Source organism: Bactrocera dorsalis, chromosome 2, assembly GCF_023373825.1.
Source record: "Bactrocera dorsalis isolate Fly_Bdor chromosome 2, ASM2337382v1, whole genome shotgun sequence".
Lineage (NCBI taxonomy): Eukaryota > Metazoa > Arthropoda > Insecta > Diptera > Tephritidae > Bactrocera > Bactrocera dorsalis.
In genome coordinates, this window is record NC_064304.1 from 46,483,622 (window position 1) to 46,771,979 (window position 288,358).

Sequence of the window (288,358 nt, forward strand, 5' to 3'; positions counted from 1 at the left end):
GGAAGGAAGATAGAGTTTGCGTTTAAAAGGATGTTTACAAAGCAGTCCCATCGCCACTTATGAAATATTTGATTATAAAGAAAAAACACATCTAATTTCTTATAACTTCACATGATCAGGAATAGGCATGACCAGAATCAAACGAGTATTACGTCAAATTCGATAAAAATATTATTAGAAAGGGGTATAAGTCTAGACAAATGTCAATATTTTTGAAAATAGGAATAAGGGTTAGTTTGTATATGGCAACGCATAGAACACCTTAGTTAAGAGCTGAGATCTTTTATCACAATGTATCCGTCAGCCCGTCTGAAACTCAAAGTACTCGATTTCTTTGTTTTAATCGCTTCTTGAATAAAATAGATAAAAAGTAAGTATTTTAATATCTCTCACAATCAAATAAATAGCATAGCATTGCAGAATACACTATTGTTTAAAAATACTCTTAATAAAGCAGGATTCAAGTGGACTCCAACTTAGTCATCGACAAATATATAAATCTCTTGATTACTCCAATAAAAGTATACAAAAACTAATGATCTTACAATTACCTTCCAGATTTTCTACAGAGTAAATTAGTGTTTAACAGTTAGCAAATCAAAAAAAGTATGTGTTAACTAGTTTGGCAAACACGATCTGCTTCTTCCATTAGCTTTTTTATAGCTTGTGGTTTAAAGTTTTGTAATTCTCATTTCATTAAAGTTTTACTTGAACTGCTTCAATTAATTACAACAACAGCCTGGCCGCAAGAACGGAATCAACTTGTACGCAATAAAAGTTTTTAACAGGTTTTAATTAAATTTTAATTCGTTGCGATGTATTGTTTAATGTGCAATTTTAAAATTGTGAAAAATACCAGAATTAAGATGTTTAACTCTTAAGAAATTCAAAAGCAAGACCGTAGAGGTGACGCTGCCCAGTTTTATAGAAGTAATTTTATATTTCACAAGATAATAAAAAATCACTAAATAGGATGTATTGAGGTTAAGGACGGTGTGAGCAGATTGCATTAACTTTTGCGATTACCTAAGTAAGCGTGAGAGTATGAAAACTCTGAAGTTCATTAAGATAACCGTTATATTTGGTATAAGGTCAAATGGAAGTTCAAAAATCAGTTTGTTTGGTAAATGAGGACAAGGGGAAGTCGTGGTCCGATTTTACTAATTTTTAACATGAGGGCATAAGGTGTATCAGCACTGTGGTCTACATATAATATTGTCATCTGTGCATGAACCGTTGTAATGCGATTTTGTCTATTTTTAGACTATTTGTGCGAAGTCCTTGTGCGTTAAATATTTATTAATATATGGGCCATTCCATCAACTGGCGACATGGTTTTGTATCCGTATTCCGATCAAACAAAAAAATTACTATTTCTTTTATTTTTTAACGACCTGAAAATTAAGTGCAAAAAATTTTGAAGACACACAATTTTATGTAAAAAAAAAAAATCTCAGCTTTCTGAAAAAAATATTTTCATAATCCAGGTTAGGTTAGGTTAGGTAAGATGGCTGATCAAAGATCCCACGTAGACTAGCAGTTAGTCCTTTGTGATGCCACTGAAAAGGAACTTCCGTGTTCGGACTTAAAGATTGGTGAAACGCTTTGTAGCCAATACATAGTTACACAGACGCTTAACTTCAACACCCGCCAGTTCGGTGGGGTGTCCAAAGGTATGCGTCCCCAAGTGTCAGAGTCTTGATCTCCCAAAAGCGGGACAGTCAAGCAGGAAGTGCTGGCTTGTTTCTACCGCATCTTCTTCCAAACAGCTTCTGCAGTCGGCATCCGGTAAGATTCCCTTTCTTACCGCATGTAGGCCAATAGGACAGTGGCCTGTTAAAAGACCCACTAACAATGAGAGGTTAGCCTTACTGAGTGCTCGTTGGATCTTCGACGATCTATTCTGGGCCAGAAGGCTTTAGCAACCGCACAGGTGCCGGTGCTGGCCCAGCGTTGGACGAGCATCCGCGTGACCCAGCTATCTAGTAGTAGACCATAAGAAGAAACAGGAGCACCGATCCGTTCCCATTCTACCGATAATGATTCTAGGGTACCTTTCCTTGCTAACTCATCAGCTTTGCAATTGCCTGCAATTCCGCTATGGCCCGGTACCCACACCAGTCTAATCACAAAAACTCTAGCTGCTAGAGCTAACGACGTTAGACATTCTTTGACCAACCCTGAACGCACTACGAATGAGTTCAAGGCCAATATAGCCGCTCTACTATCTGAGTGAATAGTCACTTCTCTGAAGGTGGATGCACTCCGTAGCAGCAAATCAGCTGCTACCTTGATGGCTGCGACCTCAGCCTGGAATACACTACAGTAGTCGGGCAGTCTGAAACAGGAGTTGATGGAGAGCTCCTGACAGTAGACCCGCCCTTCATAATCCAAATAATATAACATATTTTTTCTAAAGAAACAGTTTCTTGTGCCTTTTCACTAACTTTTTTAAGTGCTCATCATCTGTGGCCACATTGTCCTTCTCTTTCGTCGGGGCGTGTGCGCAAATCAGCTATATGTTGAAGAACCTCGCTTTGATGCGCATTGTGGCTAGCCGTTCACTCGCCGCAGTGAATAATAGTACTCGGCGACGGAGTCTCTCTCCCACCACGAATCCCACACCAAATTTGCGCTCCTTTATACTCGTATGACTACTGTAATAAATGCCACAAGAACCTACTCGTCTCGGTCCTTGTCCCGTCCATCGCATTTCTTGGACGGCTTTTATTTTCACGAGGACATCAATCAGCTGGGCAGCGGCACCTTTCCAATTAAGGGACCAGACATTCCAAGTACATGCCCTCAATTCGTAGTCCTTATTTCGTTTGCCATGGTCGTCATCAAAAGGGGGATCTCTCATCCGAGGCTTGCTGTTCTTTTTCATTGGGGGTGTTTTTTACGTGGCGGGTCCCAAACCCAGCGCACAACCCCGGAAATCATGGGCTGCTTGAGCCATATGTAAAGGAATCGGTTCTGGCCACTCCCAAGTGAATGACGATCAGAGAACTTTCCTCACTTGTGTGAACTTCTACACATGACTCCATCCTCCAATACATATAAATGTATCATTTGAAATACCTCCTAAGATCAGAATGCCCAAAATCCATCTAATTATATTTAATCAATTGGTTTACATTTCTTTTATATTTGATATTCGGTGAACTGCTCATACTATAACCCCGGAGTGTCGTCGAATATGTTTTCGGTTCTGGCTCTAGTAATATTGGTTGCAATATTTCAATTTTTACTCAAGTTACAACTTGAACGGCTGCACAGACGGAAGGACGGATGGACAGACAGTAAACCGGATTTCAACTTTTCTCGTTATCTTGGTAATTTATATATACGTAACCCTTTATCTACAACAGTTAGGTGAACAAAATAGTTATACTCTGTAGCAACAAGTTGCCAGTATAACAAAGTTATGAGCACATCCAATTATTTCAACAATTTTATCCCAACTCTTTTCTTCGTTTCGCAATTTTTTTCATAATTTCACGAACCTGACGTTTAAAATGTAAATCCCATATTTGAGTGACCTTATGGAAATTAACTGTTTATAATACAAATTTCAATATATGGAAATACACTTTAATGGTCTATTTTGTTGATCAAAACACGAGCAAAGTTATAATTATTTCACTATACCATATCTCTTTGTTCCGTTTTTGTTGGCTGTTCCTAACAAAGTGACTTTAAGAACTGTGATGTCCACTTATAATTTCCCCAAAACACTCAATTGTTTCCGTCCAAAGATCCCAACGGATTTAATTAAATTTAAACTAACAAAAAAAATCCTATTATTCTATCCAATATTGTATAATATATTTGGACATATATCGAAAATAGTTATTTTCCTATGCAACGCAAATTCTCATTATGCTGTTGTGCCATTGGCTGCTCCATCCTCTTCAACTTTTCTCGTTTCAATTTCTGATGGCAAACATAGTTGATTGATTCTTCAAAATAATTAAGATTCTAGTTTTCGTTTTTGTCGATTACTCATTTTCCTATTATAATTATAATAAGGTGGAAAATTAATTGCTGAATGCTTCTCAAAAGAGTTTGGAAAGCCTAGCTTTTCTTATTATTTTTTTTTTTAACACAAGACTATTTCGCCATTGGTGAGCACGAAAATATTCCAGTTTAATACAGAATAATTCTCTCAGAGCTAAGACCAAGCTTTTATACCTTTAATTATAATGGAATTTTCCCATTAGCAATCGGCGGTTATAAATGCAACTGAGTTTCAACGCACATTATTATCCACGTTAATAGAAGAAATGCATTTTTGGTCCTTTGGATTTAGAATTTCACATTACATTTTACTATATATACTGCAATTGAATTTGAAATCAAAAAGTTCGGAGAAATACTTTTGAATTCTAAGGAAAAAGCTTAAATTGCAAAATCAGAATAAAGAGAACATCAAAAGCGTAAGTGGAAGTGAGCGCAAACTAATTTGTGCAACAAGTAGCTTTTGGATTTATCCGAGTGAGTGGTTACTTCCATTCGCGGATAATATACATGCAGATTCGCAGTTTAATACAAAGCTCATTTTCTTTAACTACTGTTGGTATTTTATCACAATTTTCAACTTAACTCGTCTATGTGCTGTAATTCTGGCAATACCATTTGAAAATGGTTAGAACCTCTGCAAATACTCATATACGTATAGTACGTATGTAATATTCGACTTTTTATGTGAAAATTCGCAAACAAACACATTAATACTCGTATCATCGTGGTAAATAGTTTTGTATGACAGTTATACACTTCCAAAATATATTTAGCATTAACCCCGTAAGTGTATATAGTATTGCTATTTGTTTTAAGCCTTTTTCGCAGTTTTTGAAGAGAGATGTCAATCTTAAATTTTGCACAAGTCTCTTTCTCTACTAGAAACTGCTCCTTTGGTGGAACCGCCGCAATTGGACCAGTATTGCATATAGCTCACAGAAACTGAAGCGTATGCAACCAAACGCTCGTTCAACCGCATGTTCACGGCATGTTTCTCGTATATTGATGTTTGTTAATTCATAGACTTTATGTCGAATTATTAACCAACTTATGAGTTATCTTAATACAATTGTCAACACCTTACCTCCCTTTACTCTTTTTGTTTCTCCGCACATTTGGTTGTCGTTATACGAGTACCGTGAACAGGGCATATTCGTACGTATATTCCGATAGTATATTTCCCAGCTTGATCGTTATTTTGGGTACTGGACTTCAATAGTTTTGGTCCGATTGGGACACTTTATTGTCATAATGTGGCCTAATATAAGCGCACAATTCGAAGAAAGGTTTATCTCGTTACATTTATTGATGATTTATTTGTATACTGGAAAATGAAAGAATCAGATGGAATTTACAATTTTTATTATGAAAAGTAGGTGAAGTTGTAGTTTGATTTAGATTACTGTCTTGATTTCATAGCATAGTATATATTTAGCACAAAAGTCAATATAATGCTCATTGTTTTTTGCGATATTCGTGATTTGTTCATGATGAATTTGTTCCGGAGGGACAGACGGTCAATAAGGAGTTCTATTTGGGCATGTTGAAGGGTTAGCGTGAGAACATTCGTCGAAAACTGTCGGAATTATGAAAGATCAATTCATGGATTTTACACGATGATAATGCATCATTGCATTGAACCAAAAAGTGCTTATGAGAAGAGTTTCGATAACTGGAAAAATCTTTAGCATAAGTATATAGTACAGTACAATGTACAAACTGCCAAGAGTATGGACACACGAAAGCATATTGCACTCTACGAAGTGTCTGTGTAGTATGTGGTGATCTACATCCCACTTCAAAATGTACTCTTAAAAAAGAGGATTTAAATAAAAGATGCAGCAATTGTGGAGGAAATCATACTGCTAACTACAGGGGTTGCCCTGTTTACAAAGATTTAAAATCGAAATTGTCACAGGGTATCCAAGCACGTCGTAATCAAATGATGAATATTCCATCTAATGAAAATATTAAAATCCCCGTCCATATCTCGAAACCAGAAAATCTTAAAGACAATGCTACACAAGGGAGTTATGCAAACGTTGTGAAAGGCAATACTACACAAATGCAATTGCCCCAAAATCAATCAAATGGAAGCGTTGAAACTATGATATCTAACCTTACCCAATGTATGACACAATTTATGTCAACAATGCAAAATATAAGAGATAATGAAATAACAAAACCAATTGTTGCAAACTTTTTTAAGTAAGAAATGAGTGTATTGAACATTTGTATATAGAATGCTAACAGAGTTAACGAACATAAATTGTAGCTTATTATAATTCTTGATGAAAATAATATAGATGTAATGCTTTTGTTAGGAACTCATCATACGAATAAACACAATTTCTATATACCGGGACTTAGAATCTATGTTACCAATCACCCAGATGAAAAAGCACATCGTGGAACAGCAGTGTTGGTTAGAAAACGGTTAAATCACCACACATCAGAATCTTATGCCACAGCGCAATTACAAGCTACAACAATAACTATAAAAAATCGCTGCGGGGACTTAAATCTGACGGCCATATACTGCCCACCTCGATTTAAAATTACAGACATACAATTCAAAGACTTTTTTGAATCACCAGGCCATAGATTTATAGCAGGTGGAGATTACAATGCAAAGCACACGTATTGGGGCTCACGGCTAATTAATCCGAAAGGACGACAGTTGTACTACACTATTATGAATAAGCATAATAAGCTGGATATAATATCTCCTGGTAAGCCGACATACTGGCCCAGTGATAGAAGAAAAATACCAGACTTAATAGATTTTGCTGTAGTCAAAAATATAGATAGATCTCTTATGACAGCTGATACATGTACAGACTTGTCATCTGATCATTATCCTGTACTAATAAAGTTATACGAACAGCCCATGATATTTGGAGCCGAAAGTTTCTCTAACATCACATAAAACTAACTGGTTGAAAATATAGAAAGTATATCAGCACCCACATCAATATTGATTGCAGAAAATAAAATACAGGAAGAGACATTGATGAAAATATAAGAGAAATTAATGACGTAATAACTAATGCAGCTGTATTGGCAACACCAAAAAGAAACAACAAACCTGTTGGTTTTAGAAAGATCACCAATAAATGAAATAGAGAAACTTGTAAATGAGAAGAATTGGGGCGAGCTAGGGGGGAATGGCAGTTAAATCGATCCCCTTCAACTCTGCTTCAACTGAAATCTGCTGTAGCGAAAAAGAAGTTAAAAAAAAGCGCTTAAACGCGAAGAGAGGAACACAGCACTGAAAATTATATAAAGAATCTGTGTCCAAATTCTCGCAAGCAAAACTCTCTTTGGAAAGCACAAAAGTCTTTCAAGCCACCAGTAGATTCCAACATGCCTCTAAGACAGTTGAATGGTAATTGGGCTCGTAGTGATGAGGATAAGGCAAATTGCTTTGCAAATCACCTAGAAAAGGTATTTCAACCCAATTGCCCAAAGAACAACTTTGAGTTGCCAACCTTGCCCAATACCGCAAACAAGTCGCATGTGTCTATTAGGACTTCTACTTCTGAAGTTACTAGAATAATAAAAGGACTTAACCCCAAAAAATCACCAGGACATGATAATAGTACCCCAAAAATGCTAATTGAGTTACCAAATATTGCCGTAAGGGTGCTCTCTTTGCTCTTCAATGCAATTCTTAATCTCGGATACTATCCAAATTCATGGAAAAAGTCGCAGATCATCTTGATAGACAAACCTGGGAAAGACTTAACACAGCCGTCTTCATACAGACCAATCAGTCTTCTACCCTGTCTTTCAAAGATATTTGAAAAATTGTTGCTATCAAAGATGACTCCTTTCCTCCACGAAAATAATATAATACCAACGCACCAATTTGGGTTTCGTGAAAAACATAGCACGATTGAGCAAATAAATAGAATTACTAACGAAATAAGAAAAGCATTTGAGCACAGAGAGTACTGTTCGGCTATATTTCTAGACGTGGCTCAGGCGTTTGATAAGGTATGGCATGAGGGCCTTTTATACAAGATTAAAAATATTCTACCTCCAGAATTATATAAAACATTGGAATCTTATTTAAAAAATAGAAAATTTGTGGTAAAAGTGGGAGATTTCATATCTGATGAAAGACACATAAGGGCTGGTGTACCCCAGGGCAGTGTTCTAGGCCCAACACTATACATCATTTATACAGCAGATCTTCCAACAGCTAACAATGTATTAACTTCTACTTTTGCGGACGACACAGTTATAGTGAGCCGTAACAAATGCCACATAATAGCATCAAGAATATTAGACGAGCACTTAAGGTTTGTCGAAGAATGGCTAGCCAACTGGCGTATAAAGGTAAATGAACAAAAGTGTAAGCATGTTACATTTTCGCTTAGGCCAAAAATGTGTCCGGTAGTAAAAATGAACAATATTTTAGTACCCCAAGCGAATGAAGTAACTTATCTTGGTATTCACCTAGATAGAAGACTTACGTGGAGAAAACATATATCTAGTAAAATAACTTGCATGAAGATAAGAGCTGCAAATTTAAATTGGCTATTAAATAAAAACTCTAAACTTAGCCTAGATAACAAAGTGCGTTTATATAATGCGGTCATAAAGCCGATTTGGATGTATGGCATTCAACTGTGGGGTACGACCTGTGCAACTAATATAGACATAATACAAAGGTTCCAATCAAAAATGCTTAGATCAATCACGTGTTCACCATGGTACATGCGTAATGAAAATATCCATAAAGACCTTGGTATTTCTATGGTAAGGAAAGAAGTAGAAGACAGCAGAAATAAATATTTATCTAAACTCCGTGATCACCCAAACCCTTTGGCTAATGCTTTGGTACATTCCTACGATCAAACACGCCTTAAAAGAAGAGATATGCCCGCGTACTGAGGAGCAATGTATCACCAAAACAGCTCAATCACTTGCTTGAGCGTGTCTAGTTTTTAAATAGGTTTAAGATTTTATTACTTCTTGTTAGGCTTTCAAATCAAAAAGCAGATTCAATAAATAAAAAAGATATTGAAACAAAAAAAAAAAGCATAAGTATATTACATCAGGTGGAGGTTACTTTGAATGTGAGAAAGTAAATGTTACCAATATGTGTGAGCATATAACACCAATATGTTGGAATGGTAGTACCGAAGCGAAATTGCTTGGTTAAGTTGGTATGATTTGCGTTCCACTTATTTCCCAAAAGTAGGTCTTTATGAAATTAATTCTTGTACCACTTGTCTCATTTAGAAAAAGCTAGCATGGGGAAATAATTTTTCAAATAAAATATCAAGTACGTTGTATGTACCACTTCTTCTTCTTTATTTGCCGTTCGTATTCGAATATTGGTGATCATATAACAATTAATAATATGTACGATATTAAGAAACTTAATAATAATATAATAATGTAATGTTTACATGTTAAATATATCTATTATATATAAAAAAAAAACAATAAAAATAAAAAGAAATCACAGATTTTGAATTATCGCAGCATATTTCTCTCTATCTCGCCACATCTATATATAATGTCGCCCACGTTCTGGATTCCTGACCATTGTCGAATGTTTCGAAGCCACGAAAGTTGTTTACGGCCAATACCCCGCTTTCCTTCAATTTTTCCTTGGATAATTATTTGTAGAAGCTCATACTTAGAGTGCCTCATAATATGTCCTAGGTAGGCTGCTTTTCTTTGTTTTATAGACTTTAACAACTCTCTATTGCGGTTCACTCTTCTCAAAACTTCACTGTTTGTAGCTCTATCTGTCCATGGAATTTTTAGGATTCTTCTAATAAGCCATCGCTCGAAGGACTCTAGCTTGTTCATATCTGTGATTTTTAGAGTCCACGTTTCCATCGCATAGAGAAGCACTGACCAAATATAGCATTTTAAAAAACGTATTTTGGTTGTGATGTTAAGGTCATGGCTACATAATATGTTTTTGTATTTGAGAAAAGTTGTTCGCGCAATTTCGATTCGACATTTTATTTCTTTTGAACAATCCCAACTTTCATTGATCTGACAACCAAGGTACTTGAAATTTTTGACTCTTTCGATGGAACTATTATTAATCATGAGGTGTGTGTCATTGTATATGTTTTTCCTACTAATAATCATATACTTCGTCTTGTTTATGTTAATGCGTAGTAGGGTGGATCGATTCCGGAATTTTTTCGATTCGGTATTTCTAATAGTGCGGAAAAGTTGCCTTAGTACTTCCTGATTCCAATGCAACTTTTTGTTTTGAGATCGGATTGCATCTTCAACCCGAACCTCGGCCTTGAAATTTCGGAAACTCGCCTAAAATCGTGAAATTGTCTACCTAGCACCTGAAATACGCATCTCATGGCAAAATGTATAAAACAAAAGTTATTTGTCACGTCATTTGCTACCGAAATGGTATATGTGATCATGGTCGTAGGACGAACCGTTCCCGAGATACGAGCGAAAAGGCGGCGCGCCACAGCGCAAGGTCAAAATTGTTGCAGCTCTCAGCTAATCTGTATTGGTCACCCAGAACCCACCGCGTGGAGGTAGCTGCTCTTCGGGTTCCTCCCAAGCCCAACCCAACCAACCAACCATATGTCAGGCTTGTTTTAGTCTGAATCTGTGTCAAATTTATTGATAAAATCAGATTTTGTACTAAACTTTGGCACTTGTTGCCTAGATTTCAATGTAGAGCGTATAAAAAGATCACGAGATTGGGGGCCAATAACTTTAGAAGATGCCTCTGTCACCAGTTTGACGATTCTCTCGACTGCCACGGTGTGAGAGGGGAATTCACTAAATTTCCATACCTCTGCAGTGTCTCCCGACAGCCCTTTTATGAGTTCTTCGTTAGAAAGTGAACAAAGAACTGGTGGAACAGTCAAGGTAATAGTCTTCCAGTTAATCATATCGTAATAAGTATTAGCTTTGAAATTCAGCTTTGGCACTTTATTATATCTAACTCTTCCATTTATGGTGTCAGACTCTGCTTCTCTGGCTGCCAGAAGACGGTCAAGGGCCAACTTTCTGACTTCTATCCGTTTGTCAGTCATCATACTAAGGAGAATGTTTTCTGGAAGAGCAAAGAAAGCATTCTGTTGAATGGATGAATCGACAACCTTGCGCGGTTTAGCGGGTAAGTATCTCGACCTTTGAATTGCAGCATAGAATGGCGCGAGCCATCTTTGATTGAACTGTTGAATCTTATTGAGCACCACAAAGGTGAGTAAACTGTAAGTATGTACTTGACCAAAATCTTTATTTCCTTTGTTGGTTTGTCAGTAGAAATGTATAATCTCAGAATTCTATTTGCACAGGTGAGCCAGCGAGATTTGCACATGTTACCTGGATGCATCGACGCTAAATCTGAGGAACATTGACCGGAAATAACAGCTTCTGATATTTTATAGAGATAAAAAGTTGGGTCGGATTAATAACCTCAGAAGGTAATTGGCAGGATGGGAAACTTTCAAATTTGACAACAGGCAACTTCTCACAATAAGGGAGCAGTTTACCTATGTCGCCAGAGAATGTATTTGGACTCTTTGAGACACCATCTATGTGTTCGAAAAGAGCACGTAATGGAAGTTCGTTGAAATGTAGAAGACAAACAACCCACTGTAATGGCCTACCTATTCTTTCTTCTAGTTTCCGAATGATTCCACCTTTCCAACCTGTATTCGTGTTGGTGCCATCAGCACCGACAACTTCTTTTTTGGCATCCAGAAAAGCCGATGAAACAATCAAGGCCGCTGCTCTATCACTTACTCCAAATCTTTGGGCAGCTAAAGCAGTGTGTTGTAATACTAGTGTGTTTTATTTGGTTTTAGAGGATGGAAGAGAAAATTCATCATCACCATCGTTTTTCGAAGAATCAATGTGCGACGCGCCTACATTGTTGTCGTCTGTATGAGAGTCTGGCTGATCTGAATGGTCACGTGTTCTAGCTGATACTTTTCTGGTAAGTGTTGATGTTGAATGACGTTTTGAAAGCTTTTCTTTACGTTCATTTTTCTTTGTAATCTTTTTTGTTTCAGGTAGATCAACACTTCCAATGCGACCAATTCTTGTGGTTCTCTGGTCCAAGAGAAATGGTTGTTCATTGATAGGAACTTTCCTTTCCTTTGGACAAGTGCAAGAAGAAAAATAAATGCATTTACAAGCAGCGATGTCAAATAATTTTCCGGCAGAAGAGACAAAGTCGTCTCTTTTAGAGCTCAAACCTATTGGGTTCCTTAAAAACATTTTTTTAAGAGTCAGAAATTTCTTATGGTATGTGGTGAGCATTTGTACAACTCTGGTGTGTGTAACTATCCTACTATTTCTGTAACCTCTTTACTCCTAGGTTCATAGTTGTCGCCTCGGAGTCGCCCTATACCAAATCTTTCAAACTGATAACACAAAAGAACATCCTGGTAAGTAGGTAACTGGGACTCAGAGAGATTGTACGGATATATGCCAAACACAGGACATTTCTGTCTAAATTTAAATTTAGATACAGACATTTTGAGTTCTGTGTTTTGTTGAGAGAATATAAGTGATAGCACCTGGCGAAATCAACGACAAGAGTGAAGGAACTCGATGAAAAAACATTTATGTGGAGACCAGTCCGAACGTGTCGTATGGCGCAGGGAAATGAATGTAAGTGATAGAACTCGGCGAAATCACCGACAAGAGTGAAGGAACTCGATGAAAAAATATTTGTGTGGAGACCTATCCGAACGTGTCCTTTGGCGTAGGTGAATGAATGTGAGTGATAGCACTCGGCGAAATCAACGTCAAGAAGTGTGGCCGCAAGCCGAATTTCACCTTGTGCTGTGGCGCGCCGCCTTTTCGCTCGTATCTTGGGAACGGTTCGTCCTACGACCATGATCACATATACCATTTCGGTAGCAAATGACGTGACAAATAACTTTTGTTTTATACATTTTGCCATGAGATGCGTATTTCAGGTGCTAGGTAGACAATTTCACGATTTTAGGCGAATTTCCGAAATTTCAAGGCCGAGGTTCGGGTTGAAGATGCAATCCGATCTCAAAACAAAAAGTTGCATTGGAATCAGGAAGTACTAAGGCAACTTTTCCGCACTATTAGAAATACCGAATCGAAAAAAGTCCGGAATCGACCCACCCTAATGCGTGGGCCATATTCGTCACTACGTAAGTTAACTCGGCTTACAAGTTCTTGTAATCCCATCAAGCTATCGGCTATATATATAGTGTCATCTGCATAGCGTATATTATTTATGAAAATACCGATTCTTGAAATATTACTTCCGAATATTTGTTAAATAACAAGGGTGACAGAATGCATCCTTGTCTTACACCTCGTGAAATAAATATTTTTTCGGTTATATCACCATTGATGCTTACATGGGCAGTTTGTTGCCAATAAAGATTCCTTATGCAACGAATCTCTTTGTCATCTATCCCCATAGAATAAAGAATTTCCATAAGTTTATCGTGTTTAATGGTGTCGAAAGCTTTCTCATAATCAATAAAGCATAAAAATACATCTTTTTGGACATCTTTACAGTTTTGAACCAAAACTTGTATACAGAACAATGCCTCGCGTGTTCCAAGACCTTCTCTGAAGCCAAATTGCGTCTTGCCCATTGACTCTTCACATTTCTTATATGTATATTCTGGCGTGAATGACTTTTATAAATATCTTGAGAGCATGTGACATTAGACTAATTAGTCTGTACTCACTACAATGTTTCGCATTATTTTTCTTAGTTAGTGGTATGAACGTTGATTTTAACCAGTCTTTTGGATATTGGCCATTGTCATAAACTTGATTAAAAAGCTTTACTAAGAAAGTCATATTTTTGTCATTTATTAACTTTAAAAATTCAGCTGAAACCTCATCCGGACCTGTTGCTTTGTAATTTTTCATTGATTGTATAGCTCTCTCTATTTCGCCTTTCGTAATATAATTTCCAGTTGGTCTGTGATGGAGATGAAGGTTCTGGTTTGATCTACTGTCATCCGAAAAAACGTTTTCAATACATTTCTTCAATATACTTTTCTTTTCATTTATGTTAAATACCACCTCATTGTTTTCATTTAAAAGTGTTGAGGGCGGATTTTTACGATGAATACCTGCGGCTTCTTCCATTTTTTTGTGTAAATGAAGGTATCATGTAAAAGTTGTAGTCTTTCGATTTCTTGGCATTCATTGTTTATCCAGTTTGTTTTTTCATTACGGATCATCTTCCTTATTTCTCTATATGTAGTTGTCTGTACATGTCAGTGTTTTTATTTTTATATTTCCGGCGTTTACTTATTAGTTTTAATAAGTCATCGGTTATCCAATTATTTTTATTATTTTCTTTCTTTGCTGTTCCAAGAGAGTTTTTTGCTGTAGTACAAACTATCTCTTTTAAATCGCTCCATATACTTTCTGCACTTCCTGATGGGATATCATTTATTATGTCATTAATTTCACTTTCAACTAGGCGTTTCACACTTTCGTCTCTCAACTTATCTATATTTAGCTTAATTTTAGGCTTACTTTTTTTAATTACTGCTAGCCTAATACGCAATTTTGCCGGTAGCAAGTTGTGATCCGAAGGTACATCCGCTCCTGGATATGTACTGACCTTTTTTATTGAGGAACAGAAGCGACTATTTATCAGAATGTAATCTATTTGATTTCTGATGACATTGTCAGAGGCGTCCGATGGAGATTTCCATGTATAAAGTCTTCTGGGAGGCAGGCTAAATAATGTGTTCGAAATTATTAATTTGTGTTCTTCACAAAATTGAATTAGTCGATCTCCTCTCTCATTTCTTTCACCTAAGCCGTATTGGCCTGCAACTCCTTCGACTTTTTCTCTTCCAACTTTTGCATTAAAATCGCCTTGAATTATATTTATTTCGTATGGTTTTGTTAATCGCATAAGTTCGTCTAGTTCATCATAGAAAGTTTCTATTTCGTCATCACTTTTGTCAGCCGTTGGAGCATAGACTTGAATAATATTAATATTCAGTGGTTTTGCAAATAACTTTAGCATCATTGATCTATCAGATTTCGGCACAAATCCGGTGGCAGATTTTGCAATGTTTTCTTTAACTATAATGCCTACACCATTGCGGTGATTTTTAGTTTAGTTGCCAGAGAAAAAGAACTTTGTATTTTGGGAAATAAATTCTCCACAATCTGGCCACCATGTTTCACTTATGCCAAGTAAATCGATGTTTAATTTTTCCATTTCTAAAATCGTATTAGCTAGTTTTCCAGGCTCGTATGAACTCCTTGTGTTCCATGTTCCGAAGTTTAAAGTTTGTTTTGTTTTACCTCCGGGGATTTTTAGCACCCTCGATTTGCCGTAGACTGAGGGCCATTGTTTTGGTTGTACTATCATTGTCATATGATATGCTGGGAAGTATACTTCAGTGGTTTCCCCTTGCCTTCTGAAGCGTTACCACTAAGTTGTGTAAATTGGTTAAATTGCGTAAGCTTTATTGTGGTTCTCACAACTCATTTACACAAAAATTTGCTTGTCAAGTACTCGTTGCCAACAGCCATAATTGGCGACCGCTAGTTTACGAATTTACTGACAGCTATAACATTGCGGCTTATAAACTCAGTAAAATTGCCACAAATACACCAACTTGTGCCATTAATCAAACAATTGTTTGATTAATAATGGTAAACCTCATGCAACTAATTTAACTCTCAACTACAAATTGTGGGTACATGATTGGCATACGGGCATTTGCGTCCTTCATACCAAACAATACTATATACCTTTATACAATACAATACCTGTTTCACCTCCAATTGCATTATTATTGTAGTCTTATATACCGCCAATTTTTTAAAATTTCCTTACACAGTGTCAAACATAACAAAATTTTCATTTCATTAGAAAAGCACATTCATAAAATACGCCATCTAAACCACAATAATTAATAAAGTCAGCCACTTAAATAACCACAACAAATCATTGCAAATTGTTATTAGCATAAAATCAGTGTCAAATTTTCACCGCAAGTCACATTGTAAATGTCAAGCCGAGAACAAAAGCTCTGGCGACACGCCTAGTTAAACATTCAAACACACATTTAAAATGACCTAGTGTATACATGTTTTTCTTGCAGCGAAGATGGTGAGGCTTAAAAGAACAAGCGTAGGCTATGGCGTATACGTAACAAATTATGCTTCATATACAACAGATGACATACTACGAGTATACACCAGATAATATATTCAGCGCTGTGGTTTCGTGAAATTAATGTTTAGTAAACAATAAAAAAAAAATATATTTAAAAAAAGAACTAGACGGGGGGAATTATGTAAGTATTAACTTCGGCTTTATCCTTTACAAATACAAACAAGTAAGGATCTTATTAAAATAAAACCACATTTCTTTTAAACATCCATTACTCGATGAATTCGTGAATAAATTACCATCGAATTTGGTATTTTCTTGACTTAAAGCCATAAACTTAGACTTAGTTATATTGTCATATTTTAGTTCGCGTCAGCAAAAATTATATTGAAAACCTCTTCAAATGAAATATGTGTTATTAACTCTACCAAAAAGGAAAAATTTAACATAATGAGTTGATTTTTATCTATTCTAACCAATACTACATACAATTCCCCAAATGTTAATTCAAGGCTCCTCACATACAATCCATGGAGTAAAGTCAGCCGGGTATTCGAAAATCCTGATAATATTTATATGGGGGCTAGGTCAACTTTTTGCCTAATTATGTCCATTTTAGACACAAGGATACTCTGTTATGAGCAAAACACGTTTTCTCTGTTTTATTAAGATGACTAACATATTTACATATATATCCGGTTTATGGTAAAGACACTCGAAAGATCGAAAGTTTTTTATATAAAATAGGTATATAAAAGTATATGGGTGCTAAAAAATATTGATCCGATTCAACACATTTGGGCACACAGGCATATTATTAACAGGAAGGAAAAGTCAACAGTAGGTACTGGGGTCCGGATATTCGGTACCTTGTACAGTTGTGGTTCGATTTGGACAATTTTTAGTCATTAGGTGACATACTTCAAAGGCCCTATTCGTGCAAAGTTTTATCGCGTTATGCTAATTGCTTTTTTATTTGTATATCTTAAAGTAAAAAAATCAAAAAGAGAAAATATCCAATGACATTCTAATTACCACGTAACATTACATGAATTGCTAGTAAACATACTTCACTAGATAAGAAATAAAGAAGGTGAAAGACATAACGAATCGCATGAAATGTTTTTTTCTATAATTAAGGAGGATGGAGTCAGGTGTAGAAGTTCACGCAAATGTGGAAAGTTCTCTGATCGCCATTCACTTGGGAGTGGCCAGAAACGATTCTTTTACATAAGGCTGAACGACTTCCGACCTGGAATGTCCGGTCCCTTAATTGAGAAGGTGACGCTGCCCAGCTGGTGGATGTCCTCGTAAAGATAAAGGCTGACATCACCGCCGTCCAAGAAATGCAATGGACGGGACAAGGACAGATACGAGTAGGTCCTTGTGACATTTACTACAGTGGCCATATAAAGGAGCGCAAGTGTGGTGGGTGATTCGTGGTGGGAGAGAGACTCCGTCGCCGAGTACTATCATTCACTCCGGTGAGTGAACGTCTAGCCACAATCCGCATCAAAGCGAGGTTCTTCAGCATATCGCTGATTTGCGCCCATGCCGATACGGAAGAGAAGGCTGCCTACCTTGCAACGTAACGATCGACCACAACACGTGCGGGATGGGATAGATACCGAGAGTTGAAGAGGGAAGCGAGACGCATTTGCAGACAAAAAAAGAAAGAGGCCGAAATGTGTGAGTACGAAGAGCTTGATAAGCTAGCCGACAGGGGTAATGCTCGAAAATTCTACGAAAAAATGCGGCGGTTTACAGAAGGTTTCAAGGCCGGAGTATTATCTTGTAGAACTCCCAAAGGTGATCTAGTCACCGATGCCCAGAGCGTACTTAAATTATGGCGGGAACACTTCTTCAGCCTGCTGAATGGCAGTGAACGCACAACGCCAGGAGAAGGCGAACCCGATTCCCCAATCGATGACGATGGAGCAGACGTTCCATTACCCGACCATGAAGAAGTTCGAATAGCAATTGCCCGCCTGAAGAACAACAAAGCGGCAGGGGCTGACGGATTGCCGGCCTAGCTATTCAAAAACGGCGGCGAAGAGCTGATAAGGAGCATGCATCAGCTTTTTTGTAAAATATGGTCAGACGAAAGCATGCCCAACGATTGGAATTTAAGTGTGCTATGCCCAATCCATAAAGAATCTTCTATAAGAGTGTACAACTACTGGCGTATGCCGATGATATTGATATCATCGGCCTCTCCAGACTGGACAAGGAAGCAAAGCAAATGGGTCTGGCAGTGAACGAGGGCAAGACGAAATATCTCCTGTCATCAAACAAACAGTCATCGCACTCGCGACTTGGCTCTCACGTTACTGTTGACAGTCATAACATTGAAGTTGTAGATAATTTCGTCTATTTAGGAACCAGTATTAACACCACCAACAATGTCAGCCTAGAAATCCAACGCAGGATTACTCTTGCCAACAGGTGCTGCTTCGGACTGAGTAGGCAATTGAAAAGTAAAGTCCTCTCTCGACGAACAAAATCCAAACTCTATAATCGCGTAAGCGGTGTCTACGCCAATTAGGAAGAAGAAGATAAACTATACTATACACTTTTATCAAAAAATGGAATTTACCTTTCAATTAGCAGAGTTTCTAGCCATAGAATCCCTCCGATTTTGTTGGTACTCTATTAATTTTTTCGCTTCAATTCAATTTTTGTCCTTTCTTACTGCTTGCATATTTTTTATATGCTCCGCCTATTTTTAACCCTACGAATATTTTTATTTTATTAAAATGATAGTTTTTTGTTCTGTGAAACAAATTTTGGGAATATTTCAGTGTGAGCCAAATATTGCACAAATTTCATTTCCAAAAAAATTAAATTGATGCAGAGGTCATAAAAAGCTTGACAAATTGTATATATGAAAATTTGCGTGTACATATGTGTGGTATTTCTATATTTAAAAGTATATATAAGCTATGTAGACACTAACAGAATTAAATGACTTTTTACTGGCAGAGCACTCACTGGAATGAGAAATCCGTAACTCTTTGGTTGCAGAGATTTCAATTAACTGACCTTTCGCTCCGTATTGGTTTACATTTATCGCCAACGTTTGGAATCGAAAGTGAATTAACTCAAAAATTGATAGTAGAATTTCAGCTGAACAATATTCTTAATGAAATTAAATGATTCCGTCGAAATATAACGCATAAGTAGAGTACCTAAGAAAAATTGATCGTAAATATTCTTATGAATAATAATATTATATGTGCTGATTTTGTCTTACGTTTCAGTGTTAATAAATGTTTTCATTTTGGTCACTGTAATTTGTGCAAATGAAACTTATTTGCCGTCTACGCAACCCTCGCGACACATTCTGATTTTATACTGTCGCTTGAGTAACATTAATGAAATGCATATAATTTTACGTACGTTCTTTGTGTTACCTAAAACACCATACATAGGTAATAAGACCCTTCCAAATCGACAAAGTGCTTTGAACATATCACAGATTTTTTGAGACACTAATGCCAGATTCGATTAAGTCTCCTGGTTTGCTGAAAGTAAAACTGTCGAGATGTGTCATTCTCAGTCTTGCAAAGGCTGAACAATGGAGGATAAAGTATCTCGATGTTTCCACCTCACTTTGGGGATATATGTATTCTTAGATAATTTTTGAAGAGATTTAAGCAAAAAAAAATCGATTTTTGAAGCTTCTAAAGCAGGCTCCACCTTAATTTACAGTTACTTCTACAATTTCCAACGCTTTATTTTTATCGTGTTACGAATGCTATTTCACCCCGATAATAATCTCGTTTAATTTTCAATTCGTTTTTATTACTTTTATCGCCTTCACATGCCATTTTTCCAATTGGTTTTTATTTTCACAAGAATTTGTCATTTAATTTTTTTATTCTTGCCACAATTACCACAAATTATGCATCATAAAAAATTCGATACAAAAGCTGGTAAAACCTCTGCTGCTCGTCATTTTTGATTTAACGAAACCGTTTTTTCTTCCATCCCAGTACATAAAAGTGTTGATTTTATGAACACATAACGGTATTTTACTATGCTGCAATCAAACAAGTACAATTGGGTAATATTTTTATATGTATGTACATATGCCCTTGTGTAGGTATATTCTTACATACATACATTGCATATGGAAATTAATTTTTACATGGAATATTATTTTTAATATGTTCAAGTATATTTATATTGACTGGGTTTAATAAAAAATTATTTTTTATATACATTATATTGTATTTTAATTTAAATTTGCTGCCATTTATGGAGCAAAGTGTTGTGAATTCTAAAAAAAAACAAATAAGACGGCGAGGATGGCGTCATGTGTAAAAGTTCACGCAAGTGGCGAAAGTTCCCTGATCGCCATTCACTTGTGAGTGGCCAGAAACGATTATTTTACATATGACTCAAGCAGCTCTTAACTTTCGGTCTTTGACCAAGGTAAAACATCCCCAGGGTTGTGCGTTGGGTTTAAAACCCGCCTCGTAAAAAACGCACTCAATGAAAAGGAACAACAAGCCTCAGAAGAGAAACCTTCCTTTTGATAACGACCATGGCAAACGAAATAAGGACTACGATTTAAGGGCTGGTACCTGGAAAGTCCGGTCCCTTAATTGGAAAGGTGTCACTGTCCAGCTGATTGATGTCCTCGTTAGAGTGAAGGCTGCCGTCACCGCCGTCCAAGAAATGCGATGGATGGGATGGGACTGAGACGAGTAGGTCCTTGTGGAATATACTACAGTGGTCATATAAAAGAGCGCAAGTTCTGTGTGGAATTCATGGTGGGAAGGAGACTCCGTCGCCGAGTACTATCATTCACTCCGGTGGATGAACGTCTAGCCACAATCCGCATCAAAGTGAGGTTCTTCAACATATCACTGATTTGCGCCCACGCACCGACTGAAGAGAAGAACGATGAGACCAAAGATGCTTTCTATGAGCATTTGAAGGGCAACTATGACAGCTGCCTCGAAACCTTTGGCACAACAGTCGGTAAATTCAGCCTCCACAAGGAAGCATCCCCAAATGGGTTGAAGCTGATCGTTTTCACCGGGACCGAAATATGATATGTCGTATTTGCAGACAGAAAAAGAAAGAGGCCGAAATGCGTGGGTATGAAGAGCTTAATATGCTGGCCGACAGGGGTAATTCTCGACAATTCTACGGAAGGATGCGGCAACTAAAAACAGGTTTCAAGACCGGAGCGTACTCTTGTAAGGCCCCAGAGGTGATCTAGTGACTAATACCCGGAGCATACTTAAATTATGGAGGGAGCACTTTTCCAGCCTGCTGAATGGCAGTGAAGGTCTAACGCCATGAGAAGGCTAATCCGATTTCCCGATCGATGACGATGAAGAACAACAAAGCAGCGGGGGCCGATGGATTACCGGCCGAGCTATTCAAACACGGTGGCGGAAAACTGACAAGGAACATGTATCAACTTCTTTGTAGAATATGATCGAACGAAAACATGCCCAACTATTGGAATTTAAGCGTGCTCTGCCCAATGCACAAAAAGGGAGACCCCAAAATCTGCACCAACTACCGTGAGATAAGTCTCCTAAACATCGCATATAAAATTGTATCGAGCGGATTGTGTGAAAGATTAAAGCCCATCGTCAGCGAACTGACTGGACCTTATCAGTGTGGCTATAGACCTGGAAAATCTATAACTGACCAGATATTTATCATACACCAAACCTTGGAAATGACTAGTGAAAAGAGGATCGACACACGCCGCCTCTTCGTCGATTTTAAAACTGCTTTTGCCGCGATGTCTACGCGAGTTTTCGAGAGAAAAGTTCTGCGGAAGATTTATCGTCCTATACACATGGGCCACGGCGAATATCGCATTCAATGGAACGATGAGCTGTATGAGATATGCGATAGTTCAATGAGTTAAAAGACGGATACGCTGGCTAGGTCATGGATGAAAGAAAACACTCCAGCTCTGTTTTTTGAAGCAGTACCCGCCGGGGGAAGCAGAGGAAGAGGAAGACCTCCACTTCGGTGGAAAGACCAGGTGGAAAAGGACTTGGCTTCGCTAGGAATCTCCAACTGGTGCCACATAGCAAAAACGAGAAATGACTGGCGCAGTATTGTTAACTCGGCTGTAACCACGCAAGCGGGGTCTACGCCAGGGAAGAATAAGAAATTATTCAACATGAAATTCAGTTAATTTTTTTCTGAGGAATTAAATTTTTGGTGCCGAAACGGTACACATTATGCCAAAAGGCTCGAGAACGCATGGACGACCAACCACATCCAGAACGGCCATCAACATCAACTGATGAGCAATAAGTCAATAAAGTAATTGGTACTTCAGAATCGTTGGCTAACATTCAGATATCTTACTATCATCGTTTGAATATCGGAAGAGTCAATGAAAACCATTTTGAAGGAATATTTGGGCCAAAGAAAAGTGAAAGCACGATTGGTTCCAAGATCACGTAAACTATTCGTAAAAAGAAAGCGAACTTATTGGCCGGCAATTCTTGGTTTTTGCATAACGAGAATGTACCGCCGCATTCTACGTTGATTCATCGTGAGTTTTCGACAAATTATCAACCAATATCGTGCCGCAACCACCACATTCGCCTGATTTAGCTCCGTATAAATTCTAGCTATTCAGCAAACTCAAACAGTTGCTCCGAGAAAACAGTTTGAGTCAACGTACTGCGAGGGGGGGACATAGATTTTGAAGAATAATTTAAGAATTTGTAATTTATGAGAAACGTTTTACTATTTTTTGTTCAAAGTTAATATGTTTATCTGTCATTCTTTTACTTGTTATTTGCGAATTGTTCCACAGGAGCTAACTTGATTTTAAATCGCTTCCTTTGACCACTTATGCTCTCCTTTAAACCTTTATTTTCAGCATTTCAAATCATAAACCATGGAAAAGCTTTCAGCTTCTCACTTGTTTATTCATTGCCTTCCTGGCGAAGGTCATGTTTTGACAGCAATTGAAGTAAAGTGCTACCATTTACTTCCGCTTAAGTGAATTCCTCTGTTGTCTACTAAACTTAACTTGTATAACTGAGACATATTGCGAAGGGACTTCGTGAATTGCAATTCAATTTTGGCTGGAACGTGTCAAAAGCTCATGCATTTCTAACGATAACCTGCAATTGTAAACGGAGTTGAAGGAAAAGTCGTGCAAATAAAATAAGGAAAGAAAGACAATTGTTCTACCACTTGCATAAATAAAACGACAGAAAGTATTTTGTCCGAACGAAAGCACAAGCGATTGGGATATCTTGGATATATTTAATTGTGCGCTGTAAAACTCTTTAAAATGCATTTGTTGGAAAGTTGGCCGATGTTAAAAAATGTGAAGTCATCAAATTTTCAAGTAAAGATCGTGTATAATATTGTATATTGATTATAATAAAGAGGTTAAGTAAGTTTACGGTTCATAATATTTCTGAGAAAAATTATCCATAGTAATTTAAGAATCACTTCCTCTATAAGTTTACTTTCATAACATATATTTTTGGTGTGCTTTGAAAAGTCAAATGCATTTTTGGAAAGGTACTTAAAAGACTTTCTATTATGCGTATATCGTTTATAAAAATATTTACACTTTGAACTAGAAGTTTAATCAACGGTTGACAGAAACGCTTACTTCCTTTTATAAATTGATCGCTGTACTCAACCTTAAAGATATATTAAACTATATTTAAGCATAGACCTGTGAAGGGCTTAATGCAATAGAATCGTAGAACATTAAATTGGAAAAGTTTTCACATTTAGCTTAAAGCTTCTGCCATTTAAACAAGCACATCCATTGATCTGAAAACCAATTTAGCTCCTTGCCCTGCGGCATTTGACACTTCAAAAGAAGGCTTAGCGTGCCGCGGAAGCATTTGAGAATAAATGCCACAAAGTTTTGTAGCTGCGAGGAAATGAGACACACCTATCAACTGAGTGCCCTTGCCACATGCATTTGACTTAAATGAAGGAAAAGCCATTGTCACGGGCACGAAGCCTCATCGAGGACAGCGATCCAATCAAAAAGCATAACAAAAGTAAAAAAGTATACATCGATTAAATATGTACATACATATGTATGTATACCAAAACTATCAGCATGACGAGACGAGTTGAATGCACTTTAGTCAAAGTTGATATAAAGGGTGATTTTTTAAGAGCTTGATAACTTTTTTTAAAAAAAAAACGCATAAAATTTGCAAAATCTCATCGGTTCTTTATTTGAAACGTTAGATTGGTTCATGACATTTACTTTTTGAAGATAATTTCATTTAAATGTTGACCGCGGCTGCGTCTTAGGTGGTCCATTCGGAAAGTCCAATTTTGGGCAACTTTTTCGAGCATTTCGGCCGGAATAGCCCGAATTTCTTCGGAAATGTTGTCTTCCAAAGCTGGAATAGTTGCTGGCTTATTTCTGTAGACTTTAGACTTGACGTAGCCCCACAAAAAATAGTCTAAAGGCGTTAAATCGCATGATCTTGGTGGCCAACTTACGGGTCCATTTCTTGAGATGAATTGTTGTCCGAAGTTTTCCCTCAAAATGGCCATAGAATCGCGAGCTGTGTGGCATGTAGCGCCATCTTGTTGAAACCACATGTCAACCAAGTTCAGTTCTTCCATTTTTGGCAACAAAAAGTTTGTTAGCATCGAACGATAGCGATCGCCATTCACCGTAACGTTGCGTCCAACAGCATCTTTGAAAAAATACGGTCCAATGATTCCACCAGCGTACAAACCACACCAAACAGTGCATTTTTCGGGATGCATGGGCAGTTCTTGAACGGCTTCTGGTTGCTCTTCACCCCAAATGCGGCAATTTTGCTTATTTACGTAGCCATTCAACCAGAAATGAGCCTCATCGCTGAACAAAACACGCGCGCGAAACACATTTCGAACCGAACACTGATTTTGGTAATAAAATTCAATGATTTGCAAGCGTTGCTCGTTAGTAAGTCTATTCATGATGAAATGTCAAAGCATACTGAGCATCTTTCTCTTTGACACCATGTCTGAAATCCCACGTGATCTGTCAAATACTAATGCATGAAAATCCTAACCTCAAAAAAATCACCCGTTACCAATAACTATAAAACGCTATAATAAAAGCACAAATGGAGTTACAAAACTACTAAATTTTGCATCATCAAATTATTAAAGTTATATCGCTCAAAATTGCTAGAAAAGTCAATTCGGGTGAAATTCAATTTTTTTGCATAACATTATTTTAACATTTTTATGCTTCAGTCTTAAAATGGTCTACCAGCGCAGAATGTACACTTAAAGTCAAAAAAACGCCGATTTGTATATTACCAATGGAAATAGTATTTGTAGTATAAAAACAAGGTCCGTTTACATTAAGCTGCTACTAAATGATTATATATGTTCTCCTTCCAAAAGCTGTTATCAGTTTTAAGGCTATTCATCCAACAACAACAAAAATAACATGCAAATGCCCATTTTGGTCAATACGAATTCCCCCATTTATGTGGCAAATATCGGTAGTTGTATTAAAAACATATACATTTTTATGCTTGATTTATTACTTTATTAACGAATTAATAAGTTTTTAAAAATATTCATAAAGATAAAGATGTTTTAAACGAATTTAATAGCGGGTATGACCTCTTCTTGCTTTTATGACACATTCTTCTCGAGATGTCATGCTCTCACACAGTTTTTTAACAATTTCTGTTGAAACATCATCATACCAAGTAGTTTCGATTACTTTCTTCAAAGTACTGATGTTAGTCGGCTTCTGCTGGCGTATTTTTCTTTTTAAAATTGACCACATATTTTCAATGGGATTCAGGTCCGGACTATTTCCCGGCCATACCAGTGAGTCAATTCCCAAAAGAGTCTTATATTCCTTTACCTATAAAAAGATTATTGTTGTATTATTATAATTTTGTTAACAGAAATTAGTTAAAATTTCTAGATTCGATGGTAAACCTACCAACTTCGACCGGTGTCAAGGTGCAGAATCGTCCTCAGACCATTATGTATGGGGTATGCTTCACCGTACTCTGCACGCAGTTGTGGCTAAATCTTTCATTTTTTCTGCGGCGCACTACGCATCCTGCATCTGAGCTAAAAAGATTTATTTTGCACTCGTCTGAAAAGATGACTTGTGCCCAATCGTTGGTGGTCCACTTTCTCCTTTCCAGACACCAGTTTAAACGGGTGGAACGCATTTTCGCTGTGAGAAGTGGCTTTTTAGCGGGTCTGTGAGCCAATAAATCTACTTCTCTCAAGCGACGCTGGTTGAGGTGATAATCTCCATGTTATGACTATTCTTTAATTCCGCAGCAATTTCTGGAGCAGTTTTAAATCGGTCACGAAGAGCTATCTTGGCGATATCTCTATCGTCACGCTCCGTTGTTTTTCGTGGACGCCTACTTCCAGGACGGCGTGATAAACTCTCCGTTTCCAAATATTTCTTCCAGAATCGTCTTACGGAAGATTCATTGCAGTGAACCATACCCGAAATTTCGACATTTGATAAGTTTTGCCGCTTATACGCAATTATATCAACTTTTTCTTTCTCGGATAATACCATTTTTTGTTGGCTTTCGTTATTTTCATACCGATTGCTAGGCACTTAATATATTCACCGGTACGAAATATTACAAAAAAAAATCTAATTAAAGCAACACTAATAAAGGAATCGAAAAAGTTCCGTTACGCATTTCAAATGAGGAGAAAAGCTCCGTAACAGGAAAGGTGTTGCTGTCGGCGTTTTTTTTTTGACTTTAAGTGTACATGTTAATTCACGGTGATACTTTTAAGTTCGATTTCTACACCTGAAAAGATTTCGTGCAAGTTGCATGAATATGAAATGTTGGGTTACGCGAGAACTTAACACTTCCTTGCTTATTGTATTTACAGTTTGTTGTAGTGTGTAGGCTATTTCAATCAAATGTTGTGCCCTCAGTCTTCATAAACGACAATATATGACCTGGTCTACGAAAAGGGAGCTAACGTGCGAAAACTAGTTTTCTGGGAAACAGCTGTTAAAAATAAACAACTCGTTTCGTCAGTTTCTCGTTATCTCATTAATTGTTCTCCCTTCCAGAGGCTTCAAGGACGTCCAGTGAGTGTTGTTTTTGGTCGGAATATTATTATAGTTCATCGTGTAAGTTGCTAGTGTGGAACATTTAAAAAAGTAGCACTGAAGAAGTGACGTTTACTCTAATACCGCGCAGCGGCTGTTGTCTTGTTTTCATTCGGCTCTCTACATTTTTAGGGAACTTTCAAACAAGTTATGACTTTTTGGATTCTATCACGTGAAAAGCATCTCATCTTCCATCCGAAGCAACAAAAAAGTGAGAATTGATTTTTTGACACCTAAGCCCCCTTTCCGTAGACCAGGTCACATATGATCATTTGGTATACCTGTATTATGTTAACTCCATGTGGTATATATCCGGCATCTTAATAGAGAAATGAGCGCGACGAATATTTCCACCTGATTATATATTAATATTCAACTATAAAAAAGATAAGCACATTCGAGTAAAAAAGTATCTGTCCCGAAAACCATATCTGTATATAATACTATGTTCTTAATTCTACATTGCTTGCCTTTCATTGTCAGGTGCTACTCACCAGCAGATGGCGCTGCTAAACGATGTATTAAGTTGGTTGGTGTCGCAGATAACAAATGTTGCAAAACATCTTTTGAACAAATGAATGTTGACATTTACAAAGTTATTTTCAACGGTTGAAGTTAAAAACTATAATACCATCTTGAGATAATTACATAAAATTTAATTTATACACTAATCTAGAGATTAGTCCTCACTGCCGTTGGAAATTTACAAAGCAACTGTTTTTGACATTAAAAAATGGTCTTCGTTTAATATACATTCTTATGTATGTTAACAGAAAACGTTGTAATAAAAGTCTTGTTTTAAATATTTACCACATAATGGAAATAACGGGCGCCTTTTTTGATTTGGGAAGTCGATAGTCAAATGAGTTCAGTTCAATTACTTTTAATTTATTTGTTTGTTTCAACGTTTTTCTCTGCGGCAGTGACAATGTGATAAATTTCGCCACTGCTAACAGATGACGCTAAATCAGAGTCACACAGGTGGATATCGAGAAGATTAATTTCAAATCTCTTCGGTGACGAGATTAACAAATGTAATTTTGGCGTGGCGAAATCTGGTACATTAGTGAAATAGTGTGCTCTACAGCCTAAATATCATCATTAAGAGCTGGTCATAATGTGGTATAAATTTAAGACCCTATTGGTATATATATATGTAATTGTAATGTCATACTAAAAGGTGATCCAGGTTATAATACCAAACTAATTCACTTGTTTTGTGTCTTTTCTAAACTCTAAAGTTGCTCAAATTATCAATTACTTAAAAGTATGATATCATAAAATAGGCGATATGGATGATATACATACATAGATACATACATACGTATTGCAAGTCGGTGCTTGCATGAGCTTATTGCCAAAGGTCTTTGTTTCCATGTAGGCACTAGAACTAAAGAACTGAAAGCATGTATTTTATTGTTAGCTCTACGCCTCAAAAGACGCGGGTAAAGTTTCATAGCAGATGTTTACGATACCAAAAATGACTTCTCTGGGCTCTTCGCTAGCAATTGTTCGAGAGCCATTTTAAATTATTTATTTATATCTAATGATTTTAAAGAGAAAGTGATCAAGATAGCTAAGTAGTATTCTAAAAATATCAAGGTAATGTGTTGCACATATTGTTCATGAATGTATGGCATGACGGAAGCCAATAAAATTGTACAGTTCCAGGTCTGTAACTTGGGACTGAGTAGACAATTGAGAAGTAAAGTCCTCGCTCGACGAAGAAAACCAAAACTCTATAAGTCACTCATGATTTCCGTCCTCCTATATAGTGCAGAGGCTTGGATGATGACAACAACCGATGAGCCGACGTTGCGAGTTTTCGAGAGAAAGACCTCCACTTCGTTGAAAAAACCACTCGATTTCTCGAATTGTCTCCAAAATGCGAAAAGAAGAAACGACTGACGTGCTATTGTTAACTCGGCTATAAACGCGTAAGCGGTGTTTACGTCAGTAAAGGAGAAGAAAAAAAAAATTAACACGCCAATTGAAAAGTTCCTAATTTACAAAGTAAAACATATTTTTTTTGACATAATTCGTATTTGTATTCAACATACTTTCCTTCAAGTGTGATACACTTATTATAGTTTTCCAACTTTTCTAGAACATTTTTGTAACGGCAAGAAATGTAAATTATAAATTATTATAATTTTATCACATTCGTCCATACGTACGTAATAACTGACAATAATTTATTGAACAAGTAATCTGAGCTATTGATTATTTTCCTGTTTCATTTCATGCTTTTCTTGCGGCACAGATGTCGGAAGCTTACGTAGCGCACTGAGCATCGATGGATGTGCCGCACGTTTTGAGACCGGAAGGGATTACAAAAAATTCAATACCTTTAGAATAGCATAAGTCAACAAAATTTTTTTTGACGTGAAACGTCTATAAAATCGGACCGAAACATACGGGTACCAGGTTTAAAAAGTGGACCGTGACGAAAAGGTCTATATCATCATACCTTAATAATTAAAAACTATTAGTCTTAGAAACAAAAATGTGGTATGAATATTTCGCTTATATAGTATAGTCAGCTCGCTGTTATGACATTGAGTTTGTGTCGGGGTCGAGCGGAGCGGTGGGGGAGGCTACTGCGTTAACTGTGCGAAACCGGTGCTCTCGCTTGTTTCTGTTCAGTGTAACTGTGACTCCGACTTTATAGCGCGGTGATTCTTTCGTGTATTTGTCAAGTTTATTTAAACCGATTGATTTATACAAAAATAAGTGTAAATTGGTCAGTAGTTATATTTAAAATAACCGGAAAGTGGTAATAAAGATATAAACTTTTGCTATGTCGGCCTCAGCTCGTACAAGAGCCAACCAGAAATATAAATTACGGCTATCGTTACAAAGAGGGGGCTATGAGCCACGCATAGGTTCCCAATGTCCGGCGCCGAACGAGCGAGACGGTTTCGGGAACGTCGCAAAGTTGCTGCCGCCGACCTCGCGAGTACTTCAACCACTGGAATACCTATACTTATGGACGTAACGAATGAACAGATGAACGATATATCTATTGGATCTGCCACGGAACTAAAACTGCTAACATCATGCGGAAATTCAGTCTTGAGAAAACATAATGTCGGTGATATATGCCTGGTGGACGTTAAAGTCGAATATCATACGCTGTTTATCCTCGGTGCCGTATATATACATCCTAAGGCGTCGGCTGAAGCTGTTAAGCTATGTCAATCACTCCTGCCATATTCAGCAAACTTAACAAAATTAATACCGAACTCTCAGCCAGACTTGGAGACTCCAATCGTTCTATGCGGCGATTTTAATTGCGATCCACAACAGAACAGCTATCTCGTTGAGTTCATGAGGAATGAATTCGGCCTCAACTACGTACAAATATCACCGACAACATTAGGCAATACCACTATAGACTGTACATTCACCACAAATATTAATGTTGACATTATGCCGTATGTTGCTTATTTCACATTTCTCAGACCTATGTTTCTACTCTAGAAATCAAATTTTGGGCAGTTTTTTGAATTTTATTTAAAAAAAAATCAAAGATATATTTTACTATCCATTTTCTTATGGTGTTTTTATTGATATCTTAAGAATACAGAAAAACATTTCACAAAAAAATATTAAAAATTAAAATAATTAGGGGGGAGAGACAGGTGTAAAAAAATGGCGTATCCTGGTGATAATGATACTGACTCTCCTGGTGGTCTGAAAAAAAAACCAAAAGAATTCTTAATCAGTAAGGATGCTGTTATAGTCCCTACCTCAGAGAACACGAAAATTTTTTTTTTTTGAAAAATGGCGACTGCCTGAAAATAAAAATCATTTTTATGCTTTTTTTGAAATTCCTGAATTTTTTTTTAAATATTAAAAACAAAGGATTAAGGATTACATAAAGATAAAGGATTATATAAAGAAAGTTCACACAAAATTTCAAGTAAATCGGTTGAACAGAACTTAAGATATTGCCGGTACCGTAAAAGTAGTTTCGAGAAAAACGCGTTTAAAAAAGTGAGTCTGCCTCCCTACCGGACTAGGTACTGCGTCACTAAAGTAACTGTAGCTCTTAAAATAATTTTAATTTTTAAAAATCCTTTGGAGGATATGCTCTTAAGGGTCTAAACTTTAAACATATGAAAAAAATGGAATTTTTCAAAATTCTAGAGTAGAATACCCCTTTAAATAAAATTGTTGTCGAATATTAATCGTAATAATAAGTAATTTATGTTTCTATTATGTAAAATACTTAAAACAGCGTCAATCTTATTTTCATTTCAATCTTTTACTTTAAAAGCGATTCGCTAACATAGACGTTTCTACACTTTGTCACATACCTTTCAATTTTTAGCGTGAAGAACACATGAAAAATTTCAATTGTTGAACTAACTGTTATGTAATATTTTATTATATAAACAAATGGACGGTGTAAAAATATACATAATATATTACGTGAGAAAACAAATATACAATTTTATCATGCTCTAAATTTCAACATTCAATAACTTTAACAAAAAAATTAGTTTTGATGAAATATTTATATCACGTGGTATGCGTTTGGTCCCTCACCTAATGAACTGCTAATTTTCAAAAACGGGGATTTTGCGAAATTTTCATGGACGACTTGACAAGGTTTGACCCTAGGATGATTTGCCCTTCGTCACCATATAAGCAACAGTTTCGGTGATCATTTCTTCACTTGACAAAACTTTATTTTTCTAATTTAAACAGAGCTTTATCATACCCAAATATCCGTAGATGATACGATGTTTAGAGTGGCTGCTACCTCGACCAACTTCACTTAATGGTATTCCAAAATTATTTCGTGGACTTTCTTGTTACGGCCAGAATCTTCGATGCTCTTTCACCGCGTATAAACTTATCTTACGATTCATTGATAGTTAATTTTCCTGGGACAGTGTCCCGGATCGTCATCAGGCCAAGTTTTTGCTTTAACTGTATTTTTCCCTTTCAAAAAGCGATATTTTACCAACATGCGAACTTCCTTTTTATCCATGTTTTTCTCGATAACAAAAGTTGTGTCACTCAAAATGATTTACATAAATCACAAACTAATGGTCCGACTGATGTGTCAAGTTTGTACCCGAGCCTTTAGAAGGTTAGAGCTAAGTAAAAATCACATTTATTTCTAGTAGTGCTATCTACGTGTCAGGCCGAGAACTTTTTAATTCGTCTTTTATCTAACTGAAATATGTGCCATTCATAATACATGTAAACACCAAGAAAGAACATTAACTTCGCTTGCACTGAAGCTATAATATCCTTCAGAAATAAAAAAATTTCTAGTCGTCAAAAAGTCGTTTGTATTTTTGAAAAGTTTGTTCGGATATTATTGTCTTGTTTTAGGCATTAATTTCTGTCAAGATATTTGTCAAATGAGAAAGTTTTCCATACGAGCTCTTGGCTCCAAAAGAATCATGGCATAACATATTTCATTTTTTTGCAATTTTTTAATCCAAATATTCTTTAACTTAACTAGTTTAACCGTCTGAAAATGTGGTATAGTCAAATATAATAAATACTTTTGTTCTATGAAATATGACTCTTAATATACGAGTAGAAGCTACGAGAATTTGTAGATTTCTATTAAAACTGCAACACTGATTTCAACTCGGTGGTCTTTGAAAGTGACGCTCCAATTCATATACAGTTATTTTATCAAGTATCAGGTAATGGAAAACAAATATTACTTCATCGAAAATATCAACCAGGAGAGCATTTTTTATGAATCTCAATTGGATTACAATATAACCGTCAATATTACAGAAATTGTTCAGCCACTCAGTATTAAGTGTGTGATAAGTCTTCTCTTCACTGCAGCCTACAGGGAATGTTTTTCTCCATTAGAATTGGTGCTCAGGTGTTTTTCCTGGCAATCTTATCTCATTAGATATTTAATTGAAGAGATATGTTTGCAATATTTCTGTTGACGCACTGCAACTTATTGTAAATAAAATCTCTATAGAAAATTTTAAATGATGAATCGACAAATACAATTGAGAAATGATAAGATTATTATTTAATATTATCGTATGTCTACCAATAATGGCAATGAAAGAATAAGTTGATGGAAAAATTTCAAGTGCGTAGTTTTCCAACTTACATTTTAAATAGGTCAACAAATAAAGTGATAGTTTTCAAGGAATTTTAGACACAATGAATTGAGACGAAAAGGAAAAAAAAATTTTTAAATTAAGTTGTAAAGATACAAGACTTCAAGGCTAATGCGGCTATAGGAGCCAAACAAATATTTTATTGGAAGAAACATGATGTTTGTTCATGGATATCTCAAGGACGCAGACCCTTATGGAACACTCGAATCTTTAAAGCGGATTAAAGCTCTTATTCTTAAAGATCTTTCGGTCTTTCTAATGACGGCAAATAATTAAAAAATTACGATTTCAGCTTTCTATACATTCGTTTTATACTCTTGCTACAGAGAATAATGGTTTTGTCCGTCCAACAGTTGTTTGTATTAGCTGAAACTAATCAGTTAGTAAAGAGTATTTTATATATAATTGATGAGGATGGTCCAGTCGTCTATCTTTGCAAACTGTAACTTGAGTCAAAGTTAAAGATCTCGTGCACATGTTTTTTGGCGCCATGTAAGGATGGTATTGTAGGTAGACGGAATAAAAACATTGACTTGTCTATAAAACGGCAATAATCCAAAACTTATTAAGTGCTTTAACTAAGCTCCAGAATAATATAAAAAACTGTAATTTGATACAACAGGAGGAGGCATCTGTAGTATGAAAATTTATTAAACGAACGAAAGGGCTTCATAAGAGCCGGTGTCAAAATTGAACGACATCCACGACCGCTCACCTTTAGGACAGAACTATAAAAAAAGTAGTATCCTTCTGCTTCAGTACAGCTTTTTGCACGGTCCAAAAACATGTCGGACGTGTGTTAGCTCGTTGGCCGCCAATTGCGGTGCAAGCCTTTTGAATGGCTTCTACGTCTGCATAACGCTTTCCTTTCATGGGCAAATGCATTTTTCCGAAAAGGGAGAACTCGCACGGTGCCATATCAGGTGAATACGGGGAGTGGTTAAGGGCTAAAATGTGATTTTTAGTCAAATTATCGGCCACAAGCGTCGATCTATGAGACGGATCCTGAGCAATTTTTGGTCGTCAGTCAATTTGTGCGAAACAAACCGTACACACAACTTTCGTAAGCCCAAATGTTCGATCAAAATGCGATAAATTGATGTTTTGGAGATGTTCAATTCCATTTCAATGAATTTCAATGATGATTTCGGCTGATTTTTGATGACTTCACGCACAGTTACGATGGAATTTCCGGTGATCACGGATTTTGATTCACCCACATGTTGATCGTCATTTATGTTCTCACGACCACTTTGAAAACGTTCAAACGTTTCGGTAAAAGTTTTACCAATTTTAAAACAACAGTTAATGTTGGCTCTTTGTTCGAAGCTCATTTTCGCACCGATAACACAAACATACTGACACTTAAAACGCAATAACTTCACTTCCAATTAAAAAAAATATCATGAAATTCTCACTGGACAATCGATAAAGATAGCAGATTCTAAGGCACCAGTCGACATATAGATGGCGGCAGCAGCGGGCGCTAGATTCAAAAAGTCCTGTTTTCTTTGGAACTCACCTTGTATCTAAGGAAATATTTAACCAATTTATGGAAAAATTTGGTAGACAACATTAACTTGACTGTTTCTTAAACCAAATGTGATTTACCCAACATGACTGCATTCCATTTACGAGTTCGACGAATTATGTCGCGACTTAATGTACCTGTACTCTTGCAACATGTTGCTACAGAGTATAATAGTTTTGTTCATAGTTGTTTGTTTCATCCTAAAACTAATATAAGATAGATATACGGTATATGTATGTATATATAAATGATCAGGATGATGAGGAAAATTGAATTCCGGGTGACTGTTTGTCTGGCTGTCCGTCCGTGCAAACGATAACTTGAGTAAGAATTGTACCAAGAGACACGTGTTGCTTAGCAAAAAAATTAGAACAAGCTCAAAACAAGTATAAAACTGTAATTAGGTACAGGGGATTGCAGTAGTAGGGGCACCTCTCTCCATATAACAGGTTTCTTAAAAACTGCTAAAAGTGCGATAAAGCAATAACTAAATCCGTCAGAGGCATTAAATTTCACGCCCAGGATGATACAAGAGGGCTCTATAAGAGCCGGGGCCAAAATTTGATGATGCGCTTGGCACTGCTCACATTTGGTAAAATAGCATATCTCCGGATCTACTTGACCAATATCAACTAAAATTCGGTACATAGCATTATCATGACGATCCCATGTTACATTCTGAAAATGAGCGCAATCGGACTACAAAATGATTTTTTCACTTTCCAGCACACAAGTCAAGAACCAATGCACATTTTCGGATAAAAATTGGCACAAATAGCGCCCTTAAGGAATACCGTGAAAATAGCCAAAAACGGACCATAACTGTTCAAGCACCCACATCCGAATATGTGGACACCTGTGCATATGACCGACTTTCTGCCGAAAACATCGGTCTATCTGGTGAGACATGTCAACTTCCAGTTGACTTTATACGACATATATCGGCTTCCACATTATTTTAATGAAGAGCTTTCCGAGGCTTTGACCTGGCAAATTGCGAGAGCATGAAATGTTCGGTTATGGCTGAACTTAGCCTTTCCTTATTTACTTATCAGCATTATTGATTACAAAAGTTTGAACAGCCTTCTAAAATTTTAAATTTCGTTTAGCGTCTTCAGTCTCATACTTACATACATATCGTCACCTGAAATGCAAAATAACGTAACAACATTTTCAGAAATTTACAGTCGCATGAATGAAACACGAAATAAAATCGAACCTGAGTGAAACAAAATATTAATATTGGTTAAGACTGGTTAATATATGACCGCAGAACCAGAAAATGTTGAACAAATGTAATATTATGTATATAATTTGAAGTAGTGAAGCGTAATCAATAAGACACTCAATTTCGATTTTTTTTTTTGATACGTTATTTTGCATTTCAGGTGACGATATACACAATTGGGATTCTTTATCGGATAAATTTTCAATATAATTATCAACTAAGTGGCGACCTTGAAAATTAAGTACATCCTCTGATATTTATTTATCAGTATTATTGATTACAATATATTTAACAGTCTTCCAAGATTTCTATCTGTAAATTTGTTTCAATTTTAAGCTTATAGCAGAACTCTGCAATTTCGTTGCAGACGATTGATTTCACTTTAAAAATAAATTTAGACTTCGTGAGGGCTTTTCGTTAAGACCCGTAATGTTATAAGTTTTGTAAGAAGAACCGTTACCTAAGGATTAAAATAATATGGTTTCTGTTTTTTATAAGTCGGGTTTATTGAGTGTATCTAAAAATTATTGCAGAAAAGAATCTCAGGATCAGAGGTAGATCGATAATATTCCTCCATTCAGTCTCAAACTTGCAGCAAAATATTGAAAGTTCAGTTAAAATAAGGACTTTATGTTCTGTTAATCAATCAGTAGAGTCAATATTATAACTCAAGGACAATTTTTATGTTAAACTGTGTTTTCATATACACAGCTGATGTTTCTACGGCTGAAAAACGCGCTCAAGTGCAATTAAAAATAACTTTTAGTTACGTTCGTTTAACAATTATGATAAAAGAAAGCCGCTGAAGAGGACTATTATCCAAGAGGTGAACAACATTCTTGCACTTTTACTCAGTAAACTTAAAAGCCCCAATAATCCCGTAGATAAGTTACGAAACTACTTCAAAAGTGCAAGTGCAGACTTACAAACACTTAAACGTTAAACGTGTGAGCCACTTATTTCTTATCATCTCTTCGATATTTTAATAAACAAATTATTTAATCATTAATGTGTACGTTAAATAGTGAATAAGAAGTATAATTTTTTCATTAAAAAATATTTTATATTATTTACTTAAAACATAATGATTCACAACCGTCGACCACAGAAAATAGGATACTAACCACGCCCAATCACTACATAACGGTGTTGTCTCTTCTAATGTACAGTGCGTACTCGCGACAAAAGGTTTTGTAAGTGGAGAGCACTTTTATTCAACCGAGAACTTTCAACTCTACAACAGCAACATATCTTTGAACAAATATTTTCATTTATGTTACCTTCTTCTTAACACATGAGTTAAATTTTCTCTCTAATTGCATGTCATTATACTTTTTATATTTGATGGTCCTTATCGTTCTCTCTTCTTGCTTCATTTTTCGACATAATCTCAATTCCGTAGTGTCAAAGTTCTAACATGATTTTTTATGCTAAGATCAATATTCTGAGATTAGAATGGACGTTTTTTGCAGCGATCTCACGGTCAGGCCATAAATTATTCAATCCATGTGGTATAAGTGATAATCAGCAGCGCTATGCCCACATATTTATGTAGATTATACATGTGGGTCCGACAGACGAACACAACATAACAAGAAACAGGCGTAACTATACACGTTTAAGCGTAATCAAAAGCGAGACTGCAAAGTAATGAGCATTGGACGATAAGCGCGAAAAAATTTTCGATCGTAAAACGACCGTGATTGAGACGCAGTCCAATATATGTATTCAAAACAAAAAACAACCTCAACATTGCACCCCATATATGACAGCACCTCGCACGCGCATTATAAAACACATAAAGTGCAAACTAATTCGTTTTACAGTGATAAGGCTCCATCTTGACAGATCCATAAAAATATCGCGTGAATTGGAAAGTTTATGCCAATCATCTAACGGCATAACAACCAAAACAATTCGACAAGTTGATTTATGATTTAATTAAGTGGCCGATAAGCGCCAGTACTATTACAACAACATTGTAAATAATGCGATTTATTCCAAAAAATCGCGTAAAACAAATCCATACAAATTTTTACATACCCAACAAATATTTATTTACATTTACGCGCAAGTTTGATATTTTTGCGGCGCCAATGTCGAATGTTTTTAAAAATGCTCATTAACAGTACTTTACGCTGAGCAACGCCCCCCTTTATTCTTATCTCACAATGCACAGTTGGTTTAACGCTTAGTACAATTTCATTACGTACATATGTATGTACAAAAATCAGTTTAATTCGACTTTAATTAGCCGTTATCTGCAATTGCATCGATCGAGCCCTGATTAGGGAGCAAATGACCAGCAAAAACAAATATGAACACATCATTGCGCACATAAATTTGACTTTGGAATTCAATAAATCCGTAAGGCAAATTATAATTATGACATATTTGCAGTATTTTTCTGTATTAATAAGAACAGAAATGTGCTTTTCTCCGTAGCTATTATCTCATAACGAAAACGGAAAAATATTACCTAGTACGTTACTTAAAAAATTTAAATTGATTAGAAATGAACTCGACTCACCTTTTCTTGTTTTCTATGGAAATATTTTTCTAAATATATAGGGGGTTAATTTTATCAGCGGTCGTAAACCTCACTACGTACTCTGCAGGGCTATATAAAAACAAAATTGTTGACTTCCTCGCTACTTCATTTTTTCAGGTCAACAGTGAATCTTGGACTTAATCTTGAACCAATTTTTACAGTTTACATTCTTTGCCATATATTGTATTAATTTTATACCGAACAGGACTTATTAAGTGTAATGCGAAAAAGAAAAGGTCGAAAGACTCTATCAAGTTAACCCTCGTCGAGACCAACGGGTCTGGCCAGGCATATTTTGTTTTTAAATGTTATTTAAATATATTTAGAGTGTAGCAAACGACTTGCGCTTCCAGGTAGCTTCCTAGAATTTTATTGTCTATAGAATTCAGAAAAAAAAGTTCAAGGATATCGTATAGAAAAGGACGAAAAAAGGATATTATAATATTACACCTTAGTCGAGACCAATGGTGCTTGGCTAGACCCCATATATTTTGTATGAAAATATATGAACTTTGGTATGTTTCTATCACTTCGAACGGTTGATTTATCTGTTTTCATGTTCGTTACATGTCCAAATTGGTTTTTATGTTTATCTAGGTCAAATACTTTAGCCGCTAGAGCGTTTTAAAGGTTAAGAAAAATGTAATTTTTCTCAAAATGTTACATTTTTTGTGAACGCTATTGCCACGCCCCTGGTAGGGATAGAGGGGAGGTTGAGGGCTTTCTTGAAAGCACCAGGGGTGAACTAACTCGCAAAATGATTTTGGACACCGCCCGCCCGGCTCCATACCCCGCCCCCCCCAACTGTAGTGAAACAAAGGGGGGGGGACTTGGTGAAAACCCATTTTCGCCTATTGCCACCCCCCCGGTGGGGCCTTGGAAGCGAATTATATATTTCCTGAAAGCTCTTTAAATTACCTAACCGGTGCAATTTATTTGACCTACTTATGTCAAATACTTTAGCCGCTAGAGCGTTTTAAAAGGTTAAGAAAAAATGCATTTTTTCTCAAAATGTTTCATTTTTTGTGAACGTTATTGCCACGCCAAGCGTGAAAAAGGCAGTCAATTTGATTTCAATCAAATCGAGAGGTAAGAAATTTCAAAAATGTATTTATATTGTACATATATGAGCATAAATACAACACGTATTTCCATACAAATGTATGTAAACACATAGGGGCCTAGCCAAGCACCATTGGTCTCGACTAAGTGTATCAGACCGTTGGTCTCGACGAGGGTTAAGCAAATAAATGATCAGTGTGACCAGTCAGTAGATTTAGCCATGTCCGACTAGTCTCTCAGTTTTTGAGCTATCTCGATTTGAGGTTTCGCACCAAATGTTGCAGATTTTTCGGAATCGCTGATATTGAACAGCTATAGCATATACATAGTTTCCATGGAAACTGAATGATCAAATCAAAATAAGTATCTTTTTATACTCTTTAAGGCTATAAAAAATGCACCTGTTAAGGGTATTATAGCTTCAGAGCAGCCGAAATTAATTTTTTTTCTTGTTTGTGTTAATATTACAAGGGCAGTTCGATAAGGTAATGTTTTTTTGTATAAAATATTAATAACTGCCACTATCACTTTTGCCATACTTCTAAGCAGTAATATCTTGCATTTAATGCTTACAGGCTACAGTCAGAGCGGATCCATCTCTTCAACGTCATTAAAGTATCTTGTAGCACATTATTTTTTCTAGTCGTTTATATACTCAGTTTAGCTTCCGCCATTACTGTATATGTACAATATATCAAAAATATGTTTATTTTTCAATTTTCATAGTACTTAGCCCATATATTGATCAAAGTAGTATCCGTTCAAGTCATAAAGTTCATAATTTTCTCAGAAAACTCAACAGTTGTTGGAACGCAATTGACTTGTATTTCAACGCCTACGAGTGTGGGACCGCTGGTTATAGGTATATTTGCATTTATTTAGGCACCTTTCAACGGTATATGAAATTTAGTCAATATGTTGACAATATATTGACATTAACGTAATCAAACTTGAAGCAAGCTTCGAAAGTCCAAGAGTTAAAAGGGCAAAGAAAAGGTTTCGTTTTTAACGTATGTAGGTATTCGTAGAACAAAACAGAACTGATTTTTTGTTGTTTTTTTTTGAATATAAACACATGCCCTGCAATACTAAACTAATCAAGTATTTACGCAGCTGCAATTTTTCAATTTTCGCTGAATGCACATTATTTAATATATGTATGTATATAGATGAGATAAGCATCTAAACATACTGACGCACAAAAACTATATTTTATTCTTGGTGTATAAAATTGTGCATTTGTTGCATTTAACGTCAAATGAAATTGCAGTTCGTACAAAAATTTTTGTAAATCTTGTAAAGATTATTATAAAAGTTCGCGCGCCCTCTGAAGGTTAGAGAATTAAATAAACGGTTTCAAATACGTAATTACAATAAGTTTAGGTATATATGTATGCATATGGTTTATGAATTTCTAACATTAAATTCATGAACTCTAAATTTCATATAGAATTCTTTGTGAGTTTAGCATACCGCATGAACTACACGATAGTGTATGAATCCTAAAAGGCTTCAAACAAAGCTTCTGAATTACGGCGTTCTTACGGCAAGTGATGCCAAGTATCTATTGTGGGCGTAAACTAGTAAGCATCCAGCAGTAATCAACGCATGTAATATATGTAACATGGCTACAATAATAGGGTGATTCATATTTTTCAGTGTCTAATTGGCAGACGTGCCAGCGGCCTAGAAACTCCTTATGATGACTATTGTAGAAGCTGTCAGGAAGAAAAAGAGCAAGAGAAGCATCTGCTAACCGAATACAAGCCTTTGTTTTGTAATTTTTAAATCAGTGCGGATATTTGTATTTATGTACGAATTTTAAATGCATTTTAATTCTTTTTATACCCTGAACATATACCCTGTTTGTCACGAAGTTTGTAACACCCAGAAAGAAGGGTCGGAGACCCTATAAAGTATATATAAAAAAGATCAGTATGTTGAGCTGAGTTAAATTAGCAATGTCCATCTGCCTGTCTGTCCGTCTGTCTGTGTACATATATACGAACTAGTCCCTCAGTTTTTAAAATACCGCTTATTACGTTACAATTTGAATACACGGAGCGAATTAAAAAACATGACCGTCCGCCTTCTTCTTGTAAATATTTAAATCTGTATTTGCTTTCAATACTTCTATTAAGATCTTTTAAATTACAATGGTCTACAGTGGTTTTTTAGATATATTGTGTGATAGATTTTGGATACATTTGTGCCCACAATTCATAACACTACATATTAATGATCTCGTAAGATTTGCTCTCGTTTGTGTTTAAATCTTAATTTGTATTTTTTATTACAAAAATCTGAAAAACAAAAAAGCATTTACATATATTTATAATATCAGTTTAGTTTTGAAAATTTAGGATTGAAGTAAGTAGAGAGACAAATGTGGAAAACATATTTTATATCTTAATAAACGTCTTTTATGAGTTCTTCAATTATAAGTTTCTAGTTAACAATATCTTCCTAAAGATCTGCAGTATTCTGCCACCAGAAACCTTTCTTTCATCGCATTCAAATCCTAGTGGAACAGCTTTCTGTGTTTCTCACCATAATTATCTTAAATACCCGAAAATGTTTTCAAATGATTCCGAATATAATCTAACTTGATACTCACAATTGCTCTTAGCAACTAAAGTTGGTCAGCATATTTTGGACAATTTCTTCACAATTTGGTGCTTTATGGTTACCTAGGAAAATTTTGGCTAAACTTTTTTGGACAATTTCTTCACAATTTGGTGCTTTATGGTTACCTAGGAAAATTTTGGCTAAACTTTTTCAGCTGCATTTTTCGAAACAGCCGTAGCTTTAGCAAAATCTGTTTTTTCATAAATTGCCATGAGTTGCCGTAAGTGAGTACCAACAAAGAGTCTATCTTTTTCTTTTTCGTAAGTTCGGTTATTTTCTACAAATTGTTTTACAATAACCTTCCACGTCCAACCTTTTGAGAAATTAATTTTTCTTTACTAACTTGATCATGTATTAAATCACTGAGTTCATTTTGAGAAAATTATTTAGGTGTAGATTTTTCTCCCACTTATTCACATCCATCGGCATACTGCACCGATATCTGGGTATTTGGCGATATCACTGTTTCTGAGTAACCCAAGCGAAGACTTTGAAACGTAAGCAAAATTTCCATTGAGTAAATCAGCACATTTTATAGACAGTAAATGTAGATATATCCTCGTCTGATCTTTAGTAAACCCTAATAGCATTTCGCCTCTTTTCTCGCATATTTTCGTTCAAAAGACTGAGATAGGCGCATAGAATCCTTAACATGACTGTAAAACTAAATTTTGATTACTAACAAGCCGATATTCATCAAAATATTAGTAATCTTAAATTAATAATCATAAAAACAAAAGCAAATTCAATATTTTCTTGAACAAAGTCGTAATCTGTACACTCGAAAGTATCAAACTGTGCTAAGATATTCAGGCCAACAAAAAAGTTTTGTTTTTGTAGAGCTTTGTTATTCGTTGAAGTAGTTGTTCTTAGCAGTTTTCAAATTTCATACACATTTGTCATACTTCAAACATCGGCCACATATTCTTATGCTTTAAATTTTTCATTATCAGCGCTTTTTGACGTTCGTATTGATTCGTAGTTGTCCACTAATTGACTGAACGGAATTATAATTGACAATTTGTCACACAAATAATTACAGTTATTACTTATTATGCTTTATGGGTATAGGAAAACTACGTTTGACAGTTTATAAATAACAAATCATTTACTTGATATCCACATACAAACATACATACGTCTACACATATATGTACGAGTAAGGTCGATATTTCCATTTATAAAATGTCTACAGATTTATAAACGTAAATATACACCAGTTATTATATATGTATTAATTATAGTACTTGCACAACAAACATTCATATTCATATAAATAAATATTTTTATATGCTAGTAGCTTAGCAGGTGCTTTTAAATGTTCATAACTACTTCCGAGCTATAAATGTGCCAATTGCTCAAGTGTCGGCTAATTCCAATGCAATTTACGATATTTGCATTATTTGTCTATACAGATGTATATACATGTGTTCATGTCTAAGACTCATAATAAGTCAATAGTATAAAACAAATAATGTCGAGACTCACGTGCCTACAAATGTGTACGCAAAAATGCACATATGTAAAAATATTATATATATTGATATTAGTAAAAATGCATACGAGTGTATTCTTCATACAAGTTATAGAGCAATTGTTGAAAATAAATGTGCATTAGAAATGTGCAACTGTATATTCTAAAGCAGGTACTTGAGCCATTATACAAGGTGCCTTCCAAAATAAACAGGAATTTTTGAATCTAGCGCCTATACTGATGATATCTCATTTTGACCGAACGTTTGGGCTTACGAAAGGTGTGTGCACGGTTTGTTCGACAAATTGACTATAACCAAAAATTTCTCAGAATCCAACATTCGAAGGACCGATTGTAACGGATTATTGCACCAAAAATCACATTTTAACCATTAACCACTCCCCGTATTCACCTGATATGGCACCGTACGAATTCTTCCTTTTCGGAAAAATGCATTTGCCCATGAAAGGAAAGCGTTATGCAGACGTAGAGGCCATTCAAAAGACTTGCACCGGCATTCTGGCGGCCATACCGGCCAACGAAGTAAAACACTTGTTCGATATGCTTTTGGACCATGCAGGAAGCTATATTGAAGCAGAAGGAGACAATTTTGAGTAAAATAAATTGAAATTGCTGAAAAACCCATTTGTTCTGTTTTTTTCAAAGTCTTGTTTACTTTGGAAGGCTCCTTGTAATTACCTGAAGTAAGCAAAAGTTCAGTATTTCACAGTTGTTCACAGTAACAGTTTTACCACTTTGTAGCTGTCAGATAAGGGTTTAAGACTATTTTGCATTCTTGTTTTACATGTGAAAATAAAATCCAAAAATTATTCCTGTCTGAAGTGTGCACATCATGATTTCTGAATGGTTGAGGGATTACATGGGTTTACGGGATTCAAAAAAAAAAGAACTGTTTTCTTGTCTTATTAAATTCTACAACACCTCTAAAATATTGTTCTAAATTATCAAGTTGATCCGAGTAATTGTTTCGGAGAACGTGTGCGCTCGAAGTTAGCTAGGCAAAAGGCGCCGTCTGTAAACACATTTTTCTCGCAACTGTTTTTTTGAAGTCGGTTGGCAAGATTTCTCGAGAACTCCTTAATCGATCTTCATGAAATTTTACACAAGTCTTTGAGATACAACTCTTAAGTAATTGAACGAAGAATGTTTTTTTATACTACAATTATTTGAAAAAAAAATCATCCTTTACGGAGTTATCCTACCAACGCGAGCGCATCTCCTTTCCGAGGGGTCACCGGAAAAGGCGTCGCAATGGGCATATTTTTCCAAAAATTTCAAAATTCCTTTGTTAATAGTGTAAATCTAATAAAATATTTAATTTTTAAATTGTTGAAAAGACGTTGTTTTTTACCCGAGGAAGGCCATATAACCCCTTAATAGACTATTCACTAAGAATCAGATGGATGTCAATTTAGTTGAACGGAGGAAATATAAAAATAGATATAACAAATTGCTGTTACTTTCCATAATTGCTTGATTAGAGTTTCTATTTACTTAAATATATCAGGAAACTGTGTATCCTTCTGGGTCCTTATCTGTAGCTTCAGAACTACAGTGTTAACGTGTATAGACTTTGAACAAAGGAATTTTCATGTCTGCTGCCGTAAGAATGAACAATTGTAAAATTTTGAGCCCAACTTAAGTGGTGAATTCACCGCAATCATTGTCCACTTAATTGGTTAGTAACGGCGTTGATTGAAATAGATAACGAAAAAGTTTCTTCCTTATATACCTATTATTAAAAGTACCTAAGCCTTTAATGTTTGCACTAAGTATGAAAACATGATTGATTATAAGTATTTTCTAAGGGTTATAACTAAACTTGTTAACGTAAAACAATTTAATTAAACTCAGAATTCAAGGGTGATTGGATAACGAACTTCTAGCTTAGTCTATCGGAGACTACGTGATTTTATATTTAGATAACTTTATATGGAGCTTTAATACGATATGGGAAAATAATATTTTCTACAATTTGCAAACTGAATGCAATAGATGTTGCACAGTATAACATTTTGATAAAGGTTATTTGTATCACCTGAAACTAATTGAGTAAGATACAGAGTTATGTATACTAACGGGTGATCCAAGTAGGAATATAGTACTTTTTTCAAAAACCTTTTTTGACAGATCACGCGTGAGTCGTATCAAGCTGTTATGCTATTTTTTCAGTACTGCTTGCCATTTCATTATGGAAAGACTTACGAAATTCAAATTCACTATTGTGTTAAGAATATGTTTCGCGCGCTTTGCTCAACTTATGGTCAAGACAATCGGCCTACTGAGCGTACTATTCGCAACACCAACACCCATCTTGAGCCAGCATTCATTATTGTATAATATCCGATCGAATAAACCACTTGCAGCAAGTAGTGAAGAAAATATAGCAGAGGTAGCTGAGAATGTACACCAAGACCATGCAGAGTCGATGCAGCGGCGTCCGCAACAACTCGTAATGACGAATGGAATGACTTGGCGCATTTTACGCTTTAAATTAAAAGCGTGCAAAATACAGCTTGTGCAAGAACTGACGCCGCTCGGCATCGTTCCGATCTATAAGCTCTTGAAATGGGTATGTAAACAAGCAGAATTGTCGGATTTGGGACGAAGAGCAACCTAAAGAGATTTAAAAAGTGCCATTTCATCCAGAAAAAACAACGGTTTGATTGCGGCCTGGTGAAGTCATTTATCTTCATTGCTTCAAAATGATACCGGTGAAAACATCACCGTCAATGGCGACCGTTATCGCGCCATGATAACCGACTATTTGATGCCTGAAATTGAAGCTCATGATCTCGGCGACATTTGGTTTCAACAAGACGGCGACACTTTCCACGCATCGCCTTCAGTCAATGAATTAATTGAGAGAACATTTTGGTACGCAAATAATTTGACGTTTTGGGCTGGCCGATTGGCCACCAAGATCATGTGATATTACATCTTTATAATTTTTCCTGTGGGGATAAGTAAAGTCTAAAGTCTATGCGGACAATTCCGCTTCGATTGCAGCAAAGCATCACGTGTCTCATTCGCCATTACCAGTCAAAACTCTGGAACGAGTCATTCAAAATTGGACTCAACAGATGTACCATCTAAGACGTAGCCGAGGCCAATATTTGAAAGAGATAATCTTCAGAAATAAATGCCAAAGAATGTTCTTTCGAATGATAATCAAGATTCCCCACTAAATTTGAAGTTTCGGTTTTTTTCTTAAAAACACTAGGGAACCTTGAAATGGATCATCCTTTATATATAACTGATGAGGATGACAATGTGAGTTGCGTAAAATTTGAGATACCTTAATCAAATTTGTTAAAAATGTTTCTTGGTACCCAAGAAAAGTTTCTATTGCAGAATTTGATCATTGTCGCACCCGAAAAATATTAAACTTATAAAATGCTATAACTTAGCTCCAAACTCATGTACAAAGCTTTTGATGCAGAGAATCACAGGAGCACTTCAAAGCAGCCGGTATCAAAATTGGACAACAAGTGTGGCATCGCTCACCTTCATGTGAAATGCTTTATATGTATATGTAAATAAGAACCGCTCTTCCAATTTCAACCAAATTATGTTTATTATGACATTCTTATGCATATTTGACAAAATCAGTCAACAATGCCGCCTAACTCTCACATATCTAAATAAAAAATGTCATCTCATTATCACACTTCATTGAATATAAACCGAGAAGTTATTGGAATAAAGCATTACACACATATTTCCTTTAAAATATGCCATCTTACGGCAAAATTCGTGTATTCGAAACCTAACTGCTTTAGTCTGAATATGTGGATTTTTACCGAAAATATTGGTAGCACTCTGAAATATGTTATTGAAATTCAGAGTTAACATTTTTCTGATAATCGTGTACTCTTTTATCTTGGGTGAAATCTTCCCCTAACAACGGGTGATCTAAGTATAGTTACTTTTTTCAATAGCCTTTATATTGACAGATCCCGCGTGAATCGTGTCAAACTGTCATGTTATTTTTGTTCAGTATTGGTTGGCATATCATTTTGGAAAGACCTAGGCCTGAACAACATTTTCAAATCGTTCAACTTTATTACGATAATCGACGTTCTGTAAAGAACGTATTTCCGGCACTTCGCTCAACACATGGTCAACATAATCGGCCTACTGAGCGTACTATTCGCAACACCATCACCCACCTGGAGAACCAGTATTAATTATTGGATAATAATAGACCGAGTAGACCACGTTCAGTGCGCAGTGAAGGAAATAAAGCAGAGGGGAGTCTATTCGGCGCCGTTCGAAGCAACTCGGAATGACGTATGGAACGACTTAGCGCATTTTACGTCGAGATCAACTTTATTGAAAGCGTACAAAATAGAGCTTGTGCAAGAACTGATGCCAAGCGACATCGTTTCGCTCTATGGGCTTTTGAAAAGTTCCAAGAAGATCCGACGTTTTCGAAAAAACGCACACAAAGACGCATTTGAGACGAAGCGGCCAACATCGAAAAGAGATAATTTTGTAAAAATGAATGCCAAAATATAATATAAATTCTTTCGAATAATAATAAACATTGCTCACCAGATTTGAAGTTTTCTTTAAAAAAGTAGGGAACCTCGAAATGGATCACCTTTTAATTGCTAATATATGAGATAGCTAACAGAAGTTTAAGGAGCGACTATCTCAATAACTGTGTCATCTTGTGCCTAAAATGGATAAAATCAATACTCAAAATCATCAATACTATAATTTTCCAATGTCTGAAAGTATTTCTACGCCTTTGATATTTGCAAGCTGTGGGGGTATGAAATGTTCGCTTATACCTGAACTTAATTTGTTTTATCCAAAATTTATTAAGTATCAAAACATTAGGCATAAGTCGTTGAGAAAACAACTTTATATAAATTCGTGTCGCATTCTCTAGATTCTTAATATCTTAAAATCGTCAAAGTCTTACATTACTTTCCCGCTTACTCGCAGATATACGGTATCTATGAACGATGTACAATTAAACTGTAGAAACTGGTGATTTTACTCAAAAGCCTGCCGAAGCGTGGACGATCTCAATCTTTTTATTTTTCGTACCTGTATCAAGATGCTCAATTCATCCACTTAACAATTTCTGCAAGTACATCAGATTAAATTCCTTATATAACATATAATGGTGATAGTATGTACATTTAAAACATTAATTTATCATTTCCTGCGCTCTTAGCCATTCAAAATACCCGCACGTGTCTTCCTCGTGGTTTTGTTCACAAAACCTAAAGAACTGAATGAAACATTTAAAGATAAGAAACTTTACTATGGAAAGAACCACTGCGAGAGCAGCTAATTTATCGTTTACTTTTAAGTAGCAAATAAGTGGTAGATTCAGTGATATAAGAGTTCGCCATTTGTTTTTATCTGATTGTTTAAAAATCTATGGGTTAAATTTATATGCGTACGTTTAGCTTTTTCTATGATTTGGCGATTATTTTTAATGCCCAAAACTAGCCGATATAAACGGGGAAAACTGAATCGATGTCACGCCCACAGAAAGTCCTTGATAGGAAAATTACAAAGGGGCATTTGTACTTACACTTCTTTTAAGTGGGCGTGACCACACGCCCCGGAATATCAGAGATCAGAGATCAGTGAACAACTATCCGCATTCTCAATGCAACTGTTATGCTTAAGCTACTAAAAGTACTGCCTATCGTTCCTGCCTTATTTAGATGAAATTAGCATAATCTCTTTTAATATGTTCGACGAGTATTAGTCAAATATTTTATTCAAAAGCCCTATTTCGTGTGGAAGCCGAAGTAGTTTTAGTTGCGAAGTGAATTAATAGAAAATATGCAATGAAACAACGCAAAGTCCAACTGCCTTGATCGCGAGAGTGCATCAAAACAAAGTTAATGTTTGGTGCAGGTTATCTGCGGGTACGTCAGGGCGCATACGTCATCATAGTGCAATGCATTCGTTGCAACTCGCTTAATTCACTAAGTCAGCAACAAAACTAAATCGCATACGATTGCCAGCCGATTTTAGCGCTAATAACTACCGTTACAAGCACAAACACACGCACACAGCCATGCATTGACACCCAATTGTGTACAATCACCTGTAAACAAATTGAAAAGTTTGTTGCTCGTAATTGCTTATGAGCACGCTGCACGAACTTTTTTTTGTTGCCTTGCTCAGATTTGTATGCTTGTATGTTTGTATGTAGGGTCTCAGGGGCAGTGTATACCTAAATTGAATTATATGTATGTATGACCCCATGTTTGTCGGTATATTTGCACGCTACACTACTCAGTCTACAGTTGAGCACCCAAATACAATAGTAGTTAAAGCTTTGAGCGCTTTTTTGGGAGTACGAAAAAGAAACAACAACAATAATAAGTAAAGTAAGTGAGTGTTAAAAACAGCAGCTTAAATAATTATTTTGCGTCAAATGACGGCTGGAATGAACCAACTCGAACGCGCACTTTATTACAAACTAACGCACACACACACCCACAGGGTAACTCGCACTACTCGAGCATACGATAGTATGAGCATAGTAAAGTCGGGTACAATGTAAGCGCGGAATACAACAAAAGCAAGCCCACAAAGCTTGCAGCGCCGCTCGAACACAACTCAACTCAACACCAAGCTTAACAGCCGCAGGCGCGGGCGCGATAGAAATTTAAGCAGCAGCCGGGCTTATATGTGCGAACGCCCCAACTTTCGTTTAGTTTAATCTTGAGCGCGACAATTCGAACACTTGCAGCAACACGAGCTTTCGTCAGTGAACGCTTTGTCGTTGCGGTACATAAGCACTACTTAGCGCTGTGATAAAGGAAGATAAAGGAAAAAAAATGCGTCAATGAAGACTTGAGAGTTGAATGTCATGAAGACTCTTGCTTTTCACCCACTTGTTTTTACTAGTGTGCGTGTTGAAGCGTTTATGTGTGCGTGCGGCGTCGCCGTGTAGAAATTTTCGAAAATAGTACAAATACTGATAAACGTGGCGTGGAGCGACTCAGATTGCGTCAAACGGTCGGAACGGCAGTGTATCTTTGCGTCAGTGTTTCAACAAATCAGTGAATCGTCAGATTTTTCGTTGTTTTCTTTCTATTCGCTTTGCTTTCAGTTGTTGTGGCCTTTTGTGAATTGTTAAACTATTGCGGCAAATAGAAAAATTGCAGATCCTCATTAGTTGGCCTAAGTGCAATTTAAATATTTATTTTGTTCAGTCGATTTTTTTTTGCTCCTCTTTTGTAACAAATTAATTTTATTGTGTTATTGTAAAGCCGTAGTGTTTTGGTTTTGTGTGGAAAATTGTTGTGCTAGGCGCGTACTTGAGTGGTGAGTATACATAGTAAAGTGAAGCAAAGTGGTGGGGCGGAGTGCAGCCGAGTGGAATGTATGAAAGCACAATGGGTAAGTAGCAATTTGGCAAGTCGAGAAAAACAGCAGTAAAAGCAATTGTTTTTATGCGTTTGTTTATATGTTTACATATGAACATATATACTTATACCTATAGTGAATGCATAGGGAGTACTTTATTTATTTGAAAATAATAACAGTACTTACTCTTACATATAGAAATTGCTAGAAATGCTAGAAGTAGATGACGATAAAAGTGAAATTTGTTGTGAATTACCGCAAAATATGCTGTGAATAATTATATTAAACCGATGATTAATTTTTTTCTTTTTTCATTATATAGTTTTATCTCTTATTACTATTTTTTTTGTCTCGAAAATTTTAAAAAGATTCGGAAAAATGGCTATAGTTTCAATGCATGTTTAATTTTATAAAATTAAAATAAGAGGTTACAGGGTTTCCTCGGGTAAAAAACAGGCTATTTTCAACAATTTTTTCTCATATAAAAAATGAAAGATTTTACTAGAATTTTTTATTGTTACAAACTGAAAATTTGAAATATTCGGAAAACAAAATTATTTCAAACTCGACCATTGTAACGCCATTTCCGGGGACCCCTCGGAAAAAAGATGCGCCGCGTTGGCAGAATAACTCCTTACAGGGTCATGTAAAATGAAAAAAATACTTATTTTAGTTAAAACATTAACTGAAAATTGTATTTTTGGTAGGAATTTTTACAAAAAAATTAAAATTTCGCTACATTTTCTTTTTTCAAATAATTGTAATCAAAAAAATGCTTCGTCCAAGTCTTTAAGAATTGTATTTCAAAGACCTGTGTAAAATTTCATGAAGATCGGTTGAGTAGTTCTCGGGAAACTTGCCAACCGATTTCGAAAACACAGTTTCGAGAAAAACGCGTTTAAAAACGACGCTTAGCCTAGCTAGCCTCGAGCGCACAAGTTCTCAAGGCTGTATCTTCGAAACTATTACTCGGATCAACGTGAAAATTGAGGACAATATTAGAGATATTGTATAATTGAATAAGATAATAAAAAATTTGTTCTTTTGAAAAATATGTAACACTTTAATATATGAGTATAAGTCAATTGTATTTTTTATTGCTAGATTTAAATATCAATATCATGTTACTAGTTAATTTCGACAACTGATTTGTTAGCCTCTGAGAGAATAATTTAACACACTTGTGTTCATACTGCTAGAAACAGCTTTAGTATCGATAGTTCGGGATATTTTGGACTAACTTAAGATTCTTGGCTAAAAATTGAGCTCTGCAAAGAAGTACTGACTAAGTACTACTACTTAGTTTAAGGTACAAGAGCTTATGGTTTTATAACTTTCGCTCTTTGTTTGTTTTCCAGGGCTCAACTCACTCTTCATGCTTCCCAAATAGGTGATATTCATAAGAAATTTGTTTATGTCTGCAATATTTATATTTATTTATGCGAAATACTTCAAAATTTTGTTTAAAAATTTCAGATGAAATCACTTGAATAAATTTATTTTGCAATATTGTCGAGCCATAGGTATACAAATATAGGCAGTATTACAAAAAGTTAAAAGTTGAAATAAATTCAGATGTGCAAATTTTGTTTTAATTCAAGCAAAATTCTGGATTTGAATATCATAAAATTTAAAAAACGTTATGCATTTTGAAAAAGTCCCAAACGCAATTAATTTGACAGTGGCTCTATAATTTACCTTGAACAAAAAACCAGCTTTCGTTCACTTTTTTGGAATAATTACTGTTAAATAACACAACGAATAATAATATAGTGCGTTGTGAAATTTATAACTCAATATATTTGTACGTGCATAAATTCATAAGAACTTGACGCTTGAAGCAGCAAATGTCTTTTGAAATATTTGAATACAAAATGTATGTATGTTTTTTCTTTCAGCAAATCTAGGCTTAAATAGAATTCTACATTTTAGGCATTGCAAGGGTCAAAGACACTTTTAAGGCTACGTATGACATTCTATATATTTCCGATTATCTTTTTCCACTTTTTCGAGGGGGTTTACCGCAACAAACTTAATGTTTGATTAGCTAATTACTAGTTTATTAAAAATATAGTTTATATATAATATAATAAAGGCATATAAAAGCACGACATGCATTAAACTAAACTGGTTTGAGTCTACAAATGTTGAATGACACCAACAGATATGCCATATCTATAGATATTGCTCTTTAGTCGCTCAAACACATAGACATTATCAATATTTTATATTTTTCGTATCCGGGAAACCGTGATCAAGATCGGGATGCTCATTTTACTCACATGAATATATCTACAAGTACTTATTATAGATTAAATTCGTATAAAAGGAGCATAATTCAAGTACATTTCAAATAATAAAGTATAATTTCCTGTTCGCTGAAGAATTCAAAACAAGCACTTACTTGTGCGTTTCTCGTGCTTTATTGAAAAACAGAAATGCTTCAAACATTCAAAGATAAGAAATCGTACCACCGATAAAGCAGCAACTTTGTGTTTTACCTTTGAGTCACATATTATTTCAACCCGAGAGCCTACAAGTTTTTTAAGGTAGCCCAAGGATAGTACGACCTTTGATTTGTATAACTATTTTTACAAACTCTGTCGCGTAAAAGTAATCTTGACACCTGCTTGCTAATAGATTTACGTTTTCAAAGGCTTTTCATGACAATCCATCAATCGTTAAGAGATGGCCAGAGACCCAAGAACCTCTTTCTCCCCCTCCTTAATATGGTTTAACCGATAAATTACTATTAACATATACATTTTTATTCACACTAATATCCATGAAGGGAATAAACAAGTTTTTATTCGACTCTTATCACTGAGTCAGTTGCATTGAATTGCATGAATAACGCACTTAATTGCCTCTCACCTGCTGGCGACTATTGCGCAAGCACTTGAGTGGGCGCCACGACACTTAAATATTACCTCAACGGAAATATACTGAAATATGCGGCAATGATGAGTTCATGTCGCACGAAAGAATTTCCTGCGAGAACATACATAAGTTAAATGTAACGCAACATAAACACTTCGCCTTCCCATCATTGGGAAAATATATTTATATTTGCTTGCCAAAAACAATAATAAATAAATATGTGTTCAATATAAAAAGCCCAAAATGTGTAAAAATATTTCTCTCGGCATTATGCAGTCGCGGGAAGGGCGGCAATAAGTGAAACACGTGATTGACATTGCATTGTTTCTACAAAGCAAACGTGCTCCATCACGGTAAGCGCGAACATTTTTGCACGCATACACATGTACATACATATGTACTATAAACGTAGCTGCAACCAATTACACATTCCGGCATATTACAATAAAAATAATATTTTGTAATTGCTGCATCCATCACTCAAGTAATGCTGTCCGTTTCATGTGTTTATTGTAATTGTTGTTGTTGCCATAATAGTATTGGTGCCGGTGCAGGTGAGTGCTTTGCAAATAGTATTGGCGCTACTTCAGCTATTCAATTAGCGAATTGTTTACAATCCCACCCTCGGCAAATGACGCCAAATCTGATGTTCAATGAAATGAAAGGCAAAATGAAATTATCGGGGCAAAAATATTGGATTTGTTTTTTGGAAAAAATTGCTGAATAATGGGCCGAAAAAACATTTCATTTCTTATCACCAGCTGCTGCATATCAGGACAGCATACTTGAGTTATAATGAGCAGCGCATACGCTGATTAAGAGTGGATAACCACTGGTACCCATGTCAAATTCTGGAGGACGGACTCCAACGAATAGTGTCACTCATAGGTACAAACTCAAAAAAAAAAAAAAAAACAAATATAAAATCAGTTTTCATAGTGATGGAGCGAAATTTAAATCATTTGGTATTCAAACTATTGATATGAAAACTACGGGTGAACATAAATATTACAACTACATACATATGTATGTACATATGTGCATATGTGGTAGCAAGTGGACCGATGTGGCTTGATAATTCCGCAAAATTAAGGTTGAGGGTATCGGTAAACAAGTCGTTGAGAACTAACTATTTATCTCTTCTTCTTCTCTCCTACGAAAATAACAAATAAACAAATTACAAAGAAGCTATTATGGATCCGGTCGCAATCGTTTTGACTTTAATCCATTGCAAAAACGAAAATATAAATCATTTAATTTTCTCTTCCAAAGCAACAATGCTTCGCAAGACTTGGAATTTTTTCACCCCTTTTAACTCAGAAATACAAATTATTACCAACCGAGCTTAAGTAAGTTTTATAAAGGCGCCACAGGATGGTACGAACCTTGGCTTCTTGAAGTCGCTGATAGTTTTGTTCATCAAGCAACGTAAATATGTGATATTACTAACTGAAACTCTTTGTTGCTTTAAATAGTTTTTTTTAACTTACCGCTAATAGATTAGTGCTTTCAAAGACTTTACTTGAAAATTCAACAGTCACTTTTATGAGACTAGGAAAACGTCTCGATACTTAAACTATGTATATGAGGTTCTACAGATTCTTCTCTAGAGTTTCACGAGTTGCAGAAAACTTAAGAGCTTCTTTGTCAACGTTTATAACAAAACTTAGATAATACCCAAGTTAGTTATATTTGTATATACATACATATATCATACATATATAAATGGTATTAATAAATATTTCAACCATTATTTTTTGTTACCGACTACGATTTGGGTTTCGAGCCGTCATAATCTTTTTCATAGCCTACCATTTCAAATAACTCAAGTATAAATGACAAAGATACGACTGAGTTACTGGTGTCCTTACTTTAATCACCGTTGCAAAATTTTCTATTGCCTAACTGTATGTTCGAGTTTCGGGCTTTTATTTATATGAATACCTATACTTCACACTAAACGTAGCGGAATTCACACTGAGTACAGGCTGTGGGATTGTTGATTCATCAAATCAGCTCATACGTCAACCTATCCTCCAATGGAAATTTTGGCAACAACCACTTTTGCTTCGACCGAATATCATAACCGGTTTACTCGCACAAAAGAAGTTCTCCATTTCGCATTTGGTCGCACTGAAAAAAGACGTCAGTAACTGCCGAAAGCTTGAAACGTTTGCAACTTCAAGTCTGAACATTTCACCCAACATACGTGATTGTATTATGAGTGCTCTCACCTACTGCGCATAATCAGGCGCATAATTATTATCAGAAGAACAAGTTCACCATACATACCTATGTCCGTACAAACATACATGCGTTCACTTATCACACGCTTATCGTTGCTTCGGTCCAATTGAACTTGACGAATTTGCCAAGCGATCGCTGATTGGATGCCATTTATGTGTGTCCGTTGGTATGTATACAACGACAGCGCAGTCAACGTCGCAGTCGCAGCTAGTGCGCTCACTGATAAGCACTAACAATTAGTACTTATGACAATAGGTGGCCCATAGTGTGGCGGCAAGATCGTGCAATACGATCGTTAATGATCGCGTCGTTTTAATCTGCATCGACGCAATGTAAAGAGTCTTCATACAATATATGACACAATTTATTGATAGCGGGATGTGTCGAAAAAGCTTTAAATTGCGTCCGAATTAGAGCGAATCAATCATTACGTTCCGAATAGCGGCCACACAAAGGTGGTCCTGTGAGTGTAAAAGTACAAAGTAAAGTAAAGTAAAAGTGTACGACGAATATTATCAACTTCAAGGACCTTAACAGACGAATTATCGTAGACATTTTGACAATTCAAAACAGGATATCAGTGCACATCACGGATATAAATAAAGTGAGAATTATATTTTTTTAACTTTTAATTATCTGCATACACACTTCCATTGAAATAGCTTGTGCAATGCTTGATTATCGTTTTAAATTTATCCAAACATTTTTTTTAATTCAAATTGCGACAAATATCGTGGGTGTTTTTTTTTTTTTTTGTTGACTGCGAATTTAGTGGCAAATGCCAGCGTGCTTTAATTGCTGATTATCTTCAAGCATCTGCTTGCTTTCATCTCAATTTCGTGTGAAATATCCAAGTCTAAGCGCTGGAATTAATTGCTTGATTTAAATGCTTAAATACTCGTTGCACACGCGTCCAAGCTAGGCTGCTACTGCTTGCATATGTAGATATATTTAGCGATATGTGGTGTAACGGTATGCATATACCGCATTCTGCTTGCATAGCGTGCGAAATTAAACGCCCACAAGCAATTGTTTTGCTCGTCGCCAATCTAACAGTTTAAAATAGCGGTAATGAGGTGTTCAAAACCGGAAGCTGAAAAAAATTTAAGTCCAGAAAGTAAATCAAAAGTTAAATTAATTTAGAAAAATGTCTAATAAATAAATAAAATAGTCCAAGTAAAATCGTGCTATTTGGAGACAATATACAGCAAGCAATTGCAGCTTTTGCTGTGGTTTTCTTAACTAAAAATGTTTTATTTTAAAACTTTATTAATAAACAAGTGAAATGTTTGGAAGTCTGTTTCATATTTTGAAAAAAAATTTAATTATTATACCTAAAATTAAAAGTGAATATTAACTTATGTATATTAAAAGTAAAAATTTAAATATATTTGAATTAGTTTTTTGAATCAAGATTTTCAATTAAAACTAACTGCTTTATAAATTTCTAAACATAATTCTAAATAAAATTTATATTGAAATCTCCTTCCATCTCTGTTAATTATATCAGTTGTTTGTTCGATTCGCTACACTAGAAATAAACTAGTTAATTTTTTAAATCTTTCCATGGAAAATTTCCGAAATTGATTACGTTTTAAGTGTGTACATTTTAAGTAGCAGCGATTTCAAAACCATCAAATTTAGGCCAACTGCCATAGGAATTCGGTTTATAAAAATGCAAAAGTCACCAATGCGTAAATATGTATGCACATATGTATTTCAAACATCATGACGCGCTATTATCTTAAATAAATCAGTGTTTGGCTATTAACTATTAGCTTATTTAGTTTCTCGTCAAAAAGCGTACAGCCAATCATTTTATTACCTCTCTGACTCATTACTAATGCCACGAGCGTACAAGCAGCCTCACACACAAGCCAGACTCTAACACACACATATGTAGGAATTCAAAGCAAATTTGGTGATTTTGCGCATGCTTGACCCTGCGCTAGGCGTTAAAAAATTTCCATTCAGTGCTTCCCCGGTTTGCGTTTTTGGCAACTTTTTGTGTATGTATGTATTCAAGTATTTTGTGGCTCTTAACTGGCATGCTCGCAAGCTAGTAAAAAACATAAATAAAAACAATGGAAAAACATTTCAATTTTCGGTCAATTGAACACGTCAATCATTAACTGAGTCAGCAGCGTTAATAACAACAACCATAATGGGTTACTGCAGGTAGTCCGGAAACAAGTAGCGATTACGCAGTAGTCACTGCCGGCATAACACAACAAACAAATTTATCGATAGACTTGTAGATATCTGCGTGTTGACAACTGAGTTTGTTTGTAAGTGATTTGTGTTACACACAAACACACGTACCTGTGTTTACACGGATATGTTTGCACTTGAAAATTATCGCCTTGGATTTTTTCCATATCGATATGTTGTGCCAATGTGATTGTCCAGTTCGATTAACCGCGTTTGTACACTTATTCACTAATATATATGTTTATGGTTGGCAGACACAAAACGTGTTCGAGAATTAACACAGCAATAAAAGAGTTATTGACACTGTGAGAATAAGGCTACGCGTAACTTGGACGACAGATTCAGCTAATACGACTTAAAGCATTTGTACACAACACTTAACTTTAAGTATAGATAAATACCAAGCACTTAATGCCGCGACATTACTCTGCCACTTATGTGCTTACCTAATGCCGCAAATTATATTGTCTTTAAGATATTTTCCAAAAATAGTCACTAGCTACTCCAGAATAGCAAATTCTAAGCATTGTGCTATTTGTTTTGTCTGCTCGCAAGGCATAAAATAGATGTGCAAAGCTTGTATTTAATTCGCGATAATAATTGAGCCAGCCATTATTCAGCAGACAGCAGCTTAATGAGATTATGTGTGCGTCTTATCGTCTTATCTGGTTTATGTGTGAGTGTCAAGTGTCACGCAGGCAGCACACCAACTGTTTAACAAACTACCGGTTTTTCAGCAGCTCCAACAATTGTGCAAACATATGCACATAATTTTGGCGGCAAGCACAGATAGCCTATCAGTCTGCCATCGTTTCGACTGTGACGTTTCACACACTGAATTTTAATTTTATTGTATTTTTTAGAAGTGGCTTTTTCTTATTTCTTAATCAAGTAAACCTACCTTAGTTGTTTTCGCTTATCACGAATGCTAATGCTAGACCTTAATCAATTGAGCATATGGTCATTGTCGTCATTGACGGCGCCGCTGGACCTTATCAATGGAATGAGTAGTGCGGAAATCTTTAAGCTGATTCACAGAAAATCAGTATACAAAAATCTTACAAAATTCCATGGAAAGTTTATAACACAATTAACTGGCATTAGATCTAATCAACAATAAAAGGCGAAACTAAATTTTGCTTCTGTTTTTTGGTGTGAAGTAGCCAAACGTGCTCCAACCTTTTGGCGTCTGCCTGAAACTGGAAATTCAGAAATGCTTTATTTTTTATTGTTGAGTGCTGGACACTTCTTATCTATGTTTACAAATTAGTGCTTACCTTTGGCTGCTAGTAAACAGCATAGTAAATATCGCTGCGAAAAACAAATTTTGTAAACAATATTAAGGCGACTTCAAGGTGATTAATTATAGTATGTAAAATACGCAAACACTCATTTAAGGCATTTTTTTGTATAGCGTTCCTCCTTAATCGAATTTTAGTTAAGTGAATTGAAGCAATTTAGCCCTTAATGTGCTCAATATCAACTCCTTAATCGCTAATTGAAGCAATTGAAGCAATTTAGCCCCTAATTGTACTCAATTAATCTTTTAAGTCAATTAACTTAATTAAAATGATGATCAAGAAATCCTCGTGCTCTACGAAACTTTATAGATAAGAAGACTCAATTCAATTAGAGTTGACAATGAACTCTACTCAATTCAACTCAAGTCAATTAGAGTCCACAAAACTATCATAAGATTTTGAGATAGAAGTTGCAAATAGAAATTTTCCATTAATCTCTAGGGATAAAAGCAAAAAACTTAAATAAACTAATAAATCTGAAATCAGTAGGATAAACTGAGTGCTAGATTTCTAGCCTGTTACGTCATTTACTCACCTTGATGAAGGAAGAAGGAGAGCATTATCATAATCAATTGTAGCTATTAATTCAATTAGTTTAATTAATTTTAAATTGTGTTTTTTTTTTTTAATTACATCACAATTAACATTATTATTTTAACAACATAAAAACATGTTGCTCAGTCGATTTTATTGAATTAAAATTGCAACAAAAACTGTGATGACTTCACAGCCCTAGCGCTAATTACATAGATCACATTACGTTATTAGCAAGCCATTAACACTTAGCTATACCTGGATATACGTATGTATAAGTATGTATGTTTGTCTGTAGCGTATGATCATTTAATTCATATAAGCAATTCATCATCAAATGTGTCTTTCACTCATTTCAGCTATTAGTGCTTTGCTAGTAAACGCCGTTGTGCCTTCATACATTACACTCTGCTCTGCTACTAATGAGTTCACAAGAACAACACACACAAGTCAAGTACAGTGAAGTGAGTCCTTTTCAGATAAGCGACGGATTTACACGTAATACCAGAATGGAGCCAGTGAAGACTATACGTATATTCATCGCCGCTATTGCTGGTGAGTAAAACTCGAAATTAATAAAAAAAAAGTTCCGTAAAAAGGATTCCAACTAAATATGTGCAGGGTGGCAAAAAAAAAAGATTATTAAACGATCTGTATTTACATTACAAAGAACTTGAGTTCTCTTGTTGTCCGATCGAAATTTTTTCCTAAAGATTTGCTTCAATTATGTTGTTATGGCAAAGTATAATATTTGTCGGGCTTATTAAACAACTCATTGAAAACAACAAAAGGCTACTCAAAATTATCCGCCAATTTGTCCTAGTGATAACTCTCGCTGCCGGTACCGATAAGCCCACTTAAGTGCATCGATAGCCATTCTTGACGTCATTTTATTGAGTTATCTACATACTTATCGCCCTCTGTTGTGAATAACTTATGCAACTAAAGTGCAATTATTTCAAATTTTACAGCAAATATCTCAGCCTTTGCGGTGGGCACTTGTCTCGGTTGGACGTCACCAATGTCCCCGAAACTGAAGGCGCAAGATCCAACTGACTCACCACTCGATCGTCCCATCACCACAGAAGAGGACGCATGGATTTCATCGCTCGTGGCATTGGGTGCTTTAATAGGTATGTGTAGTATATACTTGCGAATTAATGTAGGGCTTAGCAACAACTTTTACTTATTTGCTTTCATTATTTTAGCGCCCTTCGTTGCTGGTCCACTCGCCGACAGAATTGGTCGCAAATGGGTATTGCTTTCAAGTTCGGTATTCTTTGTGTTCGCCTACATTCTTATGATGGTCGCCAGTGAGGTTTGGATTTTATATCTTGGACGTCTCATACAGGGTTTCGGCGTGGGCTTTGTCATGACAGTGCAGCCAATGTACGTTGGTGAGATTGCAACTGATGCCGTACGTGGTGCTACTGGCTCTCTGATGCAGTTGTTCATTGTCTGTAAGTATCATTTAACGTTAAACTTTCTTTGCTTTTTCCACTGCCAGATGGAGTATATACTCATATTCTTTTTCCTTACAGCTGGCATTTTGTATGTTTACGCTATCGGTCCATATGTCTCGTACGTAGCACTGCAGTGGTGCTGTTTAGCTGTGCCGATTGTCTTCGATGTTATCTTCTTCTTCATGCCGGAGAGTCCTTACTATTACGCTGGTAAAGGTCAAAAAACAGATGCCCTGAACTCACTCCAATTCTTGCGTGGTCAAAGCATGGATGTTGTACAAGATGAGATGACCGTGATTCAGGGTGAAGTCGAGGAGGCTATGGCTAATAGGGGTACCGTTGTCGATCTTATTAGGAATACGGGCAATCGTAAGGCGCTCATTATCTCTGCCGGTTTGATTGTTTTCCAACAACTCTCCGGTATCAATGTCGTGCTCTTCAATAGCCAGTCGATCTTCGTCAGCGCCGACACCGGTTTGGATCCTGCCGTAGCCGCCATCATTATCGGTGCAGTTCAAGTTGGCTCTTCTGGTATGACACCCATCATTGCTGATCGTTTGGGCCGCAAAGTGATTTTATTGATTTCTGCATTTGGCATGGCCATCGGTTTGGCCGCATTGGGCGCTTTCTTCTATGTACAGCAAGTAGTGGGTGATGCCAGCAATATCACTTGGTTACCAGTACCAGCTTTAGTTGTCTTCAACATTGTCTACTGCATTGGTTTCGGTCCACTGCCATGGGCTGTCTTGGGCGAAATGTTCCCAGCCAATGTTAAGTCAGTGGCGTCTTCGATAGTCGCCTCCACTTGCTGGATCCTTGGTTTTATAGTAACACGTTGGTATCCCGCACTGGACGCATTGGGCTCATACTATGCTTTCTGGTTGTTTGGCATCTTCTGTGTTGTAGCATTCTTCTTCACACTTTTCGTTTTATTCGAAACCAAGGGACTGAGTCTGCAACAAATTCAGGACAAATTGAACGGAAAAAGATCCAACTAATGTGGGAAATAAGGGATGTATGGTGGCGGAGCCATTCACATCCGCATTGTGTGAGATATTTTATGTGTGAATCTATATGGGCATAATTCTATATGCTCTTTGTTCCTTATTATAATGGTGATAGCCTCACGTGAGGCGCCGATCAGTGCGGTGTTATGGGTTACTGTATGAAATCGCTTCAAAAAGTATTTTTGTCGCACACCTACTATATGTAATGTTAAAAGTATTTATAGTCTGTAAGCACTACTAGATGAATTTATTAAATAATTTTAAATATATATACATATTTATGAAATAATGCAATAAAATCGATATTATGTAAAATTCAAAAAAAATCTCTCTCCCTCTCGTGACTTCCATCCAAGTAAGAGTTGGAATAGGAGATGATTTCCTTCAGATATCGTGAAAATTTGTGGGACAAATATTTTTTAGCGGTAGGTATAAGAAAAGCTCACTTTCACTCTTAAAGTAAGATCATTTTGCATTGAAGATCCCCTCCTTCCATATAGCAATCATGGTTACAGCTCCTTTTAGATAAGCAGATATTAAATTAGCTCAAAAAATGGGCTGGCTTAGTCCTATCCAATAAAAACTTACTATGTTTCAAAAGAGAAAATCGAAACTAACTACGGCCACTATATATTTAAACTTTCTGTGAATAATAGTTCAAACATCAACAAATATGGTACATATATTGTAATAATTCTATGCAAAAGTCATGTGGCAAATGATATCTAAAAATGGTAGAAATTGGTTCAAACTAAACTGCTATAGAAAATATATATGTATGTTTGAAGTGAGATAGGTAATGCGATTTGATAATGTTTGATATTGGTTCCAATATGAGAATATGTTTTAAAAATGATTTCGGACAGATTACCGCCGCGGCAGGTTCATATGAATTCCAGCCTAGAGGCCCAATTTTCGACGACGATACAAGGCGTCATTCGTCTCAGACTTGTCGAACCAAACTGAGTATAAATCAAGTAACAGTTGTCAAAAAGACCAACTCCGAAAAAAGTTGAAATCGCAGAAGATCAATGAAATCACAAATATCACATGAGATTTGGGATTTGGAGATAGGAGCAAGTTGAGAAAAAATTCCTCAGTGCCCACCCACCGTGTTTCAAATTGTTCACGTATTTTATGGACCCCTCCTTACTATCAGACTAAAAAAGAGTGCGCAGTACCACACAGATAACCCATTTCGGATACTGTAAAACTTAATGCTCCCGATGTATTTTTTTATCGAGTGTAATATTTGCATATATCAGTCTTATACAAGGCTTCTTGAAGATATCTACATACTTGACGTTAATCAAACGCCTAAAGCATAGCACCTCCGATAGATCGGTGACAATTTCAATCCGAGTGCTTCTGTGCAAACTATCCTCTTAAGCAAATTCCCCTGAACGATGCTGAACTAACAGAAGTAGATGATGAGGTGAATTGATGATGTGGATCAGGACCTTGATGCGCTGAAATTGGAGTTTTTCAGTCGATCGAAGAGACAATACAGAATTCGCTGAAGGAGCTGAAGGCGATCCCAAAAAGTGCTTATGAAAAGTGTTTCGAGAATTATAAAAACCGATGGCATAAGTGTATTACATCTGGTTGCGATTACATTGAAAGCGACAAAATAAATATTGATGAATAATTAAATATTTTCCGTTTTATTTACAATTCCCGGGAACTTTTTTGTCACAATTTAGTGTAGTGCTGATTGAAAGTTATCAATGCTAGTGAGCTCCTCATTATTTTTGTCGTAAATCTAAGTTATTTTAATTGATTTTTTTTTAGTTGACTAGTTAGTTATAACGTACTTAGTTAATAGCGCAATTTGGTTAACAAAAGAACATTGCGTACGTGCTTAAAGATATGAAGTCTTTGCCGGACAAAATTGACATGTAGTGAGTAAACCAGTATTTCAGCATTGAATACGCTAGGACTGATTTGTCATAACACTTATCATGATTTGCGCTACGTCCTATCTAAACCAAAACACAAAAAAATGTGATATCAGAGATTTGAGACCAATAACATGAGAACTATTGTAGGAAATCTCAGGAAATTGTGGCAGTGTCTAGTTAATATTAGTATTACGATAGAAGGATAGATATTTTGTATCAGCCCATGCTATATATTTTTAAGTCCCACCAATCATCAATAACCGAAGAAATGCAAAGCTCCTAAAGAAGCGAAGAGTATTCCAGTATTTCTTATTATACGAATTTATTGGCCGCTTTTGTCGTTGATATCAGCTTAAATCATTATATACATCTTGAATTTGTAACGGGATTTTTTCAATAAGAACGCTACAAAAATTTTTTTAAATAACGGCGTCAAATCGTATGACTGCGGCGACCAATTGACTAGGACTGAGATAACACGTTCACCAAACTTGGTTTTCAATAAATCAATTGCGACATTCGGTGTATGGCTTCTGGCGCCGTACTGTTGGAACCATATACTTTCCAAATTCATACCATCCAATTTGGGTCAAAAATATTCAGTTACCATTGCGCGGTAGCGATTCTCCTTCACAGTAACGTGCTGGTCTTTATCATCATGGGAGAAGTACCTGCAAGCCTGCAGAACCTTTTTCTCGAAAACTGGTAACCCGACTCATCAGATGTTGTCATCGTCCATACATCTGCAGCATATAGCTGGACGGGAATAATTAGTGATTTGTACAGTTTAGCCTTTGTTCGTCGAGAGAGGACTTTACTTCTCAATTGCATCCTCAGTAGCACCTGTCGGCAAGAGTTCTTCTGCGTTGGATTTCGAGGCTAACTTTGTTGTTAATGCTGGTTCCAAGATAAACGAAATTATCTACTACTTCGAATTAAAAAATTGTATTTATTTCATTTGTCTGTAACATAAAAAAATCGCATTCTAATACTTTCGACGATCTGATCGGGCCGTTTATGCACAACACAAAATACTGTTCCCCATTATGAGGGAAAAAATGAATCAATTCACGATGCTAGGAAAATATATTAACTTTTTGCCTTGATAGTGCATTGTCTTCAATAGATGAAAGATACGATCAGTTGAAACAGATTATTAAATCTTTGGGATTTTTCATCAATATTGATCAGCTGCATACCTTTACATGCACAGCCAATTTTGAACATTGTAAAAAATTATAAATGGGGTTAACTCGCGTTAGATTGACGGATATACAGTGAATCAACGAAGTTTACCTAGTTCTCTTAATATATGATTCGCTTTTTAAATGAATATACCTTTCTACACTTATTTCCTTATCAAAATATTTTTTACACAAATAAAGAAAACACGATTACAAAAGCTTAAAATGCGCTTAATTCATATCCAAACAGTTTACATACAGGATTATTTATATAAATCAATAGCAATCAGTAATTATTTTAGATATACTATATTTATCTTTTTTTGGGTTTCCTTTTGCGGTAATAATTACTCCTGGACCCAGACTCGTCACTAAATTTTTAATATAATTTTCGGATATTTTGACCCACTCAGTCGATAAGCCAATTTGAGGGTTTTTTTTTTTTTTGTGAAGTTCGATGTTTTCGAATACTGTTTTCTAATGAGAACCAGTTAATGTTTGGTGATTGAGGTGGAGTATGGACTTGTTGGCCATTGTGTAACGACCGTTCGCGTACAAGATACGACGTGTTTTGGGTCTATATCCTATTAGAAATAGAAATTGGTGCTATTAAGACCCAATTTAAGCACACTTGGACGTATTTTTTTTATATCTTCAACAATAAGGTTTTATAAACTTTTTAACCAAAGTGTCCAACTCTCGATGCAGCCATTCATCACCAAACTTTAACCGCGATTTACTGTTGCTATTTTTTTATTTTTGTGAAGCTCTTAATTAATCTTTCTCCAAATTTTTGGACAACAAAATAATAATAATCCATACTAATATTATAATTGTGAATGATTGTCAATCATCATGAATCTTTATGTTTTGTACTGTTGGAACATTTTTATTTTATTATTATTAAAAGCAAAATTAGAGGTTTCACATATACATTATAACATAAAGTTATAAGTTATAACGATCCGAAAATATAGCTTTCAGAGATGTATTTGCGTAAACTTATTTTAGTATGCAATCCAACAACAGATTTTTTAAACTAGTATACAAATTTATGAATTTATGATTTCACGATGCTTTATGACCCGTTGTGAGTACCCTAAATATATTTATTACGAATTCTAAAAAATAATTGTTTTGGCAGATAATATTTGTTTTTAAAATATATTTGACATTTTTAAAATTGAACCAAGAGCGTAAAGCAGAAAAAATAGGGATTTTCGGGTTAACACCACAAACAAGTTCCGTCGCATACTGCATTGATTCTTTGTTAGTTTTTCGCCAAATTTTCAACCAATATCGTTACGCAACCGCCGTATTCGCCTGATTTAGCTCCGTGTAACTTTTGGCTATTCAAACCGTGTAGAGTCAATGGAAGATATGAAACTTGAATCGCTAAGCACATTGAAGCCTATTCCGGAAATGGACTTTAGCAGCTGTTTCGAGGATTGAACCAAAAATACTTGGCGGGGACGACATAGATTTTGAAGAATTAATAATAAACCTTAGGAGTACGGTGTTTTTTAATAACCTGAATAACCAAAAAAAAATTATAAATTTTGTTGTTAAAGGAAAATAGGTTTAGAAGAGGCGAAGAATTGGCCCATGGCGGTAAATTATTTTGGGGCAGCCTTGAGTATAAAAAGGATAAATTGCTGAAGCTGACGAGTTTTGTGGAAGTAGTTGAAAGTATCAACACCTTTTGGCATGGAAACAGAAACAATAGTGATACAAATCAGGTTGCAGACTTCAGATCGCGCTCGAAAATGGTGGATATCGTCCACAAAAGGAAAAAGTAAGTTTCTTCGCATGAAATGAACATTGTGAAGTTTAAATCAGACAGTAACAAATAAATTAAAGTTTGTTTTTTTAAAATAATTAAGTAATTAAACAAATTTGAGGCGCTGAAAATGTATAAACTAAAATTCTAAAGGTATCTTTGATATTTCGCTGCAAAATAGGAGTTTGGAAGTGTCAATTTCGTGTTATCTTGGCAAGTATAAGCTTCTTCTCCGAGAGTATGCAAAAGTTCCGTTAAATACTAGCTGGTAAATACGACAAGTAGGTGTCGCTCTTAATAATAAAAATCGGGTCGGCATAATTAATTCTTACTGTGTTCAGCGCCATCTGGTGGTAACAGTCTAAATGTTTCGCCCTTAAGTATGTTTTGTTTATTTTCGCTTTTCGTTTAGCCAACAGCTGTTTTCACACAGGGATGATATCGTGAGTATTAAACTCCAATTGTGACAATTATCGGCTCGTTTGCTGCACTTCAGTTCGCTATTAGACACCGGAGATTATTGTACAAGATGGTTGGATGCGCACAGTGCTTTTCGGTCGATGCGTGTTTATTTTTTCTTTAATGCCTGGTCTGAGCTATCTGCTAATTAATCGGTTTTCGTAGTATGTAGAAAAATCGACGGAATTAAAGTGACGTGCGCTCAGTGTTATTATAAAAATCGAATACAAAATAAATGCGGAAAATGGAAAAGCGCGTGCGAGTTTAGAAAAAATATTTTTTTTTGTAATGTAATAGAAAAAAGTTGAAATATCTTTGCGTGATTTTAATGAATGTCTAGTGAAAAGAATAAGCGAAAGGAAGCTTGAGCAAAAATATATGTGAAAGAGTAAGCCAAAGAGAGAATCGTAATCTTAAAAGCTGCTCGAAAAAAGATATGAAAACGTAATGCATTAAGTGGTATAACCAAATAGAGTGCAGAATAGTGATGAAGAAGCTGAGTGGAGTAGTGATAAAAAATACGAAAAATAAACAAAACGTGGATGTTTGTCTGTTTTATTCGCGGTGCTTGATTGTGCTTTCATTGTAGTGGTGGAATATATTTAGTGTAGCATAAAAAAATAAATAAATATAAAATTTTGAAATTTTAAAAAGTACTTTAAAACAATAACAACATTAATTGTTGTGGCAAATAAAGCGTGCGAAGTTTGTATGTAAAAGTGTGCGTATAAAGTTGCAAATGTCAACAACTAATAAATAAACAAAACAAAGAGAATATAAACAACCATAACAGCTTTTGCACACCCGCTACCCCCTTGTTAGCAGTGTTGAGAAAATTATTTAGGGGCACACCCTCAGCGACGCTGCATTTGCAAATCCATATTTAATGCAAGGAACTCAAAAAATTCTTGTTTTACCAACTCGACATACTAGCAATCGTATGTGTGTTTGCACATGTATGCAGACGCGCCCCTATATTGACCTGTGATTTCCGTCTACGTCTGGGAAACACAAACATATGTGAATAGATAACAAAAAGAAAAGCAGTGTGGACTTGAGAAAAAGGGGTTGGCACCTACTAATACGTCCGCCCAAGCAAGCTCCACAGGCTGAATTGACGTTCGTACGAAGTGTGATGTCACCACATCTGCCAGCATTGACTACTAATCCACTGCAGACGCTACTGCTACCAACACCACTAACAACAGGCACGTCTTACATAGGCCTTGCATCATCATCGCCGACTGCATTCCCAACACTTTGTTTGGTTGCCTCGACTCTTTAGTTTGCAGTTCTTGTGAAGTATCTGCTGTTCGCCAACCGTGTGTTACGCATTAGCCCCAAATCCCTAAGGCCTCGTCAACGCATCCCCCCCGACTAATCCGAACACATATGCATACGTAAACATTGCCATACACAGAGCGAACAACTTACTTGCATACACACTCGGGTACTTGTCGTCTTGTGGCATATTAATTGCATTGCCATCTGCCTCCCGCCGCCTCTCAACTTGTCAACGGACCTCTTTCGCACAGCTGTGCTGTTAAGTATTGCTACTGCTGAAAGATGTCACGACAGTTTTTATCGCGCCACCACCTAACAGCACTCGGCAAGCTCCTACTGCTGGTCACCATATGTTGGCAGGCAGCTTGTGCCAACGCAAGCGAAAATGCACAAACCAAAGGTAAGTGGGGATTACTTTATGAATTTCGACAACAAGTGGAGATGACTTTTAATAGAATGTTTTCGGTTTTAATGTTAATATCTGCGTTTGGCGCATGAAAACTAATAAAAAAAAAATTAAAAAGTTGCACAAATGATATGATGAAAAATTGATAAATTAATGTTAACACTGGATATAATTATCCACTCTTGTATGTACTGTTATTTCATATAATGTTAGTGAAGGTAAATTTTTCGAAATGTCAAAGTAACTTATCACAACCTGTTTTAGTTTGGCCTTGAAAGCTGTGCAAATGCTTGGCTGCTAAATATATACACTTGTATCTATGTATGTATGTATGCTTTTGAATACACACATAAGCTTACACCTGATTCACCGCCTAATCAATAAAAGTATAAGAACTATAAAAAATATGGCGGTATCAAAGTATTAGGTTGTTTATTTACTTTTATATTGATACCGTAATCACGTTTTTCGTTATCAGCCATTATAATTAAATAGAAATATTCTTGATAAGTAAAAAAAAAAAAAACAAATAATCATTTATATGTTAAATTGTGGTAAAATATTTTTATTTTTTTCTTTATTTTTTTGACTTTTTATTAAAAAGTAAAGGCTAAAGTAATATAATTAATAAATATTTTCGGCATATTAAGCATTTTACCACCATGTCAAACATGTGTGTTTGATGAATGTAATTTTATGAGTATTTCTTATAGCTGAAATTACCAAACCGCACCGTCATCGCCTTAGTAGATATTAATGCCTGAAAGGTTAAGGTGTTACATGGGTTTTATCGGGTAAAAAATAGCTTTTTTTCACCAATTTTTTCTTATATAAAAAATAAAGTATTTGATTCGAGTTTTTTATTGTTACAAACCAGCAATTTGAAATTGGAAATCAAAAAAATATATTTTAAACTCGGCCATTGCGACGCCATTTCCGGTGACCCCTCGGAAAAAAATGCACCCGCGTTGACAGGATAACTCCTGACAGGATCATCTAAAGTGAAAAATGCGTGTTTTAGTCAAAACGTTAACATAGAAATTGAACGAAGAAAAAAAACCGAAAACTGGATTTTTGGTACACATTTTTGCAAAAAAATTAAAACTACAGTATAAATGTCGAACATTTTTTTTTTCAAAAAGTTGTAATCAGAAAAATTCTTTCGTCTAAGTCTTTAAGAATTGTATCTCAAAGACCTGTGTAAAATTTCATGAAGATAGGTTGAGTAGTTCTGGAGAAATCTGGACAACCGACTTCAAAAACACAGTTTCGAGAAAAACGCCTTTAAAGACGGCGCGCTTAACCTAGCCAGCCTTGAGCACACAAGTTCTCAAGACTGTGTCTCCGAAACTATTACATTATTTTGAAATACCGTTTACCCGAGGAATTTAATTACAATATCCGGGTGCTTTTTTGTTATACTACATACATATACATAAATGAAGAATTCCACATACTGATATAATAATTGTACGGAATTTAGCATTCGTGCCCGTTACTCTAAATTTTGCCAAAAATTCCAACATCTGTGCTCGAAAGTACGCTTTAAATTTCAAAAGTGTTTAGTTTCACAAACACTAAAAATTTCGAAAACTATATAAAATACAGTCTCCACCACCGTGTTTAATTTTATTCACATAAAAATCGGCTTGTAAAGATGCATGTGTAAGGGTGTGTGTGTGTGTGCTTAGCATTTCAAATTCCAATCGCGCATTCTACAGAGTAAAAGTAACACGAACTTTCAATGATTGCTACAGTTTCGTTTTGTTGAAATTTAGTTTTGTTTTTGTTTTTTGCTATTTGCGTTTCGTTTGCACTTGTTTCTAAAAGTTTTGAAATTCTTTAAGCGCGTTTCTTTTTACCTAGCAAATAGTTTAAAACAGTCACTGCGAAAAATATGCAGGCCCACACACACAAACGGAAAAAGAGCGAACTATACATGTGTGTGTGTGTGTAAGTGAGCATGGACTACTCTTTTGAAGTGCCGCTCGTTGCATAGTTTCTGCCACGTGCCACCATCATAGCTCCACATTTATGTATGTGTGCGCATGTTAACTTTGTCGTTTGCCAAAATTGATTTTTAAGTGTGGACTCGGCGCATGTTTTTCGTACACTAAGGCATCACCAACCAACAAAAGTGTACTTTTTTATATCAATGCGCTCTACAGACTTTCTAGGTTTCCTCATGTTTCACAGAAGTTTCAAAAATTGACTAGTAAACAAAACGAAGTAACGACAACGCAACAATGGGCGCTTGAGTGGGGTGTTTGGTGTTTGAAAATATTTCTTTATTTCTTTCTGTCTTCGGAGCTCGCTTATTTTAGTCGATTCTTCAGCCTCTTTTCTGCATTAGTTTCGCATTACTGCTTAGTTCGCTTTTGTTATTTTGATCTTTTGATTGACCATTATTCGCCACTCGTCCATTGTCAATATTTCTGCATATTTTTTCTGCCTCTGTTGAGTGTGCTTTCGCTTTCAGCTTCACAATCAATACAATTCATACTACACTTGTACTGTAATTAAAGGCCCTTTTGCGCTGTTGTTGGTGTTGCACGCGCGCTGAAAGAAATTAGAAAGTATCTCCTCTGCTTAAAACATTCAATTAATTACAGACGTGTTCGAAATAATAAGAACAACCAAAGTGAATATCGAAATCATTGAATAAAATTTTCTCAGTAATATTTTATTGAACCTTTTTTTCTTAAAAGATATATACATATTGTGAGTATTAAAAAAATTGAAAATCTGGTCATCAAATACGCACTAACTTTTTTGTACTGCAAATTTTGTTGCATTGGGTCTTAAACAGCCTGTTCGAAAAAATAAGAACAAAGCATGAAAATTTATAAGAACACACGTTTGTTGTTTTGAAATGCATCCAAATGGCCTTACATTTAATATGAAGTTGCTCCCCCACGATTTTTTATTACTTCGGTACATCTGGACTGCATGGAGTCTACAAGGGTGCAGCATCTAGAGAGGGGTATATTTTCCCAAGTATTCTTTGCTGCTCACCATAATTTTTCCAAATTTTGTGGCTTAGCATCCCTTATTCCCTTTTTTACATCCATCCATAAGTGTTCGATTGGGTTAAGGTCCGGCGACTGCGCCGGCCAATCCATTAATGTCAAATTTTTGCTGCGAAACCATTCCTTAGCCCTTTTTGAGGTATGCTTTGGGTCATTATCTTGCTGATAGACCCAACGCAGTGGCATATCCTCTTCTGTATAAGGTAAAACCACGTCATCCAAAATATTATTAACATAGAAAACTGCGTCCATAATGCCGGTGATCTTTATTAGAGGCCCTACACCATTCCACGAAAAACAACCCCACAACATCAACTTGAGACCTCCAGGTTTTATAGTTTTCGTTGTGTATTTTGAATTAAATTGCTGTTTAGGAGGACGTCTAACGTACTGTTTTTCTTTACCAGAGTCGAATTGCACAACCTTTGTCTCATCGGTCCATAAAATATTACGCCAAATTGTTTTAGGTTCATTAATAAACCGTTTTGCAAATTCGAGTCTGCGTTTCAAATGTACACTTTTCAGTAAAGGTACTTTTCTAGGACTTCGCGCTTTCAGATTAACGGCGATCAACCGTTTTCTTATTGTGCAAGTCGCTATTGACAATTATAGTTCATCTTTTATCTGTTTGGAAGTTATAAACGGGCGCCTTTAACAATTCTTTTGATGAGCTCATCTTGCCTATGGGTAGTTTTTTTGCGTCTTCCTCTCATTTCAGCTTTCAACGACCAATTTTTACAGTTTGTTATCATTCCGTTGAGACTCCTAAAAGCTGTCTTATATTGGCAAACGTTTTTCCCTCGGAAAGTAGTTTTTTTACAATCTCTCTTTTCTCTGTAGAACAATGAGGAGCTCTTCCCATTTTTAAATAAATAAAAGTAATTTCCCGTATTCACTCGATTAAATTCGCGCACTGACTATAACATTAGGATTCACTAAAATGATATGCAGCTGACTTGTTAGAATTTTCACAAATAACGGTATATAAGCAGCCTACTTGATTTTGTTCTTATTTTTTCGAACAGGCTGTTTATGACCCAATGCAACAAAATTTGCAGTACAAAAAAGTTAGTGCGTATTTGATGACCAGGTTTTCAATTTTTTTAATACTCACAATATGTATATATCTTTTAAGAAAAAAAAGGTTCAATAAAATATTACTGAGAAAATTTTATTCAATGATTTCGATATTCACTTTGGTTGTTCTTATTATTTCGAACACGTCTGTACATGCCCGCGAATAATCACTTTAACTGAGTATTTTTCTGCTGGTACCCGCTTGGTGCAGAGCGAAAAATAAAATAAAAGGAAACACAATGTAAAATTTGGAGTAAAACTGAAAGTTGGTGGAAAGGCGTGAAATTGAAATTTTTATGAAAAGTGGAATATTTTGAAGTAAATTTATATCAACGTTGAGTACGCAAACATATACATATGACGTTTTGAGACAAATGCTATTTACTTCAAATTTGAAAAATTCCCATTTAGTGAATGTTTTTTGTTAATTTGTGTGTCGACACAGTTAAGTTAAACACCACCACCAATTTTGAAACCCAGCGCTCAGTATTGTATAATATTTGACCGAATAGACCAGAAATAAAAATAGCAGCCGCAGCTGTACACAAAGCTCGTGGAGAGTCGATTCCCGTCGTTCGCAGAACCTTGGACTGTGATATAGAATACCTTGGCGCATTTTACGTTGAAGCGTCCAAAATAGCGCAACAACAATAGCTACTCTACCTTCCCAAGCGGAGTCGCTTCGCTCTATGGGTTTTCAAAAAGATCCGACGTTTTTGAGCCAAATTTCAACTATTCTCGAAATGAACCACTCTTTATTTGTGTTTTGCTTTTAAATGGCTAACCAAACGGTTTCTTTTTTATATGTATAAAAATAAACACAACGAAAATGCGTAAAAATAGTTTGCTACTGTTTTAACAGCAGTTTCTTCATATTCCATTAGCTACATCACGCTGGCATTCTACTTGCAAAAAGCAGCTCTCTGGTTTCTTATGCTCTCAACTTGTGCTGTCTTCTGCTGTTTTTTTTTGGGTTAAGAAATGGTTTTCTAACAGAAACTTCGCTATGTAGCGATAGTTAGCAGATATAAAACAAACTTATAGATGAAAGCTTAACAGCTGATTTTGACATTATGAGTTAAAATACTTTCGATAAATTGCTGTGTTTGGTTTACCGACACTACCTTATACTTATATCATGCTTGGCTTTTTGAAGGCAGCAGTTAATTCAGCCATGAACATGTTTGTAGTATAAAGAATACCAATAATTCCAAGCCAACCTCGCCGCATGAAGCGAAAATATCTACACGAAAGCTAAATTAATTTGTTAATGGGTGTTGACCGTCTTTGAATGTTTCATTATTCCCAATATTAAATAATATTTTAAGCGTATCAAAATTTAATTAGATATTATATGATTGCAGCGGATCCGCATAGTTGGCTATATATGAATGTAAATGTACAGTTAGGTATGAACTAACTGTACCTCTATGTTCACATAACCAACTCAAGCACCTAATATATATGTACACATGTACATACATATGTATTTATACTAAATAATACATATGTACATAGCTTTACTTATAATTCTTCATGTATGTAATAGAAAGACATAACTGCAAATATTTGCCTTGGCGTTTAGTCATCATTTTGGCCAACTTTCCAAGCCAACATGCAATAACAATATTTTAGTTGCAACTACAATCTAACCACTGCCAAGTTAGGTTGGTGCAACAATAACATGACAACAAATAACGAAAAATCAAAAACAACAACGCGCTAATAAGGTCAGTTGCCATGTACTGGCTTGTTTGGTAGACACATATGAGTGGCATAAGTTAAGACAAAGACAAGCATTATTAGTGTTATTGTTGTAGCTGCCGCCTCATTATGCCGCGCAATTACGTGCAATTATGCCAACAACAACAGCGGTGAAGATGTTAGTTCAATGCATTTTACATACCTTTTTATTAACATTCGCACACACTTGTTTGCGTTGAAATATGTCTGTGTGTACTTGTAAAAAATATGCGATCAATTACGTAAATAAGTAAATATATATTTACATACACATGGACAAAATATGTACGTACATATGTATATGTATTTATGTATACATGCGAATTTACTTTATATGTATGTACTTGTTCTCCAGTTTCTTTTGCTTTGTTTGCGCATTTCTTAAGGCAAAACGGCTTTAATGAGACGTTGAAAAGATTATTTAAATGCGACAAACACACACATTTACAACAGAAAATATATAAGTTCGTATTTGGTGGCATGTACAAAGTTGTGGATAAAACAAACATATTGATAAATTTATATTTGGGGTACTCACAACGTGTCATAAAGCATCGTAGTTTAAAAAATTGGTTGTTGGATTGTATACTAAAATAAGTTTACGCAAATACGACTCTGGACGCTTTGCTTTCGGATCGTTATAACTTATAACTTTATGAGACTATGTGAAATCCCTAATTGTTATGATTGTTGTTATCGAAAACAGAAAATTAATTTAAATTTCGAATAAAACATTAACTACGGTTGCACCGAAGCCAGAATACCCTTCACAAAAAAAAGTTTTCATACCAGCACTTTGATCATTCAGTTTGTATGGCAGCAATGTGCCATTGTAATCCAATCTGCAATATTTATTCAAACATTGTAGCGTTGCGTTTAGGGAAATCATTTGGTAATTTTCTAAAACTCTTTGGTCAAATTAAAAAATTTTCCTAAAAGGGACTGTATGTTGATGGCAGTTATAAGTACAAGATGTAAATAAAAACTGAGCAGTGAGGTCAATGATATATTGTTATATACTACAAAAGTTCATAGATAACTTAAGTAGGTTTTACGCGTACAAACTAATGGACGGTCTTCATTAGACCCAGATAGCAAAGCCTGTTAGTATGGAAAGGAGGGTGAATGCGAAGCTTGTTTTAATGAATAATGCTTGGAATGAATTTCTAAAGTCAAAATGTTGATAAATTGTTATTAATTGAAATAAAAAATGTTATAGCACCCTGTACAAGATGTCACTGCACTAAACTCCGCGCTTTTGAGTAAAACACTTTATTATGGAAGAATTTCTGCGAATTATTTACGTTACAACAATAACACTGTTTAATTCACAGATAAGCCAAAATATACGAATTCCTTTTTGCTTTTGAAAGATTAAAATGTTGGTTTTCACTGAGCCTTTTGCATTTTTCTTGCTTATGCAAAAGTCATGAAGTTTTAGGTCCTTATTGCGTTTTTAACTCAACTGCATTTTCAGATGTCTGTTTACCAGACATTGAGAAAACGGATCTTATACTTTTACATAATTTTTCAAGAACGAATAATGATTGAAGTGCTTCTGCTGTTGCTGTTTAGTTCTTTTCCAAATAATGATGATGAATATTGCCCAGTTCTCAGTACTTGAGTATTTGAAATCTGAGTAGTGTGTATTATTAGGGTTTTCGATATTTCCGATATATTTTGAAGTTTAACTTTTTGCCTTAAAAATTTTTTTTAATAAAGCCGCTTTATTTTCTGTTTAAATTGTGCTTCAATCATGCTAGTATATTTGATGTACATATAACCTTTACTGCTTATAGCTTTTGAAGGAATCTTTTTACGGCTAAAATCAACAAAACCTTTTTGAAGAACGGAAAATTGTGTATTGACTCATTTTTTTTATCGAAATTATACGTTTACTTCCCTTGATTTCTACACTTGTCGTCATCTGAAAAATAAAACAATGACAGATTCTTAGTGAGTACGAATGTCGCTATGTCATGAAGCAGCAAACCTAAAAATCAAATAAATCGACTAATTAGAAATTGACATATGTACATATTGTGGCTACCGCAACAAAAAAAGGAGTTTGAGAAAAACGCGTTTAAAGTTTTACATCATACGATACTCGTATTCGCTCAATCGGTCTAGTTGCAACGTCACTAAAACGGCTATAACTTTAAAAATAATTTGAGTTTTGAAAATCCTTTTAGGGAGATATTTTTGAATATCAAAACTATCGAATTATGATAAAAAATTTCTATTTTTTCAAATTTCTAGACTAGAATACCCCCTTAACTGTACACCATCATAGTTGCACACCGCTTGACCTGCAAACTAATAAAACTGCGCTTGAGCGAACTCAAGCAATTTTTTAATAAGCGTTAGATTGAAAAGTCGATAGTCTTGTGCAAAACTAAACATCCTCAACATCCGCAACGTAAGAACTTAACACCAACTCGAGTACTAACGATTATGTAAATTTTTCCTCGCAAAGCAAAAGCAACAAAGAAAGAAGTTACACAAAGTCAATAAGCCAACAGCAACAAAGAAAGTCACTGTGCACAAGCCTTTGGCTCTTAAGTGAGTAAATCAAGCGTGCGGCGGTAAGGGAGTAACCGTTCTAAAGGCGGTCACTTGGAATTCGCTTAAACGGTAAACAGTGGCAAGCAAGTAAATGCTAAATGTTGCACAGACTATGCAAGAGCGACCAGCTTGTAGCAGCAGCGTTCAATTATTTTGACCTGACTCAATCAAGTCAAGATTGAGTTGTCGCCGCTGTCATTTACTGTTGCGTTCGCAGTGAGCTACGCATGCGTGACTTCAGTTCCTTTTGTAAGCATCGGCTCTGCAGCAATTCACATACTTGACGGACAATAGTGTCACTGTCTTTAATTACTATTTGCTGTCGCTTACAAAGGAAATCCCATTCGCTTCCAAAGCCATATAGCCACTCACTAAACTGTAAAGCTCACTTAATAGCATAAATTATTTGCAGAAATGCGAAGGCGACTATGCTATAGAGTCATAATGTCAATTAATGCAAAACAGTGCAAAATGTGTGCATCTACAAAACTTACACTTTAGACCGCTCAGTTAATTGATGCACGCAAAAAGCGGCTTTAGTTCAACTAATTGTATTGTTATGAACTTTGGAGACTCTGATGTCAATCATCAACTAAGACGCAAGAAATAGGCGAGTTGATCAAGCTAGTGGCAAGGAGAGATGAATGGGTCTCTCAGACAGGTATAATAAATTACTAATGCATATATCTAGAGCGTAATTGTTCGAAAAATATTCTCACTTGTTTTCGAAAGCGAGAAAAAAGTATGAAGAAAGTGGCTAACAGTATTTCCTCTTTTTCAAATATACCAATAGATTCAAAGCCATTCCAGCTTTTCAATGAAAAACAGACTTAACTTTGATTACAACAGACCCCAATTTTGGTACACGAAACGCAGGAAACGTAAACTAGATGATTTTGGAATCAAAAATACTACTTCATTGACCTAGCTACTGACTATCGTCTCTGTAGCAAGAGTGACCACAGAAGTTTGAATGAAATAAATATTTCTTTATAGCAGCTTTCAGGCTTACGAGATAAAATAAATGTAAGCGAAGTCTCTTATGTAAATGTTTCAACTTAGTACTTAGTTTCCGATAGCTATACCCGCAAATGCCAACAAAAACTGTCTACCTCCACCTTTCACCTCGAGATATTGTGTTTTCAAAAAGCGTCTGTCTACGCTTATGTGTGTTTATGCATAAGTATGTACTTGGCTCTTCTTTAATCTCTTCCTAGTATTCACTGGTCACAAATGGCCACTCAATCAAGCGCGATGACAATGCATAAGAACTTTCTCATCGCACGCTTGACTGACTGACCAAAGCAGCGCAAGCGACCAAGGCGGCCATGAGGCGCACTACCCGCGTACACCACTTCTCTCGCTGCATTGCTCGACCGTTTGGTGTCTCGCGGTATAAGCCGCAGTAATATTGATTATCATTACTTTAATGGTCTTTACTCGTACGTTGGCAATATGACGTATGAAGTTGCATACGTACATACTTACATATATGGTATGTCGATGTATACGCGCGTTGCATTAATATTCGATGAAATTGATTAATCAATGACTCTTATATACTTACCGAAAAGTGTTGGGTTGAGAATATGGACAGTTGCTAGAGAGTGCGACAGTGGATGGAGACAGTAAATTCAATCATGAAATTCAATGTTTATGGCCCTGCATTTTAATCAATTGAAGATCGATTCGTGAGTGTGCGATTGTATCAGCACAGGTCCCAGGATGAATGCAGAGATAATTCCAAACTAAAGTGACATAGCAAAAAATGAGTTTGAAAAGCAAAGAAAAAAATATTTATGCCTACAAAAGCCGAAAAAAGATTAACTTCGGTTGCACCGAAGCTATAATATCATTCAAAAGTTCAAGATTTCTTACAAGAACTTGATTTTGAGCGATCAACTACCTATATACATATATGCTATAGTAGTCCGATCTCAACAATTTTGGAGATTGTTCTACTGCATTGGAGAATAATCCATGCCAAATTTCGTGGAGATACCTTTTTAAAAAAGTCTTTCATACGGACACTTGAGTTTGATAATTCAGTTTGTATGGCAGTTATACGATTAGTGAGTGGCACGATATCGGCGGTTCCGACAAATTAGCAGCTTCAGGCTATAAATATATCTGGTCTAGTCTTATACTATATACTTTTCGGCTTTTTCGCTACCAATATGGCATTATTAAGTAGCAATTTTAGGTTAGTTCGAAACTGGTATTTCAGTAAAGTACACTTATGTAGTACTTTCAATTTACTTAAATCGAATATTTCCTTTAATAAAATTAATCATATAAAAAATTGCTGCTCAATGCCCTCTGGCACCTGATAGTATATAAGATATAGATGCTCGTGTGGGAAAGAAATCGAATGCACTATGTCTTCCGAAATGAAAATAGTTCAATGGATTGAATAGACACAATTGTGGCGCAGTGTAAGTATGCAACAGCGTGTGTATTTCATTAATACTAGCTCCATATGTTATATATGTACATATGTAAGGAAGTATGAGTATATGTGAGAATTGTTGTAAGTACGCTTGCCTGGTTTTTGTTAACTCAACGCATGATGCACTTCAAGTGAAGAAAAACTCAAAACAAAACATTAAAAGCAAACAAATATGGAATTGTTAACGCATACACCAAACACTCACACAGACACACGCAAGCCTGCCACATACTTAAATAAAGTGTACGCGGCGAGTAATTCTTGCCGTATCGTCTTCCTATTGTAGTAAATTTCCTTACAAATTTATTTGTTTTGATTTTCTAAAAAAAAACCATTCAAGTGCGGCGAGTCGCAGACAAAATCGGTAGCTCCAAAACGGAGAATGAAATTGAATATAAGTAGTAAATATGTAGTATGCATGCATGCGCCGGAGACTTGGCTACGCGTATGTGTATGTGGCGGGCGTAAATTGGAACGCGTGATAATGGATCACTGCGAGCGATGGAGAGATGCAGCGGCGCCTCTGCATGCAACTAATTTTTTAATGCTGCCTCACGCGCTTTGTTTTCATACTTCAGTAGCTACCATACGTTTGTGTGTACATAAAGTATATACATATGTAAATATTTATTGGGACTGACTTTGCGGCATTTGATTATTTTTGCCTGTGCCGCGGCTTGCAAACGCACGCTCCTAAACAGCGCAGGCAATCACAATGCCACGCCGCCGCACTGTGGCATGGAAATAGGGCAACAGGAAGTGAGTGCCGATGCAGGCAGCATTAAACACACAGAAGCATATGTGACTTGCTAATAAAAGTAAGTTTTTACTTAAATTTTAGCTCAATTATTTTACGAGTACAATAAATAGTTTTTATTATATCCACTTTTTATGAGAGTTTGAGTGCAGGCGAGAGTGTGGGCGCATTCGAATTGCGGATTATCAGCAGCCGTGCGGCGTTGGCTTTTGCCACACAAAACATGCCGACAATTTCATTCTTCACATACATACACATCTTAATATAATTAAGCACTCTTAAGCGTGAATCTAAATAATTTGCTTCACACCTAAGTTCTGTGGCGCGTCTTCAAAGAAGGCGAAGTAACCACAAGATTGACGTGTCGCCAAATGGATGCGTGCAAAGCACACTCTTCATATAGGCAGACACTCATATTTCTATTTAGCCTCTAGCATTATTGCTACTATGATTATCATCATCATCACAAGCACAATGTATTCCTTAAATTGTTATGTTTCTTCGTATGAGTTTGTAGCTCGGTTTCCCGTCTGGACTCATACGTATGCTTTTGCACCAGGCTGCTTGCGATGATGTCATCCTTGCGCTTTTTTCATTTGTTGTCGTAGACTTTTCTGTTGTTATAAATTTTATTGGATTTATTTTGCAAATCCTGCACTATTTCCCGTTCTTCCTGATCGGCATCTCAAACTGAATGAATACCATATTAATAGGATTGCAAACTTTCATCTTTCAGGGATGCGAAGTACATTGCTCGCGTGTGTAGTTAAAGTTCCATTTCCTCGAGATCCTGTCTTCTTCATTTGTTGCTATTGTTAACATGTATCCTGATGACTAATGCTAGTGAAGTTCTTCCGACTTTTATTATTGGAATGAAGAGGAAATATTTACGTAAATTCGTTTTAGTTTACCCACCTGATGGTCGTTCTATTGAAAAATATTAAAAGATACGAATGGGTGCGTCTGGAATAATAAATTTAATTGCTGTGCCATTCGAAGTACACTGCGGGTTACTAGGTTGTGACTATTTCCATATTAACCCAAATGGAATAATAAAATTATAATTTACGTTTCATAAAACAAAAATTGAGAATCTCAACAGACGTATTTCGACCTCAAAACAGATATCATGGAATGATGTTAATCTTTGTAGTGAGTATTCCTAAATTTGTTATTTACTACAATTTATACAATTGTGGTAGAATATAAATACGTTCTTATCTTTTTTAGTTGAAATTATTCAATATAAAACATATTAATGAACATATATTATTTTATGTAAAAGCCGCATTCATTTGATATTCTCGAAATACAGTACGCTCTCAGTAAATGCAACCTAGAAAGACTCGGGCGGTTCGAGACTTGGTTTCAATAAAATGGCACTACAAGCCATACAGCCACCGAAATAATCAATTATTGAAAGAAACTTTTGTTTTCTTCTCACATCGTGGCCCTTTGACGTGAACTTCAAGATCGTGGGATTGAACTCTGCTGGACTTTCTATTGGAGGGTTTTGTGAAGTTAAGGGGTCCCGGTGGTCTGGAATTTTCAAAAAATCGATTTTTTTTGGATAGTTCGTAAGTATAGCCTTTTAACAATATACTGTAAAATTTTTGGAAGGATATTCACATTATTTTAGCTTCTACAGCCGTTTTAGCAGGTAGCGCGCGGTCGAGGGACTCGATGAAAGGATACTTTAACCTCATTTATCTCAAAACTGCTTTTTTTCGGCGTGCCGTTGATGAAAAAAAAACTATCCATCCGAATCACTTGAAATTTTAATATGGTGTTTAAAAGATCAATATCTATCGCGGGAACTACGATCAAATTTTAATTTTAAGAACTTCGATTTTTTTCGATCTAAAACTGGTTCAAAAATAGCTGTTTTCAGAATCTGAACTTCAAAAGCGCGAAATTTTTTTAATTTTCAATTTTTTTTTGGTTTTAGTCCCAGCGATAGCTGCACTCCTCCTGATTAATAATTTATTTGGTTTTTATGATTCAGATGTTCAGAAGAGTCAAAATCAACAACGGCACCGGGAATCATTTTTTAAAATAAATGTTAATTTTTTTTTTTTAAGAAGCGAATTTGAGCGTTCTAGACCACCGGGACCCCTTAAGACTGCATAGACAAGCACTTAAGTCCCGGATGAATGACACCTAGAAAAAGATTATTCTAAAATTGAGAAATTATATTTATGGCTATTTTGTAAAAAATTAGAAATTTCCCACTTGTATATATTCTTTACAGGATAAAGCCTCCCAACATTTGATGAAACTAAAACTTGGTTATATTTAGATTTTTGTCTTGACTTTCGATTGAAGAATTTTCTCCTCCGCTTTCGTTTCTTTCAATATCGAAAATCGACTCTGTCCAAACATTGCTTTCTGCACTGTGTTTATGACCGTAAATACTTAGTTCATATGCATTTCCTACATGTTTGTATATCTGAATATATGTAAGTATGGCATGCGTGAAGTCCATTTAACCACTGTGACCACCGTTTTCCTTTAAAGTAATGCTTTCGAAAGTAATACAATGGAGCAACAAATAAATTAATTAAATGCTAAAAATAATCCTTTGTTAACTTGTTTATGAATTCTGACTGTTTTAATCTGTGCAACCAGAGTGACCAATACAACATTCAGAACAAACACAAAAGTTGCTTTGTATGAGCAACAGAGCGCTGAAGTGCTAACAACAGGGGAAAAAGTATAAAAATGCTACGTGTATCAGCAGAAATGCTAAACAACTGAAACCAAGTTTAATAAACATTTTTGATGTTTTTTCAGCTTTTTGTGCTTTTCAGTTTTGTTGTTTCGAATTCGCACGTGTTGTAATGACTTTTACGAATTTACCATTCGGCGCTGCAAGCAATTCGAGTTGGCTTTTGTGCATGACTCACTGTAGCAGTGGCACGACGGGGAGGGAGGAGAGGACTGAAACCACTCTGCCGTAACTTTACACAAATGAAACAGGGCCGGAGCCCTTTTTGTTGTTGTGTTGCACAGCACAATGATAAATGACGCGAAGGGATGCAGAATGGGACACCTTTGGGGCATCACAAGAAAATGGGAGCAGCGGGGAGTGGCTGCTGACAACATTGAGTTCAGCGAAGCGTGTTGTCGCATTTCCGATTCGAGTGGGGTAAACAATCGACACGCTTGGCCAATCCATTTATGCTCGTCTGTATGTATGTGCTATGCACCAACAGGGAGTGCACGCCAGAACGACTGACAGTTCAAAAGTCAACGCCTGCACTACTCACCAATGCTTGCTGGTTGTGTGAGTGAGCAGTGCGGGCGCGAAACGTCTGAGTCACAAAGTTTTTCGGTTGGATGCAAACGAAAATCTTAGCTGCGAACGGTGAGGCAAGGCTGATTATAAGGGTGTGAAAATTCGCGCTTCAACTGACTAATTACTTGCAAGTATGCATTATCTGCGCTTATAAGTAAGAATTCTAGGGGTGTCTTCCCTCTGCTACTTAGTTTAATGCCTAAAGACGCGGAAAAGTCGCACAAAGTTTAATGAGTTGAGTTGTAAATTATATTTATAGCTGTGTGAAGAATTGCATACATATACATATGTGGGATAAAGAGCAGCAAAGCCTGGTGTGACGTAGGCCTTGGTGGCAGAGCCGTAATTGTGACGCGACACCTTGATGCCTGTAATACACCCGCGCTTTGGCGGTTTTGCTTCATCTGCATGTATAACCCCTGTGGGAAATTTGGTCAAAATTTCGCTTTCATTATCTCGTTGAGTTGCGAGTACAATTTCTGAGCGAGGTAAACTTAAGCGCTACATAAAAATGTGCATAAATTTACCAATGTTTAGGAGACTTGGAAGTTATGGAAGAGGTGATGACATTATAATGTCATATGTGAATCTCCATTTAACAACCTCAACCATCTCAACAGGACTCGAAATGCTTACACCGTTGAAAAGCCTTCTTCGATTCGTCAACTCATAGATCGATATGTTTAACCGTGTTGTAAGAATATGTGCATGTGAAACAATAAAAACATTTTCGGTTTAATTTAATGCAACCGTGTTTGTCATTACCTTATTAAAGTGATAAAACTGTTTGCTTTCCTATTTCTATTGGATTTTCTCAATTTAGTTGTTAGTTCGATTTGCCACTCTCCGAAATGCAATGCATCGAAGGCATTTAGTATATTAGTATGGATATGATTCAATAGGAGCATGTGGACAAAATTATGAGATTAAACATAGGTATATAAGAATCTCACTTATAAATAGAGCTGCATTAAAATATGAAATGGAACTCCAAGTGTACAATAAAGTAATAAATAAATAGTCACTGAAAATAAAATATATGTTCTATGATGTTGGTTACAGATAAGATGACTTTCAAACAAGATCTTTGGCATTTACTTCAATGAAAAGTATTTCCTGTTGGGTAACTCTTTCCATGTCATCATTAGATAACTATGATGAGCCTAGCACGACTGCCTGCAAATCGCAAGAAAACGAGTTTCTGCAAAGTGCACTGACTGCACGTGCGAACGCCTACAAAACAAAGTGGGTGATGCGGTTAGTACTGTCACCTCGAGTGCAGTGCGAGTAAGGCATCGGCGTATATTCTCTGTGTTTGTGGCACATAAATGTTGCATGCATGGAACCCAATGGCAACGGCGGTGTCTTTGGCGTGAAACAAGCGATGTAATTACTTTGTTATTATAAGCAAATGTATTAATGTATGTGTGTGCGTCTTTTCGAATTATGTGTGTGCTATAGAAGGCGCAGCGCGGCGGCGCGTGCCGTGGGTGTGTACTGCTTGTTGGCACTTGTGGCACGACTGCAAGCGCGCGCATAGAAAAACCTGAAATTTGCAACAAAATGTGTGACAAATCGACAGCGCCTACATCGCGCAATGGCAGGAAGTGAGAAATTGCGTATTTCCCGTAATGAAGTTGAGAAGTTGAGTTTGCCATAGTCTAATTACACGCATCCACGCAGGAAAGCAGCACGTGCATAATAAATGGAAAAAGGACGGAAAAGGGAATGATTTGCGGAAAAATTTGTTTGTAATTGCCGTTGTAGGCGCATGTTAAAGTTCGGCTTTTAAGGCATATAATCAATTTCGAAACTTTTGCGACTACTTTCAATGCACAAAGCAAACTTAATTACTACAGGACATGAAAGAGGTACTGTGCTGTTCAACATAAATAGAAGTATGGAACGACTATGTCAAAAGCTGTCTTCGATTCGCCACTTTGCTGCTCGCTATCCTTGCTGCTCTCTTGTAAAAAAAAAATCACATGTGAAAGCAACGACAAAGTTAATGAGTTGAATTTGTACAAGAGAGTATGGAGACAGAGCATTAAAGTGGCAAACCCGCTATCTTCAATGCTACCTTGTTTTCCTAATGCATATTCTATATGAGTTATTATTGTGAATGGTTCAAAGACAAAAGAAAATACAATTTTGGTTTTTTATAAATAACGTAAAATCAATTATATTAGTTTAGAAGAGAAGAAGAGTAGCAGCGCTTTGCTCATGCCTGAGGGGACACCACCACAAATGCTTGTCTTTAAATATTTCGCAAAGTTTATTGGATTAGCGAATCGAAAACAGCTATATACATACCAACTTAAAAACTCTCATACAAAAAGTCATTAAAAAATCATTTTCCTATAAAAGGTCAATTGAAAAGTCATCGGCCTTACACATAAATGGCGCTATTAAAATTAAATCCATATGATTTTTTGTTACCCCTAACCTTTAACTGGCGCTTGTAAAAATTTGCCAGCTGTCAGATCATTTTGTAATTACGAAAGAAATGGTTAAAAAGGAATTTCGCGTGTTCATAAAATATTGCTTTTTGAAGGTGAAAAATACTGTTGACTAAAAAACGTGGCTTGATGGCGAGTTTCCAAACATTTTCCCAAGAAAATCAATATCTAGGATTGGTATGCTAGGTTTAGACGATAGAGAGTGAACGCCCAAAAGAGGATGTTACCGAACAGTAAAAAAGTTCACAAAATAATTTTGGATGACCGTAAAGTGAAGTTGTTCTTAGGATATCAACTGAGTGCATACATCATATCATTCACGAATATTTGAGTATGAGAAAGCTCTGTGCTCTGTGTGGGTGCCACGCGAGCTCACCTTTGATCAAAAATATCGACGAGTTGATGCTTCGGACCAGTGTTTGGAGATGTTCAAGTGCAATACACCCGAGTTTTTGTGTCGATATGTAAAAATGGATGAAACAAGGCTCCTTCATTTTACTTCGAAGTCCAATCGATAGTTATCCTTGTGAACTGTACACAATGAATCCACTCCGAAGCCTAGAAAAACGCAATAGTCGTTTGGTTATGGCTTCTGTATTTTGGGATGAGCAAATAATACTTTTTACTGACTTCCTTGAAAAAAGCAAAACCATCAACAGCGTATATTACATAGCAGAGCAAAGGATGCCGAAACGGAGGCCTATTTTGAAGCAAAAATGCTACCGATAAGTTTGAGGGTCGCTAAAATCAGTGAACCAGCTTGGAGGGCACCATATTGAATAACAAAATATGAATTTTGCCAAAAAATGTGTGTTTATTATTGTAGGCCGTAGACTTTTAAATTGACCTGCTATTATAACTTCTTCAATATAACTGTCGATCACAAAAGTTTAATTATAAAATATTGTTATCATACGTACATAAGTATGTATGTACATGAAACTGCATTGTTATCATGATTGAAGTTATTAAATTCTGTTTTCGTTCTCGAAGTTTTTATTCAATAAACCTTAGAAAGTAGACCGAAAAGATTATTCTCATAGCACAGCTTATGTCACGTGCTTGCAATCCAATCAAAGCCGGCTCTAAATTCAAACCCCTCTAATAAGTTGCTCATTGCCAAATAATATATGAATTTACGATCATGCCACATGCACACATTAATAACATAACGCTAACGATGTTGCCAAACACCAAAAATGTTATTATTCCCATATCGTGTCATCGAAAGTACTATAGATCTCAATTCTTACTTTTATCAACTCAATTTACACATTTAACCCTTGTTGTATTGCCAGAAGCTACGAGTTTGCGGCATTGGCCCAACGAATCCCTTAATTTCAGCAGGCGCTGCAACAACCCTCTTGCAACACGCTGCGGAATTAACTCAACAGAGTAACAACAGCGCTGTGGCATGAAGGGCAAATTTAAAGGTTATGAATGCGTGTATATTTGCAGTAATAACTCAAGCATGTGCATATGTGTATGTGAGTATTTATGTGCCTGTGTGTATGTGTGTCTATGAACAGCTTCATAAATGTGCACTTCAAGCGTGCTAAGATCATATTTTATCGCAACAAAAACACGAAAAACATTTATTGTTAATGCATGCATAATTCAGAATAGCGTATGAAATTAAAGCAATAATAACAACAAGCTCAATTCGTGTTTAATCATTGTATAAAAATGTGAACATTGGAAATATTTAATGCGGAAAGTGTGTTGTGGCACGTGTTTGATGCGACGTGAACACGAATTGCGCATGTCGCAAATGATTCAATTCCCAAAAAATAATATTCGAATAAAATTGCACAATATGGGTAATACTCACATTATATTAGTGTATACGACATCTCATTTAGTAAAGTATTTTCTTTGTTGCAAAAATAGTTTGTTTGCTTCTGATTTGAGTGACATAAAATCACGTTAGAGTTACTTACTATCATCATTATTTTATATATACATTTTTAAAATACATTCATACTCACGCTAGTTTTTTCATTACCATGAAGTAAATAATATAGGGACTAAGTGCAAAAACTAATTTTTATCACAAAAACCTTTTTACAGCTATTAACTTGTATTTACTGTATGAATAATTAGGCAGCGCAGTAATTGATGTTACACAATTTTGAATAATAAATAATTATATCCATTAGCATAGTTATAATTATCCGATTTAAGTGAAACCCTCGTCCCTACTGTCTAAAAATTGGTACTCACACATGTTCCCTTGAGGCGAATTATTCACTAACAAAATCTTACGCCATAAACAGGAATAGATACAGGTAATAATCACTTGATGCCAGGTCCAAACTATAAGGGTGATGCATAAGAACATCTCAACCAAGTCCCGGTGCTTCTAATGAAACACTATCGATATGTGTGCCCTGGTGTTCCTCTCCTATTGGCGAAAGGTGACTGCTTCTGGGCGAATGCTTCCTTCAGACAAAGAGTTGGTTTGTAGGGGAGCAGCTCAAAGTAGACGACTCAGTGCCTATTCCTACAAAGATATAGCAAAACCTTCATGACCGTTAATTCTGGCTTGGTCCCCGTTGGTACCAGCTCACCATCATATGAACGTACGTGACCAACTTTTTATCACCAGTAACCATTTTCTTCAGAAATTAATCAATTTTGTTACGGTTCAGCAGTGATTCGTAAAAGAAAATGCGATTCATGAGATTTTGGCTGTAACTCATGTGGCTCCCATACATCGAGACTCCTTTTATAGCACGATTATATTGAAATCATTTAACCAAATTTTTTTTCCTGCCATTCACATTGCCGAGATGCTGAGGCCCAAGTAATGCTTTTTGACCAGACCTAGATCAAACTCATATAGCTTACCTGCGCATTGAAGGGAGAACATCGTCACGCTGTGCATGATCGGTGTGTCGCATATTTTTACAGAATTCATTGATTAGAAGTTTATAGTATATAATAGAGTGGTAGCTTCACAAACACTTTGCTCTGCTATCGAGTGTCCTTTTGCCGTAAGCTTACGAAGTATCCAGGCTATTAAGCAAATTTTGACTACATAAAATTACTCAATTTGCAGCAGATTAATTTACTCGCCAGTGTTCGGCTTGCATCATCTTCAAAATATAAACTCCGTGGCTAAAGAAAAACATATTAAAAGTCGTTATACTTAATCGCTCGTTATGAAATTAAGTGACATTATCACAGCTTCAAGTAAGCTTCAGTGCGTTTGTATGCACAAGTATAGGTATAATTATAGTATACAGTACATTTATGTCGAGTAAATGTACATACATATGCACATGTGAATATTTTTTGAAGTAACAGAACACTTAGTCAAGAAACAAAGAAACTAGCTTAGGATTTATCTTAAAGAGTATAACATTGAGATAAGAAAGTATATAGATGGTTATATAAGCATATATACATATGTACATACTAAATAAACATCTATGCATTTATGTATATACATATGTACATATGTATATGTTTGGTAAGCATTAAGCTTGATTTACTGCAGTGCAGTCGATGGAAGCCAACCAGAGCAAGAAGATTGTACGCCTCTGGGGAGGCTGTTCAATGTTTATGCATTCAAAATGAGCGCAAAGCAGAGAAAAAACATTAAGCAAAAAAAAAATCAGTGAATGATAATATTTATGTGCTTCTTCTACAAACACACACATACAAATATATTGTGTGTATTGTAAGTGTTGACGTCTGCTTTTTGCTTGCGATTGCCCCTTTTGTTTATATCGCTTGTCAACTTGGGGGAGATTAACAGTATACACACGCCACACTGGATGACTGCAACAGACGCAGCAGCAGTCTTCGCCATCTCCACTACCACCAGCATCAATACTACTGCAGAGCAAAGTGAATCAGTCTGCATTGTTATTGTTATTAATTGATAAACAAAGCCGAATTGAAATTACTGAAAGCAAAGGGTACAGACTTGAGGCGGAGTACTGAAATTTCAGCAACAAAGAGTGGCTAAAATGACAGTTATGAAAATAAATGTAAAAACAAGATCACAGAATATTTTTACTTAAGAGACAACACGAGCTGCAGCCACAAGCTGGCAGTTTTCTCTTTTTTATACTTTGACGGCCTTTTATAGTAAATACAGACATCGGGAAAGAAAAGCACGCGAAAATTGGCTGTCTTTAATTACTATTACTATGGCAAATATAAGCGTGATTTGCCAAAAAATTTGTTAAGTCGGTACACCGCAGTAGTGAGTTGGGATTTTTACAATAGATAAAACATATCGAACAAAATATTTGCCTCAAATTTAGTGTTTCTAACCAAATATCGTGTGCCGAATCGTTGTGAATGTTAGAAAATGCTTATAAAGATTCAAAAACACAAGCCTACGAGTGGTACAGTGGAGAGATCGTTGACGTCATGCCTCGTTCTGGACGACTTTCGTTATTTTCAATTAAAGAAAATACTAAACAAGTGAAAGATATGGTACTTGGAAATTGTCATGCAAGCATTAGAGAGATAGCAAGAGAGCTTGACATCTCTCGGAAGTCCGTTCGAATAATTTTGGTGGATATTTTGGGTATGAAATGAGTTCTTGCTCGACTCATACCCATAAAGCTGAATTTTTTTCAAAAAGAGTGTCTTAAACATGTCTCTTTGGTCCAAAAGACAATGAATATCTTCGACCAATCACAGTATTCACAAGATTTTGGTGTGTGATTTTTTCTTGTTCACCAAACTGAAAGTGCTGCTCCGTGGAACCCGTTTTTAGTCGATCGAAGAGTATTCGTTGAAGAAGCTGAAGGCGATCCCAAAAAGAGCTTAAGAAAAGTGTTCGAGTGTTTCGAAAAAATAAATTTTGATGAGTAATAGAATATTTACAATTTCGGGATACTTTTTGGTCACAATGCATAAGTACTTATTTACATACAGTGGAGTTAGCGCGGCGAGCTGGTGTGTTGCATCTTCTTAATGTCGCGGAACTCAACAAATTGCAATGACTGCTCGTGATTCAAAGAAGCGTTTCGTTGTTTAAGCTTCAAATTTGCCGCCTCTGCTCAGATTTACTGAGTATATTATCGGTGCTCAGGCGAAAATTTATGTATGTGTGTATGCAAGTGCTTCTTTCAACCAGCCAAGCTGATAAGCTGTAAAGCCTTGGTGTGTTATATAAAATTTTCGTATATTGTATTTGTATGTTATGCAGAATAATGTGAAGACTTTAGACTTTTGTATAATTTCATGAAACTTAGTATAAATATACAAACTTTCATATAAATATGTATGTATGTGAATTCAATAATATTAATATTTTGATAGGGTTTGCTCAGTTTTGGCCGTTAAGTAAAGTTCCATTTATAATTTAAATCCAAAGGATTTGATAAGTTACTGTAAAGGCTTTATGGAATTTTCATAGATTTTTTAGCTAACACACAACGTGCACAGCCTTACCGAAAGAGTCGAATATTTCGAGAAGCATTAATGACAGCGATTTTGACCTCGGATTTCTATAGCTCTTGTTAATTACGACATAAATACAAAAAATGCGAATTTCGTGGAAAAATCTGGTTTAGAGCCCCGTACTACCTCGCCGGTGTGAGTTTCGACTTTGTTGCAATGGGTACTTTTGTAGAGTGTTTAATTCTGAGGAATATGTGCCTAAAGTCAAAGCGATGCCATAAAATGCATCTATGTAAGCTACAGAAATTTAAAGATATTATCGTGTATTTTCAATGGAAAATTTTTACATGCCTTGGTCCAGTCTTTAATGTTAATATTAATGGCTCAAATTTTCAGGGAATTTTTTTAGGGTATTTCCAAGAAAATTTCATGATGGGATTGAAAAAAATGAATAGTTCAAAAAAGAAAACACCCAAATGTACAAATTTTAATACACAATATATACATATTATCAAAAACTTAAATATTATAATCGACAAAATAGATTATTTGAAAAGCTTATTATTTTATTTCTTATTTTCTTTCAAGTTCAAAAATATGTTTTTAATCAAAAGATAAATCGTATAATTATATACGAATCAATACCGCGGCAGCATTTAAATAAAAATTAGATATTTAGACAAACCTCAACTTCTTATTATTAAAGTCCTTATGTGATTCTCGAAATGCCTTTCTTTATTAGAGCTCAGTTACCTAAGCACGTACAAAACGCAATTAAAATTTATTCTGGGTCGAATAATATAAATTTATTTGGAAATTAATTTGAAATGAACTTGACGCCATATAATTTAGATCACGTTCGCGTTTTTCTTCGAACTAAACGAATTTAATGTGAAATCCATTATTTGTGTAAAATTTATTATTTTTATTTCTAACGGCAACTCAACCCCGTCCATCCGCACACATAACGTGTATTTTTTGCAGCGTGTTCCTGAAAGCAGATGTGTGGAGGACAGAGTGTCAAGATTTCAAATTGTTCAACCACAAAACTAAATTTATTATAAAATCTAATGTACTCCAATCTTAACTGATATACATAAGTCATTAACTATAATAAAACAAGTAAGGAAGGGGTAAGTTCGGGTGTCACCGAACATTTTATACTCTCGCATGATAAAGTGATAATCGAGATTTTATTATCCGTCATTTACATATTTTTTTTTTATTTTGGTTCCTAATGTATATATTGTATTATACAGAAAAGGCATCAGATGGAATTCAAAATAGCGTTATATTGGAAGAAAGCGTGGTTGTGAACCAATTTCACCCATATTTCGCACATGTCATCAGGGTGCCAAGAAAATATTATATACCGAATTTTATTGAAATCGGTAGAGTAGTTCCTGAGATATGGTTTTTGGTCCATAAGTGGGCGACGCCACGCCCATTTTCAATTTTTATTAAAAGCCTGGGTGCACCTTCCTTCTGCCATTTCTTCCGTAAAATTTAGTGTTTCTGACGTTTTTTGTTAGTCGGTTAACGCACTTTTAGTGATTTTCAACATAACCTTTGTATGGGAGGTGGGCGTGGTTATTTTCCGATTTCTTCCATTTTCGAACTGTATATGGAAATGCCTGAAGGAAACGACTCTATAGAGTTTGGTTGACATAGCTGTAGTAGTTTCCGAGATATATACAAAAAACTTTTTAGGGGCGGGGCCACGCCCACTTTTCCAAAAAAATTACGTCCAAATATGCTCCTCCCTAATGCGATCCTTTGTGCCAAATTTCACTTTAATATCTTTATTTATGGCTTAGTTATGACACTTTATAGGATTTCGGTTTCCGCCATTTTGTGGGCGTGGCAGTGGGCCGATTTTGCCCATCTTCGAACTTAACCTTCTTATGGAGCCAAGAAATACGTGCACCAAGTTTCATCATGATATCTCAATTTTTACTCAAGTTACAGCTTGCACGGACAGACGGACGGACGGACGGACAGACAGACATCCGGATTTCAAATCTACTCGTCACCCTGATCACTTTGGTATACATAACCCTATATCTGACTCTTTTAGTTTTAGGACTTACAAACAACCGTTATGTGAACAAAACTATAATACTCTCTTTAGCAACTTTGTTACGAGAGTATAAAAAGCCAATATCTCTATCATAATTTCAATACTGTAGCTCATGTAATTTGTAATAATAGTTTCGAAGAAAAGGGACAAATATGCCTTCGAAAGGGGAAATGGAGCATATCCATATAAACCCTTCTTATCAAAGGAAGACTCCTATATTCACAATAAGTATGCCTTCCGATATTTCGAATCCTAGTAATAGGAAAAAAGTTCGGATTTCCGATAAACGCATTTTGATCCACTCTCGGCTGAAAACATAAAATTATTAAAATTATGGGCGTACCTACATACATATGTATGTACATACATATATGCATACATTTAAAGAGCTCTTCGTATACTACTTTTATTCGCTGTGAAATTTTAATTATAATTTTAAGTGCTGGTAACGCATTCAATGCTATTTATGTACTTAAGTAAGTGATTAATTAGCGCTAATTGTAGTCGCGCTTTTCACACACGTAGTGGCTGCTTACTACACTGACTATGTACATATGTTGATAAATTATATAAAATACAAATGTGTAAACCCTGCAGTAAAACACCCAACTAGTAAGAAAAATATCTGTCCCAACTAGAATTTCGGACTAAAAGTATACTATCTATACGGTACTACTATACTGTCAACTAGTAAGAGGCTGTATATTTCTGACTAAAATTTGGCATCTGTCAACACGAAAAATACCATTCTTGTCAGATTAACTAGTTGCGCTTGTTATTCATACATGTTTTTAAGTAGTTCGGAACTAGTTGATTTCCGTTCAGGATGGCTTCCAAATGCCCCAGGGTTACTGAAAATACATACATATGTACATATTATGTATATACAGTAATATAAACATGTGGGTATGAAATATTTTGTAATATTTTCACTGAAGCAAAAGCATATGATAAAGCAATTTACAAGCATAACAACAATATATATATGTGTGTACCAGAGATCTGCAATTGGTACCAATAAAATTAGTGCACTTAAGTCATGAGCCATAAAAATTGGTGCAAATGAATACTCATAAAATATAAAAAATGACTAAGAATCATTCCCACCAAAAGAAAAAACACCTCAAAGTATTTCTACACATATGAGTGACAACAATTTATGACTCTCTCAATAGTAGACAAATAATTTGACTTTTACTCACATTTTGGAATGAAAGAATAAAAATAATTTGAATAATTTAAAGAATAAAAGAGTAAATTTCGTATCATGCGCTGAGAAACTGTTTCGTTATTGTCTGTTTTTGTAAGTGGTTTAGTATTAATAGTTTTTTGTATAGGTAAATATACTGATATTTATATATTATAATTTATTTCAAGTTGATCTTACACAATGGAGTGTACCGAAGACTTAGTGGGGAAAATTGCTACGGGTATTTATAAGCTCAGCAAAAAACGGAAGGGCAGAAGTGCTATTTTGGATATGTTTGCAGAAATAGTTAAAGATGTAAATGATATTCAGGCAATTTCTGCATTAAAATTAAAGATTTTTGAAGGTATAGAAGGAACTTGGATTCCAAATTTGAATGTATGGCACAAGGTGGCTTATTATTTTCTTCCTCCATTGTGGCGTCTGCAAGCAAGCCAGTTAAATTAAATTGAAAAGTTTTGCACAGCTAATATAGTAGATGTGAATGGGTTATCGGATTCATCTATACCGGAAGATACAGCATGATCTTTCATGACTTTATCAGCAGGTAATTCTTCTTCAAATAACGAAAAGAGTTTCTTCCCTCCAAATCTGCTACCATGTAGGAATACTTCTTTAACAGAAGTTGAAAATGTCTCAGATGAACTACGTCGCTATTCTAGAGGAAATGTGGAGTTTCTCGAAAGTTTTGATGTTATGCAGTGGTGAAAAAATAATAGCAAACGATTCTAAAACTATTTTCAAATAAAATAAAATTGAGCTGTTGGTTTCTTAGTAGTAATTTTTAAAGTTTACGTTTTTCATACGAAAAATCTTCATTGTTGCGTATAAATCTGTAAGAAAACATTATTAATACGTGAAATAAATAACCAACGTAGAAATTATAAACGAAATAAAAAAGCAGCAAACACAATAAATCTAAACTGAAAATACTCAAGTCACTTAAGTCATTCAAAAATACTATTGGTGTTTCTTGGTGCTTTGAATCATTTCACTTTGATGTGATTGAATTATTGAGTCATGAGAGAATGAGTACAATACTGGGTCGTATGAAAAAAAACTTACTCATTATTCATACTCTCGCTATGTGTACTTTGCGTAAATATGTTTTTATGGATATTGGTGTATGTTGAATTTTGATTTATATTCACAAAAACTCTTTTTTTTGTTATTCAACAAATAACTTAAAAAATGGAATAATTGCAGATCTCTGGTGTGTACATACATATGTACCGTTGTATATACAAACTTGTGTCATTAAAGTTTAACTGACCATAGTAATTAAATTAAACTAGTTCAGCAGCATCGGCGTCCAACAAAAATGTACAATCCTACGTACATACATACATAACAATGCCAACAACAACGCAGAAATCGCGAAATCAGCTTGTGTGCGCGGCTGCCTACAACATCGCTGGGCGGTCATTCATCTCACCCCACTCAAGTTCGACGAGAGCTCGCTGATCATTGGTCGTTGTAAAAGCGAAAGTTTTTAGTGAACACAAATATTCTTGATAAATGTGTGTGTAGTTACAAAAATAATTATTAATTAATTAAAAATGCCGCAAAAATTTTTTTCGTATTTTTTACACTTTCTCCTTCTTTCTTTTGGTTTCATAATTCTTATGGTTTAATTATATTCTTTATAGTATTACATTTCGCATTCCTTGCTGTGCATCAGTTAGTCATATTTCCTTGCTTATAACATGTACTCTTCTTACTGTTCTGTCGCATTTCCGGCGGAAGAAACGCCGCTTTGAAGATAAATGCCTGTAAATGCCAACGGCTGTTTAATAAACATTGATAAGTATGTAAGCAGTATGTGTTGAATGAAATAAAAAACAAACCTGAAAAATTTGCCATCAGTTCTATATAAGTAGATTCTCAAAATCGCTATAAGTGCGGCTTAGATGAAAGAACACGCTGAAATAAGAAATTAGTTTGAGAGAAATGAAACCAAGTGTATCCAGCAGCTATACAAATATTTTATCAAAACCCACATTACATTACGAAGAAAATGTGTTGAGTAATCCACGTACATCTACTATATAATGAGAAATTGGAAATTTTATTTGTAATACTTTTCGAAATAATTTTTAATCTAAGTACAAACATTTGGCACCACTGATTTCACTATAATAATTGTTGGTTTCAAGCATTATTTAATTTTATTTTAAAGCGAATCGAACTGTGCTTTTTTGCTTTTGTGAAAGCGAAGTTCTATTTCTGTCATTAGTACTAAGAAGCTGGGCTAAAACCCAAATTTAGCTAAAGAAGAGTTTGTGACGTCATTTACTACCTAAATTAGTGAGAGTGTTCGTTGGGCCTCATTCGTGATCATACGATTTATTTTTAACCGAAAATACTTACGAGAAGAGTGTGTTACGAACTCAAGAGTGATTCATGGACAGTTTAAGTTAACGCTTGAACCTTGCTTATATATTTTCAATACTTAAATGGTTAAAATTTCAACACAAATCAACAAAAGGTTAGGTTTAGGAGCTATATTATCATTTATTAGTCACTCAGAATTTATATCCATTTAAAAAATTCCGGTAAAACGAGGACAACTAGTGCAAACCGCACCTTGCTGAGAGGAGTACATATGTACTTATGAAGACCTGTGACTAGATACTCAGACAAGTTACACCAGCAGCTTGATTTAAATGGTAATGGAGTAATTTATAGGCCGTGCTTGAGCCGACTTCTCGGCTAGTATTGGTGCTCTACTATCGGATTAAGTGATCAGATCAATGGAGGGAAGTTGCATTCCACAATAGCATATCTACTGCTATTTTTATAGCTTAAAACATTTTTTTTGTGGCATCCGTAAAATAATGTTTGTAAATATGATACTTCCCCGAAATTCATGGATTCACTAAATATTTCAACTACCATCGTTACGCACTGGCGGTTGTTGCGCTCATTACTTGCACGCACTCGGTTTTATATTATTTATAACATTCCGACAATAGTAACAAAGATAGGAATAAACTATTTTTTCATTGACGACCAAGTCCATTGCAATTTATATATATTTTTTCATTTCACACTCCAATTACTGCGCTCATGATTTGATCTGCTTGGAAGTCGGCTGCCATGTTTCGCTACAATTCAGCTGTCATTGCGAACGCGATTCGCAGTTAGAGGAAGCCAGGCGCTGCCAATTCGAACGTGACTTCCTCACGCTGATCGCCAGTATTGCTTTACTAGCAATCGCATATTTATTTTCAATTATTCCTCATGTATGAAAGTGGTTCTGTACACTCACCAACACTGAATAGCTGCTGAAACCCAGCAACCATTGTAATCAACATTCTAAAGTTTAATGAATTATTATTTTCCCATCATAGCTACGCATCATTTCGCAGCGAATGCATTTCTCCACCGAGTAACTTATTACCGTTGGCTTTTGTGCTTTGCTCGTTGCAATTTTTGCTTCGTTTTATATTTCTTACGCTGCTGATAGGTTGGCAAGTGAGTCTTCTGCGTTAAGTCTTCCTGCTAACTTCGTCGTGCTAACTGTTGTACGCAATTTACAGTTTGCGCGCGAATGCATGCCTCATCAGTCATTCAACAGTTTTTTACCTCAGTCGAGGAATAAATAAATGTGCCCAGTGCAATTTACAAATGTCCGGTTGTCAGTGACTAGACACAGTCGACAGACAGTCGGTGTTGAAACTGCTCGTATACGCTTACATGAATACCACCTATGCACCTGTAAAGTACAGTAGTGGGCGGACTAATGAATAAATATTAAAAATAGTAAAACAAAGGCTTCCAGCAAGTGTTTGATAGTCTTCGAACTACTGACGATCTTTGCAAGCCGTCGCTATGCACTGAGAAGTGGTTTAAGATTTCAGCTCGTATTCCGACTGTGCTTGAACTGGTCTATGACAATCTCCATAAACGGTTAGAAATCTTTAATCGAGTTTTAATATTTTAAAATGGAAAGGATATAAATATTAGCTCACAATAAATGACATTAATCTTCTTAGTAAGCTAATCATTTTCTATGTGTGTTCTTTTCAATCTACACATACAATCCATATATTATTGAAGGGCCTGTAGTGCAGAAGCTATCAAATTCAGTAAGACTTACAAACTGAGTTGATAAACATGTTATTGATTATATTGGTTCTTAGACCTCTTAATTTTTACAAAAAAGAAATTGATTAAACCTAATGGAAATTTATAGTGATTTTACCTCTATAAATAACAAAAAAATAATAATTAATGATCAAATTAGAAACAAATTTCCAGTCCATATAATGACATAAATATTTATGCACATCTGTACATATTAATTTGTCTGTGGTTGTGAATACTTTTATTTCATACTTGCATTATATATTCAAGTCAACAGATAAGATTGCTTTAGTAAAGAGTGCATAACATGAAATACAATGTGACTGTTCAGCGCTGCTTGCTTCATTTGACATTTGTTTCCGTCAGTAAATCAACAAATACATCACTGCTGTTGCGCAGGCGCTGCCCCTGTCGCTTGAAGACCTTAACTGTTACCATTGTTTGTTGTACTCTCCCAACAAATTGGTCGTTTTTCTGCTAGAATTATGATCTTACAGGTAGATGGTATAATACGGGAATATATGAATTATGTATGTGGTTATATAAAGAACCCAATTTTAGCGCAAAATTCAGTAATTTATAATAAAGAGAAAAAACAATTAGGTATTATTTAATAATTTTAAAACGAAAAACGAAACTACAGCCCCAAATATGTGGCGCTAAGAGAAATTACAAGTTTCATGCACGCATGTCTTTCTTGGCTTTTGTTACAATTTTTAACGGTAATGAACGCTTTACCTCATGTAATAGCCATAAATTAATGATGCTCTCATAACAAGTTGTGTGTTTTTTATATAATTTCCGTGAGCAGCATTTTACTTGTTTTGTGGTTTTTACTGTTTTGCTTTCATTTATTTATTTATTTTCCGTGTTTCGTCAATAAAATATTTGCGCGAGTAAAAGTCGAACCACAGTAGTACGTAATTACCTTAACTAACAATTAAAATTCAGAATGAATATTATAAATATGGCGTTGACAATTATTAATTGGCATTAAAGCTTTTATAGGATTTGTAGTCGTAATAACCTTTCTCATTCACCTAAAAGTATTCGTATGCTTTGTAATCATTTTTAAGTTATGAAACAAATTTTAAGGTTTTTTTTATTACACAACAGTGAATGAAGCTAGTCATAAACTGTCTTTTATTTAATATAAACTGTAGATTCAACTAGTAACCAACTGTCTTTCTCCCATACAAATAAACTGGTGTCTTTATAGTGTCTTGCGAAATGACAATTGCCAGATTTTGGCGAAAAATACACTTTGTAGTGCCGTACTATTTCAGATTATAAAGTACATACCAAAGAATTTCATGCTTAAATAAGCAACACACTTTTAGTTTCTAAAAGAAACGGAAAAACATTAATAAATATAATCAAATTTATAAATATTGAACAATATATTCGGAGATTGTTTCTTGTTTAATAATCTATGCGAAATTTCGTGACGATACCTTGTCAAGTGGTTCGATTTGGTGCTATAGACAATTTATCTATACGGAATTTCTTAAGATATTTTGTCAAATAAAAAAGCTTTCCTCACAAGGACTTGATTTGGATCGTTTAGTTATTTGGTAGCTTGCTATAGTGGTCCGATATTTCAAGGGATTAATTCAAGAACAGATATTTCAGCATATTTAGGTCTCTTGTTTTCACATTTAGTTTTCATCATTACAACCTATAATTTTTATTAACGATCCGAACGATGCACTGCAGAGTTTCTCCTCAAATTCCATTATTAAATTTATGTACATACCATTTGCCTATATGAAAACGCAAGCTTTAAAAAATCGTCACATCGAACTTGTTTATTGTAATCTGAGCTTGTGCTATCTTGCTCTATTCGAGGGCCTCGCTGTAATAGTCTACAATTATCCCTTTATTGATTAAAGAAATTAAAATAATTAAATAATTGTTTAACCACAACCTTCATACTCACTTTAATTAATAAATAATTTATAATGATCGTTTATCAACCATCTTCTACTAGTTATGGAAATTGCATCAACAATGTAGTTATCGCATTGCAGCGTTGAAGTTGTAATAATTTAATGACACACCTTTCAAACACAACAGCTTGCCTTAATTGAGTAGAAACTATGGGGATATCTCCGTATATTTCTAGAACTGCTGCGCACTGTTATCGCAAATCTAGAGTAAGCAATTTAAAATCTGCGAGTGACAGAGAAAAATAATATTTTCCAAATATTTATTTGCATAAATTTATTACTAATACTAAGCTACTTTTTAGACGATACTTTAATTAAAAGATGTAATGCATTAATTCGTCCCACCTTCTAGTCAGTATGTACAAATAATTACTATAAAGATAGAAAAACCTGGCTAGCCTTGAGATTATTTTCTAACTGAATAAAATGACAAAGTAATTACGATGCGCGTGATGAATATTAATTACTATTAAGTAAATGAATTCCAATTGAATTATGCATTTTGTGTAGGATTACGCAGCTGGGATGTAGTGATGCATGCATTTATATAGATTTATTAAGGAAATTGTGAAAATAATTATTTGTTTATTGTTGCTTCATTTCTAGTAATTTTTATACTCTCGCAACAAAGTTGCTAAGGAGAGTATTATAGTTTTGTTCACATAACGGTTGTTTGTAAGTCCTAAAACTAAAAGAGTCAGATATAGAGTTATGTATACCAAAGTGATCAGGATGACGAGTAGAGTTGAAATCCGGATGTCTGTCTGTCCGTCCGTCCGTCCGTCCGTTCAAGCTGTAACTTGAGTAAAAATAGAGATATCATGATGAAACTTGGTACACGTATTTCTTGGCGCCATAAGAAGGTTAAGTTGAAGATGGGCAAAATCGGCCCACTGCCACGCCCACAAAATGTGTCATAATTAAGTTATAAATAAAGATATTTAAATGAAATTTGGCACAAAGGATCGCATTAGGGAGGAGCATATTTGGACGTAGTTTTTTATGAAAAGTGGGCGTGGCCCCGCCGCCTACTAAGTTCTTTGTACATATCTCGGAAACTATTATAGCTATGTCAACCAAACTCTATAGAGTCGTTTCCTTCAGGCATTTCCATATACAGTTCAAAAATGGAAGAAATCGGATAATAACCACGCCCACCTCCCATACAAAGGTTATGTTGAAAATCACTAAAAGTGCGTTAACCGACTAACAAAAAACGTCAGAAACACTAAATTTTACGGAAGAAATGACAGAAGGAAGCTGCACCCAAACTTTTTTTTAAATTGAAAATGGGCGTGGCGTCGCCTACTTATGAACCAAAAACCATATCTCAGGAACTACTCCACCGATTTCAATGAAATTCGATACATAATATTTTTTTAACACCCTGATGATATGTACGGGTGAATGTATGGGTGAAATCGGTTCACAACCACGCCTTCTTCCAATACAACGCTATTTTGAATTCCATCTGATGCCTTCTCTGTATAATACATATATACATTAGGAACCAATGATGATAGCGGAATAAAACTTTACACAAATATGGTATTTGAGCGGAGGTATCCCTTGTGGAAAAATTGTCGTGATCGGACAATAACTTTTCAAGGTCCCTGATATCGAACACGAAGAACTCAGTGCCTAACCTAACCTAACCTAATTTTTCACCGAAAATATCGGTAAATCTCACGGATAATGAAATCTCGATTATCACTTTATCATGCGAGAGTATAAAATGTTCGGTGACACCCGAACTTAGCCCTTCCTTACTTGTTCTATTTTATTTCAAAATAAACCAATGTTTAAAAATTTTAAAGTAATTTTATAAAATGCAATTTTTTGGAGCCTAAGATGGGTTCTCAATTTAGACAATTAAATATTTTGCTACATATATGTTTTTACATATTAAATTAGTATATCGTCACCTAAAATGCAGTGGTTAAAATGGTTTCTATTACATTAGACGATAAGAGTGTGCACACAATTTTCAAACAACTCGATTAGAAAGATGGTTGAAAAACCTTGTCTTTTTATATAATTTAATTTAATTCAGCTAACTTAAGTGTAACTGTCAAAATTTTTACACTTAATTTTTAAGTTTCCAAATATTTTTTAGAGTCGTTATTTAAAGTTTATATTTATCTATATGTATTTTTCGTTTATATTTATCTTTATTTTTCGTATAATAAACTTTTGTTTAGTACATTTTTTATTTCTTTTAATAAAATTTTTGTAGCATCTTTTGAATTTTTCATACAGATATGATCTACATTCATTATTTCTGCTCAAAATATTGTATAACTGTTCCGCTGTTTGCCTTGGCGAAATTTAATTAACTGCAATTAAGCGTAGTATATGGTGTATTTAACCTCAGCCTCTGAGGGTGAAGAACGACATAAAAAGAGTTCACAAAAAAAAACGTTGCGAATTAAAAAGTTCAGAAGCCGCTTTAAGTGTAGGCCTCTCAACTCGTATTATAATTTTTAATAATATATGTTTACTAGAAATTTTTCATTCAAAAAATTATTAAGAATCGTCGTATATTGCTTCTAAAAGCTTAACATACATACAGTATGTATTTACTTTTCTGTGTATGTATTTGTAGGCATGTGTATACGCTTCAAAATATTTTGATACAAAGATAGTGAAGCAGTTTCCGCTAATTACATTCGCACTTTATTTTATTAATTTTTTTCAACTCAGCCGACCGGTTTTCGCAGTTTCTTGGGTTTACTTTATTCATTAAGGTTTTTTGTTGTTGTTTTTATTTAATTTTTGTTTATCTCAGACGTTTTATTATTTTCATTTTCGATTTTGCTTTTGCAAACTTCTAGCACGCTTGTGAATCATCTTAAATTACACAGAACTTCTCGGATTATTGCCCTTGTCGCTGTTGTTGGATCATCTTTTAGTGTTTCGTCATCTTTGATTGTCAAAATTGGTAATCTGTATGCATGAGTACTGAGAAAAAATACAGTATTTCACGGAAAATAATCATTTAGACACACGGCTGTGACATATTGTATCTTTTTGGTCTCACATATATGAGCAGCACCCATAGATAGATAGATAATTGCATCTTATGCTTATGTTTTGCTAGCAATGATTCAGCACCAGTGTGCTTTGCAGTCCAGCGCATGGAGCTTCGTCTTTGATCGCTTTGTCTTGTCATGCGATCTAGCTGCACAGTGAGGCATTCTAACATGCACGTGTGTGGGTTTGAGGCAGCTCGTGCTGATGTCGCATAAAACTCTTGCTAAACGACTTCTGACCCAATTCAATTATTTATTTTGTTTATTTTTTAAGCAAGTCGTGTGGTCAGCTAGTACTCCGGTAACTATCTCGTTTACGGTTTTTATGGCTTTCGGCTGTATTCGCTACTGCACGAAATCTGTTTTTTGGACTTGCGTCACTTACAATAAAAACACTTACTGTAATTCTATTTTTCCGGTATTTCAGTTACTTGACTCCCATTTAGTCGCTTTCAATGACTTCTTTGTAAATTTAGTGAAATCAAGCAGCGCTTAAGTTCTTCCAATTTTCACTCGTATGTAAAGTGATATGAGTAATGAGCTACCCAATGGGAAATCCAGTTTGTAAGTACAAATCGATATAATGAAAGAGATGGAAGTATGAGACTGTGTTGCGAATGATTGGGTGATGTTCAAAGGCTTTAAGTACACAATTTCGTTCGATAGACTGGCGACTAAATTGTGGTCCCGTAAAGGTGTTCAAAATACCCACAATATTTGCGTTGAGATAAAACTTATTTAAATTTTTTTTTATATAATTTAACACAAGAATAGGGTTTATTCTTGTGAATAATTTATTGGCATTTACTTTATTCATCTGAACAATTTCCTACTGGGTATGACCTCTTTGGCATACACAAGCTGGTATGCTAATGCATGTGCTTATTATGTATTTCTTATCCATGTCGATCTGGTTTACATACCAACTTGTGAACTTAAAATTTGTGTCGATTTAATTGAATTTAATGGAAATTTGCCACTTGACCAAATTTGTTTAATTTCAATACAAGATGCTAATCATATAAAGTGTCGAAATGGCTTTATTCTTCACATTATGTAGATCAGTGAACTGATTTATTTCTTTAAATTATATATAATGATAAAAGTGACTTCTTAAGTTAATAAAAAAGAGTGAATTCTATGCAAAGTAATTGTAATATATTAATTTTTATCCCCACAACTTCTATTCCACCGTAAAAATCTGAGTGCTTACATTCTATGCCTTTCCTTCTCCCAATCGGAAACTATCCGGAATTTTACATTATCACAGATTCAAATTAGTTATTACTTCGTAATATACAAAAAATTCCCTCAGCCCGATTTTGGTTTATGCTATGGGAATGAATAAAGTTTTAGATCAAGGTTCGATTCAGTAACAATTCATGATACTAAGCTCTGCTGATTAAAAAAAAATTCAAGATTGAGCGAGAGAAACACATTGTGATCTCCGCTACATGAAATTCCATGAAAAAATACGAAAGAACCAAAGAACATAAGAATTCACTACACATACTACACAGGCGGCATCCCTAATAAATTTCGCAACACGCACCAAGAAATTATTTTGAGAGGGTTGTCTTCGTTTCTTTTTCTCATTGATCAATAACAATCACTATGCAATAAAATCTATCAAAACCAAATAGTTTGTACTTTGTAAATAACATTCATTGAGTATTACAACGGTTCAGGTGAGTAGACATGCGAAGGGACAAAAAATACCTTACCAGCTATTCTTTCGGATAATGGTTGATAATAAATCAAGGCATATAACAAGAAAAAGCAAAACTTACAAAAAGATTTATTACAGCGTAATGCAATCAGAATAAAAAGGCGCCTTTTTATTTTCGGGTAGAGCAGTGCCAACAAGAAGTACAAACCATCTTCGATTCGACACTTCTTTGTCCACTATTTTTGAATTTTCACTTTCATGCCAAAAATTTTACATGTGATATCAACAACAAAGTTAGCTAGTTGAATTCAATACGTGACAAGGCCTTTTACCCAAGGCCTCCGTCACGTTTCTTAAGTGACTTGTTCGATACTCGATATATCGCTTAAAACGGTATTGACTTTAGATATTTAGTATATATAATTTTGTGATGTTCTAGTGTAAATTTTATCAATATTTCCTTGAAGATATAATTTTGACTATCAATGATGACATTATTAAGTCATGAGAGCAAGGCAGCAGCGGAAATTGTTGCCAGAAGCAAATAACTTCACTTGTACTGGGCGTCAGGCTACAAAGGCATCGAGGGCAATGAAATAGTGGACGAGATTGCCAAGAATTGTGTACCGCTAACACCCGAAAAAGTGATCAACATTGAGAAACCCATGCATAGTATATACGACGATCTGAACAAAAGCATGGTAAAGAAAATCAAAACCTTATAAAATGGACTACCTGGGTGAAAAACTGTGTCATGTACAAAATGGTAGATCGGGAGTATACAAAAAACTTATTGGACCTCGATAGAAGAGACTTTAGGATCATGATCGGAATACTAACTAGTCACTGTCTGATGGCGATACGCGCCTGCAGGATGGAGCTGACAGATCGAGAAGACTACAGAAAATGTCTAGAGCAGGCCACCAGGGAAACAATGGAGCATCTCTTGAGCACTTGTCTTCGATTGCCAAGACTACGCTGCAGGCATATAATAAGGTATAATACACTGGAGGAGGTATAGATAATGAGGAAGCAAAGTCAGTTAAATACGCATCAAGCGCAGGCCTCCTGTAAGATGACTACTCCTTATTTACTTATCCATCTGAAGCGTGGCTTTTGGGGCTTACCAGATTAACCCAATCTAACCTAATTTATGAAGTCATAAGAAAAAGAAGTCGCTGACAAAGTAAACAATATTATAAGCTACTAACGACCAGTTAAAATATAAAGCTTTATGATGCTAAATTGTCAACGCAGCAAATATATGTACATACATAAGTGCATAGAGCAATGAAAATTCGTAATCGTTATGACGTGAAGTTGTATACAGATATCAAGGTTCAATCTCTTATATCTATGAATTGACTTTGTTGACCGACTTTAGTGGATGGTGTCAGATGTATCATAGGCTATTATTTTGTATGTGCATCTCCACAGTCCGTTCAATCCTTGACATCTTTTTAATATATTTATGTGTTGCTTTTACATATGTATCTGTAAATATAGTTATAGTGACCACAGTCCTTAATCCCTGTGAGTGTGGGCTACCCTGGACGTTTTACTCTCGCTATGCTGATTTCTTTGTAACAATAAAACCAAGCATATGCACATTTACTATTGTTATATAACAAAGTGTATAAAATATAAAATTCGTGGTTTGTTTTTTTATTAAAAGAATAAATGAAACCGAACAATACTGCCCTGCACCCTGCATGATGAATAGGTAACTTGTAAGCGAACCGAGATCCTTTGAATGCACGAACCGGTGCTGCGCAACGTGTGTGTTCAAACTATGCTTTCTTTTCTTTGCCCAACAAAAGTGAGGTTTCGAATTTCACTTCACCGCTGTGAAAGTAGGTGTGGTCCGTGTGCGGCAGTAATTTATCACGACTCCCTTTTAAGCTGTAATTTGCGAGACTCCTATTTCGTTTGAATGAAATCTGTTTGAGACGCCTTCGTCAGCTCGCGATCTACCGATTTGCTATGCTGTCTGCGTGTAGATACGAGCATATACATACATATGTACTTAGATGCATTTATTTGCTGAGTGTTTACGACTCCCACTTTATTAGCCACTTGTTGGTAGATTCTATTTCCTGCGTCTCAATTGCTGTGGTAACTTTTAGTTGCTCGAGAGATTGCACTTCCATTTCAATTGGACGGACTCATGTCTGGCAGCTTCTCTCCTCCTCTGTGGTTAATCTCACAGCAAGCTTCCCGGACAATTTGTTTGCCAATCTAACTATTTGCTCATTGTTTAGCCATAACAAGCTTGCTGCTGTATGCTCAGCTAGTTCGCCTTGCCCTCCCTTTCGCCTCTAACTCCCTTCCTTTGGCTAACTGTCTGCTGCAGCTCTGCTGTGGCTGATTGCTATTTTATTTCGTTTTGTAATTTATTGCACTTCCTTGCAACACGCTGCGTGCCACATTATGTAGCAGCACTCTATGTAATTGCATTACTTTGCGAGCGCATTAAGTTGTAAATATATTTGTTTAAGTGGGCATTATAGCACCATTAAGGCAAGCCACTATACTTATATTACGCAGAAAATATGTAATAAATAATGCTTACTTAGATGCAACATATTGCACGAGGTTGCCTTGATAAGTTTGACTTTTTCGCTGGTCAGTACTGAAATATTTTGGACAAATATTAATTTATATACATAATTACTTTACCTTCAAGCCAATCTGAGTGCAAAACTGCAAAAGTTATGTGCAAAACGGTAGGTCGGAAGTACACACAATTTCTATTGCCACTCGATTGAAGAGACTGTAGGAACATGATGGGATTACTAACTGGTCACTGTCTAGTGGCGACATACCCACGCAGAATGGGGCTGACAGATCGAAAGACTGCAGGAAATGTCTAGAGCAGGGCACCAAGAGAACTCTTGTGCACTTGTCCTACATTGGCAAGATTACGCTGTAAGGATCTGGGGTCCCCACACTACACTGGAGAAGTTATCGATATTGAGGCCGTAGAGTCTGTCGTATTTATACCTTGGTGCTAACATGCACCAGTAATCGTTTTATGTTTGATATGGGCATCAAAACTTTTTTACGCACTCAATCATACTGTGCTGATCTTTAAGCACTGTGATTTGACTATCTGCGGCATTTTGATCAATCCATGCTTCGTCTTAAATGCCGACACAAAAGATCTCCCGAACAGACTTTGTTGAGGCGATCGCTACTGAAAGACCTTAAGGTTAGCTTAATCTAAGAGAGTATGTAAAATATTGGAAGTGGAAAAAAGACCCGTATACATATATTTTAAAAGTAAAGAACTTTTGATAAAAATACTAACTAACTAGAGCAAATGATAAGAGAAAGTGCACGAGTTGGACTTTTATGACAAAATCGTAAAATAAAAAAAAATCATGGTCTTTGAAACTTTCAAATGGAATCTTTTATTTTTATTTCTTACTCAAAGTCGGTTGGAAATGAAATTTGAAGGCAGAACAAAATTTGGTAATAATTTTACTTAGAGTTGGGAAACTTTTCAAAAATTTTCTGTTGACTGCGCTTGCTTCCACTTTATAATATTTCGTTAACACAAACGATGATATTTCAGCCTCTACTGTACTGAATATTGCACGCTAGATAATTAGTATGGATGCTACAAACATTGCTAATTGAAGAAGTTACATGTGAGATAATTAGAGTGATGTCTGCTAATTACTTTCGTAATATAAAGTATTTGTGTATATATGTGTCCACATATGTATATTTCCGGCAACTACAATGGACTAATGTATACATACGAGTACATACTTATTTACGAGTGTTCATGTTTTTTGGCTTTCACAGGCTTCCTTTTTATTAAGAAAATTCTAGTTAGAGTTAAATATTTGTCTTATTTCTTATTTAATTTCCTGCTAACATATACATATACATATATATGGATATATGAGTACGCAATTTTACTTATGACATGGTCCATGTGGATGCTGGAAGAATTCAATTCCCATGTCCAGGGACTTCTTGTTGTGTGCTTAAATAATTAATATGTACTCGAGTACTAAACTAACATTTTTCTCATATGAGTCAATAGTTGAGAAAATTTAACATGGTTTCTGACTATTTGCATATACATATGTACAGTTGTTACATTGGGAATTCACACCACCGTGTCAATTGCCATAAGCGCCCTTGAAGTAGCCATGTGTATGAATAATTAATACAACTAACAAAATGAAGAGATCAAATGGTGTACAATGGAATGGAATATGTATTATGGAAAAGTTCAATACTTAAATGAACTAAAGAGAAATGAAAGTATACACGAATAATAAACATTAGTACAAATAAAAGTAATCCTTTTTTTATTAATTTTTGTGAAGTTCTGTTTAAATTGCTTTTAATCGCGCTCATTATTCCACAAATCGAATCTCCAGGCATTCCTCGGTGCGTAATGACGGTTTGGAAAACACCGACTACATGATCCCACTTTTCAAATTGGGTTAATTACGCACTACACTTCAATAATATTTATACTGATGGCTCGAAAATGGAAGTCGGATTTGGTGTGGGGATATACTGTCCAGAGTTAGGCATAACGCAGTTTTTAAGCTGCCGAACCGTGTCAGTATATTTCGAGCAGAGCTCTTTGCCTCTAACGCATCAAGAGATAACTTCAAAATTAATATCTACGTAGACAGCCAAGTAGCGATCAAATCAACCTCGTTTTGCGTATTGGTCAGAAGTTATAGCAACAGTGATTATATCAGGATTATAGGAACATGATTAGAGTTTTCACTGATCACAGTCTGGTGACGAAACAGCTTGCCGAGAAGACCGCAAACTTTTGGGAAGAGATGTTGATAGTAATAGTGATAGTGCACTGGAAGAGGTGTCGATAGTGAGGCCAAAGAGTCGTTTTAAATTCGTATCAAGCTAGAACTAAAGGCCTACTACTACTACTACTACTCCTCCAGACATTCCTAACGAAACTCCATTTGCAGTCACAAAGTGTATTTGCAAGTACAATATATACTTAAGTGATCAATTCAAATAAACATTTTCAAATGTAGTTGAAATGGAAAGTAATTTAAACATTTGAACATTCAATATATTTATACCAGAAGTGCCTTATTTAAGAGCACAAATGGAGAGATTTAACTCAATTTTTATAAAAAAATATTACTAATTCCTCAATCCCAGATGCGAAGTGCTTTACAAATATTTCTCCTAACCAAATTTAAAATTTAATTTTCAAAACGTCAAAACTGGCTTCCTTAATTAAATGTTGACTTCCTGCAAGAGAAAAATGCACTTGATTTGTGGCCTTGCATGGCACCAACTAAGCATTTTAAATTGCTTTCGAAACTATTCAAATTTAAATCACATGTCCAGTTTAATACTATTTCACCAAGTTTCGTTTACAGCGCAGTAGTTTAATGAGCAAATCGTGTTAACGAGTGTCAATAAAAAATATTTCACTTTTCAACATTACTGTGAATTGCAACATTTCAAAAGCGCGCCCAGCACCAGACCGCAAACCACAACTAGTTGGCGGTTGTTGAAACAGCTGTTTTGTGTCTCTTTTTGTTGTTTTAAAGCAAGCCACGTCAGTTTGTACTAAACCCGAGTGCAATGTACTCTAATTCGCAGCGCTGACGTTGTGAGCGAAATGTTTATTTCTTTGTCTCACTTTTGGTCTGAACTGTCAAACCGGATGGTGTGACCAAAAGTGTATGAAACCGCATACAGGTTAATGATGTTTTGCCAAATATGGCAGAATGACATTTGATTGTACGGTGAGGAGATTAAGTGAGGAACGACAATATAAATCATATGCTTGTACAAAAAATGAAATAGGTAGAGTTACCGTGAAATAGGTGAGGTGCGCGTGAGAAGTGAAGCAAAATAGATTATAAATGTATTGCAATGTTGGTGATGTCAGTCAACCAAGAAGTGTGATCGACTGGGCGAAGCATGAAGTAACCTGAGAGTTTGGTGTCTGTTTCGGCAAGAGACACCAACACCGGGTACTGATTCTTCACCTTCTTCGTTAATTTGAGTCTACGCTCAATTCGAAGAGATAGACAAAACGCCCAAGGTTTGTATCATAGAATATCTAGTATGTATTTATGACTGTTGTCCTCAAGGGTTAAGAGGGTTAAAGGTTAAGCAAGTCGTAAAGTACGTTAAGTCAGAAGAGTTCTTTTGGACGAAAAATTCAGCTTTCCCAACGAAGCTTTTGTCTCAGTTCTTAGCTAAATTTAATATTTATTTTATTAACACAAATTTTTCTGAATTTTGGTCATATCTACGCTCGTAAATCCTTTTTGATTTAAAACAAGTGCTTAGGCGTTTACTAATTATCGATTTCGTTGACTTGTCTTTTTATGTTAATTACCAAGCACTTCATTTGGAAGTCGTTACAATTCCCATTTTTTGTTGTGGAATTCTACACTTTACTGCCTACAACTTTATTCAATTTGCGTTTCACGGTCGTTATTCTTCCTTCTATATTCTTATTTGGAGCATCGAATTGGCAACGACCTTGGCAGAGTGTCAAATTTCAAAAGCACATTTATCGAGTGCGTTTGCTTTTGTTGTTGCAAATAAGTACTTAAGTCTGCAAGTAATTCAAACTTATGTGCCGAATACTCATAAAAACAGGCAGAAGTAAATAGCTCGAAGAATATAGCGACTTATTGTATAAATATATATCTAAATACACAAGTATATACATATGTATATATGTAGTTATATCTTTGTGGAGTGTAGTTAAATTGTGTCACTGTCATTTATGGCACACCAGTCTATGGCAATTGGGAGCAAATGCCGGAGATAATAGCAGATAAGTAGCAAACTAGATAACCATGCACTTAAATACTTAAGCAGTAAGAAAAACATGTATTATGTTGAGATTAAGTGTGTTTTTAAATAGAATGGTTGGTTAAAGTTGGAAATAAATTAAAATTTAATAAACACTTTAATTTCGAAGAATTAAAGTATGGGTGAGCCATATAAAATTTTAAATTTCGAAGATAGGGCGTAAAAGATTGAGTGTAGCGTTTGCTGTATGCACGTAGCGCCGTCCTGCTGGAACCAAATATTGCCCAAGTCTTCCTCTTCAATTTGCTTGAAGAAAAATTCGGTTCGGTTCGCGATATCGCTCACCATTGATGGTTACGGCGGTTCCTTCTTCATTTTCGAAGAAAAATGGGCCGATGATTCCACCAGACCAAAATCCGCACCATACAGTGATTCGTGCTGGGTGCATTGGCTTCTCGACGATTACGTGCGGGTTTTCTGTGCCCCAAATGCGACAATTCTGCTTGTTAACGTAACCATCGAGGTGGAAATGAGCCTCGTCCGAAAAGATGATTTTTCGGTAAAATTGACCATCCTCGGTCAAACGATCTTCTGCCCAATCTGCGAACTGTAGACGGCTTTTTTCTAGTGAATAGCGACCCATTTCGTAAATTTTAGACTTTTTACTGAATATCTGTCACTTTCCGAATGGCATTTGACGTTTCCAATGCCGAAATATAGATAATTCAAATTTAAACGTTAGATGACCCACCCTTGTTTTTAAACAGACCTCATGCTTTACTGCAAAATTATTCACTTAAGTATAATTACCAGCGTTGGTTTTGTACTAATTATAAAAATAATATTTATTTGTTAATAAATATAATTATCTTACGCTATCTTGCCCTATTGGCAATTGGGAACATATGTATGTAAGTATCAGAGCTCATGCTTTACTGCAAAGTTATTGACTTAAAATAATTGCTGTTACTTCTGCAAGAATTATATATATTATTTATTTACTAAAATATTTCTCCGTGTAAATATACCAGATACATTAGTATGTATGTATAATTATCTCTCGCTATTTGCCTCCATTAACAAGTGCATTTCGGGCGCTTTCGCGGTCTCCCACAACCGACAAAACGGGTATCGATTTTCACGCATATGGTACACATACGTACATACATACATATGTATGTACATATATACAAATACTTATTGAAAGCAAATGTAAACATTGTGCATAAGCTTGTTCACCAAGGAGCAATGCGTTGTGAACTTATTTCTTTAATCACTATTTATGTGTTGTATGTATATATAATGTATGCATGTAAATAAGTGAGCACTTGTAGTTGGAGCTGTTCGTTGCTGAGGGCGCTCCCGAGCGATTGGCGGTAGGCGTGTAGTGTCGCTTACCTCGACAATTTATGAATGACGGTTGGCGATAATTGTTTGTATGTAAACATGTAAATTTTTTCACAGCTGCTATATACATATGTATGTGTACACATTTGTTTTCATACACACAAGCATATCGCTCATTTGCTGCAAGACCGGCATAAATCAAAAAACGTGATTTTTGAGTTAATGCTGCAGAATTGTTCGTTATATCATACTTCATGTTGAGTGAAAAATTCATATGAATACCTCTTATATGCTCCGCTTGAGAAGAGGTGTAAGGTTGGAGTCACCGTGTAAGGTTGTAGTCAGTTGAAAACTTTAAACGCGTTTTCTGGAAAATCGATTTTTTTGACTTATGCCGGTCTTGCAGCAAATGAACGATATGTATTTATAATATAGATTTATGTGCTTTTGGCATTGACAAATAATATCAGCTGGCTTTCAAGTGGGGATGTACACAAAACGAGAAATATTATCATGTTTATTTGCAATTAAGTGCTTTAACTTTATAAATTACAAAATGTGAAATGCGGAATTAATGTTTAAATTATCCAAATGCGCAAATATTTTTATCTATTCTACCTCGGGTAATTTTTAAAATGTCATAAAAACGGCAACTAATATTTTTACTGTAATTTGTTTTTGTTATTTATTTATTAACATTACAAGAATATTGGAAAAAATCAAAAATTAAAAAAAGAGTTAAAAACTTCAAAAATTAGCAGCTGATGAAGTGGGAGGTCTCAAAAACGCTCCTGTCCATATGCACGACTTGAACGTTACTAGCAATAGTGTATACAAAGAAAACTATTAATCTAAAATAATGTCGCAATATTTGGATCTACGGAAATATTTTTGCGGCTGTCTGAAAAAAAAACACTTGTTTAGACTGTTTTGAATTTTTCAATAATTGTAAAATGAACTTTCGGGATATGACTACTTTCAGACATAGGCGAATCTATAAAGAGAACTCTCCGAACATTTCAGGTAAATTAGTAGATTAGAACTTGAGGAAGCGTAGGCATCGTTTTGAAAGAGAGAGTTTCGAGATAAACGCGTTATACTTTAAGTTCCTGCCAAACCAGTTTGGATGCCGAATCAGCAAAATACCTATAACTCCGCAAATATTTTGAATTTGGAAAAATCCTCTTGTAGACATCTCTTGTAGACATATTCTTGGATACTTAAACTTAAAAAGTAGGAAAACAAATATTTTTTTATTTCTAAACTATAATAGCCACTTAATTTGAGTTTTTACCTGACACTACTTTTGCTGGATTGTTTTAAATCTCTTTAGTTGGCAGATTTGCATTAGAAATGTGGTAAAATATAGCAAAAGTCATATGCAAAAAATGTGCTCAGAAAAGTAAAGTTCTAGATTAAAAACAAAAAACTGTCGTTCGTAACTATAGCCTTTGTTTCGAAGATCTTGAATGTTTAGTAAAAAAGTTGTTCAGTAAGGAAAGTTGCTTTATAAATGCTTCCCGAAATAACCTTTGGAGTTGGCTGGTAACATTAAAATTTAATCTTTTGCTTCACACAAGTAATGTGTTTCCCACCTTTAAATCGACCGAACCGCGTACTAGTATCTCGGTTTTTGAGATATCGATTTGAAATTTTTCACGTCTTTTACCAAGAAGCGGCTCAATTGTGGACACCGGCGATATCAGACCACTATGTATTGGCCATGGTTATCATACAAATTAATTGCTGAAAATCAAGTTCTTGTATGGACATTTTTTTATTCGACTAATTATTTTTTTGAAACTTGACATAAAATATTTCTAATACATACAATCGCCCAGCAAAATGTTGGCATCGAATTTATATAAACAGAGCGATCAAAATCCAGATAAAGATCTTTTTATGCATTTTCATATTATTAGAAACAATGGGTGCTTCGGTGCTACCTTTTTAATGTTTTTCATATTTTTGGTTACATAATAATACCTCTTTATTGCGACGTATGTATTTTCTTTATCATATAAATATTGTATTTTTGAAGTCTATATCTATTTACAAATTTAATATAGCATTTATTTAACATCTCTTTATTGTTTTTATTGCAGGTAAGCAACACAGCTGATGACTAAACCTTGACAACAATAATAGCAGTAAAGTCCATATAAACAGTGAACACCGAACTTGAGTGAGTCACCACCCATTTTTCGCTCAAGCCATTCATTCAGATATCGGCGTGTGTAAACCGTTTTAAATTATTAAAATTTACTTACTAACTGCTGCATGCATAAATAATTCTTCGCCAACCGGAAGGTGGAAAATAACAACAACACTCGTATGAATCTATATGATAGCATGAGCTGCAAAAGCAAGGAATTTAAAAGTAATTTAGCAGTTCACATTGGGGTTACTCATACCACACAGCTGCAAAGCATTAATTATCAATTATTTGACGTAATTGTAGCTTCTGCTAGTTTATGAAACGTATTTTAACCCAAAAGTACAAACCTGACAGACGTAAAAAAGTAAAAGCTAAAACTTAACCTCAATAATGAAAAAAGCTTCTCAACTTGTATTTTTCGTGTTAGCGAAATTGCTGCCTACCGTTTTGGTTTTAGCGAAAAACAGCTGTTCTACTCAACTGACAACACGCTCTGCCGACCAAAGAAGGGCTGCCAGCAAGCTGCCGGTTTGACCGATTTATATTAGACACTTTTTACACTTTTGTTTTGGCGCTCGCAAGTAGTTAGTGCACATGTTTTGGTCATTTAGCCTAGTAGGAGCATAAGCCAGGCAACTTTAGACAGTCAAGCAAAATTAAATTTCAACAAAACTTTTTTGTTTGACCCATTGTGAGCGGCGACGCGTTTGCTGTAATTTTGTTTTTGTTTTGTGTACGTTTTCGACTTTTGATGCGGTCGAAAGTGTTGCCAAAATGGCCAGCGGCTCTTACTCATATAAAATACAATAAAAATGCCGTTGCAAACTTTTTTGTTTTTGAAAAAAAAAAAAACAATTAAAAGAGAAGCTAACAAAAAGCATTAAATAAAATGGTATGAATAAAACAAAAAAGCAACAACAAGCCCCTTAAAAGGCACAGAGAACAGTTGAGCCAAATTTTTTCTAGCCGATTGCCATGCTCGTAAGTCTATGTACATACATACATATACCTATTTCATTCATGTCACATGCTTCTTCTGTGCGTTTTGTTTTGCTTTTTCTTTTGTTTTATTCTCTGTTTCGCTATTTACTTAGCTTTGCAACTGAAAATCGATATTTGGCCGCTTGTTGGGCTGTAAGTTGGTGCGGTGACCCTGAGTGCAACAATGGTGGTAGCTTTCATAGATTATTGTGTTTGTGCGCTTATTTATTTATACAAGCGCACGCGTGACTTCTTCAGTGACTGTGGTGTGTGCTTGTATTTGTGTTTGCACAATTTTGGAAATTGTCATGGCAGCAGCAGGTTTTTGTATGCAACGCGAATCAGCGCCATTAAGCTTTACTTGGCCCGCATTCTCATTTCCCAGTAAGGAAACCCACTAGTCTCAACTAGTGTGGTCCTCGAAAGGGTAAAAGTAGTTTCTCCATACATTTGTAGAAAGTTTAAACATTTTGCGAACGGAAGCTAGAAGAATTATTTAATATTGCACCATCGTTCTTGGATATGGAACTTTCATAATCTGCAAATCATACCTTTGTTTTTGTTTTTAGCTCTCCAAACTAATTTATTTAATCCAAATTACTGGTATTCATTTAAGACGATATTTATCCAATGTACTCTCATTATTTGTATGATATTCTAGTGGTAAAAAACATATTCACTAAGGCTAGACTAAAACTTAACACCGTAACACGACTTTTCTTTAAGTTGGCCAGGTCAACTCAAGAAAGTTGGTTAACTTTTAGGTCCCCGTTTTCATAGGTGGCTTTTCACTTGACTTCATTTGGCTTCTCGACTAATTGTTGTTGTCGTTAAATTCTAGTGTGAAGTAATACATATGTATGTGGAAAGGCCTAGGAATGTCGGCATAAATCTAGCAGATGCATAGAAAAAACGGCATTTCCTCTTAACGCGTGAGAATTAGCACAATGCCTGACACACCGTACCCCACATATATTCGTACTCACATACATACATATGCACTTTCAGCAAATCTCACAGTCTTACTAATCTGTATTTTACTTCGAATCGAAAGTGGATTCTGCATGAGTAATGCTCAGCCAACAATAGCTTTCTATTTTCAATTAAAATTTAATTTAAAGCAAAATCAAGTAAATGCATAAAATTCTCTGAAATGTAATCAAGTACTTCGACATTCCTTAAATGCGTATGAGTCGTGTTGCCGTAGTTGGATATACGTACATATGTATTAATGAAATCGCATTAGTGTATATACAGTGCCTCGCAAAAATATTCGGAAAATTAATTTCAAGAAAGAGCTTGTCTGCAATTCGTAAAAATACTGTATTATTATTAAAATCAATTATTTAATTACTGTGTTGTAGTTTTAAACTTTATTTAAATTCAAAAGTTAATTTTAAAGCAAAATAGATAAAAATATTTCAACCGAAAAATTCAGTGAATTCATATCACAAGTAAACGTCTAGTGGAAAAATTTGAATCCACAGGCACAATACAAATTGTTCCTGTATCAGTGAGACAAAGAAGTGTCCGCAGTGTCGAGAATATTGCTGCCGCTAGTGCATCAATTGAGGAAGACCCAAATCAATCTCTCACTCGTCGTACTCAAGCGTTAGGCATCTCTATGACGTCGTTGTGGCGAATTTTTCGAAAATTTCGAAGATTAAACTGACGCAAGAACTGAAGCGCTTACCCACCATAATCGTCATATATTCGTGATTTGAGCTGAGTAACAAATGAAATGATCTAGATTTTCATCGTAAATCATCTTCAGCGATCAGGCTCATTTCTGGCTTCGTCAATAAACAAAATATGCGTTATTGGTCAGACAGCAATCCACACGTATTCCATGCGTCACCATTGCATCCCGAAAAAATTACGGTTTGGTGCAGTTATTGCCCGGCGGCGTCATTGGGCCGTACTTCTTGCCTGATGATCAAGACCGGCACTTTACTGTGTTACCGAATTGGATGATATGGACTTGGACAATATGTGGTTTCACACTGAATGCCACAATCGATTTATTGAAAACCAAGTTTTGTGAACGTGTTATCTCACGAAATGGCCTAGTCAATTGGCCGCCTCGGTCATGCGATTGGACGCCGTTAGACTATTTCCTGTGGAGCTACGTCAAGTCTATGATCTACTCGTATGTATGTCAATAAGCCAGCAACGATTGATGAATTTCGTACGAATATCGAACGTGAAATTGCAGCGTTATTGGCCAATTATTTCCATACTTAGTCACTGCTGTTGCTCTCAGACGTTTATTCCATTGATTTAAATTTAATTCTTTCCTTGTAACTTGCCATGACTGGTTATCGAATACTTAACTACATACAGAACATGCGTAAATGAGTATAAGTATGTATTATGCATATAGGTAATCGATTTTTTTGCGATGAGTTTAATGATGATTTATTACAAAACTAGTAATCTTACTTAATCATTAAAGCTTAATTAATTTAACGCCGAACCATTGGAAATGCTGACACAAATGAGTCGTCACACAAACCTGGCTGTACGAAAAGAAGTAGATTAAGCTCATATTTCCTTAGACTGTGAATATAGTGGTATGAGATCCTTAGAACTATGTAGTTCTAACTTGTTGATGTTGTTGTCGTGTGGATCTGGAGCAAAATTTTTACCCGCCATTGCTTTAAAAGGTCTCCGACGTTTCCATCTAGGTGTAAAAACGTTCATGGCGCACTGCATACAACTGTGATCAAGTTGAAAGGTGAACTTTTAATGTATACTTCGCGTGTTTTTCGAATCGGCAAATTTATTTTCTGTAAGTTGGTAGTACTGTTAGTGACATCTAAGCTAAATTTCACGTCATAATATTCGTTAGTGTTCGAGGCTTTAAAAGTGAATTCTTCGATTTTTACTATGTCTGATTTTATTGCACAAAGAATTGCGATAATGCACCATCTCATACTGTATTGGTTGTTCGTGATCATTTTCAACCAATATCGTGCCGCAACCACCGCATTTGCCTGATTTACCTTCGTCTAATTTCCGGCTATTCAGCAAATTCACATGACCACTCCGAGGACACCGTTTTAAATCAATATAGGATATAAAGCTGAAACGAAGAAGGCGTGATGGGCATCACGACGGAGGATTTTTCCAAGTGCAATGACGACCGGAAAATTTGTTGGCATAAGTGTATCGCAGCTGGAGGTGTTTGCTTTGAAGGAAATGAAATGGACAAAATTCACCTTTCAATTTGATAACAGTAGTATAGTATACGCTGTTCAGGATATAAAAATTGGACAGCGGAAAAATTTTTCATTTAATGTTCAGTTTCGTTTAATGTAAATGTGTTTTTTATAAAGTTTAATCTCATTTGACTACTTAATTATACATACATATTTGTGTACATATGTATTTGTAACTTTGCCAACCAACGCCTTTCCCTCAAGCAATTATGTCACAATTTCTGACATTCGCTCATAAAAATGAAACAAAAAATGCGCATATGCTCAGAAGGAACCCTGCATTTCTACACACATACATAGTTATTCCCACAGATATCAGTCGGCTACATGCAACTTGGAAACTATTAGTCCAATCGCCCCAGATTCGAAACAACGCATGTGTGCCAATGAGCTGACAAGGAAAAATCCTTCAAAGTTTCTTTTGTTTGCGAGCATATAGAACACTAGAGGGAACCGCAATAATTGTGGGTTGCAGTAAATTGCAGTTTTTAGGTCAACTATTAAGAATAGAAACAAAAGTTGTGAAAGAAAATTTGTGATTCAAGTCCGACAAGTCGATCTTTTGTCTTGGAGAAATCCTCAACATATGCACGTACATATGTTGAGGGGAAGGAGGGTAAATTGCGACGGAAGCAAATCATTAGCAACGCCTACGGTTTCTTGAGAGATTACGAGCCAAATTGCGCTGCAAACAAAAGACGGCTTTTTATGCTGGCATCTATGTAAACTGCAGAAAGTAATTATAGAACATCTGAATAGTTGACGAGGGGTAGCAAAAGTAAAAGTAGCAAAAACGATAATGGCGAAAACAATATTATAAAATTCATAGAGAATTTTGTGGAACATTTCCTTCTTTAGAAATAATTTCTTTTTATTATAGAAAGAAAATCACTATTTTTCTACAAGCGCGAATTTACACAGATGTACATTAGGGTGGTCCCTAAACCCGTGAAATATATAAAAATTCTAAAGTTTCCTGATCTAAGTCCCGACACCGACATAATCGAAGTTGCCGAGAAGTATAAATTTGCTCAGAAGGCAAAGTTCAATATTTCTGGGTAAGCTTTAATTGCCGTTAAGATTAAACGTATGGTATTCATAGCTAAACTGCAGTTGGACGCCTGGGTGCAACTGACTTAACGCCAATCAAACTAAATCGTAAGTTACATGCCACAATTTTACGCCCATGATGGCTGGGGGATCCAATATTTTCTATAAGACTGCAAAACTCTCTTATTTTGTATTAAAGAACGACCCTAACGCATTTGTATGCCATTCATTAATTTATTTCTGCAAATCAAAGCAAAACACATAACACAAACAATGGACAATATATATGTATGTATGTATGCTTGTATGCCTATCTGCTCATCTTGCTTTCATGCGGAAATGTTTTGTGTTTTCAAAATTGAACACACAAGATTTGTTTTCCCGTTGCAACATCATTTACACATTACCGTTTAAGGGATATCGCTGATTGCAGGCAACACAAATGGACGAACCGAATGTGGTTAGGGGTAAGAGCCTGGACTTGAGCTAACATCTGATGTGCGAACGGCAAGCCAAGGCGGCAAGTCCATTAAAATTCTTCAAGTATCCTCATGTAGTACAAAGTCTTCTTACAAGAACTCAACAGCAATGCCACAAAAATGGTCATGGCCAATGTGAATGTGAATGGGAATGTGCTGAGTGGCAACAGCAAACGAACAAACAAAAGGAAATAGTAACATTTACGTTTATTTATTGCACTTACTACATACGAAGAAGGCGGCCATATGTTCCATTGGTTTATTTACATACAAACATACATCGGACCCTTTTTCGAAGCTCACATCCATGCAAACATCGAGACATACATATATATATACTTTACATTATATTGCATACAGAAGCATGCGTCATGCGGTGCATTGACCATAGTTGTTGTGGCCCGGTGCTGCCATTAGTGCTGGCAATACGCTTATTCATGCGAAATTCTTGCCAATTCCTTTTACGGCGTTAAGACGTAAGCACCATCGACCGCAAAGCGAAGGCGAAACCAGTCGAAACGGCAGGCAGCAATCAGCAGCTTAACAAAAGACATACAATAACAGTAATGATCCAAGTGAAGCAAAAATGCTTTGGCAAGCAGGATGCTTTTATATAAATATATACCTACAAATGCATATACATATGTATACATACATACGTATGCATATGTGCTTATTTAGCAAAATTGTTATTAGTGTGATAGTTTTTGACTCCAACGGTAGTCAGGCTTTGAAAACGAATCGAATATATTCGGAGATAGCGCTTGAGCAGCCAATTCCAATTTCTCTGTTAAAACCCAAAACTCTTGTATCTCATGTGCCGAAAAAAGTTTTGAATCCATCATAAATCAGCTTAGTGCACGTTCAGATGAGAACTCTTTTTGCCGCCCAAATCGGTTTTCGTACCGCTCGTGCTCGACTGCTGTCTTATACATTTTATTTCTATCCGATTGTGCTAATGAACACAAATGCTAATAATGCGACTGCTATATATCACGGATAATTCTCTTCTTATTTTTTTTAAGCGTATTCATTAGTAACTATCTGGTTGCGCCTTAAACACTCCTTATTTTATTATTTTCCTTGGACAGCTGTTTACTTCCAATACGACAACATATTGCACCAATCTTTGAAATCACCATTCTCAAGATGGTCTCTGCTTGCAACGGTGATTTTAGGTATCTGAAATTTTTACTAACGCAAAATTGAAATTCAATACAAGGTTGCCTTAAAAGTAGTGCGAGATTTAAATTTGCCGCCATTTTGTAGTAAAGTGTTGATAATCCTAAAAAACAAAACAATCGACAGCTGACAGTTTAGTTTTAGTAAAGATAGCCCGTTAAACGAGCTTTGAAAATTTGCACACCTCCTATTTTTCCACAAGATGATGCTCATATGACGGAAACCTTTTTATTTGCGAATGGTATTCCAGCTTCGTTGCGATTGAAGTGAACGTTTCGTCTTGCTTTATCAATCAATATGTGCAAGTCAATGTCCCTGATGACTCTTTTAAATTTCCTTTAAAAATATTTGATTTTTTGACTTTAGCTAAAGCACCAACTCCCCCTCATTCGCTGCGAAAACTTTTGGAGCAACGTAAAGGGACTCGTCTACGCCGTGGTCCGCTGCGAAATGAAAAAAGAAACATTTGAATTATAAATGAAGTGCAAAGAAATGCGTATTTCGCCACGCCAACGAGACGACCCAATGGGGAACTGATGGCAGCAAAGTTAGAATGTTTAGTTTAACCAACGCACATATGGCACATGGATATTTGTATGTATGTACGTCTAATCTGTATGAGCTACGAGTACAATCATTCATTAAACTGGGAGGGACAGCAACAAATGTGTGCAAACTCAAAGAAACGTCAAATGGGTGCAGCTAAAAGCAGCTGGTGCATGCAACACGATTCAACGCCAGCGAAAAACTGTTTTAAGCACACACGTGTGTACAAACTTGTACTTATGCTCTTGTGTGCATTTACAGTTTTTAGCTTACAACACAAAATTTAACTCTGCCACCGATGTTTATGTGATAAACTGTCAAAGTTGACGGCAGCAAAACGACCAACTGATTGCTGCAACATATGATGGCTGGAAAGAATGAAGGAAAAGTTTTGGCGTTACTCGACTCTAGGGTATGAAGAAGAAGGAAACTGCAATTTGGTGTTTGGGGAATAGAAGTAAGTAAGAACAAGAAATATGAGGGAGCGTAAACCGCAACACATTTATTGCAGCAGTTGCACGCAACAGTTGCATGTGCAAATGGCGGACGAAGTGAGGAAATAAAAACTTCAACTTTTGGCAGTATCCATTTGTGCGCATACATACATACATATGTAAGTACATATGTATGTACATATCTACGCACATTTACTATATCCAAGTTTATTAGTTTTATAATGTCTGGCCTGAAAGGGGAGCACTGAAAAATCAGATTGTTAGACTTTAAATAAAGTAAAAAAATAACCGTTAAGCAAATAATCTTTCGAATCACTTAAGTTGTTTTGCCTTTGAACGTCAAAAACCACTCAATACATTTTGTCAGATAAAATGAAATCATTGATCTCACTCGCTTACTGAAAAAGCGATTATTTAATAATTTCTGCCACTACAGCAACAATTTTCTGGAACTGTTATAAGTTCTCAGGCAACTCTAAAGCGCTAAATGGAAAAAATATATATTTCAGTGGTAAAAATTAAAGCCAGATTTTCGTATTTCCTAACGAGTGTTGACTGTAAATTCTTTCTCCAATTCAATGTTACATACCCAAGCAACAGATGATGGCAGTTACTCTGTAGTTTTCAACGTTTCCTGCTCATTACGTAGGTTGCCTTTTATATTTCGGGATTTGGAAGCTTTAGTGTTGCAATGTGGTAACTGACACCTTGATCTTAAAGTTTAACATTCTTGAAGTTATACATACTCAGAATGTTTTGACATACGACTGCTACTTGTGTTGTTAACAGTAACTTGAAATATTCATCTCGACCAAAAAATTAAATTAATTCCTAAATATTTTCGCGTGATTATGTTTTACTATTTTCGACGTGGATTAACTCAGCAACAGTGCATTCATCGACTACCTTCGAAGGAAAAAACCATTAACAGCGACTATTATATGGTGTTTTTGGAGCGTTGGAAGGACGAAATCGCAATCACAGCAATTTCATCAAGATAACGCACCATGCCACAAATCAATATGTCAGGAGAATGCTCGCTGGAGAGAAATTTAGCAAACAACGAAGAGGTAATCGCGGAAACTAAGGCTTCTTTAACGCTTAAGGCAAATGGATTATAACAATGGTAAATAAATTTGTTGATCGTTATAATCGTTCTATCGCCCTCATGGAAGATTATATTAAACATTAAAGTCAATAAAAAAAATAAAAAAAAAATGCAAGTTATCCTACGAACTTTTCAGTTCGCCTGTTATAGTACAACCAAGAACACAAAAAGCCCAAGCACCAGCAATTACATATCCTTGTCTTTCCTCGCTCTCTCTAACCTATAAATTACGAGTTGCTGCAACAAAAGTCTTCGACTGTAAACTGGCACATAGGGTCCAAACTGCCAATTTCTGTAAAACCTTAGAACAGCGTTAATCACATACACATACATGTGCAAACGCATTCGCAGCTAATGCAAGTGACAGAACCCAAATAGGTTTTGATTGACAGCAAGTCGAATGTTAATTTCCGCAATGCAAACTAAACTAGGCGGCGATTTGCATAATTCCTAAGCTTTTCTCTAAACATTTTACTTTATTTTATTTCGTCTGTGCCTACGCCGGCTACCCATAGCACTAATCCGCGCCTTTTTTAATTGGCTCACGGCGCTTGTTGCTATCGCCACGGCGGACGCTGTTGCGACGGGTAGACGATGTCATTGAACTGGCGCCTATTTGACAGCCAGTAGTCACAATAAAACGCAGTACTCACAAGAATAAATTGTTACACAATACCCCCTACACACCCTCAATCGTTCATTCTCAATCATTCAAGTGAGCGATTGAAATGCGAAAGATATGGTACCAAACCGAATGTGTGAGTGTGTGTATAGCGGAAAATGTAATAAAAATAGTTAAAAAATAAATCAAGAAATAATAAACCAAAACATATAAAAAGTATACGCCAGTTTCACGTGTGCGCTGCGCTCATAAATAATTTAATCGCACGCGCCGCCACTTAACAATTGCCTGCATATCCGCAGTTGAGGCTGCGGCTGCAAGTCACATACATAAGCGCACTCGAATGATTTTTTTCTGTGTCCATATGCACTTGTACCCATTTATAACATGTGCAGCAAGGCCTATTTTTTGTATGCGTTTTTTATAGAATTTTTTATAAATATGAAAACGAAAAATTAAATATGTATATGTATTTAAATTAATGCGAATATTCACGATTTATTTAATATTAAACATTAGTATACGGATTGCTATAAAATTTATCAATTACTTGAGGCAAACTGTCTTAAACAGGTATGAGTCAAATAAACCAGCATAATCCTACACAATCTACCCTTATTAGTGAAAAACACTTAAATAGTACCGAATCGAAGAGAAAACTGGTATAAATCACATAGATTCAATAGCAAACAGTTTTAGTAAAATATATTCCATCAACATACTACCTCGTATAAGTAAGAAATGAATGCATTTGTTGTTGCTTTAGAAGGAAAGGTTTAGACTCAATGTCATGAGCATAGAAATGTTGACGAAACCTCATTGAAACTTGGAAGCTTTACATATAGTTTTATTTATGTATGAAACACTGGTTCGTCAAAATTACCTTAACTTAAAGTTTTCTTTTGATGCTGAAACTACATGTAGACAGACAACAAAAACTTTGAAAGAAATTTGTATGTATATATTTGCTATGTATACTACTTATTCCGAAATATTCTTCATTCCACCATCTTTATTGCATCTAAATGATTGTTGCTTGACCGTTGTACTACCTTTTTTTAATCAAAGGTTACACTAATATGCATTAACCTTGAAATTTACCATATCGTGGCCTAAACTTCCCCATATAAAGGGTGATTTTTTAAGAGCTTGATAACTTTTTTTTAAAAAAAAACGCATAAAATTTGAAAAATCTCATCGGTTCTTTATTTGAAACGTTAGATTGGTTCATGACATTTACTTTTTGAAGATAATTTCATTTAAATGTTGACCGCGGCTGCGTCTTAGGTGGTCCATTCGGAAAGTCCAATTTTGGGCAACTTTTTCGAGCATTTCGGCCGGAATAGCCCGAATTTCTTCGGAAATGTTGTCTTCCAAAGCTGGAATAGTTGCTGGCTTATTTCTGTAGACTTTAGACTTGACGTAGCCCCACAAAAAATAGTCTAAAGGCGTTAAATCGCATGATCTTGGTGGCCAACTTACGGGTCCATTTCTTGAGATGAATTGTTGTCCGAAGTTTTCTCTCAAAATGGCCATAGAATCGCGAGCTGTGTGGCATGTAGCGCCATCTTGTTGAAACCACATGTCAACCAAGTTCAGTTCTTCCATTTTTGGCAACAAAAAGTTTGTTAGCATCGAACGATAGCGATCGCCATTCACCGTAACGTTGCGTCCAACAGCATCTTTGAAAAAATACGGTCCAATGATTCCACCAGCGTACAAACCACACCAAACAGTGCATTTTTCGGGATGCATGGGCAGTTCTTGAACGGCTTGCGGCAATTTTGCTTATTTACGTAGCCATTCAACCAGAAATGAGCCTCATCGCTGAACAAAATAAAGCGCGAAACACATTTCGAACCGAACACTGATTTTGGTAATAAAATTCAATGATTTGCAAGCGTTGCTCGTTAGCAAGTCTATTCATGATGAAATGTCAAAGCATACTGAGCATCTTTCTCTTTGACACCATGTCTGAAATCCCACGTGATCTGTCAAATACTAATGCATGAAAATCCTAACCTCAAAAAAATCACCCGTTATTTGTTTAATCTTTAAAAATTACATAATTAAATAGGCACAATACATTTATAAATATTTAACTACTCGTTTGACTTTTCAATATCATATACCGGTTGCCTAACAAAATTCAATGATATCAGCGGGTTATCTATGAAAATGTTAACAAAATATGCAGCAAGTTAACGCTGAAGATAAAAATGACTTCATAATCACTTCTTTGTGTTGGTAATAATGCATCGGCTGTTGCATTAAAAGCTTATAGAGCACTCAAACATAGATTAGATATTATAAAATGGTTCTCGCCAACGTTTCAATATCACTACTCAACAAATATGTGGAAAAAATTTGCGACTGATGTGTTAAGTGGTCTGTGGGCTATTGGAGGTGTCCCTGATTGGGATTTCGAGTTCAAAAGTGTTCCATAAGGCATTTTTGTAAATAGACTACAACACTAAAAATCGTGTTAGGAAATTTTTACTTACATTTTTGTGCCGAAAAGTTTGAAACGCTTCCTTCGCTTGTGCTTTGAGGTTAGATGACATCCGTTGGCGTTCAAAAATGCATGAAATAGTTTTGAGTATTACCACAAAAGGAGATTAATAAAATATCTGAATTTAGCCATGTGACAGTTCTGAGCGAAGTGAGTGCTGCCTACACCTAAAATCGATCACTTCAATATTAATTGCAAATTTGGACTTCGTTTTTCTTGCGCATTTGTCGCACTTGGCCCTTAGTGACTTTATCTTATTTTTAGATCTTAAGAAATTATCCCTAAAAAGAAATCACCAAACCTCTGGTCTATTTTAAAGCAAAAGTCTAAGCATACTAGAAACATTTGGAAGAGGTGTTACAGCAAAAAAAAACATTTTAAGGCCCTCTTCCTCTAAATTTTCACTAAAGAGTAGGTTTCTGAAAGCTTGGTGGGTTATATACATACATACAAGTATAACATTGATGTTTACAATTCGCTAGCGGAATTTATGCTGAGCATACATATAGCTGTCAAACAAATCTGAAAATATTTTTCTGAGCGGACTTCTTTATCATTTAAGCTGAACCATCAAAATAAAGTTCTTGAGTGAAAACTTTTTTATTTGTGAAATGTATTTGATCCATCCGAAGTTAAGACTTTTTCTTGCTGAATAAAATATCGTTGTAAATCGGCATTCGTAATGTTGAAAACTTCTTAGTAAGAACAATTTTTTGCAAATCTTCATTGAAACCAACGAGCTGAAAGTAAAATGCTCCTCCGTTCGCTCAAAATCCGTTAAAAAAAAAGTCAACAAAAACGGACAGACAGTTTGTCGCCTAACGTATGTTACTTAACACCATTGTATCACTTTAGGAATCCAAAAACAAACCTCAAAAGCTGTTTACAGTCGTTAAACTTAGGTAGAACTTAACCTAACAGTACACCGTTTGAAATATGAAAACCTTGATAAATAAAATTTCCAAAACAAACATTAACTAAAATCTATTGCATTTACGTCTTTAACCTGTGTACAATCAGGTCTTAAACCTCTGGTTATAGTTATTTAGTGTAGGTCCACGAGCATTCAGAAATCACACGCACAGAGGTGAACATTATTGTGAATGAAAGCAAACAAAGCAGTCGTCCAACTTTCTTTCGCTCGAAAATCGGATATTCTACAATCTTTTAATTCCTAAGTAAATATTTCAAGGCAATAAAATACGCACCTCGACCAAAATCATTGATGCCAATGTCAATAACAGATTGGTCATACCCACATATACATACATATATTTTTAAGTTCGCATACAAGCCTCGCTCATCGAGCGACAGAAATCATAAATCGCTTGTTGTCAATCGAAAAAAAACAAGAAAAACTGTGAATTTTCACGCTTATGGCTTAACGGCCTTTCAAACTGCAACAGAACCTTTTTGGCTTTCTCGCTTATCGCCTTTGTTTCTCATTTCGCTCGCTCGGTTTTCCTATTTGTTTTACTTGTAACGCAGAATGGCTTTGTCGCTTAACTGATGGAAATTCCCGTGTTGCAACAGGTCATAAAAACCGTTTTCACAAAGGAAAATCAATGGAATTGCAAAAGAAGTGAACACCTGCTCAGTTCAAATTGAAGGGACTCAAGTGCTCATACACACATACATACATATGTAATCGTACATACATCGGCTTGTACTTGGAATGTAGGTAACAAATCAAAGTTGTAAAATCATTCCATTGTCGCGGGACATACATGATAAGATATACATGGTACATACGTATATATGTGTATGTAGTATGAAAAGTATCTATTAGAGAGTGCTCAATGAACGCCACAGGCAATAGTAGGGCTCACACAGTGAAAGAGAAGGAGCTCTGCGGTAGGCAGGGCCAGAGTGGTTGGCAAATAAACATGCATATATCTGTGTATTTAACTCGTATATAAATATGTATGTATGTATGTATGTATATATATCGCAGAACCTTTGGATAGCCGAAAAGCCGACTTTCATAATTGTGTGTGGCATATGTGTGGGTGCATGAGTTTGTATTGCTGTGTGCACTCACAGGTATAGGCTGGCACTTGTCATTCGATTGGTTTGTGCAAACGACTATTTGCTGTTGTTGCTATTATGTTGAGGCACTGTGTAACATATAAACGTTGGCACTTTAGTGCTGATTTTACTCTTCTACATCGTTCACTGCTATCGGCTTACGTTCGGAAATATTGCATGCAGCGCAACGATAAGATACTCGCTTCCCTTGCTGAAGAACAGTGGTACGATGTCAGTGAAAATGCGACAAATAATGGAGAATAAAAATTCAATAAATTTATTTGCTTGTTAAAATAATCTAAGAAAATAAATTTAAAAAGTAATTAATTTTAACCTCAAAAATTTTGTACAATAATTACAAAAGTTATACATTTAATATACGAGTATTTGCCATCTTTACATAAAACCCTGACTAGATCCTTAAACGTAAACCACTGCGATGTACATCACACTTCAAATGTTTTTGAAAATATCGTTTGTATTATTATGTAATGAGGTCTGATAAGTCAAAAATCAATTTGTATGGCAGTTATAACCTATAAGGGTTCAATATCGGCGGTAATGGAAAGAGCGTGTGCAAAATTTCAGATCTATATCATAAGAAATGTGAAAGTAGTTCGCTTATATAATACCGACGAATAAACTCACAGACGTACATGGCTAAAACGACTTATCTGGGCACGCTGATCATTTATCTATATACTTGCCTTTTGCGCTATCTACTGCGGTGTTCAAACATCTTTAATTTGATTGTTGAACTCATAGATATAATTTTCGCAACTGATTCTGAATGCAATAAAAAAGAGGTCATCTACATTTTTCCACAATTTGCAATTTGTCAAAGACATTGTAAGTCTTTCTGTTAATAAAAATGCCTTATTGACATCACAACTTACCATCATGTCGCATTTAGAGAAAACATCAGTTTCTTGGGTACAAAATGCTTACTGCCCGACCAGTCTAGAAATAATTAACTAGTGACCTAAACCTAGCAATTAGCTTAAAATATTCAGTTCTTTACTATGATTATTCAAAAGAAGTATTGAAGTAGTAAGTAAGCCACTAGAAACCTCCAATCCAGATGAGCGAACAATGCATGAAAGTTGTTTATTATTAAAACTGAAAGGGTTTTGGTTATTGCAGCGAAAAGCTTAAACAGCTTTTCCGAATAAACCTGCAAAACTAGTAATTTCGTTATTTGTTCCACCGTGGGAGTATTACAATGAACTGTTATGAATATATTTAAGTATGTACACCGTAGTATATACATACATGAAACTCATAAAGCGATCATTGATTTATGACAGGAAAAGGACATTTTCGTACACACTAACGCCCACTGATTACAATAGTACCGTATTCACATCGCAAAAATAGCTGTAAGGACTAAAGCAAAAAGAACAGTGCAACATCAAAATTGGGCAACGTTCTTCAGAGAATGTATTTTTTTATATTTTTGGGTTTGTGTACTTCTTCTTTGGTGATAAAAAAACTCTCTTATCGCACAATATTTCCACTTCTTTAAAAACAACAATTATTTACACCAATAATGCTACTAGTTAAATGAGATTGCGTATATACATATGTATATTCATATAATATATTCACATATGTATGTCCTCTGAAAATTTGTGTATTTGAGTCCTGGAAATGTTGTAGAACCTACATATACATATATGGACATGCATCTACATATCGCAAAAGAACGACAAAGTACATACTCACTAGTACGTAGTACATATATAGTTAGCGTAAAAATTCGCAGTCACTCGAGGTCGAAGTGCAGCACCTCAGTATTCATCGTTTTGTTGGGCAGTCATAAAAGCGAATATGCCGACCAAACTCTAAGGATGTGCGGGTGAAACATACGTGCAAATGTAAACATATGGTCTATATATACGTTTAACACCTCTATTATTTGTCTACCCTTTATTCGAGTGTGATTTTCAACGCAGCCTCAATGAATACAAAAATTGCCACTTGAACAGCGAAGTTTTTTAACCGCTCATACTTACGTATGTATTTATATTTACCTTCGCTCTCAAATCATATTACACCACTTTACACATATGTATGTTTTATCTGGTGAGTGTTTATGTTGGTGGGTCCTTCAATTTTTATTTATTTTATGTGATTTTTTATTGCACTTTCCTGGCTGCGCAATAGCTTCTTGCCTTATTGTGTAGCTTCCTGCTGGCGTACAGTAATACGAGTATTAACTGCACAATGCTTGTATTTCTAGCTCAATAGCTCTCAACGTCCTTTGTGCTCGTTGAATCTGTTTGCCGGTGGTAAATCGGCGGGCGGTACACCTATTCAGATGTGTAGCCACACTGCTTGTGGCAATCACTGACCCACTCTACGACTCGGCAGGTGGTTCTTTGTAAGGAGAATGAGAATCCTGTTGCGAAGTACCAGAAAAAAGTCGGTTTGACATTGTGCAGGGCACAGGTGTTCGCACACAGCGCTTGCAAGCAGACTCCCGCTTGTAGCACCTAACCTCCTTTGTGTCAAAAATACTGATGACTCGTTCCACTTCACCGATTGCAATTTTCAGCATTGTCCTCTCGCTGGTATTTGTCTGATTCACGGCAGGATACCTTGCCATTTCATATCCCAGTGCCATGCATTATTTCACGGTGCTGTTTTGTGTTTACCTTTGTTCTTTATGTGTGTGCTCTGTCTTCTCTTATCTTAACAAATTGCACACAAGAACATGTATAATTAATTTGAGTCAAATTCTATTATTCTATCGCTCAGCAATCTCAAACGATTTTTCTTGTCTAAAGTGGGTGTTTACCTACCGTTGACACCCAGCTGTCTGCTTGATCAGCCGGAGAGATAATTGCGTTCCCTAGCGACCTTTGTGCTGAGTTGAGAGGTTGGACAGTGATAAAATTGCTGTGTTCAGATTTTGTTGCGATCTCTTGGAAGTATTTCTTGTAGGTTGGTGTTCTTATAATTCTTTTGATTTCTGACCCTCCTGTGGTTAAGGCCGTTTATTATATATCATCAAGATTATAATCAGCAATAGTTTCGATCTTTAAGCATATTTGTTATTGCAAAGATATATTTTCATAGAAAATCCGAAACCTAAGCCTACAACAGAAACAATGTTTTACACACACACTTTCAAATTTTCTTTCCTACTATAGTCATTTGGTGTGGACAACAGGCATAACTTTTAAAGCTTCATCGCCACTTACAATAGGTTATGTGACCTAAGTTAAGTTCATACGAGCTCGAGCTGTAAAAGTACACTCGTTACAAGTGCTTCTTATTTTGTTAAACCTCGTGATAAATGTGCGATCCCTAAATTTTTGCTGGACTTACCTTCTAGTTTTGTCAATTAAGATAGAAGCTATATACTATATATGAAGCTTCAGTGAGGCGAATATCTGCGAAGTTAGTAGAAAAGTGATTGGGTGTAAAGGCAGGATCTTATCCGCAGTTCCACTTGGCGGTAAATATTTTATTGATAGAACTATAGAATATACTTCTGACGAAAATTGGACTCAGTAACATTTGTGGATTCTATCCAAATTTTCTGAGACATCTTTTGAATATTAGAATTAATTTTTTTTTGAATTTCAATCCTTAGATTTTGGGGGAAATTGTGGCATTCAAAGCCCCCTTGCCGGGGTTCCGCCATTGGATATATACATATATTTGCCCCTACATTGAGCGAAAATATAAAGATCAATTTTTTAGTCATCTGTTCGATTACAACCAGATGCAGAGAGGAGCTTTTTATAAGACGATTATCGCTCTTTAGCTTCTTATAAAATGTTAAATGTTATGTCAAGAATCAACTTCTTTCAACTGCGCCCATAAAAAGTTGGTTATCATTGATATACAAGTATATCGCTCTCCACTGACAGTAATGGTGTCACCATTTTCATTTCGAAAGAAGCACGCACCGATTATTGTTTCAGACCAAAAACATATTGTTGACATATGTACATATATCTCTATAAACCAAAAAGTGAGCATCGATTAAAAAGAAACCGAAAAATATGCAATCAATCTTTGTCCCCTCAGAAGTAGGCTAATGCATGGGAATTAATATAAAAGTACTCCGGAAACAATCGCTCACTGAGCTTTCAGCATTTCTTTATATGCAAAACAAATGAATACGCTTGCTAACCAGTAAAAAGAAAACCCGAAATATGTAAATGTTAGCATTCCACAATTGAAATAATTGCATATGTCAATAAGTCACTTGAATCACCGCTATTGACTTCGATTGCAACAGTCCGTCCATCCATCAAATTCATATCAGTCTTTCACGCACTACCTCCCACCCGCTCCGCACCTAAATGCGTCGAATTAAGGTCAGCGTTCCGTTGTTGCGCGCACACATTTACATACAAACACTCAGTCCAAACACGGATCATTTATTTGTGCGTGTGTGTGTGCGTGCGTATAATTGCATGCTTAATGTTTGCGCTGTCAACAAGTATCGATTTATTTATTTTCGATTTTTACGAATCGCAATTTGAACGGCGATAACGGGCAGTAAAAGCGCCACCTTTCGTTCGTTTTATACCCGAGGTAAGGAATCGAGCAGACAATGGGCCGTGGGTGAGGTGAAAAATCACCGAAGTTGGCGCAAAGAAGAAGAAAGAAGAAGAGTTCGCGCGTAGCTGAAAATGCATTTGGCGGAAGGCGTGAGTAGCTGCAGAAGGGCGATGGTCTGTTACATACGCTCACCCATTTGAAAGTGCATTCGCTTATTTACACAGCGTATAGCTGCTTTCGACTGCGTTTGTTAGCGCGCCGCCAGCGATTGGGGCCAACATGTATGCAGGCGTATGCAATTAATTAATGCTGAAATATCAACATTGTCAGCAGGGCGAATGCACTGCAACAACATGGGTGCATACTTGTACACTATGCGTCAAAGGAGTAGCTCACACTTTTTTATAGTACAAATCGAGCGTTGAAAATCGCGGAAATATGATTTTTCAAGAAAGCCTTCATTATCCTATTTTTGTTATTTGCTATTTTTACTTTTATTTTAGAAGGACGAGCTATTCTGCATTTAAAGAAATTAGAATTTTATAGCTAATTGGTCAAAATATGCCAAAAAGCCGGTATGTCGTACAGTTCGAAGAGTTGCTTAATCGAGAAAATTACTGTTTGGGAGGTGGAAGTGGAAGTGGCAACTCATACCTGCAAACGCTATATACACTTTGCTATATACGTTATATATTAATTATATAATACCAAATAGAGTCAAATCCGCAGCTGTATCCAAATTTATGCAGTAGGAGGTTCTTTGCACGGCTCCCAAAAGTATTACTAGGTGTCTGCTATTCGCCAAGCGTTGTGGACTAGCGAATCGAACAAACTATACCAGACGCTCAAGCAATAGTTGTCGCTGATCTTATAATTCACGCTTCTTATCACCGATTATAGTTATAATTGTATTGTGTGTAATTCACAATATTCAGACTTAAAATAGAAAATCTCCAACACTGAGATATTACACAAATTCTGTATTCATATATGTATTATGTTTGGTGGCATCTGCAAAGCCTACAAAATACAAACACTATTTTTTAAGATTGCAGACAAAAAAAGACAATATTGCCACTTTATTTATATTTAGATATAAACCCAAATGTTTGTTGGCGCGTGCATGTAATTTAAATAAGAATGTTTGAATCAACTATTTAGCCGGTTTCCACACTGCATTTGGCCACTCAAAAGGGCAACGACGCCATGCACTCAATTGACGTACTCAATGCAGCGAATCGACCAATTTTAGCTTCGCTACCAATTTCTTCGTAGAAAGTGAAATCGCAAAGAAGCTAAAGAAAATTTAAATATCTATACTAAGCGTTCAGACGAGGGCTTTTTTATCGCACACTATTATCAATGTGTTCACACGAGTGTCACGAGTGCCACCCCTTCGTCTTTCCTCCTAGAAAAGAGTGTGAACATAGCCTAAGAAAATCTAGAAAAAAACATTGGTAATAAGAGCAACAGGAACTAGTAATCAGAACCCCTTTATATTTGCTTGTAGTTTTAAATTTTAAGAAGCAACTTACTGAAGCTAACATCTACTTCGCGTTAAACTTTTTCCACAACTTTCATTATTTTTTACACGTCCACAAAGTGGTTTTCAAATACGATAAACCGCTTAGTTTGTAAGTCGTCCAATTAAAGTCGGAACTGTAGAGCATTCAACTGTTACTTGCTCAGCAGAAAGGCTTGAAAAAGTTTTGGGAAATACTGTAATCACATGTCTACATGCCACAGGACTTATTTGAGCATTTTTATTAGCATGGCATTTTATATAATAGAAACTAGCAATATTGTGCCAGTGCTTGCAATCAAAAATATTATTTTTCACAGTTTTCAGTTGTTATTTCAATCTTATATATGTATACTTATATTGTATTTATGCCAAATAAAAATGCATTCAATTTAATTAAATAAATTTCAGCTTGACAGCAGGACAAAATATAATGTGCAATTTTTATACCCTGAACAAGTTTGCCGCAAAGTTTGTAACACCAAGAAAAAATTCATATTGTATACAGAAATGATCAGCGTTACGAGTTGAGTCGATTTAGCCATATATAACGCCAATATCGAAGAAAGCTCAAGACAAAAATCTTTTTACAAAAAAAAAAACACCTGTGAAGGGTATTATAGCTTCATTGCAACCGAAGTTAACGTTTCGTCTTTTTTTTCAGTCGCTTGTATAAAATGTGGCTATCCTCTTGCACGTAATTTGAAAATTTCCGTATTGCTGCATTTTTCGGCCATACAAGGCACAGTAATTGTGTGCGGATATTCTTGCATTCTAATAAGTAATTCAAAGACTTTATTATTGCTATTTAAAATTAACAAATCTAATGTCATACCTACTGCGATCATCGATTGAGCCTCACGCAAATGTTTATCGGTCGAATCTAATTTATATTTCTGGAAACTTTTACTCCTGTATTTTTTTTTTAAACCCTCACAGATATTCCGTTATATTTTTTGTTACTAAATTGATTTAACCAAAGATACTAGAATTAAGCAAATTACAAATAAATTGATTAATCACACATCTACAAGGTGCATTCCAAAGTAAACAGGACTTTTTGAATCTAGCGCCCCCTGGTGGCGCCATCTATATTTCGACTGGTGCGTTAGAATCTGCTATCATTATCGATTGTCCAGTGAGAATTCCATGACATTTCATTGATTGGAAGTGAAGTTATTGCGTTTGAAGTGTCAGTATGTTTGTGTTATCGGTGCGAAAATGAGCTTCGAACAAAGAACCAACATTAGATTTTCTTTTAAAATTGGCAAAACTTTTACCGAAACGTTTCAAGTGATGAAACAAGTTTATGGCGATGATTGCCTATCCCGTAACATAGTGCACGAGGTTCCAACGTTTTCAAAGCGGTCGTGAGGACATACATGACGATCAACATGTGGGCCAATCAAAATCCGTGATCAACGGAAATTCCATCGAAACTGTGCGTGAATTCATCAAATCTCAGCCGGAATCTTCATTTAAATACATGGAAATGGAATTGAAGATCTCCAAAACGTCTATTTATCGCATTTTGACTGAACATTTGGTCTTACGAGAGGTGTGTGCACGGTTTGTTCCGCACAAATTGGCTACGACCAAAAATTTCTCAGAATCCAACATTCGAAGGACCGATTGTGACCGATTATTTGACCAAAAATCACATTTTAACCATTAACCATTCCCCGTATTCACCTGATATGGCACCGTGCGAATTCTTCCTTTACGGAAAAATGCATTTGACAATGAAAGGAAAGCGTTATGCAGACCATTCAAAAGGCTTGCACCGGCATACTGGCGGCCATACCGGACAACGCGCTAAAACATCGTTCGACCTGCTTTTGGACCGTGCCAAAAGCTGTTTTGAAGCAGAAGGAGACTATTTTGAATAAAACAAATTGATTTTGCAGAAAAAAAACATTTGTTCTGTTTTTTTTTAAGTCCTGTTTACTTTGGAACGCACCTTTTATTTCATCTAATAATCTATCAGAGCTCATGACTGTATGAATCCACGAAATTCCGAGAGAAGCTAAGAAAAAAACACCGATAGTAGAAAATAATCGAGTCTTAATAACTTTCCCTTCAGTTTTCCATTTAATTTAATTTAATTTTTTTTCACAAACTATCTTTGCGACACACTGTAGTTGCATATACTTTTTTAATATTTTAAAATACAAACAAAATAGAGAACACTTCAGAGGGTGGACAACTTACCACATTTTTTACATGCATCCATACATTACTTACCGCCGCCGCCCTGCGCCACATAGCTTTTGTGGCAGCTGCTGACTCTTCCGCCGCCTATGCATCGACTGTATACAACCGAAACCCTAAAGTGCCCCATATTGTTGCATGCCACACTTTAAACAGTTCAGCATTTGAGGACGCCAACTCCCAGCCGAAGCACGCATGAATGCCGCGACACGCTGCCAGTCAGTGCACAACACCCAACTTACATACATACGTATATTCAGTCAGTATTCAGTGAGATTCGACTAAATGTGCGAGTGTGTATTTTTAGCTTGTGGATAGTGCGAACATTGGCAGCTTCACTTCCTAGAAGTACTAGCTGCTACGTGCGGGACTGTTTCAATTATAAGTTTTTGGTTGATTTTTTATGCTGAATTTTCCTACTGCGCAGGCATAACGCCAGACTTTTACTTTTGTGTAACTGCACTTTTATAATTTGCATGCAAATTTCCCCAGTCATGCCTGCGTTATGCCGCTGCACGCGAATGCAAAAAAATTATTTAAATGGAAAATAAACTGCAGAGAATGTAATGCATAAAATTACATTATCCTCTAGAAAGTGAAGTATATTATACATATGTACATATGTATATATGTAGCTATGTACGTACTTAAGCATTAGTCGGGTGTGGCTTCCGTGATGTGGGGTGTGCTGAGCACGCTTTTGCGTGGACTATCCCAAGGCAACTTCAGCTGAGTGCCAAAGCTACTGCCTGTCACTTCTCTACTGTTTACTCCCTTCCAGTTTTGCATTCCCTACTCTATTTTGCACAGATTTTCAGTGCTTCTGAGTGGCTCAGCTCAAGCTCTTATTTGAGGCTCAAGCACAGGTAGACTTTTTACTTTAAAGTCGCTCCCATCTGTTTCCTTTATACATATGTATGTATGTATATGCATTTGTTATCAGGTTGTTAACTGAAATAATAAAACTATGCAATTATAAAAGCAACAAAAACAGTATTGGTAGTTGAGTTGCATGAAACTTATAGTTGCTGCAACTATGGTATTAAAAAGTTAACGTTGCTAATACATCTGTGGCCACTCGTGAGTGCATAACTCTTCTTCCTGTACACCCGCTTCGCTTTCTCACTATTGGCCCCTTTTGCATACCCTTAATTCTCGACAAAGTTTTGTATTTGTTTCTCTATTTTAACTCTAGTTCAATTTGCATTCTGTTGGTGGTCTGACCATACCATAAACTGTAAACTATTTCGGTATAGTCAATAATAAAGTGATGCGCTTGATAAGAACCCTTTAATGACCGGCAATATGGATACGAGCACCATCGAAAATTTTATAACCATAACTGATATGAATTTTATGCATTCCGTAATGAGTGAAGTAAATTATTTGATTACATTCGTTGCGCACAGCAGGCAGTATTTTGTGGCTCCACACACATTTTCACACGTTGGAACTACTTTGAAGACGGTCTTCGTGGAGTTGTCGTACCTGCTCGGTTCTCGTGTTTGATAACTTCATTAACCATTATTGCCTGTATTTTAATTAATTCATTTCAATATATTTGTTTCTCCGCTTTTCTTATTACGAGAGTTATCTTTATATCCATATACATACGCATGCACACATATGTATGAACATGACTTTGCGCCATGGCGCTCCAATGCAAGACCTCCCCGGGAGTGTGAACCCAAACACTGCTTTCCACAAATGCATTCGTTACAGCAGCATCTCAGAAATATTTTAATTTCCTTTGAAAAAGTCCATTATTTTCCATTTTACATTTTGCTTTCGGATTTTATTTTGGTTCTATTATTTTATTTTTTATCGAAACAATCTTCTAAAACCATGTATTGAAATGCACACACCTGAAATAAATGTAAACAAATTTTGAAACTCACACACCTAGTGACCTCTCGGCTATCATATGGTTTGATGTGTGTGTGTACAACACTGAGATGAACAACATCATTTTCAGAAATATTTTTCAGGCATATGGTAAACAAGTACTTTAAAATAATTAATAGAGAAAAATATATGAAGCAATAATCCAATGCATCGTGTAATTCAAACGATTGTGTGCTTATAAGCCGAAATGAGCAATTGAAGCAGGCATCAATAATAAATTTTTGGTATAATGGACAGGTTGAAATCCAGTTTTGATTTTGTTCATTTAACTTAGATGTCACTCATGGTCACACACCGACAAAACACTAAAGTTGTATAAGATTGATTTCTTACTTCAAGTAAGTAAGGTCCAAAATATAAGATTATTCTTCGAACAATATGGTGTCATCAGCCTTTGGGGAAAACATCTTACATGTCTGTTCCAGCAAGAAATAATATCATAAATAAATTGTTGCTATCTTGCAGCATAAGTAAATACCTTTTGAACTGTGGATTGGAAGATCAAATACAGGCTTATTTCAATCCAAATTTTTTGAAGATATCTCGCCAAATGATAAAGGTTTCCACACAGGAACTTAATTTTATCGTTCAGTTTATATGGCAAGTTTATTGTGCGGACCAGTCTGAAGAATTTGATCGGGAATCTAAAAGACTGAGGAACTACTTCGCGGATAGTCAATTCGACATACAAGTATGGACTGCCAGGCGGACATGGCTGAATCGACTCAGATCGTTACGCTGTGTATCAGTTATATGTATTTTTATAGGGTGTCCGACAATCGCTTCTGGATGCTACAAACTCTTGGCGTATAAAAATATGATGATTGATTTGAAGAATAACAAATTGAGTACATGACTAATGGCATCAAGAAGTAGGAATAAATTCTGGGGCAAATAATTTCAGTTTAAGTTTTCCTCCCAGTTTTTCCTACACAAAATCATAAATTGAGGCTGAAATATGCACGAGTGGCTGTCACTTAAGTCAAGGATGCACATTGTGCATGCAGCAGCCAACTGCTCGACGAACGCGTACGCGCGCAAACAAGGGCACGCTGAGAGAGACGTCAAAAATAAGTACACAGCAAACAGCAAACTGCAAGCGTCACTCATGCTCAAGTAGAAAGAGGCTGGCTGGCTCCGGCCTAGGTCTGCGTTGCGCATAGTACATGTACGCATATACTTTTCTATAATATGAAGGGCAAGTTAAATGCCTTTACTGCTTTGGAACAAAGTTAACAAGAAGAAGAAAATATTTTAACGTATAAATTTAACATACAACACACTAATACATATATAGAATACTTATGTAAAGGAAGATACATGAAAGAAAAAGGGCAGTAAGTGAAATTATTAAGTTTCTGGCAAAAGAGCGAAAAGGGAACTTTAGAGAAACTAGGCCGGAAACCAGTCGCGTGAGCCTCCACTCAGCGCAGCGTTGGTCCGTCCACTTGAAGTGCTTGGCTCATGCTATTCGTAGGCTGTTGAGATGTCGGAGGTTACATAAGTAGAACCGCTTTTTTACTGGCTGCCAACTTAACCTCTCCGCCGCCAGTGTCAGTTTTCCACAGAAAACTCACGATGCGGGTTATTATTATTCCTGGCTTATAACTATATGCAAATGTATGCATAAGTACATGGATGTGTGTTCCTCCTCTCTTTTATCGATCGCTGTTTTACTTTCTTTCCTTTTTGTGTCGTGCCTTTTGAGGGAGTTACGCTTTTCTCGGAAAAAAGTGCAACGTTATAGTTGTTTTGCCACTTCCTCTCTGCACCGTTCTTATCTTAAGTTGGCTGAAATATGAGCCCAAAGTGTGCCAAGTCAAATGTGACATCTGAACTCGCATGTTTGTATGTGCTAGAGCGTTATAATATCAAAAATTCAAAACTACTTGACATTTGCCGTGCTTCATTCACTTCGTAGGGCACCATCCTTTGCTCGCAACACTTCGACCTTTATCCTCCTTTTTTTGAAATTCTACACCTGTACACTTATCACTTGGCAGACTTTACTAGGAATTATTTCATTTAATTCGTAACCACACCCGGTTGATTGTGCGGCTGGTTTGCCAGCCAGCAGGTTGACTGAGCTGTCTCGAGAAAATATGTATGTACGGGTGTATGTGCATCTTGTTTTTTACTTGGCATGTGTTCGCCGACTTTTTATTACCTATTCATTTTTTCACTTTCGACTATCCTTTAATTTCCTATACTTGTACTCGTATATATAAAGGGTGATCCATTTCTAGGTTCCTAACTTTTTTAAAGAAAAAACACAGAAATTTCATATTTAATGGGGAAAGTTTATTATCAAATGAAAGAATATTATTTTGCATTAATTTTTTGAAGCTTATATCTTTCAAATGTTGGCTGCGGCTACGTCTCTGTGATCCATCCGTTGACTGCAATTTGAAGGACTCGTTGAGCATACATTGTATTACTGTACTGATCCAAGGCCTGTGTCGAAGCGAGATTATCCGCATAGACTTTAGACTTTACATATCCCCACAAGAAAAATTCTAATAGTGTGATATCACATGATCTTGGTGGCCAATCAATCGAACCTAAACGTGAAATTATCTGCTCACCGAAGGGTTCTTTCAATAAATCCATTCATTGAAAAAAAAATAATAAAAAATGACAGCTTGACACATCTGTCAAAAAAAGGCTATTGAAAAAAGGACATTTGCTTGGATCACCCGTTATATATATGATTACATTCTTCGCAAGTGATTTGTGTTTTATACGGCGGCACACTGGCCTACATTCTAGAAATTTTGCCAAATTTCAAAAAGACATGTTGGCTTGTTAACCTTAGTCAAGTATTGAGAATTAATATGAATCATACTCGTATGAATTGAAAAGTCTTTGGGCTAGCTTTGCTCTCGATGTCCATTCGAGTTCGGGTTTAGGTTTGCTCGAGATAGTCCAATAAGATAATAATATGCGAATCCTAAAAAGTACTGTTTGAAACCTTAGAGACCGTCTCTGGTCTTTTTGAACACTTTTGGCGCTTTTCTGTACATTTTTAATGTATCCATGAGCTATATGTTGTCATAAATCGGTGCAAAAGCTGACCCACTTAATTTAATTTACGGTCATCCAACAAAATTTCATAAATTTTCGCAAAATTTTTTTTACTGTATTGATTTTGTATGTTTTAGTAGAGTAGTTATAAAAAACATTGTAATGGTATTCGTTGTTAAGTTTGAAAGGACGTTATGTTTTTTTTTTATTAAAATTTGTTTGGCGATACTGGCCCACTGTACACGGCTAAAGTTACCGTTTCGCAGTTATTAGTACTTCTTGCACAGAAATGTATAAATTTCTGTCATATGTCTGCCTGCAAGTTTAATTTTCCGCGTAAACCATTTTATGTCACTGGACAAGGCGTATATTATAAATATATATGTTTACCTATAGGAATGTCTATATCCAAATCGAATTTCTTTACTACTCGCATTGTTGTTGATAAGCTTAATGTGCGGCTATAAAGTTGCATTATTATTTTACATTAAGTACTCTGAAATATCTTTTTTATCGAAAGTTTATTGCGGCAAAAATGATAAGAAGTGCATACATACATATATCTTCAAGTACTAAAAAATTAATTTTTCACCTTTATAGTTTTGAGAGGAGGCAATATTATATACATATGTATAAATTTCTGGCATTAAAAAAGGTTAATGAATTTATTTTTATTTCATTTAAATTTTTTTCTTAAACATTTTTATTCTGGCCAAGTATGAATCTTGGTCAAACTATATTCTATGATTTCAGGGAAGTATCCGTAGAAGCCGAAAAGTGCTTTTTGTGATACATTTCACTCACACTTATTTTAAAATATTTCACTCAGCCAAATGCGTTCACATATTACCTGCATTTCTTAATTTACCTGACAGCTTTACGGGAAGTTATTGATACTACGTATAGCAGTAATTTAAATGAAAGAATCACATTACATTTTTTGGAAAAATAATCGATTGTCATCAATAAAGCTTAGAGCTGAATCTGACGGTTCTTGATCAGATACATATGGATAAACTGAGAGCAGGCTCTAAATTAGGATAATGTGAATATGGTACACAAGCTTTTTTGTTACCAAATCAGGGTTGTATCTCGATAAATACAAGATTGCTAATAAAGCCAGGTATTTGCCGTAATGGGATCTAATTGTCATGCCTATCATTTCTCGCCGCATATCTTCATTTTGAACTTTCAAATACATATGTACATACGCATGAATGCTTAAAACTCACACGGAGCACGCACCTGCAGATATTTCTTCAGTTTTGTATGCGAGAGCAAATTTCACTTTGGAAAACTTGACACCACTCTCGCCTCAAACATTTCAATTGTTTCGACAAGGTCTACCCCGGTTCAATCACTGATCAGCAATCACGTCAAACCATGCACACAAATGTTTTCAAATTCGCAAACAAATCACCCATAAAAATTCCATACACTCACTCTCAATTAAATTGAAGAATGTTCGAACTAGAAAAACGTAGTAAACTGCAAAAACAACATGGTAGCATACATAAAATTGGAGCAAATTACAGGTGATTTCACCGAGAGGCAGCTGTGGCCAACCGTTCCACATGCAGCAAGCGGCGAATGTGCTGTGCAGCGACAACAAAAACAAACACGAAACTAATGGGTAAATGCAAACAAGATTTTTGCAAAATATTTGCCGATTGAAACATGATTGAAAAGCAACCAGTCGCGCACAGAGATACGAGTAAGAGAGTTACCCCGCGTGCTGGCACTTAACCATGCCGTACTGCTATGCGAGGTACATGCTCTGGTATGCAAAGTGGCAAGCAAGGCATAAAGTAATGCAAGAGAAACAGAAATAAATTCAATGAAAAGAATATAAATTAAATATAACGAAAATAGCTCATTTGCTCTGTTTACAGTAAAATAAGCCACTAACGGTGATATAGAGTAATTTAAAATCCAATGAATAAAGAGATCAAAATTAATAGTTTCCGCAAGTGAAATTCAACATCAGTAAATATACTACATATTTACTAGAAATAAAAAAAATATACTTCTTTCAATTAAATTAATTATTTTGTCTAAATTGCCTAAATATTTACTTTACTGTGAATTGATTTAAATATATATGTATATTAAATATATATTCTAATGAAATCTGTTAAAAATCCACAATACTTTGGAAGCTGTAAATTACATCGTCACTCTCAGTCGAAATCCCTATATATGGAGCACCAGACGGTTCATTTTTGTATAAGTACATTGTGATAAAAAAGTACCCGGAAATTGTATTGTAAACTAGGACTGCCCTACCAACATAGCAAAATACATATTTTTTGAAATATCGTATGTCACAATGTACTTCACCGTTGATTCATATTCTTAGCACATTTAACTATAACTTTTTTAGCTGTAATTAAAAACCTCGATGACTTAATATAAGATTTGGCAGAAAACTTTGTTATTTTTTACTAAGTATTACGCAACCCCTTTTCCCTTTTCTTTTGAGTGTTTCAATTCGAATAGTAAAAACACTTTGTGATGTCATATAACTTAACGTTTTCGACAAAGCAAGCAAAAAATTAATCAATCAGCGGGATTATTATTTTTCAATAAAAATCCGCAATAAGAGTGGTTGAAATTAAGAGTATAATTACCGGAGCGCCACTTAACGTTTATTTGAAATTAAAGTAAAAAGTGCTCTACTTAAACAACTTACTGTGCTTTAATTTACAAGAACAATTTCTTTACTTGATTAGTTTTCAACAATTTTTTCTTTATACGAATCACCTACCCTAAGTAAAAGCCGATTTCTCACGGGATGATGGTTTTATTATAGAAGATTTCAGCATTACTTAAATATTGATTGAACCAAGTGGGGCAAAATATTACGGAGTGTAATCAAAGTAGTTTTCCAGAATTTTACTTCCATCTAGATCGCAATTATGACTAATGGAAGGGCCATAAAGTCTCGGTCGTATAGATTTATTATTTACTGACGCTCAAAATGCATTCACAAGCTCTGGCAAATCGATTAAACTAATTCAAAAGAAACTCATCGGTGGGTAATTGAGGCAATTAAGGAAATATTTTTTACGAGTCATAAAACCCGCTGCACCACAGATGCATGGTGTAATTACGCTTATTGTCGCTAGCGAAATATTTTTGACTTTTTTTGTTGTCTATTGTTGCGCGTGGATATCGACAATGCGTGAGCGTTACACACGCCTGCAACCGTAAACAACGAAAATCTGCCTATTTTATGTATGTATATATGTGAATGCAAATGTTTTTGCATTTTGTAGCAGTGCACATGTACATACATATGTATGTGTGGTATATGTATATGCACGCCACAAATAGCTGGCACGCAAACCAAATCAAATAATGCGTGCCATATTGAATTCTAATTACTCCGACTATCTCTCAGCACATTCACGCCGACTCATCCTGCCGTGGCTTGGGGCGAACTGTGTGAAATAGCTTTCCTTGCCGCACGCACCAAACAGCAACAAAGCAGCGAGCTGCTAGATATTGTTCTATTGGCAGGCTGGCCCCATTTGCTGTTGTCTTCCGAAACATACGAGTATGCGCACACATATGTACATACATACGTGCAGCTGAAAGCGTCGTGTATTGAACTCTGAACGTACACGCTCGACGCACAAAGCAATACAAATTGATTTTCAATACGATTTTCCGAATTCTGAGTTATTTTGTTTTTCTATTCTGCTTCAGCAGTTTATTTGTCTAGCATTTCTTCTTCCCTGTTCGTTCCTGAGTTTTTCTTTTACGCCACACAAACTTTTCCAGCCATATGCCTGAGTATACAGTTAATATGTTTACACATATTTGTATAGTCATGTGTATATGGTGGTGCCTGCCCAGTCCCATCCTTTTTACCGGTGAAAACTTTGTTAATTGTTTTTGTTTACACGCCAGACGGTTCCCTTATTTGCATATTGCCTTACGAAACTGTCGCCTGCTTTGTTCTCTTTCGGTCCCTTAGTAATTTAATTAAGTTAATTAATTTGTGGATTTGAAATAAAAATATGTAAAACTTTCCACAAATTTCATTAAGAAATTTCGCTTCAAAAAAGCTGTTGTCAAGAGGTTGCAAAAAGTTTACGTACGTGCCAGGTTTGAAGGCTTTTGGTTGCTTGAACTGTTGTCAAACCTCTTCGAATGCGCTTCAATGCATTGTAGCTATTTTCCATTGTATATTTATTAAAGTTGGTAATGTCTTCAGTGGTGTACTAAATCATTTTTCCAGATTAGCCATCTGAACAAGAGAAACAATATTTCTGGATTACAAGGTCAAATATGTTCCTTGCTTGAAAGCCCATTTCTGCTGTAAACATTCTAAAGTCACATTGTCTCGGAAAATTCTTTAAATTACTACAGTTTCACGATCTATAGTACGAGTACTTGTAGTATAGGTATGATGGAGACATTTTCAAGCTTTTAAAGAATGGACCGAAAAAATCACGGAGATTTTTACCTTTTATCATAATTATCTCTTGTTTCAATGGAAGAAAACCGTGTCCATCAAGAGTGATTTCTTAAATTTTTCCTAAAAAGTTCTAAAAAGTTAAGCTACTTATTGACAGAAAAGCTGATGCACCGAATAGACAAAACATATTCATACTTTTTAGAGATTCGCTTTACTACTATTGCATATCACTATTTTTAACTGTCTGCCATCCATCTGTATATATCCAAACTAGTACCGTAGATTTGAGATATCGATCTGATATTTTACGCATGCTTTTTTCTCCCTAAGAAGTTGTTCATTTGTCGGTATGCCGAAATCGGGCCACTACATATAGCTGCCATACAAATTAACCGACCAAAATCTAGTTTCTATATAAAAACTTTTTTATTTGCTTCAGTGCAACTGAAATTAAGATTTTTTTTCAAGTTTAGAATAATTTTTCTCACATTCTTAAACAAAATTCACTCAAAACTATTGCTGAAACACATAAAACTTTTTATATAATCCCCTTTAGTGCCTACGTGGAATGTCATTGAAATTTTGAAAGTTTACTCAATCAGCGACCTTTGTGGAACTTACTGCAGTGCGACAGCAAATAAAATGTTAAATACTTCAAATTGCTTTGGCGCACGTTCGGACGCCTATTGGTATGCTTAAATGCCTGCATGCGCATACATATCTACTTATTCAGTTGCAATTAGCATTTTAAACGTTTACAGCAAATATTTAAAAGTGATGTGTCTATATATACATATACGCAATCAACTATCTCTTTGTATGTATATTCGTATTTATAGAGGCATTTATGCACTTCTGCGACGCAGTTTTCAGCTCTAGAACTCGAAAACTCGCACACTCATTTAAAGTGCTTTTATATTTATTCTTTATGACACTCATAATTTTCGGTTGTCTAAAGATTTTCAAATCAATTAAGTTTAATAGCTTTTTTATCACAAATACTCGCGCTCGGCGAAGGCGCACAACGGCCACATTCGCTGGGGTTGTTGGAACGAAAGAGATATCGCCGCTGCAGTTCAAAAATTTTCAAATTAACAAATTTGGAATTCAACGAAGTGCTTATGTGAGTGTGTGTGTAGTCTTACTTAAAGTTGAATTTCAAATTGAGTTGTGTTATAAATTTTGTGCAATCATCATAATATTTGTCATAAAATCGAAAGCGTCCAGATTAACAGGAATTGCCGCTGATGCAGCATACAACACGATATATACAATCCGATATATGTATGTATGTATGTATGTACATGTATGTGTATGTAAGTATGCATGTACAGATGTACATATATGTATATTATACAATTGCAGTAATTTATAGTGTTTTTAAGGCTAATGACAGTGAAGACGGCCTGCTGCCAGCCGTGAGTTCACCAACGCGCGCTTTCAATTAAGAGCTCAAGAGGAATTAAATTTCAAAAGCTCGTATACATAAATACAATGCATGCATTTACATAGCTCTAACGGAATAATAAACAATTAATTTTGCGTGTCCGTTATATTTTGCAGTTTCAATGTGAAGTTCAACGCGGTAATTTATATGTACGTAAGTATTTATGTATGTTCGTATGTGTAGGTGTGCATAAATGGCTTGTGTTTCAAATTATATTGAAATGTAAAGACAGGCCACGTGTGGATACAGAATGTATGCTAGAATTTGACTATTCACTTGTGAAATATACATATAAAATTTGAAGTGCATAACTTCCGTTCAAATATTTTCGTTGTTGTTGTAATTGTTCGTGAATCCATTAATGCAAAGTCATCCATATCAAGGCTATTCGGAAATTTAATTTACTGCTTTTATTACTATATTGATATCCGAATTATCTATGTATGTATATGTGTGAAGCCCATATTAAAGCTAATTGATATCTGAAGATATAGAGTTCTTGTTTATCAATAAATTAGAGTTTGTCAATTTAAGCAAAATTTTTGTTAATAACCTTTTGACCGTTAATGGTATTCAAGGATTGAGGTAAATGCGCCGAAAAAATGCTTTATTCTCACGTCGATACATAATCTGAGCATTTGATAGAGAGAAATTGCTTGTCGAGAACACAATGAATAGTGTTATACGGGTAGCTGGAATACTACACCATCCGAAGAAAAGTAGATTTTGAACCCTATTTATAGGAACGTTATTCAGCACATCGATTACGGTTTCTTGAATGACTGATTAGAAAATGCTCCTTTCATTTTGTTTCTCAGTTTTGGAAACAGAGCATAGTCACATGGTGATACATTAGGAGATTACGAAGGGTGCTTGATGAGATATATTCGTATTTTCATTGAAAACTTGTTCACTTTTTAGCCTTCAATTAATTGATGTGGAAAACGCGTAACCTCTCTCTTTTTCCCAAATCTTCTGTTGAAATTCTCCAAATTGTGTTTTTATTCAACGAACATTCTCGTTGTAAAATTTACTTGGACACCAATAATTTAAAGTACTTTTTCCGCAAATTCAGCCTGATTACTAGCTTCTGGACGACCTGATACACTGCATTGTTAAGTTTGATTTTAGAATTTTTGAATTTGTGATATGGAGCCAGATTATTAAATTTTAGTTAGTCATATTTTTTCAATTTTAGTTCCTTGCGTAAAGATAAATATATATGCACATACTAAACTTGTAAAATTTGAGTAAAAAACCATTAATAAATTTTTCTATAATTTATATAATGCTAAGGTTTAACTGACTAGTGCGATTCATTCAAGAAAGTCTAGATGAGTGCATTTCCTGATTGGTTTGATGCTTTACAACCGAATAGTGACACCACATTTCGTTTCTTATGCAGATGAGGGTTAAATAATCAATATTGCCCTTGATTGAAGTGTGTTCGTGAATTCATTGACACTACGATTTAACTTGAAAACTGCACTACAATTTGTATTAAATGTTAGTAAGTTTGTTTTCCTTTCAATTAAATGTAAATACCTTCAATTTGAAGCATATGTATGTGACCAGTTCTAAGCATTTGAGGACTTTTCAAGTACGAGAGAAATGGGTGGTTGCTGTTTCCTTAGATGGTTCTATGAGTAATAATATACGAGAAAGGAAATATTCAATAAGCAAGGGCTAAGTTCGGGTGTAAGCGAACATTTCATACTTTTTCGACTTGCAAGGATCAAAGCCGCTGAAATACACTCAGGTTCAAAAGATTTGTTATCCTTATGGGGTCTAAGGCAAGCTTTTACCCGGTTTGATTTTAGGTACAAAGATACTGTGCTATTAGAAAAATATGCTCTCTCAATTTCGTTATAACCCCAGCATTGGCTGATATACATATATACATACATGTATGTAGTATAAAGTTAACAGAAAATTCATAAGTCCTTTTCATTAAATGTATGGGGGCTAAGTAATATATTGATTGGAATCAACCCATTTTTGACATAAAAATGTATTATTATCAAAGTAACAATTTCCACGAATTTGCACAACATACCTTACAGATCGACTCATGTTTTTGGCAACAAGTGAGCCATACGCACTGGTGTCCACATATTCGGGTGCTTGATTATATATTGTCAGATTTTGACTATTTTTAGACTCGAAATGACATACTTCAAATGCACTGCTTATGCAAAGTTTTATGCGAATATAATAACTTATGCTTGATTTGTAAATATATGAGAAATAGGCGTGGTGGTAAACCGATTGCGCACATTTTCACAATGTTGCACATTGTTTTGTACCGAATTTTGTTAAAATTGCCCTATTAGCTCCGAAATAAATGTTATTTCACTTAAATGTGGGCGGTATCACGACCATTATCCAATTTTGACCTTGGCCCTTATATCATTCGGGGTGTAACTTAATGTATCTCGGCGATTTAGATATTGATTCATCGATTTTGAGTTCTTTTTATCAAAACCCTTATATTTAGAAAGGGCGGGGTTATAATCCGATTTAATGTATTTTCAAACTGTCGGTAAAGATTTTTATAGGAATCCTTCTAAGCGAATTTGGTTATTTTACAGTAGCTTTAGTGGTTTAGGATATACATATGTATGTATGTATGTACATTAAATCTATTTAAGAACGTGGCCACATCTATTTCTTTCAAAGGTTTTAGTTCATAGAAGACTGTTATATGTTATATTTATATAAAACTAACATACGAGTAATTACTATTATATGTAAACCTGTATTTTAAAAAGCGAGTTGTACTTTCAACTTTTATAAATTTTTGTTATTTTATCTAAGAAATTAAGCCCATGAAAAAATATTATTCTTGTGATAAAAGAAAAGTAAAGTATATTTCAGGGTTAAACGCATCTTTTGCGCCTTTAACAAATAAAATTATGTAATCGCTCATATCCACAAATATTGTAAAACAAAATTTTTTTAATTAATTACAAATCGCCAAAAGACGACTTGTAGAGTGTTGTGTGAAAAATGTGTGTGTTTTGTGCTCATTGAGAAAGAAGCGCTCGCCTTTATTGTGTCATGAACCGACAAGTGTGTGCCACGTCGAGATGGGCATATTCCCGCCAAAATTGTAATGAAAAAATAAAAAAATACGTTTTACATATGTATGGTATGTGGCTTTTAATTGAAGACAACATGGCAATTGGCAATTATAAAAAGCTCAGCCGAAGTGCGATAAATGCAGCATCTTTTACGCTGTTAATATTAGACGATGACGTGTTTTCTCACGATGAATGAACGAATGAAATATCTTTTAAAATGAATTATGAATTTTTATAAATCCTCTAATATGTTAGAGAAAGATATTGAGATGCAGAACTTTTTATGTATTTTAGTCATTAAAATCAACTATAATTTAGTTAAGTTTTATTATAATATTTATTTTTATTTTATTAGAAATTTTTCGACTTTTAAAATATAAAAATATACTAGCATAATGCTGAATTCTTATTCTCTTACTTCACTCTTTTTTATTTTGAAATCTTCATCTAAGTTTTCGATTCCATCATTCTTAGGTATATATGATGTTATGACGTATATTCCTATTTTATAATATATTTTGGTATTTTAGTGACTGAAACTAGGTGACGTGGACATAATTTGACTATTCATAAATTTCGCCAATGAATACTCACAACTAGAGGATTTAGATGTCTGTACCTTAACAACCTAGAATCTCTTTTATAAAGATGCAAGCCAAAAATAAAACATATCCCGATATTGTAAATAACAGTTTTCTCGCGCAGTCATTACAAGTTTCCAAGCCACTAGAAGTTATTTTATTTTAGTTTAAAGACCAATGATAACCTACTACTATGAGCAGAAAATAGTAAGACTTTATTCATATTTTTAAATTTATTAGTTTATTCTTCGAAATCTACATATGTCCTTCCCCTCAAAGTAATCTCTCTTGGCCCCAATACACTTGTGCCAACGTTTTTTCTAATCTTCGAAACAGTTGTTAAAGTCAATTCCCGGAATAGCCTTTAATGAGGAAAGTGATTCAAGCGGTCGTTTGCGTTTGCTGAATAGCTAGAAGGCGAAAAACGACGAAGAATCAATGCAGTATCCGACAGTGCGTTATCATGGTACAAAAATCAAGAGTTGTCGGCTAATAATTTTGTCCTCTTTTTACGAAAAGCTTCGAGTAAACTCAAATAGTATTCCTTGTTAGTATAGTATGGCCGGTTGGAAGGAATTCGGTGTGCACCACACCTCGATAATCGAAGGAAACTGTCAACATATCTTGAATTTTGATTTGCTTTCACGTGATTTTTTCGGCTTAGGCTCACATTTGTCACGATATTCGCCGATTGATCGTTTGTTTCCGGACGTAAGTATGTGTATGTACATATATCCAACTCATCGCCAATAATATAACGCTTCATGACATCCTGGTAGTCGGAAAGCATTGTTCTATAGACATTAACGCGACTCATTTATTTCGTAAAAAAAGAAAAAGTCTTCCTTCTTTTGCCCACAGTTGTATAGTATGTAGAAGAACCGAATGAAGACATTGGATCTAATGTCTTATATGTGAAATTGAGGAAATGAGTTCTGGTTCGTCTTTTTGCTCTACAAAAACTAATTTCTGAAATTTGCTGGTAAATTGAAAAAAAAAATAATCTATGTAGATACATACATACATACACAACGATGTGTTCTCTACACGGCCTTCTTTCCAAAAACGCTCAACAGCCGTTTTTATTGCAAAATTTTATAGTCGTCTGCTAAAGAGTACGCTTTTTTGTTATTGTTGTGGAACATAAACATTTTATTATGGCGCTAGTGTCGCATCAGTGACCAAGTGATAGCGTCTGGCAAGTTCATCAAACCGTGTTGGCGGCGCTGACTGTCGAAATATCAGTGTAAACAAACCCAGACAGATATGCATATGTATGTAGATACCCACATACTAATGCATATATATATGTATATACACAAACAACAATAAGTAATGAACTCGCTTTGTAGGTGGCAGTAAAAAAGCGAGACTCATTTATTACAACCCATTGAGTAGGCTGCGGATTTGTGAAACGCCATTGGCACCGCAACAACAACTACGACATGAAAATCCACAGGCACTGGCTGGCATCCATCAGCAAGTGCAGCGTATTTCATCAAATGTCACCGATGAAACACAAACGAATCAGGCTTCAATCACTCACCAGCTTAGAATTTATTGTGCGCAGGCGTAGGCGTGCAAATCGGCAGCACATATGTACATATGTTGATATGTTTATACAAATTTACTCGTGTGTCAATCCGTGGCGTCGACAATTTCTATCAGCATTGCAGGCTGTTATCCTGAGATGAGAGCGACAAACATGCACACAAACAACTTCAACGCATGTGGCACATAAATAGCATTGTTTGTATGCCACTTATGCCAGTCGCTATGCTCCTGCTGGGCCGCTGATCCAGTTTTAATTGCCAGCGCTTTGCTGTCATCCGACACTTATAGTATGAAAACGACTCATGTTGCATGCGGTGTCAGCGCCTAGCGCCTATATGTGTGCTTCAAATGTGTATGTGCATGTACATGCTATTTAGGTTTGTTGGCATGTAATGTCGAAATATTTACAGCCTTCCGTGCAGTGGCATCTTTTTCAAATATTGATTTTTGTGGCGTCCTCGTACTCGGTCGGGGCTGTCAGCGCCACAGTGAACGAGTTATGTGTGCGCCACGGCGCCTGCTGCGTTACACATACATACATATGCGCATACATATGCGCACATTACTTATGACAAGTGCAGGGAAGATAGATATCCTTGCGGTTGGAGGTCACTTTCTGTTATTACATAAGTACATACATGCATACGTTTGCGCTGAATGAATAGCGGAACGCTCATTGTTTACATGTTTTGTTCAGAGGAACGCACGTCTTGTTTACTTCATTAGGATATCGCACTCCAGCCTTGTTTGTACTTGATTTGTTCACCTCACTGTTCCCCCTTGCAACATTCACATCTTACTTTTGATTTTATTACTTTCTGTAATAATGCATTCTTCGTCAATTCTGCTTTCCGTCAAATTGCACATCATAATATATTTTTGCGTCGGTTCCTTATAAAAATGTAGATTCGTATGTAAACACTTTTAAAGGGTGATCCATTTCGAGATTCCTTTTTTAAAGAAAAAAACAAAAAGTTCAAATTTAAAGGGACATATTTATTATCATTCGAAAGAAAATTCTTTGGCAATTATTTTTTGAAGATTATATCTTTCAAATGTTGGCCGCGGCTCCACTTCAGCTGGTCCCTCCGTTAAGTCCAATTTTCGATGACTTGTTCGGGCATTTTGACTGGTAACTGGCCCAAAACGTGAAATTATCTGCTCACCGAAGTATTCTCTCAATAAATCCATTGATTGATGCGAAGTGTGGGAAGTTACGCCGTCTTGTTGAAATCAAATGTCACCGAGATTATGAGCTTCAATTTCAAGTATCAAATATTCCGTTATCATGGCGCGATAACGGTCATCATTGACGGTTACGTTCTCACCCGCATCATTTTTGAAGAAATATGGACAATTTCAAACCTTTGTTTTTCTGGATGAAATGGCAGCTCTTGAGTCTCTTCAGGTTGCCCTTTGTCCTAAATGCGGCACTTTTGCTTGTTTACATATGTACCCATTGAGCCATAAGTGGGACTAAGCGCGACTCGAAAACGTGGGATCTTATTGAAACTTGTCAATAGTCCATAGACAGAAGCGATGACGCTTGGGAGGGTCGAGGGGCTTCAATTCTTGCAAAAGTTGTATTTTTACGCTTTTAATTTAAGATCTTGACGTAAAATTTGCCAAGTTGTTCCATATGTCGGTCTGAGTTTCTGCGAACGGCACCAAATAGACTCTCGACCGTCTGCGTGCTGGACGTGGTCTATTCAATAAGGAAGGCTGGGTCTCAAGGTAGGTGATGGTGTTGCGAATAGTACGCTAAGTGGATCGATTATGTTGACCAAAAGTTAAGCAATTTGTAATCGATGTTCAGGCAAGTCCATGATGTCATACCAAACAATACTGAACAAAAATAATATGACATCTTGACACAACTCACGTGTAATCTATTAAAAAATATTATTGAAAAAATACATATACTGCGATCACCCGTTATGTAGCAAATGTCCTTGCGTTGCTCAACTGGCTTCACAAAGAACGCCATTACGTGGGAACAAGCTCTTTAATGGAACTGTCTTGTCAGCACGATGTGAACTATTTACATGTGTTTGTTTACATATAGTATGTATTATGTGTAAATGTCATACATATGTGTATGTATATGTGTTCTCAATATGCCATATACATTTTGAAATTACTTTCCCATTGCTCGAGGTGTTGATGGCAGCGCCCATTAGCATTTTCCCTCTCAACACATGTGATTTCTTGTGATGCTTTTTCGAGATATCTTCATCAAATTATTATTCAAGGCAGCGGTTCAATCTTTAATCATATTGTTCAGATCGGATTACTATAGCACATATCTGCCATATAAACTTCCGATCAAAATCAATTTTTTATAAAGAAACTTTGTATTTGTTAAGGTTATTATAGCTACGGTGAAACTGAAGTTAACGGTTTGATGCTACCATATAAAATAAATTACCCTCGTGTACGATTTTTGTGGTTATTCTCTTACGGTTGGTTTTCGGCTACCCAATCAGTCTCATAGTAATACATGCTCAAGCTAAAAGGAACAGTTTCTTCCGTACAAAAATATCAAGCTATTATTCATAGTCAATTTGAGACTAATGGCAGACCCGAACTCGTTTCATTTTTTGCATAGGTTTTAAAAAAGTTTATGCCAACTAGGATAACGGGACTATTTGGGTATTTCTGATTTTAATTTTTCGAGTTTCGATTCAGCATTTCATCTTAAATATTTGTTCAAGATAAAATCTTAAAATGTCGTTAAGTCGAAATAAAGGACATCACTGGATTTTTATTCCGATTTAATTTACATGTCTTAGATTGAGTCAACCTAAGCGATTTCTACTTATGTCGGTATTACCATTTTTACCAATTTTTATGTGCTGGAAGTTTACTAAGCTTTATCATTATGAAAATTCTTGAAAATTTGCTTGGTCATCGTAAAATAAAATAGAGTGAGTATAACATCATAATAACATCTCAAAATAGTCAAATCAGCAGTCCGCTGAATTCGTCCAAAGCGTTCGAAAACACAATATTCGACAAACAAGGCTTCTGCCGGTACTTTTTGCGATTTAAATGGAATATTTCTTTTAGACAAATAATAAATATTACTGTTAATGACCATGCATATACTAACTCAAAAAAGAGAAAAGTACGAAGATAGTACGAAAGTCATAAGATAGGTTTTTAAGAGACAAATATCATTAAGAGTGATAAGCTTTAAAGAACAACATCAAACCTATTGATAAGGAAATGTACTCTATACTCATAACTCATCACTCAGTTTTCAGGCTACAATCCGATAAGTCGATAGCACAAAACCTCCCATATAACCCATTCGAAGACGGATTGAAACGTATAGGACTCCTCAATTGTTGGATAACATCAGACGTTTATGAATAAAAGCGACAAACTTATATTCATTATATTAATAATCGAGCAAAATCGGACTGTTAACTATTTAAGAAGTAATAAAATGAGGGAAAGTAAATGTACAGTATGCTAAGCCCAGAAAGATTCCCTTATCCGCTGTTTTTTTTTTAGTTTGAGTGCAAACATGTCATTCATATTTACTTAAATTAAGTACATAAACACTTCTCCACATTATAATTTTAAGAACAAATCTTCGTACCAGCTTTTGTCTTGAGTGAGTGCGTAAGTAATTTAAAATGATTTTCCCTCCTTAGACCATTCGAGTGCAAATTCAACGTCATACGGCACACTCAAACGAGTCTCGCGACATCTCTGAACCGGCACTAAATATGTGTCCAAAAATATTTTCCATACTTCACGGCAGATTTACGAAAAGTAGACAAATTTTATATGCCGGCATTTATGTTTTGTGAGAACTCTCTCTCTCTCTTTATATTGTATAGACTTAATTAGTTTTACATCATTGTTGTAGTCACGCCGCCGTCGGTGCTCGACGAAAATAATCGAAAGTGGGGCAAAACTGTGCCTATAAGCTATGTTCGGCATGCGCTTGTCTTCTTATTTTTCCTCAGGTTTTTTTTCATTTTTTTGTGGACGTCGCGGTCGTTTGTCAAAGCAGGCGCGTGGAAAATCCATCCCACTCATACACAATTCCCTTGAAAAGTTTATAAAGAATTTCAGATTTATTTTTAAGTCTTGTCACTTTAGTGTGTGTCATGCATGGTCTAGGTAAATCGTTACAAAGTGCGTCTAAAGAGGATTATTTATGCGTAGACGAAAAGTTCGCTGCACAGTGTGACTTTCTATTGAAGCAAGTTGACAAAATTGTTGAAATAAGGAATAAGACCTATTTCTTACTTTATGATTGAAATAACATATAATTGATCATAAGAAACGACGGGCTCGAAAGCAAGAGGCTTATAAATGTTCGTTTGGCTCGATGGTAAGCAATTCTTAAAACAAAGAGAGCAACAACATCATCATCGTATATATGAGGACCTCAAGTCCCTCAAGTAAGATGAGAAATGGAACGATCGGCTAGTCTTAAATATAATTGTCACGGTTTACTCTTCACCTATATATTTAGCCGCCCTTCTCTTGCCATAAATTCATATGCAAAAGCAACAAGAAAGTATTCGTATGTCTCGTTCAAACGATATTTATTGATTTTATTTAGTTTTTTACTGATTTTAGGAACTTTATGCATGACATAAAATATATGTAATTGATCGTAGAAAACGAGAGGGATGAATGTTACTCGTAATCAAGGAATTTCTAAATTTTTTTTTTGGCTCAAATGGATACAATTCTTGTACCAAATAGAGCTACAAAGTTGCATTAGTGGGCTTGTAAGCGACAGGTTTAAGCAACAAGACCTGCTTGAGCAGCTGGTATAGCTTATTGGATAGCCTACTCTCAAGCGTTGGGCCGTTGAAATGGTGTGGCTTAAGTTATGACTTTACTAAGAAACAATAAATTTACTTGTATTAATTTTTAGTTTTATTTCGTAAATTTCTTTTAATTTTTACTTTGAATTTATTAATTTATTTTTTTTTGTGCTTATTTCATATTATATTTTATTATTTCCTCACGTTCAACCCTGAAAAGTGTATAATTAAGTTTGCCTTGACATTTGTAACACCCAGAAAAAAACGTTCGAGATCCTTTTAAATATACAATGTGCATATACAATATATAAATAGTCGAATTAGCCATGTCCGCTTGGTCGTTCGTATGTCTGATGACCTGCAATTTTGAACACGTCCTTTCTCTCCAAGAATCTGCCATTTGTCGGGGCAGATGGGAACCGATATCGGACCATTGTAGCATATATTAGTAGCTGTCATAACTTTGAACGATCAAAATAAAATTCTTGTATGAAAAAAACATTTTATTTGCACGAAATTTGGCGTGGATTTTTTTGTTTTGTTAAAGCCAGTTTAAATTTTCATAAATATTTTCATCTACTTAATTTATTGTATTGTGTTTGAATAAATAAATATTTATATTTTGGACGACTCCACAACTTACAGCTTCGTTTTGTTTGTATTTCGACCTCCAAAACATGTCGCCGCACTTAGATCAATTTAGTTTTCAAGTGTATGCCCTGCCCTTGTCTCTGCAAAACTCATAAAATATTAAACACATTTTTTGAGACTACATCGCTTGGTATTTTATGTGTATGTGTGTCTGTGTGTGTGTAAATTTCAGCCACTTTGGCTGTCAACGCAATCAAAACTTTTCCAGCTCAATTTGTTAAAATCTCTCTCATCGCATCGGCTGTTGTATTTTCGTTGTTTACGGCTCCGCGTTGACAAATTGGCGCTGATGTCAGCTCATAATAATAACATATACACTGGCTTATTATTACAGTTACTGAGCACTTTTATCCCCGCATCTGTGTTTCTGATGACAGTTCTTCCAACACCCGTCTCGCCTCATAATCGAGCAATGATTAGCATCAGTAGATTACTGTTTAATTCACTCATTGCTCGTAATTACCGCAAATCATTTACAAACGTTCATACAAGCATATGCATGTCTGCATGTGCATACAGTGGCAACCAAATCGCCTAGTAGCCCGTAACAACAAAAACAACAACCACTTTGTATGAAATAGTAGACGGCTTGTTAGCATATCTTATCTCTGCCTGCTCATCGGTGCTCATGCTCAGAGCTTATAATTACATGCTTGTCCGCCAAGGGTTACGGCAGAGTTGGTCATGTCGTTGGGCCCTACTGGCTGTCGTCTCACACAAAGTCACTCGTCTTTGGCTCAGTGGCGTTTCGCAGCCGCCACGCACCTTGTGCTGTCATCTAATGCCACGTAATTAGAGACTAACCACAGTTTCTCATGTTCAATTATGGTGGATTGATGCAGCGTGCCTCTTACCTAGTTCCCAGTGCCCACATACATACACACATGCACACTCCCTTACTCGCCCACTCCTCCTCCGCGCGCTCGACACGGAGTCACTGCTTGTTGGCTATTACATAAATCTGGACTACTAAAGTTTGTCAATGTCAATGCTTCGCGTGTGCATCTTCGCGAGCCTATTTATGCATTTGTATGCGTGACACGCACACAGCCACACTCATCAATACACAAATTTATGGTTAACATTTGCTGTGGTTCGTTGCCTTGTAAATGGATGATGTCGTTGGTTGATAGACTGGCTCACGTAAGCTTCCATCTTAACTGCATGTGTAAATTTTTGTTGTTGTTGTTGTCCTTAGCATTTAAAATGTCATTACATTTCTAGATCTCGTTGATTTGTCTTTGCGCCGCCCGCGTCTGTCGTGGTGTCATTAACACTTTTGCAGCAATCATTTCGTGATTTTTGGTGTTGTTGCATAGTGTTCTATTTTTTACTTTTTCCCCACCTTTTACCGGTTGTTCTCACTCTATAGGGATTCACACTTTTTCTTTCACTAAATTACCTAATTCTCTGTTTTTCCATATTCTTCTGATTTTCGTTTTTTATTATCTTTTCCAGCACATTCATCATATCCACAGACTGGTGATTTTTTTCCTGCCCTTAATGAGTTCACAAGCCATTCCGTGATACGCCCTGAAATTCAGCATGGGCGACATAAACGCGCCTTGCGAAGTACACTGGATGCGGAGGTGAGTAAAATGTTATAAATATGAAGAAAAGATAATGGGAAAACAACTTCATTAAAATAATGGGATTGATCCTTTGCGATAAATTTAGCTATTATACCAACCCGGTGATGAAACCCGAAAACTTCTAATGCTAGTGAACATATTATCAAAACTATAAAAAATAATCGCTGAAGTGAAAGAAACTCCTTAGTCGTTTTCTTCCGTTATAAGCAAAAAATTGTTTCGTGAAGTGAGCTAGTCAAAATCTTCTTAACCTCAACGCTGGTGGCGAACTAAATCATTCTTTATTTCGTACGATTTTCGTACGATTTCAATATTAATCAGCTATACACATGATCAGAGTTTTAACATTGCTTCACAAATCTTTAACACATGACCCTGGACGGTCTCTAGTGAAAAATTCCGGTTCAAAATACTGTCATTAAAGGGTGATCCATTTCGAGGTTCCCTACGTTTTTACAGAAAAAACAAAGAAACTTCAAATTTAATGAGGAATGTTAATTATCATTCGAAACAACATTCTTTGGCATTTATTTTTTGAAATAACAGCTCTTGAATCTCTTCAGGTTGCTCGGAATGCGAAAATGTGATTCATTGCTAAATAAACTTTTGCTCGAAAACTTCGGATAGAAGGATGCGATGTCGCTTGGGAAGTTGAAGATTTCGACGTAAAATGCACCAAGTAGTCCCATACGTCAGTCCGAGTTCTCTCACTCTCAGCTACGGCTGCTATATTTTCTTCATTGCATGCTGGACGTGGTCTACTCGGTCCAATATTATCCAATAATTATTACAGGGTCTCAAGATAGTTGGTGGTGTTGTGAATAGTACCCTCAGTAGGCCTATTATGTTGACCATGCGTTGAGCGAAGCACGCGAAACACATCCTTTACAGAACGTGAATTTTTGTAATAAAGTCGAACGATTTGTAAACGTTGTTCAGGTCTTTCCATGATGACACAAATAGCATGACAGCTTGACACTACTCACGCGTGATCTTTCAAAAAGAGGCTATTGAAAAAAGTACATCCACTTAGATCACCTGTTATATATTTTTAAACATTTCAAATCAATACAATTTTGACCATTCCGGTAATGAAGATCTCCCAATTTTTTGTAATAGCCAATTTGCACTCAAAAATATATAATTCTTCATAGGGCATGTGTTTACTCTTTCTAGCTATACTTTAGCGTCTACACCTCGTTAAAGAGGTGCCACTCACATTACTTAAAACCTACACAGTCCATCCACGATGTTCAATTTCCCAACCCAAGAGTCCCATCTATCACTTACAACATTCGGAGGCAAGCTGTCACCTGTTTCTTGTATGGCGATGTGAGCGATGGTGACTGCACACTCTTCAAATGAGAGTGTTCAAGGTTGGTCTGTGTCCTTTGTGCCGTTCTGCTAAAGGATGTGCCTTTTTGCACTAAAATATGAATTTCAAACATTTCATTCAGGGAAATTGCAAAACGCCCACAATTTGCATGTTAAAATTAAATTTGTCTGCGGTAATATGATCGACCGCCGAACAATTATTAAGCGTTTAATAGGTCGAAGGCAGTCATTGGCTATCCAACTGGCTGATGGTTATCGGTGGTCCCCTCAATTTTATAGCACTCCTGTGTATATGTGTGTATTGGTAAATTAGACATATTGGCAAAGTAATTTCGTGGGTGCGCCATCCTGCTTACAACTCCTCAACCGTTATTCAATGGAATGCAAATATGAAACGCCAATTTAATGATATTTTTTGTGAGCTTCAATTGATTTATTCCTAATTAGATGATTCGGAAATTTCGCAGAATTAAAGAGAATAAATATTAAATTTATATTAAGACTTTATAAATGAATGAAAAATAATTATTATTTTCAACTCAACTTAATCATAATTTTCCAGGAAGGTCAACATGTTCCGCACATAACACTCACGTACCAGCATGAAGGTCAACGCGTACACATTGACCTGCATCGCAACGATGAGTTACTGCCAGCCGAGCATTTCCTCCGCTATCAGCACTCGAATTCGCCAACGGGGCGTGTAGTAAAAAATTTCACAAAGACTGAATTGGAATTATGTCATTACCAGGTGAGTTGTGCTTACAATAAAAAATGTTGTTGTTGTAAAAATGTTAGATTCTTTTATTTTCAATTTTTTCTGCTAAATATCGATTTTTAATTAAATTCATTAATGTAATTTTTTTAATTCAAAGGGCACTATACGCGGCAAACCGCTTTCCAATGTTGCCATATCCACTTGTAATGGCGGTGGTGTCAACGGTCTAGTTTACGATGGTACTGACACATATTTCATACACTCCGGTAGTGATGGGCGGTTGCAGGATGATCATTTTTTATTTCGGTAAGTTACATAACCAAAATCAGATTAGATTATGGCGACTTGTAGTGTGACTACCAATGCATTACCATTTGCATGACAAAAGGGGGAAATCGGACCAACAATCGGACGGTACAAACAAATATAGTAGGTTTTGTTACTGCCTTAGGTGTGAATTAGTTCCAAACAATTTCGCCCTGAAATTTTTAGCCCGTTGTGCTTCTCATTTGAAAGTTTAAACTAGAAAAGTAATACTTAGATTTAAACCATTTAAAAAAAAAACTAAAACAAATGTTTTCATAGTTCGCTTCTATTATACAATATACGAGGTGTGTTAAAAAAATAACAGGGGTTTTAAAATTAAAATTTTGCAGCTTTGGAGATTCTAATTGTCAAATTTTTCGATAATGTTGATATTCTGCCCCTGAATCACAATACAATTTTCAGTTGTATTAATTGCTTACGTTGACTGTAGCAGCCGCTAAGGTTAGTTAGACCTGTTTTTATGAGTTGGGCGATTTTCGCTTGTTAAAAGCTCACATTTCGTAGTATATTAGAGAACAATTTGCCAAAAACAATACTGTAATGCCCGAGGCTCCATATTCGCCAGACATTTTTCCAATATTCAAAAGAAAGAATATATTAAAGGATCGTCGTTTTACAGGATGTATATACATATGCATACATATATGCATATATTTAGTTTGAGAAATGTTTCGAAAATTTTTGAGGGCGATAAAGGTATTGTGGACAAATAAATAAAAATTCCAAAAAACGAGAATACAAGTTTTTTTTAACACACCTCGTATTTGTTGTTAAGAGTGAACTAACCTATTCAGACATAATTTTTATAGTTTTTTTTTTAGATATGCTTTCTTGATGTCTGAAAACAGAAATAAGTGGGTGGGTTTCAAATCCGGAGTATACAGTGAAGGCAAAAGCATATTAAACCCCACTTAATTTTAACTTCGTTCTAATTGATTTGTGATACAAAGCATTGTTTTCATTATGAACTCGTGCGGAACTCTCTTTGCATAGAACTTTCCTGTACTACATTTTTCCTGAATATCAACGGCGTTCACTTAATATGTTTATAGTACTCGTATCAGCAAACATACCGATCAACTTCATTTTAGGGCCTTCAAAAGCAGTATCTCTGTTGACCCACCACTACGTTTAGTATCTCATAGGGCATGTACGTGTTTTCAACTAAATACTTCGTCGTTTCACCTGGATAAATTTTATAAATTTTGTATTGCCTTATTCTGTCGCGAATAATTGCAATTACAATCAATTGTATTCACACTGCCAAATATTGTCGGCCCAATTTACTTGGCTTGCGTTAACCAACATTTGGATCTTTAATGGCTAAGGAACTATGCATTTACATAAGCTTTTGCCTTATAAAACATTATTCAGTCTATATTCGCAAAAAAGTGAACTGATGTGTGAAAGGAAATATATCGATGATTGTGATTTGACGTTTGCTAAAAAATGTCTTTGAACTCAACATCCGCTGCCAAATTCAATAATCCGAAAAAGAATAATGAATACATATATAATATGTACGAGTATATGTTAGCATGTAAATGAGGTTTCCTTTTTAAGCTAATTACATCATTCTAATTTAAAATTGACAAAACATGTTGATAATAATAATGAGACATTTGACAGTGTAGTTGAGATTAAAGAAGGTAATAATATGGTAGTAAAGCTACATTAAAAATTTCAAGCTATTACGTGCGAAAGTCTCCCGAGTACCATCGTCCTCCGATTAGAAAATTCAATTTCTAGAAAAAATCAATTTGAATTGCTGTGTTCTGAAGCTTACTGACTTAAACAGTTCCAAAATACAGGAGATTGGACCAATTGAAATATTTTTAGATCTAAACATTGAATATAAATGGACTACAAACATATTATACCAAAGTGTTTACTCAAATATATTTTTTTTTTTGAAAACTTCCATATTTGGGGAGGAACTTGACAATTTTTTAACCATGACAGGGGTATATTAAGTGTGCCACGAATGAGATGTCGGGATCATTTAAAGGATTTATGTAAATGAGTAATGGTCTTGATATTTCGGAAATCAGAGTTAACTAAATGTGTATGTTGTCTTTGCCGTAAGTTAGGCCTAGAATTTACTACATTTCTTCTATCATATGTATATTCACAGATATATCGACACTACTTAAAGATTTACTAGAGCAATTTGAATAGTTCTTAAAGAAAATAAAAATAAAAGATCAAATGGCTCATAATGGTAAAAATTTAGAAATTTTCAGCAAAAAGACTCTTACCCACGTTTATTGTACGTTCAAGTGTGTATAGGTATATACATACATAAGTATAGGCGAAATTATTTCATGCCGACATTCCAAAAATACTTTTCTAATGTCTTTATTAAATTATACTCTCATTTTTGGCCAGTAGAGCTTTAAAGTAGTCAGAATGTCTCCACTATCCATTAACGGATAGCTACCGGCTTGTCTGCCTATTTTAAATTTGATGGCCTGTCCCACAGCAAGCGAGTTGGCTTTTCGTGTGGCCACCACCTTTTGAGTCAATATTTGGTCAACGCATGTCGGCAAACACGCCGCTGCTGTTTTAGCCACTTTAACCGACGTCGCTACTCGCCCACACAGTGCCACGGCCGATGGTCTTGAATAAAACAAGCGTGTCTACCATATTAATGTTGAAGGCGGTGCGTGTTTGCGTATAAATTACACACTAGAACATCTTCTTCGCTTTCTTCCGTTCGCACTTCCGTTAAGGCATAAAATATTTGCAAAAACAGTTAGCTATATTTCATGGCTAATTTGTGGCTTGTAGAAATATTGTAAAGCTAAATTTTTTTAAATTGGCAATTATTGTTTTGCTTTTTAATTTATAGACATGCCGATTTGTTGAATAAAAATGCAACCTGTGGCTACGACAGTGCCACTGACAACCACGCACACACTCCTTTCGGGAAGGCTGAGAATTTGCTGCGAAAGAGTGGGGACTTGTCAGAAGCACCAATGCACTTAGACGGTTCGGAAATCAATCGCATTTTAAGGGTGAGTATCATTTTTAGAGCGAATGTAAAATAGTTTCTATATACTTTTGTCTATTATTCAATATAATTGCAGTATAAAAGGTCCTATGAGAATAACGATGTGATACGCGGTCCTTACAATGCCAACAAACACTCGTCCTATGTGGAACTTGTTATTGTGGTTGACAATAAATTGTATAAATCGTTTGGGGAGAGCTCGAAGAAAGTACATCAGCATTGTAAGGACTTAGCCAATATAATCAATGCGGTAAGTTGACTAAGTTTAAGATAATCATAGGGACATTGAAATGGTCATGTTTTTAGTTATAATGTAGTATGACAGATGAGAACATTAGACCGATTAAGATTTCTTCCAAAATATCTTACGTTAAGTTTTTTGTTTCTTTAAACGTTTGCAGTTCAGGACCTTAAAAATTTTTAATACTCCTATTCTCAAACATAGCAGTTTATCTTAATGATTGCATTTTTTGAGGTTAGAAAAGTTTTAGAACACAATATTATTCATTGTAGCTCAACTTAATAAGAATATTATTTTTTTCAAAGTCTTGATAACGAACTCAAAAGATATGGCAGTTCAAACCATTAGAATTTTATAAATATCACCCTTACATTCAAGCACTTACTAAGCGCCAAAACCATAGTAATCTATCATCCTGGCCGTACTTCATATCTGAACCATAATTTTCTACATCCAAGTTTAAACCTAGGTATTGGTAAAAAATAAAATAAAATTACTCTCAGAGAAGAAAAGAAACATTGAAATCTATGGAAATGCTATGAGCTTAAAAATAGTAAATTTCCAAGCGCGTTAAAGTCTTAAGTCTTCTATTTAAAAAAATTTAAAAGAAAATACGAACACAAAATTGTTCCCCCAATAACAGATTATAGACGATACATCATTCAATCTTCTTATATATAAAAATGGAAAGCATATGATTAGATACAGGGCGTGTTATACACTATAGCAGGAAGCATTTGTATGTGTAACGAATAAAATACAGTTGCAGAGACTGAAAACATTTCTTGCTCTTACATCATACGTATTTAAGTATGTACTATTCCTTACGTGATTTACGATGTCAATTAAGAATGTAGATAGACAGTTTAACTATTCTTTTATATTATTATCACGATGAATGATATCCTTGACAAAAAAGACCGAGCGGAGCCGCGGGTTTAGACTAGTTCAGAAGATACGAGTGTACTTTCTTAGAAATAATTTCGGACAAGTGAGGCTCAAATTTTGACAATATTTTCAACAATTGGGGCCATCAGCAATAACGCGCCGTATATTCTCTTCCAAGGGGACTCGCTTTATCTGCGTAGACAATGAGTTCACATAATTTTACAAAAAATTGTCCAACCCCGTTAAATCGCACGATCTTAGAGTCCACGCCACAAGCCCACGACACGAGACAATGCGCTCAATGCGCTTGTTTCAATAAATTGATTATTTTATTGGCTGTATGGCATGTACCGTTACATCAACATCCTCTAATTGAGGCAAGAAAACGTCATTAAACATGGACCTATAACTTTCTGGTTTCATTTTTGAAGAAATATGAACCAAGGATCCCCTGTGTCTATAGAGCACATCAAAAAGTAACTTATTGAAGATGTAATGTAAAATTTTCAGGCCTTCAAAACAGATGTTTTAATTTGACCTCCACTTTTAATGAAATTAAATACACCAAATAGGTTGATTTCTAATTATGTTCCATAGAAAAAAAGGTTCAAATTACCTAATTAACCTACTTTGCACTTAATGACTGAGCTATAATTTGTATTTTTCTTTCCCTCAAGTTGTACGTACCATTGAATATCTTTGTCGCTCTGGTGGGTGTGGTGATCTGGAACGAGTACAATGAGATTGAGTTTTCGACTGATGGAGATCTAACGCTACGCAACTTCCTCAACTATCGGCGAACAAAACTGGTGCTGGACCATCCTAACGACAATGCGCAGTTGCTGACCAAAGAGCAATTTAGTGGCGGCGTTGTTGGTAATTAACGATTGCAACTGTAGTAGTATAACTTATGGACAAATATATAATAAATTTCATTCCGCATATAGGTAAAGCGTTGAAGGGTCCCATTTGCACGCACGAGTACTCGGGCGGCGTTTCGAACGAGCACAGTCAAATTGTGGCTGTTGTGGCCACCACAATGGCGCACGAAATGGGCCACAACTTTGGCATGGAGCATGATTCGTCCGACTGTAAGTGCCAGGATGAGAAATGTATAATGTCCGCTTCGTCCACGTCTGTGGTGCCGGTGCATTGGAGCAGTTGTAGCATTGACCAGCTGAACATAGCTTTCTCGCGTGGCATGAACTATTGCCTACGCAACAAACCCACCAAGTTGTTCGAGTCACCGCAATGCGGCAACGGTTTTGTGGAGCCCGGCGAGCAATGTGACTGTGGACTGCCCAACTACTGTGAGAATACCTGCTGCGACCCGTACACTTGCATGCTGCACACAAACGCGTCTTGTGCCACTGGTGAATGCTGTGATTTGAGTACATGTCGTCCCAAAGCGGCCGGACAGGCGTGCCGTGTGGCCGAAAACGAATGTGATTTGCCCGAATACTGCACCGGCGAGTCGGAATACTGTCCGGCAGATGTGTTCAAACGTGACACCGAAGAGTGCGACAGCGGACAAGCTTATTGCTTCCAAGGAAATTGCCGTTCGCACTCGCAACAGTGTCGCATACTATGGGGACCGACCGGTGAGAGCTCAGAGCATTGCTACAGCAAAAATGTTGAAGGCAAGCGTGGCGGCAATTGCGGCTTCGATCGCATCAACAACACATTTATTCGGTGCGAGGATGAGCACGTACGTTGCGGCATGTTACATTGTCGGCATTTGAATGAACGGCTAGAATTCGGCATGGAATCGGCAGCGGTGCTGTCGCATTCATTCATCAATCATGAGGGCAATATAGTGCCGTGTCGCACCGCGCTGGTCGATTTGGGGCTACAAAGCACAGATCCCGGACTTACGCCTAATGGCGCCAAGTGTGGCGAAGACAAAATGTGTGTCAACCAAAAGTGCCTAACGATAGAGCGTGTACGTGCCACTGGGCTCGGCAGGCAGTGTCCAGATAATTGTAATGGCAATGGTGTATGCAACAGTCTCGGCAATTGCCACTGCCATGTAGGCTACTCGGGCACAACCTGTCGCCTGCCAGGACCTGGCGGTTCAATCAACAGTGGACCAGCATCGTCACCAACCAGTAAGTGTAAGATATTAATTTTTCATAATATGTGTTCATACATGTTCGTGTTTATTTTATTTCAACAGGTCACCAAGCTTTCCAGAACTTCATGTACATCTTCTTCTTCGGCGTGATACCGTTTATGGTGTTCATTATCTGGCTCTCTTACTATATACGCAACCGACGCTTCTTCATTGGCGGCAAGCTGGCTGAAAATATGTATGTATCCACGCCGCACAAGTCGGTGTGCTCATTTACCACTTCCACTAGCAATACAACTTCCTCCCACTCTTCCAATACTTCTTCTAACTTATCTTCTTCTTCAACTGCATCTTGTGTATCGTCTGCGAGCGCAACTAAAAAACTAAAGGGCACAACACTAGGGTCCTGTGCCAAACGGGGCCAACTCAAACATTCAAACACATTCCACACAAGCACACAAGCGAAACCGTACACTAGCACGAACACAACTACAACAACAACAGAAAGTCAAAAACTAATCAGTCAAAGTGCATCCACTAATAATCTAGCGCGCATCCATAACAATTTGCATTTATCTAAGAGTAAAACTAATGAAGATTTCAATAGCATTAAGCCCAGTAATAAAATCGTATCGGTGGCGGAGATCAAAAAGAATTTCACACAAAATAATAATCTAAACAAAACCAAGTCGGCAGCAACACCAACCAAAATACCAAGCATACCAGCAAGTAATGCTTCTGCAGCCACTCCAACAACCACACTAAAACGCAAACTGAAAACACCAACAAACCACCAAACACTCCCGACGAGCGCAAATCAACATCACCTGCCAGATGACGATAGCTCGAAGGGTAACACACTCGCTAACGGTCAGACTAACACTATGCGTCGCAAGCTAGAAATTACCGATATACGCTTGCAGGCAACGACAAATCCGCATGCGCTGTGCGACGGCGCACAGTTCATAGCAAGTGATCGCGATAGGTGTGTCCAAAAATTGGTTAGCCAAAACCAAAAAAACAACTAAACAAGCTTTTACCCATTCGCTGGCGTTAATTGAAGGAAACAAAAGTTGTTGATAAATACGCAAAGATTTGCATTATCTGCACCGATAAAGAATATCTGTTGCAGTCAGCATTAAAACTATAAATTTTGGTCCCATACTTTTACTTCAAAAACATAACCTCAAAATTAAATTTGAGCGCATTGAACGCTTATTAAATTTAAAATCTACCTCCCTTGTCGGCGCAGATATGTTTTTTTGTAAATAAAGATATTGAAGTTGCAGAAAAAATGAAGAAACAAATTGGTTGCTGTTGCTGCTTTGTAGCCGAACACTTGTCGCTTGAAATCCCGTTATATTCGCATGTGCTTTCAATTTATTACATTAATAATTTGCGAAATTATTTAAGGTGTGAAAAGTTGCTGTCTGATGTGCATATCTTTCGAGCTCTGGAAATTAGTTACAATTTTAATGATTGATTAAACTTTAATTTTTCAAGAAATCTAATAATTTATTTTAGCATGTGAAGTATAAATAAATAAATATTAGTATAATGTGTTCAGCGCTTCCATCAACTTTATAGTAGTAACAAAAGCAATACACCCAAATGAATTAATGGCGATGAAATGTTATCATATTTTGCCGTTATTTTGTTGTTATATGTAATGGAAATGTATCGATTTTTTTGTATATAGTGAAATTCCCCATTACGGACAGTCTTCATAATCAGACAGCGCCCATAACAGGACAAATTTCAGGAACACAGCTTTTTTATTAATAGTTTCTTATAACCGGTCATGAGAAGCTCCAAAGACCGGACACGGACACCATTTTCGTAATATTTCGTTCAAATTATCTCTGAAAAACTGACAAGATTTAATTAAATTTTTCAACAAAAATTGTACCACTTGTAGTTCCCGTTTTATTTTTTATAATTTTTATTAATTTTTGGAGTTTTGCGACAGTTTTTTAAAGAATAATACCCAAAGTGATCACAGAAAAATAAATTATCTTACGCTGGCGCCATCTGGTTGACTGTGGCCCAATGAAAGTTTGCAGAATATTTGTCATTTATTCACTTCTAATAACATTGGATCGCGTTTATTTGTTCAGTATAAATAAGTTGCTTCTTTTGAGTCTAAGAATACATTTTAAACATATAATTGGACAACTCTCATAGCCGGACAAAAACACTGCGACGGTGAAGTATATTTGTCTTTCGTGCTTCTTTGAAAATCAATGGGGTGGTGTATCGTATAAGTCAGAATTGGTCGTATGTCATAAATAACTTCATTGCTAGAAGAGAAAATTAAAGTCCGTTATATGCAAGCCGCTCAAATATTTATATACTTAGTTCACTTTAAAAACGCTTTTTTGTTACTCTCAAATTATTAAATTTTTAAATCGAAATAAATTTCTCGAGCGAAATAGTTTATATAAAAATTCATCTGTGCATGTAGTTTATGTGGTATTTATTATTGTTTTCTCAATTTATTTACTATTACTTTATTAATATTTATTTAATGCCTGTAATAATTCGTCTGTAAAATTAGGCCTAACTCTTAAGTGTACTTATATGTATGTATATGTGTAGCTTTAAATAAAATGTGATGTTGCATCAATTTATATTGCTGTTTTTCAAACCTTTCTGTTCGACAAACTCATCCTTTTTGTGAGTGTTTTACAAAACCTTTCTTAGATTGCATGACTCTAGCATTTTTTGTTGAAAACAATTTGGCTGTGGTGTTGGTTAACATGCAAACAATTGGCTGTGGTATGTGTATTTTCTATAACATTATATAACATTTTTTTTTTTATTTTAGACTAACAATTAACTGTCTTGAACAAACTCATATTTTATAATTAAAAACCAATAATAAACAATAACTACAAAAACTCTAATAAAATTGTCGATTGTAAATCTATGTTATACTAACATAACCTAAAAATAGAAATACTCCATCATACAAAACAAAAATTATTTTACATTCATTCCCCAATATTATCACACTGCTATATGGACGCTTGATTTATCCATCACTTATTGTTTTTGTCGGTCTGTTCTCTTGTTACAGCATCAAAGCAGCCAGCGCCAAGCAAGCACCGGCTCGTCCTGATCACGGCCCTCATGGCGGTGGTGTCGGCGGCAACGGCGGACACAGCCTACCCAAGTCTACGCCCAGCAGTACGGACGATATGAATTCTGCGCTGCTGAAGTCCCCCAGCGACTCGAATGACACTTCTGTTGGTAATGGCATGTTTGGCAAATTCAAAGGCTTTACTCTGCGTCCCCTTAATGATACCACTTCACCGACCAACAACTTCAATGCACCCAATGTGGCTTATGTACAGCCCACGGTACAGGACACAGCCGCAATGAATGGCGGTGTACCACAACGCTCTGCGCCACCACCACCATTGGTCAAAGGTAAATCGGTGGATGCGGTGCAACCCACACGTTGGGCGCCACCGCCACCTGTGGGCGTTGCAACTGCACCAGCATTACCACCACCGAATCCCGGCTCGAATGCGCGCCCGATCATATCGATGCCGGTATTGGAGACCTCTACAATGACGCTGCCACTAAAAAAGTCGAGCGGTGAGGTGTCGCCAACGCCCTCCGCACCCTTACCAGCCAGTCAATCAGGTTCGTTACCGCGTCCAGCGCCACCACCGCCGGTGCCTTTACATGCAGATCCCAAGTTGAATGTGAAACGCGATGGTACCATAAGGCGTATTGCATCTTTTCTAAAGAAGGAGGAGAAGGCACCATTGAAGGAGAAGACCTACATTGATCGCGAGAAGTTGAAGAATATCGAGATATCAGCACCAATGCCAGTGGCACCGCAAGGCGAGTCCTCCAACTCGGACTCAGAGACTACGCCTAAGGAGGAGGAAACCAAAAATTTAGTAAAGCGCGCACAGTCAATGCGTTCTCCAACGAAGAAAACCAACGTGCAGACATTTGGTTCTATGCGTTACGCACCGGGTAGTGCGCGGCCAAAGAGCGTAGCGGCTGCCGCGGCGGCTTCGCGTCCAAAAAGTCCTCCGCCACGCCCACCACCGCTGAAGAAAACCAATTCGACAACTTCTTCCGGCTACGCACTGCCTGTTGCCACTGCCAAGTCTAACGTGGAGAACACATATGATGATTGTGAGTTTGTCGAACAGCCGCTGACCACTGTAGGCGAGTCGAGTGAAGCGGACTCACCCACTTCAACCGATAATATATACTCCGTCATTGACGAAATACCGCCCGCTGCACAAACCGTTAAGCGAAGCGATTTCATCAATGAGAGCACTGACATGGGTCTGCTTGGCGAGATTGTGAACGAAATTGAGAAGCGCAATGGCGACTCAATCTACAGCGCGTCAACGCTGGTAAAGAACAAGCCGCAATCAGCGGAAGAAGTAAAAAATGCAGCCGCTGATGTGAAAACGAAGCCAAATGCCACAAACAACATTAGCACAAATCATGACGCCAATGGATCAGCGGATGCTGCGAAATCGTCAGCAAGCGCAAATACAGTCACAGCGCAGACTGTGCCTACATATTTGCGCCCGGCGCCAGTGAACGCGCCAGTTGCGCGAGTTGCGCCTACGCGTGCTGATCTCACGTCCCCCACAGCATTCTCTAGCTTTAAGCCCACCAGCTTAAGCGCAGCGCCCACAGCAGTTAGTGCCGCATCTGCTGTCAACAAGAACAGCACAACTGCCGCCAATCGCCTTAGCGGCGCCAACAGCACCAGCGGAAATGCTGCGACGACAAGAAACAGATCCTTCGCTAAAACACCTGTCGCTGCAAATTCAACCACAACAACAACACGGACAACAAACAGCAGTAATAGCACAGCACTGCCGTCCGCCACAATCACAAAACCAAAACCGCTCTCCGCAAAACCCTCATTCAACAGTCAAAAGAAAGTGACACCCGCCCCCAGTGTGGGCGCTACAGGGGCACGCTTAGCAGCCACCGGTACGCCGCGAACGGCGCCCACTGTAAAGTCAGGAAACATTGCCTCCCTGACGCAACGCTTCGAAAAGGGTGCGACAACTAATGCGAGAAAGTAAAATGGATGGTGTGTTCTTATTTTCCTATGGCAGCTTTTTTAATGCATTTGCGCTGATTGCTTTCAAATGGCCCAAAACACACATACCAAACTGATATTTATTCTGTGCGTGTATATTTGCTAATGCGAGGAAATAGTTTCTGGGAGCTCGAACGAAGTGTTTTAAGGTTGTTTGCCCCCATACTACCATATAATTAATGCGATAATTGTACATTATACATTATGATATTGTAATGAAATTTAAACGAAGTATGCAAAATTTATAAAAATTAAGACGAGAGATAAACTAAATCAATTCAAAAGTGATATTCATTCCTTGGCATATTGTAGCGTCGAACGAATTCGTTGTAGTTGTATTGTATGTATGTATATTGTACGAATATAGTGCACCTAACTATGCTAAAACTATATTTTTTAAATTAGTTTATATAGAACGATATATATTTTTGACCCCCTGTATTGTGTGTTAGCTTTATGATAATAAATTGAACCGTTAGCTTAAGTTTTGTAAATTATATTGTTAATTGAAATAAATATTGGCATGCAAGCAGTGAGAATTTTTATTTTCAAGAATCTCAAATTAATTATATTAAGTGTAAAAATTGTATCAATGCGTTTTCGAGAAGATATCTGTTATTGAAATTTTATTTTTAAGTGAAAGATATTGTTTTAACCGTATCGCTTCCCCTTCATGTAACATAAGTCAAGTATAAATAATATTGAAAACACTGCCTGTTTATGAAGAAAAAAATTAATTTTTCCATACAAAAAATGTCTCATAAAATTGGGCGCCAAATTAGCATATTAAAAGTCAGGTAGTCTACACAATTTCTTACATGCAAAGAACCACTTTTGATTTTACTATGTACTCTCTTTGCTTTCGGTCGAAGTGTGTATTCTTTTAGTTCACATGTAGTAAAAAATATTATAATCTTCCGTTAGTTTCTGTGAGTTTTCTTTACACTGAACATTACTGCCTTAAATTAAGATTAACACAGCAGTGAACCTTGGCAGCTTTTTAGCTAGCAGCTAGCTCTCAAGATCGACTATACCAGCTGATGCTGTAACGTGCTCAAAAAGCAAACGAATCTAATCTGTAATTTTTTGTTTGTTAATTTTCATAACGAACTGTTTTTAACATGTTAAACTAAAAACGAAGCCAAAGAAATCATAAAGTGCACTGAGATTTCTTTCGCTATTATAAATAAGCAAGTTTATTTAGTGAAAACAGTAAATGAATTATTTATGTAAAGTAAATATTAGTAAATAGCACGAGTTTGTTGAAACTAGAAAAATATTTTCGCGTTCAAACTAATTGTCAATTGCCCGTACAACCCAAAACGTTGGACATCAAACAATTTCGTTTGTTTATTCCGAGAGATATATGTACATATATATCCCACTAAACTTCTTATATGGTATATAAAATGCGCATAGCTTACTAAATTAATACAATTGTCTGAATTTGCAAGCACTTTTGCAATTAAACTGCAGTTAGTTTACATACAAGCAGAAATATGCAAAACCTAGGCACACACACACACATACGTACCCATATACATACTCGACTATATCAAAACTAAATTAAGACACTTAATCTTAATGTATGCATTTCGCTAGTAATTACATGTCAATCTGAGTGTGTTGTGCGCATTCGAAAATTTTGCTTTGCGTGCAAATTGAAAATCGCAAAATTAATTATACATACAAGCATAAATATTTAAATTATTACCTACTATTAGACTTAAAGTTAATAAATTGTGTTATTTAAAGTAAAAAACGCAAATATAGCTATACAAAATATAATACAAATTATGAATACTTATGACAAGTGAAACTGTATATTAATTATAACTAGATACAACAAAAGTGATGACACAAATAAACTACTTTTTCATAAAACTTAATGTAACGAAATCGAGGTTGTTTTCATTATGTGCGCCAAATTTATTTAGAGTATTTAAAAGCTGAAATTCGCTCGAAAGCATCCCGGCGTCTATACTAGAAAGTATAGTTCAGAGGAACTTACGCACAAACGTATCACAAATGACTAATGGAGTGGCTGCCGGAATCTATTGTGCGAAGCTGGATATCATCCGACCCATAAAGTTTGCGGAATTCTTCAGTATCTTCCGAGCGGAAGTCTTTGCGGTTAGGAAGGGGGTTGAGATAGCTAAAAACACTGGAAACAACATAAAGAAGACCAACATGTATGTCGATATTCATTAAACTGAAGTTATGTGATAATGATGCAAAAAAAAAGCTATATTATTATATAATAATTCCCCACAACTCGATAAAGCGTTTTCAGTGTCGCTATTTCGGTTCGGTTGCGTAACCAGCTAACGGCTTGTCAGTTCTTACTAACAACAATACTTGATATAAACAACCTTCAAAGGTTTGTTTACGGTGGTTTAGTCATGATTTTGATCGGTCAAATTTATGCTATAGTGGTCGTATCTGAAAAATTTATTCGGAGATTGTAGAGTTGTCTTTGATGAATAAATAAAAAGTTTTCCAATTTGTATGGGGGCTATTAGTGGTCCGTTCGGAACAATTTGTGAAAATATTTTTTCAAATAAAAAAGTTGTCTGTACAAGAACTTAATTTTGATCGGTTAGTTTATATGGTAGCTATATGCTATAGTGGTTCGTTATCGGCGGTTCCAACAAATGAGCAATTTCTTGTTAAGAAAACTGTGTGTGCTATATTTCGGGTCGATATCTAATATACTGAGGAACTAGTTCGAGTATGTAGTATACACACGGAAAAAAGTGTAAGGCTACATCGAATCAGCTCGCTGATCATTCATACATATACATACAAATATACTTGAAGAGTATCCGACGTATTTTTTCGTAATATTTAAAGGAACACTTTCACATTTCCATTAAAATATAGTCCATAGTCACTTATATATGTAAATGATTTAAAGACAGCTTGAAATCCGGAAATCACTAAATCGATTCACTGAAACCAGCGAAACGTCTGAGCTAATATCATTCAGTTTTGTCATTGAAAGGATATTTTCGAGATAATTGTTATATACAACATATAGGTCGAGGGGTATTTCGTGGATTGATTAAACCTGTTTTCATCATGAAACTGTTGTATATCATACAATACATAAAACTGTCGGCTATTAAAAGCCAGTTGTTTCAATGTCTTTATTGTTTCTTCATTTAAATAATGTAAATTATATACAGTGAAGTTCCCCAATACGGACAATCCTTATAACCGGCCAGGACCCTTAGCTAAACAAATTTAAGGAACACAACGTTTTCATTAATATTTTCAAACAAAACTAATTCTTATAACCGGACATGAGTACGTCCTAATAACCGGAGACTATTTTGGTTTCAAAAAATTTGTGGTTTGTTCTCGGACGGATCTCTTAGCTAGATAAAAACACTGCGACGGTGGGTCTCCGGTTTTGAGGAATTTCACTCTAATCGGAAGGAATTTAAAATTGTGTTATATAGGAAATAGGAGTGGTTGTACTCCGATTACGATGCAAACTGTAACATAAGTATATCAAGATAATGTTATGTTCCAAATTTGGTTGAAATCGGTGGAGTAGTTTCTAAGATACTTGTATAAGATTAAACTTGTATATATTAATAGGTGCGACATATTATGACAGATGTATTCATGACAAAGGTATTTACTATATATTAAAATTAATATAACTAACATAAAATTTATATTCATTATATCAGTGCTGCGGGAATTTAGTTAACAATACCCGTAATTTCTATTACTGAATGACTTAATATGAAGGTGTTCACTTAATTTTATTGTGATATTCTTCTAAGTACGGTGAAACCTCCAACAAGCGGACACTGACGATTCCAACAATTTGTGTTCGCTTATGAGGGTGTCCGCGTATAGGAGTCAACGAAGAAAAAGTTTACTAAAATATATACACACTTATTCTTAAAGAAATTAGATTTCTTGGTAATTAAATTTACATATTATTTCATCATTGAAAACGTCAAATTCAATATTGTCGTCTTCTGTATTAACAATTTCCTCGATCAACTTAAAGTCACGTAATGCTGACCTTGGAGTTACATTTGCAACCTTGATCAAAGGTCTGACAAACTTATTAAGTTATTATATCGCAATAGACTTAAATGATCTCGTTATATCTTACTCATATTACTCGTATATAGATTTCGTCTGCTCGGTTTAGTTACTCTACCTTTACTTGTATATAATATATAGTATAATATAGGTTTCGCATCCCCTTATTAGAGATTTTTATTGTTTTTTTACACTTTCGTTCAGTAATCTGCAACCGCTTATGAAACAAAAATAAAAAGTAGTCAAAAAGTATCCACGCCCTGTCAAGAGAGTGCCCGCAAGTAGAGGTTTCACTGTATCTGTTATCGCTTTCAGTTTTCGGCAGAAAACACTATTCGTATAAGGTTTTGTTCCGATATCTTCATATTCATTTTTATGCAGGTTCCATAAAGATTTCGGATATCTCAGATGGACAGACGGACATAACTAAATCGATTCGCCTCGTCACGCTGATCATTTATACATAGTACTTTCTTTTCTGGGTCTTATATGTTCCCTGAGCCGTTAGCGAGCATTTCTTTCTTTCTTTATTGGCATAGATATCTCTGAAACGGTTATAGTCGAGTTTATAACAGCGCACTAGTAATTCTTCCTTTTCGCTGTTTGGCGCTAATTCGAGATACCAAGTGCAGTCAGGTCCTTCCCCACCTGATGTCTCCTACGGAGGTTTTCCTCTTTTTCTACTTCCCCTGGTGGATACTGCGTCGAATACTTTCAGAGCTGGAGTGTTTTCGTCCATTCGGACGACATGATCTAGCCAACGGAGCCGCGGTCTCTTAATTTTCTGAACGAAGTCTATATCGTCGTATATCTTGTACAGCACATTGTTCCATTGATTGCGGTATTTGCCGTTGTCAATGCGCAAAGGACCATACATCTTCTAATTGCCATCATTTACAGCTTGTAATAATATGGTCCGTTTGTTTTGGCATAATATAACTCCTAATAACTTTCTAATATAAAATATAATTTCTGTCTCATTTAAAAACGAATGTAACATCGATACTTGACTTTCCATTAATCTCAATTAAAACCCCGCAGACGTTATTGACTTGACTGTTTAGTGCTGAAAAATACAACTCTGCCTTGCTATTCGGTTTGTGTCCTCACTAAGTAAATATAAAACAGCTGTTTTACAGCTGGTAAATAAAGGACCGGCACATTTTTGATTACTCAACTTTATCAATAGTGAAATTTACTGAATTAAATGTAGCAATTTTAAATGTTTTAAAATAATGTTTATTAATAAATTGTGTATCGTGCGTCGTTACTGCGCGCGAGTCAGCCAAGATTTTTATGCAACAACGCCTATCTTCTACGTTAATGCCGGTTAGTATATCGAAAAATTCTAAACAGAAGTATATTTATTGTTATTGTTTTGAATCACCAGCGCCCCACATTGGACATCTTTATTCTGCTGTTATAACGGATGCTATGTGCCGCTATCAACGTTTAAAACACCCTGAGCAATCAGTTCATCTCTGTACTGGCACTGATGAGCATGGCACAAAAATCCAACAAGCTGCAGCAACGCAAGGCGTGCCAGTTGCACAATATTGTGACAACATTTCAACACGTTACAGGCATTTATTTCGCGAATCTGGTATAAACAACACAGACTTTATACGCACAACGGAAGAACGGCATAAGCAGGCGGTGTCCCATTTTTGGGTGTGTATTTTAAGCATTAATCTAGATAAATAATCAATGATTTTCACTTCCAGCGCACCCTGCACACACGTGGTCATATTTATTCTGCCGCTTACAGTGGTTGGTACTGTATATCTGATGAGACTTTCCTTACAGATTCTCAATTGCGGTTAGACTCGTCGACTGGTGCGCGCTTTTCTCTCGAGTCTGGTCATCCTGTTGAATGGACAGAGGAAACAAATTACATGTTTCGTTTGTCAGCCTTGCAAGATGAGGTTCTCTACTGGGTTAAACAGGGTGGCCGCATACGTCCTGCTAAATTTGAAAAGATTCTTTTGGATATGTTAAGTGAACCACTGCCAGACGTTTCCGTTTCACGCCCTGCAAATCGTGTGCATTGGGCTATTCCAGTGCCAGAAGATCAATCACAAACGGTCTATGTGTGGTTAGATGCTCTCATAAATTATTTAACTTCTGCTGGTTATCCCGATGAAAAGGTGAGTAAAGTTGTCTCATAATCCTATCTTTGTACAGTGGGCAAAAAATAGTAAGAATGTTCAACTTAAATTTAGCGCGAAAACATTTGTGCAAAATGTTACATCAAAATAATTATTACTGTTTAGTATATGCTTGTCTTTCTGAAGTACATAAAGTGCATTCGGCGATTTTAACGATGAGTGAAATTTGATTGTAAGGATTGGTACAAATTGATAGGCTACTTAGTACATCATAAGAAAAGTGAAAGCACGACTGGTTCTAAAACCACTTAATTTGTTCGAGAAAAAGCGCTTTCCAACTACCAGGATATCATTAGTGTGCAGTATTATTACTTGCGATGAGTCTTGGATTTAGCTTGCGAACCGAAACGATCAATCAGCCAAATATGGCGGCAAAGATGAATGGGCTGGCAACCCTTGGTTGTTGAGCCACGAAAATGCACCGTCGCATACTGCATTGATTCTTAGTGAGTTTATCACCAAATTGTCTACCATTATCGTGCCGCTACCGTCGTATTCGCATGATTTAGCACCGTGTGACTTCCAGCTATTCAGCAAGCTCAAACTACCGCTGCGGGAAAACCGTTTTGAGTCAATTGAAGACATGAAATATGAATCGCTACGCGCGTTGAAGGCTATTTCGGAAATTCACTTAAACAACTGTTTCGAGAATTGGAAAAAGCGTTAGCACAAGTTATTGCGGCCAAGGGGTATTACTTTGAGGGAGGCGACATAGAATTTGAAGAATATATTAAGAGTTTTAAAATTATGAGCCCTACTATTTTTTGTTCATAGTCGTGTATATTCATTGTTAATTCACATATATTTGCATTTGTTTTATTTTAGTATCGAAGATGGTGGCCACCCAGCATACAAGTGATCGGAAAAGATATTTTGAAATTCCATGGTATTTATTGGCCCGCATTTCTTATTGCTGCAGGTAACGGAACAATATTTGAAAATTTATCACGCTTAGGAAATTATGTCACTGTAAAGATTTAAAATTGCATCGGAAATCAGTATTTTTTCATTAAAATATTAGCTTTTCTTTTTAAGTACAATATCTACTAATCACTTAATGCAGTATACGAAGTAATACAAAGATTACACTGGTAGACACATAATTTGTGACATGAAAATTCTTAGGTGTTTCTAATGCAGTTTGATACCCTGAAGTCAAATCTGAAAACAGAATTTTTCTATCACCCACAGATATTCTGTAACCTGCGGCTTTAGATTTTACAATACTACTCTGATCAAATTAAAAAGGTGACTAAATTTGAAATAATTGGTATTTCCCGTGTTTTTCGAATCGGTAAATTTAAATTTTTTTTTCTGTAAGTTGGTAGTACTGTTAGTGACATCTATGCTAAATTTCATGTCAAAATATTCATTACTATTTGAGATACGCGTTTTGTGAGGCTCTAAAAGTGAATTCTTCAATTTTTACTATGTCTGAATTTATTGAACAAAGAAGTGCGATAATGCACCATCTCATGCTGCATTAGTTATTCGTGATCATTTCGCCATATTTTCAACTAACATCGTGCCGCAACCACATGATCACTCTGAGCAGTGGCCAGTACGTCAGGCACTCATTTCGGGACAAAAAAACGTTACCAGTGAACCTCTAGTTGGCCCCAAACCGGTATTATTACCACCTTTGCATATTAAATTGGGTTTAATGAAGAATTTTGTTAAGGCAATGGACAGAATGGAGTTTCCAAGTGTCATTGAAGCAAAAATTCAGGAGGACATGTTTGTGGGTCCGCAAATAAGAGAATTAATGAAAGATGAAACATTTGAAGAAATGCTCAATGAAACTGAAATACGAGCCTGGAATGTCTTTAAGAGCGTTGTTGAAAATTTTCTTGGAAATGTAAAATTTGACAATTTCAAAGATCTTGTGACTGAACTACTTACTAAATGAAAATGGGTTGCAACATGTCCCTTAAAATTCACTTTCTGTACTCCCGTCTGAATTTTTCCCCGAAAATTTGGTGGCCGTAAGTGACGAACATGGGGAACGGTTCCTCCAAGACATTTCTGCTATGGAGAAATGGTACCAAGGCAAGTGGAGTGCCAGTTTGCTGCCGATTACTTCTGGACATTATTAAGGGATACTCCAAAAACTAAATATCGCCGAAAAACATTGGCAGTAACATTTTAAGAACCCCTTTGGTTAATAAAATAATATAACAATAATGTATCTATCGCTGTATTTTTTATACTCTCGCAACAAAGTTGCTAAGGAGAGTATTACAGTTATGTTCACATAACTCAAGAGTCAGATCAGGGTGGTGAGTAGAGTTGAAATCCGGATGTCTGTCTGTCCGTCCGTCCGTGCAAGCTGTAACTTGAGTAAAAATTGAAATATCATGATGAAACACGTACGTACGTGGTACACGTATTTCTTGGCTCCATAAGAAGGTTAAGTTCGAAGATGGGCAAAATCGGCCCACAAAATGGCGAAAACCGAAAACCTATAAAGTGTCATAACTATGCCATAAATAAAGATATTAAAGTGAAATTTGGCAAAAAGGATCGCATTAGGGAGGGGCATATTTGGACGTAATTTTTTTTTTGGAAAAGTGGGCGTGGCCCCGCCCCCTACTAAGTTTTTTGTACATATCTCGGAAACTACTATAGCTATGTCAACCAAACTCTATAGAGTCGTTTCCTTCAGGCATTTCTATATAGTTCAAAAATGGAAGAAATCGGATAATAACCACGCCCACCTCCCATACAAAGGTTATGTTGAAAATCACTAAAAGTGCGTTAACTGACTAACAAAAAACGTCAGAAACACTAAATTTTATGGAAGAAATAGCAGAAGGAAGCTGCACCCAGGCTTTTTTTTTAAATTGAAAATGGGCATGGCGCCGCTCACTTATGGACCAAAAACTATATCTCAGGAACTACTAATCTAATTAATTTTACAGCAAAATAAAAAAATATGTAAATGACGGATAATGAAATCTCGATTATCACTTTATCATGCGAGAGTATAAAATGTTCGGTGACACCCGAACTTAGCCCTTCCTTACTTGTTTTATCAAAAATCCTCATAGCAAAAAAACTATAGGTGATAGAATAAATCTGTAGCTATTTTCTGCATTTGTGGCAATTTTTACATAATAAACACTTTATTCTGTTCATGTCACAAAAAAACAAGTGGAATTTTGTTTACCAGTGTTATTTACCATATCAAACTTAGTAAAATGTCATGTTTTAATTCATATTAAGTTTTGTTTGATATGCGTATTCTGGACTCAAAAAATCAAGTAATGACATTTAAAAGATTTTGTAATAAAAATAAGCGTTATTGTTTGTTCGTTTTTAAGCTATAAGCTCTGGGTAGTTAGTGAGACAGAAAGTTGAAGGTCAGTGCCACATCTTGAGCTACATATGTAACAATTGTTCCCATTATGAATTACAATATTTCATAAAAATATCTGCTGTCATGTTATAATTTAAAATTAAACTGCTCAACGGTCATCATCAATTGAAAAATAATGTTTTTTGAGATCAGCAGCAAAGTTTATTTCGGATCCTTTATACGAGTTATCATTTACATATGTATGTACGTGACCACATGTAATTTCAACAAATAAATATATATATTTGACTAAATGAAACTAGTTTTGTCTCAAAATAAATAAAATATAATGTGAAAAAATTGATGAAGCAGGGGCCCACACCCTGTACCTCCGAAATCTGGCTCTATGGCCCTGGTTATATATTAAATAGTATTATAATAAGCTATGCACTTATGTATTTAATATGTTAGTCTGGCAGGCTTATGGGCCAAGCATGATCGTTAATACATTAACTTGTGTACAAATAACACTGACTCCGAATTTCGGTATTAAATTTTAATAATTTCGACTCCTTGATGGATCGTATATCTTTCCATGATGAAATGGCAAACCTTACTGAAGAGAAATAACAAGATAGTTGGGAAAAATATGGCATCGTTTGCTGTCTCTATCGGTCTACTTTTGTAGACCCTATTGAAAACCCCTTTATATAGTATATATGTGACCTGGTCTACGAAAAGGGAGCTAACGTGCGAAAACTAGTTTTCTGGGAAACAGCTGTTAAAAGTAAACAACTCGTTTCGTCAGTTTCTCGTTATCTCATTAATTGTTGACACCTAAGCCCCCTTTCCGTAGACCAGGTCACATATATGTCTAAAACTGTTTCAATTTCGATCTTGTGGTTGACGTTCACAAGTTAAACCCAGAGAAAACGTGACAGGTTTTATTTAAGGCACTGTGACCCAAGTGGGTCAGAAATGAAAAATTTGTATGACCAAATCCATGATAACGTGTGATGTCGGCTGTAGAAAGAGGCAATAGTGGAAATATGTATGTTTTCCTTGATGATTCGGTCGTATGTACGTATATGTTGCTAACTGTACTCCGCTAAAGAAGTATATATTAAGTTTGAAACATACAAATTTCACGAGAACTTGTACCTTTTGCTCTAAAAGTCCAGGCGCCCAAAAAATAAAAAAATAGAGTAGTTAACCAATCGGGTTACGGGTATAAAAGTTAGCTATTGGTAACTTTCAACATTTTTCCCAACATATTTACAGTTAATTATCCCACTTTGGTTTATATATTATACTTAATTCGCTGTAATGCTTAAGTTTTCAACTTGCTGAGATTATTAAATTTTTTTCTGTTGCAGGCTTGGAACCGCCACAACAGCTATTCGTACACTCCCACTGGACAGTGGACGGGCAAAAAATGTCGAAAAGTAAGCAAAACGTCGTGGATCCGGTTGCGGCAGCCAAAACTTACACAATGGAGGGCCTGCGGTACTTCCTGTTGCGCGAGGGTGTAGCTCACAGCGATGGCAGTAAGTACAAGTAATAGTTTACGTGCACAAACACATTTATACTTTACTTGCATACAATTCGTACATATGTATGTAGTATATAGCAGCGAAAGCACTTAGTGAACATCGAAAGTGCTTGAAGTAGAAATGCCGGAAACAACACAACTTAAATATTTAGTAAGAAATTAGCAAAGAAAATACACAGAAGGAAGCACTTTATGTACGAAGAGTTGTAGTTTTTACACGCGACGGCGGTCATGATGTTTATCCTTTCACTGTTTGCTATTTTCGTCTGCGAGCGGATCTTCGTTCAGGTAAAAAAGTTTCGTGCAAGTTTAAAGTATCGCAGATTAAAGCAACTATTTCGAGTTTGTGAACAAAAAATATTCTAACATTTGTGGCTTAAAGTGAGTTTACCGAATTAGAGATTTTATTTAACCGTCGCGATTGCACGATTGGGACCACGCGCACATACAAACGAACAAATTGCTATTTATTTACTTAAGCAGCCGGGCCTCTTCTCACACTGTTATTTATTGTTGTAGAAGCAAAATAAATACAAATATAAGATTTTCTCAAAATTTACTTTACTTATGTACCATGTATGTACATATGTATGTATGTGCGTATGTAGCATGTCTGCAATGTTGCGGTGTTATGACTCCTTCGCACCCTACTGTGGGTTGAGTGGCTCTAAAAACCATAAGTTAATTTAAACTTCTGGGTTTAGCATGAGTGTGTGCGTTTGTCTCCAACTTGACGGCTGTCGGCCGCAAAACTTTTGCTTCACACACATGCGCGTATACAAGTACATTGTTTATGACTTTTCTTTAACCTAACGCACTTCCTTGGTCCAATTTCCTTCTGTTTCTGGGGTCTACGAATCGCATTTGCAAAAGATTTGCACAAAAACAACTACAACGGTTATTTTAAGAATCATTGTTGGTGTGTGTGTGTGTAATATTGTGCAAGCTTTAGGGCTGTACGAACATAGTATGTATGTATAACGGCGTGTGTACACCCTCACATGCGTAGTTCCAAACAGTTTACTTGCATAAATAAACTTTCAGCCTGCCTTGCTTGGAACCCTAACGAATATTGTTCTAGTTTTCAGCTGAAAATTTGATTAGTCTTCCAGTGTTTTGAGAAAAGTTTTCGGTTATTGTATTGTCACTTCACCTAGGCCAATGCATATTTGAGTATTTTATAATTAATTATATGTATGCCAAAAGATGAATTGAACCTTTGTTACCGTAGGGTCGTTTCGTATTTACATACACATATGCACATATAAACTTGTGCACAATAGAAAGATGTCATCAATTTTTGGCCTTGCCTTTTCTTTGAAAAACTTGCACTAACGATATAAATTTATGTAAAACAAGTTGGAACAATTCTAATTATAACCTTGTGGAGCTACATTTACACTGGTATGAATGTGGAAATATAAGGTGAGTTTGCAATATCTCCGTTGAAATGGTTTTTAATAATTCTTGGTAATGATAGCATGTGGTTAGTTGTTGAATAAATAAAGTTGTTGTGAAGATCCAACTGGAATTATGCAGAAATGCTTACATTTTACTATTTTACATACAATTTGGTGCTCTTATGAGTATAATTAAATTTAGCATTAAATATATTCTTTACATTTTAACCACATGTAGTATTGTGGTCCACCGACGGTTTCTTGATAACGAATTCACCCTAATAACCTACATGTTTATGGTATATTTTTGTCATTTCTTCTTTTCCACCTGATCTTTCGAACGGAGTGGAGGTCTTCCTGTTCCTCTGCTTTACCGCGGGTACTGCGTTGATTGAGCTGGAATGTTTTCATCCATTCGGACGCCATGACCTAGCCAGCATTGCCGCTGTCTCTTACTTCTCAATTGACTACTCAGTAAGAAGTAGCGCCTTTTGGCAAGAGTTATTCTGCGTTGACGTTGTTGTTGCTATTAATACTAGTTCCTAGATAGATGAAATTATCTACGACTGAGAAGTTATAACTGTCAACAGTGACGACATGGAAGCCAAGTCCCGAGTGCGACGGCTGTTTGTATGATGACAGAAGATATTTCGTCTTTCTCTTGCTCGCTAACAGACTAACAGATCCATTTGCTTCGCTTTTTTATTCAACCTGGAGAAAACAGAATTAACGGTGTGGTTGTTATGGCCAATGGAATGGATGTCATCGGGGTACGTCAGCAGTTGTACACTCTTGTAGAAGATTGTACCTTCTCTATTCAGATCTGCAGCTCGAATTCTTTTCTCCAGCAATAGATTGAAGAAGTCACACAATAGAGATTTGGAATGTGATATAAGATATGAATATTAAAATCATAAGCTCGTGGTCTGCATTCTATTCTATATAAGAACGCGATCAAAATTAAAAACAACAATAAAACTCTCATTTAAATGAAATGTAAGCCATTCATTTTCGTAAACCAGTTGTCATGTTTTATTCCGCACAGATTGATAAGTCAGAACAAATTTCTGATCTTTGCACCACTGAAGTTCCACTTTGCACGAAAGCTTGTAAAATGTTTTTCCAACAAGCATTTAAAGTTGATTGCCGCAAAATATAAAAATTTTTCCATGCTTCCATAACATTAAAATTGTTTTCATCCACTGAATCTAAAATATATCTTAACAAGTACATTTATATGCTGCTATAATAACCAGATAGAATGGCTGAATCAGAGAAGTGGTATTAGGCGGCAAAAACAGCAACTAAAACCCAGCATTTGGTGGCTAGGTGCATTATCAACAAGCAAAGGTATTTCGAATTCTAAACCTTTTTGTGTCATATATTTCTGGACTACATGAACAAATACAGTAATTGAACCAATCTTTAAATAGATTATCCATGTATACGTAATTCATGCCTACTTATTCGCCACAACATGAACTGGAAGTTGTTCTTACCTTTTAAAGCTCCTGGCATAAGGGACTGAGGAGTGGCTTGAGTGGCTTCAACATTTTATCGCCAGATGCGTTACTACAAAGCAAGAACAAAGCAAGAGGATCACCCGATCTTTGGCAGCTTTAAAGCCACCCGCTGTCTTTTGAGATTTTGCTATAAATGTTCTTTTCGGCATTTGCTTCCAAAACAATGCCGTTTCTTTTTTTGCAGCATTTTCGTCTGCTGATACCATTCTCCTTGAATTTTTACATTGTGAAAATCATGTCTTTTCAGAAAACCTGTCAACCATCCATGACTTGCATTGAAAGCGATTTTATTAGTTCCCTGATGAGATACTCCTGAAGTCGTTTGTATATTCTAATCCTCCCATCTATAAGAATTTTTTCCCTGTAAGTCTTCAATCCATAACACCATATCTTTTTCAGTCTTCTTCAAAGTAGAATTTCGACTATAACAAGTTGTTTTTGAACTAACTACTGACCCAGAAATTACTGATTGTCGAATAGAACTCTCATTTTTGTTTAAACGAAAAGCTCTGCATTTGCCATTTCTTAGAGTCTAGAATTTTTATCTAAACTAACACAATTTTACCTTTTGAAAAGTTATTAATTTCGAATATGTAATTTGAAGATCATTAAAAAAAATAAAATTTATTTTATTAATTCGTGTTAAATAAAAAATAACGTGTAAAAAATTTAAAATTTCTTCTTGATAAACCGTGTTATTTCAAAATCATGTAAAAAAAGGTTTTACTGTTTATCTAAAAGTAAATCTGTATGTTCTTATTTCAGGCGCTTATGAGATTCTTGGAATTTTGTGTCAGCATCATCTGTTAGATCGATCGAAGTCAAAGCTGATTAAAATAAAATCACGTCACAAAAAATATTAGTACCTAGACACACTCGGGGCGTTATTCTGTAATATATTATTAACATGAAGGTCATTATATTTCTATAAATACTCTGATGCGAGTCAAACTACTACTGGTTGTAGACAAATAGTTCGGTTTTCATGCTTAACTCCCACTGAAACTTGTAGATTTGTGGAGCTGTAACAGGTTAAGCCGCAGGTCCATTGGTACGCCCACATGCAGTAATTGTTATAATAATATTATTTATTACAATAGGGCATTGGTGGAGAGGAGTAGAGGGCGATGTCAGCCAAGAATGCTTGATTATGCATAGAAAGCAAAAATCAGGAGACAGTCACACTACTGCGCACTAGCTCTTACATACTCGTATATGTATTTATATTGCTAAAGCAATGATAATTATCTCACATATGTACACTTTTGCACAAACACTATCGCTTAGGCTCTGAATGGCTACTATAATTCAAATTAATTTGAGCATATAATTGTTATAAGTCGGCGAATACGTAATGACGTTACCAAGTACATATGTATGTGTATATGTATGTATATTAGGGTGTCCTTTATTTTCCAAGTTAATTCTGTTTCTTTCGCAAACCTCCTTTAAACTTTTAGTTTTGGTACTAAAAAAGGTAAGCAAGGCGTTTACTATCAATTTAAACCGTGCCTAAATCATGTTCCCATATTCTTATATACGAATTTTTGACTTTTTACAATACATCATTTTATTTCGTAAGAAACAACTCTGAAGCGATAATATTCTAATACAAAATCTTCCGCTCTACCAAAAAGATTTTAATGATTAATTAAACTTATTCATCAAATGTACTAAGTATTTCTCAAAGTGTACTTTAAATTCTGTATTGCTCATACGTCATGGTGTACTATATGTACATATAAATACAGTACTATATTTCATGTGTAAATTTTAATAATTAAATAACTTTTTACTTATTAAATAATTTTCTCAAGATCAATGTTTTATACAATGGGAAAAGAAATATTATTTAGATACGGTTTAAATTTGAAAATAATGTCTACATTGGATGCTTTTTTCAATGCTAAAAATCCACTTGGGTAATAACGGCCACCCTAATATAAATATAAATAGATAAATATATATGTATATATATTCACAGAAAGTTATATATTTAAACTAAATACCCAAATAAATTCCCTCTGCTTAACACAAACGCCGCACAGTGGTGCCGCTTCATACAATCCGCGGCAAAAAATAGAAGGAATCGAGATAGGGCTTTGAAATTTGGCACACATCTCTCATATTGCCAAATTAGATGAAAAAAAAATTTTTGTTAAAATCCGCCCACAACCACGCCCACCTCCCATATAACACAAAAATCAAAAATCATCCTACAGTAACAAAATTTTCTGCAGTGTAATATTTTGTAAATATAAGCTTGTCCAGAAAAAATAAAGCAAATCCGCCCACAATTACGCCCATCTCCCATATAACATAACCAATAAATATTCAAAAATGATCATATATTATTAATTATTTATTCAACAAGTAATTTTTTAACATCATCGTCCAATTCTAAAGTTTCATTTTTGGGATTTGTTCTGAAACCATTAATAAAAGGATCCGATGAAGCTAAAAGCAAGTGCATTACACCTTGATTTGTAGAAATTCTGTTGCACTTTCTAGAATGATTAAGCCTATATTTCTTGTAATCTTTATTGTGAGCTTCTTGAGCCTCCTCTGATAGCATGCCCAATGGTAAAATAGAGGATGAAACAATTTTACTTCCATACATTAAAACTTTATGTACCGTCATTGGCATAGAGTAAAATACATAAAGGCTGACATATAACCTCGCAGTTTTCATGCAATAAATTTCAATTTTTTGAGGATCTATTGCTGCTTGACTATTGATTGTATTTAATATTATTTTAAATCTATGTATCAGGTTTTCGTCAAAGCCAACAATGTCGGCAGTTTTAGCAGGATTCTCAAAAAATCTTGGTGAGGTATACCCATCATTTGTCGTACCCAGTCCCTGCTTCACTACACTACATTCCCAAGGATGACTTCAAATTTGCTTGAATACGTGCTTTTTCATCTGCCTTCAGTTTTTTGGTACGATCGTCAGTTCTCCATTGGCGAAAATGTTTGTTGTAAGCAATATGCAGAATACACTCCATAAACTTAATTCTTGCATGCAAGTGAGAAATTCCAAATCTTAGGGAACCTTCGTTTACTGTTCTCCTCAATATACCATCTAAATCATTCATTTCCTTTGGTTTTGCGTTACATATGAAACATTCAGTTACGGTATTAACAACTTTACCATCAATCATTGTAAGAGCATGACAATAACTTATTTCGAAAGTAAATTAAAATGCAAAAAAAAAAAAAATGTAGTAGCTGCAGTAGATTAAAATGCTAATTACTCATGAATTGGCAGCTAATGGTAGCTGATTTTTCTTTCTATCGATTAAGGAGATTTTAAAGTTTATTTTGTGTAAGTGGCTAACCTGCGCGCTCCTGCGCACAATGTTATATTCTATTGAAGTTGTGAAATATATGATTTTTTTGGACCAAGAAAAAACATCATATTAAAAAAAATACTGAAAAAGAAAGTATACATTTGATGATGTAAGTCACATCCATAACATTGGTTTTAATAAATAAAAACTTTACAATTGATATTTTATGGTTAACTTTTGAGTTTTAACCTTTGCAATATTCATTACATTTTCCTGAGTAACTTTGCGTTGATACTTTGTTGGACTTTGAAGCTCTCCCAACAAAAAACCATTGAATATATCAAGCCCAAGTATTCGGATAATGTTATTTGATTAGTTCTTTGCTTAAAATGAAAAGATGGTACAAATTTGGAATGATAAAAAAAAATCCTTTTTTTCCGCTTTGGCATCACTGTGCGCCGTGCAGATCCCATTACATACATTATATGATATTACGCCTACATACAGACGCGCTTGAACAGTTTCATAAGTGTATGTGTTGGCTGTGGTTACTCCCGTTAAATGCAATTAGTAAGTCATTGTGCCTTGGTTAATGAATGGTGTTTTTTGGGCTTCCTTTTTTGGTTTTTATTGTTTGGCTGCGGTGGTGTGGAAATTTTGGTTAGCAACAATAATGAAAGTTTTGACCCGCCCCTCAAATATTAGTAAGTCCAATAAATATTTAAATAAATAACAGAAAAATGTAATACACTTCTATGCGTATACATAATATTAGTGAAGGCCAAAAAGTAATTACAAACTTTGCTAGAGCTCAAGATTGAGTGTTCAACTGTGATACATTTGGTGTTTTGATTAAGCAGGTGGTTAACCAAAATCCGTTTTTCCTTTGCTGCTTTTTACTAAATATAAACTGGGAAGTTCCTGAGAACTTTAGTAGTCGTTGAGTAAATGGTTTGGATTATTTGTAACGGACGGATGGATTTAATAAATTCGGCCAAATCACCCTAATCCAGCATAGAGACGTACACAAAAACACCCAAAATCGCAGTTCAGAAGTTTAAAAGTGGTCTAATTTATTGCAAATAATGATATTTTAACAGCCGCCTTTTGTAGCATATATAAAAACACTCTCTAATAGTGAGTGCGGAAGTGTTTGTGGAACTCAGACTTAGATACCAAGAAGACTGTGTGACTGACGTCCTTCCCGAGTACTTGGATCAGCCTACTGCCGAACATAACTCTGAGAAGCATGCGTGGAAAAGAGCCGCTTTTGAAGAGGAACAGTGAACTTGTGTACGATGTGTTAAAACATGAGGAAAAGGTTGGAGGAAGAATCCATTATTGGGAACTATCCACCTCCAACTCTAGTTTCAGGCATCCTTAGCATTGCAACATTATGTCATGTCATCAATGTGGATATATGCACCTATCACCAACTTAGCAATCTTGCCTTCAGATTATTTAAGGAATAATAATACTAATATGCGTGCTAGCCCAAATCGTAGGCAGTTGTAAAGAACATAAACTTGCAAAGAAATGCTTAAATGTTAACTCTTTTGTTTTTAGCAGTCCAAATTAGATATCTCTCTCGGGATCTGACACTAACGTAGCCTAGTATTTTAAAATTGTATTTCCATGTTTTCTATGAACTGAAAATTATGGGAAGTCCTTAACAACTCTTGCTTAAAATAGACACTTTAAGTTTCGTTTAACTTTTTTGTTATCTTTCCGCTTAAGTAAACTTGAAAACTTTTCTACCTGTCTACAGTCAATGCTCATTCTAAGCAAATATTCTTAAAGCTGGCTACACACTGTAATGGGTTATACTGTATTTATTATTATACTCTTGCAACATGTTGCTACAGTGTACAATAGCTTTGTTCATCTAACAATTGTACGTTTCAGCTAAAACTAATCGAGCTAGATGGAAATTCCATTTGATTATTTCACTTTTCAGTACACAAATAAAGATTTGAGATATTATTGGAATGTGGGGAGAATACTTTTATGATAATTGTGTGTCTGTGTGGTAAAAATGGGTTGGATTGAGTCAATTTTCCCTAAGCTCCAATATACCTATTATAAAGATTTTCGAACTTTCGAGTGACATAGTACTCCATATAACAGCCAGTATCTGAGGTATCGTAATAAAATTGGGGTATATGGTATAATAACGGTGTATATTTGTTTTTGGAATGAATAAAATCGGGTGAAAACTTGTCTTAGACCCCATATAACTAAGAAGCCTTTTATACCTGAAGGCATTAACCCGGCTTTAATCCTTGCAAGTGTAGTTGGTTGCACCCGAACTTAGCCCTGTCTTATTGTTTTTTCTATTTTGTTTTTAGTTTACATTGTTGGAACATTTTTCTCTCGTCGCGCTCAATTGGCAACAATGAAATAAATAAAAGTCAATTACCTCGTAAACTTTCCATTTTACTGTCGGTGTTTCACTTTTTATCGCAGCAATGCTTCTTTTTGTGTCTAGTCTCTTCTTGGGGTTAAAACTTCCAGCTCGCGGCTGAGTGCTGCAATTTGAGCGTTGCTTGCGTTAAACATTTATTTTATATTACAGCTATGGCAAAAAGCAAACTTTTCTCAACTCCCCATTAGTGCCGTGGTTTTTGCAGTTTTATGTTATAATTTATTAATTTTTTCAATTCGAACTTTCTTAAACTCGCATTTCACAGTTTATAAGCGTTGATAGAAAGCTCCCAAGAGTTGAGGGGAGCTAAATAATAAATAACGGTTTATATGCGACACAAAAAGCAAAATTTTTATGTAAATGGTAAAGAAGACTAACATGTTGCCAATAGATTGAGAAAAAGACTGCTAACCAGACACCGTTAAATAAAAAAGCGCAACAAAAACCGTGTTTTTTTTATATTTATGCTTTGAACTTTTTGCCTCTTACCCTGATAGTGTTAACAAAGTGTCACTGCGGTTGTAGACAGGATTACCGTCACCTTTTACAGTTTTTCATCTCTGCTCCGCCCGCACTTTTTGCATACACAAATATAAATCCTGCAAGTTATGGCGTTGCGAGTAAAAAACGCTTAAATCAATAAACTTAATTCTGCATTTTCAGCGCTGAACTCGATGAAGGCGCGTCAAAAGTGAAGTAAGTTAAATGTCATTTACTTTCCAGACTCTTTTTCCACTTGAATAATTTCATTATTTAAATTAAACTGTTGGGTAGTTCAAGAAGTTCAGGGACGTAAATGCGAAAGTGTTGCAAACAAAATTAAGAAATGTGTAAAATAAATTTTATATTATAAATCTTACCACGAACTGTGAATATTATAAGAGTTTATGACCACCATTTCATAGATCTTGGGTTAAAATCACAGTTGATATAAACATTCAATGGAAAAACGTATGAAATAAATAAAATCGGTCGATAATCTTACTAGTGTATTTAGAGTTGGGGGCTATATCGCCGCTAGGTTGAGTTGGGCAAACTGACGTGGCAATTTATGCTCCGATATATGTATTGCTTCGTTGCAAAGTTATAGTAAATTATTATTATTCAAGTTCACAGATTCACTTAGAGTATTATAGTACCTAAGAATTATGGATTAAGCTATGCTCTATATTATATTTTCTTCAAGAGATTTTATTTTCTATCCTATTTTTGACAAGTGCTGTAGTAAAACAATTTTAGTAATTTTCATAGCATCATTTTAGAACAAGTCTCCCGTTCGTTCTGTTTCGTTTCGTCATTTGTCAAGAAGTACCTTACTTCACAAATACCCACATAGACCAAAATAGAATTTCTTGGGAGAGTGGCAGAGTGATTTCAAAAAAAGACGAACCTGCCTGCATTTTTGAAGTTATGCACAAATTCAATAACGATGACCAACTTGTTAAAATCTTGGGATGATTCAAAGTAATACTTTTTTAATACTTTTAAGTGTTATTAGACTACAAAACTTGCGTTGAGTGATTCACAAAACAATACACGAAATATTTCTATAAAAGGTTTCATTTGTTAGCAGTACTTGCTTGAATTACAAGTACATAGAGCTGCCAACCCTTACCAAAAAAAAGGTTGTCAAAATTTGTCAAAAAAATTAAACAGGTTAAAGGTTTAATTTTATGTCGATATTGTAAAAATTTTATTTACCTTATGAATACAATTACATCTTAAAGGTGGCAACCTTTTTTCAAACATATTAAGCTGTAAGTTTTCTTAAATCTCTTTCGCTTGACAAGTATATTATAAGTATTAGTATTATCGCTCTAATAAAACCTAGCAGTTGAGCTTTTTTCACAAACATTAGATTAAAGGAATAGCATGCGAAGTGACCCGAATTTGTTCGGATGCAATTTTGACAAAACTCTCGAAAGCGTGTTAGACAACTAGTAAGTGGCAATTTGCATTTCTCGATTGAACTAAGGTGCATTCAACTTGCTACAAAAGGCTTCAAAACTACGATATGCGCAGATTTGATGTTATCGTTTCCCTTCTAGCGTCATAAAATCTATTTATAGGTCTTTTAAAAACATTAAAGTTTATACGAGGGCTGCTATATATATTTCTGGCCTAATAATGAAAATAGGCATATTTATCAACGAAAATGTTTTTTTTTTTCGTTGGATTTGGCTCGTCTTGGAAGACCCACACGGTCGATTGCTGTTTTGTTTCGGGCTCATACGCATAGATCCATGATTCGTCAACTGTGACGATCATATAAGCGTCTTTTGAAGCACCGCGATCGTATTTTTTCAGCATTTCTTTACACCAATCCACACGAGCCTTTTTTGAGCGATTGTCAAATTGTGCGGGATCCAACGAGAACAAACCTTTTCACCGGCCAGGTGTTCATGCAAAATCAAATGTATGCTGCTGGGAGAAATGCACAGGCATGCCTCTATCTGAAGGTATGTTACAACTGCAAGACCGTCAGCATTATCAGTTCACGTACAGCATCGATGTTTTCTGGCACAACGGCTGTTTTTGGACGACCTTCATGGAATTCGTCTTTGAGCGAGCGTCGGCCACGATTGAATTCCTTGTAACAGTTTTTCACAGTGCTATAGGATGGTACTTCATAGCCATACAAAGATTTTAGTTCATCGATGCACTCTTGTCGTGATAATCCACGTCAAAAGTTGCGAAAAATGATCGCACGAAAATGTTCACCAGTTAATTCCATTTTTTGGCCCAGATGAATTTTTTAATTCCCTGTAAATAAAACAATTCACGATTAAATGACAAAACGTTCTGAGTGATGTTATGCTAAAAAATGTCAAACTTTCCAATGGAAATGTCAGATTACACCTGGCAACACTTAGTGTTGCCTAGTCCAGAAATATATATATCAGCCTACGTAGTTACATTTAGTGATCAATAGTAGCCGCGTAGGCGGTGTCTACGTCAATAAAGAAGAATATGATCAATACTATTTTAACACATGAAACATAAAAATGGAGCAATAGACTAGAAGATTTTCAGGAAAATGGCGGACTCGAAGCTCAGCAGTTACGAATATTGAAAAAGTTTGATTGCTGCACCGCGCTAATGGCATACTTTGCATATTTCCCACGGCAAGTAAAACGGATGAACAGTAGGAATATGAACGAAAGTTGCCACTTGAAAAATTTTGGGTCCATCGAATGGTATATTACTATGGGTAAAAAATAGTAAAATCCATTTGTCGAAATGTGTTTTTTCTAGGTTGGTATGACATCTGTGCCAAAAGTCATATAAGAGTATACGCTTGTCTTTCTGAAGTACATAAAGTGGATTCGGCGATTTTTACGATGAGTGTAATTATTCAACAAAGAAGTTCTATTAAATTTTGTGTGCGGAACCAAATTTCTGGTGCCGAAACATTCAAAATGTTGGAAAAGGCCTTCTTTGATGATTGTTTGTCGCGAATAAGTGGTTTTCAATGGTACAAATTATTTAAACACGAATCACGTCCAGAACGGCCATCAACATCAACTGATGATCAATACGTCAATAGAATAAAGAAATTGGTTGAATTAAGGCCGGTTCCTTGATCGAGTCGATAGCACCGTCAAAAAGAAAGGCTATTTCAAACTTTAGACGGCTTCATCCAAGTGAAGTGAAGTTTTTATCACGTCCTTTTCTCCCCTTGAGCCTGCCCATTTGTGGAAATCGCACATATCGAACCTTTATAGCATATTGCTGTCATACAAACTGTACGATTAAAATCATATTCTTAAGAGGACGACTTGGCGTAGTAATGTGACCTCATTCAAGCCAAAAGAATGACACTCCTCTTATTCCTACCTAATGTGGATTTCCCCTTTAATTGTACCGGTTATCCATATTGGCGTACTGCCTGACACCCATGATACTTGACCCAAAGTTCTCAATATTTATTGAAGTGTTTCGCCTGTGAAACAGCTGTAAAACTGTGTTTCGGAACACGTAAAATTTTCAAAATTGGTTAATGGTGGCAGCACCATTGTGCTTATCTGAGATGTGTGCTGTACTCTCATCTTCTTCTTCGACGAAGCTATATGTAAACGCAGGAAACACCGCACGAAAGTGCTGCGCTAAATATGCCAAAGAATACATTACTGAAATAGTAATAATAAATTGCGATGTGCAGCTGCAACTGCCAACACTAAATCGCTTTGCTCTGATGTCATTTCTGTTATGATGGCACTGCTGCGCTGCTCCTGGGCAAGTGCAGTGGGAATCTGGCAGTTAGTTGGCAGCACAATTTATGTTGGTGCTTCAACGTAATTTGCATTTGAAGTGCAGTTGAAATTAAAATACATACGAAGCGATATTCAAAATGGAAAATATTTCAAGTTCAATCAAAATTGTTCGCTCTTACTACAATGGTGGAAATTTAAAGGCACCAGTGAAGATACCTACGTTGCTGAGATTATGTATGAATGTATATTATTTTACGGAATTAATGAAAATTATTCTAGGAGAACTACCCATGTACGCATATTTCAAGCCGTAATCACATTATATGCAACACTGCGCTGAATTTCCGTCGAGAGTTCTACTGATCTCATAGGTGAACCTTTTTGCACCCTTCATCCACTTCGGGATTTTTCGAATTTTGTTACGAATCCGCATTCATTTTCGTTTGATGATGAAATTTAGAATTTGCATGTTTACTCTAGATGAAGACGATAGCTTGTTTCATCAAATGTAATAAAATTTCTCGTAAATAGCATATAACAAAATATTGCCTGACTTCAGTATGGTTGCGAATTGTTTAATTAAAAAAACTTGAGATTAGAAGAATTAGAAGAAGAATTGGAATTAAAAAATTCCAACATTGAAGTTAAAAATTATAAATAGAATTCAGATTAAAATTCTAGAATTTGTTTACCTAACCGTTGTTCGTATCATCCGAAACTAATAGAGACAGATATAAAGTTGTATATATATAGTTTATACTTGTAAATGGTCAAGATGACGAGAAAATTTGAAATTCGGTTGACTGTGTGTCAGTCCGTCTGTCCGTCCTTGCAAGCTGCAACTAGAGTAAAAATTAAAATATATTGATAAAACTCAGTATGAGCGTTCCTTAGTAAAAAAAAGTTTAAGGTCGTAAATGGGCGTAATCGGACAACTGCTACACACACAAAACGACATTAGCCGAAAACCTATAAAGTTCCATAACTAAGCACTAAATTAAGAAATAAAACTCGAATTTAAAAAAATTGAGCCTAGCTCCCAACCTCTAATAAGTTTAATGTACATATCTCCTAAGCCTCTACAAAGAATGAAATTTGCTCATTAAAAATATTGTATTATAAAAACTCCTATCGACACTTGCAAAATGGATGAAATCGGAAGATAACCCCGATCACTCCCTATATAGCGTTACTGTTTAACCCTTTCAGCCCCGAAGTTGCTTATAAGCAACTTCTATCTATGTTTGACATCGTTTAAAAAGTCAAATACACAAAAACTTCTTTAAAATACACATCTTATAGATCAACTTCATGATCATGATTAACCCTTTTAGCCCCAAAGTTGCTTATAAGCAACTTCTATATATGTTTGACATCGTTTAAAAAGTCCTTTGGGGCTGAAAGGGTTAAAAGGTTATATACAGTTAGGAGGTCGAAAAAAGGCATTTTGAAGAATTTTTTCTAAGCAAACTATTTGGTTTATTGATTTGAAACTTGGCAAGTATATTATGACAACCTTAAACTATATTCACATATTTTTTACTGCCAAAAATAATTATCGGGAACGTTGATATTGCCAATTTTGCAGAGGTCCGCAAAAAAGCCTCTTTCGGTGAGAACGATATCTCTGGACTGGATCATCTAAAATGCAAAAACCAAATAAATTTCATTAATATAATAAATAATCTAGTGATTGATCGAAGGAATTAGCAAAAAAAAAATTTTGATAAAATGGCGGCTACTCAAAGCAAAAGGTTCGATTTTCGACCAAAATTCGGGTCTCTAATTGTTTATAAAAATAATAAATTTTCATCGGATGGGGAAATCCTTCGATTAGTTACTAAAAAATATAGTTAAGAAGCTTGTGTAAAGATTTCAGACCGATCTGTTCAGCCGTTTCTGAGAAATCTTGCTCACCGACTTTGAAAACACCGTTTCAAGAAAAATGAGTTTAAAGTTTTGAAAGCACTTTACATGTAGTCGGCGCGCCTTCACTAATGTGTCTATAACTTCGAAAATATTCATCGTATCGACTTGAAATTTCGGAAAATCCTAACTGTATATAACCCCTTAAAACTACTAAAAGCGCAATAAATATATAACTAAATAAGCCACATCCCATTTTTGAAATCACATATTTCAGGGCCCGCTCAAGCGTTTTCGAACAAATTCGGTACATAATATTCCCTTGACATTTTCGTGTGGCGAAATCGAACTACAACCTCGCCTACTTGACACATAACGCAAATTTAAATTAATTACTATAATGGGATAACATTTTGCACTAATAATTTCTTTAAAATAAAAACTGACCAAATACAACCACAACTGGTACCGAATATGTGGACCCCAATATCCTTAGTTGAATTTTGGCCGAAAATATCGGACCATGTATGCGATATATAATTGAAATCCAGACAGAATTTTTTTTTCTGTGAGGTACCTTAATGAAGCCCGGGGAACATTTTTTAGTATGTAGTATGATATGTCCGTTGGAAGGACCAGGTGGAGAAGGACCTGGCTACGCTTAGAATATCCAATTGGCGACACGTAGCGAAAAGAAGAAACGACTGGCTCGCTGTTGTTAACTCGGCTATAATCGCTTAAGCGGTGTCTACGCCAATTAAGAAGAGAAGAAGAATGATAAAAGTTAATAGAAAAAATCGGGTCGATACTACCCCAACTCCCTTTTATCTATACATACTTATATGTATAATGATTTTGGTTTTTCTAACAAACCTTATACCGAACATGTCGGACAATTTATGAGTTATATAGAGAATATATGTATATATAAAATTGTTGGAATTCGATCCTTTGACTGACGTTTTACTATTGATTTGATTCCTGAAGTTGCAAGAGTATAAAATGTTCGGTTACACCCGAAATTAGCCCTTCCTTAATTGTTAAAATTCCTTTTATTAATTTAGCCGAAATTAAACGAAGTTAGCGAACATCTCTTTGTTACTTAAAGCTCGATTCTTTTATTTGAAAATTGCTGTCGTACATTTTACTTTATGAGTTAACCCGAAAATATTAAAATCCAGATTAGATTAGATCTGGAGATTTTTCGAAACTGGAATTTCTCTTTTTTGGTAAAAGATCCCGTTCATTTTAGATTATCATTTTATATGTTACAGTAGATTTTCCGTTCGCTTGCTATTAATGGCAGGCAGTGGTTTTTTCGAAAATATTGAAACTTTTTGGAGAATTGCCGTTATCTCTATTTATTTACTATATGTATTTATTTCATTCATTAGACTTCATCGAATCGAAAGTCTTCTGCATTAAATTACTTCTCTCAATTTTAATTACTTTATATTCGAATATTATGTTTTCCAAAAAATTGTATATTCCAAGAATGATAGTAAAAATATAATATTGCATATTTATGGAGAGTGACGAGTTTTCTCTCCTTTGCATCTAAATTAGATTTGCGTTCTCCCCAACAATTGAAAATGTGACTTGCTTTTTATTCATAACTGTTACAAATACAGACAAATATCTTACCCCTCTCCCCTAAAACTGCTTTTGAGAAATAATAAAGTACACATTCTCACATGGAATTTCATAACCGTATTAAAAAGTGGGGTTACGGTTGAAACAGCAAAGAGATTGTCGAATTGCATAGAAAAGTAACAAATGCACTTGAAATCCCCAGTTGAACTGCTGACATGTCTGCTAACAGGCAACAACATCAACAACTACTCCCAGGTATGATGTTGACAAGGGTGTCACCAACTTTCTAGAGCATTTCGTTAGCGTGAGGAAGAATGCTTTGGTGATCTTTCCCTCTTCTTACTAGTCAAAACATTGAAATGACTGCACTGCTGTAAATCAAAGCATATTTGAGTATGTAGATGCATGAACGAAATTTGTTTATTCCAGATTTACCAACAGCAGTGCATTTCCTACATCAAACATTCAAGGCAATTCACTTGACGGCTATTAGCAGCGAGAGCTGTTGAGTGCCACAAATGTCTACACTGTTGACAGTTGACTAACGGATAATGTTGAAAATATTTACTGCAACACATTTTCACTTATGCACTCGACCTTTGTTGAACTTTGAACTTATCTGCATATTTGCTACGTCCAGGGCGATGTGTATTGAATACAGAAGGAAGGTTGTCACTTTTTACTTTGGTACGATGGTTGGAATTTGTCCAAGATTATAAGCAAATTCACGTTTATCCCCAAATTCACAAATCGAAAACTCATCTTCTCAGATGAAGCCCATTTCTGGCTTAATGGTTTCGTCAACAAACACAAATGTCTCTATTAGGATGAGTCATATGCTCGTGCGTTGCAGGAATCGCAAATGCATCCCTAAAAATCTACCGTCCGGTGTGGATTGCGGTAGGACGACCTCATCGGGTCTTATTTCTTTCGAAATGAGACAAGAAATACTATACGTTACTATCAATAGTGAGCATTATAATATGATATTGACCGACTTTTTTTTGTCGAACTTGATGAAATCGACGCGGACGACGGTGCGACGCTTCTTATTTTATGTCTAAACATGGACATACTGCGTGCGAAATTTAGCGACTCGAAGACAACTATAGAAAAAATGCTGCACCGGATCTTCAAAAATTTACGTAAACGGGTGCAGATACTCAAACGGAGCCGTGGTAGCAATAGCCAAAAAAAAAACTTTTTCACAACATTTGACCGTTTTATACATCATGTCGTTTCTTTTTACAATTAAATACATATTTTAAATCAGTAGGGGTGAAGATCAGTTCTATAAAAAATAAGATATTTGTGAGTTAATTAAAATTGTGATTCCTAAAATTTCTTGATTATTTTTTTTTTCGTGGGGAAATAATGCAAACACGGCTCTCATCTTTGCAGCCAACTAGTCCCGGAAAGGTCTGTTTGAGTCCAATCCAATAAATACAATTTAAGGCAAATAATTACGTGTATTTTCTGAAAATGTTTGGTGAGGACAAGTTCATAGCGTAATTCTTTAAATGAACCGGCCGTATAACAAGTTCGATGAGTGCATTGTCTCTTTAAGGTGTTATGCGCAGTTAGAAGGCCCAAAAAAGCGAAAATTTTCAAATGTATTGATCCAAAAATTTGTACACATACTATAATGGTATCTTTTAGTTGTATTTTAAGACTCAGTATTTGTAAAAATATTTATTTGGAAAGGAGATACACCTGATCTCCCCGAGCTGGGTCCTCTGACATTAAAAAATCCAAACAGATTTCTTAAAGTAATGTCAAATCTAGCAATTAATCGAAGAAATAAGCAAAACAAAAAATTGTTTGACAAAATGACGGTTTCTCAACAAAAATCGATTTTTGACAAAATTTGCGGTCATAAAGTGCTTGTAAAAGAATATATTTATAGGTGAGAAAAAATCTTCGACTAATTACTTAAATATACATATATTTAGGAAGCTCGTGTTAAAATTTGAAAGTAATCGGTTTGGTAGCAAATAAAATAAAAACAAACTATGTTTTGAAAAGCAATCAAGGAGTATGTACTCTGGGGTTTCTGCTCTTTGACCATATATGCGCCACAGACCCGTGGAGCTGTCCCTTAATCGAAGCCTCCAGTGGCGTACATGAAATACCTCAATTTGCCTTAATTTGTTTTTGGCAAGTACAATTAGTTTCTGGAATCGTTTTGTATCAACTTTTCCAGAAACAGTCTCGCTTATCGAAGGCCAAGCACTTGTTTCCTGTGGCTTTTATACATACTAGAACTTGTTTGTTGATTTGATTTCAACGACTGATATTGCCTCAATTTCCACTTAACTATTACTGAGAATGACAATTCGCGACTCGTCATATTCCTTCTCTAAAATAACCTTAGCACATCTGTTAATGGCATGGAACTCAGCTTGAATAATACGTGTAAACGTGCCCCAGACACTGAAAATACTACTATACTCAATTCGCTCTGCCGTTTTCGAGCTGTCTGTATAACATAGCATTGTGCCTCAACGAAGATCCGTCCATTCACTCTAACAGCATAGTGTGGCTTCGAATCACTTTTCAAAGTAGATTTTTTTGATAATGTCGTTTCTGGGAAAGATTGCCATTTATAGCCTCTTTCCAATTACAAACTGTTTCTGAGAGCTCATTCCGCTTATTTTATATAAAAAGAGACATCTCTGCTGTCATCTCCACAACAATATACAGCGCAGTAAGGTCCAGAGTCACCTCTAGTGCAGCGGTTTGGTATATTCATATGGCACCAGTGACACATATGCATGGCCTTTCGTCAGCTGTTATATGTGAGACCCTTGATACCTCTTAATTTATGACTATTATGGGAATTGCTTTTCTATATCTCTCACCGGGAATCGAATAAAATAAAAGGTGGAAATTTTCGGCTATAATCGCGTAAGCGGTGTCTACGCCAATTAAGAAGAAGGAATTTTTTAACCCTGCATTACTAACCTCAAATCATGTCGCATGGTTACTAACCATGGGTCTTATCAACCCTCATTTGTATTATCTATTAAAATCGTTTAAACTTATAAATTGCTAAAACGTAGACGTCTTTTAGTATATTGTAGTATTTTATTGTTAAATTTATAAAATGATGTGTTAAAAAATTAATTTATATACTTAAATTGAAATTAAGTTTGTATTCTTTACAACATAGCTAAAAAAGTGAAAAAAAGTTATCCAGCCAGATTCCGCATAAAATGATAAGTTTTAAAGATATTGACTTCAAATAAAGTGCATTTGAAACCTGAAATATAAAAGTAAAATGTTAAAAAGAAAAATTGGAATGACTAATGCAAAAATTTTTCAATTATGTAATGTAATCGACCCAGGCTATTTTTTAAAACAATTTTTTATGCATAATATTTTACATGTTTCTTATTCTTATTGTTTATAAACGTTTAAATATGTACAAATTTAGATTACACATGTATCTTGCGTTAAAAAATATTCTTTATTTTTTGTTAATTTAAAAAGTTTGCGTGTCTGGGTCGATTCGACCCTAAGGTTAGTAATGGAGGGTTAATAATCACACGAAAAGCAGTTTTTTTTTTTAACAAAGTGTCTAGTTGGAAACAAACTATATTTTTCATATGCTATGGCCGTATGAACTCAATATACAGAGTTTGTCCGGAAAGTAATATGACAGATTTTCTTCCGCCGGGAATGTACTTCGGAGCGTGCGCGTACCGGCTGGATTCGGTAGAGGGCGTTCCTAGCTAACGTTGTCTCCGAGCACCTGAAGAGTTAGGAGAGTGTGGTGCAAGCCGAAAATGCAGCGTTCGTTAGAGCAGAGGTACCCGATTAAATTCAGTGTGAAACTCGGTAAATCTGCGACAAAGACGTTTGATATGATCAAGCAGGCTTACCCAGATGTTGCTTTAGCAAGAATTGGTGGGTTTCGGTGGCACCAGGCCTTTTTGGAGGGCCGAAAAAAGGTCGCTGACGAAGACCGTGCTGGGAGACCTGCGACTTGACACACACCGACAATATGACTCGTGTGCGCAAAGTTTTGAACTCAGACCGTTGACTAAGTATTCGTTTAATTGCCCAGATGTTAAATTTATCAAAATATGTGGTTCATGACATTGTGACGGAGCACTTGAACATGCGCAAGGTGTGCACGAAGATGGTCCCAAAAGTGCTCACTGGCGAAATTGCGGCGAGTGGAAGTGTGCCCAGAAAATTTGCATGTGTGAAAGTGACTCCCAATTTTTTAATATCGTTATCGAAGGTGACGAGTCATGGTTCTTTGAGTATGGTCCTTGAGACCCGATGAAAGGCAAGCATGTTGAGACGACAGAGAGGATCCAAACAGCATGCACCTCGGCTCTCAAAGCTATTCCGGAGAATGCCTGCCGTGACGCCTCCAATGCTTGGAAATCAAGCTCTCAGCGCTGCATCGACGCAGATGGAGACTATTTTGTGAACAGTATAGTTTTAAAGCTTCTAAAGCTCAGGCCTAGCACAAATGTTTGCCATTTTAAATAAATCAAGTTACTTAAACCTATTTGATCCCAAAAATACGCAACGTTTTCTGAATCACTGTTGCATATACCCACGTATATATAACATATGACTAAATGTATTTCTACCATCTGAGATCGTTTGTCTTGTTGTTTGCTTCCTTACCAGCTTGTTTACACGGCTGGGTGCTCACCTTTCGCTCGAGTGTATGCAATGCCAATACACTGCAACGTACCTGTAAATTAAATATGCATAAATGTATATATACATACATGCATATATATGTATGTATGTATGTATATACTCTCAATAATTTCTTGTGCTTTTTAGCTAATATACTTTCGTACATAGCTATCCGCACATCCAACTATTTTGCACTTTAAATTAATACGACTACAGGCTAGGAGGAAGAGACAGAAGCAAAGGCAGTTCTTTATTCAAGCATATGAACTGCACGTAACTGTATTCTATAGAAATTCCTCTACACACACAGACAGGCACATACTAAGCGTGCGTCTGTTTGTGCGGAATCCATTTGCTTTCGTTTCTGTCGCATCGAAAGTATTCAAAAGAATTGGCTTTTGACTGCGCACACAAATGTTCTACATACACTCATGCGAGTATGTTGCATGCCACATTGCAACCTCTCGCTCCATTGCGATCGAGTTCATGAATTCTGGTTGTGCACAAGCTGCTACTTGCCTTTGCTTCAATGACTACAAACTATACATGTGAGTGTATGTATATATGTATGTATTCAAATTGTTTATTTCCGCCTTTTTGGGCGTCGTTTGGCGGCAGTCATGCCTCAGTGAGCTTGCATATTTTGCACATTTCGCCAAAAGAATATTTGTGTGAGTGTGTGTTTTGCATGAATATTTTGAATACATATAAGAATTTACACACACACATTAGAATGTACTTAAAATATACACATACTATCTGTCTATTCGCATGTAAATGCTACTCTTGCTTATATAATATATTGTCCGTCCAACTTTTTGTGCATAGTTGGGTATTTAGCATGCTGAAGTATTGCATTTTTACCATCTACATTCATTTCCAGCTTTGTAGCAGCGGCATGAAAAAATACTCTCTCAGGTATTGCGTAATTGTGTTCGCATGCTCTATATGCGTGTGTGTTTGTTTTACTTGTTTTGAGCAGAAAAAAGCAAAAATGCACACAATTACGCTTTACTAATGCCTAAATGATATACAATTTCCATCTGAATTCACCTTAATGAGTTTCCATATCTGTCATGTGTAATTTCATGAATGCCCCGAAACTTAGGTTATATTTATGTCGAGATTATTTTGGCTCAAATCAGTTGGAAAATGCAGCATACTGTATTTTGAGCATTTACAGTTAATTAGATCGGAAAAGCAAAAACCGATCGAATTATTGCTGTGTAGTTTATTATTATCACTATGCAACAAATTATGTGTGAAAACAGAAAGGAAAACGTTAACTACGATTGCACCGAGAATACCCTTTACAAATACAATAATTTTACATACAAAAACTTGATTTTAATCAGTCGGTTTATATGGCAGCTATAAGCTATAGGGGTTCGATATCAACGGTTCCGACGTATGGGCAGCTTCTTGGAAAGAAATTTTCCAATTTCACATTTTCAGTTTGATATCTCAAAAATTGAAGGGCTAGTTCGCTTATAAACATACCGATGAACGGACTGACAAACGGAAAGGGTGAAGGCGATTCAGCTCTTCACGCTGATCATTTATATACTATATACATATATCACTTATATTTGTATATAGTACATACTTAATAGTGCCTCCGACCTTTCCTTCTGAATAAACTTAATATACCCTGCTTAGAGTATAACTAAAAGTAGGTAATCGATCTCATTTAGCGGAACGTAAATATTAACAGAGCTCTCAAAAAAGTTATGTCCTGGATATAAGTAGTAGCAAACCCTTTTAGTCATGAGTAAGATTTTCGCGCACCTTTTTTATTGATCCTCATCCTCAGGCGTTTTATCGAAAATATACGAAAAATTATGCGAAAGGTCTAAAGAAAATCAAACGTACAGTCTACTAAATATCCAGCTTCCTTCTTCTTCTTTATTGGCGTAGACACCGCTTACTAGATTATAGCCGAGTTAATAACAGCGCGCCAGTCATTTCTTCACTACGTGGCGCCAATTGGATATTCCAAGCGAAACCATTTCCTTCTTCACTTCCCCCGGTGGGTACAGCGTCGAATACTTTCAGAGCTGGAGTGTTTTCGTCCATTCGGACAACATGACCTAGCCAGCGTAGCCGCTGTCTTTTAATTCGCTGAACTATGTCAATGTCGTCGTATATCTCGTACATCTCATCGTTCCATCGAATGCGATATTCGCCATAGCCAACGCGCAAAGGAGCATAAATCTTTCGCAGAACTTTTCTCTCGAAAACTCGCAACGTCGACTCATCTGTTGTTGTCATCGTCCAAGCCTCTGCACCATATAGCAGGACGGTGACTTATATAGTTTGGTTTTTGTTCGTCGAGTGTGGTCTCTACTTCTCAATTGCCTACTTAGTCCGAAGTAGCACCTGTCGGCAAGAGATTTCGAGGCTGACGTTGTTGCTGGTATAAATACTGGTTCCAAGATAGGCGAAATGATCTACAACTTCGAGGGAATGACTGTCAAGGCTGACGTGGGTGCCTAGTCGCGAGTGCGACGACTGTTTGTTTGATGACAGGGGATATTTCGTGTTGCCCTCGTTCACCCCCAGACCCATTTGCTTCGCTAAAAGGTATTCTGGGTTTCGTTCTGCAGCACGAATTATTTTCTCCAGAAGTAGGTTGAAGAAGTCACACGAAAGAGAGTCGCCTTGTCTGAAACCTCGTTTGGTATCGAACGGCTCCGAGAGGTCATTCCCGATTCTGACGGAACTTTTGGTGTTGCTCAACGTCAGCTTACACAGCCGTATTAGTTTTGCGGGGATACCAAATTCAGATATCGCGGCATAAATGCAGCTCCTTTTCGTGCTGTCGAAAGCAGCTTTAAAATCGAGGAAGAGTTGGTGCGTGTCAATTTTCTTTTCACGGTTCTTTTCCAAGATTTGGCGCATGGTGCAATTAGGTCCAATCAGTTTGTTGACGGCTTTAATATTTCACACAATACGCTCAATAGAACCTTATATTGTCACACATTCAGCCACTACAGCCACTATATGCCCAGCAGTAGGAACAACAATTAACCCGATATTCCAGAACTGATAACATACGCACGAACCTACAGACGAACATAAAAAGTTGATAAACAAATATAATTGGACACTCAGACGATAACGTACGATCAGCCACTAAATCGATGGCACATCTGTATACATACTTAAATACTTACGCGATAGAATTTGACACTCATTGAAAATTGACCTTTTCTGACTTCAAAGAAATCCGAACCAAATTTAATTGGACACTTATTAAAAGTCAAATTACAAATATTTCATTTGGTGCTCACCGACGATCAGCTTACCAGCTGAAGTATAAAAGACAAGACATAGCAAAAAATCAGCTCAGTCAGTTCAGTTCAACTCTACTACATTAATTGTGTGGCAGCAAATCAATTCTCTGAGGATCGGAACCAGGAATGAATCAGAAGAACAATTAAGGACAACAAGGACGACGACAGAAACCAGGACTCCAAATTAAGTATCCTTTCATAAAAAAGCTTATTCAAATTTCCTTTTGCAGCTCTTAATCAATAAAAAACCCACTATTATAATACAAGAAAAGAAAGAACATCTGATCTCTTATTTCAATTACGAAAAATAGGAAAAAGATAGATTATTGCAAACGCAAAATCTATTATTATCTGCGATGTTGAGGAGACTTATCCCATGGCAGTTGTCGCAAATGTGGGGCCTCCCTTTTCGCAGATTGGGCAGAGCACACTTAAGTTCTAATCTTTGGGCATGCTTTCGTCCGACCATATTCTACAAAGAAGCTGATTCCAGCATCTTTTCGTAGAATGTTCGAGCACTACTACTGGCGGCCAGGTTGTCAAGCTCTTCGTGTTCACGCTTTTCGCCCTCTCTCTTTTTTGTCTGCAAATGCGTCTCGCTTCCCTCTTTAATTTTAAGATTTTAAATTAGAAAATAAGCATATCCGTGCGCAATATCAATTTTTGATAGCATACTTTTATTAGCTTAAATACTGTGTTATATGGGTATATATTTGTTGTCATAACAGCTGTGATATATTATTAATATTGTCTAACAATAAAATAAACACAAACCCAAAATGTCATTGTATATACAAGTATACATATATAACGGGTGGGCCATATAAAATTTTAAATTTAAACATAGGGTGTAAAAGATTTATTGTAGCGTTTGCTGTATGGCACGTAGCGCCGTCCTGCTGGAACCAAATATTGTCCAAGTCTTCCTCTTCAATTTGCTTGAAGAAAAGTTCGGTTCGGTTCGCGATATCGCTCACCATTCATGGTTACGGCGGTTCCTTCTTCATTTTCGAAGAAACATGGGCCGATGATTCCACCAGACCAAAATCCGCACCATACAGTGATTCGTGCTGGGTGCATTGGCTTCTCGACGATTACGTGCGGGTTTTCTGTGCCCCAAATGCGACAATTCTGCTTGTTAACGTAACCATCGAGGTGGAAATGAGCCTCGTCCGAAAAGATGATTTTTCGGTAAAATTGACCATCCTCGGTCAAACGATCTTCTGCCCAATCTGCGAACTGTAGACGGCTTTTTTCTAGTGAATAGCGACCCATTTCGTAAATTTTAGACTTTTTACTGAATATCTGTCACTTTCCGAATGGTATTTATTTGACGTTTCCAATGTCGAAATAAAGATAATTCAAATTTAAAACATTAGATGACCCACCCTATATAATATACATTTTGTATTTGTATAAATATTTGAAATTTTGGCAGAGATTGGTTGAAATTCGCAAACTTTTTTGCCATTATACATTTCCCAAATTTACAAATGTATGTCTTGCAATTTTGAATGTATGCCATAAAGAGAACTGGGAAAGACACAATAAGTAAGGTAGCTTACAAAAAAGTAAGTGATTTTGATTTATTAAAATGCTACATGCACTTAGATTTCACAATTTGCAACAATATTTTGAGAGTATTTTATTTCGAAAGTACACACATTTATTAGGACGCATGCAATTAAAACACCATTAAACATTTAAAAGTTACGTATACGCAGTGCACATCTGCTATTTGTTTTCCAGGAAAGAATTGTCGGAAATGCACGTGAAAAGATATGTATTAAGGATTTATTCGAAAGCCTGCTGAGCAGAGGAATGTGAGTTTAGTTCGAAACAGAGCGAACACATTGCAAATTAATAAGTAGACATACTTATATTACATATACATATATTCATACGTTTGCATTCAGGCTTCTATGTGGTACATTTCAAACTTCATACAACTAACTTTGAAACAAATAACACAAGTGCTTGTTGCAAACTTTGGTCCCGAACAAAAAACGGAAACTGCAAGCTGTAAGTGCTTCAAGTGCTTGCGTTGTAATCTGAATTTTACAATGTTGCTGGCGCCTACGCATCTGCCTTTCTCTAAGAACAATACCTTGTGTGTTTTTGTAATTTTTGTAAAAAAATATTTGCTTGGGAAATGTGGGGCATTAAAATAATTGCAACTGACGTTACTTGCACTTTCTCATACAAGTTCGCTCTTTGCACATACATATACATATATTTATAGGTATCTGTGTATAGCCAAATTTGTGTTGGAAGTCCGGGAGCAAGAACAAAAACTCGAGAATTAAATTTAATACGATCCAACTACCAGTCCATCACAACAGTTTAGTCAGCAGGTTCTGTGAACGGTGAAGCTCGGCTCACGCCTCTTGCGAATACCTCGAAACAAAGAAATTCCTTCACATACACACAGACATATAACTCCTGACACTAATCCATGCGCCCACACTAACACCATTTAGAACACCTCGTCGTGGCAGAAACCATGCTGAGCAGCTGCTTGACGCAAGTGGAGAAGACTTGTAAAGGCTGAGCAGTGAAATGCCGATATTTACAGACGCTCACGCACAGGGAGGCGAAGTGAGAGCTTATGGCGTTTCTTTTGACTTGTTTGCCTGTACTGACTTTGCTGCTTCGAGCGCATTATGTAAATATGTATTGTATGTATGCCGCTGTTACCGTTTGTTTGTGGCACACATACCGCTCACCGCATAGCAGAGCTCGAGCGCCACTTAAGCAAATAGACAAAGGCTACAAGGTGGCTCTCGGCCATTTACGTAGGTCTACATATTCACTGTTGCTGTATGTGTGCCAGTGTATGTGTGTGCGTGTGTATATTTTGCTGTCTATGCAACTGCTAGTTTGACATCATTTTGGCTCGTAGCCAACATTTGCAAGTGTATTCGCAGCTGAGTTCAAGATTTCCACTCAAGTAACAACGCGCCGCTTTACAAGAATCTTGCTTGTATATTGGGATTTTAAAAATGGCACCTGTAGACTTTTAGCGCACCAAACATACCTTTAATTGTAAATATGCATATGCCTGCCTTTGCTCGAGTCTAAAGAATTGTTTACCCACACAGTTTGTGAGCTTTCTGCTGATTATAAGAGCAACACCTTGGCTTTGATTGAAGCTTATAGCCCCGACCATGAAGGAAATCCTCTGAGTCTTAAACACACACACACAAAGTATTGCTTTTTACTTGAGTTACTCGACTCACATAGACTGCTATATCCAGTACATAACATACAATACCTGACATACGAGTATAATGTTAACAGTTTGCTGTTAAAAATTTCACCATTTCTTGAAGTCCGCCATTTTACGAAAAATCTATGTAAAATCAGAGGTAGTCTCATCATTGTAGAGAAACTGGAAGCATAAACAACAACCCGCCTAAGGAGAAATCACCAACATGAAACACCAATAAAGTTATTCGAATAAAACCATGAGCAAATAATGCCTTTAAGGTACGTCATCTCATGTCTAAACATATATGAAATGTGGCCATGGTTTTCAAGTCATCAGATACCATTTGAGAGTACATAGTACTTATTTAGTATTTTGTTTACCAAAAATATCAGTAAAACTCTTAAATTAAAATTGGGTAAAATCGGTACAATAATTACTACTGTATAGTATTATAGTATTAGCAATATAAAAATTTTCGAACTTGCGTTATTGTATAGCGTAAATAATGTTTTAATAATACTATGTCCTTGTGCGTAAATTGATTAAAATCGTAAATATATGCTGAGTCGAACCATGTCAAGTGGACCTTGAAAATTTCGCTAAATCACTGATTTTGAGGTGAGGGACAAGACACATACTGCGTGATATAAATATTTCGTCAACATTATTATTTTTTGTTAACGTTATTGAAGGTTGAATTTTAGAGCATTATTAAATGGTAGAATTATTTTCTCATAAACTACTGCAGATAGATAGAATAAATGAAATTTTGTGCATCCCATTTTTCATGCATTCTTCACACTAAAAAAATAATTATACAAAACGCAGAAAACGTTCACCTTTAATAATCATTAAACAGAGAATTTCGTCTTGGAGTGATCTATGACCTTGATTGAATTCATGACACCATCAGTAAACAATAGTGAATGTTGTAATAACTAAACGCACGAAAATGTTCGCTATTTATTTCCATTTTTTGCCCGAGATGAATATTTTAACCCTACCTAATTCTTGCACATGAACTTAACCTTTTCTTTCTTGTTTCTATTAATTTTACATAGCGCAAGTTCCTAGGATCACTTTCGCTCGTAGGCGCCTTTTTGAAAAATGTGATTTCGAACATGTGCGCAGTAGCTGATCCTGTGTAGCAAAATCTCAATATACAATTTTTTCTATAAACTCAAACACAAGTTTAGTAAATCTTCAAAGAAAGGTATTCGAGTCCATTTCCCTACTCCAAAAACACATTATTAAAGTTGACGATTCTAGGGCTCTACTCTTACTTATAATTACACTTGTCAACTCTGTTTTTGTCATACAATTTTTGGGATGATTTTTGTTGTTTGCTGTACCCTCATTAACAAGGCATTATAAAAATTGTGTCTATTACGCCCAGTTTTGTGGGAGACTTAAGGAGTTAGGGGTAATATAAAAAGCACGAAAAAATGAGGATTTTCAGTATTTTTTGCCATTAAATCGTGTTATTTTACAAAAGTAGCAATATGGCATTATTATAGAATGTGTTGACTTGAAGTCATGAAAATTTAAAAAAAAATTTATTTCCAAAGTTATAGTTGTTCATGTTGACCCTGTTCCAAAAAAAGGTACTTGCGGTCACAACCATAAGTCCTTGGAGATTCATCTAAAATCAATAGGAGAAAAAAAAATTAAATTAAAAAATAACAGTTAATTGGTCTTAAAAAATCGAAATTTTTGAAAAAAACCCTTCGATCAGGCCCCAGTTTTTTATGTATTCTAAAAAAAAAGTTTTTTCTGAAAATTCTGACTACCTATAACCCCTTAAAAAAGACCTTCCAGAAAATAAATAATCACGAAAATCATAAGTATTTTGTCTATATTAAGCAATAGTTTCTCTAAATGTAACCAGAAACTTTGAAGTATTTTTTATTTTAAGTAGTTTCAGTCTCCTAACGAATGTCGAATATTTCTTATATATTTCAAAAAAGTAACTATTCGTTTCCAATTGTTAGCAAAATTCGTCAATTCCAAAGTCCACGAATAGATCTCTGCTGACGTTCATATAAACACGAAAATTAAATTCTTCTAAGAGTAAAAAGTTAAAATGTCTATAGCTAACATGAAATCAACAAATGTGACAAAGACCATATTTAGCTTTGATGTCGCTATATTAAGCGAGCAATACGCCCAGGGTCCGGAAAGCGCATAGATCGCAGACCAACCCGTCAATGCGGCAATATGATCCTATGACACACTTTTAAGATTTGCTCCGGAGAAGCTCATAATTTTTTCGAAGTTGACCGATTTCTAAAGATATAATTTGTTGTTATGCTCGTCCCAGCGCATCAATTTTCTCTTAAAGCAATCTTTAGAAAACAGAGGCAAAATGACGATTATTATAGTGATTTGAATGAATGGCCAAATGCAGGGGGCAGCAGATATGCAAGGCGAGTCAATGATTTACAACATTTTAAATCGCTCTTAGCACTTATTATACCACGTTTAACAATTTTTAAATTTATCTGTGGATTGTGGGGCATTCAGCGTAAATTTGTTCCTCACAATTTCCCGTTTTTCCTACAAATTTTTTGGGAAAATTGTGAAATCGCAAAATGCAAAGATGTGTGTACGCCATGCAATTAAATTGTCGGCAATGTTCAAATAAACGATTAGTTCGACTTTCTCATTCAATTGCCCACCTGAGGTAAAGCAGAGCAATAGCGACATGCCACAGCTCCCAAATGGCTAATAGCAAAATGTTTTACTGAGATTTCGAATGCGAAGCTTTGAATAAGAATCCTATGTAAATATGCAAGAGCATGCGTGGTTGTTTGTTTTTATTGCCGGAGCAGTGTGCTCGTTGCGACCGGTCAATCTGAATGCTGTTGCATAGACATGTGTTGCCTTAATTAATTTCGACGCAATATGTTGCAACTTTACCACCTAATCTAGTACGGAAAGTTTGAGGGTCTAATAGATTCAGAATACGTTTCCTGGAATGCATTTGTTTATGTGTATGTAACTCTTTTATATGTAAGTACAAATCTTGGTAGATATAGGTGGTTCCAGCAGTTGTCAAGTTTTATTGGGGTAGAGTTCATCGAATTTTAGGGTATTAATAGCAGATCCGCCCTCAAAACCAGATGCTGTCAAGATCAACTTCTTTCAATTGCGGACATAACAATTGGTTATAATTAATCGATACCACTGACAGTAGCGGTGTCATCAGCTTCATTTCAAAAGAACCACACCAAACTGTCAACTTAGGTGAATGTAATGGTTGTTCATGAATAATTTGTAGATTTTCTTCGAACCAGAATCGACAGTTTTGTTCATTTACCGCACAATTCATACATATGTAAGTGAGCTCCATCGGAGGATATGACTTTCTTAAAAAAACGTTATAGTTTTCAAGTTGTTCCAAGACAAAATCAGCAAATTCACGACATTTACGGTTGTGAAATGCCATCAGTTCTTGAGTGAGAATAATTTTATACGGATGCGAGCCCAAATCATTTCTCACTATCCGCCAGGTTGTGGCTTAAGCACGTCTTGGGATCGACAAATTGTAGTCTTCAGCGACACTTGTCTGAACAGCAGCAGTATATTCATATATCGGGCTGTTCTTTGTCTTATTGACACTAGAAAATTATGTAAAGAAAATGGACGTTCGAAATTTTCAACAATTCGACGAATACGGCGCACTGTTGTAGGAGAACGTCAATATTTGCTCTTCTACAAGGTTATTATGGTTATGTATACAAAGAGTTAAGGGTATAGAATTTTATAGCATTCTTAATATCTATTTGAAATTTCAGTGCGAATTCTTCATTTGCATCATGGTTTAGAAAATGATTACCCAGTCCAATTACAAGCATCTCCTCTTGCTTCATTTTCATTGTTGTTATACTCCTGCATCCTGTATGTTGCTACAGAGTATTATAGTTTTGTTCACCTAACGGTTGTATGTATCAGTTAAAACTAATCGAGATAGAAATATAGTTATATACATATATAATATATAAATGATCAGGATGACGAGAAACGTTGAAATCCGGGTTATTGTCTGTCTGTCTATCCGTCCGTCTGTGTAAGCTGTAACTTAAGTCAAAATTGAGATATCCTGATGAAACTTGGTATGCAAGTTCCTTAGTACAAAAAACAAATAACTGACTTTGAGATATACAATTGAATTCCTTGCAATAGTTATTATGTGTATCAAAAATGGCTAGAATCGGGTAAATACTTCCCTGAGCCCCATATACCTAATATAAAGATTTTAGAACTTCCAGTAGACTTTATGCTGGATGTTTCGGCCAATATTTGAGTTATCTTAATGAACTTGCATGTTTTACTTATAACAGTGTATTTTTGTGTCCAAAATAGATACAATTGGGCGGAAACTTGACTTACCTCCATACGAATATAACATACATATAACATAGATTTTCGAACATCCGGTTGACTTTGCTCCATATGATTGGAGATTGTATGTGAGGTACTTTAATCAAACTCAAAGACCATTATTATGTGGCATGATAATTGTTAATGGATAAAATCGTGTCGATACTACCCCAACTCCCATATGCTACATATTTATAATAATTTCGTTTAGCTACCATACAAACTGAATCAAACCCTTGTAAAGAAAATTTTTTTATTTGACGGGATATCTTCATGAAATTTAGCATGAATTTTATCCAAAGCAACGGTATTTAAGCAACCGAATTTAAAGATTTTTCTTCTTCTTTATTATTTTTTTAAAGGCGAACTTGTAGCAGCTATTTCCACCAGTAGAAATTAAATTAATGAATTACTTGCAATACCTTTTCACCATACACTCTGTTCTTACAAGAAGTAACTTAGATAGGTGCCTTAGTAAGAATCATAAAAATAATTGGTTAATTAGATTAGTTACTTACTGAAAACTTGCTGCTGTTGTAAATAGAAGCTCCGGGTCGCACATGCAACGTTCTCAAATTATATTTGTATTAAAACCGTCACGCACGCAAACATGCTGCACAAACATAAATATGGCATTCATATAATTTTTACGCGAGTACAACAAAACCAATTCGTATTAATATCACGATATTCTCTATTTTTCAAATATACACCACTTTAATACGTCCTTCTTTTTGTCTCTGTTTTTCTCTTGCAGACTTCAGCAACGTGAAAGCTTTACGCATCCTGAACTCTGAACTGGCAGACACACTGGGAAATCTTTTATCACGAGCTTGTGCGAAATCCCTTAATCCGCAACAAGTTTACCCACGTCTGCACGCGGTGCAACTCGCCGATTTGGTGCAGATGGATGCAGCCAAGCGACTACAGGACGCCTTGCAGCAAATTGAAGGTAGCTTACTCCTAGCACCATTATATGCACTCAAGTACACATGAATAATGGGGAGTGCATTTGTTGGTAGCTTTGCATCACCGCGATCTAAACCACATCGCAAAAAATTGGATTTTTGCGCCGTGAGCGCTCTGACGGTGCAGCACAGAAAGAAATTTATTTACAAGCGCGAAAATTAGAAATACAGCGTTTACACACATACATACATATACCATATAAGAAAATGCATAAGTTCACCAGTTGCTGTTGCAATATTTCCTCGACCCTCTCGCCGGTTGCTTGCCGCGATGATTAGCAAAGTTTTACATGCTCACAACTTTCATTAAAGCAATTTAAGTTACGCTTATTCGGCGTTTTCGCTTCATTAAATCGGAAAATTTTGGTGAGAAATTTTAAAGACGCACTCTCCTTGCTATGGCGAAAGTTTTCTCTTGATGATGGAAATTCGTAAAGTTTTAAGTGTTGAAAAGCACTTCTGAAAAAAAAATAACAAAACATTAAAATGCAATGCCGTTAAGGAAATTTTCAGCTGATAGCTGATTAGTACAGGTTGCAAAGTTATGATGCGAGGTCAGCATTTATGATAAAAAGTTGACGCTTCCTAATGTTCTCAAGTTTCTCAAGATCATTAGGTGCGGAATGGTTAGCTTTAATACTTAAAGTAGCACATAGATCATGATCCAGGAAATGACTTAATGTGAACATCATCATCAGTGGGTGTAAGAAATCGAGTTTCAAAGAGAGAATTAAAATTTACCTTTATACTCTCTGGGATAACATTAGCTTAACAACATCAGTAAGATAATCCCGAATTGAATCGCAGTGGTTCAGATTTAGTTTGAGATGCCAATGCGACAACGGAATTATTTGAAGTTTTACCTTCATGAAGATAGTAGATTAAGAGTCCCAAAAAAATTGTCTGCCAACGTAACTGATGCCCTGACATCCATAAACAGCCTAACATCCTAATTAAAAGGTCGGTCGGAAATCACCATATTGATTCATAATTTTGTTAAACTTAAGAGAGGCTTAAATGAGCCTTCGGTTGAATATTGCGTTTTGTTTTAATAAAATATAACTCCTGGAAGCCCTCAGAATAGGTTAGAAGAGACCAGTTTCAGAAATTGCGGTCGAGAATATATATATATATGGCAAAACCATACTCTTCGCAGAGAGGGGAATTATCAATGCCTTTCTACCTGTTTTATAATCTTATTACAAATTACCCATAAATACTTTACAGTAAGGTTTACTTATAGCAAAACTCAACCTCCCTCTAACTAAAGCCAATGAAGTTATGAAATCAAATCAAGAAATATAAATATTTTTACAATTTCTTCCTTCAACGTGCTCATAAAGCACACTTGCTGCCCTGCTGTCCAACATTAACACTTAATTTTACGCGCACTTTACTCGCCGAGTCACCGACATTCCATTTCTCATTCTATTATCTACTTGAGATTCCCTTTATTACTCATCAACTGGCAACTTTATGACTAATATTTATATTTGCAGCACGTTGCGCCCAGCATTATGCGGATAACAATTTCTATTTGGTCGTGGACAGCGTTATATCCACTTTGCATGCAGCCAATAACTTCTTCGAAACGGCACGACCGTGGGAGCTGAAGCGCCCGGCGGCGGCAGCAACTCTCGGCAGTGGGACGACGGACGCCGCAAATGTGCAGAATATTGAAAATTTCGAACGGCTGGAGACGATAATCGCTATGACAATGGACACGTTGCGCATCTGCGGTATTGTGTTGCAACCGATTATGCCGCAGTTGTGTGGCAAGTTGCTGGATAAATTGGCAGTGCCGCCAGAGCAACGTTTATGGCGTAATTTAGGCGAATGCTTTGCCACAACAGCAGCGCCGTCATTGTTCTCTAATGAAACTGTAACAAGGCCACTTGCTGCGCACACCGATGCCGTGCTCTTCCGGCGCATACAACTTGACGAGAGCGAGTTGCACGCGGACAAACCACAAGTGCCGCCGAAGAAGAAGAAGACGACCAAACCAAAGGCGGGTCAGAAAGCGGTGAAGAGCAAGAAAGCAGCACAGTAGTAACGCCGCGAGTTAATGTGTGTGCACGTAGTAGGGATGTTGTTGGGTGGAGTGTGCAACTGCGGCAGGCAAGCCACACCAACAATTGCCGCAATGACAATAAAATAACGACAATGGCAAATGCGGCTGAAAGAATGCCTGACGCTCGTGTTGCAACGGCTGCATTGATATTCACTGTGTGCACGGCAATGAAGTCATTTAAATTTGTTACAATTTCTTGCGCTTCCTGTCGCCATCCGCTACGTGCCTCCATGCGCCGAGCGATTTCTTGCCGCATTTAAAATGCTATGCTGGTGCTGTGCATCCTTATGTCCATCGTCGTTGTTACTCGTCGCCTTTCTTATGTCCTAGCAGCTGCTCCTCGCGGCCATCACGTAGCGCTAGTAAAGTGTTTTAATACCTGGCGTCGAGACTGCAAGCGATTATTCGTAGCCGCTTATTCCATTGCTTCTACTATGCTCTTAAACACACATACACATATTTCTCACTGTTATTTTAATAATCACTGTATATACGCTGGCATCAGGAGAGGAAGTGGAAACTACTGCAAAGTGTAGATTTACTTTGAGCTATTAAAATAAAACCTAAAAATATTATGTAATACATATTTATTATTTTCAAATTTAAAGCCATAGATCGATGTAAATACAGGCATCTTGAATTAAAAATTGAAGAGTGAAAATTTTATTTAGGGCCTCAACTAACAAATTATACATATATCACTTCTCTACATGAATAACTTTTATTCTGCGTTTCTACTTCGAATTTCCGCCTCGATTTGTTGGCTGGCTTCCCGCGTCTTCGATTTCCTTGAGAATTCTACTCTAACGCTGTTCTGGTAATGTCGTCATAAGATTTTTGCAACCTATGTCCAATTCATTTCCAATTACGGCGTCGAATTTCAATATGGACCGGTAATTGTTTGGTTGCGGTTCAGAGCTTAGCGGCAGAATACCCGTGTTATATTTTGAAGGCATCGGTTGCGAAAGATCCCTGCGGTTGTAAAACAGTCGCTGTATTTTTTTACGTATTCTTACAGGATAACAGACTTTATCGAACATGTTTATCTTCGGACGTCTGGATATATGTATCGATCTTCATACTTTATACAACATACTGAATGTAGTGTGACATTGTATATCCCGATTACATATATCAGCTGCTGATCCGTCGTTTTTTTGTGATAAAGCTACATACTTAAATAATAAAACTCAACGGTTTTTCCGAGGGAGCTTTGGTGATTTTATGTCCTGTCTGTGCAGCGAAGAGCTTAAGGTTTTAAGGACATGTGCGAGTATTTATGGGACAACATAGAGATAATGCCCATATAATCCAAATCTTCCAAGACAACTGCTTACACCTCAAGATACGCAGGTTGCCTTTTGTATTTCGGGATTAAGCTATTAAAATAAAACCAAACTACTAGTGTTGCAATCTGGAAACTCTCAATTTTATCGTAAAGCTTGACATTTTTTTTTGGTCTGCATACTCAGAACCGCATGCCAAAACGTGTATTGTTTACAGTAACCCAAAATGTTATTCTTGAGCAAAAAATGGAATTAAATCTCTAACATTTTTGGCGATTATTTTTTACAACGACGTGGATTAACCATCAATAAATAATGCATAGATAAACGTAATTAAATTTTTGACGATGAATCCCCATCAAGGACCAGAGTTTATCGATGGTATGGTGAATTAAGTTGAAGTCGTAGATCACTCCATGACGAATTTCGTGAAGATCGTCCAAAATCAGTTGTGGTTTCGGTAACCATTCATGTTGTGCACAAACTGATATTGCAAGATCGTCATGTGACCTACCGTGAGGTTGGTACAACTACTATATGCATTCGTATACGACTTCGTATTCCTGACTTGGCAAGATTAACTTCTTTTTATCCGTTCTCTCTCTCTTTTATGATATATGACAAGTAGTCGAAATGAAAGGATGTTTAGGACTATTGCATTTACAGCTGTAACGATTATCATCGGGATGTGAATATTCACTGATTGCACTTAAATGCAAAAATTTCTTATCCCATGACCCAGGTACGATGTATTTTTTGATATCTTGTAAGAATCTATATTGTTAATACTATTTTCAAAATATTGTTCTTATTAGCATAAATAGTAAGATATACCATAAATTCTGAAAGTCTTGATATTGATATTGAAATATTGCTTGCTGTGAGATGAACTTTGAAAACCAGTAATTCAATGGACCCCTAACAATTCTATTTGGTTACAAGGGTCCGTTGTCGTACAGAGGCTGATAGTTTACCAATGGTTACTGAGCTCACACAAAGTCCACAGATCCAGTGCTAAAATACAATAGGCCTGCGTAGCACCGACCCAGTCTGTTGCGATTGGGATAAGGGTGCATTTTGATCAGTTTTTCAATTTTCCGCGATTCCACTACAGGCAGCCAAACCAGTATCAGACTTGAACACAAGGAAACAAAAAAGTCCTATGATTACGTCCTTCAAAATTTAGGGGTCGCTTTCACATATGTTCCAATTTTCTTGGCACACTTCCACTCGCCGAAATTTCTGGTCATCAGTGAGCACTTTTGGGACCATCTTCGCGCACACCTTGCACATGTTCAAGTGCTCCATCACAATGTCAAGAATTACAGATTTTGATAAATTTAACATCTGGGCAATTAAACGAATATTTAGTTGACGGTCTGAGTTCAAAACTGTGCGCACACGAGTCACATTGCCGGTGTTTGTCGAAGTCGCAGGTCTCCCAGCACGGACTTCATCAGCGACCTCTTCCCGGCCCTCTAAAAAGGCCTGGGGCCACCAGCAACATCTGCGTAAGCTTGTTTGATCATATCAGACGTCGCTGTTGCAGATTTACCGAGTTTCACTCTGAATTTAATCGTGTATCTCTGCTCTAACGAACGCTGTATTTTTGGCTTGTCCCACTCACAGAAACACGTCGCGCGAAAATGTTTTTCCTGACTCTCCAGGTGATCAGATACAACCGACCAGCCGCTCGTTCGTTAGCTAGGAAAACCCTCTACCGAATCCAGTCGGTGCGTGCATGCTCCGAAGTACAGTCGGGGCGGAAGAAAATCAGTCCTATAACTTTTCGGTCAAACCCTGTGAGCATCAGCTCTGTGAGTATCATCTGTAAAAAAATGACAGTGACGCAATTTTGGTGCAGTTGTTTGCTTGATCGAACATCTTCATAGCTTACATGCTTGGTTCAACAATTTTAAAACTTTAACTCGTCAGGAAAATGGTTTTTTGAAGGTCTTTAAAGTAGACCCAGCGAGTGGCTTGCACAAGTATATAAACAACAAGAGATCTCAAGAGGTTAAATCCGAAGGACCGTCGGGTCGGAGGAGAGCAGTCGTCATATACAACATTGAAGAGCTGTCGATATCATTGCATACATATGTTGCATATCGTTTTTCATACAAAAGACATATGTTCCAATGAAATTGACGGAAACGGTAGAATTAAGTTACTTAATGATTTAAAATCTAGATAGTATATGTATGTACCGTATGGAAATTAATTAGAAATGCACTAATGCCTTTTGAGTAATTCTTTCTATTGTCATTTCCTAACTTTATCCTTAGCAATGAATCGTTGATTCCGAGAGGCGAAAGTTAGTAAAGTTAACAGCTGCTTAACCTGCTGCACTTGAATCCACTTTTCGCGTTACTTTCATTAGCATTACTCGTGTAGTAGTGGCCACTTGTGAAAGTTATTGTCAGCGCACACTCAACCATCTGAAAGCGGTGAACGCAACCCAAGTGCATTTCATTAGAATGCGGAGCTGCATTGTAATTGTGTCGGCTGCCACTAGCCCCGCAGTCACTCCCTTAATTCGCCCTGACATGGTTAATTTTATGCATGCCATTAAATGCAGTGGTGGAAGTAAGCTTTATTTTGCCGCTAACCAGCACCATTAGCGTCACACACGGCGTACGTACAAAAAATGATGTCCGAAGGGAAATTGGGCCTATCAAATATACTATTTTACATTACAAGTGCGTTTTGAGTTTACGTGTGATACTGGTCCAATATAGTACTTGCAACTGTCGTCGTCTAGATCGCCAGCATCTCGTTTTACAACTAGAATTAAAAGATCGCCCCGGTTATATCCTGCATGAAACTTCTGGTATAAGAAAGTATTGAGTGATGCTGTTTAAGTCCAATCTGAACATGGATCCACTGGTACCCTCCAGAAACCAAGAATCATACGAAACAGTGTACCTCACTCAGTGAGCCTGTTCTGAAGAAGACAAAGATTGTTTATGGTTCGCAACGGTGAAGGACACTGTTTTCTTGTGTTTGCAAGATGTTGTTTACATAAACTCCTCAGATAAGTATATAACGGTATCAAGCAGTACAGAATGCAAATTACGGGGCCCAATTTATTATTGAATTGTAGGGCAATCTTTTGGTGAAAAAACGTGTTTTTTCACTATGACCACCTTACTCACACAATTTCTGCAATTCCTTTTTGTTTCGAAGTTTGAGAAAATCATTTTAGTCGCATGCGTAGGTTATCGCCGCCATGAAGGCTTTCTTTGCATGCCATAGAATGAATTCATACCAGATCGTCTTAAAAAAAAACGGTAAATAGTGTGTTATCTAGTAAAACCGCCGTATTTGCAAATAAGTTTGAAACTATTTTGGCCGTGTGTACACCAATGCAAATTATATTAGAAAATTTCGTTTCGAGATGCTAATACGGAGTTTCCGATTCCTAGCTTTTAGTTTTTTAAAGTCGAAAAATTGAATTGGAATTTCGGATTGAATATTGAATTGATCCGATAAAAGACTGACCTTCCTCGTCATAAGGGTATCTTCTAATCAAAATATTTAAGAAACATTTTAGCCGAAAAATGCTGTGCGCCTCACTAGATTTTCCCTGCAGGTATACTGGCTCTTTTCATATTTACCACGCAGCTGACACCGACTCGTGCTCATCTCTTCGCGTGGTGGCACAATTTTGCATTTTACCAGCGATGTTTCTTTTCCTCTCTATTTGATTGCATTTCCTACTTCGTTCACAAGCGTTCGCCACGCCTGCAGCTGCTTACCGCCACATTGTGGTTACTAAATGAGTTCCACAATTAATTTAACTTTGAGGTGAAAGCGTACTTATGCCAATTACCGTCGTGCGAGTGCAGCACGCAATTCTTTTGAATGACTCCCTCACACACACACACACGCACTCACGTTTCTGCATGTGTATATGTATGCTGGCGTGCTGGCGGCTACATGGAAAAGCGCAACAGGAAATTTAATTCTTTCGCGCTTATTGTGCAAAAATTACAACGCCACTGTAGTTGAAATGCCACAAGTCACTGTTTGCCGCCAATAAAATCGGATTAAATTATGTTCCTTTAAAACGGAAAAGGTCATTAATATAAAGGGTGATTTTTTAAGAGCTTGATAACTTTTTTAAAAAAAAAAACGCATAAAATTTGCAAAATCTCATCGGTTCTTTATTTGAAACGTTAGATTGGTTCATGACATTTACTTTTTGAAGATAATTTCATTTAAATGTTGACCGCGGCTGCGTCTTTTTCGAGCATTTCGGCCGGAATAGCCCGAATTTCTTCGGAAATGTTGTCTTCCAAAGCTGGAATAGTTGCTGGCTTATTTCTGTAGACTTTAGACTTGACGTAGCCCCACAAAAAATAGTCTAAAGGCGTTAAATCGCATGATCTTGGTGGCCAACTTACGGGTCCATTTCTTGAGATGAATTCTTGTCCGAAGTTTTCCCTCAAAATGGCCATAGAATCGCGAGCTGTGTGGCATGTAGCGCCATCTTGTTGAAACCACATGTCAACCAAGTTCAGTTCTTCCATTTTTGGCAACAAAAAGTTTGTTAGCATCGAACGATAGCGATCGCCATTCACCGTAACGTTGCGTCCAACAGCATCTTTGAAAAAATACGGTCCAATGATTCCACCAGCGTACAAACCACACCAAACAGTGCATTTTTCGGGATGCATGGGCAGTTCTTGAACGGCTTCTGGTTGCTCTTCACCCCAAATGCGGCAATTTTGCTTATTTACGTAGCCATTCAACCAGAAATGAGCCTCATCGCTGAACAAAATTTGTCGATAAACACATTTCGAACCGAACACTGATTTTGGTAATAAAATTCAATGATTTGCAAGCGTTGCTCGTTAGTAAGTCTATTCATGATGAAATGTCAAAGTATACTGAGCATCTTTCTCTTTGACACCATGTCTGAAATCCCACGTGATCTGTCAAATACTAATGCATGAAAATCCTAACCTCAAAAAAATCACCCGTTACTTTGAATAAAGTGCAGTTGTTGTACCTAATTGGAATGCAATATAGTCACGCTGGTGTGCCTTACTTTGTAGTTATGGCTTTGACATTGCTAACTCGGCATTTATGTGGTAAAAGTATGGCATCCGATTAGAGGCTACTTTGCATGGGTTAAGTTTAAGTTCGCTTAAAATGTGTTTCCTGAGAGGTTACAACATAAGATATACCGAAAATGATTTACGATAAGTACAGCGTGATGTAAATAACTTAGCCGTAGTTGGTTTATAAATGAGGTTGGTTACTGCAGGTGTCTACGCTTCTATGGATAGGGAGAACATAACTAGAAAAAGTTCATAAAAAAGATTGATTTTCACGAATCATTCCAGCAAAAAGACGCTCGTCCTAGATATTAGCTTCAACATATATTGTACCGAAAACTTAAATGTATATTATTGTATCTCTTTGTCGAAATTGCTAACCCGTTTGACTATTTTTATCGAGAGATGTCCTCTTTGATTTGTTTTTTATTGTCAATATTTGAGTTTGGAATTTTTGCATCTGTAATAGTTTTAAGTTATGGAGAATGCGTAGTGAAGTGGTGATGAACTATACAAACATCAATTGAAGTTGAATACAAAAATTGGTTTGCTTTCTCAAGTCATAAAAATTCGCTGCCGATCGTTTTTTGTGTCTGTTACTATAAAATAGAAAATAAATTCCACATCATACCGTTTAGTAGGAGTCAAATGACTCTTTTCACAGCCCAAATAATTGATTAAGTATTATGAATCAACTGTACATAATCACAAGTTTTTAAAGCAGCAGCCAAAATAGAATGTTGCACAATAGATATAAAAATATACCCTTTCTCAAAGTCTGCTGCTGCAAAGCTCAAATTAGTTCCTTCAACTCTTTAATATTACGATCGTTGTCCAGATAAAATGTGGTAGTTTACCCGTAACAAGCTAAGCAATTTCTACATCTCATTCGATACAAGTCCGTATGGAACGCATAGACTCTACACACAGCGATTCCGTAGGCATTACCTACATATAATTTCGTTACGTCATAAGTATTCGGGTGAGATTAATTATCACTTGTTTCGTATCCGAAATAAAAAATCCATTTTTACTTAAAGCATTAAACAGGAGTTCAAGTGGCTTATAAACAACTTAAATACTGTAAGGTATCTTAATCCTTATTGCCGAGCTTACAACAGCGCGCCAGACGTTCTTCCTTTTCGCTGTGCACCGCCAGTTTGAGATTAAAACTGAGGCCAGGTCCCTATTCCCCTGGTCTATCCAAAGAAGTTGAGGTCTTCCTCTTTCTCTGCCTTCCCCGGCGTATACTGCGTCGAAACTCTCAGAGCTGTAGTGTTTTCATCCATTCGGTCGCTGTATCTTAATTTGATTAATTATGTCAAAGTCTTCATATATCTCGTACAGCTGATAGTTCCACCGAAAACTCTTAGCGCCGACTCATCAGATGTTGTCATCGTTCAAGCCTCTGCACCATATAACAGGACGGGAATAATGAGTAACTTATAGAGTTTTGTTTTTATTCGCCGAGAGAGGACTTTACTTCTCAATTGCCTACTCAATCCGAAGTAGCACCTGTTGGCACATGAATTGGTTCTTTGCAGTTTTACCCTAAAAGAAGGATGCTTTAATATTCCCAAGTTTTTATATGAAATTTTTTAATCTTTTGTAAATAAAGTTTTTGGAAAAGTGGTATTCGAATACAAAACAAGAAAAAATGCTAACTTCGATTGCTCTGAGCCTATAACACCCTTAGCAAATATACATATTCCTTGAAAGAACTTTGAATGGTCAGTTTTTGTGGCTGGTATATGTTATGTGTGGTACCTCGATCTGAATAATTGTTTCGGAAATTACACTTTTGCCTTGGAGAATAACCCATGTTGCATTCGATGAAGGTATCTCGACAAATGAAAAAGTTTTCCATATAAGTACTTGGTTCGGATATTTATCCGATCTGAAAATTTTATTCGGGGATGCCATCATTGCTTTAGGCAATAAGCCATGTCTAATTTCGTGAAGATATCTCGTCAAAAAGGTTTTTCATCCAAGCACTTCATTCCTATTACTTAATTTATTGGGAAGAAGAGGACGGTTGCAAAATTATAGACCAATATTGCAAAAGCGGGACGACTAGTACGAATATACAATATACACAAACATATATAAATGTATACTAGAGGACCCGCTTACGTTTTACTGTGGCTGATACATAGATAGTATTAGTATTAGTTAAGGAATAATCGCATTTTTGATGAAGCAACAAAAATGAATCAAAAAGCATTTCGTGCCTAAAGAAAGAATTGGTTTTTGGGGTAAAAATACTATTGAATTTGGGCTGGCATCAGTGAAATCAATCGAGTCCAATCGATTGTCAGCCTAGTGGACTGCATATTAAGAAACGGTTCTCAAGAGTGGAAAGACAAAAAAATCGGCTGGCAAGGTTATTGCATCAGTCTTTTGGGATGCCCGTGGTATATTATTCATCGAATGATAAATGAGCCAGTTTTAATTCATTGCATTGTGTATTTGATTGCAGTTCTATTCTACTTTTCAGGAAGGATCAGTTTGAAATTGTACGCATATACATATGTATTCATCGTTCCCGTTTAAATATTGCATTGCAATGCTTCGAAAAGTTTTCTGTATATCTCAAATTTTTTATCAACTCTTCAGTTATGCCGCTATTTTTTATGCCAGACCTTTTGCAATTTTAAATTGCCTGTCAAGATACCCCCTCCAATAGTTAGCAGGTATGAAAAAAATGTTATAGCTACCCATAGATGTATTGAATCACCCAATTTTATACTTAAGAACGAACTCTGTCCACAATATAAAAACTTGATCCACAGATGTCCCCTTTTACTTTGGCATCGTTTTCTTTAATGCACGTTTACGCCAATTTAAGGTTTGAATACTGGATACTGCGATGGTAGCGCCATCTATCAGTCAAACATTCCAAAATTAACAATTGATTAAAAATGAAAAAATAATTTAAAAAAACATTTTCCAATGGACCAAATTGTAAATTTAAACCATTCCCGAATCTCCTTGAACATACACACAAAATTTCATCAAAATCGGTCTATCCGTTTAGGAGCAGTTCAAATGCAAACACACGGTCAGAAGATTTATATACATATATAAAGATATACAAAGGGACGGACAGATTTTTATGCTGATCGTTATTTATATACTTATGCTTACTTAATATGGTTCTGGGACTTCCTTTTAGCTATTACAAACATCGTGAACGGAGTTCAGGGTATAATCATTTATCAAATGTACTATATCCATATATAATATATAGTAACCGTGTGGTATGAAAAACACAAAATGTATAAAGCAATTGTCTAAGAGGATGTGGCACTGAATGAAACAGAAGTGCTGAACGCTCCAAAGCCACAGCCTTTGATTATACCAGGTGTTTTTAATATAAGTGAAATGATAAAGTCTGTTGCTAGTGTAATTGCCAAAAAAGATTTTAGATATAAATCGTTAAATGATGGCCAAATTAGAGTTATGTTAAATGATATAGATTCTTACAGAAAAATTGTAAAATATTTAGACAGTGTCAAAGTGTGTTTTCACACGTATCAACCTAAACAGGATCGATCATATAGAGTAGTCATAAAAGGTATTCACTTTTCCACTGCTTTGGATGAAATAAAAAGTAATATTAGGTCATAAAGTAAGAAATGTAAGTAATATTAAAAGCAATAATATAACTAAGCAACCGTTATCAATGTTCTTTGTTGATTTGGAGCCCAACGCTAACAATAAGGAAATTTACGAGCTTAAACATTTAAATAATGCTATTATTAAGGTAGAGCCTCCCCGTCAAACTAATGTGATTATTCAATGCTATCGATGCCACGAATTTGGGAATACCAAAACTTATTGTAAAAAACCGTATAAATGCGTAAAGTGTAATTTAATGCATCCTACTAGTCAATGTACTAAATCCAAAGACACATTACCTATATGTGTACATTGCTTACAAAACCATACAGTGAATTACAAAGGCTGCGCTGTATACCAACAACTCGTTCGAAATAAATCGGCTTCTGCAAGCATTAGAAAAGACAACAAACATGTAGACCAACAAAACTTCCCTAACTTAGGTAATGATAAGTGTGATTGAAAAATCACTACACCACAAACAATACACCATGGCTGCTTTTCTAGACATAGAGGGCGCCTTCAATAACATAGAAGTAAATGCGATAATTAATTCTCTGGCGCATGGGGGCATAGATGACACTGTGTGCAGATGGATACTATCGATGCTTGAGAATAGGAAGATTATAGCTTCAAACGGCGCTGCAACACAAACAAGTTATGTGAGTAGAGGGACGCCTCAAGGGGGGGTCCTCTCTCCGCTTCTATGGGTTGTAGCGCTGAACGAAGTACTCCTCCAACTAAACGGTGGAGGAGTGAAAGCAGTAGCGTATGCAGACGATATAGTGTTGTTGGTATCAGGTATGTTTCCTTCAACAGTCAGCGAGATTATGGAAAGAGCACTTCGTAGGTTAAACCTATGGGCTAAAAACAATGGTCTAGGAGTTAACCCGAACAAAACAGAACTGATGCTATTCACTAGCAGACCCAAAATACCTCAGTTTCAACTTCCGGTACTAAATGGTACAACACTCACTCTATCCCCAACAGCTAAGTATTTGGGGGTGGAGATTGACACCAAATTGTCCTGGAAAATAAATATAGAAAAAAGAATAAACAAAGCATACATGGGCCTACTATACTTGTAAGAAAATCGTCAACAAGAATTGGGGCCTCAAACCAAGTATAATCATGTGGATGTACACGGCGGGCATAAGACCTATACTTACATATGGAGCTCTGGTATGGTGGCCAGCGCTAAACAAACAATACAACATTAGAAAATTAAATGGAATACAAAGAGCACCATGTGCGGGTGTTACGGGCGCAATCAGGTCATGTCCGACTGATGCGCTCAATGTGATCCTGCATCAACTACCAATGGACATTTTTATTCACAAAACAGCAGCTATTGCGGCGATAAGAATAAAAGAATTGGGAGGGTGGAATCAGCAGAACTACGGACATAGTGTAATCCTAAACAAGCTCACTATTAATAAATCAGACTACATTCTCCCAAAGCTGGATTTCAATAAACACTTCCAGGTGAGGATACCATCTAGACGAGAATGGAGAAGAGGTTCAATAGCAGAGGAGGATACCACCTCAGTCTATACTGACGGGTCCAAAATGGACTGCGGAGTGGGCACGGGAGTATTCTCCGCTGATCTGGACATATCTCTCTCTATACGTCTACCGAACTCGGCTAGCATCTTCCAAGCAGAAGTACTGGGCATAGAAAAAGCCTGCGAAGTTCTATTAGAAAACCACGGGAATATACATAAAGCAACTATATTTACGGATAGCCAGGCGGCCCTCCTGGCATTGTCTTCACCCATGACTAATTCCAGAATAGTTCACAACTGCAAGAGAGCACTAAGCTCAATAAAAGACAAGCTCCAGCTAAACTCGATCTGGGTTCCCGGCCACAGGAACATTTTCGGTAACGAAAAAGCAGACGAGTTGGCAAAGGCAGGAGCTTTCCTCAATGAATCCGAGGCGGAGATAATACCAAGCCCGCTAGGATCGATCAAAGGAGAGATCAATAGACAATTTCAACAAATTGCAAACAACAGGTGGAAAAACATTACAAAATGCGTCATAACTAAACAATTATGGCCAACATATGACAGGAAAAGAACCATCGACTTATTAAATAGGTCAAGAAAAAGTATTTACAGAATAACAGCTACCACAACAGGGCACTGGCCATTTGGGGAACATGCATCCAAAATGGGTATGCCCTACAACGACATCTGCCGTGGCTGCGGAGTAGCAGGGAACAAGGAAACAATCTTCCACTTTCTCTGCGAATGCCCAGCTCTAGCACAGATCCGACACAAAACACTCGGAATCCACCAAGCACCAACCCTTGAATGGATTTCCACCAAAAGCATATCGGACATAAGTAGTTTCATCGAAACCTCAAAATGGTTTGAGAGAGAAGGTGAAACGTAATAGCAGATACAGGAGGTTCTACGAATTAGTGTATCAAAATGGCACATCAGTGCTAATTGAGCCCGATAGGGCTGCACTCCTACCTACCTAACTAGGTAATGGGTTACCTAAATCAAATTACACTAACAATGTGACAAATAACAACACTTCTGAATACGAAAGCTTCTTTAGCGGTCTCGGTCCAAGATTTTTTGTAGGAGGAGATTACAGTGCTAAGCATTCCTGGTGGGGCTCACGTATTCCAAACCCAAAGGGTAGAGAGCTTTACAAATGCATTATAAAGAATAATTTAAAAGCTCTGTCAAGCGGTGAGCCAACCTATTGGCCAAGTGATCCATTGAAAATTCCTGACCTTTTAGATTTTGCTGTAAAGGTATCCCAACTCAGCTTTTAGATGCGGTTAGCTCAGAAGAATTAAGCTCTGATAACTCGCCAATTATTGTCAGCTACAACACATTAATCAATGTTAAACCACGAAAATATTATGCTTTAAGCTACAAAAGTGATATTTGCATATTTCAAGACTGGTTAACTCAAAATATAGTACTTAACACCTCTATTAAAACTTCAGCTGAGCTGGATGATACAGTTGAAGGTTTTAGAAACTTAATTCATGAAGCTGCATATGCTGCTACTCCCCAAAAGAGGAATGAATTCTCGCCTCACAACACATTTCACGTGTCTACAAAAATTAGAGCATTAATACAGAATAAAAGACGTTTACGGAAAAAATGGCAAACCAGCAGAAATCCAACTGACAAAACTATTCTAAATAAAGCCACAAAGGAGCTAAAAGAAAAATTAGCTGCTTTCAAAAATAAATCAATATCCATATATATTGCGAGTTTAAATTATAGAAATAATGCAGACCATAAGATATGGAATGCTACAAAATACATAAAATGGCCTAAAAAAAGAAATGTACCTATCAAAGACAGTAACAACGTTTGGTGTAGAACAGATACAAGTAAAGCAAATGCATTTAGTAAATACCTTGAAACAACTTTCACTCCTTTTGATAACAATGGCAGGAATAATAATGCTGAAATATTAGAATTCCTTGACATAAAGAGTGATTTTTTAAGAGCTTGATAACTTTTTTTAAAAAAAAACGCATAAAATTTGCAAAATCTCATCGGTTCTTTATTTGAAACGTTAGATTGGTTCATGACATTTACTTTTTGAAGATAATTTCATTTAAATGTTGACCGCGGCTGCGTCTTAGGTGGTCCATTCGGAAAGTCCAATTTTGGGCAACTTTTTCGAGCATTTCGGCCGGAATAGCCCGAATTTCTTCGGAAATGTTGTCTTCCAAAGCTGGAATAGTTGCTGGCTTATTTCTGTAGACTTTAGACTTGACGTAGCCCCACAAAAAATAGTCTAAAGGCGTTAAATCGCATGATCTTGGTGGCCAACTTACGGGTCCATTTCTTGAGATGAATTGTTGTCCGAAGTTTTCCCTCAAAATGGCCATAGAATCGCGAGCTGTGTGGCATGTAGCGCCATCTTGTTGAAACCACATGTCAACCAAGTTCAGTTCTTCCATTTTTGGCAACAAAAAGTTTGTTAGCATCGAACGATAGCGATCGCCATTCACCGTAACGTTGCGTCCAACAGCATCTTTGAAAAAATACGGTCCAATGATTCCACCAGCGTACAAACCACACCAAACAGTGCATTTTTCGGGATGCATGGGCAGTTCTTGAACGGCTTCTGGTTGCTCTTCACCCCAAATGCGGCAATTTTGCTTATTTACGTAGCCATTCAACCAGAAATGAGCCTCATCGCTGAACAAAATTTGTCGATAAAAAAAAAATTGTCGAACACTGATTTTGGTAATAAAATTCAATGATTTGCAAGCGTTGCTCGTTAGTAAGTCTATTCATGATGAAATGTCAAAGCATACTGAGCATCTTTCTCTTTGACACCATGTCTGAAATCCCACGTGATCTGTCAAATACTAATGCATGAAAATCCTAACCTCAAAAAAATCACCCGTTAGCATGTCAAATGTCTTTACCATTAAAGCATATTACACCCGCTGAAATACGTACTGAAATCGAGAAGTTATCTAACAAGAAAGCCCCAGGATATGACAAAATTGATGTCAAAGTAGCTAAATCCTTACCTAAAAAAGGAATAATGTTGCTAACACTTATATATAATTCTATTTTAAGGCTTAACCATTTCCCTACTCAGTGGAAGTGTGCTGAAATTGTGATGGTGCCTAAACCATCTAAATCTGAGAACGAAATCACTTCATATAGACCAATCAGTTTGTTGTCACTATTCTCCAAATTATTTGAAAAAATATTTTTGCGCAGAGTATTGCCAGTACTAAAAGAGAATAAGGTGATACCTGAACTCCAATTTCGGTTTCGTCGATATCATTAATACAAATTAAAAAAAGTATTTTACTCTCAAGTGTACTCGTATCTAATTCTCAAGTTTTATTTAACAAGCACGTCGTTTTATGTAAAAATAAATGACGAAACGTCTGACATAAAATACATAAATGCAGGAGTACTACAGGGAAGCGTTCTTGGCCCTGTACTATACACCATCTTTACATCTGACATTCCTGAAATTGAAAATGTATTAATTGCTACTTATGCTGATGATACTGCTATATTGTTGTCAAGCCAGACGCCAATTGAAGCAACTAATTTTGTGCAAAGAGAATTGATCAAGATACAGACTTGGTTAGATTGCTGGAAAATGAAAGCAAACGTGAATAAATCCATACACGTTTTATTTACATAAAGGCGAAGCGACTGCCCTCCATTGCTTTTAAATGGCAATACTATTCCTAAATGTGATAGCGTTGCCTCGGCATGCACTTGGACAAACGATTAACTTGGAAACAGCACATAAATACAAGCCAAAATTAAACAATTAAAAATAAAAACCAAACAACTTTATTGGCTACTTGGACATACATCGCAGTTACATCTTGAAAATAAATTACTATTATTATTATATTAATCTATACTAAAACCTATATGGACATACGATGTGCAACTTTGGGGCACTGCTTGTAATTCAAATATTGAAATTCTGCAAAGATACGAATCGAAAACTCTAAGATTAATTACAAACGCGCCTTGGTTCATAACAAATAAAGCCATTCATTCAGACCTGAATGTACATTTTGTTAAAGATGAAATTAAAAGATTTAATTCAGCATATTTGCACAGGATAAGTTATCATGACAATCCTTTGGCAGCCATGTTATTAGATGATAGTAATGAAACTATTAGACTTAAAAGACATCATGTTCTAGATCTCCCATTTAGGAATTAAGTAAATGTTTAATCACATATGTTTCTACGATATTAAATATATAATTAAATTTTTTTTATATAAACATTTGTATTTAGAATATATTGTTATATTGTATATATTGTTATCAAATTTGCTTATTATTTACTAAAATAGATTGCAAATAAAATGTATTTGACAAAAAAAAAACTTTTTAAAGCAAAATATTAAAACTCAAAAGAGGTTTGATTTAGGCACGGAGAGGGTTCAGAGGGTTTTTGTCAAAACACAATTAACTTATAACAAAAATGGCACCCTAGTATAGATACGGGGTTTGTCCGGAGAATAGTAGGACTGATTTTGTTTCGCCGCGATTGTTCTTCGGAGCCTACGCGCACTGATTGGATTCGGTAGAGGACATTCCTAGCTAACCCATGAGCGGCTGGTCAGTTGTCTCGGACCACGTGCAGAGTGAGGACAAACATTTTCGGGCGACGTGTTCCACGAAAATGCAGCGTTTGTTAGAGGAAAGGTACGTGTTGGAATTCGGTGTAAAACTCGATAAATCTACGACAGTGACAGTTGATATGATCAAGCAGGCTTACCCAGATGTTGTTTTAGCAAGAAGTGGAGTGTTTCGGTGGCAATGCCAAACCAAAACCAAAGTTAAAACGATGCTCATTGTCTTTTTTGACATCAAAGGCATTGTTCACCACGCATTTGTTCCTCCTGAACAAACCGTCCACGCCAAGTTTTAAGTGGACATCCTCAAGCGTTCTCGCGTTGAATTTGTTTCGATGTCTTCAATTAACTCAAAATGCTTTCCTCGGAGTGGTTGTTTGAGTTACAAGAACAGCCAGAAGTCACATGGAGCTAAATCAGGTGAATACGGTGCTTGCTTAACGATATTTCTTGAGTGGTTGGTCAAAATTTAATAGATTTAAATACGTTAAAAAAATTTTTGAAAATTCGACAGACACTACTGAAGTCGACTGACATAAACAACTGAAATGGAGAAATCCCGATACTTCCTTTACTAGGTGTATAACGTAAACTGCTATCTTTCAATGGTTTTCAAATATTTGACAGATTATTGACTACGAATTGAGTGAATCCGCATTGTCGTGGTAGAAGCTGTGACGGCGAAATGTAAAAATCGAAAGCAAAGTGACATGGAATGTCGAACGAAAGCCATTAACAGAGCGAAGCGTGACAAAGTCAAATAGAGTGAAGTTAAGACGATATAAATGCGAACCGATGCAGCGACGCAGTTGCGTATCTATTTAGTCGGCCATGCATACGCACAAACAAGCAGCACGTCGTTAGTGCACTGCCTTGCCTCGCCTTGCAATGCGACGCCGCATTCATACAGGCAATCAATTGTCGCGCTCAATCATAGAGAGTTCGCAGACTTGTCAAAACGGAAGCGCTGACACAAAGCATTGAAGACAAACGTGCAGCGAAACGCATTTTTGCCACTCATACGCAGGGTAGCACCAAAGTAAACTGCATGGTGCACTACTGCGTTGCTCTGCCGGCGGGTGCGACGTGTTGATTACATTGTGTTGTGCAGTGCATTGGCAACGCAATCAATTGGCACAACGACAGCAACAACAACCAGTTGTGGATGAGCGTGTTGATGGAACCCATTGTGCGAACAGAAATGGCAATAACAACAACTGAAACTCCAAACAAAATGCTCTTAGCACAGACAGCGAATTAAGTGGTGCGATCTTCATGAGTTTCTGGCTTTTACGTAATAAGCATCAATTTGAATTATCCACTGCATTCAAGTTCACATTCTAGTGTGTCATTAGTAAATGGACTAAATATTGCTCTATTTAAATTAACTACACTTTGGACTAGTTTTAAAAAATTAATCCACCTTTTCTGAGTATATAACATAACAAGAAAAAACGCTAACTTTGGTTACACCGAAGCGAAATACCCTTCACAGGTGCATTTCTGTTAGTACATAACCATGTGTTCAGTTTGTATGGAAGCTATATGTTATAGTAATCCGTTCTGAACAAGTTTTTTTTATAGACTACATTGTTGCCTTAAAAAATAATATATACCAAATTTCGTGAATATATCTTGTCAAATGTGAAAGTTTTCCATACAAGCATTTGATTCCGATTGTTCAGTTTGTATGGCAGCTATATGTTATATGTAGTTGTCTGATATCGCCAGTTCCATCAAATGAGCAGCTTCTTGAAGAGAAAATGACGTTTGCAAAATTTCAAAACGATATCTTAAAAACTGAGGGACTAGTTCGTATATATACAGACAGACAGACGGACAGACAGACGGACGGACGGACAGACAGACGGACATGGCTAAATCGACTCAGCTCGACATACTGATCATTTATATATATACTTTGTAGGGTCTCCGACAAATCCTTCTGGGTGTTACAAACTTCGTGCCATACTTAATATACCCTGTTCAGGGTATAAAGAGAGTTAGTGGTCTTACTAAAGCTCTCCTAGAGTTTGATCAAAGTTAATTAAAAGCACGAAAAGTCTTGGCTGGTCGATCATTTAAGGGATCGTTTCGGTGTGACCCTCTGAAAAATCACTGATTTTCGCGATTTTTTTAATGTTGAAATAAACAAATCAGTCCGATTTTTTTTTTTATAAATAAATGCCTTCATTACGAATACAAAATTATTTTTTTGTTTATTTATTGAGTGTGTAATAGTTAAACAAATTATTGAAATGACATATAAAAAAGGTCCTGTCCACGATTGCGACCGCAATTTTGCTCTTAAACAAAAATTTCAAAAATATTATTATTTTGTGGGAAAATCACTATAGCGCTATGAAATTTTTTGTTTTTGACAAAAAGACAAAATGACAAAAGGGATAAAAAGTATCGAATTTGGACCTTTTTTCGACAGTTTTTCGTAGCAAAAAATAGGAAGATTTCAAATAAAAAGTTTTAACTTCCGTAGCGCGATAGACGTTAAAATTGTTCTCTTTAAATTGGAACTAGATATCCTTAAAACTCTTCCTTTGAGAGTGTAAACCGTCAGAAAATCGCGTTTAAAGATTGCAGTCGCTGTGTTCCCCACTACGCTCTATTTCAAGAAAGGCTGTAGCCACCGTAATAGTGTAAAAATCCTTCCAGTGTAAAAATTAAAAATCGATTAATATAACATGATAAAACTTTGCAAGAATAGCAAATTTGAAGTATGCTACCTTTTCTTGATAATATTGTCTCAGTTTATAAAAAAAGGGGTTTAGCCGGGTTAACGCTTCCCTGAGTCTCCATATACCTAATATAAAGATTTTCGAACTTCCGGGTGAAAATTACAGAGCGTGTTTACTATAACAGTATATCTTTGTGTCTAAAATGTATAAAATTGGACTAAACCTTGACACATCAAGACTTTTTTCCACATCACGAAACAATGTTTTTATCAGCGCTAAACGCAGGCAGTCGCATTTAGTGACCAAATTAAGCCTTAACCAGCAACTCAGTGGATTTGGTAAAAAAAACTCATTTGTTTCACCATTGCTGCTCAACGTCTTCTAAGTTGGGACATTGGGAACCGGTTGAGACGGGACCGGCTCAAGCCTGGACATTCGCAAAGATAATGTTCCAGCATCTCTTCATCTTCTGAGCATGGTCTGTATTTCGTCGAATCTACTTTTCTTGTGAGACTGCATTGCCTTGCCTTAATTGCTGCTTGGCTGTCCACTAGGTTTACGTTCTGCTCGGCACCTTCTGTTTTGGCAACAACAACATTTATATAATTTTTCAGTACTGAGGTCACTACAGTTTTGTTGTTACAGGAATCCTTTTATTACAGAAATTTAAAAAATTCACGCAACAGTAGTCCAGAGTTAGATAAGCAAGCTTTCTCACATAAATGGATTTCAATGGAAAATCAGTAGCTTCATTTCATACATTCCTCTGTATGAATGTATATGTGTAAATTTGTGTCCAGAAAATGTCTTCGGGGAAAAGCAATCAATAACAATAACGTTGCATGGCAGTTCTATGAAAGCCTATTAACTTCGAAACCTCTCTGTGGCCACAGTTAATTCTCCAAATTCACCAGCAGCTCTTACTTGTCCGAAACACTAATGAGTTTTCCACAAGATTCTACGGTCCACTGAACAACTCAGATGTGTGGACTGCAGTTGATTTTTAGCGTTGACGGTCGCTGAGCCAGCAAACACTTTCTTTCATTTATTCCAAGAATAAAGTCTCTTGCATATACTTCGGTGTTCCAGACAGCTTTTTCGTATATTTTTAACGCCGAATAAACGAGTTTGATTAGTGCTGGAGACAGCGACAATAGCAGTTCAACGGAAACCATAGGTATTCAGAAATACTGTGAAGGTCCCATCAGCAACTCAAGGGAAAAGTTATCCTTTTGATATTTAAAATAATATTCATATGAGCTTGACGTTGAAGTTTAGATGCCTTAGTGCCTTAGATGCGAATTCAGTTCCCATTGAAACTTTGTCTGTCAGAAACCATTTTAGTTTCAACAAAGTAAAGCATTTGTGTACAATCATAATGGGTAACACTGCGAGCATAAGCAATTCCAAAACAAATAACTTTAAGCGTTAGTTTTTCATTTCCAGAATTTTTCGCTCAAATTCACTATTTATCAAAGAAGTAAAGGCGAATAAGGAAAGAATTTGCAGCTTCAAAAGGTTGCTTTTCATGTTCGCAGCTTGCGCCATAACCTTTAATACTACAGCGTTATTATTCAAGCAAAAAAGAAGAAGACGGTGAATGGTGAATGAGCGAATATTTGAAGTGAACACCCGCAAGACGATAGCGTATGGGAGCAGCCGGTGAGGATGCACTCAGTACCTACAATACGACAAAGTGCTGCTATCTCCGTCCAGAGATTCTTGCGTGCAACAAAATGATGCCGCATAGGTAGAGAGAAAAATGCTCAAAGGAAAGAAAGCTGAAGCTGTATCAGTCAAGCGGACAAGTAAAGAGTTGCATGCATGCTTATCATGCATTTTGATTCTATTGCTATAGCAAGTTTGTCAAACAGAAACATTAGGATTGTTTATTGACAGGTTAAATTTTCTCTCACTTTGCTTTATTATGAATTGTTTAGACGACATATCTTTATATATAAAAATTAGGTGTCACGTTATTTGTCCTCGATGGAATCCTAAACTACTCAACCGATTTTAACAAAATTTAGCACACTATGTCCAGTTCAAACCAACTTAGAAGATAGGATAGTAAAAAAATTCATGTATAACAAATACAGCGGAAACTCTATTAAAGGGATCTCCGTTAACTATGCACATTGGCCGTTCCCATAATAAGTTGATGTTTATTAAGTACAGTCTATTAAGCTAACTAAATTAACTGGACAGAAAGGCAGACATTGAGAAAGCAGTCTTAAATTCATTACTTTATGCAATTAAATTTATTTGTATAATCCCTGAGATTCTTATATCGCCAAAAATGTTTTTGCCTTAACTCGTAAATAAAATTTTCACTTTATTAAATAGTCTTTATATATATAAATCTTCTGACCGTGTGTTTGCATTTGAACTGCTCCTAAACGGATGGACCGATTTTGATGAAATTTTGTGTGTATGTTCAAGGAGATTCGAGAATGGTTTAGATTTACAATTTGGTCCACTGGAAAATGTTTTTTAAATTATTTTTTCATTTTTAATCAATTTTTAATTTTGGAATGTTTGACCGATAGATGGCGCTACCATCGCAGTATCCAAAAACCTTAAATTGGCGTAAACGTGCATTAAACAAAACGATGTCAAAGTATAAGGCGACATCTGTGGATCAAGTTTTTATATTGTGGACAGAGTTCGTTCTTAAGTATAAAATTGGGTGATTTAATACATCTATGGGTAGCTATAACATTTTTTTATACCTGCTAACTATTGGAGGGGGTATCTTGACAGGCAATTTAAAATTGCAAAAGGTCTGGCATAAAAAAATAGTGGCATAACTGAAGTGTTGATAAAAAAATTTGAGATATACAGAAAACTTTTCGAAGCATTGCACAGAGCAATACAATATTTAAACGGCAACGATGAATACATATATGCGTACAATTTCAAACTGATCCTTCCTGAAAAATAATAAAATTGCTAAATATTGGGAATGGTAGAATAGAACTGCAATCAAATACACAATGCAATGAATTAAAACTGGCTCATTTATCATTCGATGAATAATATACCACGGGCATCCCAAAAGACTGATGCCATAACCTTGCCAGCCGATTTTTTTGTCTTTCCACGCTTGAGAACCGTTTCTTAATATGCAGTCCACCAGGCTGACAATCGATTGGACTCGATTGATTTCACTGATGCACAGCCCAAATTCAATAGTATTTTTACCCCAAAAACCAATTCTTTCTTAAGGCACGAAATGCTTTTTGATTCATTTTTGTTGCTTCATCAAAAATGCGATTATTCCTTAACTAATACTTATAATCTAACTAATAGAAATCATATAGATGGTATTAGTGGTACTATCTTATATGATGGTATTAGTAGTTTATTATATGAATAATAATACAAAATATAGACTACAGCAACGCGTGGGTGGATCTAATAGTGTTTTATAATTTGAACCAGGACTAAATAAGTGGTAGGAGACTTTCGGTATATGCTGAATGTGTCTGTCTGTCTGAGCCAAAATTGACCTAATCGAATGAGCAAAATTTGTTGGTGCATTTATAAAATTATAGAATTTAAAATGTTCAAACCAAGTACAAGAAGTTGGTAGCTAGGTTAGGTAAACCAATTGGTTAAATAACTCATCGGTGTCAGCCGATTTAGCCATTATTAGTACCTTACAAACCTTATTAGAACGTGGTGGGATGCGACTGATATTGAGGCTACCACACTCACGGCCAGCATTTATGTTTTGTAATCGAAGTCAATACACCATTGCCTGATGGACGTTGCACTCCAAAGCAGTATATCGGCCGGAGTAAATAGAGAACCCTTAGAAGAATACCCATACCCCATACTATCTCTCCGAAATTCAAAGGAATCAACCTTCACTTTTGCGCCGACTTATATTTTTCAATATTCTCTTTGTTGCTATTTACAATATTATTATTGGGTCCCCTCTCAAAGCCGCTATCCATTTACCTTATTAACTCCGCAAGACAATAAGAAATGTGTTGAATGATATGCATACCGAGTAAACCCAACATATCGAGCTGTTTTCAAAGCAATTGCATGGTACTATTTGGAAGCTCTAACTTAAAATATTTAATATTAAATGTCAAGGTTATTCCAACTCACTATTTCCTGAACCAGGTACTTCAGTTTGCAAAATATTGTAACACTCAGAATAAGTCGCTTTAGACCATGCTAACGGGTGATCCAAGTATATGTACTTTTTTCAATAACCTTCTCTTGACAGATCACGCGTGAGTTGTGTCTCAACTCAACATTTTGAAGATCTTCAAAAGCTCCCATTTCGTACTAAAAAACACAACGGTTTGATGTGATTTGGGGGCCGGTGTAATCATCGGTCCATATTTCTTCAAAAGAGATGCCGGTAAGAATGTAACAGCCTTGATAACCTACTATTTGATGCCTGAAATTGAAGTTCGTAACTTCCGCGACATTTGCTTTCAACGAGATGACGCCACTTCCTACACATATTCACAAAATTTAGCCCAAATTATTTGCCAAGGCAAACATATTGCCGCCATGCAATTTAACCGATCAAAATTAAGATAACATTCTTTTATGGTCTGTACCTGAGAAGGTTAATGTAGCTTCAATGCAGCCGAAGTTAATATGTTTTTCAGTTTTTTGTTTTTTTCTCTCGAGATGGTTAAATCTGCTGACGGAAAAGATACTATTTTGTTTTACGACCCCTCCTAATGTATTTGCTATGATGACTGCAAATACGCCTTGTGTGCTTTGGACAGGTTGCAAGTGCAACGCCGCCTACATCTATGCTATTCCGAACGCTTACAGAGGGATTCTGCATGCTCTCCAAAGGTCTGTATGAGACGAAATAGGAATGTTTAGTTGAGCATGCACAGATAGAAACCCAAAGAGAATTTCGTGGCGTTTTACAAGTATTTTTAGATTTATTTTATTTCCTTACACTAACATATTTGTATGAGCTTCGTAAACTTATTAATATTGCTATGAAATGAAATATATCAACGCTTTAATAAACTGAATCCCGCGCTATAGTTACTTAGAACACAAAAGTTATTACTTGTCACAAAAAAAGTTGACACGAGGAAAATCCGATAATCTTAAACGATAGAATGTAGGTGTATTTACAGGTACTTACTAAGCGTGCACCTTGCCGGCCTTTGTTATACTGTTGCATATAGCCATTTACTTGCATATAAAAATCAATTTCAAGTTTCGCGTGTTTTCTCTGTTTTGCTACGATACTCTTTAATATGTTCGGAAGCCATTATGAATTTTCTTTCAGAAATTATGACAAAGCTGCATATTCCCTGTGTTGCAAGCAATTCATCTGCGAGCGCGATGGTGAACAATTTTTAATTTTCCTGTTAAAACACGCTTTGAGCGAAATTAACATTTAATATTAAAAATATAAATTAATTAATTTGATATTTAATATTTATTTTTTGTTGCTTGCTCTGGGGTTAAGTGAAGTGAACTGGGCAATTAGTTAACCACAGCCTTAAATCTCATTAAAGTTAAGTGTTGCATGCCACAAACGCACGAATTATGCAAGAGTAAATGCATGCGTCATAAAATGTTCTCATTCATGCCTTTTATTTTTGAGCAAGAGAGAACAGAGAAACATGCAGGCATTGGTCTATAGACAGTTCCTCCTCTTAACTGTAAAGCTCAGGAATAAGTGCATATATTCGTATATCGGTAATTAGCGGCGTTGCAGTGGCAGCAGGGACATTTAATCATTTCTCCGCTGGCTTATTGCCAATTCATTTAGCTGCTTTTGTTGCCGCCTCTTATCTCTTCCTACGAAACAGTTGATATAAAACCACCAATAATGCTCGCTTAAATATACATAAATGTTTACTAATAACACCGAACATATGTACATATATAAACAGATACATACATAAATATGTTTACATTAACTGGCACTTTCAGATGTAATCGTAAACTGTGGCCTGGAGCTTCATCACCACAAGGCAACTTTGCTGGCGTTTTCTGGTATTTCCTTTTGGCTTATTATTTATTGCTCGCTTTCTCTGACGTCGTATTTCTATAAATTTCAAAGTACACACATATCTATAAAGAGAGTCTTTTCGTTAAACGCATTTTGCAGGAAAGAGCGTTCAAGGAATAATGTTTTAGTTTTTCAAAGTAGAAGTGGCGCTTATTGGAATACAACATTTTTTCCAGAAAATACATTGCTTTGTTATAACTGACGTTTACGCAATGTTTGCTTTGATCTCCCGCGTTGTCTCTTATGTCAGCTATGATGGCAACTTGCAACGAAATTTTTCGCATATTATACAAGAAATGACCTACAGGTATGATGGAATGTCAAATGAATGATTTTGTGGACGTGAAATATTTTCTTAGTTTTTTGGCTTTCATTAAAGCCAAAATATTCTCATTGAATGCAGAATCTGGTTTTGTGTTTGGGATCATTGTCTTCTTGCAGTATTCAATCATAGTTATTTTTGCCGTAAAATATTTAAGCTGACATCAGTAAACCCCTTTTAATATAATTTTAGCAAAACAATCAAAACCACAAATCTGTGAGCAAATAAGCATCCATAAACATGCACCTTTGATGATGCTGTATGTTGAGCTGAGTCGATTTAGCCATGTCCGTCTCTCTGTCTGTCCGTCGGTCCGTCCGTCCGTCTATCTGTATATATACGAATTTGATTCCGATCTTTCGGTTTGTATGGCAGCTATATGCTATAGTAATTCGATCTGAACAATTTTTTTGGAAACTACATAGTTGCCTTAGAAAATAATCTATACCAAATTTCGTGAATATATCTTGTCAAATGTAAAAGTTTTCCATAAAAGAACTTGATTCCGATCGGTCAGTTTGTATAGCAGCTATATGTTATAGTAGATCCGACAAATGAGCAGCTTGTTGTTTGCAAAATTTCAAAACGATATCTTAAAAACGGACGAACAGGCAAACTGACATGGCTAAATCGACTCAACTCAACATACTGATCGATTATATATACGTAGGCTGCTATATATATTTCTGGCCTAAACAACACTAAGTGTTGCCAGGTGCAATCTGACATTTCCATTGGAAAGTTTGACATTTTTTAGCATAACATCACTCAGAACGTTTTGTCATTTAATCTGAATTGTTTTATTTACAGGGAATTAAAAAATTCATCTCGGCCAAAAAATGGAATTAATTTGTGAACATTTTCGTGCGATTATTTTTCACAACTTTCAACGTGGATTATCACCTCAAGAGTGCATCGATGAACTAAAATCTTTGTATGGCTATGAAGTACCATCCTATAGCACTGTGAAAAACTGTTACATCGCTCAAAGACGAATTCCGTGAAGGTCGTCCAAAAACAGCCGTTGTGCCAGAAAACATCGATGCCGTACGTGAACTGATAATGCAAGACCGTCATGTAACATACCTTCAGATAGAGGCATGCCTATGCATTTCTCCCACCAGCTTACATTCGATATTGCATGAACACCTGGCCGTAAAAAAGGTTTGTTCTCGTTGGATCCCGCACAATTTGACAATCGCTCAAAAAAGGCTCGTGTGGATTGGTGTAAAGAAATGCTGAAAAAATACGATCGCGGTGCTTCAAAAGACGTTTATAAGATCGTCACAGGTGACGAATCATGGATCTATGCGTATGAGCCCGAAACAAAACAGCAATCGGCCGTGTGGGTCTTCCAAGATGAGCCAAATCCAGCGAAAGTTGTTCGTGGAAGAAGCACTTCGAAGCAAATGGTCGCCTGTTTCTTCGGCAAAACTGGTCATGTGGCGACTGTTCCGCTTGAGCAACGTAGGACAGTCAATTCTGAGTGGTACACCACCATTTGTTTGCCTGAAGTCTTCGGAGAAATTCGAAAAACGAACAAGAGAAGACGAATCATTGTGCACCATGACAATGCAAGCTCTTACACATCGGCTCAAACCAGCGCTTTTTTGACCGGCCAAAACGTCGAATTGATGGGTCATCCGCCGTACAGCCCTGACTTGGCACCCAATGACTTCTTTTTATTCCCACACATCAAGAAAATAATGCGTGGTCAACGATTTTCGTCGCCAGAAGATGCTGTTGAAGCATGTTTTGGAGGTATCTCAATCGGAGTGGAAAAAGTGCTCCGAAAAGTGGTTTGGGCGCATGCAAAAGTGTATAAATCTTGATGGAGAATATTTTGAAAAACAATAAAACCATTTTTGTTGATAAATATTCCTATTTTCATTATTAGGCCAGAAATATATATAGCAGCCCTCGCCTACTTTATAGGCTCTCCGACGCTTAATATACTTATACGTAATATACCCTGTTCAAGGTACAAAAAACCGTATTATTTTACACTTATGAAAATCTACATTTAAGTCTCAGAGTTGTTGTAATCCAAGTCTGATGTATAAGTGCCATCGAAGAGTAATGGGAATCAGGTGGAAGTAGGTCTACTGCTCCGAAGCGCAGCAGAATGGGACCATGTCGGATCTTCACTGTGTTTTCGTGGCTGTCCTCTGGTTAAGTTAAAAATCTAACTGTTTGCCAGTAATCAAAGTTGTTTGATAGAACAGAGGTAGAATATTCTCAATACTTTTTTCATGATTGTTTTGCATTTGCGACGTCAAGTCTGAAAGACATAAGTATGTAAGTCTGATGGCTTAATAATAATAATAATGGTCTTATTATATCAGTACATAACAGACATGACGATTTATGGATAAGGCGTAACCAAAGTTGGTATTGAAATCAATATCATAAATACATATTACTAGGACCACATTTTGTGACAAAACATAAAATATGTGTGTAATCTAAAACAACGCAAGTGGGAGAGGACAAAGTTTGGGTGTAATCGAAACCTATTTTCCAACTGTGACATATAGTAGAAATGTTATGTTACCAATCAAATTTTTTTGAAATTGGTCACCTTAACTGTGTGACGCAATTATTTAGCGAGTTATCGAAGTCACGCCCACTTTTTGCAACTTTTCTTCTTACAGATGCCTCTCACTATAATGATTTCCTGTACCATCAAAGGTACTTACAAGTTTCAATTTAAATCTTGTACTTAAGAAAAGACATACATTCACGTGGAATTCATCTTGACTCGTCTTCTTAACCATTTACTGTTACTCACCAATTTTCTTAACCCGTACTTTTGGGTCACAAAAAATAAACATTTCGTTCTTATAACGTATAGCGCTGACTTAGAGGAAAGTATTCGTTGAGAAATTTTCGTAGAAATACAATAAAATTGACAATAACTATTTATTTCTAACTACTCTTAATATGCTTCTTTCATTGCAACACATTTTACTACTATTTACTTCAGGAGAAGACTCCTTTGCAACGATTTGAGCGTTTGACATTTAATTAGAAATTTCAAGTTTAAAATATAAATGTTTGTTTATAAAAAATTTATGTAAATAATAAAACGCTGAAGTAAAATATCCGCGTTGCGGAAAGGCGCAATGGCCGCTGAGGAGGTAAACTCAATTTCCAGCTTTGCTACAGGAACATCTCCTATGATGTACCATAGCTCGACAAGCTTTACCATTCAGCACAGCGTAAATATGCATAATATGACAGCAGGCCTTAAGGTGCACAAGAGGCCGAAGCAAATAATTTTACCTAAAAAAATGTACACCGAACGAGAGAAGCTACGTCAAATGGAGATTTCGGAACCACTGCCCTGCTCAGCGCTCCAAGACCTCCGCCTTCAACAAACAAGGCAAGTCAAAACGAACCGCAATTGGGAAAAGCCAAAATCACCGAAACGGAATACCAACAAAGCGGGATTGCGACCAAATCAACTGACGTTGGGCAGTACACAAGAAGCCCCTCTAGCGGTAAAAGTCTTCGAAGAATGTGTGTTGCCAGAGCTTAAGGCAAACTTACCGCAATCAAAGTCGACTATTGACGGTGTACTTAGCTTTGAGTTGCAACCAAGCGTGGACGGCGCTCAGCGCTCTTACGCCAGTATTTACGAAATACCACCCGCGGCTCAGACTTGGCGGCGCAGCGATTGTTTCAAGGGCCGCAGCAAAGAAGGGTTGTTGAACGAAATCATGAAGGAGATTAATATGCGAAGCGCATCGGCCACTTATATCCTTACAACGCCAGACAACTGCAAACCCATGAAGTAAGAGACGCCGCCGATGGATAATGGAGGCGTCCGGGGTAAAAGCGCATGAGTAATGTAACTGCGAAATGCAAGTACATACTTTCAGCAAAATATGCACACAAAATGAACAGACGTATTTACCGTTGCATTGCATACTTACGAATAAAACGAGAAATACCAAACACCTATTTGTGCATGAGTATTTATTTATTTCTGGTCACTCGATACTTCTTTATCTACATAAAACTACGCATGACCTTTAATATGGACATTTTAATATCTGTACTCGTATGGGTGCCAGACATACCGACACATTCATTTTCATTGGAATTTCATCAAAGACATACGAATATGACGAGTGCTGTAGGCGAATTATGGTAAACTTGATCATATACAATGGTCTGTCAGTCAGTCGTTGCTTTTCATCATGACATTTGTGGCATGCAATAAAGGCAAAAAAAGACGAATGACCAAGTTACTCAAGTGTTCGTGGAAAATTGCATTGACAGATGTGGCATAGGGAATTCTACAAATATTTGAAGGTGTACGTCCAATAATTGAAAAAGGCAAAAGTTCACGCACATGTTTGCATTTATGGTAAGCACCATGGAGATTACAAAACCAGTTGTGAAAATACTAGTTTCCAGCTAAAATTTGTTCATTAAAGTCAAATTAGTCACAAAGCATAATGCTAATAAGAATTAGTTAGGAAGTTGATATGAAAAGTTTAGATGACACTGGACCTACACAAAAAAAATACAAGGTGCATTCCAAAGTAAACAGGACTTAAAAAAAAATCAAAAATGGTTTTTTCGGCCAAATCAATTTATTTTATTCAAAATAGTCTCCTTCTGCTTCAAATTCACGGTCCAAAAGCATGTCGAACGAGTGTTTTAGCTCGTTGGTCGGTATGGCCGCCAGTATGCCGGTACAAGCCTTTTAAATGGCCACTGCGTCTGCATAACGCTTTCCTTTTTCCGGAAAGGAAGAAGTTATACGGTGCCATATCAGGTGAATACGGGGAGTGGTTAATGGTTAAAATGTGATTTTTGGTCAAATAGTCGTCCTTCGAATGTTGGATTCTGAGCAATTTTTGGTCGTCAGTCAATTTTTGTGGAACAAACCGTACACACACCTTTCGTAAGTCCAAATGTTCGGTCAAAATGTGATAAATCGATGTTTTGGAGATGTTCAATTCCATTTCCATGTATTTAAATGATGATTTCGGCTGAGTTGTGATGAATTCACTCACAGTTTCGATGGAATTTCCGGTGATCACAGGTTTTGAATGGCCCACATGTTGATCGTCATTTATGTCCTCACGACCACTTTGAAAACGTTGAAGCCACTCGTGCACTTTGCTACGGGATAGACAATCATCGCCATAAATTTGTTTCATTAATTGAAACGTTTCGGTAAAAGTTCAACCAATTTTCAAAGAAAATGTAATGTTGACTATTTGTTCGAAGCTCATTTTCGCTACTGACACTTAAAACGCAATAACATCACTTCCAATCAATGAAATGTCATGAAATTTTCACTGGACAATCGATAAAAATAGCAGATTCTAACGAACCGGTGGACATATAGAGCGCTAGACTCAAAAAGTCCTGTTTACTTTGGAAACCACCTTGTATTGAAATTAAGAATCTAAAACCAGTAAGAGTATTTCTTTCGAATTGAAAGCTAACGTTTAAACTAGTCTCAATTTAATTTTTCAAATATTTTTTCTTTTTCTCATGATGCTGTATAGTATAATAATTTTGTTTACCTATTGATTGTTTGTATTACCTAAAAGTCATCGAGATAAGAAGTATTTACTTCAATGATCTGGATGACAAAACGAGTAAAATTTCCGGTGAGAGTCCGTCCGTCTGCTTATCCAAGCTGTAAATTTAGTAAAAATTGAGGCATCGTATTCCTTGGTCGGGAGGACGGTGTTATAGATGGGTGTAATCGGACCTTTGTAAAGTGGGTTTTATGAATATATCTCAAAAACCTCTAAGGCTATGTCTGTCAAACTTACTGATGATGATACCTGCCAACACCTCCTTAATCGGTATGAAAATGGATGAAATTGGATAGTACCCACGCCCACTATCCATATAATGTTTTTGTTGAAAACTACTAAATGCGCGATAACTCACTAAGTAAATAAGGATGGGATAGATACTAAGAGTTGAAGAGAAAGCAAGACGCATTTGAGTACGAAAAACTAGAGAGGCCGAAATGCGTGAGTACGAAGAGCTTGACAAGCTGGCCAACAGGGGTGAAGCTCGAAAATTCTACGAAAAGATGCAGCGACTAACAGAAGGGTTTAAGACCGGAGCATACTCTTGTAGAATCCATAGAGGACATCTAGTGACTGATGCTCAGAGCATACTGAAATTATAGAGGGAACACTTCTCCAGCCTGAAAGTGAAAGTATAACACCAGGAGTTGGTGAACCCGGTTCTCCAATCAATGACGAGGGGGCAGACGTTCCATTACCCGACCATGAAAAAGTTCAAATAACAATTAGCCGTCTGAAGAACAAGAAATCGGCGGGGACAGAAGGATTGCCGGCCGAAAAGGAGCATGTATTAGCTTCTTTGTGAAAGGTGGAATATCTTTATTTTCAGTATTGATTGGCATTTCATAATGGAAAGACTTACGCCTAAACAACGTTTACAAATCGTTCACCTTGATTACGAAAATTCACGTTTTCTAAAGAATGTGTTTCGCGCGCTTCGCTAAAACAACGGTCAACATAATCGGCCCATTGAGTGTACTCTTCGTAACACTATCAGCAACTCGGACTAACATATGGAACGACTTGGTGCATTATACGTCGAGATTTTAAATTGAAAGCGTACAAACTTTTGTTCAGCGATGAGGTCCATTTCTGGCTCAATGGGTATGTAAACAAACTAAATTGCCGCATTTGAGACAGAGAGCAACTGAAGAGATTCAAGAGCTGCCATTTCATCCAGAAAAACAACGGTTTGGTGTAGTTTTTAATAATCGCCAAATTTTTTCAAAAACGATGTCGGTGAGAACGGAACCGTCAATGCCGGTCGTTACCGGCCAACAATTGAAAGAGATTATCTTCAAAAAATAAATGCAAAAGGATGTTCTTTCGAATGATAGTAAACATTCCCCATTAAATTAGAATTTTCTCAGTATTTCCTTTAAAATATTTGGGAGCCTTAAAATGGATAACACTGTTGTTGTTGTTGCGGCAGAATTCTGCTGAGTAGACAGTCCTTGGCCGGATAAAAATCCGGGTCCGTTCCGGCTACCTAGACCGAATGGATCTCCCTATATTTAGCAGTGCTTTTGTGTAATTATGGCGACGGGCTGCTTATCATTGTTGTTTCTATGTGTTTTAAGTGCTCGCATGCGTTGTTGCCGTTAAATTTGTTCAACCATTACTGTAAATAACTTAATATAAATACTTATTTGCGAAACCTGTTGAACCTTGACTTCTTGATTTTTTTTTTTACTTTCGCTGGCACTTCAAGCACCAGTATACACACATTAGTATAAATCTCAAAATTAACGGAGTTGCTTTCCAGATCTTCCTTACAGCCTTTTGACACGAACTGCGATTACATGCAAACACACACAAAGCTTTTATAATGCGCTGATTCCAAAGTTTGTTAGAGCTTTAGCTAGAGTTTTTATATTCTGAAAATGGTATATTAAGTTTGCCACGAAGTTTCTTACACACAAAACGAAACGTCGAAGATTCCTTAAAGTATCAGATCTTGTTTTGACAATGTAATCTCCGAAGAAAATGTTCAGATTGGCTTACTATAGCATATAGCTGCCATACACACTGATCGATCAAAATTAAATTCTTGAAAGAAAAACTTGCACCTGTGAAGGGTATTATAGCTTCGGCAGCCAAAGTTAACTTTTTTCCTTGCTCAATATAAATATGTCTATCAGATTGCCCACAAGCTTTTGCTGGGAAATTATGGCTATTAGCTCTGTATCTAGCTCCTATTTGCACCACTTATAAAGTTGTTTTTGTCTCTGTTGTTATAGTTATTGTGGCTGAATGTCGGGTGTTGCCACTGTTGTTCAACTTCTGGAGCAATTTATATTCATTTACACATGACACATTGAGGTCATTTATTCTATGCCGTTGTGGTCTACTACTGTTCATGTTGTTGTTGCTTCTCAACACATTCCCATACACATTCATTTTCACTTGTAGCTCTCCTACCTGAAGGCACACACATTTATGAATATATGCTGTTGTTTCAAAATGAATATGTGCATCTGTTAGGCAAACTCTATGTAAGATATGTATGTGTGCGTAATAATACTGCAGCCGCTGACATGCGCCGCTGCTTCCAACTTTCGCTGATAAATTATGTAACAGTTCACACTGCACAAAGCTTATTCTCATACTAAGGTATGCATGTGTGTTTATGTTGCTGTAATTTGTTGTTGAAAGGTTTTAGAATTTATGAAATTTTATTAGTTATGAAGCACATGGTGTTTTTATATGAATTATGTGCTAAATAGGCGATGGACCTTAAGGTTGCTAAAGGAGAAACACTGGTAATTCTTGGTGAGAAGATGAAAGGGGTCGGTGTTTAAGCATATGAGTGCATAAGCATATGTATTTTTGCAAGTCTATTGATAGAAGAAACATTATAGAGATATTTTTTTTGTTAGCGCTGCTTTATAAAAAAAATAACTATTTATTAAATTAAGTTATGAACACATTTAGGTTTGGAAAAGAGTTGGATGTAAAGTGTTATACGTTTCGAGGTTTCTACCTTTTTTATTGAAAAAACACATAAACTTTAAATTTAATGGGGAATGTTTATTATCATTCGAAAGAACACATTCTTTTGGATTTTACTTTTGAAGCTTATCTCTTCTAAATGTTGTCCGCGGCTACGTCTCAGCTGGTCCATCCGTTGAATCCTATTTTACTTTACATATCCTTACAGGAAAAAGCCTAACGGTGTGATATCACATGATCTTGGTGACCAATCGACTGGACCAAAACATGAAATTATCTGCTCACCGAAGGGTTCTCTCAATAAGCCCATTGATTGATGCGATGTGTGGGAAATGACGCCATCCTGTTGAAACCAAATAGCGCCATAACGTGCGCCATTGACGGTTACGTTCTCAAAGGGCATCATTTTCGAAGAAATGTGGACCGACGATTCCATCGGGCCACAAACACAAAAATATGCTATTGAAAAAATAACCTCTACTTGGATCAGCTTTGTTATATCTCCGGCAGTTATTGGCCCGAAGAAGTTATCCTTACGCTGTACATAGCTATCTGTAAATCAAACTGATCAGTAAGTTTAGTAAAAAATTTACGAAGTCAACTCAAGGGGAAGGTCAAGACGTATAAGGAAATTGGAGGGTATTGGACTGATTCAAAAACAAACCGGTTTTCGCGACAGAAATTATACTCCAATTGACTAAGAAGATTGTTTTCAAATAGACACATTTCTGCCGGATCAGAATCTGGATCCCTTATAGTTACAGATCTAAGGTAGTCAGTGGTTCCAAGCACACGGGAATCAATAATCAAATTACAATTTGAACAGGGTATATTAAATTTGCTACTGATTTTATAACTCCCAGCCCCCGTCCTGCTATATGGTGCAGAGGCATGAACGATGACAACATCTACGCCGAGGGAAGAAGAAGAAGAAGGGTAAGACCTCCAAGACCTGGCTACACTTGGAATCTCCAAAGAAAAAGGAAAAGGGGTTGTTGTATACTCGACTATAATCGTGTAAGCAGTGCCTACGTCCATAAAAAAAAAAGAAAGAAATGATTGAAAGTTAACGCTTGGCCATGCCCTTATGTCTGTTGCTCGTAAGGGTGTTGGAATTTGTCACATGTTCTAAGCTACGCCAGCGTTATTCCCTCTAAACTTAGAAGCAATTTCACCTTTAGCGCTTATCTGTGCGAAGAGGTAAAAGTTGAAAAGACGGTAGTTACGCCTCCTAGGAAATGAGCAGCAGAAGTAGGTAACAATGTGCAAATGGCTGCATTAAATATACACACTCGCATATATATATTTGTATATATAGATACAGTATAAATACATTTATAGTTTGCTTGAGGACATGCTTGTAAATGCATGTGTATGTGCGATGTCATGTAATATGCCGCCTGAATGCAACTTTCTCTCGACATCGCCACTTTTGTTGTCGGGGTTTTTGCTGTTGCCACAGTTGTTGTTATGAAAGTGTCTCTGCTGATTCATATCCTCACTTGTCTTTGCCAACAAAAACTTACGGAATTTGTCATTAGTACAGCGAAGTAACACTTAAAGTTGGTGCAACAGCATTTTGGCAATGCACCGCCCGCCCACATACCCACTACTCTGGGGAAATGCAATTCGCAGAACTTGAGCCTGCCATTCTACAGCGCTAAGCTGATAAATGACACTTTTATATTAACACTTTGTTGCAGGAACGCAGCGGAATGCCGCTGGGAACCACGCCAGCCAGGCATTGTGTCGACACCTCTCCACGTTTCCATCAAGCGCTACGCCGCATAAGAAGTCTCTTGCCGCTTTGTATTGTTGTTGGTGAAAAACTTTTTCACTTTTCCTCATTCCATGCGCATTTGTTGTGCAAAGAAATAAAAACTTTAGTTGTAATGAAATATTTCCACCGCTTGAAAGGAAACTCTCAACACTCTAACGGTGTTATGAGCGTTGTTGGACCGAAATATTAATGTCACATATGCTCCTTTATGTTTTGTAGAATCTATATGTAATTGAAGAGACTTATTCGTTAGATTTTTTCAGTTGTAACTTACTTACACTGTACTCATTTCAATAAATTTTACTGCAACAGAGTCAACATAGAGTAAGGAGCAATAATATCAAAATGTTAAGTAATATTACAAATCAAAACAAACTTACTTTAAGGTTATGGTTCACGTATTAATTTCAATTGACAGTCCTCAGTCCATGACACTCGAGTCCATGGTTCTAAGTTTTCGATGACATTGGATGTTTGCATCTCAGTGTTTAATGTCCGCTTACATCCGTCCGAGTTCGGAATGCACATCAGCGAGTCTTAAAGGCCTAACTTGTGACGATTTATGTAGTGACTAAACGGAATAATGATAAAGATGGCACGTTTTGAATGTTTGATTCGATATCTTCAATTTAATATTTTAAATAATCATAGGTAATTTTTGCAGGAAGTCTTTGAGTGTAGTAATTCTCCGTAGTGCTAAATTGCTTGGAATACTATGAAATTGCACTACTTCATTCAGAACCAAGTCATCAACTGTTTCTTTTACTGCTGGTGGAAGAAACCAGTTGCCTAGTACTCTATATCATAAGCTCATATCATAAGCTTCTACATTTTGCATCCACCCGAAAGAAGCCTCTGTTGACTGAAAAACTTGTGACAAAGTGACTCGCTTGGGCGCATGAGAATATTGATAGAGATTTTGAAAATGTCATTTTTTTTTACTGATGAATGTTCTATATGAGCACGTTCTGTCCTCACGCGAGCCTGGTCAACTTCCACCAATAGGCTTGTTCAGCGGACCGCAGGTATTCGGCACTTTGTATATCTTTACTGACCCGATGCAAATCCTATTGAAAGTGCGTGAGCATATATTAAACAGCAGCTTCGTCAACGAAATTCGTCGGATCTTGAGATCTTTGCCACTAGAATACGCCATCAAATTAGTAGAAAGCATGCCTCCGAGATGCCCGCAATTATCGACGCCGATGGTAACTGGACATATTATTGACCAAATTGCATCATGGTTTGTAATGTGTACAATGTATATAAGTTAAAAAACGTTTAGTTAATTTTAATAAAAAAATATGTTTTCCGGGAGCTATGCTCCTTTATTGAATTCTGTGTAAGAACTGAATTTTACAATTATTTTCGCTTAACTCTAAACCTACGTTTGCCGGTGCAACGGGTATGGAGCTGCTGACGCTGCGCTTCCCACAGGTTGCCACTACACGTGTCGCACTCTTGTTATATAGGGTGATTTTTTAAGAGCTTGATAACTTTTTTTAAAAAAAAAACGCATAAAATTTGCAAAATCTCATCGGTTCTTTATTTGAAACGTTAGATTGGTTCATGACATTTACTTTTTGAAGATAATTTCATTTAAATGTTGACCGCGGCTGCGTCTTAGGTGGTCCATTCGGAAAGTCCAATTTTGGGCAACTTTTTCGAGCATTTCGGCCGGAATAGCCCGAATTTCTTCGGAAATGTTGTCTTCCAAAGCTGGAATAGTTGCTGGCTTATTTCTGTAGACTTTAGACTTGACGTACCCCCACAAAAAATAGTCTAAAGGCGTTAAATCGCATGATCTTGGTGGCCAACTTACGGGTCCATTTCTTGAGATGAATTGTTGTCCGAAGTTTTCCCTCAAAATGGCCATAGAATCGCGAGCTGTGTGGCATGTAGCGCCATCTTGTTGAAACCACATGTCAACCAAGTTCAGTTCTTCCATTTTTGGCAACAAAAAGTTTGTTAGCATCGAACGATAGCGATCGCCATTCACCGTAACGTTGCGTCCAACAGCATCTTTGAAAAAATACGGTCCAATGATTCCACCAGCGTACAAACCACACCAAACAGTGCATTTTTCGGGATGCATGGGCAGTTCTTGAACGGCTTCTGGTTGCTCTTCACCCCAAATGCGGCAATTTTGCTTATTTACGTAGCCATTCAACCAGAAATGAGCCTCATCGCTGAACAAAATTTGTCGATAAACACATTTCGAACCGAACACTGATTTTGGTAATAAAATTCAATGATTTGCAAGCGTTGCTCGTTAGTAAGTCTATTCATGATGAAATGTCAAAGCATACTGAGCATCTTTCTCTTTGACACCATGTCTGAAATCCCACGTGATCTGTCAAATACTAATGCATGAAAATCCTAACCTCAAAAAAATCACCCGTTATTATATTACTTTGTATCATATGATATTAATGCATCATATGATACCTTTCGATTGTATGGGGTGCTAACTTATACATATAAATATGAAAGTTTCATGAAATATTTTTTTTTATAAATTAACACAACCACGCTCTTACTTGACAGACTGTAGATCTTTCTATACGTTCATTAATTGTAACGGCACGGTCATCCAAACGAGATGCAAAATCCATCGAGATCATCTTGGCCTCCATTAACCGTCGTGATTAGCACTGTTTTTACCAATCCACGGTCAATTTTAGTCCATGGTTGAAACTCTTCCTTCATCGACCTTTTTAGGCAAGAAAAAAAGTTCGGGGGCCATATATGGGCTGTAGGTGCTGTCAATACATGCAAAATTAGATTTTCTTGAAATCAAACGAAGATACAAGGTGCGTTCCAAAGTAAACAGGACTTTTTGAATCTAGCGCCCTCTAATGGGTGAATTCATCAAAACTCACCCGAAATCATCATTAAATTACATGGAAATGGAATTGAACATCTCCAAAACGTCTATTTATCTCATTTTGACCGAACATTTGGGCTTACGAAAGGTGTGTGCACGGTTTGTTCCGCAGAAATTGGCTGACTACCAAAAATTTCTCACAATCCAACATTCGAAGGACGATTATTTGACCAAAAATCACATTTTAACCATTAACCACTCCCCGTATTCACCTGATATGGCACCGTGCGACTTCTTCCTTTTCGGAAAACTGCATTTGACCATGAAAAGAAAACGTTATGCAGACGTAGTGGCCATTCAAAAGGCTTGTACTGGCATACTGGGAGTTGTACCAGCCAACGAGCTAAAACACTCGTTCGACATGCTTTTGAACCGTGATTTTGAGTAAAATAAATTTATTTGGCCCAAAAAAAAAAAAAATTGTGCTGTTTTTTTTTAAGTCCTGTTTACTTCGGAACGCTCCTTTTATGCCCCACTTCGACTGATATCAAATCTCATTTTGCTTAATTCATCAATAGTTTTTACGCTGCGAATAGAGTCCATCTTCTATCTCCTGGTGCACTCCCAAATAAAGCAATATCCGCAATTGTTTTCAATAGAAATGGTAGATCGGTTTCTAGGCTGGGACGTTTCACTGAATCTCTCAATCAATATTTTTTTATTTCAGGAATTTCTTGAAAAATATCTTCTGCGTTTTGAATCTTCTTGAGAGAGGCTGGCTGAGCCGGTGTAGAAATTGAACAATGGCTGTGGCACCGCCCACTTTTACGTAAAATAACATATATCAGAACCTGATCGACTAAGTTCAACCAAATTCGCTACGTAACATTCCTCTGATATTTGTATGCTACCGTTCAAATATTGGCGAAATCGGACAGCAATCGCACCTACTGCCCATATAACATAATTTTAAATTCCAATTGACTCCCTCCTTTCTACTGTACAAATCAAGCAATTGACATAATGGGATACAACTTTGAACGAATAATGCATTTAGAGTACATCACTTGTTGATAATACATTGTCTTAATTCAACAAAAACTGTTCAAGCTCCTAGTTACTATAGTTGACTTTTTACCGTAAATATCGGTCAATGTGTGAGATGTACAATTGAAATTCAGGCAGAATCCTTTCCTTAGAATAGTATTTCTTTGTAACAAAAATAGGTTGAATAGGGTAGTTTCCTTAGCTTCCATATGACAAACACAACAATTTTCGAACTTCCGGGTGACTTTATATATAATTGTTCGAATTCCAATTCTCTAGTTGACGTTTTGCACTTTAAGGTATTTAACCGGGGTTGATTCTTGCAAGCTGTAAGAGCATAAAATGTTCAGTTGCTCTTAGCCTTTCCTTACTTGTTTTATTCACAAAATGTGAAAAAGAAGCGTTTTGGTCTCATTTATATATTTACAATATAGTAGTAATTATTTCATCACTTGCCTTGGAAAAAATGTCGTAGATTGGTAACTTCTGTATATTTTGTACTTTCGTAATTGTGGGACATTTGATAAAACTTTAGAACAATTTTTAGTAGGAACGAAACAATAATAACATAGTCGAAACTATAGAAGTATTGCGACCTACAGTCTCCATAGAAATTCAACTGAAATTCAGCACAAAAATCTAAAGTTACGTTATGAAAAACCGTAAAAGGAAACCTTAATCTCTTCAAGAGTTGCATGAAAATCTCTACAATTATAATTTCAATACATTCCTGGTAGTTTTTATTTTTGAAAAGTAGGGGTTAGTACTAAAGCCTTCAAGAGAGAAAGAAACCATAAGGAGATAAACATGCCTTTAGACAAAGCGGTTTTTTCTCAGAAGAGCTGAGCTAAAAGTCTAAGCGTCATCAGGGAACAGATGCAGTCATAAGAAATTGCAAGATGGAGCGTTAACAGCTTTCTCTCTCATGTAAATTGCACGAAAAGCCTTTTAGTGAGATTATTCTACTCTAAATAAATCTCAAACGATGCGAAAGGTCTCAAAATATATATATCCAAGCATTCAAATAAATCCAAATATAAATCATATTGTTTAATGCGGCTGGCAAAGTACATTTGACTTCATGCGCATTTAACCCCTCAAGGAAAATTTCTAAGTAGAATTTTCGAAAGTAAAGTAAGCAGAACCGCCATTCAATTTATGTAAAGGTGACTACTTATTTGGGTATTTAACAAATATATGAAAGTTAAATATGAAAAATGGCACACTTCATTTAAGGGGCATTTGTTTACAGCTTACGGCTTTCTTACTGATTTATAATATTTCCTACGCTATCAGATATCTTTAAAAAACGATTTGCCGCATACACATATTGCAACAAATCATGAAATCATGACAATTATGTGTGCAACCAGTGAATCACAACGCTGCAGGTAAATTGCGAATTGAATTGAATTAACCGAGCCACGAAATCTGCTTTTGAATCTCAGTGAGAGCATCTCGCCGAGTTGTTTCAGCGCTCACTGTGCACTATGATAGACAGACTGCGATAATAAACAAGCCACTCCGGTTAGAAGCGTCACGACAAATGTGCATTTTGTATAAAATAAAAATCATCAACATTGGCCAACGAACCGTGGAAGCAGCTAAGCAGACAAAGTGCGCGCACGCAGCACAACTCGCGAGTGCGGAACGAAACCAGCTGGATGTCAGCGCTGTAGAACTACGAGCTCACAACTAGCCCCAGTAGCCACCGCATCGCCCATTCCCCGTTGTAATCGTAGAGAGCGACACTTTACATGACATTTACAAATTGCACTTTACGCTTAAGAGGATGCTTGGTGCGGCTTACTGAAGCTTGTCCACACGCTGCCACCAAGTGCTACCTACAACCACACTCACTACCGGTAGCTCGAAGCGAACTGCGTTTTTTAGCGCTAGCTCGGCGGCACTCGGACAAAAGCGGGAAGCAAGCGCTAACAGCATGTTGGCATTGCAAGAGGAGGGTAAAAGCGTACTTATACGCTTCATGTGGAGCATTGGGCTTAGCGCGCTGTTCCCCTCAAGCGCATTTTTGACATTGTTGTAGTGGGAACACTTCTGTATTTAGTACCAGCATCCTCTTTGCAACTTTGTACTAGTGTGTGTCTAAGGGAGTAATTGGATGCCGCATGTGCTAGGGGCAGTTTGAGTGCCTAAAGCGCTTAAGCAGCAGAAAAAGATTGACGGCAAATCCATTTACAGTTAAAAAGTTGCGCAAACGGACTGAACGAAGTGAAGCGTTTAAAGCAAATCACCGATAAATTGTATGCCGCCTTTATTTTGCATTTCGCACTCCAGTGTGGCAAGCATAGTGACCGGAAGTGAAGTATGCAAATGTGATTAGCTGTTGAAGCAGTTTATTTCATTTGCATTTTCTCACTTTACGCAACATATATACGTACCACCATAGTTATACTCTCACATAGAGTTTGTAGAGAGTGAGCGCGAATCTTTGATTTCGCGATTTTCGCCGTCTCTGTCAAATAGCCCATAAAATGAATAATTTGATACACTTAGATTCGTTAACTGAAGGTTAGGCAGATATTTTAATCGATTTTGCCATTTTTTCGAAGAATAGGAAAAAGCTTTTAATAAATAATCCTGCAGTTGTACGTTCTGAAGCTGAAAGATTTGTGAACCAGATAAATTATATATTATAAATTTTGACCCGGCCTGATAATAAATAATATTTTCATGAACACGAATATTTACTATCACCTTCAAAATAGGCTCTTTAGCTAATAACGTACAAGCATATCACTCTTAATCCGATTTTCCATACACTTGTTACAAGATGCGATTGGTATAGCCTTCAGTGCCTTCACCGAATGACTGTTTTTCAATTTCCAAAATAGAAAAAAGTGGCGGGAACTGAATCTGTGGCGAATATGGTGTCCAAACGATAAATTTCGTTTCATGTTGGGCTAAAAAGTAAGCTAAAATGTGACCCACAAATCTGGTCGTTTACGAAGAATCCCTTCAAATGGACATCTCAAAATGGCCAATAAGTGTTTCTTGTTGACCGTTTCATCCAGTGGAATGAATGTCCAACTGCGTCATGTTAATCAAAGGAAAGGACGAGTATAACTTTGATTTTTGTTCGACTTTGACGTATCATTCTGAATAGACTCTTCGGGAATAATCTCTTACAGGAAATGGCGGTAGAAATGTAAATGTAAGTTAACCACATATAACACGGGCTGTGCGTGGTAATAAGCCAAAGTAAACAGAACGTAATTATCGAAGAGAGAAGGTTTGTGAGTTTGACAGCTATCTCGCTGGGATTACTACATTTGCTATGGAACATAATTTTTGGCGTTAGTTATTATAGTTTCACACAGAAAGATATTAATAAGAATAAATTGATATTTTGTGGGACCATCTATGTTGCATAGAACAGCAGCAGTGAGCCTTGATTCCACAAATTTTTGGTATGTTTGTGGTAAAATTGAGCTACAAGCTGCTTTAACTGCCTCCCATGCTTTTTTATGTGGAAGCCTTACAAGCAGCTTTTTTTTTTATGACTGCCCACAAATTTTTGATCGGAAGACTGGCGGTTTCATCCAACCACATTTTTGCCATTTTACTTCTATGCTTTGGGTATTTATCAAATGCCATTTCACTGTTAGCATAAGACAGCATGTTTTTTACGTAACCGAGCATGTCCATATTGGCCCCGCGCAAAAGTATAAAAAAGAAGTCATCACCATGATGACTGTTCGACGTCGCTACAGAGTATAATAGTAGTGTTCATATAACGGTTGTATGTATCACCTAAAACTAATTTAGTCAGACATAGGGTTATTTACATATATATAAACTACCACGCCCACCAAACGCCATTAAAGGAAAACCATTAAAGTGCTCTAACTAAGTAATAAATTAAGATATAAATCTCTAATTGAGCGCAGGGGATCGCAGTAGTATGGGGTACCTGTGGGCAAAAATTAAAAAAAAAAGAAGAAACGTTAACTTCGGCTGCACCGAAGTTAATATACCCTTCACAGGTGCATTTCCTTTAGTAACTATGTGTCCAGTTTCTATGAAAGCTATATGCTATAGTAATCCGATCTGAAAAATTTTTTTCGGATATTATATCATTACCTTAAGCAGTAATCCATGCCAAATTTCGTGAAGATACCACGTCAAATGCGAAAGTTTTCCATGCAAACCCTTGATACCGATCGTTCAGTTTGTATGGCAGCTATATGTTATAGTGGTCTGATATCGGCAGTTCCGACAAATGAGCAGCTTCTTGAAGGGAAAATGACATTTGCAAAATTTCAAAACGATATCTTAAAAACTGAGGGACTAGTTCGTATATATACAGACAGACGGACAGAAAGGCCGACAGGCGGACATGGCTAATCGACTCAGCTCGACATACTGATCATTTATATATACACTTTATAGGGTCCCCGACGCTTCCTTCTGTGTGTTACAAACTTAATGATTCCGGCCATAATGTTACAGTTATTGAGAAACGCTATAGAACCATGATTAATAACTTTTTCGTGCCTGAATTGAACCTTTGGTTTGAACATGACAGAGCTACCATCAACTTATTAAAGAAAACTTTTGGTGAGCCCATTGTTTGACATCGTGGGCCTGTGGTGCGCGCTCCAAAATGGTGCGACTTAACACCGCTAACCTGTTTTTTGTAGTGTACTTAAAGATAAGTCCGACACAGTTGTCTAAATTATATTATCATAATGCGGAAGAATAGAGCATAGTAATACTGGTCAGCGCTTTTACGCTGAAAATCGCTGCTAAGCACTCAATTAACTTCCAACTGTAAGCAGAGCAAACCACTTGCAAAAAGTTCTAAACAACTACGAAAACGTAATCCCTTGATAACATTTATCAGTACTTAAGCTTAACGGTGCGCTACACGTCTAGCGCTCAAATTACCATTCTGTCTTTGCTTACATTTGAAGACAATCATACCGTAAGTGGGTACACAAGTTTCGTAGTTCTGCGCTCAATATTACTTTTCAGCTTTTCTTAACTTCCGTTTTAGTTCAATGGGTTTTCCTGCCGTCAGCTACAACAAACAAAAACAGGCGTTCTGCACGCATTCGAGGAACCTTCGTTCATATATATATTATATATTTATGCTTTGCTTTGCAATGCTTTGTTCGGTGTCACGCATTTCCGCTTAATTAAGTTGTCTACTTATTTATAGCATGCTTTTAGGCACTTTCGACTTTTTCGCTACTTTCATGCACATGCTAATACTTTATGGCTCTGTCAAAATATTTATAAATCGTTGTTAAAAGCAGCAGCTTAAGATCATTGAGTGAGTTTGTACGTTCATATGTATGTTAATGTGTTCAAAAGCCTTTGGTTGCTTAAATTCCGAGAAATCCCAGCCATCGATTAAATTATAATAGGAATTTATCATTATGATTATCGCAATAAACGGTGTTCGCATTCACCTTCTCGTCGTTATTTTTGGTTTAAAAGGGTGTTGGAGGCACATAAAGAAGGAACAGCTGCATGTGGCGGAGAAAATGATACATTTTATATTCAGATCATTTTCAATTATTTTCGCGTCGTTTTATTTCACTTTTGTATGTTTTCTCTTGAGCAAAGTTGTTTTGGTAATAAAATTTATTTATTGTTTGAAGCTTCTCAATATTGATTCAATTCATAAGAGGAAAGTTGAAGACATTGATTTAAAAATTCGTACTTTGAATGGATATATTTCATTCATATACGTTAGGATATTCTGTCGTTTACAGTATATTTATGATGAATTAGATAATTAAATTTTATTAATTGCTCCGAAAAGATAGACTAGTGATCCCCGTCGTGATTTACGGATTCGTATGTGCTTCAAAGTTTCACATATATTTTGTATTTGATAAACGAGGAATGCACCGCGACCTTAAGTATATTAAGTGCTACTTAATACTACTACATTGTGATAGAAATAATTTCAGAATAAAGTTCCGTTCCAGGCCAGCTTCCGGTAATGATTTCAGAAGAAAATTCTGCCTGGATTGCTGATTCCAGACAAATCCTATTTTGCTCATATGTGAATATGCCCTTTTTCATTTTATATTACTAATTAAAAAAAACTATGTTTGTAAGAAATACAAACAATTTTGTTAAACAAATTCAATTAAAGTGAAATTTTCAAAATTTTTTTCATAAATTATTATTTCCGAATGAAGAATCATACCCATCTTTCACTTGATCAAAAGTTATCCGTATTTTTCAGTGTTCATGCCGCACTGCTTTCGATCACGTAGCAGAATAGTGCGCTGGGCATAATTCTCTATAAATATCAAACATTTAGTCGAAGAAAAGCACATATTTATTGCTTATATTTGACTGGAGCTCCATTTTCAAGAAGTCTAAAGCTGATGCTGATGATCAGTTCCCTACCCACAAGCCTTGTTCCATCGGTAAATAAGCTCATTACACCTCTCTTCGAGCGAATTCTTCCCTCTTATGTCTCCCTAAAAGGTGGATGGGCAGAGAAACGAGAGTCGGTGCTATGCTCGTCAACTTGGTAACTCAAGTATTTTGCCACCGGTGCTATATGAAGTACGGCATTGGACGCCATTGTAGTTGGTTAGGTCTACCAGAGAGAGACGCCTTTTGGACACTTTAATTTAAACTTTTTGGAATAAAATTTGTTTGGATCGTTCCGGCAATTTCAATCTTGAAGATACACCACGTCCTGGAAGGATTCTTAAAGCCAATTTGCAAGAGATCATGATCTGAAAACGAAAAATATTTGACGAAGATTTAATTTGGTGATTTATTTGTATTTTATTTGACCTAAAAACTGACTAAACTAAATCAATCAGAATAATTTAATGAACTCTTTCACATCAAATAAAGCTTTCAACCTAAGCTTCCACTCTTTAATAACATAATGCAGTTCACAAAGTAATTTTAATCTTCTTGTAGCTGAACTTAGTGATTTCTGAATTGAAATCAGCACAATTCTCCTCAAAGTGAAAGTAAAAAGTGAGATTTGCAAACCGCTGGAAAATGTTTAAATATTTATTCACCAACTTAAGCTTTCACTTTCATATTCAGCAAACCAAGGCTTTGAGGTCAGCAAAACATTTTAAAAGCATGACTATAGAAAGCGGGAACATACTTGTATATATGTGTTTTTGTTGTACATTTGCAACTGCTAAGGACGACGTATTTATATATAACTGTAGCTGCGTTGTGCCACATTTAAAAAATTCAACATTCCTTTTGAAACTTCGGGCTACGAAAGCTTGGTGTAAATATGTAGCACCTGGAATTAGCTCAAGCATAAAATTGCGAATATTCGAAGAAAAATAAAAATAATATTTTACCTCCTCAATGAGCACATGTATGTGCTGGCTCCGTGCTTTCTTTCAGTGTTGTGTTAAATTTCATATACTATATGCAAGCGCAATAAGGCGCCCGTCAGGAAAATGGAGACCTTATATAGGGTGATTTTTTAAGAGCTTGATAACTTTTTTTAAAAAAAAAACGCATAAAATTTGCAAAATCTCATCGGTTCTTTATTTGAAACGTTAGATTGGTTCATGACATTTACTTTTTGAAGATAATTTCATTTAAATGTTGACCGCGGCTGCGTCTTAGGTGGTCCATTCGGAAAGTCCAATTTTGGGCAACTTTTTCGAGCATTTCGGCCGGAATAGCCCGAATTTCTTCGGAAATGTTGTCTTCCAAAGCTGGAATAGTTGCTGGCTTATTTCTGTAGACTTTAGACTTGACGTAGCCCCACAAAAAATAGTCTAAAGGCGTTAAATCGCATGATCTTGGTGGCCAACTTACGGGTCCATTTCTTGAGATGAATTCTTGTCCGAAGTTTTCCCTCAAAATGGCCATAGAATCGCGAGCTGTGTGGCATGTAGCGCCATCTTGTTGAAACCACATGTCAACCAAGTTCAGTTCTTCCATTTTTGGCAACAAAAAGTTTGTTAGCATCGAACGATAGCGATCGCCATTCACCGTAACGTTGCGTCCAACAGCATCTTTGAAAAAATACGGTCCAATGATTCCACCAGCGTACAAACCACACCAAACAGTGCATTTTTCGGGATGCATGGGCAGTTCTTGAACGGCTTCTGGTTGCTCTTCACCCCAAATGCGGCAATTTTGCTTATTTACGTAGCCATTCAACCAGAAATGAGCCTCATCGCTGAACAAAATTTGTCGATAAAAAAGCGGATTTTCTGCCAACTGATTTTGGTAATAAAATTCAATGATTTGCAAGCGTTGCTCGTTAGTAAGTCTATTCATGATGAAATGTCAAAGCATACTGAGCATCTTTCTCTTTGACACCATGTCTGAAATCCCACGTGATCTGTCAAATACTAATGCATGAAAATCCTAACCTCAAAAAAATCACCCGTTATAAGATGACTTATGACTTAAGGGACCAAACAAACTAGCTTACGCTCTATATACATATGTGATTTTACTTAACTTAACTTTTAGTTGAGTTGTTTAGTCGAAGAGACCGAAACCCATGTTAACTTACTTTAATCAGTTTCGATTCCCATGAAAAAAGTACTACGGGTGCATGTGTTCCTACGTTCTAATACTGGATAACTGCGTTTCATGTCAGCTTTGAGAGAGCTAGTCAACTAGTATTGGTATTAACTGATCGTTTCCAAATCGGCGTGCACACGATGAAGATAACAATGGTACATATTATTATTATTGTTTCGAAAAAGAGGAAGCAGATTGTTCTGAACTCTTTCTTGTTGAGCGTCCTGCTTTTAGGAGATCAGGGTCGAATACTCTGGGTCTCACACTTTCAGCTATCTAAATGATCTACAAAACTTGTTGTGTTTGCAAGGTGCTCAAGATGTGGGTACATGGTAAAGTTTTTTTGTCTTCTTAATGAGTACGATTGTATTTATGCTTTTTGGCCATAGTTTTTTGAACCAAATATGGCTTGTATTGAAATATTTTGGCATACTGAAAGGCATGCTTAAAAATAATAAGTACTATCAAGTCATTAGTATACTCAAGTATTATTTTGTTTGAGTGGACAGCATTACTATTTCAATGTTCTTCAAGCTTTTTTTTTTATTGATAGTTCGTTTCTCCAATTCTCAAATTCTCATACTTACATACTTTCTCCTTTTCCCTAAACACAATGTCCATACTTTTTTTGATTTTTGTAATAGTTAACCAATTATCGAGCATAAGTTATCACTGATTCTAAACTTCATCGTTATATTTATCACTGGCAGCGTAACTTTTAGCCAAATAAAATTCTTGTAAGCCCCGTCTTTGTAAGTGTGTGCAACGAAGTAAACTTTGAACAACTTTCTTTCAGTTCTTTCACTCTTTCAGACGAGATAAATACCGTTATACCTATAAATGTTATGCAGTTGTAATAACTATAAGTAAAGGAATACACATATACGAGGGCTGTTCGATATGTACTATTTATTCTATATACAGACGTTTATTCACCAGATTTGCTCCCGTGCGACGTCTTTTTTTGTTTCCAAACTTGAATCTTGAACAAATATTTATATATGAAGCCTACCTTGTAAACATCAGAGAAATATATTCTTCAGAGAGTTTTAAGAAGTGAAGTCTCGCGGGATCAGGGGTAGCGAGCTAAAAGTCGCTATGATGAGAAAATGTTGTACGGTAACTACTTGTTGGACTACCCTCGTATACATGACACATACAAGTTGGTGGTAACGCAAGTGGGATAACTTTTTACGAGTGCAAGTTGCTGCAGTTGAAAACTTAATTCGACGATTTTATCTATCTTCTTTTTACATCTCCGGCACTTTCATAGCCATGGTTATTTACTTTATTTCAAAAGTGTTTCTCTTAAGCTCTTAGTACACTTACCCGAATGCATGTTTGATGCAAGTGCTTCGAAGTGGAGTATTGATCAGCATTTATGTGTGTTCAATAAAATTGCGATGCTGTGAAAAAATTGGTATGTACATATATGAGGCGATAATAATTAATGAAATGGGTAGGTGCTGGCACTCGTTGTAGTTACCGTTTCATGCCTGCATCGGAACTTTTGGTGGGATATGAGCGCAGTTTTGAAAATCAAACGAATTTTCACAAATTCTGGGCTGGAGCTGAAAAATTTTAATGGATGCAAATAACGATTCTTGGATATGTTTTCAATGAATTAAATTATTTCAGGTACGAGCGTGTGTACTTGAAGTACAGGGAATGCCAAATTTTATAACGGTATGTGAACATTGAATAACTTCGAAAAAGAGGACGAGATGCTTTTTATTTGACATGGACTTCTTTTAGATTATAAACTCTTTAACTGGTACTAAAATTAGTCGTTTTATCATATTTCCATTGGCTTAGTATGCTTCATATAAAAACTATCACTTCATTTAGTAGAGAACAAGAAACACTTACATTTCCTTAAAACGCAACTGAAATATTAGACAATGAGACTAAAACATGGTTCATGGAAAGCCGTCTAACAGCCTGAACTGACTTTAAAGAGTCACATTTCTAGTTTTGTGGAATCGTTCAAGTAACTGTTGTTTTACCTAGCTTTTCCATAAAGCAATACTTTTTTTGTTGTTGGCCTGTTATTATATTTATAATCAGTTTGGTTTGCTATTTCTTAATGAGCAGACTTACTCCAGAACAACGTTTGTAAATCCATTGCCAAAATAATGGTTTGGTTCGAGCGACGCATCGTGCTGCACCCAATATTCGGTTGACATAATCGCCCAGTTGAGTCGGTATTCCGAGCAATCGTGGATCGGTATTGCGTACGCACCGATGACGCTTTTGCTGCTGTGGAGGAGTATCGAAGAAGACCGGAATGGGTCCTTCTTCCATCGCGCGCAACTGGTCCTCCTTACGGAAGATAAGGATCTTGGTTGGTAGTCTTACAAAATCGAATTGGTGCAAGAGTTAAAACCGCACAACCAACAAACGCGTCGCACATTCGGTGAATGGGTCCAAAACCGCGTTTTTCTCGAAACTGAGTTTTTGAAGTCGGTTGACAAGATTTCTCATGAACTACTCAACCGATCTTTATGAAATTCAACACAGGTCTTTTAGATATAATCGTTAAAGACTTGGACGGAGGATTTTGTTTCGATTACAACTATTTAAAAAAAAAAAAAAATTCACGAAAATCCAATTTCCAGTTTTTAGTTAAGGCCTTAACTAAAATACGTATTTTTTCACTTTAGATGATCCTGCAGACGCGGGCGCATCTTTTTTTCGATAGGTCACCGGAAGTGGCGTGGCAGTGGCCGAGTTTAAATTATTTTTTCCAAAAATTTGAGAATTTCTTTGTTAATAGTGTATGTTTGTAGCAATAAATAATTCTAGTGAAATAAAAATTGTTGATAAAAGGCTATTTTTTACCCAACGAAACCCATGTAACCCCTTAATTAACGAAAATATTGCATTTAGGGTGATGATAATGCCCGTACATCCTTAAAAAGTCACTATTTCGTGTGCTCTATGGGCAGATTGATCCATCCATGGCCAAAGAGCCATGATTAAGAACCTTTACGTTCCTGAATAAAATGTTTTTTATGTGGGCCACCTTTGGCTCCAATACGACGGTGCTACTTGAAACTTTTGTTGAGAGCTTTATCCCGCGTCGTGGCTTCCAAAATCGTGCGATTTAACAGCGCTGAACTAGGTGGAGCTATGTGATATCGCTTGTCAATACAGAAAATACCAAGGCATTTGACGCCTTTCGAAAATTGGTCCTCTCAATTAATTTAACTTTCTTTGTATTCTTGTAATTTTTCTAAGTTGTAGAGATACATATTTGCTATTATCATTTGTAATTATTTTTCTTCACTGCCTTAAATATACAAATAATAATTATAGATAAACTCCACTGCACAAATGTCTACAAAATTTATCTGAAGCCAATGCCCATATGCAGAGATTGTTTCTGGATTTCGTGACCAACGTACGTTAGCCACGCCAACTACATAATGCTTATACATATAAATGCAGTCTTGCTTGCAATACATTAAATAGAACATACATATGTACATCTGCCTATATAATTCTGTTTAAATAAATTCATAACTTGGCATCGTTAAATGCGTCTGGAAGCCATATTTCATAGACAAAATAACTTAAGATACACACATACACAAATCCAAATGCGCCTAAAAGGCTGCCTTCAATTGTATCAACTCGAAAAATGTAGAAGAGATTCGTGTAATTTATAGGCAAACTAAGCATTCGAATGTTGAGGACGAGGATTACAGAAATCTTTGGTATTGCTGATATGCCACGGCCAACCGCCATATGAGCCACTTGATATAAATGTACATATATACATATATGTGTATATACATAGGTATGTATATTTATAATTGCAAGCCTTGCTCTTGTGTCGAATTTTACTCAGAATTATATTCATGGAAAAACTTAGTGTGGAATTGTAGAATAAGAACAACCGTTATTTAACTCCAACAAAATTGTTCTTCCTGCAAACCTCCGCTATTTTGCATAAGCCTCTCGAATTCGTATGTTGCTGCAGCAATGCGTCGGGGCAAATTATAGCATTATAAAGTTGTCACATTGAAATTATTACAGAGAATCGCTCTTAAAACTTTCCGCCGGTCCATCTGTTTTACTCCACTCCCTCACCCACAAAAACGCCTGTGGCACCATCAATTCAGTTTCCTTATGACCGTGCCCTTATTCTCTTGCATCTGCTAATTTTATGCACATTCGCAAGGCGCAATTACCGTTAATTGCCAACTCTGCAGACAAACTGCACCGTTTGCAGCACTTTCGACTAAATGTCAGTCGAGCTTCATATATATATAGCACAATACCAATACATACACACATGTTGAGGCGTTTGTGTATGTGCTCCCAGATCGACTAAGGCTAACAGAGGCATATGCTGGAGCAAAACTTTTACGGCAATATAATTTCTGCGCTTATTAATTTTGTAAAGTAGAAAAGTTCATTATCGGAAATTTGCTCGACATGGTTCGGTTTATTAGTTAATTATTCGTCACTTACTCGTACTCACATAACGGTTGTTGCAGTGAAAATTAAATCTTTTGCTTCTACATGTTGTGTGAGAATATTATAAATTATGTCAACTGAAGAAAATTCTACCACTATGGACAAACTTAAAGTATTTTTTGTGTCTCTGCCCCCTAATAGCTCAGAAAAATGTTCAAGAACTGCAATTTGATCACTGTGTCATAGTAGCACGGGGCATCTGTGGGCCCCTTGTATTTGTATTTTTTTAAGATTGTATGTCTACGAGGAAAAAATGTGTTACAACAACTAAGAAAGGGTAAGTTTGGATGCAACCGAACATTTTATAATTTTGTAACTTGCAAGAATCAAAGCCAGGGAAAAATGTATGGTGTAACACGTCAACCAGAGGATCGAAATCTAAGCAATTTTATATACAGTATAGATATACTAAATATAGCTCATACACTGACATTCGGTATAAGATTTTTTAAAAAACGAAAATCATTATATAGTACATATGTATGTATATAATATATGGGAGTTGGGTTGGTAGTTGCGACCCGATTTTATCTATTTTTCTCGTACATACTTCAAAAGCAATTATATATATAGTAAATTCAGCCGGACGTTCGAAAATCCTGATATATGTATAGGGGCTGTGCCTAGTTTTTATCCAATTTTGGCTGAGTAAAACACGCTCTCTCATTTTCGTTGAGATAACTTTACATATTGCCTGATATATGCGGTATAAAGTTAACCGATTTTTTAATACATACCTTCTATAAAATTTCTATAAAGGCTTACCTAAAAAGCCGAATATCTAGAGAAGTATTAATGATAGCGATTTTGATCTCGAACCTTTTTTATAGCAAATAAAATTTTTTACAAATTTGTCGCGTACATTTTTTGTATAGCTCCTGTCAGTTACGAGATATACTTGTATACAAAAATTGCGAAATTCTTGCAAAAATCGGGTTTAGAGCCCCATACTATGTGAGTTACGACTTTGTTGCACTGGGCACTTTTGTAGAGTCAACAATTCTGAGAAATATGCTTCTAAAGTCAAGGCGATGCCATAAAATATCTCTGATCTGTAAGAATTTAAAGATAAAAACTCACGATTGTAGTGCTTTTTCTATGGAAAATTTTTACAGGCCTTGGTCCAGTTCTTAATGTTAATATTAAGGGCTAAAATTTTCAGTGAGTTTTTCTAGGGTATTTCCAAGGCAATTTCGTGACGGGACTGAGAAATCCCGATGATTTTTATGGCTAAGCAACTATTTCTTTAAAAAGTGATGTTAATATTTTGTACAGCCTCCTTTGGCATAAATGAATGTTTTTTATTCTTCTCGGCATACGACCAAGTAGTGTTTGACAGATTTCTGGTGCAATACTTGTAGAACTCCACGTATTTTGTACCACAATTCCTTAAGAGGTATGGTTACACCTGCAATCGATCTCTTTAGTACTCCCCACAAGTGCTCAATTGGGTTAAGATTGGAAGACTACGATGGCCAGTTGAGCGTGGTAAATCCATTATCATGAAGCCAGTTTTTAGTTTTCCGCGCGGTGTTGTCTTGCTGGAAAATGATGTCCGAAACACCTACACCTAAATCTTATATGTAGGCAACTAAATTATTACCCGGAATGCCAATGTAAGAGTACGCTGCCAGTTTACCCTAAATTCTGGCTGGTTCTTCAATACCGTTAGTCGTCATACAAGTGCTCTCGCGACCATTTGATCCTAGACGGTTTATTTTAGTTTCGTCCAATCGTCAGAGTTCCAACCTTTGTAACATTTTGCAAACGAGAGATGCAACTTTTTTTTACCTTCTTGAGACCATTGGCTTTTTAACCTTCACACGTTTCTGAGACCAGCTGTTCTGAAAACCCTCCGAACTGTTTCCGCAGAGACTGTCCCTGGCCCGTCGCTGCTTACTTCCACTGAATTCCACATAGTTTTCTTTTTCACCCACATTCATTTGCTTGCGGTAAATTTGAAAGTTTTGGCCTTATTTTGCATACAACACATACTGAAACTCCACACTTTCTCGAAATTTCCCCATGTATTTTACTACTGTGAAGAAGGCGTTTGATTTGCTGCCGAAGATTTCCACTAATAGCTGTGTTGTTTCTCCCCATTTCTGTCAATTTGCAATAATAATTATAAGCTTTAAATTAAATTTAGTTACTTATCATTACTGGTTTGAATCTTCGCTAGAAAAAAAAATTACTAACTTCACGAAAGTTCAAATTCTGAAATACGACTTCTTCCAACGACGACACTCACAAAACTGATCATGCTACAGACTCGCGCATCACTCAATAAAAATGCACCATTATTATAGAGAATTTCCAAAAAAAGTGATAACGAAACATTATACATAATACGACTCAAACTTACCATAAGCTTTGCTGCTCTTTAAAATATTTTGCTAAAATTCAAATGCTAATGCTAACTCAATGCTAAACACATGAAAGCGTGTTAGATGTGTGATTCACTGTAGCTGCCATACAATTCGACTGATCTAAATGCAGTCCTTGTATGGAAACTTTGTGATGGATATTTCAACTTTGTTTTTCATGTTTCAAATTAAAGTGAACATTATATGTATATATCTGCTATTTTGTTTCGTGTTTTCTGATTTCTGTAATGTAATACAACTGAACAATAGTTTCATGAATTGTGAACACAAATACCAAATATCCAAAATTAATCTTAGCCCCTCTTACTGATAAGTTTGCAGTTTTCTACTTAAACATAATCATCACATTTTGAACACTTAAACTTACCTCTAAAGTACGTGTGTTTCCCGGCACCTCCGTGAACTCGTACGCCTGTTAATCCACTTACTTGTATGTGGGTGCAATATTATCCTTTCACTTTCTCTCTGGGTGGAAGTTTCTTTACTGGCTCTTAATTTGTATTTGGTTAAGTCATATTAAGTAATTTCATGCAAAACGGTAAGGGATTTTCATCCTAATGCAGCTCTACTAACTATAAATGTGAGTGTCTTTATACATACATTATGCAGATAAGCAGTCAGTAACGATAGCAGATCTGTTGTTCTATTCGGTCAAAGTGTAAATTTGGCTGACAGCCATTCAAGCAGATGCCTCTACTGACATGTATGTGTATGAGAAATCTTTTTTCAGATATGAGCGTATAGTAGAAGAAAGGAAGAGTAAAAACGAAAATGCTGCAGTTTTCAAAATGTCAGAAGTGACTTTCAGTTCAAGCGCCAATCAAAGTAATTACTTAATATCACAAAACAATATGCAATAATAACAAAATACTAGCAAAGTGCGCACTTAACAGCATATCACATACGAGTTTTGCTATTTTTATAAATGTACACTGTCGATAACTTCCTAAGTCTTCTGAAAGCGCATTACAGAAATTGGTTTTGCAGTTTTCTGGCAGCAAAAACAATTTTCACCAAAACTCAGAAGACATCATGAAATGTAATCTCTGCAATCCAATTCATTTGTTGTTGCTTTAGTTTGTTTGCAGGCGGACTGGGATGGCAGTGCGAAAGATTTTCAGAAGTGTTGCATTTGGCAACTTCAATTTGCTGTAAGTAGCAGTTGAGAGCAACACTTGCTCCACACAACAAACACATCCGCACTCTGCTTCTATCGCAAGGATAGTCAAGAATCGAAGCAAAGGTTAGCTGCAACCATTCATTGGGCTTCTGGTTTCATTGCTTTTTGTACCCGAGCACAACTGCAATGTAGTGGTTATTGTATTTCTCTTGGACATTTTCGACATATTTTTTCTATAAATCAAGATATTACTACAGACTATTTACTCTTCAGGCAATTAATTTTATAAAATAAATGCACGTAGTCAATCCAGTTGCATAGCTCAGTATCACTGCTCAAAGTACCTTTAATCTAAGGTATAACGCAGTTTACAATTTGTCTTAGATGATTTTGAAAGTAAGGCCTCCATAAGCGAGGTGGAACATTAACCTTAACGTCAGATAAAATAAGGGAAGTAAAATCTGATCGAATTAGGAGTTTTACTAAGAGTATTATGCCAAGTGTTTCCCTACGATTAAAGAGTGTAGATAAAATTATAAATTTTAAACGATTTTTATGTGTGTGTAAGATAGTGATATTTTTAGGCTCATCAACCTGGAACCTCATCATAAAGAAATATATAGAAGCTGAACTATGTATAAACACTTTTGATATTAGGCGAATTCCTAAAATTTATTCAGCTCATAGCTTCACCTATGTAGTTCCTTTATATAACAAATAAAACAGTAGTATACTCTGAACTTCTGAACTTGTTTTCCTGACATTGCATTAACTTCAGGGGCACCGATGACACTATGTACTTTTCGCAGATATGATATTTATAGCATAAAGGGTATGGGAAGAAGTTCATATTGATTTTGATATGCAAATTTGTATGAAAGCTATATGTTATAATTATATAACAATTTCTTCGAAAATTTCACCATTACCTTAGATAAAAAAATTTAGTGAAAATACCTCCACAAAGGAAAAACTGTTTCATGCAAGCACGAAGGACAGACAGAAGAATAAATCAGGTCAGATCGTTTTGCTAATCATTTATATATGTATATTTGTTTTACAGCTCACCGAAATTTCCCTCTGGGTGTTACATACTCTTTTCCAACTTAAACCCTATTAAGGATATGAAATTTGACAAGAACGAATTTCGCATGTTAATAAATATTTATATCTTGATGGGAAAAAACTCTTATGTTACTAAAAAGTGACCAGTGAAAAGGGGAACGACACACACCACTTCCTCGTTGATTTTAAAGCTGCTTTTGACAGCACGAAAAGGAACTGCAACCTAATACTGCAAAACTAATACGACCGTGTAAACTGACGTTGAGCAATAACAAAAGCTCCGTCAGAATCGGGAAGGACCTCTCCGCGCCGTTCGATACCAAACGAGGTTTCAGACAAGGCAACTCCCTTCGTGCGACTTTCTCAATCTGCCGCTGGAGAAAATAATTCAAGCTGCAGAACTTAATCGAGCAGGTACAAACTTCTATAAGAGTGTACAGCTGTTGGTGTACGCTGATGATATTGATATCATTGGCCTCAACACCCGCGTCGTTAGTTCTGCTTTCTCCAAACTGGATAAGAAAGCGAAGGTAATGGACGAAATATCTCGGAACCAGTATAAACACCAATTACAATGTCAGCCTCAAAATCCAACGTAAAATAACTATTGTGAACAGGTGCTATTTCGGTCTGAGTAGCCAATTGAGAAGTAAAGTCCTCTCTCGACGTACAAGGACTTTATAAGTCACTCATTATTCCCGTTCTGGTATACAGTACAGAGGCGTGGACGATGACAACGTCTGATGAGTCAGCGTTACGAGTTTTCGAGAGAAAGCATCTGCGGAAGCTTTTTGCGTATTGGCATCGGCGAATACCGCATTCGGTGGGACGAATAGCTGTACGAGATACGTTGACATAATCCAGTGAATTAAGCGACAGGCGCTACACTGGTGAGGTCATGTTGTCCAAATGGATACAAACCGCTCTGAAAGTATTCGACGCAGTACCCGTCGGGAGAAGCAGTGGTAGAGGAAAACCTTCACTCCGTTGGAGAGATCAAGTGGAGAAGGACCTGGTTTACTTGGTATTTCGAATTGAAGAAATACCGAAGAATCGAAAAGAATAAACGACTGTCGAGCTGTTGTTGTTGTTGTTGAGATACTAAAACGGGATGTGATTAGTGTAACTCCAACTCTGCGTTACTCGAAAAAACTATTCTTAAGCGGTTAGCTGAATTCTGTATAGACCACATGAGCACTGAAGACGGTGAACCTGTAAAAGTCCTAACGAAGAAGTAAACATTGAAATAATTTACAAAATGAAAGAATGTAGAATGAAGTTTATTAAGAAATCTGACATTTTTGAGATATCGAAGGAAGCGTTGGACAATTTATTTCATAACTATTTAGATGTGCGAAAGCTCCAAGTGCCGCTCGAAATTGACCGATTCTTCATGCCACTTATAATAAAAAATGATGGCAAAACTATTGCTTCGAATCATAATCGTGTATCAAATACAATATTATCAAGTTATCTGGCTTATGCATTTCCACAAAGCTAGTGAGATTTGAAAACTCGCAACCCGTGCTTGAAGCATCCTTACTTGTGCATCTTGTATTGTATTTCTGCTGTATATCCGAAAGGAAGTTCAATTGAAAACAATTTTGCGATTGTTATAAAATGAGCTTTTTGCCACTTTGATGTTTTGTTAACTTAATCTTTCTGCTCAAATGTGTTAATTCTTGAATTTGCGTTTGACAGATTTCAAAGCTCACGCCATATAAATATACCTAGACAAAAATACTTGTGAGGAGATAAGAGTTACAGCAATCGCTATTGAATTCATTCTTATGTAGTTAGTCATATAGTATTTTTCACATAAACAAATATTTTAATCATGGTACTTTCAACGGGTTTTCCAATAAGAGCGCTTCAAAATAAATCAAAAACGGTTTAAGATATCAATGAAATGCTTTATTCCTGTGAAAGGACATTCGATGCAATTACGAATGGAATTCGATTTATTTTGCATGGCCACCACGGCCACGCTTGAAGAGGTCCAGACGCTGAACCCAATTTTCGACGGTTTTCGAGCATAAATTGGCCGATACTGCTGCAATTTCATGTTCGATATTCGTATGAAGTTCATCAATCGTCGCTGGCGGGTTGGCATAGACTTGACGCAGCCCCCCAGGAAATGGTCTAACGGCGTCAACTCGCTCGACCGCGGCGGCTACTTGACTGGGCCATTTCGTATGATAACACGTTCACAAAACTTGATTGTCAATAACTCGATTGTGACATTCGCCATATTCGACTGCGGCTGGTGGCGCCGACCTGTTTGAATGTGGTTCAATGGTTATTGTTCAAGGCCATATCATCCAATTCGGGTCAAAAATATTCGGCTTATATTGAGCGGTAGCGATTCCCATTCACAGTAACGTGCCGGTCTTGATCATCACGAAAGAATTATGGCCTGATGACACAAACCGCGCCGAAATGTAATTTTGTTGGGAAGCAATCGTGACTCATGGATTGCTGCCTGAACAATAAGACATATTTTGCTTATTGATGAAGCCATACAGCCAGAAATGAGCCTGATCGCTGAAGATGATTTTTCTATGAAAATTCGGATCATTTTGAAGTTGTTGCTCAGCCAAGTTCACGAGCATGCAACGATTCTGGTGGTCAAGCGGCTTCAATTCTTGCATCAATTTGATCCTGTAAAGATGTACTTTTGTAGTGACCCTATTGAAAACCCCATTACATGCTTAAAGGAATTAAAGTTGTTGTCAAAACAGCTGAAATATTTTTAAAAATAGATGCACAAACGTCAGAAAATAATACGCAATTCCCCACTGCTTACGCAAATCCTAAAATCAATATTCAAATGGGAAAAAGTTCAAAGTCAAGGACAAAGGATACAAATGCGGTATCTAGAGTAGATGCTCGCTTTGGCACTTTCAAATAATGCTTAGGGTCGTGTGGTAGTAAGATGAAGTTGGTGCCAAAATTGTTTACAAGTAAAGTAAGAAATAACAGTTATAAAAATAGAACACAATAATTTCTGTAACGAAAACTAAATGTGATTTCCTTCAAATTTTTCAAGCAAAGCAAAATGTACTACGCGTTGGATATACATATTATATTAAAATATATACTTAAAGGATGCTTATATGAACATTTCCACAGAAAAGCCCTAGTATATTAATTTAATTGTCAGTTGTGCAATTTTTTCCGTTTGATGTTTGCGTGAATACCGGCATTGTAAAAAGGGATGAGAACTCCGCCCACTCTCAATATAAGGCTTCTATTAACGACTACTAAAAGCGCAATAAATCAGTAAATAAATGCTTCAAAAACATAAATTTTACCATCGAAATGATACAAAAGAATCTTATAAAAGCCGCTGAAAAATATAACGATAGACGTGGCACCGTTCAGATTTAGGAGAAAACCCATATCTCAGAACCTACTCGACCAATATCGACCTAATTTGACCACACTACAACCACGTCTACTTCACATATAACACAATTTTAAATTGAATTTGAATCTTTCACTTTTCAGTTAGTAAATCAAGAACCAATTAATGTATCGGTATAAAGCTTTGAACGAATACTGCCTTTGAAGTGTGCCAGTTTATAAACGAAAATAGTCCAAAACTACCAATGTCCTCAGTTACCAAATATATAGGGACCATATTGTGAACTTGGTATCGAAAATATCGGTCAATCTGTGAGATATATAATAGATACTCAAAGATAATCCTTATCTGACAATAATATGTCTGTGTGCCAAAAATGGGTTGAATCCGGTAATTACTTCCCTTAGCGCCCATGTACCCAACCGAAAGAATTTCGAACCTCTGGCTTACTTTATACGGCATATTTCAGTCAATATTTGAGTTATCTTGCTGAAAATTAAAGAGTGTGTAATCCTAATAAGAGTGTATTTTTGTGCATAAAAGGGATAAAATCAGGTGAAGACATTCCTTAGTTATCGCATAAGTAAATCAGGTTTTTCAAACATCTGTTAGATATAATATTGGATATGTACGTATATACTATAGATTAATGCCGAAATGATGTTCGTTATTCTAACAAACCGTATACTAAATATGTTGGTAAGTGACCTTGATCTATAAAAATTGGACCCCTTATATAATGAGTTCCGACCTTCTGTCTATTAGGGCAATTTTGAAATATTATTTACTGACCGGCAAGTCACGAATTCGATTGCAATTCATTTACGATTTCGTCGAACAATGATAGTCGAATTCGCCCGCAACATCTTTAAAATAAACTTTTGCCAATACCTGAAAGTATTTCCCCGGCTTTGATACTGGCAAGTTGTAAGAGTGTGAAATATTCGGTTACACCATAATTTAATTCTTCCTTACTTGTTCTTCTCTATACCTTGTACACAGATCCCTTGTTAAAAAACTTACGCGTAAAGCAGCTATGTTAGTCTTATGGCTGATCCAGTAATTGCACTTGGCACTATATGCAGGCCCCTGTGAAGAAATAAAAACAAAACTTCTGTATTCGATCTCATATACCATAGTAAGTCAGCAAAACACTTTGTGGCCAATAAAAATTTGCACAAGCATTTAATTTCTCCTCCCAACAGTTCGGTGGAATGTCTGAAGGTATGAGCTTCGAAGTATTTATGCCTTGAAACTCAGGACAATGAAAACGTAAGTGTTTAAATATTCCCACCTTGTTTTCTTTGAAACAGTTTTTGCTTGAAGACCGATATAGCAGTGTCTTGTGAGAAGCTCCACAAGTAGGGAAAGGCTAGACTTACTGAGGGCAAAGAGTTCACTGGATCTTCTTCGGTCGATCGTGAGCCCAAAGCATCCCGCAATAACACGTGAACGGATCATAGTCAAGCTCCTGCTAGTAGTAGAACTACCGGGAATCAACCAGTTTCCCTTCCTTATTTTTTAACCAGCCCTGAACGCACGGTTAGTGAGCTAAATGAGTTGTTAGTCACTTCTTTGAAGGCCGCGAAGGGAGTATACCATCCACTAAGCTTTAATTTATATGTAAAGAAGGTCAATCCGTTGCAAGCATGTGGGTAGAGAAAAAGCCGCCAGAGTGTAGTTTGGTGACTCATTGATCGAAAAGGTGCGGTATAAAATCGAAGTATTTGAAGGTTTTGGATTATTCAATGAAATGTTTGAAAACCCAGATTTCCTCAGTCTGAAAGCAATTTTTCCTTTTTAGGCTTCCATGAAAACTTCTTATATCCGGGTTGGAAGCAGATGCTTCTTACTTAAAACTATAAAACAACTACAACGTTACCGAATAGAAATGATATAAGAGAGTATGTGAAAACCTCCAGAAGTGATATATCCGCTTTCTTCAAAATCAGCAGTTACGTTAAAACGTATATACGTTCTTTTGGAAATTGATTTTAAAAACTTATGATTAAAATAAATTTAGACAATTACCATAATAACTACAATGCACTACGTACATAGCTAAAAAATTACTGGAGCAGTCACAATTAAAATCATTGAGAACATTAGCTCTCCTTCTTTTAATATACCATGGGAGTGAGTAGACCACATTCCATATAACAGTATTGTTGAAATATTATGAAAGGATGAAAATAAGTCATATTTATAATGAACCAATTCTAACTTTTACTTCCTCCGAGCCCTTACATACTAGATAATATACATACATATACTTACATCGCTGATGGTGATATGTGAAATGATTTAACCAACAAACAAAGGGCAACCTATAATTTATAAATTTTAATTTGTCAGATATGTATGTTATTTATGTATTTCGTTTTTACATAAATTAATTTTCATAAAACAATTATCTTACATGCTTCGTGGATTCATTTCAACGTATTTTACATATGGTATACATGTATGCGTGTACAATGAACTCTTTACAAATAATTTCGTTTCTCTCTCATGACCATTTAACCGGAAATCACTTTGATCATTTACCAAGCAATTTTAATGAAGCAAAATGCAAAGTAAATTTTCCGAATACAAGGAAGTTAATCGTGAAAATGTAGTGAACGGGAGATTTGAGTTCAATCTGCGATATGTGCATGGTTTTCTACAGAAGTTTTCTTATCAAATCTAATTATGTTTCTGTAATAAGTATATAATACTAAGGTACTTTGTATAAGTTTATTTTCAGAACACACTGCTAAGCTACATGTACTTAATTGAGATTACTCAAAAATTGGTCGTTATATGCGGTACAAAGTCAACTAGAAGCTCGAAAATCTAATGGAATCCCCTATACCAAAAAAAATTGTATACCTTAATTTAGTGCTTACTTAAAGCTTTTTACAGATTTTTGTTTAATGACGATTTGTGGCAGTGGTCTGATTACGCCCAACTGCGAACTCGTTCGGACACGTGTATCAAGTTTTACTAAGACACTTTTATTTTTATTGAAGTGATCGCTTACGTATGGTACGGTACAGACGCATGTCGGATGACGGATAATCACTCATTTTTCACTTCATCATTATCATTTATAAGTATATAAATAACTCCACCGTTAGTTGAACAAAACTCTTATACACTGTAGCTACATGTTGTGGTTAAATGAGATAAGCCTCCCCACGACATCAACGCATCTATACACAAAGGCACAACACTGTCACACTTTAATACACCACACCAACAAAACCTATACGTGAGAACATCACACATTCGTACCATAACAATAGAAGCCACACGCGAGAGCAAGCCCACATCCACACATGCACACACACCAAACTCGATGAAACCACACTAGATATCACACAACCAAATGGATCGTCATCTCTATACAGCAGTTCGATTTCGATTAGACGTTGGATCCGTACGTCGCCTTTTCGATCGTTGCCCTTTTCGCCACTGGTATCATATTTGAAACCAAGCCAGCCAGCCAAATCAACGACTACGCCGAATATCCATGAGCCCGAGGTAATGCTCTGCATTACGGACGTGCTATTTTTCCAACATGACAATTTTTGGCCTCATGTTGCAAGACCGGTTAAAAACTCTTTGGAAATCAGCGGCAAACGTTGAATACTTCAATGAAGTCGGCAATGGCTGTCCTTCAGGAGGAGCAGCTGTCAGTGATCATCAACCCGCTGAAGAAGGATGCACGTTGCTAAATTTAGTTTTAATGATGGATAATTTTAGAACACAGTTGGAGCCACTCAATTTATCAATTATACGTACCTGTATGGTATGTAAATATAGAACGCACCTCGCAAAAGTTAAGTACTTTAAATGAAACACCACCTTTTAAGTATCAATTTCCAAAAATATTTTGTTGCCACAATCATTGGAGCTGTCACACAAGCAATAAACGAAGAATAATATTTATATTGAAACATAATTGTAGAGTTATCCAATAATATAATTATTAGGCCACCTTTGATATTCAGTTATAATCTTCCGGCTATTATAATCACGGAGTGATTAATATTACTGTGATGATTATTTAGATTTTAATTTTTGAATAGTGTGTTACAAGATTTGTTTAACCAATCAATAACAAAAGAAATATTCTTTGATAATAAGTTTTATGTATTCTTTATGCTGTCAATACATATTCAATAATAACTTAGAAATGTTCTATAAATACCATCAATACCAATAATTTAAAATTAATGATTTTTATTGCTCCACTGATATTTCCAATGATTTGATTGTTGCGTACGTACTCTGAGTTATCGAGAAAAATTTTATTTTTCAAGCGGATTCATTTAACAAAGGACTATAATGTTCACTTCATGCACGTGTAAGTATCTAAACAAGAGACAACAGAAAGTCACACATATGTATATGTAAATATTGACCTTCGTTGGTAAGTTTCAGTAAGGACATAATTTAATCTAAAAGCAAACTTGAAAATGTCAAAAATTGTGCGACAACTCTGCAGCAATAGAAAGGAAATAAAGTATAACAAAATAATAAAGCAACACAGACAAGAAGAAACCAAAGTCATAGGAAGCGGAGCAGACTGAATTTGCATAAATAAATTTTAGTCAGGTGCGCCAGGAGTACCTGGAAGCCATTCGAAGGCAAAATATTCGGTGACAAGAGAAAACGCAGTGGCGATAGCGCAAATAGCGGCGTTGGAAGGGGCTGCGAAAGCGGTGGCGGTAGTAAATTGTGCCGCATGAACGCTGCTCAGTTTTTTCAGCGACTTCCGCCGCGCACTTGTCGCTCAACTTACACTTCCGCCTTATCGCCTACTCGTTGTGTTTGTGTTAGGACTTTGGAGAATTTACTGAAGCTTCGCCGTTAAACGAAATGGCGCGGCGCACTGAAATTGTGGCGAAAACTTTATCATTCATGAATGCTGCTTTGGACGTGGGGTCATAGGAGTAGCAACGAAGAAGAATTGTTGGCAGTCTCGGACACTTCTTGCCACCGCTCGAGGTGTAGCAGATTTTAACCGCGGCTGCCTTTGCTTTCATATTTGTGTTGCCCCCAACTATGTTTATTCAACGCAGTCTCGAGCCGCAAATAACGTTATTAGTCATCGGCCACCATGGTGATAGCCCCCATACTTCCGCGCTCTGACTCACTTCCAACGCATCCACATTGTTAAGCTTATGTTTGTCAAAATATTGACATTTCGTGGACTAAATGAAGTGTCAGAGTGAAGTGAGCTGTGGTGTGAGTGATTTTGCACAACAAAAGCAATAATATTTAAAGTGTGCGATTGAGGCTTGAATGCTTTCTTGTTTGAGTCATTTAAAGGAATTTGAATTATTTGTAAAGGAGAGCTCGGTCCATATTTAATTAAATTTTATTGTGAATTGTTAGCGAGAAAGTGTGTTGGACTAAGAAATATTTGTTAGCTGGACGACGATGGAATTCGTACATATATTCAATTAAATAAATCGCTAGGCATATTTTAAATGCTGTCATTCGGTTAAGAAAATTTTGAGTTCAGTTGTCGAGGTTACAAAACCGGAAGGTATTAGCTTCCATGTTTAGAAAATTTGACAAACGTTATAATTGAATTGCAAATAAAAGCCAGTTAATCATTGATATATTTGGTTTTCATTGATATACATTCTAATTTGTTAAACCCTCGTTTTTGGAAAACAATTCTCAGACAATTATTCTACAATCAGTGCTTAAACGCAAATCAATTTAGTAGTTTTGATCAAAACCCTTATATGTGGAGTGGGTGGGTTATAATCCGAATTCACCAATTTCCACAGAGTGGGTAGAAATGCCAAGTATATTTGTGTGAGCGAAATTAGCTATTATATCGTTAGTATTTTATAAGTTATGTACATTAAACTTATTATAGGGCGGGGTCAAGTATATGCTTTAAAAATTTTTTCAACCATATGTGCTCCTTCCTAATAAAATCAAAGGATCGGAATTGATTATATTAGGGATATGAAGCTTAGAGTTTTGACCAATTCCATTATATAAATAGTGAGCCA

The 288,358-nt window shown here is 36.1% G+C and overlaps 4 protein-coding genes across 6 annotated transcripts; all 4 read left to right on the plus strand.

Moving 5' to 3' along the window:
* The first annotated feature begins 50,551 nt into the window (after positions 1-50,551).
* LOC105225756 (facilitated trehalose transporter Tret1) lies at positions 50,552-63,172 on the plus strand. Of its 3 annotated transcripts, none has more exons than XM_011204366.4 (5): positions 50,552-51,161; positions 60,856-60,931; positions 61,348-61,509; positions 61,585-61,836; positions 61,918-63,172. In XM_011204366.4, the coding sequence occupies exons 2-5, from the start codon at positions 60,886-60,888 to the stop codon at positions 62,835-62,837; spliced, it is 1,380 nt and encodes a 459-aa protein (XP_011202668.1). In that variant the 5' UTR covers positions 50,552-51,161; positions 60,856-60,885; the 3' UTR covers positions 62,838-63,172. The 3 variants fall into 3 exon arrangements, with proteins under 3 accessions (XP_011202668.1, XP_011202667.1, XP_011202669.1); XM_011204365.3 differs by lacking the exon at positions 50,552-51,161 and adding an exon at positions 56,748-56,934 and having other exon boundaries at positions 60,736-60,931; XM_011204367.3 differs by lacking the exon at positions 50,552-51,161 and adding an exon at positions 56,748-56,934.
* Positions 63,173-68,200: 5,028 nt separating this feature from the next.
* LOC105225757 (disintegrin and metalloproteinase domain-containing protein 12) lies at positions 68,201-178,005 on the plus strand. Its single transcript, XM_011204368.3, has 10 exons — positions 68,201-69,854; positions 162,288-162,418; positions 164,319-164,507; positions 164,632-164,780; positions 167,653-167,818; positions 167,891-168,064; positions 169,621-169,819; positions 169,891-171,051; positions 171,120-171,252; positions 174,094-178,005. The coding sequence occupies exons 1-10, from the start codon at positions 69,737-69,739 to the stop codon at positions 176,087-176,089; spliced, it is 4,416 nt and encodes a 1,471-aa protein (XP_011202670.2). The 5' UTR covers positions 68,201-69,736; the 3' UTR covers positions 176,090-178,005.
* A 3,297-nt stretch (positions 178,006-181,302) lies between these two features.
* LOC105225758 (methionine--tRNA ligase, mitochondrial) lies at positions 181,303-222,747 on the plus strand. Its single transcript, XM_011204369.4, has 7 exons — positions 181,303-181,503; positions 181,565-181,845; positions 181,899-182,321; positions 183,168-183,261; positions 187,017-187,187; positions 219,819-220,013; positions 221,529-222,747. Exons 1-7 carry the CDS (start codon positions 181,410-181,412, stop codon positions 222,077-222,079), a joined length of 1,809 nt encoding a protein of 602 aa, XP_011202671.2. The 5' UTR covers positions 181,303-181,409; the 3' UTR covers positions 222,080-222,747.
* Positions 222,748-250,217: 27,470 nt separating this feature from the next.
* On the plus strand, positions 250,218-251,194 carry LOC109579498 (uncharacterized). The gene has a single exon (XM_019990062.3). The coding sequence runs from the start codon at positions 250,347-250,349 to the stop codon at positions 251,019-251,021; it is 675 nt and encodes a 224-aa protein (XP_019845621.2). The 5' UTR covers positions 250,218-250,346; the 3' UTR covers positions 251,022-251,194.
* The last annotated feature ends 37,164 nt before the right edge of the window (positions 251,195-288,358 follow it).

Excerpts from the sequence above, each read along its gene's own strand:
- LOC105225758 (XM_011204369.4), top strand. The coding sequence starts at position 181,410 with ATGTTTATTAATAAATTGTGTATCGTGCGTCGTTACTGCGCGCGAGTC. Across the intron at positions 181,846-181,898 it reads AGGCGGTGTCCCATTTTTGG|CGCACCCTGCACACACGTGG; the intron begins GTGTGTATTTTA and ends TTTCACTTCCAG. Across the intron at positions 183,262-187,016 it reads CGCATTTCTTATTGCTGCAG|GCTTGGAACCGCCACAACAG; the intron begins GTAACGGAACAA and ends TTTCTGTTGCAG.
- LOC105225757 (XM_011204368.3), top strand. The coding sequence starts at position 69,737 with ATGTCACGACAGTTTTTATCGCGCCACCACCTAACAGCACTCGGCAAG. Across the intron at positions 162,419-164,318 it reads GAAGTACACTGGATGCGGAG|GAAGGTCAACATGTTCCGCA; the intron begins GTGAGTAAAATG and ends ATAATTTTCCAG. Across the intron at positions 164,781-167,652 it reads GATGATCATTTTTTATTTCG|ACATGCCGATTTGTTGAATA; the intron begins GTAAGTTACATA and ends TTTAATTTATAG.
- LOC105225756 (XM_011204365.3), top strand. The coding sequence starts at position 60,799 with ATGAGTTCACAAGAACAACACACACAAGTCAAGTACAGTGAAGTGAGT. Across the intron at positions 60,932-61,347 it reads ATTCATCGCCGCTATTGCTG|CAAATATCTCAGCCTTTGCG; the intron begins GTGAGTAAAACT and ends CAAATTTTACAG. Across the intron at positions 61,510-61,584 it reads GGCATTGGGTGCTTTAATAG|CGCCCTTCGTTGCTGGTCCA; the intron begins GTATGTGTAGTA and ends TCATTATTTTAG.
- LOC109579498 (XM_019990062.3), top strand. The coding sequence starts at position 250,347 with ATGGCCGCTGAGGAGGTAAACTCAATTTCCAGCTTTGCTACAGGAACA.